Source organism: Brienomyrus brachyistius, chromosome 12 (assembly GCF_023856365.1).
Source record: "Brienomyrus brachyistius isolate T26 chromosome 12, BBRACH_0.4, whole genome shotgun sequence".
Taxonomy (NCBI): domain Eukaryota; kingdom Metazoa; phylum Chordata; class Actinopteri; order Osteoglossiformes; family Mormyridae; genus Brienomyrus; species Brienomyrus brachyistius.
Window position 1 is genome coordinate 15482294 of NC_064544.1, and position 256145 is coordinate 15738438.

The window sequence follows — 256145 nt, forward strand, 5'->3', positions numbered from 1 at the left end:
TTTTCTTCATAGCCCCCCTTAACAGAATCTTCCTCCTTTGCCTTTACACCTCCAGTAGCCCCTCCTACAATCATCGTAGCACAATGCAGCTAATCTTTGGTGCTATTACGCCTCTGGCCACTCCTGCTGCCCCAGACATAAACAGTGCATACATACCAACTCCAGCAAAAGGTTCTAACAATGCTGCCATTCCCATCCCTAAGAGGATTAATCTTAATGCGGCTTTTTCATGTTCTTGAATGTCCTGATATCCCCCTTTGAAGCATCTCAGTAGTGTAGCAGTTCCACAGTCTTCTCTATCACCTCTATTAACAATTGCACTCATGCTGTGTTTCTCCAATGCTTGTCCTGTTCATTGCTATTTCAGTTGTCAATAACATGAAAGCAGTTTCACAAATTTTCTTAGTTTTTACATTTTTACAGACAAATCCTTCAGTGGTTATGACATCATCAAGCTGATCTCCATGGGGGGAAAGGACAACAGGACGCCTGAAGGTCTCTTCTCCAGACAAGTATCAAATTCTGCTCATCTTGTACTGAATTGAACATTTTTACCTTCACCACAATGAGAAATGTGCGATACGTCGGGTTATGTGTGGCTTCACATCTTCAGTGAAGAACGGAAGATTATGAAATCCTGAAGTGTCAACCACTGTCATGGTTTTTCCTCTGATCTTGTTACATTTAGATAAACGTGTGTATTTGTGAGCTGCTTCCATTGCCTTAAAGTCTTCCCTCTACCCAAAATGGTCTTCTCTGTTACATTTTTTCCCAGCAGTATAATCTTCAGTTCTTTAGAGTTGAACATAGTTTTAAAACATACATGAAAATTTCAACGCCCCCTTCCCCCCCCCCCCCCACCCCCCCCCCCCAGAACTCCACGGTGTTGCTTTAAGAATACAGGGTCTACAACATAGCCTAACTAATTCTACAAATGCAAATCACAGTATGGAAAGGAAAGCATGGATAATTTTTAAATAAACTTCATTTAATAAAAGACAGTGCACTGACTTTGCTGACAGGTGGCACTGTAACATCACACCTCACCAACTGAAGTATATTTACACAATACACACAAAGAAACACTGGTCGATCTTTATTCCTTTAGTAATTCTTGCATTTACTATGCTGTTCATACCTAATGGAGTCAATTCGAGTCCTACTTTGATTTCTGCTTCCTGCAGTGCCTGCAGTGGTTAGGTATCTACTGAACTGCTCCGTTACATTACACATAATGAGAAGGCAATACAAATACAGTCATATAGGAAAAAAGCTTAATTTTAGCCCATTAAATACTGCTTTTTAGGTAAGACCGCGTACATATTTATTTTCAATCTTTAAAAACATGTGAAAAGCATTTTGTGTTTGCACAGGCATTTCCTGAGATATAAAACTACTCACACCCTAAAGTGTGAAGCGTCCCGCCCCCCATGTCCTCCAACGATAGGGATTAGTCGCTCTATAACAACTTTAAGCTCCCAGTGCACCTAGGCAGCTAATCATCTCCTGCTCTACACAATAACAAAACCGCTTCCCTACCATCACTAAAATTATATTTCCAACATAAAATGGAGCTAATGTTAAGCTGAATGATTAAATTGGATAAATGGAATAAATGACAAAAATGAATCCAATTTAACCTTACTAACACAAGAACTGCTTCCTAAAACACTGAACTTCTAATACTAAAGATTCTTTTCTGGAACTGCTAAACTGCCACTAAGCAATACGACGCATTTTATATTCTTCTCTCACAATGGTTAAGAAGTAGAAAGTTCTTTATGCTGCTGTTGATTAGCAACATGCCATTCACTTTTGGACTTCACGTTTTCCCCCCGTTCGATTCATCTGCTGATGCTGACCAGTGCAGACAGGATGCAGTAAAAATTAATGCATTCGTATTAAAACTGCTATCTAATCTCTGAGTAGTCTGTTTTGTTCACAAACTTAGATTAGAACACTTTGTCCCCAACCCCCACACAATGTTGACGTGTCAGACAAAACAGCCCAAAAACATCAAGCGTTTTCAAAAATTGAGGGTGAATGTCATTAGAGCCTTACCACTGAAGGGATTTTTGACTAGTTCAGTTCTAGCGATAGGTATTTGTTGTTCTCCACCTGTACTTCCCGCAAGGAAGGCATTGCTGCTTCACGCTTAGGTACACGCCACCGCCAACATCTTCATGACAGATGAAATTTGGGATATGAAGATTCCTTAAAAATTAATAACAGATCCCTGCATTTTTGGATATGGGAAAGAGTCCAACTTTGTCTTACTGTCGCTGTCTCAGCATGGCATGGCAGGAACCACCAGGGGGTGCTAGAGAGCAGCAAGAAGAAGTATAATCAGAATCAGGAACCTTTTATTACCCCAGAGCATTACACAACCACACAACAAAACAAAACACACAATACATAGTGCCACATACAAAAATCCCTAGATTAAAATAAATAAGTATGATGTAGGTGATGAATAGCTGTGTGAATATGATAAATACGGCACTAGGGTATAATATATAGGCAGATATCGATTTTAAAAAAGTATTATTGCACATATTATTGCAAGTCCTGAGTGAATCATGAATTGTACATGGTGATGGTGGTCAGAATGGTTGATTTCCTGAGAAGTTCTGTGATGATTTTATTGTTGATCAGTCTGTGTCTGTGACACAAGTAGGTGGCATCATCCATGATCGACCGCAGTTTGGACAGCATCCTCTATAGTGTCCAGCTCCTCCCCTAGCACCTACCTAGCCTTCCTCATTAAGGCACCGACCCAACACCCAGTATTGCTATTCTGCCGATACTTGCTAAAAATGTTGTATCTGACATCTGGAGGGCGGATAAGTAAGAAAACTGATCCAATTTACTATCAGAGGAAGTGTATCGCTTTTGTGCAGCATACTGTAAACAGAAGTGAGTGTCACATGACAGCTAGTTACTCAGCAATGCATCTGCATCAGAGCTGTCATGCCAGCTGTGTGGAAATAGAATAATCCCGTCAGGTGATTCGCGGTTGTGGATATTTGCGAGTTGACTGTGGACAATTAAACAAATATTTTTGGAGCTTGCCGAAAGATCGCGGAAAGTCTGCTCGGGTAGCAGCATTTCAACAACCAGTCTCATTCACGTGTTACAGTAGCTTTCTTTGTGACCATGGAATCTTGCGTTTCTCACAGTAACTTATAGACTTCTCACTGCCATTAGTCTTGCATTTTTAATAACAAATCCAAAATGTAGTGCTCCCCGTGCATACAGTACTAACTTTGTACATACACCGGTATAATTTGGATAGTTTGCATACGGAGTTTGTCCTGGTTTGCCCTGCCCATCTTGCATTCTATTGGTTTACCAGAGTCCTGTGGGCGGTGCTTAGTGTTACATATGGTTGGCATCTAGTTATGCATGGCGTCTGAACTTGTTGGTCTTCTGGGAAGTGATGGTATATGTGCGCAGTATTGTACATCTGCATACTTTCTATTGTCCCTAGTAGCTATTGTTGGTACGTGCCGGCGATTCCTCTAATGTAGTCAAAGTGTATTGTTCTGGGATGTAAGTGTACCTCCTTTAAATGGCATGCAGGGGTGTCTTGCCACAATTACGCACTAGCGGTCTGATATTCCAGGGAAGCTCATTAGAAGCAGAGCAGACTAAGTATAGTGTTGTTTGATTTTTGTAAGCAACCGTTTTGTTCGTAGCTGGTGGAATAGTGGGGGCAGCCCCATTGCTTGTTTTATAGTCACTTGTGGTAGGTTAAAACCCCCACAGAAGTTTAATAATTAAAATATTATTATTATTAATTAATAATATTTACATTATTAAATATTTTTATATGTAATTATTTATTTAATGTTCAGTGCCATGTCTGACCGCTATAATATATTACAAGATGTACTATGGAAGTAGAAGCTGCTGTTTTGTCTTTCAGCCCTCGTGCTGCCTACACTGTGTTGTATTCCGTGGATCTCCTGCTTTTCCCGGGTTGATCTTTCATCAGTGGTCCACAGACTTTATTGTTTTTTTTTAAATTCCTTTTTCTTGTCTCCTTGCCTGTGGTCCAGGGTTGGTGGGCCGGAGCCGCAAGAACTGAATCCTCCCTGCTGGTGGTGGTGAACTTCACCTTGTATTGCGTGCAGTGCAGTGTAGATCACTTGGCAGTAGCCCAGTGTGTGTGTGTGTGTGTGTGTGGATTAGGTTTATATTACATTATGGGGACCACAAAGATCTGTGAATACAATCAAAAAAAGTAAAAGTGGCAAAAATCTCGTATTTAGTTTGTTTAAGGTTAGGGCTGGGTAGGGGTGAAGGTCGTCATGTTGAGATTCGAGTTTAGAATAGAAATGGAAACCCCATAGAAATGGACGGTCCCTACAAAGATATAAACCTGTGTGTGTGTGTGAGAGAGAGAGAGAGAGAGAGAGAGAGGTCACCAGATTGTTCACGGAGGTCCCGCCTGAGTTGAGTCCCTTTTCTTTGTCCCTCAGTCTGCTGGTGCCCTTTTAGGCGGTTAGTAGGTCTGTGTATTAGTGGTGCCTCTCCATACAGTATAATGGGTCCATTGTGTATCACCACTGTTTTTGAAGTGTCTTAATTTATCTTACTGTGTCACATCTCTGGCTCCATTAGTTGACTGAACCTGTGTGCCTGTTTATTATTCCTAGGAACTTGGTAATGCTGGATCATTTCCTGGGTGAAATTCCCAGGAAATGGGCTCCTTGCATGTCAGCTTTCGTGTTCACTGAAGTGCAACTTGCTCATTTGTGCTGTGTGAAAAATGGCATCCATTTGTACATGCTGTATAAAGGATCTGCCCAAACTTATGATCGCCTTTGTAAATCCTCCTCCAAAGTACCAACGAGTAAATTAGAGAAGGACTTTAAGATGTGTGCCTTGTCTTACATCCAGATACGAAGGGGAGTCTTTTATTCTTTCAACTTTGTGGCCGGCGTTAGCTTTAGCTCACGCTAATAAACATTACTCCCGGACTGTGATGGTGCATGCGTATGCTAATGAAGTATCTATGAACATCCCCCAATCATTCTAGCGGAGAATGTAGCAGAGAGGGCAGAGCGGTGGTTTTATGGTTGAGGGAAGCACACTTGTAATCGAAAGATTGTATATTCGAATCCCTGGCCAGCAAGGTACCACCCCCAAGCACTGCTCCCTGGGTGCTGAATTACAGTAGCTACCCTCTGCTATGCCCCATATGGGTTAAATGCAGCGGATGGATTTTGTTGTGTGCTGTTAATGTTAATTGATTTAACATTAATGTTCCATATGTCTTTAAGTACATATTACGTTAATCTGCGTTTGCTGTTCTTGGTGTCAGAGACACGGCAAAAGGAGAAGTTGCAGGCTATTTGCTTCATATTCATGAAGAAGCACAATCTTCATAGTGTGAAAGTAGGGCAGCACTGGTAATTTGTCAGAGTTCAACTTAAAGCTATTCAATGTTCAGATTTGTGTTGCAAAGTATGGCCACGTTCCATTGGGCCTCTGTGCTGTTGCTTGTGTTGTTTTTGCATGTGTTTTGTGGTGCATTTAAATGGGGTCATGTTTACTGTGTTCATGAGCCCATACTGTATCTATGGAGGGATTATTCGGATTTAAATAAGTAAATGTGTGCACAAATAAATATTGTGAAATGTGGCAGTAAATAAATGATAATATGAAATGTGTGCGTTAATATGTTGTAATGTGGAAATAAGTTATATGAAATGTAAGCATGAATATTTATTTATGTATTTGTGTCACTAATGTACATGGGTGCAGTGGTTAGCACTGCTGCCTCACCCCTGGGTTTGCCGGGGTTCCACGTGTGTGTAGTTTGGTTTGTCACACAGTCCCAGAACCTGCTGAGCTTAATTGGAGTTGCCAAATTGCCTATAGGTATGTGTGTGGAAACTTAAAACTAAAAACTAAAATTATATTTTGAAGATGTCGTGCACTTAGGAAATAACAGAGGTCCTGACGTTGTTGTCTTGCTTCTGACACACAAATGTATCCTTTCTTGCGCTCATACTTCCTCAAACAGAAAGCAAGTGAGCTGTGTTTCGTGTTTGGAACATGACGCCAACACTTTATGTGCAAACAGTCCATTGGTTACTCATTAAGTTAAGGGTTTTGTAATTTGAGTAATTTGACATGCAAAGTATACTGTATGGTATTTTGTGTTTAGAAATTGGCAATATTTTTTTATTGTTCAACCTAGCAGACTCATAGATTGATATTAGGGATGCCTATTCTTTGAGTCTTCACATTACCAGGGATCTTCTGCCCCTAACCCTCATGAACTATATGTGTACTTATTGCTGAAGCAAGAAAAAAGCAAAACTGGAGTGAGCAATTTACGTATGTGACGTATGGGCTAGCACAGCACAGGTAAAACGTCTGCAGTGTGGAAGTTTTTCAAAGTGTGCTTTTATGAAAGTTACTGAATAAAACATAACAGTTTGTCCATACTGGGGCACAATCATGCTGGAACAGACACGGGCCACAAATTTTTAGGCATAGAATTGTCCAAAATGTCTCGGTATGCTGAAGCATTAAGAGTTCCCTTCACTGGAACTATGGGGCCTAGTCCAGGCCCTAAAAATTAACCCCATATCATTATCCCTCCTCCACTAAACTTTACAGTTGGCACAATGCAGTCAGACAGGTAACATTCTTCTGGCATCCACCAAACCTAGACTTATTTATCACAAAGAGAAGCGTGATTCGTAACTCCACAGAACACGTTTACACTGCACCAGAGTCCAGTGGCGGCGTGCTTTACACCACTGCATCTGATGCTTGTCATTGTGCTTGGTGATGTGAGGCTTGCATATGGCAGCTCAGCCACAGAACCCATTTCTATGAAACTTGGCGTACAGTTTTTATTTTGGGGTTAATAACAGAGGAAGTTTGGAACTCTGCAGTTGTTGAGTTAACAGTGTTGGTGAGTTTTTCACCCTATCTGCCTCAGCACTTCTTCTCCCCACTCTTACTTTACGAAGTCTGCCAGTTTGTAGCTGAGTTTCTGTTGTTCCTAAATGCTTTCACTTTGCAATAATACCACTTACAGTTGACTGTGGAATATCTAGCAGGGAAGAAATTTCACAAACTGTCATATTGCAAAGGCGGCATCCAATGACTGTACTATTCTTGAATTTACTTAACTCTTCAGAAAGACCCATTATGCTTTTGTCCATATGGTATATGGACCATGGTATGTTTGCGAACCTGACTACATGGCTAGGTGCTTGATTTTATACATCTGAGGCAATGGGTCTGAATGAAACACCTGAGTTCAATGAGTATGATTAAGAGGTATGTTCCAGTACTTTTGTCCATATAGTGTAGTGTGCCATGTTGATTGAAATGTATTGATAAAAGTATCTTATTTAATGCTAAGTAACTGATAAAGAGGAACAAATATTGGAACGGTATCAGTATTGGCAGATACTCAAAATTTTAATATCGGTATTGGACCAGAAAACATGTAATCGCTCCATCTCTAGTCTCGACGCCGGATACCACAAGGCACCTTCAGATGTCTTTTGGAGTCCATGCCTCAATAGTTTGAAACTATTTTGGTGACATGAGTACACAAACTTAAGCAGGTGCTCTCACTGTTACGGCTGATTAGTATATATTTTATCTTTCGTCAGTCAGCAGTAACCAATGTATTTCTTGTTATGCCTCCCTGATTTTGCACCTGATCTACCTACTAGATCGCAATTAAAGCTTGTCTCACTTCATTTGTCTATGTACCCATTATCAATATTTTTTTTTTTTTATGCCTGTGGCATAATCGGTCAACTGGAAAAAGCCCAATACTAACAATTTGAAAGGAGCCATATCACCACCTATTGTAGCGGAGTCGGACATACTTTGGTCAATAAATTTATTCCTCTCCTGTGCATGTATGTATACTGGGACAAGGACATCAGTCTGACTAAATAGGGTAGTCAAGCTGTAACTCTAGATCGACTTAGCTGTGCATGTGAAGATACTGACGAACATTTGAAGGGATTTATAAAATCGGCCTATTTAAAACTCAGAATACATTTACTCTATTTTGCGGTTTGGTTTTTTTTTGGCAACAGGAACTTCTGACTTTGCATATGTAATAAAGTTTCTAGTAAGGCTGACTTAAAGCAAACGGTCGACGGAAGTGCCTGACTAAAGTTTCCTGTCTACATACCCTGATCTTTCACCTCCTGCAACAAACGTAACTGCAGATTCTCCTCACAGTTGTCCGTCCGAACTTCATTCACTTCACTACCCCTCTTCTGCCTTCACTCCCCATATGATACAACAATTAACTACAAAACTGTTAAATATCCATCCATTTTCCAAACCGCTTATCCAACTGGGTCGCAGGGGGTCCGGAGCCTATCCCGGAAGTAATGGGCACAAGGACACAACGACATGGGGAGAACATGCAAACGCCACACACGTGTAACCTGGGCGGAGACTCGAACCCAGGTCCCAGAGGTGTGAGGCAACAGTGCTAACCACTGCACCACCATGCCGCCTGTTAAATATCAGTAACTAAAAAATAATTTCTATAAAGTCAAAGAGAATGTGACACTATCAAATAAGAGCAAATCACATCAGAAGAACAACAAACTGGCAGGCTTACACTTTCACATCTGTCATCTGCACCAACCAGAAAGAGGAACCAATGACACCGGGTTCAATAAACGCATCTCAATAACTGTAACCTTAAAACATCACACTGCGATCCAGTGCCTGTGAACTGCATCCATAATATGTATCATATACAGCATAGACAATAGAAAAATTTACACAGCGGGCCAAATTGTAGCATAAAGCAGTTTTAGCTGATTGTTACCAGATGTGCTGCAGCATTTTTAATTGCCTGCCGTGACTTTAATTTCTGCACATGGCAGTCCTGTCAGTAAAGGGTTACAGTAACTTGGACGAGGATTTGAGCTGCATATTCTGATAGATAACATCTGATCTTCCTGATTTTATCATTACCCCTCGGTTCCTATCAGACTGTCCTCCTATCGTGAGGGACACAACATCAGTGTTCTCGGTGATAGAATGATGAATGGGAGGGTTAACAGGGAAAACAAGAACCTTGGTCCAGTTCTTTGACAAGATTTCCTAGCAGCTCTGGTTATGAAAATTATGATACCGTGCTGTTTAACAGTAATTGTAAGGCTGATTATACTTGATCCCCATGGCTAAATTCTCCTTTTGTTTGCTCCATCTTGCTCTCCTTAAGTGAGTATAAGCTTGGCAGTGAAGGGCAGCCACTTCTAGCAGCACCCTGGGAGTTAAGGGCCTTGCTGAAGGATCTACAGACATGCTGAGGCTGGGCTTGAACCAGTGATCTTCCAATCACATTCACAAAGAATTCAGCCACTGAGCCATGCAGGACCTCTACGGTACACAAATGTAGGGTCACTACACGGAGAAAAGAGTGGAGTCAATTTCCAGCTCTGGGAAATTAACTAACCCCCCCCCTCCACCCCCGTTAAGCTGAAAATGGAGTGCAAGAGAAAGAGAAGTGTGTGGAAAGGCATTTACTGTTCTTAGGGTAGATCCAGGGAGTTTCTCTGAATGTTAGGATGTAGAGTCGACACGTAGCCACATAGTGAGATAATGAGTTAGAACCCCCCCCCCCTTCAAGTTATTCCTCTGATTGCATATTTATCCAGTCACTAAAATGACAAGATTTCAAAATTTGTTTCTGCCTCCCATTTTGGTAAAATCTACCAGTGGAGAAACCCACAACCCCTTGAACAGTATAATTTACTGAGGGAGACCCCCTCACCCCTGTGCTCAGTGAAATCTACCAGGGGGACCCCCCATCCCCTCGAAATTCATTTCTGGCTATGTGCTTGATGTGGAGTGATGTGTTTGTGGGTGGAGTGCTGGAATTCTTTTCAGATTTAGTACTATTTAGAAGCTTTATGCATCTGCATCCCAGGATAGGTGTATAGGCAACACAGCCTGTCCCATAGTGAGTCTTATTCCTTTAAAAAGGGGTGGTGTAAAGAACACAGACACAACCTTCCCTTAAATGTAAATTAAGGCATAACAACTTAGGAGGGTGTGCGGGATGGCGGGTTCGTCACAAGCCCACACTTGCCTGGTAATCTGTTTAAGAGTGGGTGTGAAGAGTTTCAAAAAGAAGGATATTAAGGGGTAAGGCAGGAGTAAATTGTAGTAGTGTTCATTTCAAGCTGCAGGTATCTCTGCGACTGTTCCTGAGGTCCTTGAGAATCTCATTTTATTCTGTGTATTTGATCGACACGTAAGTAACAGGTGAGTGAACTCATCTAGGAATATTGCAGTTATGTAGGACAAAACAGAAAGGTATGAGTAACAGGGGTGTTTTTGGTGTGCTTTTGTGTATGCATGTATTATGTATGCATGAATGTGCTTGGGTTTCTAATCTTGTGGAAAAAATTAAGGAACCACTCTCTATTTTTAAACAAATCTACGTTTTTAAATCGTGGTTTAATCGTGGTTCAGCTGGTGGAAGGTGAAGCTGAGCAGCAGGTTGCTTTCAGGTTCAGCACACAAGAACAATGTGAAACAGGAGTCTGGGAACGACCAGAAACCAGGCAGGTAAAGGGCGGTAGCAACTTCCTAATGCCAGAGATGACCGTTAACTTATCCGAGAGTTTCTCATGAATCGATTGGATGACCTCAAGTGTCCTTCAAAAGGAATGGGAAACATTATGAGCATGTATTTTGGTGTCAGTGTTCATCTGCTTTTGATAGTCTTGATTCAGTGATTGGGAATATGATGTGATTTAGCACATTAGAATGATATCCCGATTAAGACAGGAATTCAAACGAGTGCAGGTATATGTATTTCTTTTTATGTAAGAATATGTGTCTTTACATGTATTGATTGATATATTGACTAGGGATCTCAAACACAGACGTTCAACCATCTTGCGAAAAATTATATCAGATACTGTACAATGATAAAATACATGACCAAATACAAAAATGCAAAACACACTGGGGCGGCATGGTGGTGCAGTGGTTAGCACTGTTGCCTCACACCTCTGGGACCCGGGTTTGAGTCTCCGCCTGGGTCACATGTGTGCAGAGTATGCATGTTCTCCCCATGTCGTCGTGGGGTTTCCTCCGGGTACTCCGGTTTCCCACCACAGTCCAAAATCATGCTGAGGCTAATTGGAGTTATTAAATTGCCCATGTGTGAGTGACTGGTGTGTGAGTGTGCCCTGCGATGGGCTGGCCCCCCATCCTGGGTTGTTCCCTGCCTCGTACCCATTGCTTCCGGGATAGGCTCCGGACCCCCCGGGACCCAGTAGGATAAGCGGTTTGGAAAATGGATGAATGGATAGAACAGTCTTTATCCAAACAGCAGAACAATTAGCAAACCCGCGAACAGATGGTATTTGTTGTTCAGTTACATAGGAAATAGATTGGCAATCTCACTGTTTATTTTTCTCTTTCGTTTAAATTCAGTTTTGTATTTTGTATTTGTGGCCACATCTTCTCGGTTTGCTTACTGTTTGTTTTGAAATCTGTGCATCTGTTGACTCACTTTCTCTCTCACCTCAACAAGTTATCCTGTCTGAAATGATATTTTACGAAAATGCTCATTGTCATCATACATCTCTCTCTTTCTCTTAGAGAACGCCAATGGCACAGAACAACACTGCCTTCCCCCCTTCCTTACTCTCGTCCCCCTTCCACAATGCCACAGGTGGGCAGGACATATTGGGGAATGTGCCCACTGCTTTGGGGGCTCTCATCCTGGTTCTGGCCTTTCTCCTCGGCTGCCCTGGAAACCTCTTTGTTATATGGAGCATCCTTGCACGTGGCCAGAAACGCTCTGTTCCCACCCTCCTCTTTCTACACCTAGCCTGTGCTGACAGCTTTCTGATGGCGCTCACACCATTCTTTGCCGCCTACCTGGCGAAGCGTTCGTGGGAGTTTGGCAGCATTATGTGCAAGGGGCTGTTCTACCTGTGCAGCACCAACATGTACGCTTCCATCCTCCTAATCTCACTCATGAGCCTGTACCGACTGGTGGCGGTCATTTGGCCCCAGCGTCTGAGCGCCATCACGGGCTGGAGGACTGTACTGTGGGTTTTAGCAGGACTCTGGATGCTGGTGCTGCTCTTGTCTTCCCCTGTCTTGATATTCCGACAGAACAGTGAGACTGAAGACAATGGAAGTCGACGTATAGCTTGCACCACTAATCACACCCTTCCGCAGCATGTGAGTGACATGGGTTAGTGGTGGGACATTATAAACTATCCTCCACATGCAGCGATTACGTGATCCTCTCATTGTCTATGTGATCCTCTAATTATCCATGTGAACCTCTCATTGTCTATGTGATCCTCTCATTGTTTATATGGTCCTCTCATTGTCTATGTGATCCTCTAATTATCCATGTGAACCTCTCATTGTCTATGTGATCCTCTAATTATCTATGTGATGCTCTCATTGTGTATGTGATCTCTCAGTGTCTATGTGATCCTCTTATTGTCTGTGTGATCCTCTCATTGTTTTTGTGATCCTCTAATTATCTATGTGATCCTCTCATTGTCTATATCATCCTCTAATTATCTATGTGATCCTCTAATTATCTATGTGATCCTCTCATTGTATATGTGATCCTCTAATTATCTGTGTGATCCTCTCATTGTCTATGTGATCCTCTCATCATCATCTCATCTCATTTTGATTCCTTTACCTTGACTTCCATTCCATAAATTTCTCTCGCCTTCCTACAGGTCATGATTGTATTAAGCACTTCCCACCCTGACACTTCCTCGTTGCAGGTTATTTTCCACTACACCTTAGAGACACTGCTGGGATTTCTACTGCCCTATGGGGTGATTGTGACCAACTACGTGTGCATTCTGCGGCGAATACGACAAACTAGATTCCGCCGCAAGATACGCAGTGAGAGGCTAATCTTGGCAATTGTGGTGATTTTTGCAATCTTCTGGCTCCCATATCACATTATCAACGTGGTGCAGGTACTCACATGTGCGGAAGCCTCTGTCTGTGTGCCAGGGTTATTATCATGAAAATGAAGGAAAACTGAAACTATAAGAAAACATTAACATGAACTGAAATGAAATATGAAAATGAAATTAAAAACTACAACCAAACAAAAACTTTAAACATTGCTTCCAAAACTAACCTAAGTAAAATAACATTAAATACTTTCCATTACCCTTTTTAATACTATTTAGCTAAAGTATTGGTTTTCTTATCCTTAATTACCATCAATAACGCCTGGAACATGCTTTGCCCTTTTTAAGAATTTTAGTACATGTGTGCACTGTGTGTTTCTCAGTATAGTTTCTCAGATCCAGCGTTCCACTACTGCACTGACCAGTTGTTTTCTTGCAGATAGCAGCTGTTCTGTGTCCAGTTTCTTCCCCCCTAAAAGCCAGGTATGACATTTTTGCACATTTTTTATACACTTTATTATTAATGCTTGAATAAAGTTTCAAATGAGGACTAGTGTATGCTATTCAAATACATGAAAGGTGTACATCCTTCCAGCAGGACATGTACTCTACTTTGAAGACCACTGTTGTGACTATAGGCATAATTATAAGTATAATAATGATGCTAATTAGGATTCTAATTACAAATACAGGTTGGATGTCATTTGGCAGTCAAGCCGCACAGTCACATCCGCCCTGGCCTTCATCAGCAGCTGCGTGAACCCCGTGCTCTACTTCATTGCCGGCAAGGCTTACATCCAGAAAGCAGGCTTGGGTTTCATGGTGCAGCTGTTTGAGAGCACCGATTCGAGCATCAAGAGAAGCCGGAAAATCAGCCAGGATACCCAGGAACAGGGGGGAGACAGGCAAAGTCTCTAGGAGATAGAGTGCTTGGTCAATGCAAATGTGAAGGTTAAGCAATAGCAGAAACGCCACTGCGATGCTACTTAACAGTTTCTTAAAACATCGTTTTTTTCCATAGCCCCTTATCAGTTTTCAGTTATCGCTTAATTTTTTTTTGTGGCCTACTCACCACAATCCATCCAATAACATGTGGATGACTTGCAGCTATTTTTCACCATAGCCTGGTACGTTGTAGATTCCACAGCTCATAATGGAACAAATTATCAAGAGGCTTGTTTACCTGAACAGGAAGAGCATTTGTGCTAATCAGAGACTGTAAGATGCTCAGTAGAGGACTACACACAGGAACAGAACTTACTATGAGATTTGGCCAGAAAGCTGGCTTGTCTATATTAGCCACAGATACGCCAAGAAAAGTCAAGTTATGGGGCTTGAAGGAAAATAACCATTTTGAGACAATGAATTATCCATCGGAGGTGATTTGAGAAATAGAGATTAAAAGCTTTTCGGAGACCTAGTGTGCAAGGTCAGTAACTGCCAAGTTTAACCCAGTGGAAGCCAAATAGTTAAGGGTTAAATGTTTAGTTATTTAATACATCTTGAGTTGTATTAAGGGCAAGGAATCATTAATTATATCAAAATCAGTCAGTGGCAAGAAAACACAGAAATACAATTATGTGTGTGATGGAATAATATATTTTTTTATTCTAAAATAAATGTGAAGCTGAATTTTGTCAAATAAAAAATATATACATATTAACATTATATCTTAAATGTTTGATACTGTTTTATCTGCGAAATTAAGTGAAATTAAGTAAACAAGAGAAAAATGCTTATTGTTTGCTTATGAAAGAAGAAAGAATCATGATTAAATGACACAAGCATGAGAAATGCAAGCATATTTTTACACACAAACTTGGATACTATGACTGAATGGTTATATTTAGATAAATATAGTTTCTGTGCAGCTCTTTGGGCTTCTTGACTTTTTGTTCATTTTTCAGTGCAAGTCCTTTGATAGGTTCCAGTTATTTCTTCTGCTGCAGTCAAACATTACAGTCTTCATATGTTACTTTTTTTTTGTTTTCCAGCGGTGTTGTTGCATATTCCAGTAGTACCAACCCATCGCTCAGTTCTTCAGTGATTTACTCCTTTTGATCGTTTTTCTCCTTTGCTGGAATGTGCCCCATTCTCAGAGATTCCCCATTCTGTTCGCCAGCGTTCCCCCTATCCCCTTGACTGTCCCCCCTCCTGCTTTGTGATTCTGAATCAGTTCCCTCCAACAAGCGGGCGATGCAACCGAGTCCCGAGGTACCAGACAAGGTGGAGCCGGTGCAGGCATATAGCAGAGGATTTATGGAGCTACTGAGAAAGGCCAAGGCGATGACCCTGGGCCGTATAATCTTGCATATTTTTAGCAGATTTACCCCTTTTTCGCCGGCCAGGATTGCGCTCGTCTGCAACAGGTTGACCAGATGGTAGGGCACCCAGAGTATGATGAAGCTCGCCATGATGAGCACAATAAGGCGTCCAGTTCTGCGGCGGGAGCGGCGGCGCCAGCGGACCCGGGCGGCCTCCAGGGTGCGGGAGATTCTGCAGTAGCAGACGGCCAGCACAATGAACGGCAAGACGAAGGCCGCCACCAGCTCCAAGCAGTAGTGAAACACCTCATGTTCTGCACTGGGGTAATTAGGCTCGCAGTAACTCTTTGGATCCACGTGCTTGTAGACAGCCACTGGGATGGACAGCACCAAGGCCAGTGCCCAAATAGCTGCGATTGCTGGCCTGAGGCGAGACTTGGTGCGGACACGCTGAGACACGAAGGGCTTGGAAACACCCAGAAGGCGGTCACCGGCCATCAGGGTAATCAGGTAGACGCTGACGTACATGTTGACCCCGCATCCATAGTGTACCACACGGCAAGCAGTGTCCCCAAATTCCCAAACCCTACGGGCGGCCAGTTGACGCAGAAAAAAGGGCGCAGTCAACAGCACCAGACAGTCAGCCGCGGCCAGCTGAAGGATTAACAAGGCAGTGACAGATCGCCGGCGCAGGCGAAACAAGACAGTCCAAACCACAAACAGGTTCCCAGGTAGACCCACTACCAAGGCAACCACCAGCAGGGTAATACCAACAGCTGGAGATGGATGGTCTGACAAAGAGGTTGAGTTTGAAACTGGGCCAGAAGAGAGAGTAGGTGTCGAGGGAGGTAATCCAATCATTATGTCATCTAGATTCTAAAACAGAAGGGAGAAAGCTGAATTAAAATGGCAAATTCTTTTCACTCTAATGTTATTAATTTTACTTTATGGGCTGTTATTTATTTCCTGTTCTGAGTCCTGTGAAAGAAGAATACAAATCACAAGCCAGTTATTATCTCCCTGACAAAAAAAAATACCAAGTAGTTATTTTAAGGGAGAATGTACAACAAGCCAATCAATATTTCTAAGGGAAACATGCATCGACAAAACAGAGACAGGAGTTTCTTAACAATCTCTAAGTAAATCAAGAAGAACTGGTTCTACAGTAAAAAAATAGCCCCAAGTACCTTCCTTCAGTTTTACATGGACTGATTTTTCTTTTTGTTATGCCTTCTGTTTACCGTTTCGGAGATTTGGGGAGGGTTAGGGTTGGTTTTGGGATGGGCTGAGGTCCTCTATGACAAACCGTTAAGCATAAAAAAGCCCCGTTGATGAGGAAATGACACCAGGAGAAATGGCTTTAAGGCAGTTCCGGTTTGGTTCAGTTACTATGAGCAAGCAAAACAGCCAATTGCTCAGCTCGTCTGTTTGCTTGCTTCCCAGTAGTGCCAATCGAATCCCCTGTTCCATCATCCAGTCCCCATGCCTGGTAAATCTCTCTGTATTACATACTTTCCCTGCATAACCTCAATCTCTCCTATTGGACTGTTCTTGCTTCCTTCCAGCAGACCTTCCTGTATGTGCAAACTCCCATGAGGTAACAAAAAGTTGCCACCGAACTCTCCTTGCCTTTACCAACCTGTTGTCGGTTTCATCTAGAACTGAATATTACTCTCATTTTCTGTCATTCTTCTACAGCTTCGCTGTCACCCCTTAACTGTAAAAGAGTTGAAAAAATGTACAAACGGTAACTTAATACAACAAGCACTTCATGTACTGCAGCTAATTAAAATGACCTTTCCCTTATCTTCTGACCATCGGTAGTTTGCACCCAATGTGATATTAATATCATAAGTAAATACAGTGTAATTGGGGAGGGTTTTTTTCTGTTACAGCGTAGTACTTCTCCCCCCTGCAAGAATACAGCAGTAATATGTCCCCCACAGTCACACACCTACCGCCTTAACAGTCACATTTAGCACAGTGCATAATCGACTCAAGTACTGTTACTGTTAATTATTTCTCTTCCAGATATATATATATATATATATATACACACACAGAAAGAGAAACCACTGCTGGGCTGAGGTACCTTCTGCAGAGATTCTTAGTCTTCATTTAATTTGTTCCCCCTTTGCTGATAATGATGGCACGCAGCGGTGTGGACAAACTCACAGGCAGACGTCAGTGTCGGTAGATGCCTCACATCCTTCGTCATCGGAGCATCTGTTCTGTTGCTGGAAACGGGATGGGCAATCAAATAAATCCAGCTGGCTCTTGCTGTGTTGGCAGTGTGAGCACTGCAAAGCTGACAGAGGGGATGATGAAACCACATCCGCTGGGCAAGCGGAACCCAGGGTTTCACTCATGCCCTGTTCATCAAGCACAACTTGCCACAACAAAACACAAGAGGCATTGATCATATGATATCTGGATTGGTGTTTCGGGAAGAGCTCAGTATGTATAATAACGATAACAACAATAATAATAACAAGAAGAAGAAGGATGTATTTATATCGTTCTTTTCATACATGAAATACAGCTCAAGGTGCTTCACACATGGGATTTAAATAAAAATATATCTTCAAATAAGAAATATCTTAAAACATGGTGTCTGTGATCAAATATTGCAAAATGTCAACAACTGCAGGCATTTGGTGCATTAAAAAGTTAAAAACCAACTGTATACAGTTGCAGAGAGTTATAACTATGATAACAGACAGCTGTTGACAGGACAGCTGTGATTATAGACAATGATAACCACCGAAATACAAGGATGTACCACATATAAGTGGAGACGAGCAGATTACTAATGACTTCGACATATCGGTTAATGAAAGCTAAAGACAATTTCAGAAATATGTATAGAGGTACAAGCCACTAGGCACCAATTAATTTTAAAGTTTTTTAAGTTTCTGTGTTTTAAACTTCTGTGGGCTCTGAGGTAAATGAACATGCAGTCATCAAACACGGGTGGATGGATGAGTGGATGGATGGTTGGATTTCAGTGTGTGTGTGTGTGTGTGTGTGTGATTCAAAGGGGAGGTTGCTACATGTTTGACTGTGGCCTCCCCTGTTTCCTGACTGTGGTAACCTCAGCTTCCTCTCAGCATTGAGACAGGAAGAGGCGGAGAGCGGGGACAGCACACTGGTTGCATGAGAAGCCATCCAGGAACCCATGGACTCATAATGGTGAGCAGGAAGACAGCCGAATACTGAGAACATCCTTCCAGGCAAGTGGCTAAGACTGGTAGGTTCCTAAAAGATGTCCATGTATTCTGCCTGAATATCTAGTTGACCGCGCTAACTGCACCTAGCAGTACCCAAATATTCATGCTGAAATTAGCGTTTAGCAGCAGAGTTTTGTACATGGTATGATATTAGTTACCTGTAACTGGCTGAGGTTAATAGACAGCAGTGTATGTTCAGTCGTGACATTATTGGTAGTGTTCAGCACAATTCTGTCACCAACACCAAAATTCAGTCAATTAAGAGAGTTCTTGTTTGTGATGAATGTTTTTTTTTTCCTTTGTGAGATACCTGCATCAAGGTATGCCTGGAGAATATTATCTAAACAGAGTGAGAGCCCTGGTCAGTTCTTCCAATAGGACTAACGAAGGCCAACACTTCTCTTGTGCCTTTTGGACCATGGTGGCAACCCAAGTTAAATCTACATTTCGGTTTGGAGAGGACACTGATTATCATGCGATTCCCAATATTCTGCTTTCCGAAGGAGCACTTAGGCTATAAATCACACTGAGATTAATATACAATAATACAGATCATGCATCTGTTTACCCATATTTTCGAATCACACTGCACTTATGCCCTGTGCTCAGCGACCAGAACTCATATTTCACACATTTATGTGTTTATTAGTCAGAAACAGGAAGCAGAGGTAGATAAATATCTATGAGGTAGATTTTTTTTTTAAGAATTTTTAAAAATTATTTTTAATTTCATGTAAATGTAAATTTCTGCATATTCTTGTTGCATGAAACCATACAAACTAAATATTTCTTTTAAGGTGGCAACTTGCAACCACCAACGGAACCTTGGCCTGAGATGAAAGACAATTTTTTAGTTTTCTTGACTTCTGCTTACGGCATATGCGGGTTTTAACCCTAACTGAAATAGGCAACAAAAGAATAAAATGCAGATGAGAGCTGTGTAGAGTCGCCCAGTTCTGCATCTCCATGTAAGTCCACATGGGCCAATTCTGGACTGCATATGCTGTTGAAGTTCACAAGATGTTGCAGTTTTGCTGACTCTGCACAAGCAAAAATTGCTGTCAAATCGGCTGCAGCACACGCTTCTGTTTCTCACCACAATGACACCTACCCTTTCACTTCATCTTTGTTATTTTCATTTATTTTTCTCGCCACTGAATGATTCCAAAATCATGTGTGATTTTAAGTTTAACTATAAGGTAGAAGTTAAACAGCAAAGAAAATTGTGACTATGACAAATCTGCACTGATAACAAGATTTCTGCAAACACATTTCATGCTCGATATTTCCATACTGTTAGAAAAAACTGTAGCTCATTATACAAATGTTTCAGTATATATACAGCTAAGAACAGTAGTTCAGATTCAAATATTATGCTCCCTGCTTTTAGAAAGAGGAGTTTTTTGCTCTCTTTTAATTACCAGGAAAAATAAAGGTATATTATAGCTGCAACACAGAGATGTTTACGTAGTGCATAAATGCACCATTGACATATATGCAATATTGTGATTTTACTACTATAATATTGCAGGGTTGAATGTATAACTCCAGTTCTACGAAAAAAAAAATATGAATTGCAAAACAATGTGTAATCTCTGAAAGATTTTGCAACAGTGGGTCAGTCCAAGCATATGAGCAAACCATGCGTAAAGGAGCATCATAAGATTAGTACGCAATAACCTGCAAGGATGTGAAAGTGTGTGCAATCGCACATATTGTACTAATGAAACATTTTGGTTGTGTACCCTTCTTTTTGTCATATTTCTTTTTCACACTGTTCCATGTAACAATGTACTTTGCTAGTTCTTCTTTGCATGCCTTTTACGTAGAATTCGGCTTGTTGCCAAACTCATTTAGTATTTCCTGTTTCATCTTTCTCACTACTAGACCCACAGAAAACCTCCAGTGCGGCAGAGAGATAGTCATCTGTACTTCCACAACTAAGATGACCAATGCGACTACGTCCAGTTCCTCGCTGCCCGTGAGCCATCAAGTTGGGATCTGGCTCCTGTCACTAGCCTTTCTTGCGGGCGTCCCTGGGAACTTGTTTGTCGTGTGGACAATTGTATTCCGTGTGGCACGCCGCTCACTTACCTGCCTACTGGTGCTCAACCTGGCAGTGGCTGACGCCCTGGTGCTGCTCAGCGCACCGTTCTTTCTTCACTTTCTGGCTGCGGGGCGTGGCTGGCTGTTCGGGGAAGGGCTGTGCAAGACTGTGCACTACCTGTGCTGTGTGAACATGTACGCCTCCATCTACCTGATCTGCCTGATGAGTCTGGATCGCTGGCTGGCTGTGATACGACCTTTCCTCTCTCAGCGGTTGCGCACCAAACGCACACTCTGGGCTCTCCTCCTGGGATTGTGGACCTTGGCCTTTCTCTTCGCCTTGCCCATGCCCTTCTACCGTAGGTATGTGAATATATCGGGGCCGGGGGTGATACTTCTGGAAGACTGAATATGGAGTCAGAAATGTCTAATTCAGGGGTGGCCTGTCATATCCAGAAGGGGCCGCTGTGTGTGCAGGTTTTCGTTGCTACTCCCTAATTAGATTATTAATTAGAGGACTGATTGGCTGAAGAGTCCTCACACCTGGGCTTGAACAGCTGACTTAAAGATTATCCCAAAAACCCGCATCCACACCGGCCATTTGTGGTTAAGATTGGCCACCTTGGTCAAAATGATCGGAAGGTTCCAAGCAGAATGCTTCTTAACCTAGAGGCAATAAGGCTCTGTGACATTCACTTCCCATTTTAACCTAAGTGTGACCAATAGCATGACCAAAGGGAAGAGGTTTAAACCAATTTGCTATTTAGATTTTTGGTATTATTCCTATTTTCCCTGATGATGATATGTAAATCCCGAATATTATGTGAATGATATGCCATTTTAGATGGTCTGCTTTCGTTAAAATGCTGATGTAGCACTGTATTGTATGAGAGTTAAAGGTACAGCAGTACACAGGAAAATCCAGACAGATATATAACTGCAGTACAGCAGGTATCAGGCGATGTAACATTAGTGTTGGGTTAATGGTCCTTCAGCAGTTGTAGGGGAAGAATCCATTTTTACTGCTATATGCTGAGTCCTTAAAGGAGAATGGAGATACACTACAGCAGAGTTTCACAACCCTCTAGCAATAATGTGGACTGTCTAGCGGGGAGCTGGGAGGGAGTAAAAATGAGGGCTGGCTGGGGGACCCTGAGAAACGGGTGGGAAAACAAACTACAACAGCACTGGAATATCGATGACCTTGTAGAGGCCTTAGAGCTTCACTAAATGAACAGAAAAGAGAGCAGACAATATGCTTGAAAAATCATATTCTCTGTATTTTGATGGTTACCTCTTCCTTCTGATCATAGTAACCTCCAGCCATTTATAAAGAAAAATATCTCCATCTACATATGCATGCCGTATCACTGGGGAAGCGTGAATCATGAAGTCTTCCAGTACCTGTGGGAGACGCTACTTGGCTTCCTGCTACCGTTCTGCCTCATCGTGGGGTGTTACGCCTCCATCATCTACCGCCTGCGCAGTGCCATGTTCCAGCGCAAGGGCCGAGGAAGCCGCCTCATCCTCATAATCATGAGTGCCTTTGCGCTCTTTTGGGCTCCATATCACCTCGTCAATATCCTACAGGTACGCTACTGCATGATCATCTTAGAAATATATAACTCCCTCCTAGTACTGAATAAGTATACTATTTTATTCGCAATCTTGACACGGCTGATTATTGTTTTGTCAGAGTCAAACAGATGTACAGTAGCTCCTTCACTTTCGCGCATTTTACATTCATGGTTTTGGTACTTAGTGAGTTAAACGGGAATATATTTGGAGTTTGCCGAAAGATCGCAGACACTTCCAGACGATGCCAACATTGGCCAGCAGACCATTTCAACTGGGGGGCAGACTGGGGTCAGTTGTTCTGTTATGGGGGGCCAGGTTAATTTGATCTTAATGTCCTCCAACTATTACTTACACTAGATTGCCAGCATTAAGAAGCAAAAGGCAATTTTCAAAGTTATTTATGCAATGCGTTGCAGTTACATTTCACAGTTCTTACAAACATGTAACTTTCTCTGATTTCTTGTTTAGGCCGTCATGCTTCCACAAGCTTGATTAGATTTTTTTTTTGCCGTTAACTTCTTTTTTCACGAACTGAAGCCATTCGGCCGCCCAGTGCACCCGTGTTATGAGTCCGTCAAGAAAATGTGCTTATGTTTGTGTTTTGCCTGCTTCCAGCTCACAGAACTTTATCCCACATATAGGCTATGCATGCGAATAAATGAAGGAATGAATAAATAAATAACAATAATAATAATACACTAATTTACTTGCAGAATTGGCCCTAGCTCCCCCCCCCCCAGTTGAAATATACATTTATATAACCTCCACACTTTTGTACATAAAAGATGACATCTCATTATTAAACAGGCACAATATTACCTATGTCCCTTTTCTTCATCCTGCTTCTCCCCTTTCTTCATTTCCTTTCTCTCCTTCTCTCCTCCCTTTTTTGCCTCCCAATGTCTTCCCCCGTTCCCTCCCTCTCCAGGTGGTAGGAAAACTACAGGATTTATCCTCCATAAAGAACTTTGCAGCGGCAGCCCGGCCCAACGTCACGGCCTTTGCCTTTCTCAGCAGCAGTGTGAACCCCATCCTCTACGTCTTTGCCGGCAGCTCATACATCCGCAATGCAGGACTAGGTTTCATGGCCAAACTGTTTGATGGCACCAATTCAGAGGGGAGTGGGTCCTTTAGCCGTAGCACACGCTCCAGCCGCAGCGGCTCCTCTGGCGAGACCACTACCTTGCGCAAGCTGTCCCTCCGATTTGGTTTTAAGACTGGTCGGGACGAGTGGGCGGAGCCTAGTGTACAGACAGACCCTCGTCTGAAGGCGGAGACAGACGCGAAGGTGGAGCTAAAGACAATGACCACGACGGAGCAGATCTAAGATTTTTTCCCCCTATTTTAATGTAAACATTCATGCTACTCGTAAATTTATCTTTATTGCAGAAAAGTATTTATTTGTAGTACAGCGTTTAAAAAACAGAAAAAGAATGCCGCTTCTTAGAATTCTGTGAAATTAGGAATGCAGAAAAATGTATTTTTGTATATCTCAGTGTATTTTTTTACGTGGAATTTTTTCAACATTTGATTTTCATTAAAATATATACTTAAAATATATCAACACGTTTTTTTTGTGATGTAAATTACATTTTGTTTTCTTTAAAATAATCAGGGGGAAAACCTGTGTCACTTCTGGAACAGAACTGTGTGACATACAGAATCTCGCTTTTATCTTTTACTTCCCAAGCCCAGAGTGCATGAATTGGGGTGGGGGTGGGGGGGGGGGGTGCTGGGTACTGTTAGGATCTACTGCTGCCAGTCCTGTCATGTTTCCGTTTGGCCAGCAGATGTCACTGGCCAAATGAGAACATGGCATTCCATCCCTGCACTCAGGGGTGATAAACTCATACTAGATAGGGTTCCTAATAATTCTGGAGCTCACTGTTTAAGCTTCTATAATAAAAAATATCTGCTTTTTGCAAATTAAAAAATAGAACTAAATGAATATTCTTTTACTTCCATTCACTGTCTTTTACTGGTTAGATGAAGATTACCTCTTGCTCTAATAGTCTGCTTCCAGTCAATAAAATACATTCATCACATCTGTTTTGATATTTCCCAGAACAGTAAGGAGCATGGTTATCGTACCAGACCTGCTTTTAATCAGACTTTTGATACAGGGGATAAGAAAGATACTGTTCATTAAAGGGAACATACAGTACACTGCCTGCACTTGAAGGACGCAGGAAAGGTAACAGGCCCTGCCAAGACGTCTCAGATACAAATATAAGGAGGATAAATGCAGAGATTGTTAAATGGCACTGTGAAGGTGGGCTCCTTGTTGTGTCTAGGCACTGATAGTGTTAGTGAAACTGCAGCACTGTTGATTAATTAAAAGAAGTTGCTCTCCCTTTAAATGTAAAATGTTTTCCTTTGAATATAAGACTTTCTCTAGATATGACTGCAATTGTATTTATATAGCATGAAATGAATTCCGGACTGCATGTGCTGTTGAAGCTCACAAGATGTTGCAGTTTTGCTGACTCTGCAGAAGCAAAAATTGCTGTCAAATCGGCTGCAGCACACGCTTCTGTTTCTCACCACAATGACACCTACCCTTTCAGTTCATCTTTGTTATTTTCATTTATTTTTCTCGCCACTGAATGATTCCAAATTCATGTGTGATTCTGGGAGAAGTTTAACTATAAGGTATAAGTTAAACAGTAAAGAAAATTGTGAATATGACAAATCTGCACTGATAACAAGATTTCTGCAAACACATTTCATGCTCGATATTTCCATACTGTTACAAAAAACTGTAGTTCATTATACAAATGCTTCAGTACATATACAGCAAAGAACAGTAGTTCAGATTCAAATATTATGCTCCCTGCTTTTCGAAAGAGGAGTTTTTTGCTCCCTTTTAATTACCAGGGAAAATAAAGGTATATTATAGCTGCAACACAGAGATGTTTACGTAGTGCATACATGCACCATTGACATATATGCAATATTGTGATTTTACTACTATAATATTGCAGGGTTGAATGTATAACTCCAGTTCTACCAATATATATATATATATATATATATATATATATATATATATATATATATATATATATATATATATATATATATATATATATATATATATATATATGAATTGCCAAACAACGTGTAATCTCTGAAAGATTTTGCAACAGTGTGTCAGTCCAAGCATATGAGCAAACCATATATAAAGTATCCTCATAAGATTAGTACGCAATAATCTGCAAGGATGTGAAAGTGTGTGCAATCGCACATCTTGTACTAATGAAACATTTTGGTTGTGTACTTTTTGTCATATTTCTTTTTCACACTGTAACCGGTACGAGTAGCGACCATATAGCTGAAAAGGGGACCTTTATTTTGATACCCCGAGGCGACTTTTATGCTGATGTGGGGGCGCGGTATTCCAACAGATTTATACCCGCATAATCTCTTGATTCAAAATGAACTGTTTGGTCTCGAAGGTTTCTTGGGAAAAGGGAGTGCGGCAAGTAGTATTCCTCTGGATGAAGGCAGAAATATACTTGCTGTTAACTACGTACGTATGTACGTACGTACAGCCGCGGTCCGTATCTTGCGTTCTTGGCGTCAGTTTTTGTGCACGTACTCAAAAATTAACGGAACGTATACGGAGATGCAATACCTGCGTAATGTATAGAGGGCAGTGTTGCAAGATTTGCACTCAACGGTCAAGGTGTCCATGTTTGAGGGCTTGTTGATTGAGCGAGTCCGCAATTATCCTAATTTATGTGACGTGACAGAACCTCTCTACGGTGACAAAATAGCTTGTAATAATAGTTGGCAAGAGATTTCGAACATCCTGAATATTAATTCGGAAACAAGTGGCGACAAGTGCGAGACCGGTATGTTCGAGCACGGAAAAAAAGTTTGCCGCAAAACGAAGCGGTGATCCTGCAGGCCCGGTGTTTTTCCTCGTCAATGTCTCTCATTGGCAAAACCAGAGAAAAGTATTTTCCATTTTGCTGACAAGATCTATTAATTGGTCGGATGTACCATCTCTGCGATTTGCGTTTTCTTCCCTGGTGCCCTCTCAGTATAATGAAGATTAATAATTCTTCAAGTGAAGACATAATTCTTCGCAATAATAGATAATGATTTTAAGATACAGGTATTCATTCATTTGGTTTGCGGGATATCAGTTGGGATATCTATATCAGCTGATCTAGCTCAAATTTTGGTGTGTCTGTCAGGGTAACCCACCACAGAAACAGTCTGGCAATGTTCATTCATGATACCTAGGCTGATACTGAACAAATTCCAGCTAGTTTCATTCAGTTCGGATGTAAGCTGGTACATTGAAGCACCATTTTCAAGAAGTTCATTTTTGAGCCGACCTAGCTCAATAATTTGAATTCATTTCCACACCCACCACCACGGACCCGGCAGACATCCATTCTGATGAACTGTCATATGCCCCCAGCAAGATTACACTAAGGGAAATTGGTTCGTTTTCAGCTAGGCTGACCCCTCTGGGCTCCCGGTCTATAGGCTTATTAGTTGGGGCCTGGGACCAGTGTTCTGACGACCCCAGTGTGCGTATTGGAGTGGATTTGCTGTGCGCCGTCGGTATGTTTTTTGGTTTTTTTTTTTGTTTTGGAGTGAGGACTACTTTGTTGTTTTGAGTATTTGGTATTTTGATTTGTTTAAACCAGGGGTGCTAATCGAGCAATAGGGTCCCAGCCTGCTGTGAGGATATCTCTGGCTGCCCAGTGGCGCGGGCCGGGGTTTTGAACTACCTACTGAAGGACATACTTCACCAGTGGAAACATCAACCAGGTCACCGGGAGTTATTGAACCCGCCCCTTTTTGTTGTGATTGTTAATAAAACCAATAAATACTTTTACGATCCAGCCCTAATCCCTCCTGTGTGCTCGTTTTGGATACCACTTGATTAGGGGGGTACTCGCTCAAGGTCACAACACTGTTCCATGTGACAATGTACTTTGCTAGTTCTTCTTTGCATGCCTTTTACTTAGAATTCAGCTTGTTGTCAAACTCATTTAGTATTTCCTGTTTCATCTTTCTCACTACTAGACCCACAGAAAACCTCCAGTGCGGCAGAGAGATAGTCATCTGTACTTCCACAACTAAGATGACCAATGCGACTACGTCCAGTTCCTCGCTGCCCGTGAGCCATCAAGTTGGGATCTGGCTCCTGTCACTAGCCTTTCTTGCGGGCGTCCCTGGGAACTTGTTTGTCGTGTGGACAATTGTATTCCGTGTGGCACGCCGCTCACTTACCTGCCTACTGGTGCTCAACCTGGCAGTGGCTGACGCCCTGGTGCTGCTCAGCGCACCGTTCTTTCTTCACTTTCTGGCTGCGGGGCGTGGCTGGCTGTTCGGGGAAGGGCTGTGCAAGACTGTGCACTACCTGTGCTGTGTGAACATGTACGCCTCCATCTACCTGATCTGCCTGATGAGTCTGGATCGCTGGCTGGCTGTGATACGACCTTTCCTCTCTCAGCGGCTGCGCACCAAACGCACACTCTGGGCTCTCCTCCTGGGATTGTGGACCTTGGCCTTTCTCTTCGCCTTGCCTATGCCCTTCTACCGTAGGTATGTGAATATATCGGGCCGGGGGTGATACTTCTGGAAGACTGAATATGGAGTCATAAATGTCTAATTCACGGGTGGCCTGTCATATCCAGAAGGGGTGGCTGTGTGTGTAGGTTTTCGTTGCTACTAATTAGATTATTAAAATACATTCATCACATCTGTTTTGATATTTCCCAGAACAGTAAGGAGCATGGTTATCATACCAGAGCTGCTTTTGATCAGACTTTTGATACAGGGGATAAGAAAGATACTGTTAACTAAAGAGAACATACAGTACACTGCTTGCACTTGAAGGACGCAGGAAAGGTAACAGGCCCTGCCAAGACGTCTCAGATATAAATATAAGGAGGATAAATGCAGAGATTGTTAAATGGCACTGTGAAGGTGGGCTCCTTGTTGTGTCTAGGCACTGATAGTGTTAGTGAAACTGCAGCACTGTTGATTAATTAAAAGAAGTTGCTCTCCCTTTAAATGTAAAATGTTTTCCTTTCAATGTAAGACTTTCTCTAGATATGACTGTAATTGTATTTATATAGCATGAAATGAAAAAGGGTGGATTGCCCTCTCCTGGTGGGGGTGAGTGGCTGCCTCAAGTGGGGGAGTTTAAGTGTCTCAGCGGGAGCTAAGCTGGAAGGCAAAGACTTCGATTTGATGGTTGGTCTGTGTTCCTACCCTCACTGATGGTCAAGAGCATGGTGTAGGAGGTGGATAAATGGCAGAAAATGGATGGATGGATGGATGGATGGATGAAGAAGTGTACGAAACAAAGATGATTTGACAATTTTTAACGTTTTATTTTATAGATTAATAGTCATATTTTGAAACCAATCGCTGAACACACATTATGAAAAAGATGCCAGTTCACATAAACTGCAGGAGGAAATTTACATTTCATTTATTTACCAGACACTTTTATCCAAAGCAACATACTTTTTTTGAGAACGCAGTGTCATACAGTTCCTGGACCAGTTAGCACCTAATTCCTGGACACCCTGCAGACCCTGGGATTTAAACCTGACCATCCAATTACAGATACCGTGTCCTAATGCACAGACCACACATCACTCCCACACATGGAGTGAGAAGCAGGAAGTGAACCTGGGATGAGTGAGGTAACAGTATTACCCTCTGAACTAACTTGTCAACCTATATAACAAAACAAGCACATCCCAATGTATTGAATGAAATTTTTCTTTATGAAATGTGCTGCGTTGCAACATAATGTAGCACATCCTCCTGCAACATCCGGAAAAAATGTACAACATAGGATTTCCACGCAAGCATAATATTTCTAAAAATGTAAAAAACAGACAGGGAATATAGCATAAGCGCATGTGTGTAGGCTACTACTCCTTCGCCCCTCCAGGCAGGTGTAGCACAGCAGCAGCGAGGTCAGCATATGGGTGTGGCAGTTTGCCAAGGTTGTCCCAGCACCCTGTGCGAGGGTCATAGCGATGCACCCAGGGTGTGTCCCGGGCAGTGTCAACAGAGGAACCACCCAGGACATACATTACTCCATCCAGATGCACAGCAGCGGGGAAAAGGTGGGGGCGAGGCAAGCGGGGAATTGCCACCCAAGTGTCAAGGGTGGGGTCATAAGCCTCGCACTGCAGCTGATCTCCGAATCCTGCCCATAAGGGCTGCAACCCACCAACCACCAGCAGCTTCCCCCCTAGTGCCTGCATAGCGTGCCCAGCACGTCCCACCCCCGCCACCATGGGGGCACGGCTGGAGCAGCCATGAGATGGGTCATAGCGCCACAGATAAGGTAGGCAGCCCAAGCGGGTGTCACACCCCCCCGAAATGAAGATCTCTCCACCCAACACCGCAGCGGCATGTCCGCACAAAGCCCGGTCCAGGGGCTGAGCCAGCCTGCAAGAGAGCAGAGTGCTGGTCATGATGAAGGGAAGAGACAGAGAGAAAGAATCAGTGATGGTGAAGTGAAGCACATGCAATGCTGCGTGATGGAGAAAAGGAGGTTGAACAGTCAAGGCCAGGGGGGGACATACACCAGACAGGGGTAAGAGACATGGAGGAACAGAGATCTAGAAGAATGGGACTGGAAGATACAAAGAAATGAGAGGGCCTACATACAGGGCAGAAAAAGCCTAGAGAAATGAAAAAAATTAAGGCAGAAGTGAGAAGGGTGATATAGAAGAGAACATTACAAAGGACGACAGAACATATACTGCATTATTAGCTCCTACAACAGATAGGATAGGATATGGCCTGAAACAGGGCTATTCAAATCCCGGTCCTCAAGGGCTGAGCCCTGCTGATTTTCCAGTCTTCCTTTACCTGTGAGCTGGGTGTGAAGCCTCTGTGGCCAATTAGAATCAGTAGTTATTAAGCTGTCTACCTGGGAGAACTGAAAACCAGACCTGGACTTGGAACTGAGGTCTAGATTTGAAGAGCCCTGGCCTAAAAGATAACAGGGCATGTTATAGCTTGTATCTGACTGACAGAGGCTCATGTCAACCGGTCCCTGATTTCCATTACAGTATATCAGAATGTGTCTTTATGCTGTTTAAAAGCTTTCAGATAAAGGTTTGTTGTTTAAACTCTTTATAAAAGTCAGAATCCATCCCTGTTTTCTCATGTTTCAGACACTATAGCTGTAACTGTCTACATTTAGCATATGGGCTTCTAGAACAGGGGTACAGGTTTGGGGGGGTATTTACCAACATGGGAATTAAAACAAATGTTCACATATTCATCAGAAATGGGTGGCATGGTGGCACAGTGGTTAGTTCTGTTGCCTCGCACCTCTGGTACCAAGGTTTGAGTCTCTGCCACACATGAGTTTTTGTGTGTGGAGTTTGCATGTTTTGCCCATGTTGTTGTCGGGTTTCCACTGGGGACTCTGGTTTTCACCCCACAGTCCAAAAATATGCTGAGGTAAACTAGAATTACCAAATTGCCCATAGGAGTAAATGGTGTGTGAGTGTGTCCTGCGATGGGTTGGCACTCCATCCTGGGTTGCTCCCTACCTCAGAACACCCTGCAATCCTGAATAGGACAAGCGGCTTCAGAAAATGGATGGATTTGTTGATAAAGCTACCTCCAGGTGTTGTCATCAGGTGTGTAGAACTCCACAGTGTTCAGGTATCGGGTGTCGTCATGGTTCCCTCCAAACACATACACCTTCCCTGCAAGACACGCTGTGGCAAAGTAGTCCCTTGGAGAATGCATGTCGGCAACCCTATCCCAGTGGTCCTGTGCTGGATCATACCTGTAGGACAAGGATGCTAGCCAGAGCCAAGAAACAAATTCTCATAACTTACACATACACACAAAGTATAATATATATGATCTAGAATTGCAATAAATAGTAATGTTTTATATAACGATGATGATCATGATGATGAAATGTTGACGACATTGAGGTCTGGCCCTTTTGAAACGATCATCAACAACAAAGTATCTCACAGACTGGCTGTTGTCTGACTTGCGATGAATATATACATCTTCAAAATCTCAAAGAACAAAGACCAGAACTGTTCAGCATGTTGCAGTTTCAGCGGATTTTTATGGATATTTTATTGACTCTCTATTGACTATTAACTGTCAACTTCTAGGAGTATGAGGGTAGTGATGGCTCAATCGATAGCACAGGCCATCTTGACTAGACTTGCTAAGCGCCTGGCAGACTCATCACTGCTCAGTGTTTGAGAGGGATTGCAGAAAGTGCTCCAAAGATACCCTTTCTGCTACTTGTTTGCAATGTGTGGCACTCCAGTTGGAACCAGCACAGGTAAAACAATCAGGTGAATTCTTCAACAAATCAAACCTTAATTTTCAAGCAGAAATGACAAGACTGAAACTATCTTCTTTTATGCATATTATAAAATGACCCAATGCATTGGAAAAGTAGATAATACTTAGTAAATTGGCTGTCACGATAAGGAACATGCCACTGAAAAGCCTGAGAACCCAGACAGAACATCTGCAAGAACATCACTAATCAACTTGATTCTATTCATTCATTCATTCATTTTCCAAACCGCTTATCCTTCTGGGTCACGGGGGGTCTGGAGCCTATCCCAGAAGCAAGGGGCACGAGGCAGGGAACAACCCAGGATGGGGGGCCAGCCCATCGCAGGGCACACTCACACACCATTCACGCACACATGCACTCCTACGGGCAATTTAGCAACTGTTAACAGTGGTTAGCACTGTTGCCTCACACCTCTGGGGCCCAGGTTCAAGTCTCCGCCTGAGTTACATGTGTGCGGAGTTTGCATGTTCTCCCCATGTCGTCGTGGGGTTTCCTCCGGGTACTCCGGTTTCCCCCCACAGTCCAAAGACATGCTGAGGCTAATTGGACTTGCTAAATTGCCCGTAGGAGTGCGTATGTGAGTGCATGGTGTGTGAGTGTGCCCTTTGATGGGCTGGCCCCACTTCCTGAGTTGTTTCCTGCCTCGTGCCCATAGGCAGACCCCCCACTACCCAGTAGGATAAGCAGTTTGGAAAATGAATGGATGGATGGATATTAACAATAACCTGTCTTTCCTGGGCTAGGTCTGCCAGGACCCTGTGTCAAATAAGCAGTTATGGAAGACAGGTGCATTGAACCTATAACAGTACATGCATGCATGTATTTGTGACATCTGCTATTACAAACATGATGGTTTGGTGTACCTGATGACAGACTTGAGAATATCTTGTGCCCCATAGTATTTGCGGCCCCCCAGAACGTAGAGCTGGTTGTTGAGAACGCATACGCAGTGGCGGAAACGCGGCAGTTCCGGCAGCTCAGCCAGAGACTTCCACTCCACAGTTCTGACGAGTCCCGACCCACGCAGGAAACGCTGGGCAAACCACAGGCTGCGGCTTGGAACACGCCTGGTGAAATCTTCATCTACGAAGTCACCACCAACCACAACAAGTACCTGCGGAAATAACCAGTTAATCACTGCTGTGTACGGCACTGTCAATCATCAGTGGAAATATGCAAATTCTATGGTGGCTGGCAATCTCTTTTAGGGGGGACACTTTGAGCTAGGGCAGGATTTGTAAACTACCGTTTCATTTAAAAGAACCTTGATTTCACTTAAGCACCAAATCTTCCTGTGTGCTGATTGGTCAGTCTCCTGTAATCATGCATGTGTCACTAATGTAAATGTGATACAGCTGGATGAGTCTTTCAATTAAGGAAACAAACCAGCGAATGTACAAGGTAAACCAAACAGTTTAGCAGAGCAGAGCATCCAGTTAGTAGTTTGTAAAACCCGAAGTAGCTCAAAGTGTCTTTCCTGACATTTGGTCACCCTAGCAAATACCACATAAGAAGTTGTCTTCTGCTATTGTCTGTGATCTCCATGTATATTTTTACTGTATACAACCATTATATTTTGTTTTTCTTTTAATTACATTCCTATTTCATTATCTTGCTGTCGAAGTGAATTTTCAGAAATCACGCCCCATACGCAGTAGACTATGTGTGTGTGATATATTTTGCATGTGTTTTAATCCAAGTTTGGGATGACCTGGTTGGGGGTGCGGGGCTTGCAGGGTGGGCCTGTGTGACCAGGATGGAGATACACTCGTAGTCTCTCCTGTAAACGTCTGCCCCTTAGGCTGTGAGTCAATAGGGTGCAGCTCTGCACCTCCTGTAGCTCAGTGGAGGACATGAGGCCAAAGCGAACATGTTCCAGGAGCCCTGGAAGGAAGGGGAACCTCTCTCCAGGATCTTCCTCGACCCAACGCTGCACTGCCCTAAACACCTGAATCTGCAGAGAGACCGGCACAAAACACCACTACCTACAAATGAGTGGACGCAATGGAAAAGAGCGTAAGGAGAAAAGTAACTCGGAGAAAGAAAGAGACCGTCCTACCTCACTGTCCACACAGAGTGAGTCCTTCTCCAGCAAACGTTCCAGGAGTGGAAGGGGCAGGTCTTGAAATTTGTCACCGCTTGAGACACTATGGAATTGTCTGAGGGTGTACTGCTCAGCCTTCCGGCCCAGCTGATCAAGACCGTAAGCCTCAGCTAGTGCCAGGATATCCAGACACGAGCTGGGGTCTATGTGTTCCAGCAGGAACTCCTCACACAGCAAAAACACCTCCTGCAGCTGGAAGATCAGAGCTGCCTCTGCAAGCCCCCACACGTCTTCCCTGCCCAGCCGCAATGTGCCTGAATAGAGAAACTCCAGGATCTCCCGGAGTACCCAGCTTGCAACGCCTCGTAGGGAAATCGCCTTCTCACTGGACTCCCTCAGTCCCCCACACAGCAGTGCTCGGAAGTAGTCTCCTCCTGCAGCTAACACTGCACGGTGAGCTGGGAGGGGAAGACGACGCCAATAATACTGGGTGAGCTGAAGGAAAAAGCTGAAAGTGTTTCTGTATGTTTGCAAGTGCATGGCTTTCTATTAAGCACTGACAAATGGTTCTGTCTATCTATCTATCTATCTATCTATCTATCTATCTATCTATCTATCTATCTATCTCTCATCTAGGCAGTTGCCAATGAAGCTCCTTCATATTAAAATGTGACCAATTATTGTGCTATTTCATTACTAATGTATAGCAATGATACTGTATCTTACTGGGAAATTCTGCTAAAATTAAATAATTTCATCATTTGCAAACAACACATCCATCCAACTTGCCTACCAAGTAAATTGATTTTGATATCGGATTGACAACTCTTTATTATTTCATACGATCAAAAAAATCTAAAAAAATAAAATAAAACTTTAGAAAGTCACTCTTTATAATGTCAAAACCAAGGTGACAGTGAGGTTTCCGAAATAGTTGGTTTGCAAAGTACATCAGTTTGATTGTCTATAAACTTCTAGAATTCTATAACAAACTTAGAGAACCAAAACCTTTATATCTAGAGCATTATATTTTGATAAATTAAGTGTATGTTTTTCATCCACAATGTGTTATACAATGGCCTTTGGATGGATACCATTTGCATATTGTAGTTCTTCTCGATTGCTTTGTTGCGTTTCTCAAATGACACTTAACGTTTATGAAACAATGAGTGTAATCCCCACACCGTGATGTCATTTGTGCACAGCAGAACATCATTTCTCATTGTATCAGATTTGCCTGTTGTGTTACACTAGTCTGTCTCGTAATTTCCAATTATCCTGCCATGATTGCATTAATATGTTGCACCTGTTACCCTTTGTGTAAGGGCTTAGGCACTGGCTTGCAGGCTGAGTAGTTGTAGTGCTATTTAGTCTAAGTGTTGTTGTGGCTGTGGTTTTCCCCCCTTGTTGGCTTTTCTTGTGGCAGTGTCAACCCTGTTCAATTAGTTGTCACCGTGTACCTCGTGAATCGCCCAATCAACCATTTGGACTCGCATGTACATCCTGCTCTCCCCTCATCCATGCCTGTCTGAGCTGTGGCACATAGTTTCACACACATTTTCCAGTGTTTTAGTTCATGTATGTGAATTGCCTTGTACAGCTGTCATCATTTAGCATCCTTTTCAGTTCCTTTAGTCTTCTTGGTCAAATTATTTTATGTAATTTTACACCGACATACAAGCATTGAACAGAGTAGGAGCAAGCACACACCCCTAGTGAACCCCAGAATCAACTGGGAAGAGCGCAGAGGTTCTTCCTCTACTCTGCACAACACTCATAGCACCAGTGTATTCGACCAAATCGCAACGCGACCAGCCTTCTGGAATTGATTAAGTTTGGCTTCCAAGGTACAACTGGTTTTTTGTCCCACAATACTACATTACTGCATTCTGGATGTTCCAGAATTTTATTGGCATTTTGCTTTTTCATTCGAATCGAGTGCTGTGTGACATTTTTTGCAGTTATACTGTGTCCTCAGATCTGAGAAATGCATGTGCTTGCTTCTCTTGCCAGGTAACTTTAAATATTGTAATGTAGAGCCTTGCAATGTTGAAACTGAGGTCTTTGACATAAGTATCTGTTTGCTAAAACATAATGATCAGTCAATGACAGAAAGTGGGAAACGCCATTCAGAATTTTTGAGCTCAGAGACACATTTGCACAAACATACTGACAATACATCTAATGCTTTTCATTTTGTGTGATATACAGCCTTTTGTAGCCGAACCATAATGTGCTATATGCATAAACTGTTTTGAGAAATGCTCTTATAGTCATAAGAATGTTAAGTATGTCTCGTGAAATGCGTCAAAGCAATCGAGACACCGTAACAGCATTACAGCATTCAAACTGGATTTAAGGAAGCACTTCTTTACACAGCGCATAGTCAGAGTATGGAATAGTCTTCCTGATAACGTAGTGCAAGCTGAATCATTGGGTTCCTTTAAATCAGAGCTAGATAAGATTTTAACAACTCTGAGCTATTAGTTAAGTTCTCCCCAAGCGAGCTTGATGGGCCGAATGGCCTCCTCTCGTTTGTATAGTTCTTATGTTCTTATGTTCTTATGTTCTTAATCACAAAGGGTACAACGTGGTCAGGATATAAGATTATTACTCGACACACATTCACACTTTGGAGACAATAGAAACCCTAACCCACCTAAGTTGCGTTCAGTAGCAGAAACAAGAGTACCCAGAGGAAACCCACACAGACATCCACTCCAGATGTGAACAGAAACAGCAGAAATCAAATGCTCAGGTCTGCTAGTGAGGCCATAGTGCTATTCCCTGAACCACTGCTGTGAAACTTCCCTATACCAAGCAAGTTCAATTACAGTAAGTAGTATTTGGACCAGATATGTTTTTCTAAGCTAGGTGTTTCACAAACAAACATTTTGGGCTATCATGTGTAAATATGTTACTTTGATGGCCAGGCAGTATCCTGGAATACAGATTTAGTGGAATGCTCTTTCTGCTGCCCAACATACCCATGACTCATTATATCCTTTCTTGATTTTATAAAATGTGACTTGCTTTACCAAGAAAAGTATTTATCATGAGATTTCAGCACATTTTGGTGTGAATATGGCTCCTGATAAAATACATGTGTACTCTAGATATCAGCAGTCCTGATTTCCTCAGTCTAATGTTTGCTCATATATAATCCTGCTTTGGCTAGCAGACCTTTTTCCCCCTTTTGTCTGCTTACTAGTCTCTTCCTTTCACAGTCATGAAGCCATAATAATCAATAGCTGTGCCTTATGCTGGAAGTTGTCCCTCATAAACCTACTCTATTGATCACGATATCTTGAATCTTCAGTCACAGCTACCTTTAAACACATATGGTTAAGCTGAGGACCAATCTAAGTCAAAGCTTCCAGTCATTCAATACGGCTCTGCTCTTCCTTCCAAAGATACTTACTTACCCGGGAGGCTTTCTCCACTGTCTGTTTGTAACCACACGTCACAACCGACCTCTTCCTTCCATAAACGCCTGATGACTCCAAGGCTAGTCTCCATCTCACTGTTAGCAGGGGACAATGGACTGCCTGTCTCCATCTCCCTAGGAAGGTTCCTGGCTAGACGTTCAACCCCAAGGAACCTGCAGGTTTCCAGGATGTCATCACCGGTCATATCTATAGCTGTGCCAGAGCTCCCGGTGTAGGCAAATTCCAGCACAGCCTGCAGCCCTGCTTGTGACACCTGCCCATTTAGTAACTCCATCTCTGCCCCTGCCTTGCCACAGCGGAGCCACGCCTCTGCAGTGTGGCTGACAGCGGCTAGCACTAGCCCATGTGCCCTGTAGGAGGCGCCATTGAGCTGCAGACTCAAATCCAGAAACTGGCCTTGATCCCGCAGGCTGCGTAGCCCAGAAAAGAGAGAGTCACAATGAGAAGGTAGATTGCATATGAAAGGTCTAGGATCAGTAGGTGGGGTGAGGCCGCAGGTAAAGGGCGTAGACCCTACAGGTCTGATGGTTGACTTCGGAGTGTAACTGTCCTGTCTTCCTCTTTCATTTGGTGGCTTTCTCTTGATCCCACTGTCTGGAACTCTGGACATTCTCCTCTTTCAAATTAAAAGGCAAAGGTCAGCATTAAGATTTAGATGTGATTGAATGTGTCGAAACAGATGTTCCAAACATTTAACCTCACCACTGTTTTAAGTGTACATGAACATTGAGCCATTAAATTGCATCATATGTGTATGTTTTGTGTGTGCCGAATGGAATATATATATATGCACATATCTGTGCTGGAGTTTGGATTTTATAGCTCTGCCCCCTAGTATCGTCAATCTCTGTCCTCCCAATGTAGGCCAATGTATATTTTTTTGTAGTTTTACTAAATGTAGTAGCCCAGTGAAGCTGACAGTATAACAATGCTAAAGTTACTGTTTTATTTATATAATATTTCGGTGAAAGAAGGTGGAACCGAAAACTTTATTTCAGGCCATCGCAGTTGTTGTTTGGTAGTTGTTATACCCATCCCAGCGCATGACTTGATAAACTCAGTGACTAAGTGCTACGAAATTAGAACAGTTTAAATTAGCTACAACACAGATATGTGGTCCCTTCGTCTTTCATTTTACAAGCAATCCCTTTTACCATTTGCTGTTTTTGTATAAATACAAATGTTGTTACTCCACACGTGCTTTGAAATTTTCTCTTCCTTACCTTTCAGCTCACCAGCCCGTGCAGAACCAGAGATCTTCAGGGCAGAATCCAGGCGCAGTGCTTGCCCATGATACCTTGTGTGCCACTAACATGCTAATTATAGCTGCTAGTAAGATATGTAGGCCCAGGACGGGTCACACTTCCTAAAGGACAACACTCCTCTTTTATCCCACCTACGGAACAGATTTAGTACCAACTGACACAAAGCAAATCCAGAACCTCAGTCATCTCATGTGGCGCAATTAGTGTCGACCAACTGGAAGAGTTTTATGTTTGAGAATTTTTAACGCAAGGACTTGATTTTTAACTAAAAACCTGTGGTCACATTTGAAGCACGAAACCCGCAAGTGTAAACCTAAGATCTTAAAATGTTCTGCATCATGGAGTGGTTCAAGAATGTTAAGTGCTGTTCTTCTCGGGGGGATGTGAATATTATACACATGGGTGCCAATGATTCTGAAAAGAAAATAATTGTACCACTCAATCTAATGTAAAACACTTGAGCAGAACATAGCAATCACTATTATTGGTTTATGCAATCATTTTTGCTTATTTTTATGAAGGGTGTGAATAATTCTTGAACAGGCTGCATATATACCCTGAAAAAATAGATGGTGAGCGAAATAAGGTGAACAGCTGTACTAAAATATTAATATTAAGGACCCAATAAAAAGTAGAGCCACCATCTCTCTTTAGAACAATTTCAGTCCTTCTTGGAATCTTCTTCTCTCTTCTTCTCTCTTTTTTTAGCCACAAGTACACTCCTGTAAATCTCTACTGACATAACAGTTTACATGATAAGATTCTTCTACATTAACTTTATTTTAACATATTCTTGCTGAATTTTTTTTTGTGCGTAATATTTTGGAATTCAGATGTTTGATAACTCTGTGACGTAACAGTCTGATGGGAATCTTCAGTGGTGGATGCATCCATTGCCTGTGTGGAAAGCAACACCAAAAGGACTGCTGCCTTCTAAGTTATCACTAATGTATATTTTTCCCTTAATAAACCTGGTCCCTTAATGAGGATTTTTCAGTATCCTTGTCTCCTGTGCCTGCTTGCCCACCACACCAGTGAATGTCTCTCCATCAGGCACCAGGGTGACAGTATTATAGGTGGAAGGTACATTATGGGAAAAAAATATATACAAATAGTGGTCTTTCAGGAGGCAGCAGGTCCTATGAGGTAGTTATTCTCTGAGGCAGTTCACAGTTCACCTACCCTTTTCCTATCTGCTTTCTCCCTAGTGCAAGCTTTAAGTTGTACTAGATAAGACCGTTTTTGCCCTAATTGCGCTTCATTATACAGAAACCAGGATTACTGTAGGCATGTGTTATACGGTGGTATACGGTTGCTTCCCTTTGGATTTGCACATTACATGCACTCACTGGCCGCTTTATTGGGAACATCTGTACACCTGCTCATTCAAGAAAATATCTAAATCGGCAATTATGGGGACCAATGCACAAAATCAGTTACTGGCCAGATCAAACATCAGAATGGGGATAGATGTGATATAAGTGACTTTGGCTGTGGCATGATTGTTTATGTCATATGGGACGGTTTTGTCACGTCCTGCCTGCCACATCCGCCTGACCCTCCTGTCTCCCTCCTTACGTAGCCGTATACGCGCCCTGCCTTCCTCTGCTCCTCTGACCCCTTGTGATCTGGTTAATTTCCTGTTTTATGTTCTGTGAGTTTAATAAAACCCCTTTTGTTTTGCAACCACACCTGTCCTTGAGTCCTTCGTCCCGCCCGACATGACAGCATGACCGGACTCCACAAATTAGCCAGCGGCTATTCCTGGAAGCCTTTCATGTTACGCATTTCTACCTGCATGATTTCCTCTACACCTAACCTGCTCCCAGTATCCAAGCCTCGCTTGCAGAAATAGTTGATAGACAATCCCCTAATTGACCCAGCAGTCACCTCGGGTACCCTCCTATTCTGAAGTCCCCTCTGTGCACTCCGGGCCCACTGGCCTCTTGGTGCCCTCCATCCCTGCTGGCCCTTCGAAGGCACTCTGGTCCTGCAGTCTGGATGGGCTCCACCTCATCAGTGAACAGGCCCAGGTGGATCCGCGTCCCAGGGTCGTCACCAAGCTTCCCACTTTCCGGAAGACTTCCTGGATGCCCCCTGTTTCATTCAGTGCACCTCAGCCCTTGTCCCAGTGCCCTCTTTTGCCTTTGATTTTTCCTGATCTGTGTCTCCAGTGGCTTCCTCTTCTGTTTCCACTCCTGTCTCTGTGGCCTCTCAATTTGGCTGGTTCTTTCTCTGCCTGTTTTGCTCACTGGTCCCCATTGAGGTCTGATGTTAGTCTGTGATGCTGTCCCGAATGTCGTCTATTTCATCTGTGTGGCTCTGTCTGTTGCTCTCTCCTGTTGTCCTCTTGGTCGCTCGTCTGATCCCTGCTTGTTTGGTACCACTTGTCATGCCATTTGTCCTGTCCGGTGTCTCGTCTTTCCCCATGTGTCCACCCTGTCGTTTGGTCCCTTCGGTCCCTTACCCTGTTCATCCTTTGTTGGGCGGGTACTGTCACGTCTTGTCCACCATGTCCCCCTGACCCTCCTGTCTTCTTCCTCCTGTGGCCCTGATGGACCATGCCTTATGTATAAAAGTACCTGTTTACCCTGTCATCACTAGTCCAGTCATTGACGTCGTACCCTCGTGTTGCCTGTGCCCTGCCTTCTTCCGCTCCTCCCGTTTTGATCCCTTGCATCTGGTATATTTCCGGTTTTATGTTCTGTGAGTTTAATAAAAACCCTTTTTGTTTTGCAACCACACCTGCCCTTGAGTCCATCGTCCCACCCAACATGACAGGTTTAAGTATTTCAGAAATCTGATCCCCTGGTATTTTCTCACAAATCTCCACAAAAAAACTCAAGTGAGTGGCAGTTCCGTGGAAGGGAATAATTCTTGATGAGAGAGGTCAGAGGAGAATGACTAGACTGGTTCGAGCTGACAGGAAGGCTACAGTAATTCATATAACCATTTTTACAACAGTGTCTCTGAATGTACAAAACATCAAACCTGGATGGGCTACAATAGCAGAAAACTACATTAGGTTCCACTCCTATCAGCTAATAACAGTTGAAGATTGGAAAAATTTCACCGGTTTCCAAAATATGCTGGAACATGCAGATGGTAAGATCCAAATTCATTCACCCAACCTGTCTTGTGCCAACAGTTCAACCTGGTCTTGGTGATCTAATGATGTGGGGAATATTTTCTTGGCATACATTGGACCCCCTAATACCAATCAAGCACCATTTAAATGTCACAGCATACCTGAGCATTGTTGCTGACCATGTGTACCCATTTATAACCCCAAATGACCCATCATATAATGGCTACTTCCAATAGATCAATGAGTCATGTCACAAAGCACAAGTCAAAACTGGTTCCATGAACATGACAATGAGTTTAGCATGCTTCAGTGGCCTTCCCAGTCATGCAATGTGAATCGAATAGAGCCCCCTTGGGTTGATGATGACACTATAATGTGTTCCACATGATCTCTTTTTCTACAACTTTGTAGTACAGCAAGTGGATGAAGACATACTGAGAGATATTAGCTAAACTACGAGCTGAAAATACTAGCCAATGACACTCATAAATGAGACCTCAGCTCCAACAGCAGTGACTTTAACGCGATATGCATGTATCTTTTACAAATGAGGTCATCACACTGTTCTTGGGGTGTTTGCATCAAAAGTAGGCCATTGATTTTTTTTCTTCTTATAAGTAAGCTAATAAGAATAAAGAAACCCACCCTTGGGACTACATAACTGTGCCACAATGAACTGGCACTAAACCATTTAAATGTGGTACACTGGGTCAAATACTGCCATTCAGTTGGGAGTTAATTATTGTCACCATAACTTGTATGCATTGCTGGTCTCCAAAACCAACACTGTCATTTTCCCATATTGATAATAACAGGATACAAGCATTTCTGGACATGTTGACAAAGACTTTGAACTGCAAGGTAAATGTGATACAATATGTAACTGATTTATTTTGGTTTAATATTTTAAATGAACCCCACAAGCCTGGCCAGGATAAGCAGTTGATAGATAGATAGATAGATAGATAGATAGATAGATAGATAGATAGATAGATAGATAGATAGATAGATAGATAGATAGATAGATAGATAGATAGATAGATAGATAGATAGATAGATAGATAGATAGATAGCAGTCATTATCTGAAAGGGGACATCATGTGAATGAAAGTCTAAGTATGATATCTCAATTAATCCATCCTTTCGCTATTCTGTATGCCTTTCTGTTTGTACCATTTGACACCTCCGTCACCCATTCCCATGTCCATGGTTACTTTCAATCCCTCCCACTTCTTCAAGGACATAATCTTTGTTGCCTTTCTCTTCTTCAGTTTCCCTCAGCAGCTAATATAAGGACATGTCATATTCAGGGCTCACTACTTTAACACACTAATAGAACAAAACAAATAACTATATTGATTATGCTGTCGTGCATGTGTGAGTGACTGGTGTGTGTGTGTGCCCTGCGATGGGCTGGCCCCCCATCCTGGGTTGTTCCCTGCCTCGTGCCCATTGCTTCCGGGATAGGCTCCGGACCCCCCGCAACCCCGTAGGATAAGCGGTTTGGAAAATGGATGGATGGATTATGCTGTCATTATGCTACATGTTGGGGGAAAGAATATTGACAACAATGAAACCCAAAGGCCAAGCCCATGTTTAACAGTTTCAAACTGAGAGAAACAGATGGCAGGTTAATCAGTATCGAGGGGTTATGATGCACAGGGCTGTCCCAGCACACTTGTGCAACTGAATGCGTGTAAGACTTATTTCTGTTAAACTGTTAGGGAGGGAATCCTTATTTTTCATTTAACTAAAGTGATCATGAAACCAATCAATTTTCACCTACTAATTTGAAGCACATGGCGGAAGAAGCAATGTCATCTACTGGAGTTAATAGTTGACAATGGAGCATGTCTGGAAAACATGAACTTGGACAAGAGGAAATTGCAAATAGGTGCGTCATGTTGTAATTCATACAAAGTATAGAATTTTAGAATAATGATAATAAAAAGTGAGAGAAATAAAAATCAATTAAAATCATATTAATTGAACATGGATTCTTTTTAAATGGTCTGGCCTAAGAAAACTTCGAGTGACCCTCTTTTGACCCCCTTCTTCAGCCCATAAAACATATACAAGCCAAAAAAATGCCAAGACACCAGGTCCTCTAGTATCACTGTTGAACAATTCTGTATATCATAGAGCGATGTGCTGTAGTGGTATCTTTAATAAAATAAAATTATGGAAGCTGAAACCAGGTTACTTCAAGTATGGTCTTATATGGTATCCATTTTCAACTGTAAGTTAAAATAAGCTGTATGCAGAATGGACAAAAGAACGAACCGACATGTTACATCCCTTAGGCTTCTAAAGGCACCTTCTGAGTTAAAATCTGAAAATATATTTTTTGTGTAGTGTCTATTTTTTCTCCTCACAGACCCCTGGAAAAACTGAATTGCAGATAATGCTGTTCTCTTTGTTATGTGCGAATTTCATTGTTAACAGGCAATTCTAAAACTTTCAAATAAGTCGTCATACATAGTGATGGGATATCATTTTTTGGGGTATTTTAACCCCAGAGCTAATTAATTGTTATTTAATGTTTGTGTCTGTTTCTACAATATTCGCCCGATTATATAAAATATGAAAATTGCATATTTAATACTTTGCTGTGCTAGAATCTGGCTTGTTGTAAGAAATATATGGCAAATAAATATCAAATAAACATTATAATTCCTCTTTAGAAGAAAAAAAATAGGATTATAATGTGACTGAGGATGTGAATTGTTTATACAATTTATTCATTGCAGGCAGTATTTTCAATGCACTTTAATCCAATCAAACATCAATGGATGCTGCAATTTAACCTTCCAAAGACATTGAAAAGATTAGGGCTGATGTTAAAAAGGACAGTAAAAGGACTCTTGCTTTTATACATGACAATGAAACAGTACAAGAAGGCGAGTGTAATTTGCAAGCTGGTTTTAACCTACAGTACTTATCTCCAAGCCAGTTATCACAGGGTGAGGCTGGAGCCATAAAGAAGTTTACAATGAAGTTAAAGAAGTTAAATTTGACGAGCGATCAGTGCAGTACGAGTCGTAATCCTACAGGGCAGGCGCTGCTGTTGAACAATATGTTTAACTCAAATTACATACCAATAATAGATAACAAACACCTCAAGTTGTTAAGAAATTCCAGTGGGGACTATTCCATTTACGCAAAGCTGTTCAGTTTTCACAACATGAAATGGGAAAGATGGGCCGTAAAATGAAAGACAGTGATAGCGGGACTGGGGTAGGATTAGTCTGGGAGTTATTTCCTGAAGCATAGAACAACACCGATCTATAAGTATTAGAATCTTCTTTCCCTCTATTACGACTTTTTTTTTACCAGGCTTCACTTGGCCTGTTCCATTTTGCCATTTCTTCCTTTATGTCTCACTCCTAACTCTCAATTAACTCCGCCTTTCAGGATTGTTGCCGCATCCCTCCTAAATGGGAGTTTGAATTGTTTCCCTGCTCTGCATGTGTGCATGGAGGTCACATGTTCTCACTGCGTAGCATGGGTTTCCTCTGCTTCCTTCCTGCATCCCGAAACCTTGTGGTTATGAAATGTTATATTTCTAAATTGCTCGTTGTGTGTAAGTTCCGTACGCATCATAACCTTGTACTGAATGAGTGGCTGGGAGATGGATTGCATGTTTATAAAACATGCAGAAACAATATAAATAAAAGCATGCTAAATCACTACGTTTTACTCATTTGCTTTACTAACTGTGGTGAGGCGAATACACTATAGTTTTTCAAATATCTTACTTTAAGCAGAAATTACATGCAGTTATACTCTCAATAATAGGCCTTATTGGCTTCCACACAAAGATCTGATTTCTTTGAAGACAGAGGGAGGAAGCAGAAGAGGAAGTCAAGTGTCTCAGCACAAGAAGGAACACTCTTTGGCTGAGGTTTTGCATAGTTTATCAGTTTATATTTATGTTACATAGAAACATCCATTTAATGTTATTGTTTCACTGAAATTGGGCATTTTATGTAGTTAATGATTGAACCTGAGTTCTTCAGAGATACCGACAGAGATAGTGAGATTATTGGGTGGCCATAAAACGTGATTGTATGAGAATGGAGTTTAAGCACTGATGTCCCTGTACAATAACTCGATGAACCATCCATCCATCTTCAAACTGCTATGATTTAACATGATGCCTCAGATTTTACTTAAAAAACGAAAGACCACCTGGAGAGCCATCAACATCAGCTGTAATTATATAACTAGATAGAATATTGTACATATACTGGACTATCCCATGCACCAGTCTTCCAACTACTTCCATCACAGAAGCACAGGGTCTCTGCAGCATAAGGCCATGGATGGGATGCCTATTGTAATTTATAAGAAAGATAGTCTGTCTGGTAATAATAATAAGAATGGTCATAGTTAGATGAATTAATGCATAATTTTCATTTGTAATTGAAATTTATACTTTAAATGTATTTTTTTCTGGGTCATTACTTGTTTATTCTTCTTCTTCTTCTACTTCTTCTTCTTATAATTATTATTATTATTATTATAGGGCTGTTCGAGATGAAAGGTGTAACATTTACTACCACTCTGCATCTGAAATTCCCCTAGCTATATCAAATGCCACACTCTGTGACAGACTGACATTTGCTCTTGCCTTCTGCCCTGAGCATCTACACATCGACTGGAGTAGAGGTCACAGGATATGAATCAAAGGGTGGGTATCTTATGTCATGTGGAAGATAAAATATCAGATCTTCTTGTGATTGTAGATGAGCTGCACATACATTGAATCATTCTCAATATATTCCGAAAAGCCAAAGAATTATCACTGTTTTCACTGTAGATAGACTAGAAGACTGCTCACACTTTAAAATAATCCTAAATAAACATACACGTTAGTTTTCTATCCATCTATTCAGTCCATGTAAATAGAAGTGAAAAAAGAAAAACATAACAGTAACAACAATGCAGTGGATGATCCAATTTTAGCGACGTTAAAGGCTAGAAGCATAGCGAAGTACATTTAAGGTATGTTTCCATATTTTTCCAACAATTGTTCTCTAATCGTTCTACTGTAGTATTGTATTGCTTTATATATCGGCATAAAACATATTAAAATAAATAAAATGTGTACTACGATCAGTAAATAAAACTTAGGGTTATCAGACGTAAATGTTACATTCTTTATTACAGGAACAACGCAAGAAAATCGAACTTTACTTAGAAATGAAGGTGGGGTGTCGTAAAGAATAAACGAAAGAATGACTGTGTAAATAAATATGTAACGACTACTTGAGCACGCTCGGTGTCTTGTTTGCATATAAGGGGGGATGGAGGGGGAACCTGTCTCAGGTATAAATTCCAGTGAATGAATTCAGTAAATCACAGAACGCAAAGTGTGAATCCATGTCATCTTAAGAGAAGCAATTAATAAGTATATCTGTTGACAAAAGGACCAAAATAAGGTAAGAAAACACTATTTTTACACAAATTTGAATGTTGCTGCTGTGATTTTCTCGAATTTACTTATCATACAAAGCACCTACATAACTATTTGCTTACATTGCTTAAATCGACGGAAATGTGCGTGAGAAGGTGATTGTGCGAATTAACGTGTTTAAGTATAGAAAACATTTCCGATTAATTTAGCCGACCTCTCCTTAAACCTTGTTTCCTGGTACATGCGCCATATTTCCGAAGTGATCCTCGCTGCAACTTAATGGATTTGTATATTGTGAGAATTCTGGAAACTGAAGTGTTGTTTTTATGTGAGAATCAGCCGAGATAGTGCTTTGCTCTTCAGAACAATACGGCGTGAAAGTACGGCAGCGTTAGGACTTCATATGAAATTAATTTAGGAGTACAATCTTACCTGCAAATAGGAGTTCATCAATAATGGCGTTGTCTTCATACATATATAACTTTGGTTGTAACTTGGCTACTATAAGGGAAAATAAGAGAAGAAAAAGTCATCATAACATAAAAGCAGCAATATTAATACGCGTAACATAGAGGTGATGATGTAAACAGTAAATATCAAATGTTTTTGTATACATTGGAAATGCATAAAAAGATTCTGCTTTAAATATATAAGCCTTATCTGTTATTTCTTTCCTTCTGACAGAACTCCGTAAATAATAGAACCTTACCTTAAAAAAGGTCTGTATAATGGGTCAGCGGACATCAAAACGTAGTCGTGAGGATTTGGAAGACTTACCACAAGGTCGGTTTTCTGTAAGTGATGAGGCCCCTCCAAGATACTCTTACTGCAGAGGCGATGGTCACAGCAACAGTGCAGCCAGTTTTTATAGCATCAACCACAGCGATGGCCCAGGATTCCAAAGCCGTGTCACTACTGCATCCGAGGCTTCCGACCAGACGCCTGAGAGGAAGGATTCCCGGCAGGAGTTACGCCATCCATCCATCTATAGTAACATAGATGCTGTGCCACAACTAGACTTCTACACCAACACAACTGCTGCTGGCAGGGTTCGACGAAGCAGACCTTCTCTGGAGAATCTTCGAAAGGTAGGCGATGTACATGTATAATTTTGCAATGTCTTTCAGTTGCTCTTTCATATGAATCATTTTTTTTCACGACGACGAAATAATATATTGTTACCACCTGGGTTATAAAAACTTGCACTGGGTGTAAAGGTTGGCGTTTTCAGAATTTTCAGTGTACTGATCGGTGTTTCATTACAGCTCGGTTGATCTTTAGTTAGTTGATGTGCGTTTGTGTCTCTCAGTATTAACTGATATCTATCATTGTGTGCGACAGGATGTGGAGCTGAGCAGCCAGCCTGTTTTTGTGGAAACAGGAAATGCTCCTGTTCCAGAATTGGGTCAGCAAGGCGTGAATGGGAGCCAGAAGCCGAAGGCTCAGCCGGTGCGCTTTGGCTGGATTACTGGTGTCATGGTACGTCTAAAGCAAGTAACACACAAACACACAAATCAGTTACACTGGGGTAATTATGTGGACCATCTTCACCGTAAAAACCTGTGCAGACCGCATCTTAGCTGAAGAAATGTTGAAAAGCGTTGCTTTAGAGTGAATGATAATTGGACGCCTTCATTACTAACAAGGAATATTCACTGTTTAGTAAGTTGCGGTTGCAACTCTGCAAATTGCTTCGCTGACAGAGCTAGTGGCTGTTTTAACGGTTTTGTTATAGCGTAGTAATATTGACTCTGTTTATGATACTGATGGCAGTGGTGTTGTAGGTCCGCTGCATGCTGAATATCTGGGGGGTCATTCTGTTCCTGCGATTGCCCTGGATCACGTCCCAAGCTGGCATCCGTAAGTTCTCTCTCGTAGCATCCTTGCATCCGTAAGTTCTCTCTCGTAGCATCCTTGCATCCGTAAGTTCTCTCTCGTAGCATCCTTGCATCCGTAAGTTCTCTCTCGTAGCATCCTTGCATCCGTAAGTTCTCTCTCGTAGCATCCTTGCATCCGTAAGTTCTCTCTCGTAGCATCCTTGCATCCGTAAGTTCTCTCTCGTAGCATCCTTGCCTCTTTCTCTCTTCCTTTCTCTCCTCCCTTCAGTACTTTTCCCAGCTATTCTTTCACAACCTTGCTTTGCTTTATAAGCTGTTCTATGAAAGGCCATGTTCACCAGGGCATTTTGTACATTATTATATATACAGTAGTCAGGAAATCTTATCTATATTGTTATTGACTAAATCAATTGTTTGTCATTGTTAAAAGTAATTCATTGCTCATGAAAGTTCCAAAGCTGTTTTAAAGCACCAAATCGAGTTCTCTTTCTGGCAGCTTCAATGTGATGTTTGTTTCATTCCTTTATTTCAGTTCCACTTTCTGTCAGTCCTTCTGTCGATCTTTTCATCAGTTATTCCCACAGAATTTGCATGTTCTCTGATTCTGTTGCCAGAAGCAATTTATATGAAGTATTTTAAGTTATGGAATAGGCAGGGTGTGCATGATATTGTAACAAGTGTCCAAAATATTCTCCTCAGTTTTCACTTGGCTCATCATCTTCATATCCGTCACTATAACCTCAATAACTGCCCTGTCTGTCTCCGCTATCTCCACCAACGGCAAGGTCTCCTCAGGTGAGGGCTGTTACATTTATGTTTATTTTTTATGTCCTGATTATTGATACCTTCTGTTTTCCTTCTCTGTATCATTTCCTAGAATTAGTTTTCCTCCTGTCTTCCAGGGGGCACCTACTTCATGATCTCTCGAACTCTCGGCCCTGAGATAGGAGGTCCTATCGGTATGGTCTACTCCTTTGCTAATGCACTCGCCTCTGCCTTAAACGCCGTTGGTTTTGCTGAAACTGTCCGTGATCTTCTCAGAGTAAGCTGAAGTGAAATACGGGTCACTATTATATGCACACACACTCGTGCGCACACACATACACACACACGCATACCTATACATATATGGAGAGAGCGAGAGAGAGAGAGAGTGGGTGTTTATGTAGTGTATATATTCAGACAGTCCCTGGGTTAAGAACTTAAGACTGCCCTAAAATCCATTATATTTAATATTTGGGGGAAATATAAAGGTTCATAATAACGAACACTTACTTTGTGACACTCATGAAAACATTTTACACCTGCAGCGGTTCCTTATTATTATTATTATTATTATTATTATTTATTTTTATTTTTTTTTACTGAATTAATAGTTTTCCAACTTACCTACAAATTCGACATAAAAACAGATTTAGCGAACAGATCTTGTTGATAATCTGAGGACTGCCTGAATGTGTGTGTGTGTGTGTATATATATCCATAGATTTAATGCTGTAATTTATTTTTACACTGAGTTCACAGGAGCATCAGTATGTAATTCTACTGTGAATTTGTGTTAAAGTTATAGTCATAGTCACAGTTATAGTCAATGGTTTCCATTTTTATCACGTCTGATGCAGGACTATAATGCGACCATTGTCGACCCAGTCAACGATGTGAGGATTGTGGGTGTGGTCGCCATCACTGGGCTACTGCTCATTTCACTGGCTGGCATGGAGTGGGAATCCAAGGTAGCCCCTCTGTTCTCCTCCTATCCTGTACACTTGTTTCTTTGGTTGGACAGGCAGTCCATGGGTTAAGAACATCCGTCTTTCGGGCAGCTCGTACTTACGAACCAACTCCAACCAAACCAACCAAAGCCATAAAATATTTGGGTTAAATACAATGGTTTTATTAATGAACACGCTGCTTTGTAATGCAAAACATTTCCTGGCTTCAGTGGTTTGTCAGCTCAAAGTACAGTACATTAGCATACTGTATGTAGTTACTTTTATGATTACGGTTATATTATTATCCATCCATCCATTTTCCAAACTGCTTATCCTATTGGGTCGCGGGGGGTCCGGAGCCTATCCCGGAAGCAATGGGCACAAGGCAGGGAACAACCCAGGATGGGGGGCCAGCCCATCGCAGGGCACACTCACACACCATTCACTCACACATGCACACCTACGGGCAATTTAGCGACGCCAATTAGCCTCAGCATGTTTTTGGACTGTGGGGGGAAACCGGAGTACCCGGAGGAAACCCCACGACAACATGGGGAGAACATGCAAACTCCACACACATGTGACCCAGGCGGAGACTCGAACCCGGGTCCCAGAGGTGTGAGGCAGCAGTGCTAACCACTGCACCACCATGCCGCCCCCTATATTATTATTATTATTATTATTATTATTATTATTATTATTGTTATTATTATTATTATTATTATTATTATTATTAGAAGTAGCAGTAGTACATACTGTATTATTATTTTTCCAACTTACCTGCAAATCCATCTTAAACAAAGACTTGGGGAATGGAACTCATATGTAACCTGAGGACTGCCTGTAATGGCATTTAACGAAAAGAAGCCAATGAATCATGTTGTCAATGCAAGCTTCTCTAAATATCTCCCATACATATTTAAATATATCAAGTATTGTGGATGAGTGGGATTATATCATGCTTTGGTCACAGCAGTCAAGTTTGGTACCAAAAATAGTAACTGAGTAACCATCTTGCCATCAGTCTTCCTATCCATGCTTTGTAGCACTTTATAACTGTAATTAGTTGCCTGCTAAATATGTTTCTGTAGCTGGGCTGGTTCTATAACGTCCTTTCAGGTTACCTATGAGAATAAACACCAGGCAGATATTCAGTTTTTTCTGCTGCAAGGAGACATATAGATTTTACCTAGATGAATAGACAAATGAATATGGTTCTTTTTATATAAAGTTTGTGATGTTGTTTATATTCTATACAAAAGGAATTAGTCCTGAGAGTTAGAAAGTGTTTTACAATTTTATATTTCTGTGATTATCCATCTTTTTCTTTGTCGTAGTTATTCCATTTTATATCTCTTTTGGAATCTTTCTGGATGTTTTATGTGTCGCCATATATTAAAATATTTTTCACACATTCTGCCTCCCTTCTCCCCCAAGGCACAACTTTTGTTCTTCGCCATCCTCATGATCTCATTCGTCAACTATTTAGTGGGAACTCTGATTCCAGCCACCCAACAAAAACAGGCCACTGGCTTCTTCGGCTACAACAGTGAGTGTTTAGGAGCACTACAGTGAGTGTTTGGGAGCGCTACAGTGAGTGTTTGGGAGCGCTACAGTGAGTGTTTGGGAGCTCTACAGTGGGTGTTTGGAAGCGCTACAGTGAGTGTTTGGGAGCACTACAGTAAGTGTTTGGGAGCGCTACAGTGAGTGTTTGGGAGCGCTACAGTGAATGTTTGGGAGCGCTACAGTGAATGTTTGGGAGCACTACAGTGGGTGTTTGGGAGCACTACAGTGAGTGTTTGGGGGTGCTACAGTGAATGTTTGGGAGCACTACAGTGGGTGTTTGGAAGCACTACAGTGAGTGTTTGGGAGCACTACAGTGAGTGTTTGGGAGCGCTACAGTGAATGTTTGGGAGCACTACAGTGAATGTTTGGGAGCACTACAGTGGGTGTTTGGAAGCATTACAGTGAGTGTTTGGGAGCACTACAGTGGGTGTTTGGAAGCACTACAGTAAATGTTTGGGAGCACTACAGTGAGTGTTTGGGAGCACTGCAGTGAATGTTTAGGAGCACTACAGTGAGGGTTTGGGAGCACTACAGTGAATGTTTGTTGAAGAACCACCAGCTACAACCACAGGATATACCACATTCAGTGTTTGGGGTCAGTTATTGAGTATCAGTCAGATTCTTAAACTACTATATTTGGATGTTTGCTTACCAAATGATATTTACATTTAAATATATTAATTTCTTAGACACTTTAATTTATGATGATGGACAGAGAGAAATCATTCAGCTAACCACGGGGTATGAACTAGCGACCTCCACAGGCCACAGTGTGTTAACCCACTTAGTCCAACTGGAAAATAAAGCAAAAGGACAAAAGTTTGATTAATTGCCCAACATTATTGCTTCATTTAGTAAGTAAAGTTTGGTATGTCCTGTTGCAGATGAAATTTTTCTCAACAATTTGATGCCAAACTGGCGAGGACCAGAAGGAAGCTTCTTACAGATGTTTGCTATCTTCTTCCCCTCTGCTATTGGCATCTTGTCTGGTGCCAACATTTCTGGAGACCTAAAGGTATACATATTCATGGGAGACGTAATTTACAGGTTGATCATTGCATATACCACAGGGAGAGTGCATCATGAAATGGTTGAATTTGTGTGTGTGTCTGTGTTTTTGCAAAGGACCCCGAAAAAGCAATCCCAAGAGGCACACTGATGGCCATTTTCTGGACTACTGTTAGTTACCTGTGCATATCTGCTACTGTTGGTAAGATGCCAGCTTTATTTCCATCCCATAAACTGAATTCCCTTGTTTTAGGTAGTCAGTCGCTAGCCCCCACCCCCCACACACGTATTAATATTTTATCCGTTTTACCAGGGGCTTGTGTGGTGCAAGATGCCTCAGGGAATCTGAATGATAAACTTTCAGAAAATGTCTCATGTGAAGGCCTGGCGTGCTCTTTGGGCTGGAATTTCTCTCAGTGTGAGGTGTACCAGAATTGCTCGTATGGGCTAGCTAACAACTTTCAGGTGAGTTTTTCATTTTTTTCTCGACAGGTATCAGTTCCTTGCCAATCCAGCGGAAGCTCAGGCCCCCCAAGACCACTTTTTAGGCCGTTTGAGATCATCCTTTTCAGTGTCCCATAGTTCCTTCCATAATGTTTTACAGATGACTTAGATCCTTTAGATCCTTCAGAATCATGCATTGTCAGAACCTTGAATATGTTCTTGCTGTTAGGTCCTTGCAATGGTCTCTGGATTTAGCCCACTTATTACTGCGGGGATATTCTCTGCCACCTTGTCCTCTGCTCTTGGCTTCATGGTCTCTGCTCCCAAGATCTTCCAGGTAAGAAGCCACACACCAAAAGCCTTATACACAGACTTACACATACTATACACTCTGAAACACAGAATCCCACAGAAATTTGCAAATATGGACAACCTTAGTCATAAAGTTAACGTTAAGAATATCTCATCATTTCTTGGCTCTCTCTGTCTTAAGTGTCTATGCAGAGACAATATCTACCCCTACATTGGCTTCTTTGCCAAAGGTTATGGGAAGAATCAAGAACCCCTCCGTGCCTACATTCTCACATATTTTATTGCTGTGGCTTTCATTCTCATTGGTGAGTTTGTACAATCTGATTCTGATACATCTTTGACCTTTAAAGGGAAGCGTGTTTGATATTTGAATATCCATAATAAAACCCTTTCCCTTCTTCCCTTTGGTTTTCTTCTCTCAGCTGAACTGAATTTCATTGCTCCCCTCATCTCCAACTTCTTTCTCTGCTGCTATGCCCTCATCAACTTTAGTTGCTTCCATGCATCTATAACCAACTCCCCAGGTGAGTACCTTACTCTCCTGCATGATTCATGATTAAGTACCCCAGAATGCAAATGACAAAAACATTTAGCATTACCCAACAACTTTCAATTGACGATTTCAGACCAAAGACTATAATTCCGATTTTACTTAAAATAAGGTAACTTTTTTATTATTAGTCAGGAGTACTGAATAAATCTCAAGAATAATATCAAGTACTCTGAATCTATCAACAATCATTTGGAATACTTCTAGAAAAGGAACATTTTTGACACAAATTATACATTCCTTCATTACTCAAGTATAAGGTCATTGTCATTGTGTCGCCCCCTGCAGGCTGGAGACCTTCATTCCGATACTACAGCTGCTGGGTAGCACTGTTTGGGGCAGTCATTTCTATGGTACTCATGTTCCTGTTAACTTGGTGGGCAGCACTTGTGACCTTCTGCCTCATTCTCTTCCTTCTGGGATATGTAACCTACAAGAAACCAAGTAATGATCATTTGTATCAATTCTGAGTTTGACTTTGACTATGACTTTTCAGATTTGTGCTCATTAACAGGCTGCATTATCTGGAGACTGTCCTGGGAGAAACTATATCAAAAACAAATATTTTGACATTCAGAATTTGACCATCAGCCATAGTCTTCAGTACTACCTATAACTATATGAATATAGAAGGCATTTGATCCATGTAACAGGTAGCAATGTGGCTTCATTGTATTTGAAACAAACAGTTATTGCTGTTTCTTATATTTGCGTATGAATAGCATCAATTTGCTAGCATTTTAATATCGTTTCATCAGCATGAAAATGGATATTTCTTTAATTGTATCATTTCTGTAGTTATTTTCACAGTAATGTCTCTCTGCCTTATTCTTTCTTCAGAGGTGAACTGGGGCTCGTCAGTGCAGGCAGGGACATACAACATGGCCCTATCCTACTCTGTTTCTCTCTCAGGGGTGGAGGATCACATCAAGAACTTCAGGTGAGAGAGAGACATCTGTAGAGCTTTCTGTATGATCGCAAAGATCATTTCCGTAGCATGTTAGCATGTTTTCTTTCTCTTTACCATTTACTGTTCTCTCTGTCACTTCCCCAGACCCCAGTGTCTCGTTTTGACTGGACCCCCAAATCTGCGCCCAGCATTGGTGGACTTCGTAGGGTCCTTTACTAAGAACATCAGTCTGATGATCTGTGGGGACATTTTCATGGTGAGTCATGCGGATACCAGGTCTCTTGGGCACGCATGTATCACCAGTATTGGCCATGTAACTCCTCATTCCTCCTCCATCTTTGATTTGTTCCTAGGAGGACGACAAGTCGGCCTTGCCTCATCGCAACACCGAAGTGCAGGTCAAATGGCTGAACCGGCGGAAGATTCGCGCTTTCTACACTCCATTTGTTGCATCAAACCTCAGGGAGGGTACTCGCTGCCTACTGCAGGTAAAACTGCCCCAAATGGGCAATCTAAACTATAGCCTGTGATGATGGTCTAATTGCAGTTGAGTATCGTCTGTACCTAACAGGCCACCGGTCTGGGTAAACTGAAACCTAATACTCTAGTAATGGGATTTAAGAACAGCTGGCAGGAGTGTTCCCCCAATATCCTGGAGGACTATGTGTGCACCATAAAGTGAGTGTTTTTTCATATCCATAGATCAGGAATATTCTCAAAATTAGTTCAATCTGTCAGTCACCACTGGTTGTTTGAACTAAGTGAATACTTAGTTCCTTACTTGCTCCTTACAATTGAATAAAATGTACTGACATGAACATATACAGTAGTTCTGCTTTACATGCATTCTTGTTTTGGTTTGCTGTACTACTGTTGTGAAGCACCCTGATATGCTGTATAACTGAACAATAGTAGTGCAACTAAATATCACTTCAGGCACCATTGTGAATTTATAATTTTGATGGGGTTGTCAATATAGAGCAAACATTCAGACTTGTACGTGTGAAGGGAAGAAATTAAGGCATACGGTAAGTAAACTTTGCAAATAATGTAAAAATGAAAATATGAATGATTTCTATATTTTAGTGACACATTTGACTCCAACTATGGTGTGTGTCTGTTGAGGATGATGGACGGTCTGGATAACTCGGATGAGATCGATGGTAAAGGTAATATTCTAATCATATCTACTTTTTTGAAACTAGATGCTTAAGTAAATCTAGGGAGTCTTGTTTTTTTATACATGCAAAAGCAATTTCTAAACCTGTATTTTCCGTAAATAGTGAACTCAGCCTTAGAGATGGATACAGAAGAGATGGGGCATCAAAAGCACAAGAGTCAAGAAGATGATCAAGGTAAAAGCCGAGCGCACAAGGAGGCACCCAATGCTCACCTAAACGTATGCTCAGGGCAACCCATACCGGGGGAGAAAGGGGAAGACTTCAGGGTCCGAGACATTAGGTGTCTGAGAGCGTGGATTTGTTGTGTAGCTTTGAGATTTGTTGGTATTTGTAGAATTTTTCAGGGGCCCAGCCCTGCATATACTTGTTCAAACCTTCAACAAAACTGCAAACCCTATGCTTTAAAATTGGTAATACAATTTCATTTGGACACATGGTGAAGCAACTGCCATTTTATCTTGTTTAAGATCAACATATAGCTCTCTCCTTCTCTAAAAGTATTTCCCTTTGTTTTTCAGATGACATAGGATCTGATGTGGTTCCCAGTAAGCAGGTCCGTACAGTTTTCCAGAGCAAGCAGGGCAAGAAGACAATTGATGTGTACTGGATTTCAGATGATGGAGGTGAGATCGGGCAAAGGACCAACAACTGGCTACTAAAACAACATAAACACTGTAATTACCCAACAGAAATAACAAGTTTTCATTTCTGCTTGGTCTCTCTATGCCTGCGTCCCACTTCGTCTGTCAGGCCTCACTCTTCTGGTACCCTATCTGTTAACTCGAAGGAAGCGGTGGCGTCAAGCTAAGGTGCGTGTCTTCATTGTGGGTGACGTTCACAACATGGAGGAGCACCGCAAAGAGTGAGTAACTGTTAGTGGAAATACAAGTGATGACTGGCAATACACTATCGGTTATAGAGATTTATCGGTAGCTTCAGTGAGTCACAAGATGAATGTTCTTACTTGCCAGTGTAGAACAATACTGTGAAATTCACTGGAAGTTTTCTGACCTGAAAATTCTTTGCTCCGTATCTGCTGTTGTTGCTTTACTGTATCAGGATGATCTCACTTCTTCGAAAGTTCCGTTTGGACATCCATGATGTGATCGTTATGACAGACAGTGAACGACCCCCCAATACCAAAAAGTGAGTTATCTTCACGTAGCACCACCCTGCTACAGTATATTTACCGAGTTGCCTATAGGCATATGAATACTGTGAGGGGGCACAGCGCTGGCTATAGTGATCTCCAGGAGGGTTCAGCGTAACAGAGAAAAGGTAAGATAGAGACAGGGAGGAGGCAGAGCTGCACATAGTACCCTGAAGGTTGGGGACCTCTTGACCCCATCAGCAGAGGACAGTAGAGGAAGAAATATAAAAACCAGGGGTGGAAAGCTAAGGTCCAGAAAGTACAAATCCAGTCCAAGATTTCGTTTCAACCAACCAAATGAATATCAAGAGTCACAGTCACAGATACTGCAGCTGGTTGGTTGAAACAAAATCTTGGTCTGGATTTGTATTTTCTGAACCTGAATTTTCCACCGCTGATAAATACTTTTCCCTTGCAGCATGAAGCGCTTTGAGGAAACTCTTGCCCCCTTTAGACTGCGAGATGGACTGCAGGATGAAGCTGCTATACAGGAGCTGAAAAAAGATTGTCCCTGGAATGTGTCTGACAGAGATCTGGAAGCACTGAAGCTTAAGGCACGTACATGTGGATGTTTAAGTCTGTGTGGTCATTTCTCCTGCTGTGTTTGTTTGTGTCCAGTTATGTGAGGATGTGTGTGCCTTTGAAGGTGCATCCCAGTGCATATCTGAAACAGATAGTGTGTATATATCTGTCTGAGTGGGAATGAGGCCATGTCTGAGTCCATAAGTACCATGTCTGGGTTTCTGAGTACAATGTCTGAGTCCCTGTGTACCATGTCTGAGTCCCTGAATACCATGCCTGAGTCCCTGAGTACCATGTCTGAGTCCCTGAATACCATTCCTGAGTTTCTTAATACTATGTCTGAATGTGGCTGTAGATACATTTCAACTTTTTTTAACACTTTGGGTATATTTTTTCCCTTCTTTCCAGTTTAATGTCTTCTTTTTCTCCTTTCCTCTCCTGATATGATATTGATATGGTTCCTGCAGTCTGAGAGAAAGGTGAGGCTGAACGAAATAATTCGAAAGAACTCCGGTCAGGCAGCCCTGGTCTTAATGTGAGTATGGACTATGCTTCTGTTCAACTTGTCATTCAGCCTATTTCCTGTTTCTCCGTGCAGGGCTACATATAGGGTAAATAAAATCATAAAACACAGAGCTCAAAGAACCAGAAATCTACCATTCTAGTCTATGGCTCATGTAGTAAGCCAAGACCTTTTGATCTTTGCAAAAAATGCTACAGATGGCAGTCAAGCAGCTGACTTGAACAGGGAAGCACTCAGAACAGAAACTGTCTTAAGCTCCTGGTATGACGACTTTCAGACTGACTTATTGTGCTGGATATTCACCACATTGGGGCGCCAACAGTCCGTTTCTATTAAGGCAGCTGCTTCAATAGTTCAATACCTATTGACTCCTCTTTTTCTGGTTATGCACTGATTTTGAGTTTCTAAAAAGCCTAAAAGCATAAAATAAATATGATTATTTGTGGTATTTTATTGGCTGTTACTGCTTTAATCTTATTTCTTCAAGTACAACTTAATTTGGCTGTAGTGATAGACACTTTTGAGGATATAAATGTAGTAACTGTTACTCTGTCCTCACTAAGTGTATTTATATCTGTTAATATAATCCATATCTCTGTAGTAACTCCTCAGTAATAGTGATGGTTTCTGGTCTTGCAGGACCTTACCAGTGCCACGGGCAGACTGCCCCAGTGCCCTGTACATGGCCTGGCTGAATGCCCTGACCTGTGGGCTGCACTGCCCTGCTCTGCTCATCCGAGGCAATCAGCAAAATGTGTTGACCTTCTACTGTCAGTGAGGGCCAGGGCAATAGGGAAAGCTCTAGAGCTAACAAAGAGGTACGGCTGGCAAGGTAAAGATTCCACCTCCTCCTGAAGGCTGCAGTAGGTCACCATCAACTATGAATGAAGAACTGAAGCCAGCATGCAACCTTTTGGCTGAATCGAAGAGGACAAAGCCTGCAAATTGACCTTATATTCAGCTGTCTGTACAGTATTTTGGTTGTAATTGCTTCATGACCAACTCTTCTTTAGGTCTGCCTGGACTGTATCACCAATGATACCACATCACAGTAATCGACCGGTTTGGAATGATAGTGATGTTTTGTAGCATTTCTGTTACTTTTGATTAAATGTCACTTGCTAAAATGCAGTTTACATCACATTATTGGAGAAATTATGCTTATATGGTCATGAAATCATATGAAATAAAGTGGACATTTTCACATTTTGTTGTCATCTTAGAATAATACATTTTTAAAAGAAGACAAATTATATACAGTTCCCTGTTTTTAAACACTTTTCTTTGTGATAGTAAAAGATTAAACATATTAAACAACAATATTAATCAAGATTAAACAGATAAAACAAATTAATCAGTAAAACAGTAGACATTGTTTTTGAATAAATCTAAGTGGAGAAATTTATCTCGGTTACTGAACTGATTCGTTAAGTTCGTTCACTAGTGAACTGGGATTCCGCGTGCCGAAACTAGTTGACACTACGCATCACATACGACGTATCACTGAACTCGTTTTGCAGATAAGGAGATGGGGAGACAACGTGGGCGTTGCGAAAAAATAAGCACAGTACATAAATTCTGCTTCAAGTGCTCCAGTAAAAGTGGTCTAGCGACGCCCATGGGCGACAGAAAAGCGAAATGGAAGTTATATTCATTTACGTTCCGGGTTAGGGTGTAAACTAGTGGCGTTAAATTTTCACACAATCACACCAAACCTGACGCAGATTATCATTCTACTTTTCCAGTAATTCACGGGTAGAGTTGCAGGAAGCATATCCCAGTTAACATATGGTGATTTGTTTTTTTTTTTATTATTAAATGCAGAAAATCACAAGTAATTCTACAATTTGAAATAAAAATGTAAGTTAAAGAGGCGGAGATGGGAGTCAAGTTGCGCCGCCCCCTCAAAATAGGATTAATTTGTAGGAGTTCCTTTTAGCTGTTTAGCAGCCGCTTCAATAGTTCAATACCTACTGACTCCATCACATACGACGTATCACTGAACTCGTTTTGCAGATAAGGAGGTGGGGAGACAACTGGGGCGTTGCGAGACATGTGTTATGTCATTGGCTCTGACAGATGTTATTCAATGCACGTGTGAAATTTAGTACGGTATTTCCCAGAAGTGTATCCTCCTACCGTTTTCGTTTGTACTCTTGCTAGTTCATCTACTGTTACTGCATTAATCCTGTGGTTTTCCACAGATAGCTGCGTCACAATAATCTTTTCTTGGTTTTGGTGATGTAAATTTTTTAAAGTAGTAAAAAAAACTGAGACTTGAAATGAAGTAAGGTATGAGCAATTATGCTGTGTCATTTTTGTAGGAAAATAAACTTTAAAAGATCGTCATGCTCATTAGATGTGTAGGAGTTCCTTTTGGCTGTTTAGCGGCCGACACAGAAAGTGCAGAAAACATCTCACCGAACTATATATAACAATTCAATTCGTGAGCTGGTTAGTGAAGCATAAAGAAATTATTTACACTCACACCCTAATTTGTGAAGACGAGTGTTCATTTCAATTGGTAAGCAGCTGCTAAAACTACAGACGTAGTCGGCAGGATTCGAACCTGCGCGGGGAGACCCCAATGGATTTCTAGTCCATCGCCTTAACCACTCGGCCACGACTACCCACGCTTCATGTTGCGATTGAAAAAAATGTGAGATATTCTTGCAGTATTGTTAGGAATCGTTAGGAATCGTTAGGAATTGTTAGAAAGTTGTTAGGAAATTGTGGTATGGTTGGTACATGTTAGGAATCCGATTGCCAGAAGGTACGGCCACTACTACCCACACTTTCTATTGAGTCTTAGATAATCATGAAAGAATATACAAAAGTATATTAAATCGATGAGAATAAAGGTAACAATGTTCATTTTCTCAAGTATTTTATGAATGTTGCCTAGATGGGTCAAAAGTCATTGTGAGGCCCAAATAGATCGACTGTTTAAACACATAAAGAGTAGGTATTGTTGAATTACATACTCGAAGCATGTGAGCATGTGTGTGCCTTTGAAGGTGCATCCTAGTGTATATCAGAAACAGATAGTGTGTATGTATCTGTCTGAGTGGGAATGAAGCCATGTCTGAGTCCATGAGTACCATGTCTGAGTCCCTGAGTACCGTGTCTGAGTTTCTGAAATACCATGTCTGAGTCCCTGAGTACCATGTCTGAGTCCCTAAGTACCATATCTGAGTTTCTTAATACCATGTCTGAATGTGGCTATGGATACATTTGAACTTTATTTTTTAACATTTTGGGTATATTTTTTCCCTTCTTTCCAGTTTAATGTCTTCTTTTTCTCCTTTCCTCTCCTGATATGATATTGATATGGTTCCTGCAGTCTGAGAGAAAGGTGAGGCTGACCGAAATAATTCGAAAGAACTCCAGTCAGGCAGCCCTGGTCTTAATGTGAGTATGGACTATGCTTCTGTTCAACTTGTCATTCAGCCTATTTCCTGTTTTTCTGTGCAGGGCTACGTATATGGTAAATAAAATCATAAAACCCAGAGCTCAAAGAACCAGAAATCTACCATTCTAATCTATGGCTCATGTAGTAAGCCAAGACCTTTTGATCTTTGCGAAAAATGCCACAGATTGCAGTCAATCAGCTGACTTGAACAGGGAAGCACTCAGAACGGAGACTATCTTAAGCTCCTGGTATGACGACTTTCAGACTGACTTATTGTGCTGGATATTCACCACATTGGGGCGCCAACAGTCCGTTTCTATTAAGGCAGCCGCTTCAATAGTTCAATACCTACTGACTCCATCACATACGACGTATCACTGAACTCGTTTTGCAGATAAGGAGGTGGGGAGACAACTGGGGCGTTGCGAGACAATAAGCATAGTACATAAATTCTGCTTCAAGTGCTCCAGTAAAAGTGGTCTAGCGACGCCCATGGGCAACAGAAAAGCTAAATGGGAGTTATGTTCATTTACGTTCCGGGTTAGGGTGTAAACTAGTGGCGTTAAATCTTCACACAATCACACCAAATCTGACGCAGATTATCATTCTACTTTTCCAATAATTCACGGGTAGAGTTGCAGGAAGCATATCCCAGTTAACATACGGTGATTTGTTTTTTTTTTATTATTAAATGCAGAAAATCACAAGTAATTCTACAATTTGAAATAAAAATGTAAGTTAAAAAGGCGGAGATGGGAGTCAAAATAAGATTGGCGCCTATGTGTCCCCCATTCTCATTGGCTCTGACAAATGTTATTCAATGTACGTGTGAATTTTAGTACGGTATTTCCCAGAAGTGTATCCTCCTACCGTTTTCGTTTGTACTGTTGCTAGTTCATCTACTGTTACTGCATTAATCCTGTGGTTTTCCACAGATAGTTGCGTCACAATAATCGTTTCTTTGTTTTTGGTGATGTAAATGTTTTAAAGTAGTAAAAAAAACTGTGAAAAGGGACCCTATAAGGTATGAGCAATTACGCTGTGTCATTTTTGTAGGAAAATAAACTTTAAAATATCGTCATGCTCATTAGATGTGTAGGAGTTCCTTTTGGCCGTTTGGCGGCCGACACAGAAAGTGCAGAAAACATCTCACCGAACTCTGTATAACAATTCAATTCGTGAGCTGGTCAGTGAAGCATAAAGAAATTATTTATACTCACACCCTAATTCGTGAAATCGAGTGTTCATTTCAATTGGTAAGCAGCTGCTAAAAATACAAACGTAGTCGGCAGGATTCGAACCTGCGCGGGGAGACCCCAATGGATTTCTAGTCCATCGCCTTAACCACTCGGCCACGACTACCCACACTTCGTGTTGCGATTGAAAAAAATTGAGATATTCTTGCAGTATTGTTAGGAATCGTTAGGAATCGTTAGGAATTGTTAGAAAGTTGTTAGGAAATTGTGATGTGGTTAGGAAATGTTAGGAATCCGATTGCCAGAAGGTACGGCCACGACTACCCACCCTTTCTATTGAGTCTTAGAATACAGTCTTAGAATATACAAAAGTATGTTAAATCGGTGAGAATAAAGTTAGCAATGTTCATTTTCTCAAGTATTTTATGAATGTTGCCTAGATGGGTCAAAAGTCATTGTGAGGCCCAAATAGATCGACTGTTTAAACACATAAAGAGTAGGTATTGTTGAATTACATACGCAAAAGAATAATCCTTTTCTGTCCAAAGACAACCTTCAGGTCTATGGAGAACAAGGATAGTAATTTGCTGTGTTTAATTGTGGGGAAGGCAGCAGATGTTCAATAAATGTTCTTGGCAGTAGAGGCACTAAAGCAGAATCCAGGAACTAGTGTTCGTTGGGCATAGATGACTGGGTTAGCTAGCTACATTTGTAGTAGGATATTGTAGGATATTGTAGTGGCAACACAGAATTTTTAATCTGAGTAGAGGGTTTATCCTTAAATACTTCTATGGCAACATGTCCTAGATCTTTATCCTTCTCCATGGTAGGTCACTGAGCTGACTGGTTTGCGCCGGCTTGAGAGGAACAAACACTAAAATCAATTACATCAGCCAACAAGAAAACTTTTACATACAAGTGTTAATGTACTGTCCAAGTAAATATTGTAGCGAGCCTGTTTAGTGACCTATAACAGTGACCTGTTTAGTGAACACCATAATCAACAAAATGCATCAAGATTATCTGTTTTTGTAATGTTTTGTGATCCAGTTTGTTTCTTAGTACTTTGTTGCTTTATTATTCATTGTACTTATTTGGCAATAAACAAAATTCATTTTCTGATTATATTAGTGTTGCAATATTGATGAATATTTGCAGTCTTTTGACCCAAACCAGATGTTGAATTTTTGATTTGGATCAACGATTATCGACGAATTATAGTAATACCGTTTTCTTCTGAAACAGACAACATCGCTGCAGCGCCTTGAGGTGCAAATAGCGCCGGTACACATAATGGAGAATTAGGAAAAACACATGCTAATACAGAGCACTGTTTGAGAATTTAGGTATTCGCTCGAAAAGTCGTCATAATGATAAGCTAAATATGCTGTTTACATGGTTTCTAAGCAACATGATTAATTATTCGAATTTTTCAATACACTTAAAAATCAAAATAAATTTCGTAGTCGGCAGGATTCGAACCTGCGCGGGGAGACCCCAATGGATTTCTAGTCCATCGCCTTAACCGCTCGGCCACGACTACAGTGACGCAAAGTCGCAATAGATTTTATTTGACTTTAGTCATGGCGATGTTGATTATATTATGTAGTTTGGTGGTTGAGGTTAACATATTTCGCTATTTCAAGGTCGATGCGCAGAGGTGTTTCATGCAAGATCATATTATTCTACATTAACAATGCATAGCTCGACATATTCATACATTGCCGCTTTATTCATTTAACTTTTCTGAAGTTAAACATGATGGAAGATAAAGATCAACTACATTGGTTAAACTTTAAAATAGGTAATCAGGAAACCAATTAAATAAATAGCGTGGTCACAGACATGCGAAAAAGATCAAATGTGACTGTACATGTAATGTACGTAATTTGCATTCACTTTCGCTTTCACATACGGTTCCAAAAAGGAACAACTGCAACTGTAATTGGTGCAACTTAAATCTCCAGGAAAAAATAACTACTGACGCAAAATGGGGGAATACAAATACCCTTTGTTCTTCGAGGTGTCCAACCTAGACGAAAAACTACGGAAAAACATCGAAACTTATTTTCAAATTCGAAGAAAGTCCGGTGGAGGCGAATGTGGATCAGTGGAGCTTACAGCTGGCGGTACCTGTAAGATCGCTTTCAAGTATGAAGAAGGTGAGAGACCAGTCCTTAAATAACAGCAATCAATGTCCGAAATGTGTTCCGATGGTGCGCGGTGGCTTTGCTGTATCTAAATAAATAAGGGAAGATAAGGGACCAGGGAAGGGGAGGTGGGGGCGACGATTTGCCGAGAATGGGGGATAAAAACAGGGCACTGCATTCCTGGTTTACAACGATAAAAAAAGGTTGGAATCTTATGAATCTTTTAGTTATGGGAAAATAAAGTCTGTGCTCACCTGATTGAATAGGAGACCTGATAAATTAAGGAAAACTTGAAATGAAAATGGAAGTTCCCAGTTCCGACATTCAAAATGAAAGTATTTAAAGTAAACACAAACTTTACCAAACGACCACTTATTGGAAAGATGGATTGTATAGATAAGCAATGACATTTTTTAAATTGTTATTTTGGCTCTCGACCCAAGCATATTTAAGAATTTTTAAGAATTTGATGAGAACAAAGCAGGCCATGATGAGGCAGAAAAAACAGAGACGTAGAAAAAAACATTAGGTGCGTCAAAGCTGTTTGGTAAGAAAAAAATACTGTTGTTAAGAAAAACACCCTTTATCAACTATCAGAGGTTTTGCACGGGTTACAGTGTGTTCCCTGCACCCACCACCAGTTCCAGAGTGATGAAAATAAAAATGTGTAAAAATAAATAAATAAGAAAGAAAGGGGGCTCATGGTCTTCAGAATAACACCTCTTCTCTGAAACATGGTGGAAGGAGCGGTGTGTCTTTGGCATGTATGACTGTCACTGGATGACTGTTAAACACAACAGGATGAATTCTGAGTTGCACAGACATTTTCTGCTTCGAGTCAACAAAAATCACGCCTATCAAAACATATTCATAAATGATGGTGTTATTTTTCATTAATATAAAAGCAGTAAACTGAATGTCTTTTTGATGGCTGCGTCAAATTCCTCTGTGACGTTGAACATTGTGAAACAGTAAGCACGGAGCATGACAGTAAAGATCAAATATAACAGTTAAACAAAGTGTTTGTGAGTATGGCTGCCACTGGAACTGGTTCCCTTGTATTCCTTAGCGAGATGACTGCTGATAAAAGCATCCGGATCTATAATGAGGTGTATAGAGAGACCTTTTCTGCCTGAAGACCAAACTAAAGGCAAAAAGCCAATGAAATAAGTGGGAACTGAAGATGACCGTAATATACTGGTGGTCTCTAATATGACAGGTATAACTGGATGGTCTGTAATATAACAGACTTCTGGCAGTCATGGGATTATTAAATATGATAATTTTCTTTGAAATACTAGTTAAAATATTTTTGGTCCCTTAAATTATATTGGGGGTATGTATAACAATGGTTATAATTCCTGTACAGTTCTCCCATAATATATAGCTGTCACAAAACGTTTGCCAATGTTTTGACATAATTTGCATTTCTTTGACCCTGCTCTGTCTTCGCTTTATGCATACCCTAACGTCCCAAATTTACAAAGAAGACCCTTCTTTGACATTGCAGATTCATGTATGTGTTCCTCACGCAGTGCTGCTTCTTTACATTCACAGACCAGCAGAGAGTCCTCCAAAAGGGAACTCACACACTGGAGACGCCCAGTGGCCCAGTTGTGCTGTCAGTGCGTCAGGATGCGGACTGTTCCACAGTAAGGCTAGCATGCCCCTTTCATCCTTTACACAATATACACAACTTGATGGTACGAGAGAAAGAAAGAAAGCACTGCGTCTGGGATTATGTCTGTTTGGGCTTCCTGTCCTGCTTCTTTAACATTTATTATTATTTCTAAAGAATAACCAAAAATTGAGCTGGCCCCCCATCCCGGGTTGTTCCACTTCTCATGCCCATAGCTTCCGGGATAGGCTTTGGACCCCCTGCGACCAAGAAGGATAAGCAGTTTGGAAAATAAATGGATGGACGGATGGATGGATGGATGGATGGATGGATGGATGGATGGATGGATGGATGGAATAACCAAAAATTCAAATATGAATAAGTACGGGAGCATTGTCAAAATGCTTGTAGCAGTAATGTTGTGCAAATATCACATATTCAAAAAACAAAAGGAAACACAGCTGAGTATTCGAATATGAAAATATTTGATAGTTGCAGCCCTAGTTTGTTCATTGATCCATCAAGCATCATCACTGGTTTCCTAAATTCAGCTTTTACACAAGGCATTTCACATTCTGTCAAAGGGTGTGATCTGTGTTGAATGATCTCACTGGCATGTGACATGAGGGAAATTGTGCGAAATGTTGGATTCGGGTCTGTCTTCTTTGGTATTTGTGTCATTTGATAATAATAATAATAATAATAATAATAATAATAATGGTATCACATAGAGCATGGTTTCAGTATAAGTGCATAATAAAAAGACACCTTTTATTGTACATCGAGATTTAAGATGATATAAGTTGATCCTAATGTACATACATAAAGTTCACTTGCTCTCTTATCTCCTTACCCAGGACTTTCTAAAAACACCTGCTAAAGCAACCTCAGGTTGGTGCTTCTATCAAGATAAACCACATTGCATATCACTCTGATAATAATGGTTAACAAATTAACCTTTTGGCTAATTGTTTTTGATGAGATCAAATTTAGCTGATCATATTGTCCTTGTTATTTTTAGAGCAAACGCATCACTTCCACTCCATCTCCGGGGCGCCCCCTTGTGGCAAATATAGGAAAGCCGTGCAGCTGGACCCATACCTGATTCGCTACCTGACAGATAACATTCAGGCTGGAAATTACCTACAACATCAACTCTCTACACTCTTCTACTCTTTCCAGCTTCAGCCTGAGACAGAGAATATGGTCGTGAAAGGTGCCCCAAGGCTAGAGGAGACGAGCCAAATGGACACCATGATAAATCGTGTGTTTGAGCAAGTGAAAACAAAATATTGTTGCCATTATGAAGCTGACCCTTTGATACTGCACGCTCTGCAGAATAGTCCCATTCTAGCTACAAAGGAGCTCCAGGTGTACAGTGAGCCAGGGGAGGGATTTTCAGTTTTAGTGGGGTCTGACGAAGAGGTGCAGGAGAGCCTGTCAATGCTGGAAAAGCGACACAGAAACTCAGTGACACAGGAGAGAATCAGCACGACCTGCAGTCTTGGGAAACCCCGACTGTTCCTGCTAGGGAAGGATTTGGAGGAGCTAAAAAAGCATCTCCCTGGGGTTAAGGTATCTCAGACTGATTTGGGGCAACTAGTGATTGAAGGTCCAGCAGCCGATGTCCTGTCAGCCCGCAAGAAGGTAACGGACATGGCAGAAAAAGTACAGGAGCAGCTGGTGGCCGGGGTGTCCCTCAGGCTGCTTTCATTTCTGAGAACACAGGGAGTAGAAACGCTGGATGCCATCTTGAAAGGTATACCAGCAAAAACTGAAATCACTGACACAGGTCTGTCTCTCTTGTCCCTGACCCAGAAGGATCTGGGTGATGCACAAAAGGCCCTTCTCAGTCAGTTCAGTGAGGAAGAGATACCTCTTCCTGATTCACTCACTCAGCTGCCAAAATTGAAGGAGCTACTGCCGGAGAAGGAGCTGCAGCTAAACAAAGGAAAGACTAGGGTACAAGTATGCTATAATATGCACAGTGTCCAGCTGTTGGGTTACACTGATTCGGTAACCAAGCTGAATGAAGTGGTCAAGAGTTTCTTGAAGGACCAGGCTATTCAGCAGTTCAGGGTGGCCCTTCCTTACCCCGATTTGTCTGACCAAATTAGTAATCTGTTTGCCCTGCTTGACATTGACAACTTGGGTATTCAAGTTTCAATTTCTGACACTCGCTCACCACCTGAGCTGATTCTTACAGGACCCCGGCATTTGGTAACTGCAGCTAGTGATAGGATGAGCAAAGCTTTGAGCTCCCTAGTCCAGGAGATTGTTACTGTTGATTCCCCAGGTGCTCATCGTTACTTCAAGGGCCCAGGACAGGAATACCTCCAAGTCGTTAGTCGCACTCATCACTGCCTGGTCCAGATGAAAGACTTTGATGATCCTAAGAAACCCAAGTACCAGCTGGAGGGAGGGCTCTGTGTGCAGGTGCGACTGGGTAATATTACCAAAGAGAATGTAGATGCAATAGTCAATGCAGCCAATGAGAACCTAGAACACCTTGCCGGCGTGGCAGCAGCCCTGAGCTGGGTGGGAGGGCCGGAGGTACAGCAGGCTAGCAGGAAACTGGTACAAAGAATTGGCAAGGTGGCCACCGGAACTGCAGTGGAAACCACACCTGGAAAGCTGCCCTGCAAGGTGCTGATACATGCAGTAGGGCCAACGTGGAGCAGTGCCAAGGACACGGAAGCGAAGGTGATGGCACTGCTGGAAAAGGCGGTAAAAGAGGCACTCGAATTAGCAGAGCGACGAAGCTGCCGCTCTTTGGCTATGCCTTGTATCAGTTCTGGCATTTTTGGTGTGCCCGTTGACCTCTGTGCCAAGGCCATTGTGATGGCAGTGAGAGCATTTGGGAGGAACCCACACACACTGCACACTGTCATGCTAGTGGACAGCAATGAAAATGCAGTAAGGGCTCTGCAGTCTGCCTGCGATGCATTGCTTGGGGGGATGGATCCACCTGCTGGTGGCGCAGTGGAAATCACAGACTATAAGGATCTGGAAAACTTCACAACTGCAGAGACTGTGGGCACAGCAGTCCCTGAATCCTTAATCCAGGTCAAAATTACAGTAGGCACCATTGAGGACCAACAGGTAAGAAACATTTATTCAGAGCTTGATATTTCAAATGTATTTGAACACATGCATTTTTCTAAATCAGACTACATAATAGCCATAGCATATGTTTGTTTAAATACAAAAGGGACTGTTGTCTAAATGTGACATGATGGTTTGCATTTTGTTTTGTTACCTGTCCTGTGATGTCTTTGACTTGCAGGTAGATGCCCTTGTCTCACCCATGCTGGGTGATGCGCCCCTGTCCTCAAAGGTGGGGAAATGCCTACTAAGTAAGGGGGGGAGACAATTTTCAACTAGTTTGGAACAGGCAGCCCAGAGCTGGAATACAGTGCCTGGGGGAGTGCATGTGGTGGATGGCGAAGGGGGGCTTGTTGGATGCAGTGTCATTTTTCTTCACTGTGTGCGCTGGGATGGGGATCCTCAAGGAGCAGCAGTACAGGTTCGTGTGCTCAGTTTTATCTGTGTGTTGTCAAAGAAATTTTTAAATGATCAAATTTCACTGCATATTTTATTTTTAATTCAAGTTTTCTTTGCCTTGTTCCTTTGTCTTCCACCACCGCTATCTCCTAACAGACCCTTCGTAAAGGTTTGAGGAACATTTTGTGCATTTGTGATACCTGGTTATTGGCTTCTGTGGCATTCCCGATGTTGGGGACTGGCATCAGCCTGGCATTTCCGCACCGATTTGCTGCCCAAGTTCTGCTGGAGGAGATCCAGTGGCATGAACAGAACCGAACATCAGCAGCCACTTTGCAAGTCCATATAGTCATTCATCCCAGTGACAAACATTCCACAGCAGTGAGTACAGGTCCATGTTGACAGATCATTAATGATTACTTATATACTGAGGGAGAACTTGACCTGCATGTTTTCGAATATTTTTTCTGTAATTTTCTGCTTGAGAGATAGTATCAATGAAACTGAATATCGATTCCCCAGGCTTTCCAGGCATGCCATGATGTTCTGAACCTAAGGGGGTTTCAGATGGCTATGCTCCCGGACCAGAGTAAGATTAATGCCACACAAATAATTGTATACCAAAAAGAACTATTAAAGACTAATAATACCCTAACTAACCATGTATTTTCTTTCTTTCTGTTGTCTTCCAGCATCTTTTTATCACTGGGTCTCTGTCTCCCAGGATGAGATCACAGTCATGATGGGCAGTGTTAAGCTGCAGCTCATCTTCGGCGACATCATTAAGGAAACAACAGATGTTATTGTTAATTCTGCAAATTTCATTAACAATCAAACTGGTAACACTTTCTCCTTTGCATTTCCCATTAACATTTTATTGTAGCCACAGAAACGAAGCACATATTCACAGATGCGCAAATGTATGAAATATTACTTAAATTATTACCAAATCATGTATGCTACATGCTCTGTCATACCTATGCAGTTTATTGCAGTTTTATGTTATATTATCATTATCGATAATATGTTTACTGTATCTGAATTTATATGCTTGTATTCCGTAGGTGTCTCAAACACACTTCTAATGGCAGCAGGGCAAAAGGTTCTGGATGAATTTAACCAAGGTTAGCAACCCAAACTCTCGGTTTAGTTTGACATCATTAACAAGCAATTATTGATACAAAATTCTAGATTTGCATGTGGATAATGCAGGGTCTGTTGCTTTGTCTTTCTCCTCGTCCTCAGTGCGAACTCAGGCCGACGGGTTGTGCACCACACAGCCAGGATCATTGGCTTGTAAAGCCATTGTACACATTTATGTAAAGAAGGATCTGCACTGTGTACAGAAGCTCTGCGGGAAGGTTCTGAAGTTTTGTCAACAGAAGGGTTACAAATCAGTGGCCTTTCCTGCTGTGGGGGCAGGTTTGTTTCCTAAATAGAGACCGACAAGTTTTTGGTGCGAGTTAGTAAGTCCTATTTAACCATATAGGTTGTCTACAATGACAGGGGCAGCTGGGCTGGATCCCAAGAAGGTCGCTGCATCAATGTTGGACGGTATGGCCACAGTTGTGAGGGACTTGTCCCTTGACACCATCTCCCACATCCGTATCATCCTCCTTCTAAGGCCAATATTTGAGACCTTCAGGTACATTCTTACTCTTTGTTCCTCCTTCCCTGCTCTTCTTTTTCTATCTACTCCTCTAGTCCTGATTGATAAACCTGGTTCAATGATTTCATGCAATGGTTAAGGAAACATGACTGCATTGAAAAGGTTTTGCTGCCCTCTATAGGTGTGAGCTGGACAGTCGCATTGGACAGAAGGCTCAACCTCCTACCTTGAAAGGTAAGCCTTCACAGCCAGTCTCCTGCATATGCCAATACTGTATCATTATTTTTTATTTAGACTCACTTGAACTGACAAATTCAGCTACATTTTAACTGGATAACATCACTTATTAAGAATGAATTCAGATACAATAATCCTTTAAATATTTAAGTCCTAAATGATCAACCTATCCCATTCCTTTACATAAAGTAGTTGTAATTGATCACAGTAAATTCTTGTGGAATTTAACTACTTTTTCCAATTTCTTACCCAGTAATAGGCTGTAGTTGGGGCCTGGGGACATTCCAAAGCAGCATAAGGCACAATGCAGGGGGGCAGCTGGGCAGGATATCGGTCCAAATGTAATAAATGAAAAATGTAAGAAAAAGAAAAGAAAAAAACACTTCAGGTTAAATCTGAACATAAAGTAATAATGGGACATTCAAATGGGGGTATAAATTAATGTCATTGCATGTGTACATCATTTCTCTATGGACTCGTGTAGGAGTGATTTAAGCAGCAAGTATGAAAATTATTTGATTGTCTCAGAGAACGCATGCAGCACTCATGCAAAAGCAGTGGAGGTAAACTTTAAATGATTTTTAAACATATACTATATAATCTTGAAAAGCAATAATAATTAAAATAGCAAAACCTACGTTTTTTTCTTATTTGAGAGTAAAAATGTTTTAGTGAAACAGATCTGAAGGTAAGAAAAAGCTTGATCTCAATCTGACTAGCAATGTAAGATTTGCATGTGCATAACATGCGATGACAGTATTAATATCGCACATCATCCAGCCCTATAATATGCTATAGCCATTTTTTGAATTCAGTACAAAATACCCGCATCACATTGTGAAGTCATTCAGCACCAGCACCAGATTTTATGCCAGTGGAAAACCAACACCTTGAAGTACAGTACTTTTGGTACTTTATTGAAGTACCAAAAGTACGATGGAAAAGCACCCTATGAGTCTCCCCTTTTCTGATTTCAAATTTCCTGCTTAATCTATGCATTTCTCTTCTTTTCCTTATCATAACCCACTCCTCTTCCAACAGAGAGAGGCAAGCAGATGGTGAAAAAACTTTACCAGAAGAAAATTTTACTCAAGAAGTCAAAACAAGAATCTCTTGGACGGCGACTGTCTTCCTTGCATGCCCCGCCAGCCACATTTTGTGTGACAGGTCCTGGGCTGGAGGCCATCAGAAAGGTTCAGGAAGACCTTAAGAATGTCCTACAAAGGCAGCTGTGTGAAAGGGAGTTGAAGTCTGATGAGCTGGAACAGCTCACACAAGCAGAACTAGACTCGGTTATAGACAAAGCACAGGGTCTGGAGCTTAGCATCAAGGAAGTACGACCAGAGCAGGCAGATGATACAAGAAGGAGTTTTGTAGTCCAGGGGCTGAAAGAGGAGGTGTGGGAGTTTCTTGAGGTGGTGCAGCAGATGATGGGCACTGCCTTCCGCAAGATAGTGCAAGAAAAGGACGAGGAACTGGTGGCAGTCAGTGTGAAGTGGTCAATCGGCAGCCCTGGGGGGCAATGGCAGGAACTAGAACAGAAAGCTAATTACATCATTGAGAAAGAATATTTGAACAATGGAACCACCTGTGATATAGATGGTCCAGGAGAAGCAAAGCTCAAGGTGGACCTACGAAAAAAAAAGGCCTTTAACCATATCACAGGTTTCACCTATCAGCTGAAGAGGGTAGAGGTTATTACAGGTGAGAACTACTAACTGCTGTTTGCGTTATATTCAAAATTAACATTTATTTATTGATTTTACTAGCAGATCTTTATACATCCTCTACCACTGTTACAGCTACCCATGTACTATAGTCACTGCTTCTGTTACAATAACTAATTATGTTACTACTTTTCTTATATTGCTGCTTCTGTTAAATAAAACAATTATGGCTGTTGGGAATTGAAACTTTTAGAAGATTTCTGTTTCAAATGTATTTTGGTTCTGCTTCTGTTTCATTACTCCTACCTGTATCTTTTTGTGCTGATGGTTCCAGATGTTAGCCCTCCTAAATCCTGGGATGTTATGGCCCAGGGGGAGTTAGTGAAAAAAGTTCTCCTTCAGCCAGGCACAGAGGAATACCAGGAAGTGACCAGCAAATTCCTAAGCACAGCTGTCCAGCAAATTGTACAAGTGAGATACTGTCAAAACCCATTATACTTGTGAAGTGTATACAAAGTGAATAGTGATAAAAAATATTGCATAAATATATGTACAGTACTGGAAATTATGAAAATCAGCAAAAGAAATGTTTATAGAGTGTAGTAAAGTATATTTTATATTGCATATCGGAATAAATACTAACACTGTATAAAGAGAAACAGTCATTCATATTATTTCTGCTATTTTTGTGACGAGATATTGGCTTTTTATATATCATATAGGTTACATGACTGTTACATGGCTAGCTAAATGTTCTGAATAAGCACAGCCTTTATGGTTTCTAAGTTCTAAGTTTCTTTTCTAGATTGAGCGTGTGCAGAACATTCACTTTTGGCGAGCATACAGTGCAAAACTGGAGCAGTTTCGGGACAAGAATGGGGAAGGCGAGATTGGGGAGAAAGTACTGTACCATGGGACATCAGCTGGTGCACGTGCCTCCATTGAAAAAGGGGGGTTTAACAGGAGCTTCGCAGGACAGCATGGTAAACACAATCAGATCCGTTCCTCTTTCTACCCTCCATCCATCTCTCTGTCCTTATACACAGCATTTTAAGACTTGTGTTAGACTGACTCGCTCGCATTTATTTATTTAGAAGACGCTGTTATTCAGTGTCGCTGTTTCTCCACTTTACTCCACCTGCGACTCCATTCCCACTTTCTTGTTGCAAATTCAGCTGTGCATGCAGCCAAAACATTCTTCACTGGGAACTGGTGAAAGGGCAGATCTTGTTGGCAATTTCACACACATTACTGTGTAAGGGTGCAGTTTAAAGACAAGTCATCTCACTTAAGGATAATGACAGCAACACTATTTTTCCTGTCTGAAGGAACAGCCTATGGAATAGGTGTGTACTTTGCAGTGGAGGCAAGCTACTCAGCCAATCCAGTGTTCTCGCCTCCAGACAATGGAGGTCTGAGATACATGTATGTGGCAAAAGTTCTGACTGGACGCTACACAGTGGGAAAAGCGAGCATGAAGATTCCCCCCTCGCGCCCTGGACCTGACCCGGATGACCAATTTGACAGCTTGGTGGACAACGACCAGAACCCCAAGATGTTTGTAATTTTCCACGATGATCAGGCTTATCCCAACTATCTCATTACTTTCAAATAATCTCTGGCAATTCCAGCATAATGGATATGACTGATATTAACAAAACAAATGCCTGAGCATGGGCAAGATTAGTATCAATGAGTCAATATGCATATTTTTTCATGTAACCTCTTGGTATATAGACAAATTGTCAACATTTATATATTAATTTACATGTTAGAAATACATAGCATCTTGCCAGTACTATGGATGTGATATCAAATGGACCTTGGAATGGAATCCTCAAATCATAGTATAATCATACTTCCTGTGACTCCTGCAGTACAAGATATTAGAACTTTTACCATGAAAACACATTGGTTTTTAAGATCATGCATTTAAAATAAGACATGTGCTGTATGTTTAAAGGGGCAGTTCGCCTCAAAAATGAAAATAGATATGTTTTAGAGGGGCTTTGGTACTATCTATCCATCTAGGTTGTTCTGTTGGGAGCTGCCTAGTTTTGGCGATATCGGCCACAGAAATGTCGGTCTTCTATCGAATATAATGGCGTTCTTTCTGTGGTGGTTAAAGTGGCATAAAAATTCAACAGCAATGTCTCTTACCAGAAATCATAACCCAGTTAGCACAGACTATGTAGTGAGCAGGTTAATCTAGGAATAATTTTTTTTCTACCGAACTCCACACACCAATCATATCGCTGTGCGGCAAATATCGCCGGGCTATCGAGTATGGTAGAAATTTGGGGGTTTTAGAGTTTAACAATCTTTATTGCCGCAAAGCTTTGGGGGAACAGACACTCAGCAGTTTCTCAACAAATACACAAACCTTTTATAGTGAAAAAACACGCCAGTGTGTAGTCAGTTCAAGGAGAGGTCAGATGTCTGTAGACACCAGTTACTTCTGCTTTTATCAGTTCAAGGCAGGGTCAACCTGTAGAAGCCGATTGTTCTCATGGTTTCACTACCTCATCTCAACAAGCTGTTTTCAGTTACTTTCTTCATCGTACTTCCCCTATATTCCCTTATGCCACTCTCTACTTATCCTTGACATATGACATCAGCACACAAATGTCTAATATTGGTATCTGTAACAGTTTTGACTTCTTGGATCAGGTTCAGCACCTTTGTCCGGTCTTATTGCAGATTCAGCCATCACGTATTAGTTCGTCATAAAATGCTTCTAATTTTAAAAGTGATAAACCCGTTACTTCAGCAAGCTTGCATTATTGCATTACATGTTTAGCATAATAACAATTTTAAAGCAGCAATTAATCATTATAATCATTGTAATCATATCAACAGTGTCATTATGAATTTCTTTGGTAATTACTGATTGAAATTACAATTGTACTTGCATTATCATTGATTTTTCTACCAAAGGAGTCATAGGATTGCATAGAAATAGAATAAATCTGCAAAACAAGGAAATAAATGTTGAATATGAAAGTGAAATACATGCAAATAAAAACAAGGGAAAGAAATAAATAAAGGAATAATTAAATCAATGCTTTTCTTTATTGCATATTTCTCTCAGTTTTACTGGCTTGTTTCTTTCATTTACCATATTGCTTCTGATATTGCCGTATTGGTTTTCATTTAGCCATATTGCTTTTAATTTCACCGTTTTGCCGTATTGCTTTTAATTATACCGGATTGCTTTTACTTTTACCATATTTGTGACGACCGTGCGCAGGACAAACGAGCAGGGAACGGGATTTATTAGGACAAAGCGACAAGGCAAGGCACACCCGGTAGACAACAGACTTGAACGCGGACTATATACACAGGACTACTCAAAAGGCGCGCAGTCCGGCCATGCCTCAGGGGAGGCGAAGGACGCGACAGGACCTGGGACACGGGACCTGAAAGACAAAAGCAAAACCATCCACAAGACACCGGGAAGACGACGGACATACAAAACAGGCACAGGGACAAAAGATTCAAAGACAACTTTGTTCCAGCAGCCATCGCTCTGAGAAATAGATCATAGTGTTTTTCAATCTGTTTTGTTGCCATTTATTCCTGTGTTGAAGTGTGTATGTAGGATGTATGACTCATGACTGCGCCCCAAATCTACCTACGGGTACAAATAAAGTAACCTGAACCTGAACCTGCTGGCCAGATCTAAAAAGAATCATGAACATATGTGATGGGTCCCATAAGTAAAGCATAAATAAAAGCCTGTGTCCTGCTTTGATCGCTATCAATCCCCCAAAAACTTAAAAAGAACTAGATAACGACACGACTTAATCACATCTATCTGGGTAAAACTGATCACTACAGTATATGCGGATGATCGTTATAACCATTTTTTCCATTCCCATTAAATACAAGAGAAGATAGACATTTCTACGGCCGATGGAAACCCCAATGGATTTCTAGTCCATCACCTTATCCGCTCGGCCACGACTATAGTGACACGGAGTCGCGATAGATTTTATTTGACTTTAATCATGGCGATGTTGATTCTATTATACGACTTGGTGGTTGGGGTTAACATGTTTCGCTATTTCAAGGTCGTTACGCAGAGATGTTTCATGCAAGATCATAGTATTCTACATTAATGCATAGCCCGACATATTCATACATTATCGCGTTATTCATTTAACATTTTTTAAGTTAAAGCATGATGGAAGATAAAGATCAACTGCATTGGTTAAACTTTAAAATAAGTAATCAGGAAACCAATTAAACTTTCGGCACTTTCGGTTTCACATACGGTTCCAAAAAGGAACAACTACAACTGTAATTGATGTGCAGCTTCCTCAGATAAAATCTCCAGGAAAAAATAACTACTGACGCAAAATGGGGGAATACAAATACCCTTTGTTCTTCGAGGTGTCCAACCTAGACGAAAAACTACGGAAAAACATCGAAACATATTTTCAAATTCGAAGAAAGTCCGGTGGAGGCGAATGTGGACCAGTGGAGCTTACAGCCGGCGGTACCTGTAAGATCGCTTTCAAGTATGAAGAAGGTGAGAGACCAGTCCTTAAATGACAGCAATCAATGTCCGAAATGTGTTCTGATGGTCATCCGGTGCGCGGTGGCTTTGCTGTATCTAAATAAATAAGGGAAGATAAGGGACCAGGGAAGGGGAGGTGGGGGCGACGATTTGCCGAGAATGGGGGATAAAAACAGGGCACTGCATTCCTGGTTTACAACGATAAAAAAAAGGTTGGAATCTTATGAATCTTTTAGTTATGGGAAAATAAAGTCTGTGCTCACCTGATTGAATAGGAGACCTGATAAATTAATTAAGGAAAACTTGAAATGAAAATGGAAGTTCCCAGTTCCGACATTCAAAATGAAAGTATTTAAAGTAAACACAAACTTTACCAAACGACCACTTATTGGAAAGATGGATTGTATAGATAAGCAATGACATTTTTTAAATTGTTATTTTGGCTCTCGACCCAAGCATATTTAAGAATTTTTAAGAATTTGATGAGAACAAAGCAGGCCATGATGAGGCAGAAAAAACAGAGACGTAGAAAAAAACATTAGGTGCGTCAAAGCTGTTTGGTAAGAAAAAAATACTGTTGTAAAGAAAAACACCCTTTATCAACTATCAGAGGTTTTGCACGGGTTACAGTGTGTTCCCTGCACCCACCACCAGTTCCAGAGTGATGAAAATAAAAATGTGTAAAAATAAATAAATAAGAAAGAAAGGGGGCTCATGATCTTCAGAATAACACCTCTTCTCTGAAACATGGTGGAAGGAGCGGTGTGTCTTTGGCATGTATGACTGTCACTGGATGACTGTTAAACACAACAGGATGAATTCTGAGTTGCACAGACATTTTCTGCTTCGAGTCAACAAAAATCACGCCTATCAAAACATATTCCTAAATGATGGTGCTATTTTTCATTAATATAAAAGCAGTAAACTGAATGTCTTTTTGATGGCTGCGTCAAATTCCTCTGTGACGTTGAACATTGTGAAACAGTAAGCACGGGGCATGACAGTAAAGGTCAAATATAATAGTTAAACAAAGTGTGTGTGAGTATGGCTGCCACTGGAACTAGTTCCCTTGTATTCCTTAGAGAGATAACTGCTGATAAAAGCATCCGGATCTATAATGAGGTGTATAGAGAGACCTTTTCTGCCTGAAGACCAAACTAAAGGCAAAAAGCCAATGAAATAAGTGGGAACTGAAGATGACCGTAATATACTGGTGGTCTCTAATATGACAGGTATAACTGGATGGTCTGTAATATAACAGACTTCTGGCAGTCATGGGATTATTAAATATGATAATTTTCTTTGAAATACTAGTTAAAATATTTTTGGTCCCTTAAATTATATTGGGGGTATGTATAACAATGGTTATAATTCCTGTACAGTTCTCCCATAATATATAGCTGTCACAAAACGTTTGCCAATGTTCCTTGACATAATTTGCATTTCTTTGACCCTGCTCTGTCTTCGCTTTATGCATACCCTAACGTCCCAAATTTACAAAGAAGACCCTTCTTTGACATTGCAGATTCATGCATGTGTTCCTCACGCAGTGCTGCTTCTTTACATTCACAGACCAGCAGAGAGTCCTCCAAAAGGGAACTCACACACTGGAGACGCCCAGTGGCCCAGTTGTGCTGTCAGTGCGTCAGGATGCGGACTGTTCCACAGTAAGGCTAGCATGCCCCTTTCATCCTTTACACAATATACACAACTTGATGGTACGAGAGAGAGAAAGAAAGAAAGCACTGGGTCTGGGACTATGTCTGTTTGGGCTTCAAATGAAAATCCAGGCTTGATTTGATCCCAGACACAGTTGTTCCATGGCATTTTGAAAAGTGTTTGCTAGCACTAAGGTACAAAGGCACCCAGGAACATTCCTGTCCTGCTTCTTTATCATTTATTATTATTTCTAAAGAATAACCAAAAATTGGGCTGGCCCCTCATCCTGGGTTGCTCCATGTCTCATGCCCATAGCTTCCGGGATAGGCTCTGGACCCCCTGTGATCCAGAAGGATAAGCGGTTTGGAAAATAAATGGATGGATGGATGGATGGATGGATGATTGGATGGATGGAATAACCAAAAATTCAAATATGAATGTTATAATATTAAAGTATTATTTTTTTTCGAAATATATAATTAGAATATATCATTAATTTTCTCGGCTCTTCATCACCACTTTGCCAGTGTATTTTTTACCAGCCAGATACCTGGTTATTTATTGTTGTTCCAAGGAGCTAAACCACTATATCTTTACCATCAACACTAAACCTACGTAGCTGCTGTTTCTGCAGCCAGAACCTTTGTTTTGTTCACATGTAGCCATGGTCAGATCTTTTTATTCTGGTCATTATCATTCCTTATGTGTTCAAATCTTATTGATTTTCTACTATATGTGTCATGTCAACAGCATGTCAAGATTGATGTTTCTTACAACAGTCCTGCAGGCCAACAGGCCTGCAGTTATCTTCTCACAGTTTACCTTCTCTGTATGTCCTGAATGCAAAATCTCCATATTTGACCCTGACCATGGCTTTTAGTCACTTAGATGGTCAACATAGTCAAAGGCTTTGTTGTATTCAATAAAGCTAGTGCTGACCTCCTTTTGGTATTCCTTGGATTTTTTTTCTGGTGCTGCAGCAGATATTTGAAAAAAAAAAAGTTTTGAGAAGAAATACACATTTGAATAACTGGTTAATAACCAAAATCCATACGCAGTTCATATTCTGCCTCCAGCAGAGGGCCAGTGCAACTTTTCTAGCATGTAAGACACACATAACAGGCAATTATATAAACAGAAATGATGGTGGATGCAAGTCAGAATGCTCCTCCTCCACGTGGACCAAATACTCCAAAGTACGGGAGCACTGGCAAAGTGCTTGTAGCAGTAATGTTGTGCAAATATCACATATTCAAAAAACAAAAGGAAACACAGCTGAGTATTCGAATATGAAAATATTTGATAGTTGCAGCCCTAGTTTGTTCATTGATCCATCAAGCATCATCACTTGTTCCCTAAATTCAGCTTTTACACAAGGTATTTCACACTCTGTCAAAGGGTGTGATCTGTGTTGAATGTTCTCACTGGCATGTGACATGAGGGAAATTGTGTGAAATGTTGGATTCGGGTCTGTCTTCTTTGGTATTTGTGTCATTTGATAATAATAATAATTAATAATAATAATAATAATAATAATAATAATAATGGTATCACATAGAGCAGGGTTTCAGTATAAGTACATAATAAAAAGACACCTTTTATTCTACATCGAGATTCAAGATTATGATATAAGTTGATCCTAATGTACATACATAAAGTTCACTTGCTCTCTTATCTCCTTACCCAGGACTTTCTAAAAACACCTGCTAAAGCAACCTCAGGTTGGTGCTTCTATCAAGATAAACCACATTGCATATCACTCTCATAATAATGGTTAACAAATTAACCTTTTGGCTAATTGTTTTTGATGAGATCAAATTTAGCTGATCATATTGTCATTGTTATTTTTAGAGCAAACGCATCACTTCCACTCCATCTCTGGGGCGCCCCCTTGTGGCAAATATAGGAAAGCCGTGCAGCTGGACCCATACCTGATTCGCTACCTGACAGATAACATTCAGGCTGGAAATTACCTACAACATCAACTCTCTACACTCTTCTACTCTTTCCAGCTTCAGCCTGAGACAGAGAATATGGTCGTGAACGGTGCACCCAGGGTAGAGGAGACGAGCCAAATGGACACCATGATAAATCGTGTGTTTGAGCAAGTGAAAACAAAATATTGTTGCCATTATGAAGCTGACCCTTTGATACTGCAAGCTCTGCAGAATAGTCCCATTCTAGCTACAAAGGAGCTCCAGCTGTACAGTGAGCCAGGGGAGGGATTTTCAGTTTTAGTGGGGTCTGACGAAGAGGTGCAGGAGAGCCTGTCAATGCTGGAAAAGCGACACAGAAACTCAGTGACACAGGAGAGAATCAGCACGACCTGCAGTCTTGGGAAACCCCGACTGTTCCTGCTAGGGAAGGATTTGGAGAAGCTAAAAAAGCATCTCCCTGGGGTTAAGGTATCTCAGACTGATTTGGGGCAACTAGTGATTGAAGGTCCAGTAGCCGATGTCCTGTCAGCCCACAAGAAGGTAACGGACATGGCAGAAAAAGTACAGGAGCAGCTGGTGGCCGGGGTGTCCCTCAGGCTGCTTTCATTTCTGAGAACACAGGGAGTAGAAACGCTGGATGCCATCTTGAAAGGTATCCCAGCAAAAACTGAAATCACTGACACAGGTCTGTCTCTCTTGTCCCTGACCCAGAAGGATCTGGGTGATGCACAAAAGGCCCTTCTCAGTCAGTTCAGTGAGGAAGAGATACCTCTTCCTGATTCACTCACTCAGCTGCCAAAATTGAAGGAGCTACTGCAGGAGAAGGAGCTGCAGCTAAACAAAGGAAAGACTAGGGTACAAGTATGCTATAATATGCACAGTGTCCAGCTGTTGGGTTACAGTGATTTGGTAACCAAGCTGAATGAAGTGGTCAAGAGTTTCTTGAAGGACCAAGCAATTCATCAGTTCAGGGTGGCCCTTCCTTACCCCGATTTGTCTGACCAAATTAGTAATCTGTTTGGCCTGCTTGACATTGACAACTCGGGTATTCAGGTTTCAATTTCTGACACTCGCTCACCACCTGAGCTGATTGTTACGGGACCCCGGCATTTGGTAACTGCAGCTAGTGATAGGATGAACAAAGCTTTGAGCTCCCTAGTCCAGGAGATTGTTACTATTGATTCCCCAGGTGCTCATCGCTACTTCAAGGGCCCAGGACAGGTATACCTCCAAGTCATTAGTCGCACTCATAGCTGTCTGGTCCAGATGAAAGACTTTGGTGTTCCTAAGAAACCCAAGTACCAGCTGGAGGGAGGGCTCTGTGTGCATGTGCGACTGGGTAATATTACCCAAGAGAATGTAGATGCAATAGTCAATGCAGCCAATGAGAACCTAGAACACCTTGCCGGCGTGGCAGCAGCCCTGAGCTGGGTGGGAGGGCCAGAGGTACAGCAGGCTAGCAGGAAACTGGTACAAAGAATTGGCAAGGTAGCCCCCGGAACAGCAGTGGAAACCACACCTGGAAAGCTGCCCTGCAAGGCGCTGATACATGCAGTAGGGCCAACGTGGAGCAGTGCCAAGGACACGGAAGCGAAGGTGATGGCGCTGCTGGAAAAGGCGGTAAAAGAGGCACTCGAATTAGCAGAGCGACGAAGCTGCCGCTCTTTGGCTATGCCTTGTATCAGTTCTGGCATTTTTGGTGTGCCCGTTGACCTCTGTGCCAAGGCCATTGTGATGGCAGTGAGAGCATTTGGGAGGAACCCACACACACTGCACACTGTCATGCTAGTGGACAGCAATGAAAATGCAGTAAGGGCTCTGCAGTCTGCCTGCGATGCATTGCTTGGGGGGATGGATCCACCTGCTGGTGGCGCAGTGGAAATCACAGACTATAAGGATCTGGAAAACTTCACAACTGCAAAGACTGTGGGCACAGCAGTCCCCGAATCCTTAATCCAGGTCAAAATTACAATAGGCACCATTGAGGACCAACAGGTAAGAAACATTTATTCAGAGCTTGATATTTCAAATGTATTTGAACACATGCATTTCTAAATTAGACTACATAATAGCCATAGCATATGTTTGTTTAAATACAAAAGGGACTGTTGTCTAAATGTGACATGATAGTTTGCATTTTGTTTTGTTACCTGTCCTGTGATGTCTTTGGCTTGCAGGTAGATGCCCTTGTCTCACCCATGCTGGGTGATGCGCCCCTGTCCTCAAAGGTGGGGAAATGCCTATTAAGAAAGGGGGGGAGACAATTTTCAACTAGTTTGGAACAGACAGCCCAGAGCTGGAATACAGTGCCTGGGGGAGTGCATGTGGTGGATGGCGAAGGGGGGCTTGTTGGATGCAGTGTCATTTTTCTTCACTGTGTGCGCTGGGATGGGGATCCTCAAGGAGCAGCAGTACAGGTTCGTGTGCTCAGTTTTATCTGTGTGTTGTCAAAGAAATTTTTAAATGATCAAATTTCACTGCATATTTTATTTTTAATTCAAGTTTTCTTTGCCTTGTTCCTTTGTCTTCCACCACCGCTATCTTCTAACAGACCCTTCGTAAGGGTTTGAGGAACATTTTGTGCATTTGTGATACCCGGTTCTTGGCTTCTGTGGCATTCCCGATGTTGGGGACTGGCATCAGCCTGGCATTTCCGCACCGATTTGCTGCCCAAGTTCTGCTGGAGGAGATCCAGCGGCATGAACAGAACCGAACATCAGCAGCCACTTTGCAAGTCCATATAGTCATTCATCCCAGTGACAAACATTCCGCAGCAGTGAGTACAGGTCCATGTTGACAGATTATTAATGATTATTTATATACTGAGGGAGAGTTTATTACTTGACTTACATGTTTTTGAATATTTTTTCTGTAATTGTCTGTTTGAGTTGTACCCTGATAGTATCGGTAAAATTGAATATCGATTCCCCAGGCTATCCAGGCATGCCATGATGTTCTGAACCTAAGGGGGTTTCAGATGGCTATGGAGAGTCGCATTGGACAGAAGGCTCCACCTCCTACCTTGAAAGGTAAGCCTTCACAGCCAGTCTCCTGCATATGCGGATACTGTATCATTATTTTTTATTTAGACTCACTTGAACTGACAAATTCAGCTACCTTTTAACTGGATAACATAGGTGCTCTATTTGAAAAAAAGGCAAAATGATGTATTGCTATCTGCAGGCTAATGGCGAAATAAATTAAGCTAAATATTTACATATAACAATACTAGATTAACCTATATCATCACTTATTAAGAATGAATTCAGATACAATAATCATTTAAATATTTAAGTCCTAAATGATCAACCTACCCCATTCCTTTATATAAAGTAGTTGTAATTGATCACAGTAAATTCTTGCGGAATTTAACTACTTTTTCCAATTTCTTACCCAGTAATAGGCTGTAGTTGGGACCTGGGGACATTTCAAAGCAGCATAAGTCACAATGCAGGGGGGCAGCTGGGCAGGATATCGGTCCAAATGTAATAAATGAAAAATGTAAGAAAAAGAAAAAAAAAACACTTCAAGTTAAATCTGAACATAAAGTAATAATGGGACATTCAAATGGGGATATAAATTAATGTCATTGCATGTGTACATTATTTCTCTATGGACTCGTGTAGGAGTGATTTAAACAGCAAGTATGAAAATTATTTGATTGTCTCAGAGAACGCATGCAGCACTCATGCAAAAGCAGTGGAGGTAAACTTTCAATGATTTTTAAACATATACTACATAATCTTCCATCCATCCATCCATTTTCCAAACTGCTTATCCTACTGGGTCGCGGGGACTACATAATCTTGAAAAGCAATAATAATTAAAATAGCAAAACCTACGTTTTTTTCCTATGTGAGAGTAAAAATGTTTTAGTGAAACTGAGCTATAATGTACGTATAGATCTGAATGTAAGAAAAAGCTTGATCTTAATCTGACTAGCAATGTATGATTTGCATGTGCGTAACCAATCATCCAGCCCTATAATATGCTATAGGCATTTTTAGAATTCAGTACAAAATACCCGCATTACATTGTGAAGTCATTCAGCACCAGCACCAGATTTTATGCCAGTGGAAAACCAACACCTTGAACTACAGTACTTTTGGTACTTTATTGAAGTACCAAAAGTACGGTGGAAAAGCTCCCTATGAGTCTCCCCTTTTCTGATTTCAAATTTCCTGCTTAATCTATGCATTTCTCTTCTTTTCCGTATCATAACCCACTCCTCTTCCAACAGAGAGAGGCAAGCAGATGGTGAAAAAACTTTGCCAGACACTCAAGAAGTCAAAACAAGAATCTCTTGGACGGCGACTGTCTTCCTTGCGTCCCCCGTCAGCCACATTTTGTGTGACAGGTCCTGGGCTGGAGGCCATCAGAAAGGTTCAGGAAGACCTTAAGTGTGTCCTACAGTTGCAGCTGTGTGAAAGGGAGTTGAAGTCTGATGAGCTGGAACAGCTCACACAAGCAGAACTAGACTCGGTTATAGACAAGGCACAGGGTCTGGAGCTTAGCATCAAGGAAGTACGACCAGAGCAGGCAGATGATACAAGAAGGAGTTTTGTAGTCCAGGGGCTGAAAGAGGAGGTGTGGGAGTTTCTTGAGGTGGTGCAGCAGATGATAAGCACTGCTTTCCGCAAGATGGTGCAAGAAAGGGACGAGGAACTGGTGGCAGTCAGTGTGAAGTGGTCAATTGGCAGTCCTGGGGGGCAATGGCAGGAACTAGAACAGAAAGCTAATTACATCATTGAGAAAGAATATTTGAACAATGGAACCACCTGTGATATAGATGGCCGAGGAGAAGCAAAGCTCAAGGTGCACCTACGAAAAAAAAAGGCCATTCACCCTATCACAGGTTTTACCTATCAGCTGAAGAGGGTAGAGATCAGTACAGGTGAGAACTACTAACTGCTGTTTGTGTTATATTCAAAATTAACATTTATTTATTGATTTTACTAGCAGATTTTTACATATCCTCTACCACTGTTACAGCTACAGCTACCCATGTACTATAGTCACTACTGCTGTTACAATAGCTAATTCTGTTACTACTTTTCTTATATTGCTGCTTCTGTTAAATAAAACAATTATGGCTGTTGGGAATTGAAACTTTTAGAAGATTTCTATTTCAAATGTATTTTGGTTCTGCTTCTGTTTCATTACTCCTACCTGTGTCTTTTTGTGCTGATGGTTCCAGATGTTATCCCTCCTAAATCCTGGGATGTTATGGCCCAGGGGGAGTCCCTGAAAAAGGTTCTCCTTCAGCCAGGCACAGAGGAATACCAGGAAGTGACCAGCAAATTCCTAAGCACAGCTGTCCAGCAAATTGTACAAGTGAGATTCTGTCAAAATCCATTATACATGAAGTGATAATGGTCAGTAGTCAGCATTACACAAAGAGACAAAGTGAATAGTGATCAAAAATATTGCATAAATATATGTACTGGAAAATTATGAAAATCAGCAAAAGCAATGTTTATAGAGTGTAGTAAAGTATATTTTATATTGCACATCGGAATGAATACTAACTGTATAAAGAGAAACAGTCATTCATATTATTTCTGCTATTTTTGTGACGAGATATTGGCTTTTTATATATCATATAGGTTACATGACTGTTACATGGCTAGCTAAATGTTCTGAATAAGCACAGCCTTTATGGTTTCTAAGTTCTAAGTTTCTTTTCTAGATTGAGCGTGTGCAGAACATTCACCTTTGGCGAGCATACAGTGCGAAACTGGAGCAGTTTCGGGAGAAGAATGGGGAAGGCGAGATTGGGGAGAAACTACTGTACCATGGGACATCAGCTGGTGCACGTGCCTCCATTGAAAAAGGGGGGTTAAACAGGAGCTTCACAGGACAGCATGGTAAACACAATCAGATCCGTTCCTCCTTCTACCCTCCATCCATCTCTCTGTCCTTATACACAGCATTTTAAGACTTGTGTTAGACTGACTCGCTCGCATTTATTTATTTAGAAGACGCTGTTATCCAGTGTCGCTGTTTCTCCACTTTACTCCACCTGCGACTCCATTCCCACTTTCTTGTTGCAAATACAGCTGTGCATGCAGCCAAAACATTCTTTACTGGGAACTGGTGAAAGGGCAGATCTTGTTGGCAATTTCACACACATTACTGTGTGAGGGTGCAGTTTAAAGGCAAGTCATCTCACTTAAGGATAATGACAGCAACACTATTTTTCCTGTCTGAAGGAACAGCCTATGGAATAGGTGTGTACTTTGCAGTGGAGGCAAGCTACTCAGCCAATCCAGTGTTCTCGCCTCCAGACAATGGAGGTCTGAGATACATGTATGTGGCAAAAGTTCTGACTGGACGCTACACAGTGGGAAAAGCAAGCATGAAGTTTCCCCCCTCGCGCCCTGGACCTGACCCGGATGACCGATTTGACAGCTTGGTGGACAACGACCAGAACCCCAAGATGTTTGTGATTTTCCACGATGATCAGGCTTATCCCAACTATCTCATCACTTTCAAATAATCTCTGGCAATTCCAGCATAATGGATATGACTGATATCAGCAAAACAAATGTCTGATCATGGGCAAGATTAGTATCAATGAGAAAATATGCATATTTTATCATGTAACCTCTTGGGTTGTATATAGACAAATTGTCAAAATTTGTATATTAATTTACATATTAGAAATACATAGTTCCCGCAACCCAGTAGGATAAGCGATTTGGAAAATGGATGGATGGACTTCCTGTGACTCCTGCAGTACACGATATTAGAACTTTTACCATGAAAACACATTGGTTTTTAAGATCATGCATTTAAAATAAGACATGTGCTGTACGTTTAAAGGGGCAGTTCGCCTCAAAAATGAAAATTGATATGTTTTAGAGGGGCTTTGCTACTATCTATCCATCTAGGCTGTTCTGTTGGGAGCTACCTAGTTTTGGAGATATCGGCCAAAGAAATGTCGGTCTTCTATCGAATATAATGGCAATAATGGCGTTCTTTCTGTGGTGCTTAAAGTGGCAGAAAAATTAAACAGCAATGTCTCTTACCAGAAATCATGACCCAGTTACTCAAGATAATCCACAGACTACGTAGTGAGCAGTTTAATTTAGGAATTTTTTTTTCTACCGAACTCCACACACCAATCATATCGCTGTGCAGGACATATCGCCTGTCTATGGAGTGTGGTAGAAATTTGGGGGTTTGTTTAAGAGTCTGACAAAACCTTATTGCCGCAAAGCTTTGGGGGTGTAGACACTCAGCAGTTTCTCATGCTTCCCGAACAACAAATACACATACCTTTTATAGTGAAAAAAACGCGCCAGTGTATAGTCAGCTCAAGGAGAGGTCAGATGTCTGTAGACACCAGTTACTTCTGCTTTTATCAGTTCAAGGCAAGGTCAACCTGTAGAAGCTGATTGTACTCATGGTTTCACTACTTCATCTCAACAAGCTGTTTTCAGTTACTTTCTTCATCGTACTTCCCCTATATTCCCTTACGCCTCTCTCTACTTATCCTTGACATATGACATCAGCACACAAATGTCTAATATTGGTATCTGTAACAGTTTTAACTTTTTGGATCAGGTCTGCACCTTTGTCCGGTCTTTTTGCAGATTCAGCCATCACGTATTAGTTCGTCATAAAATGCTTCTAATTTTAAAAGTGATAAACCCGTTACTTTAGCAAGCTTGCATTATTGCATTACATGTTTAGCATAATAACAATTTTAAAGCAGCAATTAATCATTATAATCATTGTAATCAAATCAACAGTGTCATTATGAATTTCTTTGGTAATTACAGATTGAAATTACAATTTTACTTGCATTATCATTGATTTTTCTACCAAATGAGTCATAGGATTGCATAGAAATAGAATAAATCTGCAAAACAAGGAAATAAATGTTGAATATGAAAGTAAAATAGATGCAAATAAAAACAAGGGAAAGAAATAAATAAAGGAATAATTAAATCAATGCTTTTCTTTATTGCATATTTCTCTCAGTTTTACTGGCTTGTTTTTTTTCATTTACCATATTGCTTATGATATTGCCGTATTGGTTTTCGTTTAGCTATATTGCTTTTAATTGTGCCGTTTTGCCGTATTGCTTTTAATTGTACCGGATTGCTTTTACTTTTACCATATTTGTGACGACCGTGCGCAAGACAAACGAGCAGGGAACGGGATTTATTAGGACAAAGCGACAAGGCAAGGCACACCCGGTAGACAACAGACTTGAACACGGACTAAATACACAGGACTACTTAAAAGGCGCGCAGTTGCCTCAGAGGGGGCGAAGGACGAGACAGGACCTGGGACACGGGACCTGGAAGACAAAAGCAAAACCATCCACAAGACATGAGGACGGACATACAAAACAGGCACAGGGACAAAAGATTCAAAGACAACTTTGTTCCAGCAGCCATCGCTCTGATAAATAGATCATAGCGTTTTTCAATCTGTTTTGTTGCCTGTGTTGAAGTGTGTATGTAGGATGTATGACTCATGACTGCGCCCCAAATCTACCTACGGGTACAAATAAAGTAACCTGAACCTGAAACAGAACCTGAACCTGCTGGCCAGATCTAAAAAGAATCATGAACATATGTGATGGGTCCCATAAGTAAAGCATAAATAAAAGCCTGTGTCCTGCTTTGATCGCCATAAATCTCCCAATAACTAAGAAAGAACTAGATAACGACACGACTTAATCACATCTGTCTGGGTAAAACTGATCACTATAGTATATGCGGATGATCATTATAACCATTTTTTCAGTCCCATTATATACAAGGGAAGACAGACATTTCTAAGGCCGGTAGCTCCAAAAGTATGCATTTTCCAGTAGAGCAACTTAGATGGATAGATAGCACTGAAGCCCCTTTTAAATACATTTTTTTCCCAGTTTTGGGGTGAACTGCCCCTTTAATATAGTTCCCGAACTCATGATTGATTAAGTAAGGAATAACTGACGACGGGCCGTTGAATTATTAGAAAATAATGCACACCCGAGGTGGTGATGCGGCCACGACGCGAAGCGGAAAGGCCGTTACACCTCGGGTGTGCATTATTTTTCTAATAATTCAACGGTCCGGAGTCAATTATTCCGCTTATACTACGGTTGCCACACCTCAAGACATCGATCAGATGATATATTTCAAGGGATTCGTCCGGTTTTTCTACTTAAATCGCTATTGTGACTAGGATTTTTTCTTCCGCATCTCATCCAACGACTCTTTTGCTAGTTCCAAAACGTCATTTTAAAGCTGGCAATGGAGGCTTGAGCCGTTGATAGCAGACTAATGCAGTTAATAATGAAGTTATTAGAAAGAGAGCGAGAGAGACAGAGAAACAGAGAGAGAGAGAGGCTACCTCTGTGTGTCCCTCAACACTGTTCTGAAGCACCGTCTCTAAACTTTAAGTCTGCTTTAAGATGTAGCGCTGTTATTACCTCGCTAGTGAGAAATGTCATGTGTAGCCCGCTGGTACACTAGGCTAACTAATACTGCTGCAGCCCAGTTGTTGAAAGTTTCATATTCACCGTAAATATTAAAATTTACTTTCGGAAAATCGTCTGTCATGTTGTTTTTCTTAGTCCTGTGTGCTGTATAGGTACTGTATGCTAATTTCCGTTATTACAGTTAACTATGCGAAGTGATATGAAACTGTAATGCGGTCAAGAGAGCTACCTGGAACTACGTTCGCCGTGCGTTTCCCTGAAAATAATTGCACACCTCAGAACGTTCGTCAGCCAATCAGATTCAAGCATTCAACGGTCCCGTAGTATAATGATGAATGAACATGGAATCAGTACGTAACTAACATTTAGTTACTGGCTAATTAATGCATTAAGTAAATGTGTACTACTGTATTTGCGTCCCCTCAATTTGACCAATTAATTTATGGTAGCTTCCTAAGGGTACAAGTCATATACTTAAGTAATGCTTAACTAATGATGATTTAGTGTATGAATTATTGCAAGATCAATGGCTTTATGTAATTGGAATCCAGCTAATTTTGAGGCAATCAAATATCATTTAAAGTATGAAATACCCGTAAATTAACATTGCTTAACTAATGACCTGTTAAGCGTGAAGCAATCACAGTGCAACAGTGACTTAATTATTAGCTCATGGTGGGCTGCAGAGATTCATGATATATCTTTAATTCACTTATTAAATCATCATTAATTAAGCGTTACTAAACTATATGATTTGTATCCTTATGAAGTGTGCCCACATTTATTATTATTTCGGAATTACATTTCAAACTTTCAAACTGCAATTAGATGTTTCCGGAAACTCACCTGACAAGTCGAATACTTCCTACTTTGAAACCGGCCGTTTCTGCACGTGACTACTGGCGGTGGTGAGTGGGCTTCTTAATAACTTTAAAACAGACAAAAACCGAGAAAGAGGATGACTAATGAATGGCAGAGAAAGAAGAGTACACTTTGCACAGTGTAATTTTCGCTTGAGGAACCTTACAAGGACTACACGTTTAGACGTTACTTCGGCGCGATCATCAGATAGATACTAAACAACGAGGAAAATATATGGTAAACCTACTTAAAAACATTATTCCTTAAATCGACACTGTATAGATATTGTCATCAATAATTCATAAATATATAAGTGTATTTGTGTGTCGCATAACATTTCTTGGCAAGTTACTTTATTTAGGAACAAGAGTGTATGGAAAAAATATATAAATATCACCGAATATTAATAAATGTACGGGAAAAAACAATTTACGACTGAAAAAAACGTTCATTTGGCAACTCATATAAAATACTTTGAGTTTTTTTATATAAAATAAACCAACATTGCTTTTTTGGCTCGATAAATTAACATAAATGAATATAATCGTGTACTTTATTTAGCCAACTATTAACCTGCGCTTAAAAAAAACGGTTAATAAAGGTTAGCTGTGCTTTAAATGTTATATTTCTAGGCAGTCGCTTATATAAACCATGGAGTGACACGGAGAAGAAACAGATCAGGACTGTAAAAGAGAATTCAAACAGTTTCAGTGACCACATAACTGGCATTCCTCTCAGTCTCTCGATCATTCCTTTTACTTTAGCCAGCATTTCCTTTTGTTGCTGAATTCGGCAATGTGGTTTGTCCTGTTTTAGTGCTGAGATTTACACAGTGGTATTTGAAAGTGTGTTTAGGTGGTGTCTAGTGGTGTCTCCATCATTTGGCATGTGTCATTTTCCCACATGGCACCGATAGGCACAGTACTATGCATGTCTATTACAGTTCAGTTCACATAACTCACTTCTGCAGGGCTTTGGAAAATAGCAAGACATGTTGAGGAAGAAACCCAGGATCCCCATCCACAGCCAATACAAGGTAGTATACATCCATGCTGGTGCAGCCACAGGAAAAACGACTAGCTTGCAGGGCAATACATTGTTATTTGTTAGCTTTTTAGCTTACTAAACTCTTACCTACTGCCATGTACATAGTCCCACAGATATTTGATGTATTAAAACATGCACATATTGATCTGTACATTATCCAGCCGTCTTCCAACTGGTAATACTAGACAGGGTTGCTGGGGTTTTCCAGCACACCTGGAGCGTTTCAGGGTGATTAAGGGTCCAACGGAAATGTAACTCTTCTGTTAAGGTTCAAACTAGCAACCTTCAGATCGCAGGCACAGTGGCCTAAGCTTCTGATCCACACAAAGCTCCTGTTAATGCTTATTTGTACAGAAGGCACTGATTTTCAGGTACAGTGGAAAATTTAGTGGAAAAACTCTGATGCAAACAACGCAAAGTTATTGGAGCAGACACATGCGTAATGGAAACGGCTTCATGTTCTGTCATGCTCTCCCTTTTTCAGGAGCTGACATTGTCAGGAACTTCCTCCATGGAGCAGTTAGGCTCTCGCCAGGTACTCACTCTTCACGTTTGGTCCTGATTGATTCTGTAATGGCTCTAACCTCGTTCCAGTCCTTGGCTAAAGCATGATAAAGGATATTAGCAGGCCGCTGAAATTTTCCAATACCAGGATTTAGAAATCTCCAGTGGGCAGAACTGTGGCATTTTTATAGGGTGAAAACTCTCACGAACACGCAAAGCACAGAAAATTATGTGTCATTAAATGTTTTCACTGAAATTGGTTCCTGCAAATGAAAGCAGTACATTCTGTCCAGGCAATTCCCAGAAACCTGATGAAACCACACACTGACTAGAAACACGATCTCTTAAAGGCCACTCCTTCTGATCAGAAATACAATGCTTTTAGAATCACAACCTCAGAATCAGATCCTTATATACAGTGGAAACCTCTTATAGTGATCACCTCTGTCTTGGTGAAGTATTGGTGGATGATCATTATAGGGATACGATGATCAATTTTTTCTCTGTCTCAGGCAGATTACCATCTAATTTATATTTGTATATTTATTACATGCATATAAGGCAGTAAAACGGACACTGTTGAGATTTATAATGACAAGTGTCATGCAGCTTTTATCTACTGCCTCCCCAGGGGTATCAGCTGCCAGGTTGTCACCCTTAATATTTATATCTTCTACCCCAACTACTTCAATTTAATTAGTTCTGTGAGCAAGAAATGGGAGGGTTCCATTTCTGTTGTGATCCTGCAGGTCGGCGATGTAAAGGCTGTTCATGAAGAAAACCCGTTCTGTGAGGACATCCTTCTTATTGGACAGGTCTATAAATATTTGTGTTGTTTTTTTATTGTGTTTGCGTGTGCGCCAGCATGGCTATGCATGCTGATGTGGAACTCATGCTTATCTCCTGTAGGTGTGCTTCTGTGTATTCCCTCATCAGTGTATGCAAATATATGTATTTTTCAGGAGAAATGTGTAGAAGATTGGCCAGAAGGTAGTCCCGAGCTTAATCCTTCCTGGAAACCAGTATGTACTAAAACTTCAGTCCAGCATTCTGCCATTCTGTAGTGGTTATAATTTCTCATGTTCTGCTTTAATGACATGCTATTCCATTACACAATACCCTACTCTTTACTGGGGTTGTATCAAAAACTTTTTACGTTATGTAATGATTTCCATTGTTTAGTTTTGTTTCTTTTATATAATACTTCCATCCATACGGCTTTCTTTACAACTGGACAAGGTCATTGGTGGGCCTGGAGTCTATATCTGGAAGTATAGGATATAGTGCATAGATACCCTGGAAGGCATGTCAGCCCAATGCAGGGTACACTCGTGCTTAAAACCAGAGGCTATGGGCAATTTAAAAAGCAATAATTCACCTTGACTGATTCTTTTATGACTATGGGTGGAAACTGAAGAAAGCCCACACAAATATAGGCAATGTGAAACTTGATTTCTCCAACACTGTCCAACCTACTACTTCATCATCTATCCTCTTCTGATCCTCTCAATAGCCTGGCAAATTAAGACTACGGAGAGAATTGTTACAGGTAAGGTCTTTACCCTATGTCACATAACGTAGACCTAAGCACAGATCAGTTATGTCAAGCTCATTGTGCAGGCCAAGGTATAGCTGCATCTGTGAACATGTAGTATAAAATACATGTTGGCGTGGAAAATAATAATAATAATTTGAACCTACATGTCATGTACATTCTCCTCTTGCTTTGGGTTTAATTGACGTATAGGTCGCTGTGGAGATGGAAAAGGAAAGCAGAGAAGATATGGATGAAAGTGGGCTTGCAAGGAGTGACAACCCGGTACATCTCTGGATAGCTCCTCTCTTCCTGGTCGTCCATAGCCTGGTGTTAATGTGGTCTTAGCCGGCTGTCTTCTCATTTAAATGAGCTCAATCCATATTGGCCCATTTTACCTTTTTACAGAAGAAAGGAACGAAGTTCAAGGTACCGTTAATCCAGAGAAGAGGCTCTAAGGTGAAATTGTATATTGACTGAATACAGGCAGTCCCTGGGTTAAAAACGTCCGACCTACATTCAATTCATACTTAGGAACGGACTGCCATGAAGTCCGTTATGTATTTAGTTACTTTTATAATTCCTGAATAAAGTTTGTTATTATTATGTACTGTATTATTATTTTTCCAACGTACCTACAAATTAAAAGAAATATGGATACACACAGTGTGTGAGAATATGCATCTATGTGTGTATTAATTGTACTAATGCGTTGCTAGAAATTGGATGAATCCTTAAAAAACCCAGAGCTCCTTAAGGAGAAAGGAAGAGAAGGTGATGTCCAGGATGGGATGGTAGATATCGACTGTCGCTCTTCCCTCTACCCAGTTCCTGTTACCTGCCAGTTTTCCCTGACATTTTGTTTTTGTTCCTTCCAGCAACACAAGAAAGGAAAGAAATTTAAGATAAAATTCTTGTCTCTCAGAGCAGCCAAGGTAATGCATGTGCTTTGATTTGTCTTTATTTTTGTACATACTCATAGAGGAGCATACAAAACTATATGTAATAGATATCTGAGATTATTTTGTGATTAATTTTGTTTGCTGGTCTTTATAAATTGTTTCTTCCAGGAAACTCATCAGGAAGTAACAAACCGTGAAAATCTCTATGCAACTTTCAGAGGCTTAAAGGTAAATTGTGTGTATAGCTGTAAGGCTGGTGTGTGAACGCGCTTGCATTATATTGATACTGTTTGTTTGTTTACTGGAGAAAAAAGTGGAGATCTGCACACAACATGCCTAAGGTCTAGGGTAGATAGTACATAATGTTAACAGACACAGTAAAATGTATTGAATCTCTCTCTTAATTGTTTGTATGGTCCATTCCTTTCCTTTGTCTTGATTTTCACTCCGCCTCTAACTCCACAGTCACTTCCATATTTAGATCGCACCATATTCCCTGTCTTATAGAGTACAACAGAGCTGAGGGACATTCCTCCTGGAGTCGCTTCAGGCAAATCCCCTCTCACAGGTGCAACAGAGGTAAGGTGACTCACTGCAACACCGAATGAAAGACATGGTGTCTGATCCAGTAATTTACTAGAGGGCTGACAAGAGATGGCTTGAGATTTTGAGAGTAAGTGAAAGGACCCGATTAATTGGCATGTTATCTGATCTAACGAAAGAGGTTTTCCTCTTCCCCATTCCGGCATGATCTCATCAGCAGATTGTTGGCCTTGCCAGTTCTGTTGCTTGTTTATCAGTGAAATACTCGAAAACATGAGCGTGCAGCTCAACATATGTGCCCGTAAACACGGCACGCATAGGACTGGTGCCCAATTTTCCTTCACACCTGACTATGCGTATATTCTGTACACTAAATGGCACACTCAGACACTCACACTCAGACACTCACACTCAGACACTCACATTCACTAATTTTCTTTCACATGCACAGATGTGTCCTTCCTCTCATTTTGTGTTTTTTCCTTTTTCTTTATCACAGCACACACAGACGTATCTGCCGCACATTCTTTGGAGCATATCCATTCATTATGTTTCAGATTTGGCTCTCTCTGGGTCTCTGTGTTTGCTTAGTGCAGTTTTGGGCCTATAAGTTAGAGGGTGTTGCCCCAGGTTCTCTGAGCTTGAGGGACGTGTGTCACATGGCCTTCTCCTCCCACACAGCCAGGACAACAGTCCACTCCATTTGACACAATGCTGTCTGATGGTCCAGAGGCCGAGGGGACAGAAGATGGGAAAGCAGGGGTCAGTTTCACTCTCCTACATCAGATATGATCCTGGGTTACTCATAGCCACATCAATGCTGAATTAACCACGTTAGAATGAAAAAAAGTATGCAATGATTGAATGTTGAATGTATCATTTAAAGTTGTTGTCAGTTACTTTGTCTCTAGTTGAGGGCACTTTAAGATTTTCTTTTACATGGAAGTTCAGTGGCCATTTTGTTAGGTACATGTGCTGGTTATGTACAGTATGCAGTCAGACAGAGTAAAGAGGTCCAGTTGCTGTGCTGCTAAGCATTATAATGGCTAAGATGCAGTATGTAACTGATTGTAAATGTGGTACCTGCTGGTGCCAGACATGGTGATCCCAGTATCGCAGAAGGAGTGGCTGGGATTTTCACAGATTAAAGTATCTAAAGCAGGGGTCTCCAACTCCAGTACTGGGGAGCTACTGTCCAGTAGGTTTTTTTATCCTACCTGGTTCCTGATGAGCCACACCTGTTCTCAGGTAAATACCAGCAACATGTGTGGCTCATTAGAAACCAGGTGGAAGAGAAAACCTACTGGACATTAGCTATCCAAGGGCCAGAGTTGGAGATCCCTGTTGGTTAACGAGAGAGATCAAAGGTTAAAGTTAACAAGAATACCCCATGTGAAAAACAAAGAAAGGTAAATACAACAGTGGGTTGCAGGAAGGCATCACTCGTCAACCCTTCAAATTGTCCTGAAGGCAAAGGAGGCAAAATGGGGCCGTAAGGGTACGTAATTATGTGGCCACAGATTGTACTATGACTTTATACTTATGAAACAATATATATGAATATCAGCATTAGCTGTAAGTCTGTGAGTGATGCCTCCAATGTTCAGTTTATTTCAAGATTCATTTGAAAATCAATAATTTTTCCCTTGGGATCAACTGTCATTAAACGGCCTTGTTTCTGTTGCAGGACCCTGACGACGTTAACGAGGGGTGGAAGACAGTCAAACGTGAGATTACCTTACATGCATCCGTACATGTGCTCACACGTTTGTGCACGGGCAAGCAGACACTCTCACAAGCATATATACTTATAATAATGCAGACCGAGGCACTTTTGCCTATGTAGCCTATTGTTTGTGTATAAATGTCACCCTCCGTCATTTCAGAATGGAACGACATGCCACTCGAAGAAAAAGAATTACCTGAAAAAGAAGAAGCAGAGTAAGCCTCCTATGGGTTAGGAGATGCCTGAGATACCTGACTTTCTCTAAATCACTCATTGTTGTATGCCTGAATTTGCATTTATATCAATCCACCGTCTTTATCCTGCTTACTGTCCTTCAACTCTTCTTTCCACCAGAGCACTAGCGTTGCTGGCGGACAGGGTGCAAGGTGGGATCCACGACTTCAATAGGGTATTCACTGAGCATGCAGAAGGCCTTTGGCAGGACATTGGCACACTTAATGCCATTGCTGATGACATCAGCAGCTTGCACAAGAGGGCCAAAGTCCCAAGTATCATAATCCCAGTCAATTTGGACACTTCTTTAAAAGTCCCTACAATGGAGACGGGTGTGGCCATGACGGGGTGCCCCTCTCCTGCCTCAGCCAGCATCACTGATAACTTCAGCAACTCTATGTCGCGCAAGAATCTGGAGAGTATAATGGAAGACTACAAGGCCAAGATGGTTGACATCAATAATCACTTGAGTTTTGTCAAGCTGGAGATGGAGAAGTTGCAGGGTCATGGTGAGCGAAGGAAGGAATGGACCTACCATTCAGACTGGGAAGTACGGCGAGCTCTCCAGATTGCCATGGTGGGGGGGGACCGAGTCGACCGAGCGGTCAGTGTAGTCCGCACCGTTTTGGGAGAACTTACAAGTTTTCTCCAGAGTATGGACAGCTTCTACGTAGGCAAGGACACGCGTGAGCTGAAGAAAAGCCACAAGAGAGAGTTTGCCACCAAGATCCAGGAGGTGGTTCAGCACTTGCAGGAGCAGCACACGGAGCTGAACAGCATCCGGGAGGAGCTCCAGGATGCGATTGGCTACATCTAAATTTACTCTCTACAATCATCCTTTGGTTTTGGGTAAGAAATTTGATGTGTTGCATTTTTAAGTTGAGATAAAAAAACATACCCAGACAGCCATATATGCATTGAATGTAATTGAGTATCATTCATATTTCATCTGTAACGGGAGGATGACAATAGTTGGAGATTTCTTTATAACACTGGAATAAATTCCATTCTGCTGACCACACAGTGAACCTGCCAACCTCCAGACTGCTACAAGAAGTGACCGATACTTCTGGAAATAAAAAAACATCGCTCATTTAGCCCTTTTATTATTCATTCCATTTTTGTATTAACAAATTTTAGTAATTAATCAAAAACGCCACATTTTATGTATAGAAGCTGCTCCTTAGAAATTGAAGCGTAATACAGGTACGTGTCGCTTAACTTGCGGGTTATGTTCTGTCCAATAGGATGTTAGGGGACCTGAACGATATACAAACACCATGCGCACTGTATGCAAACCTACATGGTGATACAGTATACGGCATCTGTATTGTACGTGTACTGCCTAAATAACGAGAGAGAGTCCATATGAGAGACAGTACATGTTAAAATTGTGATAAAAAATTCATTAAAGTAAATACATAAATGTGAGACAGATGTTTATTATCACTTTCAAATATTATGGGAAATATTACAATAGTTAGATACTGTACTTTTTGTATTGTACTATGGCTGGCAGCACAGTCATTTTCTTTGCATCAGCTGCCGCTGTCCCGTTAGTCGATCCAGACTTTTAAACTCTATAGCTGTGTTCTGATTCGGGGCCCACGTCCTTCAAAAGACAGTTGGCGCAGCCTTTTATATACCGTATCCTTCTAAAAATCCATGCGATGGATCTTACGACATCACTTTCGTGGGGTTGAGCAAATGTGTGTTTTTTTTTTTTTTTTTTGGTGATGCTGAGAAAATCGGGCAGAGATGAGGTTTCTGATCAGCAATGTGTGGAATGTGTCTGAGATGCCAGCATGAACTGTGCAATAGTCTACAGAAACAATGTATGGCTGCAGAAGGTGTGGAAACTGAATGAGTCACTTGTTTTTCAGCAATGACTTTGTTATCTTGCCATCCGGCTTCTTTCACTGATGTTTGTAGCGCACAGAGAACTGCGCACATACCTGAACAATATTCCCTGGTCCAATAGCATGGTGTGATGTGATTCTGCCTCAGACAAACTGAAAGAAGTGCCACTGGACATTCACGTTGGTTTGGGTTCCAGGATATTTATCCTTTGTGTACGGAGTATAGAGAAGCTCCAGTACACAACAACTTTGCTTGATCTTCATGTGAGCAATAATAAAAATCACCTTACATGGACCAGATATTGTGTTAATTAGTCCCACTGTCATCAGAATTCATATTTTAATTGGCAGCATGATTGAAAAGTCAGCACTGGAAATGCAAGTTTTTGTAATCTTCAGTTCATTTTCTGGACTGTCATAGTTACTGGCTGTCAGGTCCCAGCCAATCACAACACAGCACAGAGCAGCACGTGAGGCCTTATCAGCCAAAGGGAAGACACCGTTGATTTCATAGGTGAACTTCGACCCTCAAGAGCTAGGCCTTCAAGAAGAAGAAATAACTTTATGCAGAACTCTCTGGTGGCCATTAATACGGTGCGGTCACATCCGTCCCCCAGGGTCTGAAAGGCTTCCTGCAGCTGTGTATTGGCTCATGGTAAGTGGAGGCAGCTATTTATGGGTAGGGATTTGCTAAGACTCTACCTTAAATTCTGGGGAGGTCAGATTGTGTTTGTATATATGTCTCTGTTCAGGGCGATAGATAAAAAAAAAAAAAAAACTCATAATTGGAAATTTAAAAGCTACTTCTAAAAGATGAAAACTGATGATGGGAAAAACTGATCCTTCTGTCCCGCCACAATTTATAGAACAATCCAGTCGGGATACAATAGCTCGGCTGACTGCATTTGATTGTAAATGGGACATGTGGACTGAGCAGTGTCACTGTCTTGGTTGTGTGCCCACCCGGTGATTTTCAGTGTCTTGCCGTTCCCCAGCTTGCGTTCCTTCAGATGACTGAGAACATGTTCCAGGAGGGGTTGTATCAGGTGTTTTTTAAGGAGCGACCTTTGTCTCCTTCACAAACGGTCGTTTCCCTTCCTCGGGGGCTAAAAGAGGCCCACATGGTCCGCTGGTTTGGCACTGTTGTCAACACGCGCCTCCTAATTACAGGGGTGAGAACTCTACTCGCATGCCATGCACTGCTCTCCCTCCCTTCTCCCTCCTGTCTCTTTACTCATTCCCGCTCCCATGTCTACATCTCCCTCTCATTGCACCACTTTCTATTTTCTACCCCACAACTCTCTTGAATGGTCATTGAGATTTACCAATGTTCCAATAGGCTAATAAAACACAGATTCCCTCTCCTTCCCTACACAGTATTGTGCAGGTGCCTTTCGAGTGAAAGTAACAGTGTATCCTGTGACTAGCTGAGGTTGTCTCTCAATGTCTCCCCTTAAGGTGCTACAAGTGCTTGGGTCACTGGCATCTATTCTCACCACAGTTTCATTCATATGCATGGACTTGGGCTGTGCTGTTTATATGACAGCTCCTGTCTGGGCAGGCGTCTTTGTAAGTCTGTCTTTCTTTTGAACACTGGAGTTTTGAATACCTCAGCATTTTCCATAACATTAACTGTGTAATCGTTTTGAAGAAATGTAAAAATTGACAAAAAATGTTGTTGGCTGCATACAAATGAGATTTTTTTAAAATATCAAAATATGATTACACATAATTCCTGATCAATTGATCACAGGTGTAAAAGGATGCACCAGAATGAAAATTTCAAGAGCTTGAGTTTTACACCAGTGCCTGTTAAATGTTATGTATTAAAATTGTTGTTACAGTATGTAGCCACTGGGGGGCTTACCATTCATGTTCAGAGGAAACCAAACAAGGTCAAAGTGAGTCTGCCTGCTTCCTAAAATGTTCTGCGAGGTTTTGGTAAGGTGGTATTCCTTTAATGAATAGCTCTCTCCCCAGGTAATTGCTCTTATGGGACTGAACATCTTCTGCTTCGTACTGGGAGCCACCTCTCTTCTCACATACAGCTTGCACATAGCCACAGAGCCCAGCTCACTGAGCAAAGAACAGGTCGGTGTATCTGTGGCCTAGTCTCTGACCTGAATATGTACACTATTGGGCAAAATTGCGGAAATACTTAGCATTTTTGGCTTTACGCTTCAAAAATTACTACACCGATATTGGCGGCATTGATTATAAACAATCAAAGAACATTACGAATATCATACATTGCAGGATTTAATAAATAACTGGAGCAACAGCCGAATAAAGTTCTGCAGTCTCTAAAAATTGGGAATGTTTCCACAATTTTGGCTATTAGTGCATGTTTGTTAGTGTAAGAATGTTTTAAAGGAAACTCCTCCCAGAAGCTATTGGCTAACTGCTGGTTACGCCCCTCTGCAGAGGGTGGGTGCATATGTGGCAAAGGGAAGCTCCATCTTCTTTATGTCCCAGTGCATGCTGGCTTCTCTCTACACCCTCTTCCTCGTCTGGAGAGGTCTCAGCCGATATAGCCCCCCCTACAGACAGGCATATAGTCCCATTTCACAGGTAAGGACTGATTCCTTGCGCGTAGAGTATATAAATATCTATTTATAAGTGGGATACAGGGCAATATTCACCATCATGTATGATGGTGTTCTGCTTTATAAAGACCTGTATTTTTTTCCCTTAAATAACAATACCATGGTATGCTCATGGTATGGCATGGTTTGCTCAGCATGGTACAGGGTGGCTCTGTGACTCATTGACAGTAATGGGGGGGGGGGGAGTTGTACTAGTCCCCTTTTGCACAACACCCTGACTTTTGAATGTACCCAATTTTTGAGTCCCCCTTTTCAATCACCGAGACGATCGTGCTAATTTGACCGAGGGGGACCCCCATTCCCACCGGCCCAACTGCAAATTTTGCCCCTCAAAACAACTCTTTGCACAGCCCTGAGAACCTGGAGAGTGGTGTGGAAGTGATGTGCAGCAGCGTTAAACTCAATCCCTAGGACTGTTGTTGTTGTCCCCAGGACAATTGTGAATGCACAGAGCTCTTGATGGAGAGCGAAGAGCAGGACCTATGAGCAAACAAGACTGCCGGCACCCGACCGCCATCTGCTCATTTCGGAAATGGGACGTTACCAAAGGGGACAATTCGTGTTTCAGGACTGTAAGGTTGTTTGCGACAGTCACACGTCTGGACTGCGCTCACCTGAGGAGGGCTGATCTACTCTGGCCGCGGTGGTGACACGTGTCCGCGAGTCTCCTGAGGCCTGTTTTCTACTTTCATTTGATGTCATGCCAATGCAAGCCATCTAAAACATGAGATGACATGTTTTGGGGAACTTTCCGAAGAAAGGAACTGATTTGTGACTTTTTATGGCATAAAACTGATTTGCGGCATATTGTAATTTTGCATAATTAAAAAAAATACATTTTCTATGCCATAATCTAAAATGCATTAACCAGCACTTATTAACAGAATTCTGTATTTTCTGACAAATGTCAGCAATATACTGTTATACACAGCTAGTGCAGTTACCTCATACCACTGTTGACCAGGGTTCGAGTCTCTGCCCTGGTACTACATGTAGGGAGCTTGCATAATGTGTGTTGCTTGCATTGGGTTCTCGAGTTTCCTCCCACAGTCCAAAAACATACTAAGGTGAACGGGAGTTGCAAAATTGTGTGTGTGTGGATTAAGTTAATATTATATTGTAGGGACCAAATGCCCCCCCCCCCCCAAAGTAATAAAAACCTGTTTTTGTGATGTTGTGGGGGCCACAAAGATCTATGAATGCAATCAAAAAAAGTAAAAATGCAGAAGTCTCATATTTTGTTTGATTACTTATGATTAAGATTAGGGCTGGGTAGGGTCAAGGTCGTCATGTTGTGATTATGGGTTTCCCCCTAGAAATTAATGAAGAGTCCCCACAAAGGTATAATTATAAACCGTTTATGTGTGTTTAAGTGTGTATGCGATTCCCTTACATCGATATACCTCTCCCACTGCCAGCATGTTACTTGCCTATATTTGTTTTCTTTTTTCCTTTTTTATTTCCTTCCTCCCCTTTTCATCAGTGCCATTTACAGGGATCCTGGTCACACTGGCAATATGTGTTTTTGTGATTGTTCGAATAATATTATTGATTTGATTGTTTAACAATTCTTCATTGTCTAGTTACTTTGCTTATTTGAGATGACCACTCTGACTACAATTGTTCTTGTTGCTGCCTTGCTGATTGATAATTTAATCCCAAAGGTTTGGAGGTAGCCAGTGCACACACCTACCCACACCAGGTTAGAGCGAGAGTCCCAACTCATGTGTTTTAGAGACTGAGTCCAACATCATTAATACCAGTCCCCCGGCCCACGCCCCCTCTTCACAGTCCCGCCCCCTGGAATATGCTACCAGTTCAGAGACAGTAGCTTTCCACAAGCCATCAGATGACTAAACAACCAGTGATCTTCACCTCTCCATCCCACAGCCATTAAATTGCCCAGTCCTCTTTTGTCAGAATACCTGTTACACTAATCCAGCATTTCATAATGTGTTATTGTCAATGTTCATATCTGGCAAAGCTACTTCATTTTCATATTATTTATTATTTGGTATCATGTATTTTTATTGTTATATTGCAGATATGTTTAGTCTTGCATTGTATTGTCCAGCATTGCACTGCTCTTTGGCCAACCTGCCATGCACCATTCACCAACCCCTACAACGGTGGCACAGGAACTTCACTGTGTTCCCTAAATACATGTGACAATTACAACTCGAATCTTGAAACCTAAGAACTAATATGAGAAACGGGATTGACTGATGAAGTAAAGCAGGTTACAGGCAATTCATCGGTCGTCAGAATTTTCTTTATCTTATGTCTTAAATCTCCTTGTGCCTGATGGAGAGGAAAAAGGCAATTGGCTTCTACTAGAGTGAATTGCAGGGTTCAATGTCAAGAGGAATGACTAAGGCAGAGTGCAAAGACAAGAAGTAATTTAATAAGATGATAAATGTGTCATAGATTCTGGCGGTTCGGACATGGGGACAGGGCATGGTGCAGGCAGGAAGAAAGTGGACGACCCACTTGTGGCTCACAGCGCAGAACGGAGTTTATTAACAAAAACAGAAGATACTAGGAACACTACAAAATAAAGGACCACAAGGGGTCAAAGGTAAATGGGGATAAACCAAGTCTAATTATAAAAGGGGTTGAGTAGGCAACAGCAAACCATGAACTGCTGCAGAACTGAACTCAGGCAGGAACTTAAATACGAAAACTGAACTGGGTAACGAGACAGCAGGAGTGAGACATAGACAATTAACCAATCGGGGAGGGTGCAGGACAACGAGCAATCAGGAAAACACACAAGGGCAGGCACAAGAACAGGCAACAGGTGGACGTAATTAACTCAGGGACTGGGAGCGGAAATCCAAGACACTGACAGAAACAAGGAAACAGCATCTACACTAGGGGAATAACAGATGGGTAAAAACAAAGACGGGACCTAGAAAAGTCATACAAGCGAAACACTAGGGAACAAAATACAAAAACAGGAGGCACGACTGGAACACACAACAGAGGAGTTAACAGCCATGCTGCCAATGGGTAGCAGGGGAAACCCTACAGACTAGGACAGTGGGGAAGACGCAAGACTGCGACAACACAGGTGCTGACCGTGACAAAATGATACAGCTTGGATAACAAAGAGAAACATTAGCAATATTAATACTGTTTATTAAAAATGTATTTGATCACTGAGTGCTTTACTCGGTAAGAATACTGGGTGCAGGTCGAATGTGGGTATTAATATCCATCAGGGGATTGTTTGCAGACCTTAATATTTACAAGAAAATAAAACTAACATACATCTAAATGGTTGTACATGTATGTGCAGACTAGTCTCAAATTTAAAATCTCACTCCAGCCAGCTGAACGGGTAGGCAGTCCTACATCGGCCCCCATCCCCCCAAATTGACAACTACACAATTGTATAAAAATTGTAGGGGGGGGCTGACCAAGGTAATATGTCTATGCTGCCCATGAAAACAAAATTTTTCTGCCTAGAAAGCAGAGCTTTGCAGTTTCTGTCAAACAGACTTCTTGGAATGGCAGCACGGGCACACCCACAAGCACACCCAGCTACACAATGAACACTAACAAGAATTTACAAAATGCATCAATGAAACAATATCCACACCCTTCTGCTCTAGGAACTTTCGACACCCGATACTGGTGAATATTGGGGGCCTGTGGATTTAGGTAAACAGTGTCTGTTCTGTTAGTTCAACTGACATCCTTCATTGGGAAAAAAATATAATAAATTGGATGATTTGAATTTACCCTCGTTAAAAGGTATTGAGCCAAACACATGAAGCCGTGTTGCTAAAGTAAATACTCTGATCCTATCATAACACCTCATGGCCCATCTGCACTTTTTACGCCTGGGGAAATTTCTGTGAAGCACTTGCAGATGAAACTTAACTGCAGTGGCCCCTCCCTGCATGATTCACAGCACTTCTTGGAACGAGTTGAAAACCTGTTGGAGCTCCAGCAAGCTGTAGGAGGAACTGTCTGTGCTGGAACAAGACTCATGTGATAACAGTGATAACACCCGTACAAATTGTAGTGTTATATCGAAGTGGTTTAATAATTAATAATAAAAAAAGGTTATTTTTTTGTTTCCTGCCTTGTGCCTGTAACCTCTGGACCCCCATGACCCTGAACAGGACAAGTGGTTTCAGAAAATGGATGTTATTTTTTGTTCTGTGTTGGCCTTTTCATTTCATTAATATATACTATCTTTATATTGTGAGAAATTGTCATAATCTGTGTCAGATGGCAGTCTCTTCATGAAATCCATGTCAGTGCTGATGCGTTTTTTTTTTTTTTACACCACCAACTTTTGTAATTCTGGGATATATCAGGCTCAACAGAGATGTTTGATTCTACAACGAAGGCCCTTTCATTGTTGTTCTGGTAGGCCATATGCACATTTTGCACATTGAGGAGGTATGTAAAAAAAAAAAGTTTCAGTTCAGCTTTGAAAAGCCCTTTCCCTATGAGTACAGCACTACCAACAGCCTGAAAATATACCTGGTATATAGATGGATATAGATATTATGCAATGTTATGATTGCTTCATATTCTTTGGCTTTCTGTGAAGTGATTTGTCTTTAAGAAACATTAGAGGAAAAGACGTCTTCCAGCAAAATGTGTAATAATAGATTTTGATAACTATGTGTCATAACCACACAGCCATATTACACTGAAATTGCTTCCCCAAAATTCTTTATCCGTGCACCGCCTACCGCCTGCCTCCAAAAATATGCGTTAAACTCAGGTGAGAGCGAGAGGCAACCAGCAAAACTGATGTGCGGAAAGCTGACAAGTGGCGTTCGTCGTCGAGACCCGTACAGGAGTGTCACGTTTACCACGGAGGAAGGCAACAATGACCATACAGGAGTGTGACAGTCACCCTCACCCAGCCAAACGCAGCGACAGCTCGGCGCTACTCAATAAGACGGAAAAGGCAATGTACCACCGTTAATCCGTACTCAGTCAAAATTAGACTTGCGCGTTAATGAATAATTTAGTTCTTTATAATTAATTTTAATTTCGAGCAGTAAGTATTATTAATTATATATTTATTATTATATTCGGTATTTTTAATATTTACGTATTCATATTTTAAAAAGCTAAATTTAAATTATCTATATATAAATACATTTGTCTCTGAGATGCTTTATGCATTAATTTCATACTTTCGCTGTAATTTCTGTCATAAATCGGCGTGCGAGCCGCTTACTAACGCTGCCGTTGACGTTAGAGTGGGCGTTTGACAGTTGGTCTCATGGGCGTTTTCGACTTGTTTTATGCAACAGCAAAAGTTTGGGTGAATAAACGTTTTTAAGGGCTGTACCATGTAGTTCTTTTTCTTAAGAACACTTTTGCTATTTACCGCCTTTTGGTGAATGAGACGGGGGTGCAGCAGTTAACATTGCTATCTCACACCTCTGGGACCCGGGTTTAAGTCTCCGCCTGGGTCACATGTGTGCGGAGTTTGCATGTTCTCCCCATGTCGTCGTGGGGTTTCCTCCGGGTACTCCGGTTTCCCCCCACAGTCCAAAAACATGCTGAGGCTAAGTGGGGTTGCTAAATTGCCCATAGGTGCGCATGTGTGAGTGACTGGTGTGTGAGTGTACCCTGTGATGGGCTGGCCCCCCATCCTAGGTTGTTCCCTGCCTCGTGCCCATTGCTTCCGGGATAGGCTCCGGACCCCCCGCGACCCAGAAGGATAAGCAGTTTGGAAAATGGATGGATGGATGGATCTCTCATTATAAAGGCTTTAATCACACTATTGCAAATTTTAATTTACATTTTGGCCTTGTCTCCAAAAATGTGACATTTATACTCGTGATGTCAACGCTGATTAACCCAAGATCTAGCACTAAAGTGTGGCAGTGTTGTAACTCCAGAGGAACGTATCTGGTCTTCCGTTTGTACGGCGTGGCCCTTCACACAGCTTTTCTTTTAGTAGACACGAGTTGCCCAGATCAGCCCACCTGTAAGCACAGATTAAAACGCAGACTGAAGGTGATGTGTTGTTAATGTTAAATAAACATTAGCATTAGGTAGTACCTGACACTAGTATGAAACACACAGAGTGTGGCGCTACTGTGTTATCATAAACATGAGCAAATCAGTAAATGGAGAGGGAGCATGGATTTTGTACCGGCAATGATGAGGATGGAGAAATTGAAAATAGTGGATGCAGAAGAAGTCACGATTGTGGATGCAGCTGTGGATCTGGAGGTGGATGAACGAGCAAAAGTGGTGGAGTTTGCCAGAGCTGTGGAGAAGAGTGAACTCTGGGGGCCAGTGGTGATGACAGCTAAGCTTGCAGGGGCAGATGTTGTCAGAGACGCAGAGGTGTTTGTCGTTACATTTGGAGAGGCAGATGTTGTCATGGACGCTGAGGTGTTTGTCGTTACATTTGGAGAGGCAGATGTTGTCATGGACGCAGAGGTGGTTGTAGGTGCATTTGGAGAGGCAGATGTTGTCATGGACGCAGAGGTGGTTGTAGATGCATTTGGAGTAGTGGTTATAGTTTGCGATGAAGTTGTAATGAACTGCACCACGAAGCTAATAATTTGTAACATGAGTACTGTCCTCTCCCACATCTAGCAAAAGAGAAAGAGAAACCGATTAAAGTACTACAGTAAGGTTTGTGGAAGAGGCTGCATATGTCAGTCAAGAAGTACCTGTATATTCTTGAATATTAACAATATATGTTGAGATTTTAGTTGCCTTTCTCATACCAGTACCAAATTAAATCCATTAAAATACACTTTAAAATGGGATTTAAGAAACCTGTCTTCCCAGACTGCTTATCCAGGGCAACATCATCATAATCAGTTAATGTGATCAGGTATATATTTGAAAGGTATGCAAAGATATGTAACTAGTCTAGTCAATTTCATCATAAATTACCGGTTCCAAATTTCCAATAGTTTACACATTTTCAGCTGACTACACGTGTCAAGAATGTTACATACATGGAAAGGCTGTGCTGCCCACAATAAATTACCGCAAAGCAACAATGCTATAGTTTCTTGATATTCACAATCATAGTACCAAATTTCCAAGCAGCAGCAGTATCAGATAAAGCCTCTGTACATGTGCTGTCCCACAAAAGGAATAATTCTGAATTAATTTTAACCTTTGACTGGACTCCTGAAGACACGATTTTAGTTATTATTCCCGGTTGACAAGAAATTAAGAACGATAGCCAGAGAATGTGGCGATATTCTATATTTCACTCATACACAAGTGATGTTTTTGTGGTTTAATAGTTCTGTTTGTTTGCATATTGTAACATTTCAGGCAGTAAAAGAACAGTGGCTGCCATCTCACAGTACTTAAATAAATGTTACACAAGTCATTTTACCTGCATGCTATAATTTCCCATCCTGTTTCATTGTTTATTTTTTTCTGATTTAATTTCATAGTCCCAATAATTTAGCAAGCATTTCATTTGTTAAAACTGTACTTGTATTCACATAATCTGGTACTAATTCAGACCTATGCTAGACACAGTATAGCTCTACGTTTTGTCAGTTTCCAAGTAGTTACATTTTTTATAAAATGCACATTAGTCTGGGGGGATTGGAGACACAGATCAGTGGCATAGAATGACATACGCATTAGTTTTAGGGCTAAGCTTCAGGTGCCTGGTGACGTGTTGGGCCACTTTGCCATGATTCCCATAACTTCTTTGCCAGAAACATTTCTACATATATTTGATTTAGTGGTATTTCTCCCATTTGATACCCCCCCCCATATTAGATACATCTTACCTTTGTCTCAGTTATGTTCTTGTCTCGCAGTCCTGTTACTCAGAGCTCTTCACCTGATGAAATGTGAGAGTCCTGACACTGACTTCTGGCTGTCAAAGTACCTGTCCCTCCCAGTAGCCTCCCAGTTATAAGGGCCAAGGGGGCTGTCACATGTTGCACTTCCTACTGTGTGCTATGCCAAGTTTGCTAGTTCCCAATTCAATAATTTCTCAAATTACCCCAAAACTCACCCAAAACTATTAAATCCATCACACACAAAAGCCTCCTCAAGCTCATAGATAATTTAGCCCTTGAGACGTATGTATATATATTTATGCATGTATAACATATACGACGTAATAGCCTTTGTTGTTCATTATGCCATATGTAAATACATTTTCTTATATCAAAAATGTCATCCTGTAACTCTAAATCAGACAAATCTATATGTTCGTACAAAGCAGGCCAGATCAATAACACTGCTTTCCATTTTTTAAGTTATGAGCGACAGATTCAATCATCTTTCCCAGCAACAGGATCTACAGTACAAATGATATGACTGTACGCGTTACTGATACCATCTTACTCATAAGGTTTAATGACTGAAGTAATGATGTAAGTGTAAATATTTGGAATGTCAATAATACGATTTGTGGCAGCGGTGATCTTGGGATTTGACCCTTGCGGGGGGGGGGGGGGGGGGGGGGGGGGGGGGGTTCAGCCACCTGCAGAAATACGGGACACCATTCCCAGATATCCATGATGACTAAATTTGCTGGGGGGGGACCTCCACAATATATTTTGCCAAATGTGGGGTATGAAAATACAGGAAAAATTACTAACTAGCTAGAAAAAAAATATTTTCAGTGGGACTGAAAAATAACATAAAAAAATAGGCTGACTAAACAGAGAACCACCTACGATTAGCGTAGACCTTTAAAATATGTACCAATTAAACAAAATACATTATTTTTCACAAAAACTAAGGTGCGGCACGTGTGAAACGTAGCCAGGATCGCACAGGACCTGCACACAAATGCCAATGTTGTCGACATAAGGTAGAAATATGATAATGCAAAAACGAAGGGCGGGCACTTACAATTGCAAGGGGACTTAGTGGTTTCCTCCACCTAAAATAATACTTAAATTGCTCTGAAACCAAAGCTTTCTGCTTTTTTGTGCCCTGGGAACAAGCACCTCTGTGCTACATGCCAACGTGACTAGAAAAGATGGGCTTTGTCCTCATGAATGGGCTTCGCTCTGTATATTTATATACCTTTACAAAAACCGTCGTGTTTCTCCGTGTCCCATTCCATCCCACCGCCTTTGTTTGCTGCACGGTTGAATTTGTTCTTTCTTTCCATACGCATGTGATTTTGTTGAGGATAATAGATTAACGATGCCATGAAGAATTTTCTAATCCTGTTTGTAAAAGCTGTTATTTAGGGTGTGACATGAAACACCAAGCCTATTGCCATATCAGAAAAATTACTCTGACACATATTTTGAGATTAAGGTTAATTTAATCAAAATGTATTAGAAACCTGGATCACTTTGGTTTCATACATATCATTTATCAGTTAACAATTAACTCAGTGGTTTAGACTTGAACATTTGTAACAAGCCTGTCGTTAAGGCTAAACTAAGTAGTACATCAGAATTAATTTTTCACTACTAAAATGAACCCCATGGAAAAGCACGTTTTTGAAAGTACTGTTAATAAAGCACATTGGTAATTACTTGATTGGTGTGTCAGTTTATATATAATTTAACGGTAATATATAAAGAGCTCACTTGGTGTTGTACAGAATGAGTGCATAACTATTGCCATGATTAAGCAAAATAAAGAGGAATTCATTTTCCCAACTTTTATTAGCTTTACTTAAGATATTTTTGTTGTTCAACAGATTACACAAGAAATTAGCCACACTATTCAGTTTGATTGTATATCGTTATAATTATTATTTGTTAATTATATTACTTCTTCCTGTTTAGTGCTAAAGCTAAAAAAGTTACACAATTATTTGCACACCACTGGCTATCCTGTGAAGATACAGAGATAATAAACTAACACTTCACAGAGAAAAACACAGATGCTCTTAGTAAAGAAAAAAATGGGAAAAATTACTTATAAAAAGGCAAAACCCAAACTGGATGTGCAAACACATTCAGATGTCTGTCTGATTCTGGCAACATTGTAGCTCCGCCTATTTCCATATTTGGTAGACTCTTCCAGGTCGTTCACTGTCACTCAGGGGGATCTCTACACAGTCTTGTTCTTAAAATGCAGTCATGTCTCTCACAAATCATCAATCTTATCACTGCAACAATAATAAATCATTCAAGCACATGCAGATTACTGCGTAACTCCTTCCCATCCTCCACACACCACCATTGCCCGCTCCATGAATACATCCTGCTAATTGGACTCAGTCCAAAAGAAAAACACACACACAGACAAAAATGCTTGCAAAAATACTTCGGGGCAAAAAGTTGATTGCTGGTAGCTAAACCCACACACATGCATACTGGTGTGTCCCACAGACATCCCTATCTGTAAGGATGTGTAATTTGTGTGTTCAGCATAGGGAATTATCAGGGCAGTATTTAGCTTTATAAACATTATGAATCATTAATTAAATGCATAGTAGACACTAACCCAAAACAACATAGCTTATAATTTTACATGTTATCCATTTTTACAGTAGGATATCCCACCAAAGAAGTTACTCGCAATCTCTTGGCCACTATTTTAACTTAACAATTTGTTTAGCAAAATAATTTGTTAAAACTCATACAGGGCAAAAGGGACTATAGACTGGTGTGGACCCTTAGCATTCCTAAACGGATGACTTTGGGATAGGTGTTAGCCTTTGGCAGTCAGTAAGGACTCAGGAAGTGGTACAGGCTCCAGTGCTGGGATTAGTTGGCTGTGAGTGAGACATTTATGTTCCTTCTCTACTGATTTGGCTGATTATCTCCAAACCCTATGCAGTGGATTGACAGTGACTGAGTAGATGTTACCCAGTAGCATCATTATAGATAGCTGTGCATTCATCATATTTTCCTGTGCTGCCTGTATTTACTTATCTTTAGAAGTGATGTGAAGGAGACTCTTCCCCCCCCCCCCCCCCCCCCCACCCCTATTTACGATAGATTTGTCCCAAGAAGCAACACTAAATACTACAGCAGATCTCACTGTACCTATTACATTGGTACATTTGGGAGTTCTACTTTTATCTAATATCTAAATGTTGTTAAGGAGCTGGCCATGACATATTTGGCTGATTTCTTTGTTTCTTTGTTCTGTAACAGTTCTATGATTGGTGGGCTGCCACATGGTGCTGCAACTACCCTCATTTTGTTTAGAAAGTGTTCCTTTACAGACAGCATCAGCCCTGATCCTATTTGCTCATTTCTTCCTCCAGCGTCTTCCTTCCACCTTCTTGTGCCACCCATACGTTTCATTTTTTCCACCTATAGGATCATGCATCATACAGTGAACTTTCAGACATAATGAAAATTCAGGCATGCAGTTTCATATGAGATCAACTCCATCCCACTTACCAGAAGGCCCAAACACACACACACAAAAATGTACAACCAAAGCATTTCACCAAGAACATACACAGAAAACATGTCAAGAAAGTGGAAGCTCTGGAAGTTTAAGGTAACTGTACACAGTTCAACATAGTTAAGTCAGTGAAACCAGACGCTGGGACAGAGATCAATCAAATCAAATTAATGGGTTAGGCCGGTCACACAAATAGACTGGGCCATGTCCTATCAGCTCAACCACCAGAACTCAACCTACAGTCTCCGGCTCCAAGTTTATGCCTGCTGCCACAAACCATGGCAATATCACAAAATTAAAACACATTCAATTTCAAATCCTGGGTAAATATTACTATAAGACAGACAGACAGACACAGAGAATTTATGTTAACACTATTTCTTTTATGTTTTTTGCTTAAGTGCTATATCACAATTTGAAATTAAGAAATACATATTGCCTAATGCTATATTTTTTATCACTGTTATTATTAATAACAATCATAATATTAATAGTGCCTATGTCTTGTTTATGATGTCAATCTTTGTCCTCAACATTATTTTAATCACTATGGCGGTGTAACACTTCTGTTTACCTGACCTAAAAGTTGCACACCAACCTTGTTTTCTTTTCTCAGAGGCTTCCCTTAGACACACTAACCCCGCCCACAAAGTCAAAGGGCTGTCATGTGACACAGTGATAACCTGACAGGAGAGAAGGGGTAGAGTGGTGGGAATTCATCCATTCTCTGCCTCTTGAGGGGTATTGAGATGATGATGCGGTGTGGTGTGTAGAGCAGGTCTTGGGGGGGGGGAGAAGGGGAGAACTCTCTGTCTGTCTGGGGGCACAATACCTCTGTCGCTTTCTACATTCACAATGAATGAAAATAATAAATGGCTCCTCACAGAATATTGCTGTTAATTTTTCAGGGGGAAAAAATGGCTAAATGAATGTGATCTCTGGATCCTTTACTCTGCCTCGGCTCCCCTTGTGTTTAGCAAGACACCTCCATGGTTTGGGTGGGGCTTGGGGGCATCTGCCCCCCCTGTGAGCTCTGGGACAGGGTGCGGGAGCGCGAGCGCGAGCCATCTATGGAGTAGGAAGAGGAGAGGGAGGCGGTTCGGGACCGGGAGAGCCGTGTCATGCAGGATGACGCCACTGAGGGATACAAGAGAGAAAGGAAGAGAAATGGAGAGGAAAAGGAAGTTATCAGGAACTACACAACACACTGAAATGCTACATATGACAATTCTTCATATTCATGAGATACTTAAAAATACATTTGATATTATAGCAGGTATTACCATCACGAACTATAGCAGTTAGCCTGTTCAGTTATGTGATGAGTTAATTTGGTGTTCTCAAATTAAGTGAATTCACAGAAGAATTTGTTTATCGGTACACACACACACACACACGTTTGTATTGTAACTTTGTTGTGACTGTCCGTTCATTACTATAGGAAAACTCCTAATCCCAACAATAACGTTAATCCCTCCCTACCCAGCCATAACCTTAACCATAAACCAAGCAAAATTCAAGACTTTTGACATTTTTAGTTGTTTGATTGCAGTCATTAGGAAACTGGTCCCCATAAGGTAAAAAAACAGGTATTCATCACGTTGTGGGGACATTTGGTCCCCACAATGTAAGGTATGCCTGGACCACAGACACACACACACACAGTAACTTACTGTATCCCATGCCCTGGATAAAGTACTTAAAAGCCTCCGTAAGTTTGCTGGGCTGTAAGGAAATGAAGACACATGGTTATGATTTTAGTGGAACACAAGGGGGCTCAGAGCGGAAGTAAAAAGGTGGTCACATCAATAGGAATAGCTCTTGAGGGACTACTCAGTCCGGGATTGGAATACTTGTGTCTCACCTGGGTGATCTGAGGAAGGCCACCGCCATCTGCCATCTGAGAAAACATGGAACAAGTCAGGAGAGTGAGTCTTGCATGGAGTACCATTATTTGTGCTGCATTTCACTAACAAGGAAAAGAACTCGATACCTTAAGGAATGAAGTTGTCGTTGGATCTAGCCTGCTGTTGCACTCCACCTAGTGGGCAAATGAGGAATATAAATGAACTACACCCACACTTTAAAGCTTTAATGCAAATCTCAAACAAATAATCACAGGCAGGTGTTATTTCCTTTCGCTTTACTACGTGTATAATTCTGCAGTTGAGGGTACGTTCAAACAGGTTAGTTTAGAAGCCTAAAGGTGATTTCCATCCATTCATCTATCCATCTTCTAAATGCTTATTCTGGCCAGGGTTGTAGGAGATCTGAAGCTTATCTCACGTGACATAGGGCACTAGGCTGGGGCATTTGCTAGATGGTATGGTTATCTGGTGACTATAAGAGTATAATCCTTTTACCACTGCCTCTTCGTGAGGGGCCTGGTCTCCTACCACCAGCATCACAGGGCATCTGGGGGTAGAAGTGAATGAAGTGTTACGGAGAAGAGGATCATTCTGAGGTGAAAGCAATGCAGGAAAAAAGTGTTAGTGAATAACAGAAAGAGGTACTACTAAGGAAATGCTGTGCTACAGTTGTTGAGGAGGAGGTTAAACATTGCATTTGAATGGAATGTTTATGGTTAAAACTGAAGGGCAGGCTCTTACTTTAAAGGGCTATTTCGATCGATGTTCAGATCTCTGCGACTAAAAGAGAAAGACACATTCACTGAAAGTTAATTACTGCAAAGTAGTGCCTATATTCATCAGCATGTGTTTGTACAGGTGTTCTGTGTGCATATGTGTATGCACAAATATATGTGCAGATCAGTTACTATGAACACTTTCACGCCGCAGAAACATTTTTTTCAGGAACCAGGAAGTTTTGGCATAACTACACCGCAGGAACTCAGTCCGACTAGTTCCTCGGAGACAGTTCTGGAAACCTTTTTTTACTATCTACTCCCTTTTCGTTTGAGGTACTTTTCATTTGAACACTGGGGTGATGCTTACAGTGATAAACTTAAAGATTGGTTGACCACAAGCACCGGAAGCACTGGAACTTGTGGGGAAATATGGAAATGTGGGGAAAACATAAAGTTACACAGCACAAACTGAGCAGATGGAATTATTTTTGTACCTCAATTTCATTTAATGAATCAATTAATACATGTTTTTGCTCGCATCTCCATTTTTCTGTATCGGAAAATTTGAATGATTTCTGACATAGTGGTGTAACGTAAAATAAAAGTGTGTCCCCTTTTGATCACGACTGATCCCCCCAATAACTAACAAATAACTAACAAAACAACTTGTTCACCCTCCACTGTTCTGTGGTGGAGGTTTAGTTTCATGTGATAATACAAATGACGTTTAACCTACAAGCTTTTTGCATCCCCCATACTTATTTAGCATAAAGGTCCCAGTTCCTGTCATGCGGTGTGAAAGCGACACACATAAGTGGGCAGTGGCTACATAAGTCCTTGGACAAGATAGCCCAGGAACTTGTAAACAGATTCCAGAACTTTGGTGTAAACGCACCTTTTGTGTGCAAGTGAGTATATGTGTGTATGAGTGTACCTGTTATAAGTCTTCCAGAAGAGTTCCACATTGGGGAGATTGGTGGATTTCGAGAGCCTTTCCCTTTGTCTTTGCACTTCTGTGTTCGTAGACAGCTCTTCCTACACAATAGAGCCGTTTCACGACTGTTACAGAACTATACACAAAACTTGGTGAGGTGTGAAGTCTGTTCACAGACAGGCTGACATGAAGGACACAAAGTCAGATATAAATGCAGGATAACAGTCGCACGGAGATGCAAGAGCAGACACCGAGACACAACGCTGGCATAGGCACATACAGAAAGACACAGAAGTGTGTACCTGGCTGAAGAGGTGGCCCAGTATCTGCTCTGTGAAGGAGGATGTCAACGTGGTTAACTGGAGGGACAAAGATTAATGCCAAGCACAATTACACACTGTCAGCTGTAGTGTACATATAATAATACAAGTTTTACGTTCCAACACCAAGAAATGCCTATCACCCATTTAAATAATAAAAATAATAAACATTATCAATACTATACTGTGCAAAAGTCTTAGGTAGACAAAGAAAATGTTTAAATCGTCTGCATTCTGGTGCAGAACCATGATGTCAAAGTGTGAAAACTCTTGAAAGTGTGAAGTGTGAAACCTCTCCGAAAGTATTTGCAGCAACCATCTAATACATAAGTGTATTTTTTTTATGTTAATCAATAGCATACCGTCTTTGGCTAGTCAATACTTCACTGAGTCCTTGACTAATTAAGTCAATTAACTGATCTGAAATTTAAAGAATACATGGAATGGCTGGGGTTCCTCTGAGGAGATGTTTGGGAAGTTGTGTTTTCCAGCCATTCCAACTTTTTGGAGAATGTAAGAACTTCTTTAAAGTTTTTATTTTGTTCGTTTTTATTTGCATATGTTGTTGGCTTTGAGATGAGATGGCATAAAATCATGCTTCCTCATCATATGCTCCTGGAATTCAAAACTCACTCAGTTGTTGTGTAATCCAATGAAGAACTTTCATTAAATTTCCAAAACACACTAAGACCACAGAAATTTTCTCACAAATGTATCCCAGGTAATGAGTAAATTTTGGAAATTTGCTCTTCAATTGTGTATTAATTCCATTGCCCAGCAAACATGAGTGAATCATACCTACATTAAAATTATTTATTATTATTTTTATTGTTATGTCATATACTGGGTATTATGGCAGAAATACATTACTGACCGCAATGAATAAATGGTAAGAAGTCGGAAAGTAAACAAGTTATTAGGGAGCGACAGTAACCTTTTGTGCTGCCCAGTCCATCCAGCCCCGAGCATCTGGGTCAATGTTGATCAAAACCAGGCCTTCCACAGTGTCTGGGCTGTCCAGCTGAGACAAACAACACATTATTATGCTAATGCACAATGCAGGAGAACTCGCGCACGCACACACACACTTGCAAAATGTACACTCCAGTATACCAGATGACCATTAATGCTAAAACGTACCCTAATTTCCTAATACTGCACTCATCCTGATTCACACAAATTGACACTAAACCCAAACACACTCATACTCTCCAATGGAGTCATCTGTAAATTCAGTATAATTACAGACGGTAATATTTTTATGCAAATGCAAATCATTGCTAAATGGTCCGACATTAGCAACCAGAGACTTACAGCAAACTTGGAGAGGACATATGCGCCGGCGCCCACGCCCATAGCGATCACGCTGCGGAAACTGAGAGCACGAGAGAAGGGCCAAGGGTTATGAGTGACATCAGCACTCACGCTCGCCAACACAGATGTAGCTCTCATTTCTACTACCCTCACACAGCTATGATACAATGTACTACTCCCCTATGCTGTACTGCCACATGACTCTTTCTATCCCAGACTGCATAAACACAATGCAACCACCCGGGTATCAATATTTAGCTAGCTTCTAAAATTACAAATAAAAAAAACACAAATAAATAGCTACAAATTCAGATCTACAAATATTGGAAAATGTATGATTTGTTGATTGCCACACATTTTGTTGTACTTAGGAAAAAATATTTAAGTACTTTTGCGTCTTCTTTTTCTTGCCCAATGATTTGTGCATCACTATAATTATCTGCCATAAAACATGTCTCTACTCTAATTGCATTAAATGTACAGAAGGCTTGGAATGAACTGACAGTAACTATGGAAGACATGCAAAGACTCACTTAAAGTACTGCAGAACTGAGGGAATCATCTGCGCCAGCTGCTCCATGGATGGATACTGGTACCTGTTCAAAATACATATATGTACTCTGATCAACTGTTACAGTCAAGGGGTTCCTACTCCATCTGCGATCAATGAAGCCTTTATTACTCAAATTGCAGACTGCCCATTGTGATCTCAAACATATTGTATATGTCCAGCCAAACCATACCGAAATTATGTTCAGCTGGAATGTGAGGCAAGAGGGCACTGTATTACACTGGATTGCACTGTGGCCTCAAAGCTCCAGCTCTGCATCACTGTGTATGTGACGCTTACCTGTTTTTCCCTATGTTTGCATGCGTTTCCTATAGCTATTTCATCCAAAGACATCTGGTTACATTAACAAGTGTTTCTAAATTACTCTTAGCCTGTGTGTGTGCCCTTAGAGTGCATGCCCTGAGATGGACTCGCATCCTATCCAGGGGGTCTTTTGCGTTGTGCCCTGTGCTTTCTGGGAGCTTGTTTACTACCATTGTGGGTACGTTTACAAGTATTTTTTTTTTCTTGAAAAATGAAAACAAATTAATTTTCACAACGTAATTTCACGAACACGGACAACTGAGCATCGAAGGAATCTGGTAGCAGCAAGTGATGCAACATTTGAACAAGCCCAGATATTTTCCGTAAGTGTAACCTTCATGACAGAGCACATGAATTATCGGTGCACGTGTTAACGTAAGCCATTTTTAATGCAACACACCCAGTGTTACACAACACACTCTGTCAGTGCAGCAGAACTCTTACCCTGCTGGGTACGTGGCCGCCTCCTCCTCCTGTCCCGGGGCGTCTATGTGTATCACAGTAAAGTTTTTCACGATCTCCTGCATCTCCTCAAAATTAAAGAGGGTGGAGAAGCAGCTTTTACCTGTGAGAAGATGGGAACATCAAATATTTCAAATGAATACATGTGCTATAATAATGTAATCACCTATAACAAATACCCCCTGACGAAGAGAGGGAAAATCCATTTGGACATGGATGTGATAATAAATTCTGTTTTTTTTAAAGTCATAAGAGGCTCAGAGTTTTAAAGGAAAGAAGAATAGCAGACAAACAGCCAGGAGCAGGGCTGCCCCAAGGGCACGTTTAGTGGTTTTAGCCTCCCTAAAAATGATCTTTGCCCCCCCCTGCAAAAATAAATTTACACGAATACATTTAAATAGTGTGTTCACATTAATTTCCATTGAAATCAAACCCCACAAATAAAGAGTGAGCCCCCTCTTCATAAACGTCTAGTGACGCTCTTGGTCAGGAAAATAGAAAGGAGGGATTTCGGAGTATAAGTGGGCACAGCAGGGGAATACTCACTCTCCAACCCCACATCATGGTAGGTGAGGATAGCAGGCCGCCGGGTGTTCACCGTGCCATGCAGGGTGACGTGAATATCTCCATGCGGGGTCTCAATGGTGTGTTCCTGGGAGTACAGCAAGGGGAGGTCACGCCCATTCAGATATACACAGACCCACTGCACATCTACAGTATACCTGCACTGTACAGTGACAGCTACAGTATACCAACTCACTCACTGGACTGCCTGTGCACCGCTTTCAGGATCTTACCTTTCCCTGGTCTAGCAGTATTTGAGCAGCCAGCTCAGCCTCCTACAAAAACAATACAGTCACAGAAATGAACTAAAAATCACCTCTGACAATAATATTACACAAGGAGTGACTCAGGTGCGTTCAGGATGACAAGCAGAAAACTCTAAAGAAACTAATTAAACACTAACGGCTGCTCAGCTGAATTCTTTTGACTTCTGTGTCATTTCCACCAAAGCTTTGTTGTTCAGTAGCAGGGTGGCAAAAAAAATGGGAGTAAATGATTAATCAACAGCCACGTTATATAGCAGATTCCTTAATTCTCCCAGACGGGCAGCAAATCGGCACTGGCAAAAGCATTACCGAATGCGTATGTGCACTTGCTTTTTTCTGTACCATAATACTTTTATGTGTTAAGCAGCATTTCTAGTGAAGTTACTGATCTAATTACAGGACAGCAGCCTATTTGTCGTTTAGGCACAAACACGGCGGATACAATATGATACTTTACATGAAATTTAACATGTAAATTTTAAAGACCTTACATATTCTTTGGTGAGAGTATCTCTCCATGTTAATTTGCACATTTGTGTTAAGTACATCATCACATATGCAACATACTGGGAGGAATCATGCAGTTTGGACCCACAACTTGTGGCCAGCAGAGCTTGCAGTGGGAGATTCAATGGTTTAAAGACAAAGGCCACTCTGCCATCTTCCCGTCATTATTCTTCTCCCAGTTAATTCACAGGTCAGTACAGGCTGGGGCATTAACTTGTCTGTGGAATGACCATGGAATGTAACACCTCACTCTGTAGTATTTACTGCTTTAAATATTTAGATATAACCCCTGTTCTCTCACCTTGGAGTCAGCCTGACCAGGAAGCAGAGGCCTCTCTTCGGTGATGGCGATCTCCTGCAATTCACTCGTCATCTCAGCTACTTTCAATTTTCTTGAAAATGTTACAAAAAGACAAAAATGGCAGTCCAATTAGCACAGTAATACAAGTAACCCGTTAAATCCATGAAGGCCCTGCTTACACATTTAATACGCTACTCTCCTGTGGGGAAGAGTGCAGAGGAAATGTTTGCCAGTTAATTAAACCATCCAGGGGAGAATAATTCACGCATTTGATACAGAAGGAAAGCTTTTCATAGTCTGTAAACACCCTAGATTGCATTACGTCATTGTCTATAAGTTCATCTGAATAACCATCCATCCATCCATCATCCATATTTTATGCCTGCTTATCCTATGCAGAGTACTGGGGCTACAGAGCCTGCCTTGGATGCAACGGACACAAGGCAAGAAATAACCTACTGTAGGATGGGGCACCAACCCATTGCCACACCATTCACATACAAATTCACATCTCTGAAACTTCAGTGTATTTTTGCACTGAACATGCAGATCTGGACCAGAGATAGTAACCACTGAGCCTCCGTGCCACCCTGTCTTCCAAACATAGTCTAGGGACATGGACTTTCATATTTCTTTCAATACCGGTTGCAGAGAATTCTTAGGCACAAAGAGCATCTCCTTTGCAGTTCATTAAAATAAATTCACCCAGTGAACAAAACTTTGATCTTTCAAAAGCTTTATGCTTTCTGTGACAGCAACAACATATCAAGCCTTTAGTATGTGAGAACATCACTGCCAAGCTGCAGAGGGAAACAGCCGCGAGACCCAAAGTGCTGCCCGACTTGCCGCTACCACAGGGAAGTTCGGCAAAATGCGGCAGGCGCACGGAAGCAGCCAAACCACCCAGACAGGTTCCGAGCCCAGAAGAACATGTAGAAGGATGTTCTCAGCATGTTGTTGGAAGAGAGACTAGAAATGCCAGAAAGAAAGAAAAACACACTGTCATCAGCAGACAAAAACAATCTGATCAGAGCTTTAAACCTCAGGTCATGAATAGACATGTTTAGTGTGAATACTAATAGCCTGCTAGGTGTACCTTTAACACTTACTAACCTTATTAAAAATTAAAAATTGGCAAAGACCTCTGATAATTACCAATGGCTTCCAGGTTTCTTATCCTACCACCCTAAGCATGCTATACTGTAAGTGTAATGTAAATGTAAAAATATTTAAATCATACTGGAGACAGAAGTAAGCATTGAAAAGGCTAAGAACGGTGGGCTTGGAGTTACTATGGCAATGCGACAACTGTCTGCTTGGGGCAATTTGCCACTACAAGGCTTCACTACTGAGAAATTGTCCTAACAGCACAAAAAAAATATCAGCCGTTCAGTTTTTGGCATAGCTACCAAGAGCAAACTTTTGTCCCTTCACTTTCTGGATCAACTGCATTGTTGGCAGGAGATGCAATCAGGCGGGATAATACTGCCCATAGAGACACTGCAAGAAAATTCAGCGATACTTTCAGCCTTGTTTGATACCTACCAGCTGTAGCTGATATGCCTGGGTTGTTACCCACTGTTGCGCTACTGAATTTACAGAGCAAACACTGTTGCTATTGCTTCTATGTACACGTATCAAATTAAGGGTCATGGTGCACCTGGAGCTTATCCCAAGAAGCAAAGGGCACAGGACAGGAGACCCTGGAAGAAATGTCAGTCCATTGCATGATAGTAGTTATAATAGTTACACTATAACATAGGACATATAGCTGAAATATAATAAATTAAAACAACAGGCCCATTGCAGTGTGTCTCTACTTGCAATTAAACTGCAATAGAGAGAGCGTGCTATTCTAATCTGTTAAAGCAAGATCATATGGGGCATGAAGAGGAAGGGCTGCTGAGGGCACTTATGGCCTATTGTTCCTGCTACTGTGAATCCTTTGTTCAAAAGGCTTCGGCTGTCATCAGGCACAAAGAGAGGAAAGTATGGTGGAGGGTGGCAACGCGTCATGAGATGCAAGTCTCACTAAGTTCCAAACAGAAACCATTAGTCACCATATGCCCAATTGCTGCAGTTGTTTACTATTTATGTCACATTTGTCACTCTCCCGGTGTCCCACCCACATCCAGTCTTCATTGGCCAGATATCAAAAATCGAAAAAAAAAATGTCTGATGTAACTAAACACTGCCAGTCCATGGTATACAATATATATCTGGGTACAATGCATGGTGTTTACACAACACTGGGATATCAGAAAAGGACACAATTGCATAATTATTTTGCATTAATGCCCATACACATCCCACCCACCCGCCCTCTCTTTCTCTCTCTCTCTGTCACACACACATACACACACGTTTGTATTCATATACCACTCATTTCCATGGGAAAAACCCTAATCCTAATAATGACAACCTTGACCCCTACCTTAACCATAAGTAACCATTTTGGCATTTTTACTTTTTTGATTGCATTCACTGACTTTTATAAAACTGAGGTTATCCAAATGGGGACCTGAAGAAGTGTCCCCAAAAGTAGGGAAATTTCAGGTTTTTTCCGCACTTTGGGGACATTTTGGTCCCCAAATGTGATCTTTGCAAACCCACATATACACACGCACATGCAGTCCCCCTCTCCAGTTTCCTCTCCCCTTCGCCGCTTAATCTCCACATTGCCCCTAAGAGTAAGCCAGTGTGCTCTGGAGCGTGTGAGGACTGTTTAATGCATGCGGGAGCAGTCTGTCACCAGGGCGAGAGGCAGAGAGAGCCACAGAGAATTACAATGAGACAGGGGGATGGACGGCCGCAGAAAGACTAATGGAAGCAGAGGTGTAAAGAGAAACACAGTGTATGGGGGGCAAATTTACTGACAGACCCAAAAAGCAGAGGTAAACACAAGTAATTAGATATTATAATGAGTAAACAAGATCAAAGAGACACACAAAGGGAGAGGGAAATCAACACCAGGGATAAAGCATAATTATTTAGATTCACAAGTTTCATCACTCCAGCCATTAATTGCTTTATCTATTCTTAGGTCTCATTCCTCAATTCTGTCATTCTTGGCCATCAGTTCCAGACCCTGGAGGTCTGGGGTGGTGGGCTGTCTGTCCTCCTCGGTCGATTATGCGAGTCCTTATATAACAGCAATATTGACCAGTCCCACAATTCAGTCTCACCAGCTTTATTAGTCCATAAGTTAATTCACAAGGGTCTTCGCTCCTCTGATGCACTTCACATGTATCAGAACTTCTGGCATTTACTTTGCTGCTATTGGTGAATATTTATTATTCTCAGGGACGTCAGCACATTTAAGGTCCTGAAAGATTCTAAAATCATGTTTTGCTCTGATTTTTATTTAAACTACTATTAAATTTAATTTTAAAATTAAAATTTAATGGATATGTTTAGAGAAATTCTGACATGACCCACTCCGTCCCTGCCTCCCCATACAAGGATGATGTTCATACCTCAATTCTGGGCAAAATTAGTGTATGTTTGTCTAGGTCAAGCTGGATCTTCCAGCCTTTTAGCCTTTCTTGCACGTGTAATTTTAGATCCCAGTATTTGTGCTGCTCTGGTACCACTCCATGTAAGGCTGCACCCATCTAAGGCAGGGTGTCGCTCAATCCCCACCATCAACCTGACCGTCACCGATCGAACTACATGTGGATACCCCCAAAAAAATTTTTAGGTTGCCAGGAGAAAAACCTTTGAGTTGTACCAAGAAAATTAACTTGCAAAAATGAGATCACAAAGACAAAACTTGTCATGGCACATACATGTGACCGTGACCGGCATGTTGTTCTAGATTTCCTTCTGCAATATTTGCTTCTGAAACTTTAGCTGGACGGTGACAGGGCGCTCCCTCTGGAAGAAAGCAGAGCTGCGGGGAAAACGAGAGACAAACAGATAGATGGAAAGCCAAAAGCCCTCGCCACCATGGAGATCCTGAGAGATGCCAAGCTCTCCTCGCTCCCTGTTTTTGTCTCTCTTGCCCCTTCTCTTATTCCCACAGAATCACCTCAAAGGCTAAAAACTGGATGAAAAACACGGCTGCCCTGTGAAGCCTGAGCGGGACTCATAAACACTTTCTCTGCAACACTTCTACTCTAGACTCCAGCACTATCTGGGCCATTGCTTCACAGCGTGACCCAGTACAATCCATCATAGCACTACCATTATTGCCCAATACACCTATTCAAAACCAGAAAAATACTGACCTAACTCATCTAACTCAGTACAGTCCAAGAATAACTAATTTGTTCTCCTTAAGTTTCATGAAAAAAATAAAAAGAATTAATCTGGGATAAAGCCACTGTACAGGCTATAAACATTTTAGCAGTAAAATAAGCAGAATATCTCATCCACTATTAAGCAACATCTAATGGGTAACAGTTACACAGAGCTTTGTCTCTGCACAGTGGTTACACATTTTGTAGAAATACATTACAGATTTACATTTATTCGTTTTATGTATGCTTCTGTCCAAAGTGACATACGATTGAGGCAGATAGCTCATCAGAAGTAGCTGTCAAGAAGCCAACTAAGCATAAAGCAAGAGTTATACCATACGTTACAAAAACAACGCATGAACTTAAAAACAGTTCATGAAATCAAAGTGCAAGAATATAAGAGTATCCAGGACACACAGGAGAGCAGCTATACCCTGGTGAGAATTGCTCTGGTTAGGGTGGCAAACAGAACCATGTGACACGGTTAGGAGAAGGAGCCGGTGGTTTATTTGGGGTGGATTACCGGGACAGGGTGGGAAGAGGTTTAAAACAAAACAGCGATGGCACACAAGAACAAGGAAAAGCCGTCCGGGCAAGTGTCGAGCAAAGAAAATAAAACTGCAATTTGGGTGTGGGCATCGGGGAGGAAGAATTTTGGAGACAGGAATAGAATAGGCGTCAAATATGTCTCTGCATATTTATTCAGGATGAGGGAAAAACAACAGACATTTAGAATACTAGCACAACAAAGAAGCAGTGGATTAAATGACTACAATACTCCTGTTCACTCAATTCAGCCCTCGCTCTCCTACAATAAGGTATAATAGTTACACTTTTACATAGGACATATAGCTCACAGTGCATTCTGAACCAAACTAGGAGAATCACAACCATACATACTCCTTCATATCCCATGCAAACAGTCATATATCTCTGTTACTTCCATTCTCAACCAATCACATCGATCCATAACAAACTGGCTGTCTGCCGTGTAACCAAAATATTCCAAGCCTCAGTGATTTTCATCCACTCTAAAGATACAGCTAAAAGAAACTCCAGACAGCTCGTCATTTTCTTCCATCTTATATGCTACACTAAAAGCAAACAGCAAGGCCAAGCTCACATTAAAAAAATATTTTGTTAGCTGAAGTCTGTAATCCCACTGACTTGTTTTAAGCAGCTGTCGCTCTGAGTCGTGGGGTCCTTGGGTTACTGTTGCCGCCGCACTGTCTCGTCCATGAAGAGCCCGGTTTACCGCACGACCTAGCAGGCAATGTGGTCTCTCGTGGGTACAGTCATCAGTATATCCTCACTCATTCCAGGTGCCTTTCCTTAGACAGAAACAGCTGCAGGCATCAAGACCCGCTTGCCCAATCTACATTCCAGGCTCAAGTTCATTGCTCGATTTAGCCCTCCACACTGCTTCCCCCAACCTTGGCAGAGGTTAAGTTATTCCCAGCCCTGGCACCTCGAGCTCCTCCCTTATGAAATATCACATCTTTTTCCTGAGACACAAGTGTCAGTGTGCCTGCATGACTGACTATGCAAGTTTGCGTGCCAGTTTGACCAAACACACCCATTGAAGCATGTTTGTCAGTTTGATGAAATTTATGTACACAACTGCATGCTTACCTGCATGTTTATAAGTATAAGCATGTGCAATTTCCCCAGTCCCACTTTATCTAAGTATGAACACACGATGAGTTTGAGAACACACAGTTTACTTAAGAAAGATTATGTGACATCAGAACGGTGGTTTCAATATGAAAGCAGATACCACTTAGACCTTTGGGTTTGTGACACAGAGACATGGAGGCTAAAAACTGAAATAGCTCCCAACCGCAAGCTTTGATTTCCTACATAGACTGAAGAATCCTAACCTGAAAACTACAGCCGTAATACCTCAGCAAACAAGTCAGTCTAGACAATGCAAATTACTAATAATTACAACTGATACCAGAACCACTCGGGCAAAACACTTGCTTGTTTGCTGTCTAGTTAAAAAAATTGCACCAGATTACACAGAAGACCAAGTAAAAGGTGTATATTAAATACCTACCTAACATTTTGACAGTTTGTTGAACACAGTATTTTATCAGCTGCTTTCTTTATGAAAAAGACACTCCTGCAGATTTACGTTTCAAACTAGATTTCAAATGCAACTGTACCTTCCTGGATTTATAAAGGATATCACTGTTACATTATCATTATTTTTAAGTAGTTCCAAAGGTACTTTAATTCAAAGCAACTTACTTTAATCCAGAGCGAAGTACTTTAAAGTCGAGTACTTTATTACAGCAATTGTTTAGAAGCATTCTCTGGAGAAGAACAGCGAAACCTGTCCTGTGCTTTACAGGTGCAGTCTTCAGTTACAGGACCAGTTCCTTCGTCATAAAGCTACATGTCGCATTTGCCTGTGGGCCTTCAGACGTCACTGAGACAAAAAAAACACTGATGCTCCAGTCTTCGCCTTCAGCTGTGTTCTCTCACCTAAAAAACCTCTGCAAGTTCACTTGGCTTCAGGATTTCTGCTGCCGCACAACGATAACTCTTAATATCGTATAAAGAACATACATATTAAAAGTAAAAAAAGAGAAACAATTGCCACAAACAGCTCATTTGTACATTACTTTGGACAAAAGTGCCAGATAAATAAATAAATAACAAATACAAATGTACCATTACTGTGTTAGAGCTGAAAGACAGATCTATACCAAAGAGTAGCCAAGCATATTCACTATCCTCTTTACACTTCTTCTGTAATATTGCTTTCAATTTGCTTTGCTTTCCTGCTCTTTATATTACGTAACTGCACATTTAGTTCCTGGCTAATATCTGCCATACAGAAAGCATACAGAAAGCATTGTTTGCATTGTTTCTACCTTGCAGTTCTTTCAAAATCAGTGATGTTCAAACGAAACAATTCAGCAAATGCACCTTTCTTCAGAGACCATTACATGTATATTGGAGACTTGATTTATTCCACTGCTTTAAACCTCAAAACTTAGAAATAAACGTAAAGTAGCAGGCGGTTGATAAGTACTAGTGTGGCCGATTAAACTGACAGACTATCCAGAATAGTGTACATGCTTTTGTAATGTGGCCTAACCCAGGAACACCAGGCCATCTATGCAAGATAACCTCAATACATTGTTTCAGGTGTAAAAACAAACTCTTACAAAAAAACTGGAAGAAAAAAACAGGCTTGGCAGTTTAACACTGTTGTCTCACACCTCTAGGTTGGGAGTTTAAATCTTGGCTCTGTTTTGTGTGTATACAGTTTGCACGTTCTCCCCATATCATGCAGGACTCTAATGGCTATTCTGATTTCCCCCATAAACCAAAGACAGGCAATTAGGCTAACGAATGTCTGCAAATTGCCTGAAGAGTAGTGCTGTGCTTGTGAGTGTGTGCATGTATGTGCCCCTTGAATGGCATCCTTTCCAGGGTGTACCCCAGCCTTGTGCCCTAAGCCGACCCTGACCAGAATAACTGATTAGAAGATGAATGTATTGCAAAATATCAACAAATGTTACATAGAGAATGTTACGAGTGCAGAAGTTAAGTAAAGTGTAATTCACATAAGAGTTTGGTAGTATGCAGCGGAGCAACAAAGGCTGTGTATGGTGTGGATGTTATGTGACATACTTTAATGCTATGCTGATGTAATGTTTATGAGTATCTGTAAAAATGGTAAGCCGCCTCGCATAAAAAACATATGAACCGGTCTGCCTGGTTTTCTTTATATTTCATTCTCCTAGTTTGCTCTTGGGTGGATGCTTCCATACAGTTTTGTTTTCAAAATTTTACAAGAATTGCTTAGATAGTCAGCATTATAGTATCGTTTAAGAGGAACCCCCCCCCCCCCCCCAGTTGTCCATGACACATCTAATATATAAAGAAAGCTAATATACGTGTTTCAAACATCAAAAAATGAACTTAGCAAACAGCTACTTGACTCCATATTACAGTCCTTGTGACCCATCCATCCAGTTTCCAAACCACTTATCCTACTGGGCCGCGGGTGGTCCGGAGCCTATCCCGGAAGCAATGGGCATGAGGCAGGTAACAACCCAGGATGGGGGGGCAGCCCATCGCAGGGCACACAGACACATCAGTCACTCACAAATACACACCTATGGGCAATTTAGTAACTCAAATCAGCCACAGCATGTTTTTGGACTGTGGGGGGAACCCGGAGTACCCAGAGGAAACCCCACAACGACATGGGAAGAACATGCAAACTCCATACACTTATAACCCAGGCGTTATTTCTACTATATATCTCTTTTTAAAAAAGGCTTTGCTACATTAGCTTATCAGTATGTATAGGTCTATTCTATTCTAACTACATGAATTAGCATTAAATGGAAAGAACCGGATCTCCATTACTGGCACTTTAACATATCCTGTCTTTTAAGCTATGCAAGTCATTCCTCTTGTGTATAACTGCCAATGGCAGGAAAGCATAAAATCTTCTTTCATGCACTAAAATAATTTGCTACCATTTGTTTGGGAAGTCTAAATCAAATACCTAACACTGCAGCTTTGTGGACTCTATAGCTGAATTTGTCGTTCAATAAGTCTTTGAGAGTCTTCAGTATTTATAAATACTATCTCATCCTGATACAAACATGAAAATGTAAGTACTCTGGGCTGTTATTCATGTACATTTCTGTATGTACGAGACATTAAGTGAGACAAATAATTGATCAAATGATAATTCATAGTTAAATAGTATTAAGGAAGAACATATTTAGAATAACATCTGCAATTTGTTGATGTTTTCATTTTCTTTTTGCTTTGTTTAATGGTGTGGCGATGTTGGACAATCACCAAATACTTGTTTTTTTGTGTGCTAAAGAACATGACCTGATGATAAATATATATACCAAACCTTGTCTTAAACCTTTAGCCTTAATGCTAAAGTAATATTATAAATATAACGTGAAACTAGTTTATTATGCTCATCATGCAAAACTATGCCCTAATTCCCTGTGTACCCATTACATGATGCATTGCACAATGCATATTCATAACGCATTTATGTATTATTATATAGTATTAACTACTATTAAATTCAGCATGAAAAGAACACTTGTGCTTCAAGAGAGATTATTTAATTATTATATATAAAATATAATATATAATGAGTATTACACTAATCAGTAACAGTCCATACAGGTTCTGTCAAAAAGTGACCTAAACAATTTAAAAATAAATTCTCTCGGAATGAGTTGAAAAAAAGCAGTCCATCTGTGCATGCACAGACCCTGGGTAGCGCCTAAAAGCTACAGTATTGACCTACCCTCACCCTGCAGCGAAGTCCTTCTGTACTTACCTGATTTTGTGTCTATGTCTGTTTGTGTTTGTGTGTGCGGGGGGGGGGGGGGGGGGGGGGGCAAGTGCAGCTTATTACTGCCGGGAATAATGCTTCTCTAATATAAATGACTGTGAATAAAAGAAATCCATTCATGGATGTTGCTCCGTTACGGATCGCCAATTGAGGGCGCGGGGAACAGCACACCTCCGTTTGACATTGACACACTGGCAGTCGGTCTCCAACAGGAGCGAGTGCCGCTGCTTTGCATTAGCGCTCGGTGAGCAAACGTTCACCCGACCCAGACGCTCGTTTTACGACGCTCCCTTACCACAGCATACTTTTAGGCTATATTCAATTCAATTAAGATACATTTCTGAAGGCGTTGAGTGTCACAAATATTTATGAGGGAAAAACAACAAGAAGCTACGGGGAGAGTCAAAATAACGTAATACTGTTCGAGTTCAAGAGTAAATTGAGTTTGTAGGACTGGGGCTAGGCGGCACTAGATCGTTTTCATAGTGTTTTTTTTAATTGAGGCGGAGATCCGAACAATGAGTATAATACTAACGCCACATGTGCGCGTGATAAACATGTCGCGACAAACCCTGCTTCCCATAGCTGATCGCGTAATGGTCTGGAATCGACTTGTTATTGTTGTTCCCCTCTCGATTTATTTGCATACAAACGAATTAAGTATATATTTTCAAAGTACACAAAAAATGGCAGGTAAATGGGATTGCATGTTAAGCCAAATAAATAATAGCACAATAAAAGTCATACCATCTTAGCGTTCATTCCTTAAAAATAAACGCGCCAAAACCCATATGCGTGCATATTTTGCATAAAAGAATCGGGAAAACTATCTTATGTTTACATGCATCTGCACAGTTTCAAGATAAACACACGCATTTTCGGCAGGCTGGTATGTAAAAGCTATAAAATAGTAACATTCTCTATATTAGCATTCTAGTTTCATGCTTATCAGCATTTTATTAAATTCAGCAAGACACCGTTCTCCATTTACTTACCTTAAGTAAAAAAAGAAAATCCGAGAGGAAAAATACCTTTTTAAAAATATGTGGCTTATCTACATATAAACACAACTCTAGTCTTCTTGTCTTGACATATGGTGTTTTGCAGAGCCGGTCCTTTAGTCGCTGTTGATATATGTATATGGATATATGCGCTGTTTACTCCTGTGTTTTCTTCCTTTCTTCCCTTTCAAATTCGCTGTCTTTTTTTTCGTTCTTTCACCAGACAGAAAAAAAATCCCCACTGAAAATATGGAGCCGTCAATCAAAAGCCACGGGGAAAGTTACTTTAACAAGACCTAGGGGGAGACAAATAAGGTTGCCACATTATGAACGCATGTCCGCCTTCCTGCTTCAAAACATCGTCCAGACAAGATGAAATCCCCATTGCATTATAATTTCCTTTAAATAGAGCAGCAATATAGGAAATGGTTAAACGTGTCTTTCATGTAATATATCTAAATGTCTGTCGTCTTCCCCTTCTTGAAGCTGTTGGTAGACGCCCGTTGTTGAAGGGGCTCGAATAAAACGCGCACGCATTCCAAGGTTCTAGTTACAGCTGTGAGGCATATTCCACATTATTAATATGTGATTCAGTCATTATTACAGTACACAAATGGATACATCGCTCTTTTGACAGCCTGTGTATGCGTGATATTAAATTTAATGTTGCCTAGACTCAGATATCACCACAGTCGTTTCAAGTGTTACTTAATGTTCATATCCGAACCTTGCGCAATTTACTGGAGCACCCACAGTGATAAACATGCCAGTAGAGCAAACGAGACGAACAAAAGCCCTCGTTGATCGTGTCTACACGGTAATGGTGCGTATGTTTCATTTTACGGTGACAGAATACGAAACTTTGCACTGCCAGAAAAAAAACATGTATCCAAAAAGTATCAACACAAGCTGCAAACAGACCTCAGAAATGTGGAGGTGTCAGGCCATTAAGGCTATACTTACCGTGCCGTCATACAGTATCCAGTCTATAAATATAGCCACGGTGAACCACTTATTGCTTGATCTGTAAAAAGCAGGGGATCCTTGTTCGCTTTAATAAAAAAACGAAACTTTTCTAATTGCTTTTTATTCCGAGATACTGAATCATAACTGGAGGCCCGTTATTAAAACGGAAACAAGTATCTGAATTGCAGAAATATAATGACAACAATGCGTGAGCTCCAAGCGGAAAAGGCGTATTTTATTAAGGAAAAAGTTGCACGATCTGATATTTTACACAGGATGAAATTAAGAGGCGCAATGTTATTTTCCCCCAATAAAAAGCTAAACAGTCACTGTTCACTCGATTTTTACGAAAAATCTGTCATTTGTTGAACGGGATAGAAGGCTGTTTAAGTACGTTTGGTGTTTAACTGTGACAATAGTTTTGAAAACAAAAACCACATTCGCGACGAATTCGACCGTAGTGTTTAAGGGCCTCAGACGTGTTTGTGCGGTGGGGTTATTCCAAGCAGCGTGATCTGGTACTGACAACCTTAATATAATTTGCTTCTCTTCCGGTGCAAAGTAATGTTTGCCATTGATTACAAAATGTGTTTGCATTTGCGGTTTTAAAGTTAAGTACCTAATGTCCTTTTTTATCAGTAATTTATTTACCTGGCTTTTCTTGTTTGTATCTCACTTTGACTGTTTTTATAGTTCTGACTAGAAAACTTACTTTTGGCACACGAACAGGAGTGTATATATACAGGGGCACGTAAACACTACACTCCTTGCATCACAGTCTTTTATAAGTACCTGCAAATCACTGTATGCTATGCACCTTATTATTTTACTATTCACTTCGAGGGGCACTGTAAGGAGGGGGAAAGTTAGGACTATTCCCAGGGCCCCTGAGTAACAGGGGGCCTAGAAAATTTGGAAAATAACTGGATTGATCTGGACTTAAGTAGAATAAAGTTTTTTACTGTTAAGTTTTTCACTGTTAGTGTTATTTTAGTGTGCAAACCTGAAATGCCATGACAGGTAATGATGTTCTGTTGTTATCTGTATTTGCCAATAAACTTGAAACTTGACTGTTTTCTGAGCAGTTACTTTTTTTCCCAATATGTATGTCAAATCTTGGGGTTGCATGGTGCCGTCACACCACTAGGGTTTGGGTTTCAATCTTGCCTCTGCTCTGTGTGTGTGGAGTTTGCCTGTTCTACTTGTCCCCTATTCCAACTTACTCCCGCAGTCCAGAAATATGAAGTTGCTTATCTCTAAATTGTCGATGGTCTGTTTATGCCCTGCAATGTCCGTGCTGTACCCTAGCCATGTGGCCCCATGCTGCTTGGGATGGAATTTGTAGTGTGTAGAAGATGGATGGATGTCAGATCTGCGGTGTTGTGATAAGTACAGTAATTGTGGATTATTTTCGATCATTTCACTCAAACCTTCAATCCCACTAGTGAAACAGAGATGGAGAGGTTGAAGCCCACAACAGAGAATGTAAATGATAGTGATTCCCATTTAGTTTGACAATAGTGGGTCCGTCCATTTATTTCGTATATGGTTAGTCATCCTTTTCCATCAAGCGCTCCAATTTCAACCATCATGATTTAAGTCTCTCCTTGAGTCTGTCTATAGTCTGATTACAGTTTATCTACATTTTATTAAAGTCTGCCAGTCTATTCACACCAAGTCTTTAGGATGTCTAGAGGTTCATCATTCTGAGATCATTCCAATTAGTAGAGATATACGCCACTGGAGCTGATGTTTTCACAACAGAAATTATTGTGTTTATTCACTCCAGGTCTACAGTTTTTCTCCCAGATTAGTCCCAGACATTGTTTCAGTTTGACGTCTTACTGGTCAGTTTCATTAAGGAGTTGCTATCAGTTGGGTGACTAGTGCACAGAAACTGCGAAACCTTGCAATGTCCAGGTAAATAATAATGTGTATAGTTGTGTTGCTGTTCTGTTTGGCTGTGGCACAGAGGCGGATGTAGGTTTTACTTCTACCGTCAGATTGCAGTGCCTTGCAGTGCTTGTGTGAGATCCATTTCAGGACTACAAGTAAAGAGCAACCTTTGCACAGAACCGTCGCACCTCGTCTTTTTCCTGCCACTGAGATGCCAAGCGCTACAGTTTTTAGTAATATTTAGTAATAATCACATCCTTACGTCCAGATCCTACCTTGCTGGAGTGCAAAAGTTACTAAAAGTTTCAAAGTGAACAGTTTGATAAAAGGTGAGTTTTGTACTAAAAATCATGTTTTTTTTTTCATCAGCTTCATTGTTAAATTTAATTAGAAGCTCTAAGCATGCATTCATTTTTCTAGTGGATCAGACCCTTGATTTCCCTCCTGTGTTATTTTTTGTATTTCATCTTAATTTGCTTCCCGTCCTGCTGCCAGAACTTCAAGATTCAGGATTTGTCACATGCATGGTTATGCAGATACAATTTGCAGTGAAATACGAATCTGGTTATTCCTTAGACTGTGAGACAATAAACAGTTAAACAAAAACAAACAATAAATGAAATGGTTAAAAGTGGGGAGGGGTGGAAAAGTGCATAATAAAGATTATATATTCACTGTATCCATCACTATATATATTCACTGTATCCATCACTATATATATTCACTGTATCCATCACTATATATATTCACTGTATCCATCACTATATATATTCACTGTATCCATCACTATATATATTCACTGTATCCATCACTATATATATTCACTTGCTACCTGGAATCTGTTAGTGGTAAGACGTGTGTAAGAAACAACCTGTGAGTAGCTTGATACTTGAATGCATTTTCACGTGGACAGTACAAATGAAAAAGTGAGAGTATTACCAATGAATAAGAGTATGTACTTGTTATATTGGTATATTTTCATGCATTTTTAAGTTGTATTTTCATGTTATGTTTAAAAAAATCAAGTATTATTTAGCCACAAAAATATGTACAATATCCATGTCAAATAAAAATGCCTTTTTTAATCCAAATTTTTGGTTTATTTTGTATTGCATTAAAGTGGTAACACAACATGCTGACAAACGAAAATACTGCACCTGCAAGACTGTAATCATAAATACATATAACTAGGAAAACTAAAGTACACTCCAGGGCAAAAAATGGGCCCAACCCAAAATCGCAGAACATTAAACTTTTAATGGTCTCACCAGAATTTAGCCAGAAAAGATTTTGGAAAATTCCGAACACCCTGTCATGTGTTAGTTTGAATTTTATATCAAACACTTAAATCACTTCTTAATTTTATCTTTGCATACAAGAAGGCTAAGTACGTGAATTTCCTTGTTTCTAACTTTTCCCCCAACAGTTCACTGCCGCAACGAGCAATGATAAGCGAATGGTGGCACAGGACTTAGGGGTACATTTTCTTTTGTTCTTTCTAATAATTTGATCAATGATTTGCTGTTAAGATCATAAGATATTTACCCAGGAATGTAGAGTGCAGCTTATTCAGGACCTTCCCCTGCTCTGTACCTGACTACCCCCCCCCCCCCCCCCCCCGATTCTGATGTAACCCCTGGTTGTAAAATGCTTGTATTAACGTTCTAGTATATAGTGACTAAAAGGATATTTTCATGTTTCTGATTAAGAAAGCTCAAGTCTTTGTACTACACCACGGTGAGATTCATGCAAACATAACATCTCCCTGAAACTTATGCATCTGCCATATAAAAACACACTGTTCTCACTGTCATTATTAGCAACTCTTTCATATGTTCTAGTATGAATCCACCTCATCACTGGGGAGTACAAGATGACATCACACAGCACTTCCACCAGTTTTGCTCGCAGTTCTGAAAGCTTTACTAACCAGTCGTTTGACAATGCAACTGGCATCTTTTCCTTGTCAGACTCTTGTGTTTATTTCTCTGCGATACGCCAGAAAGACTTGTAGCTTCCGATGTTTTTAATGAGCAATAGAATCCAGGCTGCAGTCATGTTTAAAAATGGACAAACTGCACCTCTGAAAAATGATACAAGGGGATTCAGTGGGATTCAGTGTGGTCAGCCGGGAAATGAAGGGCAGGGCAAGCACTCATATTGTGAGAGATCCAGTTTCATCAGTCTTATAAACTAATATACTATACTGTAGTTTCCCAAACAAAGTTGTCTCAGTTACCCATAACTACCTCATGTTTTACCTTAAGCACACGTGTATTCTCTTCATGACCAGAGAGGGAGCCCTGGTACTCTACCAATGTCTTTTTAAATTGTACATGTCTGCTGAATTTAAATAATTATCAACACTTACAGAAACACTACTTAAGTGTTTTATTGGGGCTCCACAGTCTGATCCCTTCCACAATAATATGCCCAGCTTGGTAGGACTGTCTACCAAGAAAGCACTCTCTAATTATCCCGCACACTTCTGTAAATGGATTGAGGTTCCACCATTGTTCTGCTATAAAGAGTGCAATTATTTTGATTGTAATACAAGCCCAGCTTTTAATGTGCTTGTGTATGTATTTATGTTCACCTGGGTGATGAGGGAGAAAGTCTATATAGCAACACTCTGCCTATGTGTATGTTTGTTTGCATGTGAATAATCTGTGAAACACTGCATAGGTATGTGTTTCTATGTTTGGATTGGGGTGCATAACTAAAAACAACTGTCATGCCAGGACTCATGCATAGAAAATGAAGGAAGCTGTTTGTTTTCCTGTGGGAGGGGTAAGAGGGAGTGTTTACACATGATTGGCCACTGAATTGTTCCCTAGGGAGTGACATCACAGTTGTGTTGACCTACTTTTAAAAGCCAGTTGCTGTGATGTCAAGGCAATGAAAGACACATACAATAAAGTTAGCATCCAACAAACACACCTGAAACCATGCAACTGCTAACCATGTTTATAAACAAACAGAAAATGACTGCAGATACTAGGCAGACATAGATGCTTGTTTTTATAGAAAAAAAAGAAAAAGTTGCGGTTTCTTAGAGATGTTGTTTTCATTTGTTTCTCTGATGACAGGTACGATTATGTACAAACGTTCGTCTGCATGGTCCACCACAGGCAGGAATTCCTCTGAAATACCGACCAGCAATATTTTTACGTTTCAGAAACAGATAGTCAACCGAATGAGACTGATGGCCAATGAAAGAGCCAGGAATGAGTGACAAAGCAGGAAGAAGTGTGTGTGTGTGTGTGGGGGGGGGGAGTAAATGTGAGGACAGCAAAAAGAGGGAAAGTGAAACAGAGGACAGATCTAAGGCAGAAGAGGAATACAAAACAGCTTGACTGTGGTCCCACCCCTCCCCTCCCCTCTCCGCGTGGAGGGTGTAGCTCACATGGAGAGAGGGACAGGAAGCAGTGGTTCTCCTGGCACCAGCTCCACTGACATGCTCACACAAAGACTCCCTCTCTCCACCTCCCCTCCTCCCCCTCCCAGATGGGTTCAGTCCCTTTGATTGAGGCTCCAGCAGCACAAAAGTCCCTCTCACCAGCAGACCCCCCCCTAGCCCACAGCTGCCCTCCTCTGGGATACACTCATAAATCACCCTAAACTTTACAGTGCTCAGCTTCTCTGTTTCTCATTTCCCTGCTCCCTGTTTTATGCACGCAGATACATCTTAACTGCTACCTTGCCTTCTGCCAATAACCTGTGATTTTTTCCCTCATATTTCTTCCACCCCTTCATTGCCGTCTCTGCTTCACATTGATTTTAAGGCAAACTGGCAGAACGTTTTCTTGACATAAACTCCAAACGAGCCCTGAACCCAAGTGATATCTCTATCCTTCTGCCGTCCCCTTTCCATCTGGTCCAATCGGCCCTCAAAACCTGCTTATCACACCAATGAGAAGGGTCCTCCTATCAGAGCATTCCAACAACGCAGAGGCCTCATCTGATATGCACGGGAGGCATGCAAAGCAAGAAGTAAAACAAACACTGATACGCAAAGCTTACTGAAATTTATTGTCACACTTGAAACAAATTTAAATAAAAAAACAACATGAATTCGGTGCATTACAGAGAATTTGGATAATTCAAAGTACTTTATAGTCTTCCATGTAATTACAGAAATCTTCACTATTCAAAGGAAAAAAACTGCTGTTCAACAGAAATCTGATAACTACCGTTTTTCGAAAATGTAAAACAGTTTAACTATAGTACCAAATCCTATTTGCCTTAAATACAGTAAACAGACACAAAGCCATTGTCTCTTACTGCCATCTACTGGCCAAAAGAAACAACTGCAACACATCACAGACATTCCGTAAAGAAACCAGCCATCATGCAACACAGGTTTTTTTTTTTTTTGTTCAATGAATGTATCTGCCTCTCTGCATCTTACTCTTTTCCTTCCCTGAACTTTTTACTGCAGTTGTCCTGGTTCCGAAATGAGGACATCTGCCTTCACTTCAAGCTTTTCAAAGAGTAGGAAGGCTGGTAGCCACTACATTAAAAGCAGGTAGGAGACAGAACAAAACATAACATCTGCAGAAGGAAACGGTGGGAGGTGACTGTAGATGAATTTTGACAGATTTAGTATAGCCAGTAGTTTGCATACAGATTAATGAAGAGTATGGATCAGAAAGGCGTCTGTACAATGCGTGTGGATTGACAGCAAAGTTTATACAATTTTGTTCTACTCTGTTTCACTCCTGTGTGCTACAAATTGTGAGTTCAGCTGATTTGATTTTTTGTACGGGACCATGTGCATGCAAGCCGTGCGTCTCCTGCTGCATCTACGAGTCGTCATCCCCATTGGCGCTATCACCATCGTCTTCTCCTTCTTCTTGCTCCCCCTCTTCCTCCTCATCATCATTGTCTTCCTCCCTCCCTCGACTCTTCACCTGAAGGAGCAAAATAATTTAAGAGACAGGAGAAGGTACGCTGCACTCTTCAGTGTGTGGGCGTTGCTTCGTCACCTAGGTGATGCGATGCATAAAAATTTTTGAATACCTTTTATTTCCCCTCCAGTGTTAATCACTCACGCTCCCTTGCTCAATGTCTTTAAAACCACCCCCCCCCAACCAACCACTGCTTACCTCCTCTTCCTCCAACAAGTCTCCCTCCTCTTCAGAGTCGTTAAGTTCCGGTGCCTCTCTCTCCCTCTCCCTTTTCCCGCTCTCGTCTTTCTTGCTGCTGGAGTGCTGAAGTGAGGAAACTTCCCCAGGCTCTGATTTCAAACTTTTGCCTTCTGTCCAGAATAACGGTTCCAGATACAGTCACCAATTAAATAGGACCATAGTGAAGGGGCGTTACTAAGACAAGGAAGTTAGCCAGGCTGTTCCCTCGAATCTAACTCAAGTGTAAACATTTCTGATAGACATAGCAAGGCCTATGTGGCACACTGGAAGAAGCACTGTCCGTTTCCTTTGTATTGCTGTATATATGACATGAATATACAGTTTTGGTGTCTACCTTACCTGACTTCTTGTTGTGGTCCTTTTCCATGCGTTCCAGGCTCTCCAGCAGGTAGTCCACCTTGTGTTTGATCTGTGTTAGTTCTTTCTTTATAGTCTGCAGGTCATCTGCCTTTACTAGGGAAACAGGGAGAAAACCCTTAAAATGTAATATATGATAAAGCCCTATACTACAGCAGTGCACATGAACACACACAAAATTCTAGTCCAAGATTTAAACAGCAGGAAGCAGCAACTACCTACCAGCACGTGAAGATGATGAGGAGATTCTCTGGCTGCTTTTGGAGGAAGAGGAAAAACTGCTCTTGGTGCGTCGGCCACCCCCACCACTGGCACTCACCCGTGGACGCTTGGATGGAATCACTGCCCGGGACAGGGGTGGAGGAGGCGGCGGCACCCGGGAGGGGTACGAGTACATCCTGGCAGGAAGAAGTAACATTTATAAACAGTCTTACCAAGACACAGGGAGATCCACACACTCTTTATGCATACCTGTCATAGTAATCCCTCTGAAAGTCATAGTCCAGATCAAAAGTCGAGCTGGAAAGAAAGAGAAAACATATCACACAGTATCGGCAGTTGTTTATTGGAGTGAGCATCATTTTCATAGTTTTTATTTTTTGCCGTGCATTTTCTCTATCATTAAAGCCAAATAAATGAATCTGGGGATAACAATGAAAAAGTGGCAGGAGCCTGACCTATACATATCACCCGCAGATCGCTTGATGTTCTTCGATCGGTGAGGCTTGGGTTCACCCGCCAAGTTAATATCTGTGTGAGAAATGGGTGCAGGGTCTCACTTTTACTACTTTTCTGCCACATACCAACTGTCCGGCCCTGCTCCGATAGGGCAGCTTACCCAACACCTGGCCTACGATCATGCGACCGTCTTCGCCGGCCACTGCGGCGCGTGCATTCCGCTCATTGGAGTACTGCACAAAGGCATAGCCCTTGTGAACGGAGCAGCCCACAATCTTGCCGTACTTGCTAAAGATGGCTTCCACGTCGGCCTTGGTCACCAGCAGCGTGTTCAGGTTCCCGATGAACACGCGCGAGTTCAGTGAGCGTGGGTCAGTTTTGTTGGTCACGTTGCTGGCCATTACGCTGCTACCAGTGGAAAGCCAGCTGTCATGATGGAAGTAGGGGAGAGTAGGAGACAGCGAGTTGAGCAGTTCCATCCTCTTTATGGAACAAGAAAAATTAAATCAATGAACCACGAAACCAAAAGGGGGTACTCTCTCCTTCTGAATCCTTTAAAGGGGCAAAGGCAAGCATAGCAAGACCAAGTCAGAATAAGCAGCCTGTGGGTTTTCATACAAAAGTCTTTGTTAGCAAAATAACAACATGTGGGTAGGATAGTTGTACACATTTCATTCTCTGAAATGTGAATGGTTCTTCAAAATAGTCTTTGTTAGTATACAACACCCGGCTCTTTGCTGGTAGAAATCATCCATCTGTAAATGACTCGCATCTGCAGAAGATGATGGTTTCATTTATGACAAATTAACTGACTGCTGGAATCAGAGCTAAGATGCACAGAATCCACAGCCTAACTAGTGTCATCCAAGAGGCCATGTTTCACCTCAGTATGAACTGTTCCTAAGGCAGGCACTTCCTATAGTCCACCACCGGCAGATTGCCAAAGCAGGGAAGTTAATGGAGTGTGCTCTGAATTTCCAATGTTTGACAATGAGATAATATTACAAGATAAACTTTCATCATAGCTGCAAGGCTCGGTACAGTTAAACAGAGCTAGCAGTAAAAGGCCAAAAGGAATATAAAGGTAACCCCTCCTCATCTATACATCTGATATATATTGTGTCTGATTTTTTAACAAGCATTTTATTGCTGCCTTCTCAATTGGCACTTAAGGTTAAGGATTCTAAGTACTCCTTGTATGTATTGCAGTGACAGTAGTACAAAAACACTAATTAGGGGTTACCTATTCATTGTCACTCTAGTGCCCATGTGGAGAGGAAGTTGTCAGCATTTACGTTCTCTCACTGTGAGGTGGTGCCCGGTGAATGTCAGCAGGCAACTTGGCAGTCTTGCAGTCTCAGTAAAATGAGCCTCCCAGTAACTTTCAATTTACAGGATGTGGTGAGGCTACCCATTGATGGATTAGCAGACGCGTCATTAAAGACACCTAAGCACACCACCACCTCCAAACATCCCTACATCTGTTGTCACCATGCTAAAGGACATAACCAGCAGAACATCGTCATTTTGGTAGGATAGTTGTACACATTTCATTTCAGAAATGTGAATGGTCCTTCAAAATTCAAGGCATCCATACCTAAAGATGAAACCCATTTTAACAGTGAAACAAGTATATACAAATCATACATAATCTAGAAAACACCATGTGGTTCCTTAATACAGACCCACTAAACCATGCATTGTTTCACTATACACAACAAAAATGGGGATATTCACCAGGGGCCTGTACTACAAAGCAGGGTTACTAGCTTATCGGGGTAACTTGTCGGTAACTTCATAGTACAGGCCACAGGACATGAAATCATAAAATATTTTCACATGTCCCAGGTTTAGCTTTACATTGTACTTTAGTTTCTACTTGATATCCTAGGTAAGGAATCCACAGCCATTGTACACATTTTAGCTACTGGTTTGAGCTCAGTAACCAACTTTAATTAATGCAACCTTTTCATTAAAATGTTTTTACACTTTCAGGTACAAGTTGGAATATCAGTATTGGGTTTGCATCACCATAGTTTGCATCACCCAAGTTAAGCTTTCTCAAAGTATTCCAATGACAATTCTGATATGACTTCTTTAGGTGTTTACCACCACTGCTGGTCTGAGATGACTTCACAATATAGTGACAGTCATAATATGAAATGGCCACAAGGATGTTTTATATTTGGAATTCCATAGTGTACAGAAGAAAACACCTACAATCATTTACATTCCTACAGTAAATGTAGTGATGCATGAACTATAAGAAAGCCCATCTGATAAATGATATCATAGATTAAAAGAACGCTAAATTATTTGTCAGCTAGTAAGATGATGTGCTTGGACACCAAAATAACTGGGTTGCATTTCAGGGTCAGGGTTTAATTGGTATACTGATGTTTGATTCTACAATTAGCTTTTAACAGGTTCAAATCCACTGCCCATTGAAATTTATTTTCTCTCTCTTCCACTGTTGACTGATGGAGTCCTAAGAAAGGAAATAAAACAAGCCTGTCAACGTGAACAATTCTTTTAAACATTTCCCCTCAAAAAAAAAATTACAAACCAAAAAGGTGCGTTTATTTTGTATATTATACACACACTCACAAACCCCAATTCTGTGTTGCACACACGCAACCAACATCAGTAGTTTGTTAGTATACATTTATCAGGTCAGAAATAATATGCATGAAAATAACCAATGGTATGAAAACTTTATTTATCACCTAAGAGGTAGGTAGTTTGCTTTACAAACTGCCAAAACAATTATAATCATAAAACATGGTACGGTGCATTCAATTGCTTCAATTCAATTCAATTGCTTAGTACACTACGGTAAACTTCACAAAACAAATCACTGGTGAACGAATAATTATAAACTAGAGAGAAAACAGCAGCAATCCTGGTAAATATGACTGATTTATAATTACTCCTCTACGATTCTAGACTAAACTCCCCAGAAGTGAACCAATATTATAGGAAATGTTTGAAGCAGATTCATTCTAGTTATGTGGTCATCAGGCTTTGTCATTTTACAATTTGGCTTGGCGCCTACTATATATAGAAATTTCATTTCTAAAATAAACTTTTATTTGCCAAAAGCACACTTCAGAAAGTGTTTATCTGTTTGGTCATCATAGCAATCTTCCAGTAGTTTTCTTTCCTTTTTTTGCAACAGCAAAAGGTTGTCTAGTCAGTACATCATCCTCCACTGGGTGAAGGAAAAAGAAAAAAAAAGAAAAAAAAAAAAGGTAAAAAGGAGAGAAAAAGAAAAAAAAAACACCGAAAGACCATTCTGTATTCATGAAGGCCCTACAGCTTATCCAAAGTACAAAGCAAAATTATAGTTGACTGGAACAAAGTAAAAGTAGAATCAAAGAAAATTAAAAGGGAAGGGGGGGAAACCTTTATATTGGAAAAAAACATTCTGCAGATTAAAAATACAGGTATGTACTAGCAGGTGGTATGAAAGTGGAGGGGAAAAATTTTTGAGAAGTAACTTACGGGTCGCCGTTGTTCAAAAAAGCTGCAGCAAAAACTGAAAAATAAAAATAAAGGGGGAAAGTTTAATTAGAAATAATGATAAAATGACAACGAATTCTCACTGAGGGGGAAGAAGGGTTTCAAAACTCTAGTATGAAATTCAAAACTCAAAATATGAAACTGGTTTGCCTTTTATTTGAAATAATACTCTATCTGGCCATTCATGGCAAATGTGAGTGCCAGCAGGTAAAGCAGATGTGTTGTCAAAAAACAGAGCAACGTCATGGCAGTTTCAGCAAGTATACAAAACATTAGGGACACTTCCTTATACTGTTCTGCACCCTTTTTGCTTTGGATCAACATCAAGTCATTCAGGAACTTAATGCAAACAACTCTATTGTTTGCATTAAGTTGGTTGGTAGCAGAATTACATTCTAAATAACTTGGTTCATCTTATTCTAGACTTGAGACCTTGACTAAGAGCTAGTAAATGGACAGGCCACTGTATTAAGATTTCACAGTGTCCATAAAACCATACCATACCAAATCAATCTTAACCATTGCACACAGGAACTCTCCTACTTAAAATGATAAAAAAAAATAGCCATGCCGGGATGCTCCTGATTGGAAATGGTGTTCAGATATCCTGTTGTATTCAAACACTTTTATCAAGTATTGTATTGTCCCACTTTTATCAAGAGGCCAATGCATGACATGAAATACTCCTCACACTAACAAAACACCACCACCAGCGTGCTATGATGGCACATTGCATGAGGGATACATAGTTTTTTCTAGTTCCCAGCCCCCATCAGCATACAATATAAAAATAGACCAGGGAATGCTTTTTCCAGTACTTCAGTGTTCAAAGCTTTTCCTTCCCATCTCAACTTTAACAGCAGATTATTTTCCGCATAAAGAATAACTCCATCCTCTCAAGATGAAATGAGAGGCATTCTTTGATCTTACCAGATCAAAATGACAGACTGCCAGTTGACTTACTGTAGGCAGTCTTCATCCACATGATTTGCCTCCCTTTACCTTTTCCCTGGCTCAAAATCTTTTGCGTATCAGATGATCTCCAGTACACCTTTCAGTTCTTGATGAGCTCAAATCAGCACATCAGGTGCCTACTATCATGCACCAATCAAATAATTAAAATATTTCTTGCACAATTAAACCATATGCATAATCCAGATGATCTCAATTCTCTCAAAAGTTAAATCCTTCTTTAAGAAGGAACCTCCAATATGTACACTAACGTAAATTATTTAAAACAAAAAAAACAAAAAGGAATTTTAGTCTATTTTAAGGGAATAACCAGGCGTCCCTAATGTTTCATACACTCAGCGTATTTTAAATCACGCGCTCTCGTATGAATTGATACACACCAGCAGCTAACGAATAGAAATCATTCAGGAGCAAGAAATAAGTGACAACTACAGCCGTACAAGCGAAAAAATTAACGCATATCCACACCACACATGAACTTCTTTACAACTCTTTAATTAAATGTTTTCAGGAATTTGTCCTGTGTTGCTACACAAAAAGTCCATTTCAAGTCTCATAATCCACAACCCGGTCATGCGCAGAAAAATATTACACACAGAAGTTTGTTCAGAATCCCTTTAAAACCAGCCTTGACAAGAAAAAGAAAAACAACAGTCTTACGTCTGAATAGCTGATGAATTTAGAATAAAACCAAAAAATAAAACAAAATACAGAATTAAAAATTTATTTAAATCATCCAATTACAAGCCATAAGCAGCCTTGCCGAAAACAGTAAATCAACTAGCTAAATGATTGGGGGGAAAAACAAAGCCGGAAAATAAAAAAAGTAGGAAATCCAAATATGAAGAAAAAAATGGCGTTTTTTCTTTTTTTTTTTTTAGTAAAAGAAAAAAAACAAAACCGTCTTCGGGATTTTCTTTTAAAAATATTTACTAAGCACACTGCACTAAAGAACCTCTTGAAAAAAATGTTCATTTATTTAAAAAAAAAAGTTTACGACAGAAAAAAATAAAAACAATACGGACAATTATGAAAAGCGAGCTAGCGACATTTGGCTAATTAACCTCACGCGACCACGTAACCATTCAACTAGCCTGTTAGCTCGCCAGCTAGTCCTGCTTCACAAAATGTACACCACATTCGCAATCACAGATACAGAAAGCCTGTCACAAAAATACATTAAAAATAAAAATAAAAATCCCAAAGATAGCTCAAAGTAGGAAAAAATGAAAAAAAAATCTCTTGAATCAAAATACTCACCAGGAGCTTACGTTTAAAAATTAGCTACTAAAATTCGACGAGTTTTGAGCTTTCAGGTCTCTTTCCGACATACACGACACTGAGGCGACTGCGACTGTAAAATGGCGCCGGCCCGATAGCCGTAAAATTATTGCCACGCCTTTGTGGAGACCCGCCTCTAAATCCCAATCTCTTATTGGATACTTACGCCACGCAGTTTCGCGGTCTTTTTCTTTATGTGGCCAACAAAACTGTCCCTCAAATCCTGTGCTAAGCGTCACGAAATGTACAATTACTTCAACTCCAGCTATCTTGGTGAAACTGGACAATAAATGTTGTAGCCGATAATGGGTTTAATACAGGAGACTACTTTAGTTTTAGCATGAAGTAGTTATGAAATTTACTTGATAGTTGGTTATGTCCTTGAAGTTGGCAGGCACATTAAGTTTCTGTGTTTTTTTGAGAATGTAATTGAGTGACCCCATCTATCTATCTGTCTGTCTGTCTGTCTGTCTGTCTGTCTAATGTAACAATAATAACAACAATAATAGTTTTGTTAATGATGAACCCCACAAAAAGAGCAAAAAGGTAGTTTAGTTAGTAGTTAGTTTATTGTTTATTTGCTCAGAAGAGTAGGTTAAACAATAACTGCTGCTATTCTGTTCTGATTTCCTGAAATACATCAGAACCACTACAAGCCTGCTTGTAATTGATATCTCCAGTGATGTATATTTATAGCCTTTAAACATCTGCAGAAATAGTAAAATGATCCCATCCCCCGAGTTAGCTTATATTCACATTCTTTTTAACTGAAACTTTTATTAGAAAAAGAAAATCTTTGACTTTTAAAAGGTCAATATACTTAATGTAAAATGTGTATTTCTTTTTAGTGTGGATCTTTGGTGAATAATCTGTTATGTTATTTGAAGTATGTATGGCAACAGCTTTCATGGAAGCATCTGTTAAAGGTATCCGTGTGTTTATGTAAAAGGGTACAGTGTTGAGTGAGTAACTGTCTGACTATTGTACAGAACTTACTGAACAACAGTTCACCAAAATTTAAAATGTTGTGCTTAAGTAATGCCTGGTTTGGTAAATAAGGGATATTAAGGTAAGACAGGACAGAAATATAGTGCAGAATGTTGCATTTGTACATTCTGTTTGAGTTTCATGTATTGTCCAGCTTTTCCTGCTCAAGTCTGAGACATCACCCTGGCCAAGTCACCAAACTGGAAATTCATTAGCAAAATATCCATCTTTATTGAAATTTGAGGAACTTTGGATAAAAAGCATCTGTTAAGCAACTAAATGTGATCTAAATATACTACTAGAACTGTGTTGAGTACATATGCTGCCGTGATATTTAAAGTTAAGGGGAATGTGCCTACTGAAGTCTTCAGGAAGCATAGCATAGGTGTTGTACAGCATGTGACTTTTGCTTGGCCCATGTGGAGGTAGAGTTCTCAGGCCATGGTAACGGGCCCACTAGCCAGCTACATTTGGATGCTATTAAAGAAAGCTCAGCTTCCGGTCAGCTGATGTATCATGTGATCCACAATCAGGTAAGTTTGGGGAGTGAAGAGAAGGAGACACATCAGTCATTGTCACTTCAGCTTGGTAGACGCTTGGCCTAGAAAGCAGACACATATTGTTTGCAACAAGGGTGGCCAGTCATACCTGCAAAGGCTCAGTGTGTATGCAGGTTTTTGGGATCACCTTTAGGTCAGTTGTTCAAACCCAGGTGTGAGAATTCTTTAGCCAATCAGTTCTCTAATTAGTAATCTAATTAGGGAGTTTCAGTGAAAACCCGTATACACAACGGTTCTTTCTGGATAAGATTTGCCACCTCTGGGAGGTGTTCCTCGCAGCTGGATTTCTTGCTCAGCTGGGTAACTTGTTGAATTTAAGGTAGTCTGTGCCAAATATAAATGAATGAAGATGGACTTCATCTTCATTCACTTATATTTATCACAGACTACCTTAAATTCAACAAGTTATCCAGCTAAGCAAGAAATCCTGCTTCGTGGAACACCTCCCACGTCTACAATAACCAGACAGTAGCATTTTAAACAACACACATTTGCCTACATTTACATTGCATAAATGCATAGCTTTTTACATTTATGCAAAATAATTATATTATTATAATATTATTGTTGCCTATTCAATAAGCTATATATTTTCGTGGAGCATTTAATACCTTGCTGAAATAGTACAATAAGATATCATATAGAAATGCAACATAGTATAGGGTAAAGTTAATATCATTAATCACGATAGTACCTGCTTCGCTGGAAGAAACTTTATTGAACAGTAGTACTGTACCCGTACCTTTCTTTCTGCGGGAGCGGGGTAGGCTAGGGTCTCGGTGTAGCGTAGACTCAGGTGTTCTCAGGACCTCCTGAAGTTTGCAATGCTCTAGACACTCCTGTGAGAGGATGGAGAAGTGAAAATTAAGTATGGTGGGGTCAAGGCAGGAGCAGGAACTAGGTCTCCAAGGAACACCCCCCCCCCCCCCCCCCCACAAAGCCCCTTTCACAAACATGGCAACCCTCCCGGTGATTTTCTCATTCCCAATTTCAATAGTTAATTTTATTCCATCCCTCTGTCAACTTTACTCTCTTCCTCAGTTTCCCTCTCTTGCATTTATCCATTCCCATATTTATTTTCTCATGCCTTCCTCGCTACTTCCACCCGATGGCTACCTGTGGCTGGGTACACAGTGGAGCAGAAGTAGTCGTTTCTCTCTCCCTTTCATTTTCTCTTTCCTTCACCCTGACAATGGCTTGAAGGGACGTCCGGTACTCCAGGGCAAAGTTGCTGACAGTTTTACAAAAGACCTCAGGGCTAGTCTCCTTCACGGTACAGCGTGGATATCCCAGGAACAGCAAGAAGGAGTGGAACCTGCAAGAAAAGGCCCAAAGAAGAACTTCATACCATTGTTGTCTTTAATCATAGTGATTACAATCTTAATCACCATAGAGAGCAGTTCACAATGAGACAATGGCTGCATCCAAAATACCACCCTACGCTTTACTCAATGAGGAAAAAGTATGCACTACGTCAACGGTCATTTAGTATAATTGCTTAGTTTGTGTGGACAAAACTTCATACACTTTCTGAACGCATTGCATTACCTTTGACCTGCTGAACTTTGACCTTTAATGATAGATGTCCTGCATAACACCACATACCGATTTCACAAACCATTTACCAAACTTAATGAAACGCTTCCTATTTACAGCATTGCACCCTCCAGTGCTGTTGAGACTGCAAAGTAATGTTATCATGTGTCGTGACAGCTCTTCTTATCAACAATTTATAATAGAAAAAAACAGCACAATTCAACATTTATCATGCTTTTTAAATTATCATGGGAGTAAAAATATTAAGAATTATACTCACATTAGAAACACCATTACCATCAATCAACATTTTCATAAGTTAACTGCCAACTTCCTGAGAAGTCACGCCTAGAATTATGGGATTGAATTTTGTCCACCGTACAGAATTTGCACACTTTAGATCTTAAATTTTTGTGTCCTTAACTAATGCACATGATGGTTTTGGACACACTATTATGCCTCGTGTACTCTTTTGGTGCCCTATTCAGTATGGAGATGTGTGATTCCGGATGCAGTAAATGTCTTCAGGCAATATATAAACAATAAATTGAGGCCAGCTGAATATTACAATTAATACTGATAGTAATAAAGTCACACTGCTATAATAATGTTCTCAGTATGGAAGGGAAGTAGATTTTATTACCTATTGATGACTCTTCGATGGACAGCTTTCAGCACATTCAGTCTCTCCTCACATTCCTTCAAAATCCTAGGGAGGCGCTTTCTGAGGGAACTCCCTGCATTTTCTCCCCAAAGTTCCTTCCCTTTATCCCGCTCTAGCATGTGCAGCTGTTCCCATGATGCCTTGCAGCAAGACTGCAGCTGTGTGAGGTTAGATTGCACCTGACTGTAGTCACACTAAAAGGAAAGAGAAAGTATGTGCATGTGAGAAAATTTTTTGGAATAGGAATACAAATGCAAGTGAAAGAAAGGAGATTAATTTTGGCCAATATGAAGGTGCCATATATGAGAGAGAGTGATTACATGTACCTACCTTACTGACGCGCATCACGGCCATGATGTCAGAATAGAAGTCGGAGGACTGTGGGTAAAGCTGCAGCAGCAACACGCAAACGTGGTGCAACAGTGGTTGGCGGCTGTGCGTGTCTCTCACCTGAGACAGCTTACCCAGGTAACTCAGCTCAAAACCACTGGCCTAATGGGAAGCACAAAGCAAGCAAAAGACAGTCTTGTTAATGCAGCTTTAGGATGCCTGCTCTTATTAAGTTGAGGTCTCTTGAAAATAACAGAATTACAGAAACACAATAACTACTTTAAATCCAAGATATCTAAGTGTATCATTTTCTTTTTATGAATGACAAATAATTAATTAGACCATATTTATGTAAAGAACACAGCACAAGATATGGCTGGTCCGTTATGCGAGAAGTTACAAGTGTGTGCCCGTGTGTACATTTCAGATGCATACGCATCTTGGGCCTGCCTGTAGGACTGAGACACGGAGATCTGTAGGCTGTCTATAATACTCTGGTGACACATGCTGAGACACATTACTCAGAATCACGCCAACACACAGACCAGCAAGCTAGGGAGGCGAATTCAACAGAGTCACCTTGCACCCATTGAGAAAGTTGCCAATCGCTAACACCGTTGCCAGGATACAGCGGAACGTGTGACTGGCTGTTAGCTGCTCCATAGCTAACTTCAGATAGAAGAGAGGTTCAGCAATTTCCTGGGCAGAAAAAAAAACATTGGGGAAAAAATAACCAGTACTGTATGGTGAAAAAGTGCAAAACAGTCTGCTTAAACGTCACTGAGTAATATGAACACAGCTAAGATATGCGGCTCTCACTCTCTCCAAACTGTCATAATCCAAAGCGAAAGCCCAAAGTTGAAGTCTCTGACTTAGATGGGGAATTCTACCCAACGTGAGGAGACAGTCCTCTGCTGGGCCCAAAACAGAGTCTGGAAATTGGGCCTGGGCATCTCTAATCGAGCACAACTCTTCTTCTGATGGGATCAGAGTCTGCAGTTTCTAAACAGATTGAAAAATAAAACACCCATTACAGTAAGTACTAAACAGCAAGTCATTTAGATAATCCAGATGATGTTCATTAGGAGGTTAATTTTACTTACTAATATTATTTTAAGTATCTTAGTCAGATTGTACATGACTGTTATCAGTCTGCTTAAGGTTATGCAATGTCTTACATGGTATTTCAATCCATCCATCCATCCATCCATTTTCCAAACCGCTTATCCTACTGGGTCGCGGGGGGTCCGGAGCCTATTCTGGAAGCAATGGGCATGAGGCAGGGAACAACCCAGGATGGGAGGCCAGCCCATCACAGGGCACACTCACACACCATTCACTCACACACACCTACGGGCAATTTAGCAACTCCAATTAGCCTCAGCATGTTTTTGGACTGTGGGGTCAATTTCAATCTTGATTATTTATTTATTTATCTTTTTTAAAAAGCATGGAAGGTCTGCAGTGATAACAATAGGGGCTACTACCAATCACGAGTACATACAGCTTGATACACACCTGCAGGTCCTCTCTGTCTAGCACACAGCAGTCCATACTCATTATGGCAGGGGGCAGCAAGCGAGGAGGTGGGAGACTGCTGAGGGCGATAGTGATGATGTTACTACGCTTCACTCCTAGTACCGTGATACACTTGTGCTTCTAGGAGAAGTAGACACAGAACACAGGAAGCAGTGTAAATGCAATGCATACACGCTACATCAAGAACGCTGAGTAGACAAGCAGACACAAACTGTCTTACTAACCTGCTGTTTTCTCACCCTACATCCATTGGTGTTGTTTTTTTTGCTATCAAACAGATACTCCAGTTTCTTTGTATCCAAGTTGACTGGTTCCAACCCTGCCCAGATGGTCTGGGTGCCAAAGCGACTGACCTTGGGAAGCACAGGCAGAGACTGGAGAGCCCTCCAGTGGAGTCTTAGAGTTCGTCCTTTATCAGGGCTTGGGCAATCCAACAGCATTGATGGGGGCAAAGGAGGAGCAAGTGGTGGCGGGGCAGGAATAGATTTCCTAACGTCTGCATTGATTTGACAGGTATGTGTCCCTGCAAGTCCTCCATCTCCCTCAGGAGTATCTAGTCTTAGGTCCTCTTCATCCCATAGATCAGAAAAGTCAAACGTGTTGAGACGGAGATGGGAGACAGGGTTTTTACATGTGTCCCAAGATTGGTCAAAGCTTGGGAGGAGGGGACGGTTCTGATTGGAGGTGGCCTTTATCATTTATTTTCCAGATCCTTAACTCTTTTTTTAAAAAGATTTATTCTTTTTTTCCACAGACTTTGTCTAATTTGCCAGTTGTTGACAATTACAATGAAATGGAAAAGTTAATCCCGTTTTCATTACCTATAATAATACTCAATACAGTATTTTCTTTCCATAATATAGAGCAGTTTTGCTTTGCAAAAGTTAATTTGTTCTGCCTTATCTGATAGTTTACTTGCAGTCCATTGTCTTTTACTGGTGCTCGACTACAAGAAACAAAACAATGGATGTCAACTCCAACCTGTACGGCATTGGGTCCCACGGAGACGGGTTCCTCCTGGGTCGGATTGTTGTGTAGATGATGGCAAGCTGAAACAGAGAAGGGCCCTCGACGCCAGCACACCTCTGCCAATATATTACAGCCTCTCACATACACCTCTTCTCCAGACGTGCCCTTAGCACATTGAATAGCTCTAGCAGAGGCTGGTTTGGCAGGATCCTGGTCACTGTCTTGCCATGGTCATAAAGGTTCTCCAAATGAGTTGGGTCTTACTGAGCTCAAATGCATTTGCCTGTACTGCCAATAGGTCACATCTGCAAGTACTACAAGCTGACAGACTAGCTGAGTCTAGGTGGATTAATCACTGCTATTTAAGCTGCACCCATTTCCTTAATTTCCTTATCACTTCCTCATCTTCTGTTTATACCATAGCCTGGGTATATGCAACTGTCTATCTCCTTTGCTCAATCCCTCCCACCCGTGCCACCCCCCATCATCTATTCATAATGCCTCATTTCTCTACCTAAGGTTCTGTACGTACTATTTTTCTTACATATCCTCTTCTAAATTTCCTTATGTTTTGAAATCTTGTTTTCCACAACTGGGGAAAAAATATGGTGAAATGCAAAGGGGTTTTAAAGACTAAAATAGACAGGTGAGGAGGACCAATATTTTATATTCTGTACTGCATGCATCCCCATTGAATGTAACTAAATATAGAAGTGTTCTTGACTGTTTGCACTTTCATTGGTGATGCAGGGTACACATTTTGTACAAGGACGTTTACAATCAATTAATTGAGATGAAGTCACCATTAATAGCCACCAGTACTAGTCTGGAAGCTGTTCAATATTTTTCTCTAAATTTATAGACTTGTTATGTTAAATGCCTTAAGATGTTAAATGCCTTAAAATCATATTAACACCTAAAGACAACCATCTAATTTAGGAGAGACTACTTATGTATTCTTTGGCTCATGTGCACCATCATGTGCACTCTTTAGTTATAATGTACAGAGCTGTTCAATTTTTTTTTCTGGATAGAAGCCCCCGTAGGTTTGATAAAACACTCAGACAGTCGCACAGACAGTGTTTCTCTCTTACTGTAAACTCCTTAGACCATAGATATCAAACAGTTTAATCTAGACAAAATTACATGCAATTATTCCTAATTAGCTGTAGACTTCCAACTTTTCCCCACCTACTTTAATGACTCCCTTAGAGAGCAACTGGAAATCACAGCAGAGACGATTATAACGGTCATATAGAGACTTCAGTGGTTCATGAACGATTCTTTAATTTTGAACAAATCATTTTGGTGAAAAAAATGATCTTGGTCACTGCAACGATTCATTCATTTCATTCACCATTCAGCTTGTTCAGTAAACTAGATCATGAAGCTCATGAGTGTCATGTCGATTGCAGTTTTCCCTTTGTGTAATGCTGCTAGTTATTTATGGCAGTGCATGGTTCATAAATCTGGAACTTTCTTTCCTTTTACAATGAGCAGCCTGCTCTCCATTAATAAAAACCATGATCCACAGAAATCCTGTTACAGAGATGTCAGAAGTAGAATCTCAGAAATTGATGACCAGAAGGAGACCCCACTGGCTGAGCATTATGTCCTCCTGGGGAGACCCAATAATGTGCTGATGTTCTGCGCTGCCAGTGCCAGGCAGCAGAGGGCGCTGCAGATCTGCTCAACTACAGCAGACAAAAGTCCCTAGAACCCTACCTCACCCAAGTGAATCTCACAGTTTGGTACAACAGCTGATCACCATGGAGATGGCAGTACACCTGGTGCTAGCATCGCAAGGGGAAATGGTCCAGGTCCTACCCAGCATCTCCTCAGACGAGCAGCGAAGATCACTCTCCTCTGGCTGCAGCGCGGGAGCAGTGTCACTACCTGCAGCCATCAGCGGAGACTATGAGCGAGTAGCTGACCAGTTGGCAGAAACAGGAGAGCGAGACCACGGGAGCATCCGCTGCCCACGTTACCCACATGTTCCTTATGCCTTTGTCAAGGCATTAACACCAGAACAATTTCGCCAGGGCATCTGCTACAAGTGCATCGCTGGATGGTGCCTTGGCAGAGGCAGAGAAGGTTGATGCAGTACACATGCCAAATGTCGGCCATACCAGACCACCTGCCGTGAAGCTGCACCTGTAACTCTGGAAGCCTGGGTGGGAAAAAGTGAAACTATACTGTGATGCAGCCCTCGTCCACCAACAAACTTCCACCCCCATGTCGTCAAGTGGACCAGCTCGGTCAAGAGCGAGGCCTTTACATGGACTGCATCATGGAGGGCACCTGATGCTGAGCCCTCATGGACACAGAGTCCACCATCATCTGCCAGAATGTCCTCCCAGGCGCCTACCAGCCAAGTGAAAGAGATTTGACTTTCATCCATCATTGGCTTGTGCATGCCAATGAAGGGGAGGAGACAGCTCAGCATCAAGCTGGCAAAGTGGACCATGATCTAGGTGTGGCTGGCCAACATCTGGGATGAGTGCATCATGGGGCTGGACTTGCTCTGCTGGGGCACACATTGATATCTTTGCTAACCACACTCCACCTCAGCGGAGATGCAGACTGGCAGTGGATGCAACAGACACAAACATGACAACAAAAGGGACCACCTCTGTGGCTGTGAATGGAGCAGGCGAGTGACCTAGTATTGACTTGAGCGAAGGGTTAGCTGCAGCCCGGGAGAGAGAGCTCTGCATTTCCTTAAGAGACTAAGGCCCTCAACTTGCAGTGAGGGGACTTTGAGGAGTACAACAGGCTGCTGTACTGGCACTAGCAGTCCCGGAGAGCAACCAGCACCTATTGCAGCTGTTGGTGCCTCGGAGCATTTGACCCACAATTTGAGCCAAGCACTTTGGAGCAGCAAAAACACTGGGGAAACCGAGGAGCTGCATCTGTTGACCTGGCTGTAGCCAGGACACTGAACAGTTTGTTCATTGCTGCAATATATGCACTGCCCAGAACGGACCAAGCCACCAATCACAAGCACCACTGCAGACTTATCAGGTGGGGGCGCTGATGAAAAGGGTCACGGTGGATGTGCTGGGTCCTTTTTCCTGTAGCAACACTGGGAATCGTTACATACTCGTGGCCATGGATTATTTTACTAAGTGGCCTGAGGTATATGAGGTTCCTCACCAGAGTACAGCAACCACAGCTGAGAAACTCATTGAAGAGATCGTCTACTGCTTCATGTGCCGGAGAAACAGCACAGGGAGCAGGAGCGAAACTTCAAGGTGCAGATATTTGGTGAGATCTACAAGCAGCTGGGCATTGTAAAGACCTGCACCACCGCTCTTGGGCTGGTGAAGCAGTTTAATCTCATTCTTGGGTGACTGGGATCACCATCTGCCCCTGTGGGCACTCCTAGCAGCAGTGGAGGAGAGCACTTGGTATATGATGACTTTGCTGATGTTTAGGTGGGAACTGCCCATGTCAGTTGACTTGGTTTTCAGGTCACCATCAAAGTTATAGATGCCGCGGGAGCAGGATAGTCATTTTAGGGGATTAGGGGAGATTCTCGAGAGCCTCTCCAATGAGTCTACCACCTGCAGTTGATTGACTGACAAAAGGCTGTGGTCCTGCACAGGACTTACCTGGCAGTGTACTGCCCCCTGGCCTGGCCTGACCTGATCCCTCCTGCAGCAGCTGAGGATGCTCCAGGGAGGGAAGGTATGCCAGGGACACTGGTGACTGTGAGATGTTGGTCACAGCAGCAATGCTGGCCTCTGCAGTATCTGCCTGACATTGTGTTGTACCAGGGGCGGCTGACCCGTCAGGTAGGGGCAAGTTGTACACAACAAGTGTAACACCCTTGTAATGTTTACCACGGCGTGTGCATGTTTTCCCTATATGTACCGTTGCTAGTCATCTGAGTACTTTCATTTCTTTTACAAAGAGCTGCCTCATCGCTACTAATAAAAACCATGACACACACAAATTCTATTACAATATATTTATTTATATGCAAAAAACACATTCACTTGAAACACTTCACTGACCTGAGGGGAAATTCATTTTCACACAGAAGTGCATAAAGTGCACAGATCCAACACAGGAAACTACAAACAATATTATGAGAATAAACAAACAAATAAGAAGGTATATATGCTCCAACAAAGGCATCCTGTTTGCAATTTACATTGTAAAAATTCAGCGCTACTTTAAAAATGAAATGCTCACCTACCTAGTTATGGCTGGGGGAGACAGCTGGCACCAGGGGCGGATTAATTTATCTGGGGACCACTGGCTGACATCAACTAACAGTCCCGTGCTTTTCCGAGGCCGGGGCCTGATATTTGCCGGATCTCTTATGAACTTATACACCCATGGCTGGCACGTCTGACGGACGTATTTATTAAACATAAAATGGACCCCCCAGTAATGACAAATCTTTTCAAAGCGGACGTTTCAGAAGTAAGGCGACGGCCGTAGTGACCCCATGCAAAATAACTAGACAGCAGAATAGAAGTAGAATACAAATCACATACCAGCCCATCTTGAGAAAAGAAATATAACGTAAACTCCACAAAACAGATACTACTGTACGAAATACGCAACCTGCGTTCCCTATTCAAGCATTCATTCAAAGCAGGTTTGTTTGAGGAAAGTCATATCGCTCTCCTTGACTGGGATTGGTCATTGATCATTCCAGATTTATCAAATCACAACCCTGGATTTAAAACAAGGCGTGGTTTATGGCTTCTGAACTCCCACCTTTAGTACGTCACTTGTAAGCGCGATTGGTTGAACTGGCTCTCCTGCTGCCCACCTTCGCATTGATAAGTGGCCCCTACACCGTCAATCTGATCCCTCCCACACTGCTCGGAGAACTTGTTTTGGAATGTATTTATGGCAGGCGCGCTCCCGATGCCTGCGCCGTAAAACGAGTCGGATTGACACTGTTAACGTAGATAGCGGATTACAATGTCAATTATTTTGGGAACACCGCAAGCTTCCATTTTAACAGCCCGTGAGGGATATGCCTTTTACATTTTATTAAACTTGTTCCAGTTATAACGATATTTGACATTCGGTACAGCGATGTTTTGTAAGGACAATATCCTGAAGGACTGGTAGAGTCAAATTATAAATAATATCATATGGAGTTTTAGCACAACGTTATTAAGTTCCGTGGAGCCATAGCGCGAAGAAGGCGTCATGTAGGAGCGCGCTTGTAAGACAGTTCCTTTCATTTTCATGTTTTTTATCGGTTATCATTTGGAGGGGTTATGCTTAGGTGCTGGAAGTAATAACGCTAAATTATTATATAATGATGACTCGAGATTTTATAGACTGTATATTCGAAGGTAATATGTATTTCGTTACATTTATATACCGTATAGGTATATATAACGGTGTGCGTATATATATATATATATATGGTATGTGCGCCATGATCAAAAACTACCTCAGGCTGCCATTAAAATGAAAAAGTTGTCGCGCACCAACATCTGAGCTTGAGGATTACGTAATTAAAGTGCTCGGTTTGAAAGCAAGAGATGAAACTGCAACAATGTGTAAATACCAGGGAGCAGTATTCATATCAATTTCCATGAGCTCCAAAACAATTATAATAAAAATAGGCGTTCCCTTATGATATTGTATTTTAAAAGTTTAAAGATGGTGACACGGGAGCTGTCTGAACTTGTTTCATTTTATTTGCAGCCTATGTGGATTAAGTGAACGCTCTGGTTTATGTAATAGTTGAACTTGTGGGAGTTGATAGTTTAGTTCAATTGTCGGTTGTGCGTCTTTTAACCCACGAAGGTGTCTTCCTTAGGCGTTAGTGTGCGCGTGACCCGGGGCAGGGGAACAGCATGAGGCGCGAGGATTCCGACTCAAACAGCTTTTTTTCTTCTGGGGAAAATTCCGACCACGAGTATGAGGTACATTAACGCACTGTCATTGCTGGCACAGTGTCACTGTTTAATGGTGTCTTGAGTAATATACAACTTCCTACATAAATGTATCCATGCCTCCGGTTGTTCAGATATAAAATACTGTTGTATCGGAGTGGTCTTTTGCTTCTATTTATCTTAAACACTCTCTCTCTCTCCCCCTCTCTCCCTCTCCCCCTGCCCCCCTCTCTCTCTCGCATATACACACATTCAGGTAAGCAAACTGAATTAACCTTCTCAGAATATTTTGCGTGTGCATTCTAAAGTAAAAAGAAGATCCAAACCAAATAATACCTGCTGATATTTTTTCTGTATGTAAGTGAAATTCTGCATATAAGTGAATTCTGTTATAGGAGGAGCAGGGAGCCAGGCGCCCGGAGATGGTCAGTGGGTGCAGATGTGGGCGAGAGCGTGTTTGTGACAAGGGTCGGTGCATGCACTGCTGTAAAACACGCACACAGCCGGTGAGGGTCATTTCCTTGCTCACTTCATTTTCCTATTATTCTGTAAGTGTGACTTATCCAGCGCATGTTGTTCTGTCGTTGATTTCCTTGTTTCTGTTCATTAAGCCGCCTGGCATTCATTTTACGCCATTCCGTGTTTTTCTGTTCTGGACAGCTCTTGGTGTTTCTGTATGCTGCTCTCTGTCATTGCAACTGCTAGTGCATCATTAGGACCTGGTTGTTATGGAGCAAAAAGAATGTATTTGGCAAAAAAAGCATGTATATCAGTGAAACAGACCTCTTCCCTTCCATCCATCTGAACAGGATGCAATGAAGGGAGAGTTCTGTGAGACACAATGGGGGCTGATAACCAGATACTCAGAAGGATATGGCACAGAGGTACTGGGAGAGTGAGTGAGAAGAGCATTTTGGCGTTGTACTTATATGAAACAGAGTATCAAGGCCATTTCTGAAGGCTAACAAAATCATAACTATGAACAAGAAGTATTATGTCTGTAGTGCAGAAGAAAAGCTCATATTCACTTATTCACAAGTAATGAAATGCTCTAAGCAGGATCTTTAGCTTATTATAATTGATTTTAACCAGTGGCAGTTAAAATCACCTAGTTTTATAAAGCACATCTGTGTATTTTTTTTTGTGGCATTAATTGCTTGTTTTAAATTTAAAAGTATGGAGATCTGTGAAACTGCTCACTGCTGCACTGGACGCCTGGTTTATTTTCCCATAGGAGGAGTGTGGCCAGTCAGATCCTCAGGGAGAGAGCGATGCAGATGCTGATATAGAGGACACAGATAGCCGGTAGGCAGCATGTGCAAGATCCTAGATGCACAAGGCATGCAGAATGAAACTTGTGCATACCTGCAGGGGTGTCATAAAGGGGGGGGGGTGAAGTTAGGATGATTCCTAAATAATTTGGAACATAATTGGATTGGTCTGGGTTGGGGACCCAGTACGATATGCCTTCATGTTGCCCAAAATCACTAGCGGCACCCCTGCATGCCTGATTATGTACCGTTTCCCCACATAGGACCCTGTATTTTACAGGTGGGCTTTCTTAAATTTTAATTGGCCTAGGCTTCCAGAAACAGGTTCGCTGCAACGAGTCAGCTCGCGGAGACGTCGCCGGCAACGAGTACCGCGGCAGGACACCACGGAAAGCGAGGATGATGGAGGGCGGAGCCACAGAGTTCACCGTTGGAATCTTCGACTCAGTCCTCATGGCACACACGGCAGGACTATCCTGGAGGTACGCAGCTACTGAAGCCGAATGCTAAAATGCATCAGTGCACACAACTGAAAAATTAGACCATTCTGTAGCTATATATGTTCAATATAAAATTATTCTTAGGATATCTAGTCATACTTATACATGCAATATCAATACTGGTTGTCCATTATAGGAAAAACATAGAGTCAGTAAAGACATATTAGGCACGTAAATAACTGTCCAGTTTTAATATCCATTTCTACTAACTCCCTCCTCTGGCACAGTTGTTAGTTTATAAGTAACAAGCTTATAAGTAACATCTTTACAGAATCATTACAAAGACAAATGGTTCTAATCTCACTGTGTTTAACATCCCCCTCTCCCTCTCCTTTTCCCAGGAAAGTGTGTCCCAGGTCCGGCCGCTGGTTCTCTGCCGGCCCTGTGTCGGCCAGGGCCTGCCTGCTACCGCACAGTGGCCCAAAGGTGGAATGTGGTCACTGTGCAGGTGGCCACTGTTACTCTCGGTCTCCCTTGTCCTCCTCCTCTTGCTCCCCGTCTTTGCCGTCATCATCATATTATTCCTAAGGTCTTCTGCCAATACCTGACACCTCTATTTCTTGCTGACTATTTTAGTCATTTTCATGTGAATATAATACTTATTTAATCTAAACCAACTCTCATTGCTTTTGAAAACTAAAACCTTAAAAAATCTAAATATTAGGCCTGTTTTGCTATTTTCCCATTCATTTGGAAGCTCATGTACTCCCACCTGTCTTTGTCTTTTTTCACATCAACATAAAGCCAGACTCTGTAATTGCTCATGGCTTAGTCAGCTTGTTATGTTTTAACCTTCCCCACCTTTTTGACTCGGTTCCCTCTGTGCTTTCATCCATTACAAAATGGAAACAGTGCATGAAATTATATCTGCTTTGTCACATGTCAGAATTGTAATGTGGAAAACTGTAAATAATTCAAGCTATGCAATCTGCCAGTCCCTGTATTTTAAAATTTAGTATCCTGCCTTTTTCAAAAGTGATGGATGAATGGTGAAGTATTTAAATGTGCCCTCTAAGTCTCCCTAGTGGCAGTCGTAAGGACTGCAGGAAGTCCTTGGAGATATAGAGGTATGGTGCTCAGGGTTTATAGTCAGTAAAACTTATAAAAATTTCTGATTGGGCAGAAGCCCTTTGTATGAAGGCGCTATTATCTTTTGTGCCCTACTGCTTACTTTGTAAATACAGTCACACATGCATGGCTGCCGCACCTCAGCTTGCCCAGCCTGCACTCAGTGTGAAGACAGAATAAATAGGCTTGTGCCATGTGGCTGCTGGAAGATGCAGGTGGAAGGCCCTGTTGGCCTAGGCTGATACCTTTGCAGGGGTGGGTGATGCAGCTTTCACTCTTCGTGTAAGCTTTGCCTTCGCGGAGAGCGGTTTGCATTCAATGTCTTACCAACCACCACTTCATTTGGGGCCTGATTGAAATAAAACTTGGTTGACATTTTTGATTTAATGTCTTTGTATTCTCTGTAGCTGATCTGGACAACAGCTACACTTTGGGTTCAGCACTGGGAAAACAGAACTGTCGGATTTGCTTGCTTCGCGCTGTAAATGAAGTGCGCACAGCACTACGGCACCAGTCTAGTTGCAGCGAGCGCGACAAGTTCTCACAAACCGGCTCTTGCTACACATCAGCTCTTGCTACACAGCAGTAAGTAACATACACTGTTTTGCCATGAGGGGAAGGAATGAGGCAGAGGGAATAATGCTTTTGTAAGAAAGGACTAGGGAGTTTTTTTAAACAACAAAATAAAACCAGAAAAAAATATATGAAGTCTCACCTCTAGCAAGAAACCTTAGTCAGGCACTTGGTCCAGCCTGGGTCAGGTGGGTTTATTGTTTAACTGTATGCATGGAATTGACAATCATTTGCCATGGCAATGCAAAAGCTCATCCAAATCTAGCTTGTGCCATTGCTGTACCTCTAAGTAACGTACGAATAACATTCATCCATCCATTTTCCAAATTGCTTACCCTACTGGGTCGCGGGGGGTCTGGAGTCTATCCCGGAAGCAATGGGCATGAGGCAGGGAACAACCCAGGATGGGGGGCCAGCCCATCGCAGGGCACACACACACACCATTCACTCCTACAGGCAACTTAGCAAGTCCAATTAGCCTCAGCATGTCTCTGGACTGTGGGGGGAAACCGGAGTACCCAGAGGAAACCCCACGACGACATGGGGAGAACATGCAAACTCCACACACATGTAACCCAGAGACTCAAACCAGGGTCCCAGAGGTGTGAGGCAACAGTGCTAATCACTGCACCACCATGCCGCAAATAACATTTGCATTTATTCTATATAATGGTGAGGAACATGGTCAAATACCAGCAGTGTGTACTGTATGGTAAATGTTAATGTAAATTGAGCATGATCACATACATTGTGACTCACCATTATACTGTCGCATTAAAATTCCTATATATTATGGCCAAAATCCTCATTCTCTTAAGAGGATTGGTTATAAGTAGAAATGTGAAAAATATGACTTAAGTTCCACATGTCATCATTAACTACAATATAAATCATGTTACAAAGTCAAGACATTTCTCAATAACTAACCGTACTTCACTGACATCCAGTACGTTATTCATGCATCTATTATCATGTTACTGTATAAAACAATCATCGAAGACCATAGACCATAGAATATGAAAGTATAACATCATAGTATAACCATTGCATTTCCATATCTCAGTAGGTCAGATAGACATTGTGGTAGGATGAAAAACCAGTCTCAGGCTGGGGGGGTTAGTCTCAGCTGTGAGACACTTTCTTAACACCAAAATAAAACAGGCGGCGTTCTAAAATAAGGCTGGCTGCTCGGTCCATTAGAAAGCTAAGCTGGGAGTTTCCTTACGTATCCCTGCCATTTGTTTCCCAGCATGGCTCTGAAAACCCCAACAGCCAAGCGATCATAATATGTAGACAGTTAGATTTATTCAGCATTCAAGACAGAGGTAAAGGAAATGCTGTGAGTCTAAACCTGTGTTGGCTTTTATGGCAGTATATGAATAATGAATATTCATATAATATAAACTGATTTCATGCAGTTTTGTCCACTGCATGTGGCATCTCTGGATCACTTTCTCAGCACACAGTCAAACTTTTTGTTGCAAGATGGTATCTTCTACAGCCCCAATAGGTAAACTGGGAGGATTATTAAGTGCTGTGTGCATTTTCCAACCATGCATTGACTCAACAGGTTTTCAGAAGACAATTTAACCCTGGTTTCCATCGTTTGCTTTCTTTGATGCCATTCTGGTGCTATGAGGAGTAGGAATAAAATAATTCCATATTGAGTAAATTTTAATGTGTACCTATGATCCCATTTAACTCTTTCAAACAGGCTGTACTTGGTAGTGGACATGTGGCATGCTGTACTGGAATGAATCAGTGAATTAATTTTTCAACCATGACAGGTGGTATGGTTATGGAGGTAGGCTGTATAGCTCACAACCAGGCCAGTGTGCGTAATCCTGTTGTTGTCTTGAATGACACCTCATTACTAATTATTAGTGTTGTAGTCAGTTATAACAGAGGAACTTGCAAGACCCAGACATGTTAAACTTCCCTGCTGACAGTGAATTCAAGACAGCCTTGTGTTCACAGACAACCAGGGGTCCAAGGTCAGTAGGCAGCTATAACTATTTAACAGTTACTCATTAACAGCTATAACACGGATAATGATAGCCAAAAATAGACCAGCATGTACTTGGTGATAAGTAGTCTGGTCTATCCTTAAAAATGAGTGTGTTGTGTGAAATGTCACCCTGGTTTATCCAACATCCGGCTGCATGCTGAGACTTATGTTGTGGTAACTGTGCATGTCAACACTACAGTCCTCTCTTTGCAGTAGGGGAGGTGAAGCATTAATCCCACTTATGCACAAATATAGTTCAATACTGAAGTACAGGCAAGGTCGGACTGGCGACAAAAACGGAATTAATTTGCTGTCAAGAGGGCCCAATTAGATATTTTGCCTTGGATTGCATGAGAGGTGGGGGGCTTGGCATGGCTTGCCACCAATGGGGGGGTCCCTATTATACATATTTCACCGATCACGATCAGTTGACCATCAATGAAATACAGCACTATCCATTGCTATTCTCTTGTGATTGACTTATTATCGGCCCTCTCTAGAGTGGCCCATCAGGAAAATTCACAAACCTCCCATTAGCCAGTCTGCACCTGGGTCCAGGCCAGCCGGCCGGTTATCCATTTTCACTGTGATGAAGACGGCAGGGGTTGTGATGTTGCCAGTGGTCATTCTTGCTGGCAGGCATTCCGGCGTGTCTTGGAGGATGTTATCAGATGCACGGCAGGCAATGAAAATAATATGTTGTCAGGCCTTCCAGCCAGCCATTACAGGGGATTATCCAAATGACTGGTCGTAAAAAATGAGCCACAGTTGCATCACGCACAGAAAGGCACAGTCTGTACTGCTGGAGGACGTAGCACGGCTGATGAGAATTTGTGGTGCTGCCTCTCAGTCACTGGCCTCGTCTAGATGGTATGAATCCTCCTATATGTGAAACCGCAGGTCTGCTTTTTCAAGTAAAAATGGAACCTTGTGGATAGAAGTGTATTTAGAACCATACCATCACCAGGGAAATCACAGAACTTAAAGTGGTCTGTTCCGTCTTTGTTATGTTCCGTTATCGTTAACCAGTCATGTTTATATTGCAGCTGTGCTCATGTCTACATATTCCTTTTATATCTGGAGGATACCCATTGGATACTAACAGAAAATATTTACAGGAGGACCAGCTGTTGTCATAGGCTAAAATTTAGCTGTTCTGTAGGACACAACCCAAAGCAAAAAGAAAACCAGTATATACCATATAATGATAGCAAATGTCGGTACAGGACTAGGTTATACCTTTCCCACGCACGTCAATATGAGATGATTCATAGAACACTGTTTACCAGGGTGAATGAAGGGTGTTTCTATCAGCCCTCTCTCTCCCCCAGTGACCAGATCTCCACGGCAACCATCTGCATTGCAGGGAGAAAACATGTTTTTTCAAAACTGTGCCAGTGCCAGGCCCGACCAGTTAGATATGTACTAGAATGTATTTCACATATATTTTGCATATTTACTCTGCCGGTAAAGGTACAGGAATGTGCTTCAAATATTTCTTTTTACTGTAATTATTTGCCCTGCTTGTGATTGGGGCGGTATAGTTGCTGAGTTAACCGGTTAGCACTGTTGTCTCAAACATCAAACATTTTGGGTCTCGCTGAGCACTGCCTTCTTACTGCCATGCGTATATTTCTGTCTTGGATGGTGATTTTTTCCATGGTCAGTCACAGTCTGAGTCAAAGGCCTGGTGTTGTTTTCACCCTAGTATAATTTTATTTTGAAAACAGGCTGCTTTTACTGTAGTGTAATGTTTCTGAAATATATGGTATATACATATACCCTCAGTGGTCATTCTATTGCCAAAAATCTGCTTTTCCAAAGAGAGAATCATGTGTCTGCCAATATACATACAGCCAGGCTTGAATTTATGGGGGTGGGGCCCCTCGGAAACAGCCACCCTCCTGGAATTTACACATATTACAGTGTCGGGAGTTTATAGAGAATGGTATGATGAACCAAAAGCACCCAGTCAATGGCATTTCTCTGGCCAAAAACAGTTTATTTCTGAGGAGAACAGGCAGATTGTTAAATCTAACAGGAAGACCTTGAGAACCAGATGAAAAGCTCAGTGCAACAGAGGTGTGTAAGAAGGCATCCTAAAATGCACAGCTCTATATTTACTCACTAGCCCAAATGTGTTCGCATGTGTAAAAACTACTTCATTTGGATCGCTAAAAAGAATAAGATGTTCATGTAATATTTCGTAGTTATCACAGCTTTAAAAGATTTCACCATATCAAAATATGCTTCACTGGAAATCCGTTGTAATGGATTTATCCGTTCTTTACTTTTTCTCTCACTAATATTTCTCTCTGGCCTTCTAGTATAACTGTTTGTAGCTATTTAAAGAAGACTGCGTGACAGGCTGCTCTGCAATAATAAATGCTGACATCAATGAAATGAGACCCGGCAAACATCATATCAATCTTCCTGTATGATTGAGTTTGAAGGATGAAAGTATATAAATGAAAAGAAGTGATGTGCCAGAGGGTATTTCTGGAATTGGTAAATCATAGCCAGGAAAATGACCAGGTACCTATAAATGCAGTAGGGAAGACTCAGGGCTCTTCATGCGAGTGCGTGATGGCTTCTTCCTCCTTGACCCACATGTACCATCATGATCCTGAGAGGAGTAACATGATACTCTCCTACACCCCCTGGAAATGCCCAGCTCCACAGTCCTCCTGGGCCTCCTTTGCCTTTTAGTGCCTGACTCTGAGGCCTGTGGTGTAGGGCAGTTCTGGGCTGAGAGAAATGAAACATTCTCCCACCCCTATTGATGTGTCAAAAGCAGAAACACAGGCATTCCTACAATCTGTCCTATTTATCTGAGATTATGGTCTAAGAAAAAATATATATATATATATTCTGTCCTTGGTTGATTGAATCCGCAGATATGGAGGGCTAACTCTATACTGATAATATGAAAAGCACAGTAAAGTGGACAGTGGTAAAACTTAGCAAAAGACAGTGAAATATGAAATGATATCAGCCGCAGGAGTTTTAGTAGCAATACAAATTCAAACAGCAAAATGCTGCATGTTCACAGGCCTTCACAGGTGGACAGGCTAAAAGTCTGACGTCACTACAGTATGTTTCTTATTGGTGTTACAATATGAACAGCATGATGAATAGTGTTTGAAACTTTATAAAGCACATCAGAGATTTCATTCTTGTAAAAGTTTAGTAAACAACAGAGCTGAAACAAGCAAGCAAATCACGCTCTGTACTTTTTCCTAGAGTAATTTGATGTACGGAATATAATTTTCATGTTAAATATTGAGCTTGGAAAGGGGGAGATTGGAAAAAAGGCAAAGATTTCATTTTTATTCATGAATGAAAGAGAAACATCTGGAAGGAATCTTCAGCAATGGCTTTGGATCAACTTTCCCTCCCAAGCAAAAAAAATGTAACAAATATAGCCTTCAATCAAAAAGAAAATACAGTTTTTGCATCGCAAGCAATCAAGACAAAGAAATAAATAGGTTAATAGGGTCATTTATATTGATTAATTTATTCATGAATCAACATGTTCATATAGCTAATGACAGAGGTGGAAAGTTAAGGTTCAGAAAGTACAAATCCAAACGAAGGTTATGTTTCAACCAACCAGCTCAGTACTCTTATATTCAACTAGCTGGCTACAGTGGGGCAAAAAAGTATTTGGTCAGCCACCGATTGTGCAAGTTCTCCCACTGAAAATGATGGCAGAGGTCAGTAATTTTCATCATAGGTACACTTCAACTGTGAGAGACAGAATGTGAAAAAAAAATCCATGAATTCACATGGTAGGATTTTTAAAGAATTTATTTGTAAATTAGGGTGGAAAATAAGTATTTGGTCAATAACAAAAATTCAACTCAATACTTTGTAACATAACCTTTGTTGGCAATAACAGAGGTCAAACGATTACTATAGGTCTTTACCAGGTTTGCACACACAGTAGCTGGTATTTTGGCCCATTCCTCCATGCAGATCTTCTCGAGAGCAGTGATGTTTTGGGGCTGTCGCCGAGCAACACGGACTTTCAACTCCCTCCACAGATTTTCTATGGGGTTGAGGTCTGGAGACTGGCTAGGCCACTCCAGGACTTTCAAATGCTTCTTACGGAGCCACTCCTTTGTTGCCCGGGCAGTGTGTTTGGGATCATTGTCATGTTGGAAGACCCAGCCACATTTCATCTTCAAAGCTCTCACTGATGGAAGGAGGTTTTGGCTCAAGATCTCACGATACATGGCCCCATTCATTCTTTCCTTAACACGGATCAGTCGTCCTGTCCCCTTAGCAGAAAAACAGCCCCAAAGCATGATGTTTCCCCCCCCATGCTTCACAGTAGGTATGGTGTTCTTGGGATGCAACTCAGTATTCTTCTTCCTCCAAACACGACGAGTTGAGTTTAGACCAAAAAGTTCTACTTTGGTTTCATCTGACCACATGACATTCTCCCAATCCTCTGCTGTATCATCCATGTGCTCTCTGGCAAACTTCAGACGGGCCTGGACATGCACTGGCTTCAGCAGCGGAACACGTCTGGCACTGCAGGATTTGATTCCCTGCCGTTGTAGTGTGTTACTGATGGTGACCTTTGTTACTTTGGTCCCAGCTCTCTGCAGGTCATTCACCAGGTCCCCCCGTGTGGTTCTGGGATTTTTGCTCACCGTTCTCATGATCATTTTGACCCCACGGGATGAGATCTTGCGTGGAGCCCCAGATCGAGGGAGATTATCAGTGGTCTTGTATGTCTTCCATTTTCTGATAATTGCTCCCACAGTTGATTTTTTCACACCAAGCTGCTTGCCTATTGTAGATTCACTCTTCCCAGTGTGGTGCAGGTCTACAATTCTTTTCCTGGTGTCCTTCGAAAGCTCTTTGGTCTTGGCCATAGTGGAGTTTGGAGTCTGACTGTTTGAGGCTGTGGACAGGTGTCTTTTATACAGATAATGAGTTCGAACAGGTGCCATTAAGACAGGTAACGAGTGGAGGACAGAAAAGCTTCTTAAAGAAGACGTTACAGGTCTGTGAGAGCCAGAGATTTTCCTTGTTTGAATTGACCAAATACTTATTTTCCACCCTAATTTACAAATAAATTCTTTAAAAATCCTACCATGTGAATTCATGGATTTTTTTTTCACATTCTGTCTCTCACAGTTGAAGTGTACCTATGATGAAAATTACTGACCTCTGCCATCATTTTCAGTGGGAGAACTTGCACAATCGGTGGCTGACCAAATACTTTTTTGCCCCACTGTATAGGAAAACCTTGGTCGGGATTTGTGTTTTCCGGACCTGAACTTTCCATCTCTGGATAATTCCCATGTTAGTATAGACTATCCCTAATCTGTAAAGCAATATTATAATGTGTGTGGAGGGGGTCTCTGCTCCGTCTCTCTATCCACCAAGGGGACCCTGAACTGAAAAAGGCTAAAGGCCCCTGAAATAAAGAAATGATTGAGATAGAAGATAAGCATGGGGTGAATCAGACATATTGATGACCAATATACCCCATAGAGATGATCCCAGCCCTGACAGAGTTCAAAGAGTATTTTGTTGTCACAGAAGTCAACTTGCATGCATTTTTCATAAACAATGTCCACCAGATTCATATTAAACAGTGGAAATATAAATAAAGTGTATACGGAGCCGAATGATTCATTCAGGGAAGTGTTCTGCCATAACATGCAGTCTTCCATATATAGCATCACTTATTCACAGTTGTTTATATTCATATATTCCATACATCCTTCCACGTCTGCAAAAGAGATATAGTTTCCTAAAGGTACTCTTGCCATTGGGCAAGTATTAGCTGACCCAAGGATTCAATATATATCTCCCCACTTGAAAGCTGTGCTCACAATATCATCCATAGCCAGACTGGTTTGATGGGACTCGAAGTTGTACACCTTGCAGAAAATGCCTTTCATAGAGAAAGATATAGGTACTGTTCCTTTTATTATTATCTTGGTTTATCCATGATCGTTTCTTCCTTTACAACATCCCAAATCTTTCTATCCTAAGTATGAGTCCCTGCAGAACATCTGGCAGGACCTGGCACGTATGTAGGAGTGGAGGAGCGATATTTCATTGGCGGTCAACGGGAAAAGCTAAATGAGACTCATGGAGGGACAGCAATAAATAATCTGCACAGTGAAGAATGTACAGACAAACAAATCGGGCCCTGGATTGTGAAAAGGGAGCAGAAATTGGCTGCAGACCTGGACACTGTGGTCTATGTGCTTTTTCTTAATCCCACGTAAATAACTTTAAAATTGGTAATAAATGACATGGTGAAGCAAATGAAGCAGTTGTCACTCATTTTCTTCTATTCTATGGTTCCCAGTATGCACCCTGCAATATCAAAGTGTTTTTGTTGGCATTATCATATAAAACTCTTTCAGCACCATCATTCTCATTGATTTGATTTCTGCAGATTACTTGACAGAATATATACAGCACAGAATACTTACTTGTTACCATATACGTTAAATGCGAAACACTTTCTTTTAAGATATATAATGACAAACATCCATCCACCCATCCATTTTCCAAACCGCTTATCCTACTGGGTCACGGGGGGTCCGGAGCCTATCCCGGAAGCAATGGGCACGAGGCAGGGAACAACCCAGGATGGGGGGCCAGCCCATCGCAGTAATGACAAACATATAAATATGAAATAAATCCATCACATTATAATGGACAAATGATACAGTTTACTTTACAAGATACAAGATTACTTTATTTAGATTTTAAAAATTACTTCCATATCATACTTCCATATGAGCTTCCATATCGAAGAAAAACAAGTACGTTTTTGCCCTATCATTACTAAATAGGACACTGCAAGCTAAATTGTTGCCACTAGGGGGTGGTGCGCTACATCACAGGAATAAATACGAAGACTATATACAGATGCAGAGAGAACGAAACCGAGCTTATCTTTGAGATAAAGTGGCTGTGATGTGGAAGTAGGATATTATTAATGAGAGGGCATATGTATACCGGCAACTCTCGACTGGCAACCAACTTAAGTAAATCAGTAACCACCATTAAAGGAAGCACAAAATGGTAACATACACCTGTAAGTAAATATACAGGTTATCTTTTAAATTATATTATATATCTTCATTAGTAATTAGTACTACTATATTTTTGGAGTATGTTTATGTTTGTTTATGTTTGTTTAGGTGTTTTGAATATTAAAGGTAAATCCCAGTTAAACAAAATCTGACATACCTAATGCTTTGTAGAAGGGATTACTTACGTCAGTCAAGAAATTCCTGAGCAACCTTGAGATATAAAGACTGATTATAATATAAGGGCTGGGTACATATTTGCAGAAGGCTTTGAATGTACGAAACAGAGGAGGACAGCAGAAGGGTGTGTATGCTGGTGAAAGACAAACAAGTCAGTATGTCATCATTGTAATGAAGCAAATAATGTGAGACGAATAAACTGGTTGTGGCCACAGGTGTCAGAGGGGCATGGATACCTTGGCAGATTCAGGGGGCCCAGCACTCTCTATGGGCCCCAAAACAGGCTGTGGGGTCCCCCTTCAGTCGGCAAATTCCATCGACCATGGGCGACATTTTGCCAGGAGGCCAAGGATTTCTAGCTACTCCCCCTTGTGGGTGTCTGGGTGCGTGGGGGATACTTATCAGCTTCTTAAGTGTGGTGGCAGCCGGAGCACACAGGCTCGTATATCTGTTTTGGGTCCGGGCATTCTGCCCATGTTCTCCCAGTGGAGACTTGCAGGGTCATACCGATGCAGTAGTGCAGACTCACTGTAATCCTCTTGGCTGTAGCCTCCCAGGATGTAGATTTTACCTTCGAGAACCGCGGAGGCAGCACCCACGTGGGGTATGGGGAGAGAAGGGATGGAACTCCAGCAGTCTGTCATTGGGTCATAACTCTCACAGAATAGCTGGTCTGTGTAGAATTTACGCAGGTTGCAAATTCCCCCAGCTACATACAGCCGGCAAGCCAGTTTCTCCATGCAGTGCTCGGCTCGATCTTGACTCATGTCACTCAGGTAGGTGGTTCCTCTTTCTGGTTGGTAGAGGGACATAGACACTAGGCACTGGTACTTGCAGTTGAATCCCCCTGATATGAAGATCTCTCCTTCCCAAACTGTAGCTGCATACCCACTGGAGGCTTGATCAAGAGGATGAGCAAAGCTGAAACAGTTAGAGTCAAAAAGGGAGAATCTTTAAAGTGTATGTTACTGAAATGATTTGTTTTACCTAATTAGAAAGAAGCATCACATTTTATTATAGCTGTTTTTAATTGATGCCCAGCAAGAAGATTTTTGCAACTATCTGAATCCATCGCAACTTAAACTCAAGGCCTGCTCCTCGACCTCTTCCAATTCTGTATGTTCAGCCTACCTCCAGTGGTTTTTATGAGGACAGTAGCATTCTACAGTGGCTAAGTTAGTGTTGATTTCCTTGTCTCCTCCAATGGCGTACAGCTTTTCCCCTTGAACCACTAGTGAGAAGTTGCTGCGGAACTCATGCATATCTGCCAGCCTCTGCCAGGTGTTCTGTGCAGGATCATACCTGGGCAGGAGAAATTTGTGAAATGATTAGATAGATAGATAGATAGATAGATAGATAGATAGATAGATAGATAGATAGATAGATCATATAACTGATTACTATTCCTCTTACCTGTAGGCTGATTTGAGAGTGTTGCCCTTTGCATAATAGTCACACCCCCCAGCAATGTATACCTGACCTCCAAGGACAGCCAATCCATGTCGGAATCGGGCAGAATCTGGCATTTCCCCCAGTAACCTCCACTCTACCTCTTTCACTAGCCCAGTTCGGCTGCGCAGGGAGTTAATGAACCACAGCTGTCTACTTGGTAGGCGTTGCCCAAAATCCGAGTCTAGTTGGTCTCCTCCGACAACCAGCAGGGTGTCCTTTGGATGGCGGACTCTGCACTTTTGTAGAGAATCAGATAAGCCAAACCCAAACTCCTTCAATGCCGCACCATACAGGTCCACCTCTTTCTCACCATCGCACTCCATACGTAGGTTGATGGCTCGCACCTCTCTGAACTCCCGGAACGTCATCAATGGGAACCGTACCGCTGTCATGAGTTGCTTAGCTAACCCTAATCTCTCTTTAGGGTTGGCTTCAATCCATGCCACTATTGCTCGAAACACAGCCAGTTCAGAGGGTACACAGAGGGAGTCAGAGCTGGAGTATTCATAAAGTTTCTCTGGAGGCAAGTCAAGAAACTTAGCAGTGGCTGCCACTTCTGGAAAACACCTCAAAATGAAGTCTTCTGCTAGCTCTTGTAGTGCAGGCATCCCATAAGCTTCAGCAAAAGAGGCCACATCCAGACACGAGTCTGCATCTATCTCTCTGTGCAAAAAATCAAGACATAGGGATAGAGCGGGTTGTATCTGGAGCTGGAGGGCAGTACAGGTAAGCTGGAAAATGGTATCCCAGCCAAGTGGCAAAGTCCCAGAGTAGGAGCAGTTAACGAGGGTTTCCAGCTCCTCAGAGCCCAGGCACAGGAGTGTGATAGTCGGCTGATGGGATTCTCTCATGCCACTGGTGAACATCGCACGGAAATAGTCACTGGAGGCAGCCAGGATCACGCGGTGTGCTAAGGCATAAGATAAGGGGAGAAGGCAGTAACCAGGAGATTCAGGAACAAACATAAAAAATGTTTTGTAAAAACGAGAAAAAAGGCTAAGAATACAAAGGGTCAAGAAAAAAATAAGAGCAAAACCGTAATTATGTTACTTATAGAATGTAGTGTGAAAGGAAATATGGAATATAACTATATGAACATCTCAGCAGTTCCAGCTTTATGTCTATGCCCGAGATGGGCAACCATGATCCTGGAGTGCTGCTATCCAGCAGGTTTACTATCCTACCTTGATCTCATGCAGAGAGTAACTCATCAGGTAGGACAGAAAACCTGCTGCATACTGGCACTCCAGGATCAGGCTTGCCTGCCCCTGGTCTATGCTGTATGTCAGTGCTTCCCAATCCAGTCCTCGGGGATCTCCAGACAGTCCACGTCTTTGCTCCCTCCTAACTTCTGACCTTCTACTGTGTGTAGCCCTAGGCAGAGCTATACTAGAATTCTCTTGAGGGATTATGTAAGAAAGAAGCTAATGCTGTGTGATAGGGCAGAGTAACAATAGAGATGTGACAGCTGAGAGAAGTAGGGAAAAGTATCACTGAATAACAATAATAAAACAAAGGACTTATAATGAAGATGTAGCTCTGGCCTGTAAGTAACCATGGGAGAGAGGACTGAACTGCATCTAAACCAGATAATCAAACACCTTAAATATTCTGTTTAACGTTTCATATAAAACAACTAATAGGCAAAGCATTTTCAGCATTAAAAAGTCTGTTCAAATTCTGTGGAACTGCCTCATGATATCGGTTATACTCACCATGAAGGCTTTGGCCTTCAGCTTCCAGCTCCACATCACAACCCACCTTCTCCATCCATAGCTGCCTGATGCAATGAAGACTCTCTTTAAGTTTTCTTTCTATTTTTCTCTCCCTTTGCACCTCCTCTACTTTGAATTGCTGCTCCTCTTTCTCACTGCAGAGCTCCAGCACTCTGGAAGCCTCCAGTGCACAAGCTGCAGCCTGAACCTGAGCTACTCTGTGGCCAGTGAGCCCCAGAATAGTGCCAGTATAGGCAAATTCCACTACGGAAGCAAGACCTGCAAATTCCACCTCTGGACCCAGAGATACACACAGCTCCTCGTCGGGGCAACTCAGGTCAGCTTCACTCTGTTCCTTCTGGGCATTTTTTGCCTTGTCCCTTTGTTGTACCTGCTGACGGAGCAGGGTGCTAACGGCAGCCATGACAGAGGAGTGAGTGCATAGCCGTCTACCATCTGCAGTGCTAAGAGTCAGGTCTGTAAGGACCAGAGATTCCTTGAACTCTTTCAGAGCCTGGAAAATCTCCACAGTGTATGATTGTTTGTAGTATGTCTTGGTCTCCAACTCCTCCTCCTCCTCCTCCTCCTCCTCTCCTTGTTCTTCACATTCGGTTGCATTTTCCGCTTCATTTTTCTTCCTTTCTGTTTTACTCTTGATGTTTGACTCTTTCACTCCCATTCTGTGGCTGTTATAAGCCTTGATCCATTGCAGTCTCCTGTTTTCCGCCTCCAGTCCTTCACCCCCTTCTGCTTGCATTTTCCTCCTTCGTTCTTTTTCTGCTTTCCACTTTTCCTCCCATTCCTTTGGTAAATGATGTTCGTTTATATCCATTCCTGAGTTATAGCAACCGAAAACTGCTTAAGAATACTTAACTGGGTATTACATGTTCAGACTTTCGCATTCTACTTTTGCCTGTCCTCAGTGTATTCAGATTCTCCCACAGTCAACACTAACTCAAGATATAAACAACCCACTAATTATAGAATCAGGGTCAGAGGATTCATTTCCAGTAGAATTTCGTAGAGTGCACACTTATATTACAACTCAGTTACATTATCAATCTCTTCTTAATTTAAATTCTCATTGTTTTATCATTAGTAGCCAATGCTACTATATAATTTAATATTATTTATTATACAATGTGACTCTATGTTGCTGTCCTGTTTATGTACAGTTAGGATGTAGTGAAAGGGTCATTGTCAAAACAATATGGCAGTTTTCTTTGTATCTAAACTTAAAGATATTTTGACAACAATTCATTATTTGTCATCAGACAACAAATTCAGGCAGAAACTTCGTGCAGCTCAGTACTTTAGTATTGGCTTAACTTTCATTTTCTTATGTTTTTTTTTTGAGAATTTGGTCCTTTAGTTATTTGCATACATTTATTTGCATAGTGAGCAACATAAAATATTGTTAAAATACAATTTACAGAAAAATAGTCATTTAAAAATAATAAAAAATAACCATAACTCAAGAATAAAAGTTACAGAAAATCATAAATTTAATTTCATTTGGTGATTATATTTCTCCTTTTATATAAATTAATTTCTTTTAATGAATCAAGAAACACTGAGGTCATAAATTATAAATAGATGTCAGTAAATCTCATAAAATTTCCCTTTCTCCTGTTAACTTTGTTCATTAACGTAATGAATAAAAAAAGCGGACATTGAGTGGATTAATGAGCTCAGTGTGTGTCTCCTTCACGAAGCGCCTTAGTGATTTCCCTCAGCTCATCCAGACCATCCTCTAACCGCTTGGCTGTCTCTCTGACCTCTGCTATGAACTTCACTGCAGCAGACTCTTTGTTAGCTCTATTTATGTTCTGGATCTCTTTGGCATCCTGGGCGATGAAGTACAAATCCAGAGCAACGAGGAGGTCAGAGAACGCCCCGGTAAGTACTCCTGCCACCTGCCCGGCTTTATGTGCTTTGACAGTCACCCTGCCCAAGTTGGCTGCTTGAACCATCTGAACTGCTTCAGGTACCAGACTCACCCCCAAGCCCATGCCCAGCCGACATCCAACCCGCTGAATATTAGCGTCTCTCTGGGGGGGCTCCTTCTCAATCTTTTTCTTGAGAGATCTTAGAATCTTTATGTTGTTGTTGAGGTCTGTCAGGCATCTACTGATGGGCTCGATCCAAATGGTGAAGTCCTGTATAATCTGTTCAATGTTCTTGCGATCCATTGATTCATTCACCATGTTGGTGATGTTGGAAACACCACTGGTCAACCCTCCAGAAAGCGCTGTGATGACTCCCACCTCTGTCACAGCCAGAGAAGCTCCCATGGTGACAGGGGCCAGGGCTAATCCAACCAGAGAGGCGACCCCTCCGATTGCACTCACCACCCCTCCTGTCAAGCTGCCCATGGTGGTACGATAGTGCACACGCTCCAGACCATCTGCAACTGCTCTCAGATCTTTGCCTTTCTGTTCTAAGATACCAATTGAGGATTCAAATAAGCTTAGGAATAAGGAAATGCCATTTTCTATCTGATTGTCTAACTTATTTGATCTGTAGAAAGAAAACAACAGGCAATTAACATACAGGTCGTGCTCTTATAAATAAATGTGATTTGATAACTTCACGAAACTGGACATAAAATTGAACCTAGAATTGGGTCTGTCTAGATGGATAAAGTGAGGTTATGTTTTAGTCTGGGGGTGGCATGGTGCAGTGGTTAGCCCTGCTGCCTCATACCTCTAAGCGCCCAGGTTCGAGTCTCTGCCTGGGTCACAGGTGTGTGGAGTTTGCATGTTCTCCCCATGTCGTCGTGGGGTTTCCTCCGGGTACTCCGGTTTTCCCCCCCACAGTCCAAAAACATGCTGAGGCTAATTGGAGTTGTTAAATTGCCCATAGGTGTGCATGTGTGAGTGAATGTTGTGTGAGTGTGCCCTGTGATGGGCTGCCCCCCCATCCTGGGTTGTTCCCTGTCTTCCCATTGTTTCTGGGATGGGCTCCGGACCCTCTGCGACCCAGTAGGATAAGTGGTTTGGAAAATGGATGGATGGATGGATAGATGTTTTAGTCTCATATTCATACATATCTACTCTGTCATTCATTTCTAAATGTATAATAGTTTCTCAAATGTATTTTACATATTTTACATGATTTTTATTTCAGGGGGCAATTTAAGTATTTAATTTACTGTAACTTACTCCTCTTCTGCAAATCCCTCATACACCCACTCATCATAGCCTGAAAGAGAAAAAAAATATTTAAAAAAAATTTCTAATTGAGGTAGTTTAATCTTAACATGAGTATGAGGCCTGTTTGGAAAGTGCTTTCTGGGTGGCAAGTTTTTAGATAGGATTACCTTTAACCTGGTAATTAATCTCCTAAAGACGAAAAAGAGAAATACTTTGACGTGATGTTTCTTACAATAAAATAAAAATCACAGGTGAAACTGATTTAATAAAAGTATTTTTTAGATACTCTCGGATTACTAATGATGAAATGACTGTAAATCAAAATAAGGACCCTATATAAAGTAAAGATAAGCATGTCCTCTACAGCAACAGATTGCGGGATTAAGAATGAATTTTCAAAGACTCACTGAACAATGTATTTGGATATTTTGCATCATCATACATCACACTAGTAATTACTTTTTAATAGTAATCAAGGATTTATTTTAGCATTTGCAATCCCATCTAAATTATATGTATGTGCAGGGTGGTGTCTCCTCACTGATTATGTAAAATATAATTACAAATATTTTCTTGATTTTCCAATAGCATGACACATCATTTCAGCCTAAGAAATTAAGTTTTAACCTGGCCACATCCCTGATGTCATTGTTTTATGTATTGAGTAAAGTTTGCCACAGTTTTTGAGAAGCAGAGAGCTAATAATAAGGATGGACAATAACAAATTATTATAATTATTGTTGTGGTTATTATTATTGTTGTTGTTATTATTAAAACCTTTTGGGAATCAGAGAACTAATAACAAGGATGGACTAAGAGAATGTGAATAATAAGATATGCAAGTATATATCACAAATCTCAGCACTTCTGTGCACCACAAAGTAGAGGATGGGGAACATGGCAAATTTAGTCTGACTATTACAAATAACATAAATAAGTTAATTTTAATAATTATGCACTTACGGCTTGATTTTTCAGAGCAGTGGTGTCCTCCGAACTCTCCTTCGGGTAACAAGCAGAGTGTAGAAAATCTCAGTCTGTGAAACACTTTTGACTGGTAGTGTGCATTGCACTAGTTATTACTTTTTATTAATAATCAGATTTAGTTTAGCATTTGCAATACCACCTAAATTATATGTATGTGCAGGGTGGTGTCTCCCCAGTATCTATGTACAACTTAGTATATTTCCTTGATATTCCAATCACATGACACGTGATTTTAGCCTAAGAAATGAAATTTCTATAATCTGTCCACATTCCCGATGCCAGTGTCATAAGTACTGAGATAAGCTTGCTACAGTCTTTGAGAAGCAGAGAACTAATAACAAGGATGAACAATATTCTTCTTATTATTATTATTCTTATTATTAAAACCTTTGGGGAAGCAGAACTAATAATAAGGATGGACTAAAGGACTATGCAATATGCAATATACTGTAACTATGCATCACCAATTCCCGGACTTCTGAGTGCCACAGAGTAAAGGCTGGGTAGCATGGCAAACAGAATCTCACTAATACAAATAACATCATTCATTATGTTAAAGTTCATTTTAGTGATTATACACTTACGGATTGAATGCATGGAACGGTGGTGTCCTCTGAACTCTCCATTGCTGAAAAGTACAAGGATCCTGTGAGAGTTCATAACAGAAACTGAAAGGCACAACAATCATGTGACCAGCATTACCTTTGATCACTACAGTATTTTTTTATTCTAGTTTTCCATGTACATTAGTATGCATTTTTTCCCCCCGGAAGCCCAGCACTGTATCCTTAACGCAGCACAGAATTCTCCACCTCGGCTGGAATTTGTCTACTATAAACCAAAGTATGTCAGCTCTCCCAACTGTATTTCTAGTACACAAACATTTTAAATTTATGACAGAGTCCTTCATATGTACAGTGACAAGAGCATGAATATATGATATAGATATATAGAGGGTATTACCTTTTTGCTACAGATTACCGCTGTTGAAAACATCAAGTTACACTAACTCTGGTGAAGCGTCTCACATGGATCATGTGTCTATGTGTTTTCCCTTTAAGATGGTACCAACCTTAACACGAGCTGTGTTTCTCTCTGCGTCCAGGTAGGAATCAGGTCAAATGTTTCTTGTATTATCTAAGGACCTGTAATAAATGGTATGCAATAAAGGTATAACATCACTTCCCCGCTGGGACACGCTCCCCTCAGACAGACTGAGTGGCTACAACATGGCTGATTTAAGTCAGGGAATTGCAAAACAAATGATTATCTGTTTAAATTAAAAGCAACTGAACTCAACAGAGATCTGTGCAATTTACCAAAGGACCAGTGGACTACAGACATTGATATGTGGCCAGGAATCGGGTTTCCTGCATTTCCACAGCACCCTCCACAATTGTTGGCACCCTTGACAAAGATGTGTACTTAGGCTTATAATAAAATCTTTTTTATTGCAGTAGCATAATCTCACACTGAAAGTTGGCGAATACACAGAGAGGGATCTTTGGCTGTTCCTCTTTGCACAATTGCTCCACATCATCCAGAGTCTTGGGTCCTCCCTTATGAACTCTCCTCTTCAGCTCATCAGTTGATTTGTGTCTAGTGAAGCATTTCTCTGTTGACTTGGCCATATGTTTTGGATCGTTATCCTGCTGAAAGATCCAATGACGACCCATTTTCAGTTTTCTGGCAGAGGCCACCAGATTTTCATTTAACATGTCCTTGTATTTCAAAGAGGTCATGATGCCATGCACTCTGACAAGGTTCCCAGGGCCTTTGGAAGAGAAACAGGCCCACAGCATCACAGGTCCTCCTCCATGCTTAACAGTGGGCATGAGGTGCTTTTCCACATATTCATCCTTTGTTTAACGCCAGACCCACCTGGAGTGTTTGTTGCCAAAAAGTACAATCTTAGTCTCATCTGACCAAAGCAGTAACACATTAAAGTCCCAGTAGTATTGAGCAAACTCCAAACTCATTTACATTTGTGATTGTCGGACAGCAAAGACGTTTTCCTGGCATGCCTCCCAAACAACCTGTTGTCATGTAGATAGCCTCTAATGGTTGTTATGGAGACTTGGTGACCCCAAGATGCCACCCTTTGATGCAGTTCTCTAATAATGAGCTTTGGAGAATCTTTTACCTCCCTTACCATCCTCCTCACTGTGCATGCTGGCAAGATGAACTTGGGTCCTCATCCAGCTTTTTGTCACAGTTTCAGTTGTTTTAGACTTTAAGTTTAAGCAAGTAGCTATTTAGTAGCAATTCTTGATCCGAAGGCAGTTTCATCGATGCCGCCCTGGTCCAGCAGTGGGGGATCTCATCCTCATATACACTCTCATTCACCACACATACAAAATACAAAAATCAGCCATTACCATTGATAATAATCCCAATCGCCAATCCTTTCTCACCTGGGTGCCCAATTTTGTTCTTCTTATAGGGATTACAGGTAAGTGACCGTAGATCTCCGTGACAACATCGGAGAAGTAAGCATTTAACAATAAGTGGGCATTTAACAATAAGTGGGCATTTAACAATATTTAAACAGCAAAGAATAAGTAAGCAGTTATTTATAAGTGAATATTTAATATTGCCCTAGTATGTATATTATGTATAGTAATAAGTGTAATGATTGTCATGGACCATTCCGGGGACGCCCAATTGTAATCCCGTCAACCTGGCCCCTTCGAGGATTCCATCTGACAGAACACGCTCCCTCGGTAACTGAATTGAATTAGCCTCACGTGTTGAGAGCAGGATTTACTAGTGCGAGAGACGGTGCGTGAACATGCAGATTAACCAGGCTTGTTTATCACCAGCTAAGCGGCAGTAGTGAATGTCCATGTGCCAGTATTGTAGGAAGCTAGGACACTTTATTGCTTAGCGCTCAGTAAAAGGGCATACCCACCAGTAGGGAAGGGAATTCAGGTTGGCGTGGCCTCAGTTCTGTCATCTTCTCCAAGAAGAACCCTCTTCTCTGTGGTGATATCATTGGGGTTGCATCGGCAGTGAACAGCTGCCCTCATCAATTCTGGAGCCAGTTTCATCGGTGCCGCCCTGGTCCAGCAGTGGGGGATTCCCACCACTCCAGTGCGTGTGCCCATGGTGGCTCTGTCACTCACAGGAAGAAGGATGTCTACTGTGAGCATTCTGGTAAATCTCAGAATCATGTAGAAATGATATCCCTGATCGTTATTGACTCTCCCCAGGCTCCTTTGGTACTGGGGCACCTGAGATATAACCAGCAGATCAACTGGGAGAAAGGCATCATCATTGCCAGGGCTCCTCTGTGTCACTCTCAGCGTCTGTCCCAGTGTCAGACTCCTGATCTCTCTCAGGTACCTGTGGAATATCACAAGCTGCAGGGGGTGTTTAGTAAGTCCTGGGCTTCATGTCTTTGGCCTCATTGTCCGGATGATTGTGTCTAGGTTGAAAAGTGTGAATTCCATCCACGTTCTGTCTCCTTTTTGGGTTTTTCCCTTTCAGAAGGCACAGTCCAAATGGACCCCACTAAGGTGAAGGGGTTCCTGGGGGGGTGGGTGGGTTTGCATCTCTGTCACCTTTTTCACCTTTGACCCATGTGGAATGTGTGGGATTTTGAGGTCGCAGTGGTTCTGTGTTTGGCGTAATTTCCCCCTTTATAGTGTTGGTGTTTAGCCCCAATCTTTGGGTATAATTTATTAAGTATAATTGCCTATTGACCCATGGACATGCATATTATCTTGACCAGAGTATAAAAAAGCTGGTGGCAGTGTAACCCCATTTCCCAGCAATAACAATGGGGCTTTGGTTAGTTAATTTTTTTGTTACATTGCCATTAAATTTGCAAAGAGTTTCATTTTTCTTTAGATTGTACTGAACGCATTTGTATTCTCTCAGACTCATCACTGAGTTTCATTTTGTACAAATTTACATTTCACGTTTGGAACCCACAGAATTCCTTTTTATTGCCGTCTGTATATTTACAGTTAAAATCTAGTGAAAGGGTCATTGTCAAAACAATATGGCAATTTGGTCATGAATATGTACCATTTATCCCTAAAAAGCAAAAACAAGATCAAACTGCTCAGTTTCTGAAAGCACTGTTTGTGGTGCTGATTTCTGATAACCCAAACTCATGCCTTGATTCTTGATAGTGCATTAGATGGGACTCTGGCCTCACATCATTGTGAGTTTCTTTCTTAGCCATTGAACAAAATCAGTTCCGGGTGTATTGGGGTATTTAAATGCCCCACATTGTGTGAGTCTGTGTGCCCAATGATGGACCTGCAGCCTGTCAGGGTGCCTCCTGCCTCATTCCCTGTGCTCCTTGTAATAAGCTCCAGGGATGCAGTGATCCTGTGGCAGATAAACAGTTGCAAAAAAGAAATGGTGCTGGAAACTAAGCACCTCAAAATGAAAAGAAGTCAAAAGGAATCCAAAAACAGAGCTTATGATAGCTTAGGCATAAGGCTAGTTTGGAAAAGAGGTCGTTTTATTGAAGGAAAGTTGAGAATGTGAGGACATCAATGCAGTCCAGTACTTTTGTATTGGCCTCATTTTCATTTTCTTGCGTTTATTTCAGAATTTGGTCATCTGGTTATTTAAGACTTTTTCAATACATTTATTTACAAATTAAGAAGAACACAAAATGTCACTACAATAAAATCTACAACAAAATATTTGTAATATGTGTTAAGAATGTCATTGTGGCCTCTATTATATTTAAGCATTGCATAAAGAGTGCACATTGAGTTGATTATTGAGCTCTCTGAGCCCCACCTTCATTAAGCATATTCTCCAGTTTTTTCAGCTCATTCAGACCATCCTCTAACTGCCCGGCTGTCTTTCTGATCACTGCTATGAACTCAACTGCAGCAGACTTTTCCTCCTTTGGCGAATTAGTATTAGTTCCCCTCATGTTATGGATCTCTTTGGCATCATTAGCGATGAAATACACATCCAGAGCGATGAAGAGGCTAGAAAACACACCGGTGAAGACTCCCGCCACCTGCACAGCTCTAGATGCTTGAGCAGCTACCTTGCCCAGGTTGACCACCTGAACCAGCCGAACTATTTCAGGCACACCCCCAACCAGACTCCTTCCCAGCCGGGCTCCAACCTGCATCATATTATCGACATTCTGGGGGGATCCCCCCTCAGGTTTTTTTTTGGTGGATTTCAGCTTTTGCAGTTTCTCTATGTTTTCACTGAGCTCTCTCAGACATTCAGTGATGGGCTGCATCAAGTCTTCATAGTCCTTTATAAGTTTTTCAAAGTTCTTGCGATCCATTGACTCATTAACCATTTTGGTGATGTTGGAGACACCACTAGTCACCCCTCCGACAGTAGCTATGCCAAGTCCCACCCCAGTCACAGCCAGAGAAGCTCCAAAGGTGAAGGGGGCCAGGACTAATCCAACCACAGAGGTGACCCCTCCGATTACACTGACCACCCCCCCTGTCAAGCTGCCCACTGTGGTTCCAAAGTGAACACGCTCCAGACCATCTGCAAGCTCTCTCAAATCTTTGACTTTTTGCTCTAAGATGTCAACAGAGAACTTAAATAAAGTTAGGAATAAGGAAATGCTATTTTCTATCCGATTTTCTGTTTTAAATGACCTGTAGGAAGGAAACGAGAGGCAATGAACTTACAGATTGTGCTTTTATAAATACATCTGATATTCTTGATATAATTCATATCATACGGTATCCAATATCTCTAATGTCACTACACAGAGAAGGGCAACACGAAACTGGACATAAATTTGAACCTACAAATTTGTCTGTCTTGAAGTCAAGTTTTAATTTCATATTCATGCAAGTATTTTATTATTCATTTCTAAGTGTGTAATGGTTTTTATGTGTTTTACATATTTTCCTGTGACCCTGGCCAGGATAAGTGGTAAGAAGATTGATTGGATTTTAGATATTTGGCTAATTAGCTTTTACAAATTTCCTCTGCTGGGATATATTTTTTTCTCCATCACATTTTAATTTAAAAGCCAAATATAAGCGCTTAACTTACACCACATCTGCAGATTGCTTATCCATCCAGTCATCATAGCCTGAAAGAGGAAAAGTATATAAAAACACTGTATTTTCAATATCTAGTAATTTAACCTCAGTATAACTTGATTACTCGGCCTGTTTGGACATGGAAAACATGCTTTCTGGTTGGCAAGTTTTTATTACCTTTAACCAATATTTCATTAATCTCCTAAAGAAGAAAAAGAGAAATAATTAGTGTCTTACAATAAAATTATAGATACAGGTGAACCTGACTTAAGATGTTATGAGTGGTTTGAAAATAGTTTCAAATTACTAATGATGAAATGATTTAAAATCAATATAAGGACCCCAAAAAAGGTATCTTAAAAACTTAAACAAAAAAGATCATAAAAAAGTCACATCAATTTAAAATAGAAAAATGGTAACAATAGACTTGAGGTCAGGATTAATAAAGGTAATTAAATGATTTCCCTATTCGTGTGGGTGGAAATGTATGTTCAGCCTTGTTTAAGTTTCCTGTGTGGCAATAGACATGTCCTGTACGTAAAAGATAATGCAGACATCATGATTTAGAATGAATGTTCTAAGCATTGGAAAGTTGAGTGAACATTATAAATGAAAATATAAGTCAAATACAACAAGTTTACTTTGTAACACGGAAAGAGTACGTAACAGTGCATGTCTGACATACTATTAACCGATTGCATGGTGATAGTATTCTAGGCTGTCCTTTAACTTTAAATGCACTAGTTAACTCTTTCACCCCATGAAGCAGAGCAGTATTTAATGTCCCTCGCAGAAAGAATGCCTCAAATTTTCTCAGCTGTTATAACTGCTAGAGAAGCTTACCTTTATAAATCAAAGTGACATTTTCTTGCTAATAGAGGTACTCAAATTCTGAGCATATTGTAAATTTATTTGTTAGCAAAAAATATTCAATGTATTTTTAGTAAATGTTAAGTGGGTAACAAGCAACATGTGTGCAAAAACTTTTAGTAGTATACATTATAAAAACCTTTGGAGAAGCAGAGAACTAATAATAAGGATGGACTAAGGGACTTGCTAAGGTGATTTGCTAACTAATAAAACATGCAACTCTCCAATCCAAGGACATCTGAGTACCACAAAGTAGAGGCTGCTGAGCACAGCAAACAAAATCTCACTAATACAGATAACATAATTAACTTAATTTTAATGATTATACACTTACGGCTTGAATGTGCAGAGCAGTGTTGTCCTCCGAACTCTCCATTGCTGAAAAGTACAAGGATCCTGTGAGAGCTCATAACAGAAACTGAAAGGCACAACAATCATGTGACCAGCATTACCTTTGATCACTACAGTATTTTTCTATTCTAGTTTTCCATGTAGTTTGCATTTTTTCCCCCCGGAAGCCCAGTACTGTATCCTTAACGCAGCACAGAATTCTCCACTTCGGCTGGAATTTGTCTACTATAAACCAAAGTATATCAGCTCTCCCAACTGTATTTCTAGTACACAAATATTTTTAATTTATGACAGAGTCCTTCATATGTACACTGACAAGAGCATGAATATATGATATAGATATATAGAGGGTATTACCTTTTTGCTACAGATTACCGCTGTTGAAAACATCAAGTTACACTAACTCTGGTGAAGCGTCTCACATGGATCATGTGTCTATGTGTTTTCCCTTTAAGATGGTACCAACCTTAACAGGAGCTGTGTTTCTCTCTGCGTACAGGTAGGAATCAGGTCAACTGTTTCTTGTATTATCTAAGGACCTGTAATAAATGGTATGCAATAAAGGTATAACATCACTTCCCTGCTGGGACACGCCCCCCTCAGACAGACTGAGTGGCCACAAAATGGCTGATTTACTGTAAGTCAGGGAACTGCGAAACAAATGATTATCTGCATAAATTAAAAGCAATTGAACTCAACAGAGATCTGTACAATTTTCCAAAGGACCAGTGGACTACAGACATTGATATGTGGCCAGGAATCGGGTTTCCTGCATGTATATTTACAGCACCCTCCAAAATTATTGGCACCCTTGGTAAAGATGTGTACTTAGGCTTATAATAAAATCTTTTTCATTGCAGTAGCATAATCTCACACTGAAAGTTGGCGAATACACAGAGAGGGATCTTTGGCTGTTCCTCTTTGCACAATCGCTCCACATCATCCAGAGTCTTGGGTCCTCCTTCATGCACTCTCCTCTTCAGCTCACCCCGCAGATCTTCTATGGGATTTCGGTCTGGGGACTGAGCTGGCCCTGGAGGAAGGTTGATTTGTGTCTAGTGAAGCATTTCTCTGTTGACTTAGTCATATGTTTTGGATCGTTATCATGCTGAAAGATCCAATGATGACCCATTTTCAGTTTTCTGGCAGAGGCCACCAGATTTTCATTTAAAATGTCCTTGTATTTCAAAGAGGTCATGATGCCATGCACTCTGACAAGGTTCCCAGGGCCTTTGGAAGAGAAACATGCCCACAGCATCACAGGTCCTCCTCCATGCTTAACAGTGGGCATGAGGTGCTTCTCCGCATATTCATCCTTTGTTTAACGCCAGACCCACCTGGAGTGTTTGTTGCCAAAAAGTTCAATCTTAGTCTCATCTGACCAAAGCAGTAACACATTAAAGTCCCAGTAGTATTGAGCAAACTCCAAACTCATTTACATTTGTGATTGTCGGACAGCAAAGACGTTTTCCTGGCATGCCTCCCAAACAACCTGTTGCCATGTAGATAGCCTCTAATGGTTGTTATGGAGACTTGGTGACCCCAAGATGCCACCCTTTGATGCAGTTCTCTAATAATGAGCTTTGGAGAATCTTTTACCTCCCTTACCATCCTCCTCACTGTGCATGCTGGCTAGATGAACTTAGGTCCTCATCCAGCTTTTTGTCACAGTTTCAGTTGTTTTAGACTTTAAGATTAAGCAAGTAGCTATTTAGTAGCAATTCTTGATCCGAAGGCAGTTTCATCGATGCCGCCCTGGTCCAGCAGTGGGGGATCTCATCCTCATATACACTCTCATTCACCACACATACAAAATACAAAAATCAGCCATTACCATTGATAATAATCCCAATCCCCAATCCTTTCTCACCTGGGTGCCCAATTTTGTTCTTCTTATAGGGATTACAGGTAAGTGACCGTAGATCTCCGTGACAACATCGGAGAAGTAAGCATTTAACAATAAGTGGGCATTTAACAATAAGTGGGCATTTAACAATATTTAAACAGCAAAGAATAAGTAAGCAGTTATTTATAAGTGAATATTTAATATTGCCCTAGTATGTATATTATGTATAGTAATAAGTGTAATGATTGTCATGGACCATTCCGGGGACGCCCAATTGTAATCCCGTCAACCTGGCCCCTTCGAGGATTCCATCTGACAGGACACGCCCCCTCGGTAACTGAATTGAATTAGCCTTACGTGTTGAGAGCAGGATTTACTAGTGCGAGAGACAGTGCGAGAACAGGCAGATTAACCAGGCTTGTTTATCACCAGCTAAGCGGCAGTAGTGAATGTCCACGTGCCAGTATTGTAGGAAGCTAGGACACTTTATTGCTTAGCGCTCAGTAAAAGGGCATGCCCACCAGTAGGGAAGGGAATTCAGGTTGGCGTGGCCTCAGTTCTGTCATCTTCTCCAAGAAGAACCCTCTTCTCTGTGGTGATATCATTGGGGTTGCATCGGCAGTGAACAGCTGCCCTCATCAATTCTGGAGCCGAAGACAGATTCATCGGTGCCGCCCTGGTCCAGCAGTGGGGGATTCCCACCACTCCAGTGCGTGTGCCCATGGTGGCTCTGTCACTCACAGGAAGAAGGATGTCTACTGTGAGCATTCTGGTAAATCTCAGAATCATGTAGAAATGATATCCCTGATCGTTATTGACTCTCCCCAGGCTCCTTTGGTATTGGGACACCTGAGATATAACCAGCAGATCAACTGGGAGAAAGGCATCATCATTGCCAGGGCTCCTCTGTGTCACTCTCAGCGTCTGTCCCAGTGTCAGACTCCTGATCTCTCTCAGGTACCTGTGGAATATCACAAGTTGCAGGGGGTGTTTAGTAAGTCCTGGGCTTCATGTCTTTGGCCTCATTGTCCGGATGATTGTGTCTAGGTTGAAAAGTGTGAATTCCATCAACGTTCTGTCTCCTTTTTGGGTTTTTCCCTTTCAGAAGGCACAGTCCAAATGGACCCCACTAAGGTGAAGGGGTTCCTGGGGGGGGGTGGGTGGGTTTGCATCTCTGTCACCTTTTTCACCTTTGACCCATGTGGAATGTGTGGGATTTTGAGGTCGCAGTGGTTCTGTGTTTGGCGTAATTTCCCCCTTTATAGTGTTGGTGTTTAGCCCCAATCTTTGGGTATAATTTATTAAGTATAATTGCCTATTGACCCATGGACATGCATATTATCTTGACCAGAGTATAAAAAAGCTGGTGGCAGTGTAACCCCATTTCCCAGCAATAACAATGGGGCTTTGGTTAGTTAATTTTTTTGTTACATTGCCATTAAATTTGCAAAGAGTTTCATTTTTCTTTAGATTGTACTGAACGCATTTGTATTCTCTCAGACTCATCACTGAGTTTCATTTTGTACAAATTTACATTTCACGTTTGGAACCCACAGAATTCCTTTTTATTGCCGTCTGTATATTTACAGTTAAAATCTAGTGAAAGGGTCATTGTCAAAACAATATGGCAATTTGGTCATGAATATGTACCATTTATCCCTAAAAAGCAAAAACAAGATCAAACTGCTCAGTTTCTGAAAGCACTGTTTGTGGTGCTGATTTCTGATAACCCAAACTCATGCCTTGATTCTTGATAGTGCATTAGATGGGACTCTGGCCTCACATCATTGTGAGTTTCTTTCTTAGCCATTGAACAAAATCAGTTCCGGGTGTATTGGGGTATTTAAATGCCCCACATTGTGTGAGTCTGTGTGCCCAATGATGGACCTGCAGCCTGTCAGGGTGCCTCCTGCCTCATTCCCTGTGCTCCTTGTAATAAGCTCCAGGGATGCAGTGATCCTGTGGCAGATAAACAGTTCCAGAAAAGAAATGGTGCTGGAAACTAAGCACCTCAAAATGAAAAGAAGTCAAAAGGAATCCAAAAACAGAGCTTATGATAGCTTAGGCATAAGGCTAGTTTGGAAAAGAGGTCGTTTTATTGAAGGAAAGTTGAGAATGTGAGGACATCAGTGCAGTCCAGTACTTTTGTATTGGCCTCATTTTCATTTCCTTATGTTTATTTCAGAATTTGGTCATCTGGTTATTTAAGACTTTTTCAATACATTTATTTACAAATTAAGAAGAACACGAAATGTCACTACAATAAAATCTACAACAAAATATTTGTAATATGTGTTAAGAATGTCATTGTGGCCTCTATTATATTTAAGCATTGCATAAAGAGTGCACATTGAGTTGATTATTGAGCTCTCTGAGCCCCACCTTCATTAAGCATATTCTTCAGTTCTTTCAGCTCATTCAGACCATCCTCTAACTGCCCGGCTGTCTTTCTGATCACTGCTATGAACTCAACTGCAGCAGACTTTTCCTTCTTTGGCGAATTAGTATTAGTTCCCCTCATGTTATGGATCTCTTTGGCATCATTAGCGATGAAATACACATCCAGAGCGATGAAGAGGCTAGAAAACACACCGGTGAAGACTCCCGCCACCTGCACAGCTCTAGATGCTTGAGCAGCTACCTTGCCCAGGTTGACCACCTGAACCAGCCGAACTATTTCAGGCACACCCCCGACCAGACTCCTTCCCAGCCGGGCTCCAACCTGCATCATATTATCGACATTCTGGGGGGATCCCCCCTCAGGTTTTTTTTTGGTGGATTTCAGCTTTTGCAGATTCTCTATGTTTTCACTGAGCTCTCTCAGACATTCAGTGATGGGCTGCATCAAGTCTTCATAGTCCTTTATAAGTTTTTCAAAGTTCTTGCGATCCATTGACTCATTAACCATTTTGGTGATGTTGGAGACACCACTAGTCACCCCTCCGGCAGTAGCTATGCCAAGTCCCACCCCAGTCACAGCCAGAGAAGCTCCAAAGGTGAAGGGGGCCAGGACTAATCCAACCACAGAGGTGACCCCTCCGATTACACTGACCACCCCCCCTGTCAAGCTGCCCACTGTGGTTCCAAAGTGAACACGCTCCAGACCATCTGCAAGCTCTCTCAAATCTTTGACTTTCTGCTCTAAGATGTCAACAGAGAACTTAAATAAAGTTAGGAATAAGGAAATGCCATGTTCTATCTGATTTTCTATTTTAAATGACCTGTAGGAAGGAAAAGAGAGGCAATGAACTTACAGATTGTGCTTTTATAAATACATCTGATATTCTTGATATCATTGGTATCATATGGTATCCGATATCTCTAATGTCACTACACACAGAAGGGCAACACGAAATTGGACATAAATTTGAACCTACAAATTTGTCTGTCTTGAAGTCAAGTTCGTTTTAATTTCATATTCATGCATGTATTTTATCATTCATTTCTAAGTGTGTAATGGTTTTTATGTGTTTTACATATTTTCCTGTGACCCTGGCCAGAATAAGTGGTAAGAAGATTGATTGGATTTTAGATATTTGGCTAATTAGCTTTTACAAATTTCCTCTGCTGGGATATATTTTTTTCTCCATCGCATTTTAATTTAAAAGCCAAATATAAGCGCTTAACTTACACCACATCTGCAAATTGCTCATCCATCCAGTCATCATAGCCTGAAAGAGGAAAAGTATGTAAAAAAAAAAACAAAAAAAAAACTGTATTTTCAATATCTAGTAATTTTACCTCAGTATAACTTGATTACTAGGCCTGTTTGGACATGGAAAACATGCTTTCTGGTTGGCAAGTTTTTATTACCTTTAACCAATATTTCATTAATCTCCTAAAGAAGAAAAAGAGAAATAATTAGTGTCTTACAATAAAATTATAGATACAGGTGAACCTGACTTAAGATGTCATGAGTGGTTTGAAAATAGTTTCAAATTACTAATGATGAAATGATTTAAAATCAATATAAGGACCCCAAAAAAGGTATCTTAAAAACTTAAACAAAAAAGATCATAAAAAAGTCATATCAATTTAAAATAGAAACATGGTAACAATACACTTGAGGTCAGGATTAATAAAGGTAATTAAATGATTTCCCTATTCGTGTGGGTGGAAATGTATGTTCAGCCTTGTTTAAGTTTCCTGTGTGGCAATAGACATGTCCTGTACGCAAAAGATAATGCAGACATCAGGATTTAGAATGAATGTTCTAAGCATTGGAAAGTTGAGTGAACACTTATAAATGAAAAGAGTACGTAACAGTGCATGTCTGACATACTATTAACCGATTGCGTGGTGATAGTATTCTAGGCTGTCCTTTAACTTTAAATGCACTAGTTAACTGTTTCATCCCCCATGAAGCAGAGCAGTATTTAATGTCCCTCGCAGAAAGAATGCCTCAAATTTTCTCAGCTGTTATAACTGCTAGAGAAGCTTACCTTTATAAATCAAAGTGACATTTTCTTGCTAATAGAGGTACTCAAATTCTGAGCATACTGTAAATTTATTTGTTAGCAAAGAATATTGAATGTATCTTTAGTAAATGTTAAGTGGGTAACAAGCAACATGTGTGCAAAAACTTTTGACTAGTAGTATACGTTATAAAAACCTTTGGAGAAGCAGAGAACTAATAATAAGGATGGAGTAAGGGACTGTGATTTGCTAACTAATAAAACATGCAACTCTCCAATCCCAGGACATCTGAGTACCACAAAGTAGAGGCTGCTGAGCACAGCAAACAAAATCTCACTAATACAGATAACATAATTAACTTAATTTTAATGATTATACACTTACGGCTTGAATATGCAGAGCAGTGGTGTCCTCCGAACTCTCCATTGCTGAAAAGTACAAGGATCCTGTGAGAGTAAGCCTAAGTACAGTACACACCTGTCATACCCTGCATTCCTTTCCCCTTGTTCTCTCCATTGTGTGGCTCTAATGAGCCACACCTGTTCCTTGTTTAATCTTGCATCTTGTTACAGCCCTCGTGTGGATCACCTCAGGTGCCTCTCGTCTGCTCCCTTGTCAGTGATATATATATATTTTTCAAATAGATAGTACCTCCCTTTCTTGAGTTCCCCCATTCAGTCATTGATGTTGCTCCCCATACATGTGTTCTCTGCTCTCGCCTGATCCTCCCTACCCTGTTTGGACCCTTCGTGGTCCAATTTCCTTTTGCCCTGTCTGAAATTTCATTTAATAAAGCCCCCTTTGGTTTTCCCCATGCCTGTCTTCGTCTCTGTCCATTTGTAAAATTTATTGTTTAATAATGTAATACTTGTTTATCCATCCATCCATCCATTTTCCAAACCGCTTATCCTACTGGGTCGTGGGGGGTCCAGAGCCTATTCCGAAAGCAATGGGCATGAGGCAGGGAACAACCCAGGATGGGAGGCCACCTTTCACACACATAATTGTATATTGTAAATGCTTGAAACACTAGTTGAAATGGAGTTGGTGGACAAAAATGTGCCAATAATTTTTGTGAAATGAATAAAAACGATGCTTACCAAATAACCATACATCCCCAAAAGCCCTGTGTCTTAATCTGTGGTATACAGCATTATTTTGGAATCTGACATTGGCAGCTCCAGTCAGCATTCGAGGCAGAGCCTTATTTAGAGAGCTTACCACAGAGGTATGTCAGTGGGATGACCCTTTCCCTAAGAATAAGCTTCAAGTATGGCAAGAATGGGAAAAATCCCTTAAAGAATTGGCTAACGCCAGGATACCAAGAACATACACCTCCATTTTTCTTAGCAGTTCTACAAGTACGGAACTGTGTATATTTTGTGATGCCTCTACACTAGCTATTGCAACTATCGCCTACCTTAAAGTTACGAATGTAGAAGGCCAGAGCGAGCTTGGATTTGTGTTTGGCAAGGCTAAGCTTGCACCACAGCTGGATGTAACTATTCCCAGACTCGAACTTTGTGCAGCTACTGGCCATCCTAAAAGTGACTAGAGGTCAGTAAATGATGGCATCACCTCATTGCATAATGTGCAATAAGCAAGTAATTGTAATGGAAGCTGTATGTCGTGGGAGAGATGAGAAGTGGTTTAAAACACCCTAAATACGTTTAGAACAACAAATGAACTTTCTTCTGTCAATTCTTGTTTTTTATATATCACAATTCCAAGCCTCCTCCTTTATCCGGGCTTGGGACGGGCAAAAGTGACCCGAAAGAGACACTCTGGTGGTACACACAGCTGTGCTGGCTCACAGAAGGAGTGGGTCATCATCATTTTGGTCAAGGTTCTCTATGCAAGATTCAGTAACTGAGGGAGCTGACTTGAATGAGTAAGCAGCTGATGTGGCAAAACGTTTTTTTTTCTCTTTTCCCACGCCTTTTTTTTTTAAATAAAGACATTCAATTCCAGGGTGGCCACTCCAAACTCACCCGCCCCACCACCGCAACCATACAAAAAAAAAAAACAAAGATAAAAAAGTTGTACACAACAGCACTGGCTATGGATCTAGCATCTCCTCCCTCCAATTCAACAAACCCCAGAAATGTTGATACGACTGTCTGCTTGGTGTCATTAAAGTACCTTATCACAATCCCCAGGTACTTAGAAACACTTACATCTGTGGACTCATCGAGGAGGAGGCTGAAACGACGCTCACCCACACCTTTAATCATTTCTGTGCACTTTGTCCTGTAAATTTTGAAGTGGGTAGCAGCAGTGGAGTCTGAGGAAGCAGCTCTACATGTTTCTCCAGTATGGTCACTCACCAGCAGAGAACAGTGTTCAGCGATAGCTAATGCCATGGTGGACTCTGCACCTGTGTAGCATCTCCAATAAATGGCTTCAACCAGCCTTTGAATTCAGGGTTTGATTCCCACTCATTTCTGTATTTCTGAGAGTACAGTCTAGACCAGGGGTCGGCAGCCTTTTTAAAGCAAAGTGCCATTTTTTGGTTTGAAATTAAATTGGTTTACCTTACTCACTTCGTCCACTGTGTGTGCGCCTCTCAAGTGACTGAGGCTGTGAGTCAAATCGGTAGTTTATTTTAGTGCAGTCATTTTTTTATACGAAAGCGTATTACTACCACGACACAATAAAAAAAAATTCTCATTATCACGTTATAATGTGAAAATATTACATTATAACGTAAAAACATCACGTTAAAACGAGAAATCGTATCATGTTATAACGTGAAAACATCACGTTTTACCGTGAAACCGTATCACGTTATACCTTGAAAATATTACGTTATAACGACAAAACCTACATATATATAATGGCTAAAATGATGACACTTTTCTTATTGATGTTTTCACGTTATCACATGATACGATTTCTCCTTTTAACGTTATGTTTTCACGTTATAATGTAATATTTTCACGTTATACCGTGATAGTGTGAATACTTTCTTGTTATGTCGTGGCAGTAATACGCTTCCGCAATTTTAGACGTAGAACAGTTTAAATTTACCTCACCCTGACTAGCCAGTGGCGGTTTCACGCATGCGCAATTCATTTGCAGTCTGGACGCGAAGGGATGAACATTTCCTGCTCTGGCTGCGGGAGGACTGTCCGCCTGTGAGTGCTTTGGGACGGTACAGCAGCCCACGGCAGCAATCGCTGATCGGTGAGAAGAGTGAAAACGATACGTGCTTTCCCGTCAGAGTCTCCAAAAGTGTCCAATAACCCCAGAAAAAGTCGCTAGATTTGTCGCTAGTCGCTTTTTTGAAAACGAGTCGCTAGAGGAGTCTAAGAACTAAGACAAAGTCCCTAAGTTAGTAACACTGCAATAAAGCACCCTGTTATTCCAGTCTGTTCACGTGTTCGAATCACATGACAGAACACTTCCTTGTAATCAAGTCAGAAACGCCCAACACTTCCTTAAAATCATGTGTAATAACGAAAGTTAATATTTATACTGGGAGTGTGAGCGTTGTTAGTCATTTAAGGAATAGGGAATAAATCGTTGAATAGAATCATTAATGACTGAACTTGAGTAAGTATTCTGTTTTCTTTCATTTTTTCGAAATGTTTTGATTTTGTTTTGGTTATTGTTATATTTTTAATGTTTTTAAATCTGGAAATAACCGAAGAACAAAATATAACATTGTATTATTATATTAAGAACCATCAAATATTTTCTATAAATTAACATTAAGCTAAAACGAATTTTTTGAAGATTAAGACTTTTTTCTTCACTGCAGGAATGGGTAATCAACAAAGTCTTCTGACAGAGAAGGGCTACTCTTTACTGCAAGAGACTGAAAACGAAAGTACTGGGAAAGCAGCTCTGGTGAATAAAGATGGCAATAAATACATCATCAGAACTATTAACATGACAAATGTAAGTCTCTGCTATGTATGTTGCATGTGTGAAGTGCATTCCATAAAAAAGAAAATGATGGATATTATATATACAGTCTCCTAAACAATTATTGGCAACCTTGGTAAACATGAGTAAAAGGATTATAAGAAATGCACTGACAAAATAATAAATATACAATATTTAATTGAAGTAAATTCTTTGTAAAGGTTTTCATGTTTTTTGTATATCTGTATTGTTCATTTTTGATAATATAAAAAAAATTCTCAGAATTTCGTGATCTGTTAGCATGGAGATGGTGTCTGATGGTGGTTTTGGTGACCCTGATATGCAACTTTTTCCTGTAATTCTCTAAAAGTGATTTTTGCCGATTTTGTTTGCCTCTCTTACGATGCTCCTCACTGTGCATGGAGGCAGAATAAGCTTGGGTCCTCTTTAAGGCAAGTTCCAGTTGATTTGAACTTTTAAATTATCGTCTTAACAATAGAAATGGGCATGTTCAGGCAGTAGCTATCTTTATAACTATTGCCTGACTTATGAAGATCAACGTACTTCTCCCTCATTTGGTTTGATCTTTCTCATATTGATGAATAATGGAATTTGGCCTCTGAGTTACGTCATATTTATACCTCAGTGAAAAAAGAAGTCATGGATTACAGCCTGAAAGTTCCTACACAATCAGAACAATAATTGTGGTACGCCACTATTTATTGAGGAAGGATTTTTTTCCCCACTCAGAATAAATTAACTTCGGTTAAAGGTTGCATTTTTGTAATTTATTCAGTGTGAGATTAAGGTAATTCACAAAAATGTGAATTTCTTTTAACACTTTTTGCTGAGATTTAGCAGGGGTACAAATAATTGTGGAGGGGACTGTATCCTTTAGTTCATCTCACTGATGATGAATTTCATAATCGATTTGTTTAGATGGATGATGAAATCAAGCAGAGAACACAGAGGGAAGTGGCCAGTCTGGCAGACATGGACCATCCTCACATTGTCCGCTATGTGGAGTCCTTTACTGACGGTACAGATGCAGATTTGTTGGTTGAACCTTCTTACAGTGAATCTCTTGTTCCATTACATCCTAAAAGTGTTTTATTGGATTTTGATTCTGATCTAGAGACTGGGGACACATTTCCATTTATATGATGCTTTTATCATAAGCAACTTAGAATTATGGTCTCTGAGATTTGAACTTATGATCCCTAGATCGTTAGCACAATACTGTATTTTTTGAGCCACACGAGTTATACTTTAAAACATCCTGAATTCATTGTCATGCTCATGGAACCAGGTGCTTTATCCTGCTGGAATTAGCGGGAGATGGGTAAAGGGTGGTCATAAAGTTTTGCACATGGTCACCACCAATGCTCATGCATGCTGTGGCATTTAAATGGTCCTTCGTTGGTATTAGCGGGGCCAATGAATGCCAAGAATACATTCTCCACAAGCATTCTTTAACTGTTCAGTTTCCGTTTAGCCTCCATTTGACAGAATATATGCTGTTTTGTTCATTCACATCAAAGTGTAATCAGTGCACTCACTGATGTTTTTCTGCTTTTGTAAAGAGTGGTTGTTTGAGTTCCTGTAGCACTTTCATGTCATCTAGAGCCAGTCTAGTCATTCTCCTCTGACTCCTCTCATTAACAAAGCAGTTCTATCCCCAGAACTGCCTCACTTGATTTTTTTTTCTTTTTTGTGTCATTTTGACTAAACTCTAGAGATTGTAGTCTGTGAAAATCGCAGAAGTATTTAAACCTCCCACCATGCAACGGTCAAAGTTACTTAGATGTTTGATCTTATTATTAATTGAAACTCTTGATTTTTACACATTGAGCTGCCACATGATTGGCAGATTAGATACGTACATGTATGTGCTGGTATACAAGTGTTACTAATAATAATTGGGTAGTGTATCTTGAATTGTTAAAGATTTTTTGCAATAGTATCCAAGTGTGCTTTAATTTAACTTAGTTTATCTATTAATTTGTGAATAAAAGACATATTTCCTTTATAGAGAACAGCAGCTGCAACATAGCAATGGATTATTGTGAAGGGGGAGATCTCTCTGAAAAGATTAAGTCCAAAAAAACAGAAGGCACTCCATTCTCAGAAGACCAGGTAACCTATCAACAGTTTTCAAGTAAAATATAGTATAATCAATCTCAAAAGGTTCAACACATACAGCAAAAAACTATAAGAAATTACACCTGTACAGGTATTCTTGTCCTATGTATTAGGTAAAATATTTGCATGATACATTTACTATTTGTTTATGCTTTATAACATATGCGGAAGATAAACATAATTTCAATATATATTTGTACCTTTACACTGCCTGCATTTGTGTTTGTGTTTCAGATCCTGGACTGGTTTGTGCAGATTTGCTTGGCCCTGAAACATGTGCATGACAGGAGTATTGTACACAGAGACATAAAGCCTCAGGTAGACATGACGTGTATTTTACCATTCAGATGATGTTAGAACCTTTTGTAGTTTGAGAACTGTTTTAAGCAAAATAAAAATGCTTTAACCACAATATCATTGGTATTATTATTTATTTACATACATGTATTAGTGTCTCTTTTTGACCGAAGAAGAAACCATCAAGCTGGGAGACTTTGGAGTTTCAAAAATCCTAAGCAGGTAGTGTATTCAAAATTGCTTATGTGATTAGGGCACCTTAGTAGAGTAAAGCAAATTGGTAACATTCTGCTGAGGCCAGGAAGAAAAATAATCAAAACCTTTTTCCCCATTGGGAAAATGCCTGGATGGAAAAACCATGTCTGCCTCACACTGAAATAACGGTAGTGTGGTGGCACAGTGGTTAGCACTGTTGCCTCATACCTCTGGGACCAGGGCTCCATGGATGGGTTGGTGCCCCATGCTGGGTTGTTCCCTGCCTTGTGCCCGTAGCCTCCAGGATAGGCTCTGGACCCCCGTGACCCTGAATAGGATAAGCGGTTACAGAAAATGCAAAGATAACATTGAAGTATTCACTTCATTCACCTGTCTATTTGGAACGATCATTATTCAATGCAGGGTCTCTGTGACTCTGGAGATTTTCCCAGGAGGTATGTGTCACAAGGCGGACTATGGATGGGATGATATTAACATGTAGCTAGTGCAAACATTTTAAAAGTAAAACTTTTAATCTCAAGGCAAGGTAATTTGCTGTATAATTTGGCCAACACAGCAGTACTTGTTACTCAAATAACAGTGTGAATTGTACCAAGTTGTAGTGATATGTTATTATTTTATTCCAGGAAAGATGAATATGCAAAAACCAAGTTAGGAATGCCTATTTATATCGCTCCGGAGGTATGGAAAGACAAATGTTTTGACAACAAAAGGTATTGTATCTATAATTTTTATGTACTACAGTAGTGTGATATATAGCTATATACATATATATTAATGCTGGGCAGTATGACCAAAATGTTTTATTATGGTATTTCTTAGGATTCTGGCATTTCCACGCACTTTTTTATCAGTGATAAAAATATCACGGTATTTTTATTTATTTATTTATTTATTTATTTAAATTTAAGTTCACTCTTATCGTGGCAGCAAGCGTTTACATCAGTAAAATACATTTATGAATTTTTTAAAAAGGTGTGTTATAAAAATAATTTACATTTAACTTGATAATATAATTGACATATTTTATTAGAATATTACTGTATATTCAGCTCTATAGTGACATATTTTATGGATTGTAACCATGTTCTTAGCTCGATATGAATTGTTTCACTGACATGTTTTATTAGCGTATTAATGTATATTTAGCTAGATAGTTACATATTTTATTGATTATAACTATTTTAGCTTGATAACATCCAGTTTGTTTAACTGGCATGATTTTAAGAATTACTACCATGATAAACCGATAATGTTACAGATTTTGCTTGATTGATATGGATTTAATTACAGATTAATTAAATTATAAATAATCCAAATTTTAGGCAGTAGTTCAAAACACTATAATGCTGAACATTTATATATGGAGAATTGTTGAGTTACAAAGTTATAACTTTTAGCAAGTTGGGTTCCCACAGTTAACATAGGTCCCCGGTCAATACACTCTGCACAGCGATCCATAGCACTTAAAGTAGCGAACAATATTATATAATTTGCTGCCTATTGAAGAATTACAGCTATTGTTTCAGCTATGCTACGACATGGCGGTATATGAAAAACTGAAACTGTACAGGGAACTAAAACCAGCATACCGGATGAAGCGGTATAACGCCCAGCACTAATATATATATATGTGTGCTGTATGTTTCCCAGAGTCGTGTATGTTGAATAAACCTTTTTCCACAATATTTATATTTAAATTGTTTTTTTGCCTTTACCAAATAAAAAAAATTCCCTGTTAATATAAGTTCTTGGGAGTTGATTCATCATATAACACCAAGCAAGGAATTTAACCAACCCTAATGCAGTGTTTTTGACATCATAAATATTTGCTGGTCTAAATTTCACACAACTGGAAAGTCATACTGCGACCTTAGATATCTAGTTAACGCTGCGAGTTAACGCTGACATTAAAAACATTAAGATACTTTATCTTGGCAACTTACGAGGTCATGATCTGCAAAATTGTTTTGCTCGAAACACATTGACAATTAATGATAATGGCTTACAATTTTACATATATCACTAAAATAAACTATTGTTATACACTTTCTTTGCAGAAATAGTAAAGTAGTTAACCAACAAAAAAGGGTCTGTCACTGACAGTCGCATATTGCACTGACTAAACTTATCTTTGTCATCATCAGTGATATCTGGGCTTTGGGCTGTGTGCTGTATGAACTCTGCACACTTGAATTTGCTGTGAGTATTACATATTATTTTGTGATACTATCAGCTTAAAATTAATTTGGTAAGTCAAATAGCAATAAAACCTCCATGTTGCCAGTTGTGTTACTGAAATGCATACTAGATATCTTAAATCTTCCATTTCGTTATAGTTTTCACTACAGGAAAATCTGCTCTTCCTGTTTGAGTTATGGAACAGTCCCACTCCACATCTTTCTGAGAAGTTCTCAGCTGAGCTGCGCCATCTGGTGGATGAACTCCTTCATAAGGACCCGGCACGCAGACCCACCATTGACGGGATACTAAAGAAAGCATTCTTAGTCGATAGGATACCCAAACAGCTCTTACTAATGGTGAATTTATCTCAATATAGTCAAAGTAAAAATTTTGTGAACCCCTTGGAATTTACTATATTCATGTGTAATTCCCATATAAAACATGGTCATATCTCCATGTAAGTCACACTAATGAACTAACACAGCCTCTTAAAACTAAAGACACACATATTTTCAGAGAATTTTTGATCATATTGGATAATTCATTCAAAATGTGAAACTTAAGGTTGGTAAACGTAAGTGAACCCTAAGCTAATGACTTTTTAAAAAGCTCATTGCAGTCAGAATTTTGCAAACCTGGAGTCCATTTAATGAAAAGAGGTCAGAGGTGTGGCCTAGAATTACGTTGATTGATGAAAAACACTGAAAAGTTTGAGTTTGAGCTTCTGAAAAGAAGCGTATCCAGATCGGAATCATGCCTCACACAACAGAGCTACGATCAAAAATGATTCATTTACATAAGGCTGGAAAGGGTTACAAAGCCATCTCAGATATTTTAGATATTCATCAGTCTACTGTTAGGCAAGTTGTCTATAAATGGAGACAGTTCGGTATTATGGCTACTCTGCCTAGAAGTGGGTTCCCCACCAAGACGTCCCCAAGAGCTCAATGCAAAGTCATCAATGAGGTAAAGAAGAACCCTAGAGTGACAGCGAAAGACATGAGGAAGTCATTAGAACTGGTTAACGTCTCTGTTCATGATTCAACAATACGCAACAGAACGAACAAGAAAGGAGTCCATGGCAGGACACCAAGAAGGAAGCCACTGCTGTCAAAGAGAACATTGCTACATACCTGAAGTTTGCAATAGAGCACTTGGACACTCCACAATGGTCCTGGGAAAATGTTTTCTGGAGAGATGAAACCAAAATTGAACTATTTGGGAGGAACAAGCAGATATTCATTTGGTGTAAAAAGGGCACCTGCATATAAACATCAAAACATCCCTACAGTAAAGTATGATAAAGGGAACATCGTGATTTGGGCCTGCTTTGCTATATCAGGGCCTGGACAGCTTGCCATCATTGAGGGGAAATGAATTCATAAGTTTATCAATAAATTATCCAGGATAATGTGAAGGTGTCTGGCCCTGAACTGAAGCTCAGAAAAGGCTGTGTGATGGAACAGGACAATGACCCCAAATATCGCGGCAAATTCACAACACAATGGTTTCAGAAGAACGAAATCCACCTTTGGAGTTGCCCAGTCAGAGCCCAGATCTCAGTGCTATTGAGATGCTGTGGAATGACTTGCAGAGAGCCATACACAGAAGATAACCAAAGAAATTGGAAGAGTTAAGTCCATTCTGCAGGGAAGAATGGGCTAATATTCCCCCTGCATGATGTGCAGGTCTGACCTGCAGTTACAGGAAGTGCCTGGTTGTGGTCATTGCTGCCAAAGGAGGGTCAAGCAGTTATTAAATCCAAAGGTTCACTTACTTTTTCCACTAGCACTGTGAACATTGAATATGTTTGTATAATAAAGACATGAAAGAGTAGAATTTTTTGTGTATTATTGGCGTAAGCTCATTGTGTATATCAGCACCTGTGACTTATATGAAGATCAGATCACTCTTCATGACCAATTCATGCAGAAAACCAGATAAGTCCAAAGGGTTCACATACTTTTTACTTTCACTGTTATTGATACTGTTATTAAATGAGTATATTTAATGTTACTGCACAACTATTATACTCTGCAGTTTTAGTGGAGATATTTTTAGGCAAATAAAAAGCCTAAAAATAAGTGTGGCACATTGTGAATGAACTAAAAAAATCTATTTGCTAGAATTTTACACTGTTGTTTACATGATCTCTGTTTTCTGTAGTGATTTTAATTTTATACTCAAACAGAAGAAAAAAGTTAATATTTACCATTACATTTATGCTGCAGATATTACACAAATATATTTGTTACTTTTTGCGTTGTTAAGGAAGAAGTCTTAATGGTTCCTGGACCTATTTCACTAGAGGATCCAGGTAAACTTTGTGAAGCTTATATCCTGAAATTCATTAGTATTTTTTGCATTTTTATATCTGCTTTTGAAGAATTATATTCATAACCAATAAGTCATTCGTAACAGACTATGTTTGTTCTTCAGGTAATCGTGACTTGAAAAACTGGAAAGTGCCCAGTGATCGTGACGAGGATAAGCGGTCAAAAGATGGACAGATGGATAATCATGAAATTCCCTTCGACAGGTAAACATGACGATAAGTTACTTCACTGTTTTGGTTCAATGTTTTTTTGTACTTTTTTAACAGAAGAAGTCAGGTATATAGCGTGCAAATTGAGATTAAACTCATTATTTTAAATGCTCTAGGCTTCAAATTCATGCTATATAATTTACTATGGATTTTTAAAACCCTGCACTGATATTGATCTTTTTAATTTTGCCAGAAATCTGAGTAATATGATGTTTCAACTCAACCAAGATATTGAAGCATTTAAAAATCTCTATGACCGAGATGCTGGTGATATCCAGAATCTAGTGAAGAAGCTGGAGACGACTGCAGATGGTCTGGAACGCGTCCACTTCCGTACCACCGTAGGGAGCCTGACGGGGGGGGTGGTAGGTGCTGCAGGGGGGGTCACCTCCTTAGTTGGGCTCATTCTGGCACCCTTCACTCTGGGAGCCTCTCTGATTGTCACTGGTGTGGGGATTGGTGTTGCTGTAGCTGGAGGGGTAACTAGCGCCGTCTCTAACGTCACCAACATGGTGAACCAGTCAATGGACCGTAAGACTATTGAGGAAACCATCAGTGAATACCGGGACAAGATGGAACCCATCCTAATGAGTGTGGAAGACATCATCACAGGCATTCATACCGTAAAGGAGCATGAGAGCTACACAAATGTTGCTAATATGGCACAGGCTGCATTTAGAGCAGGGAGGGGCCTGGGTGGCATTGCTGAGCTTGTCCGTCTGACGCAGGTGATTAACGTCGGTAAGGTGGCTGCTCAAGCAGCCAGAGCTGTACGGGTGGCAGAGGCCTTCACAGGGGTGCTGTCTGCTCTCTTCATTGCCCTCGATGTCTATTTCATTGTTAAGGATGCCAAAGAGATCCACAACATAAGACAAGGATCTCAACAGCAAGATGAAATAAAATCAGCCACAATGAAGCTTGTAGCTAATATCAGGGAGATGGTTTCTCAATTTATGGAGAAGCTGGGTGAGCTGGAATGCATACGGGCAGAATTCAAGGTCTTGGAGATTTGATCTCGGGATATATTTTTTACATGTATATTTTCAAAAGGATAGCCATAATCCAGTTTGATATTGCATTATTTTCTGTAAATCATGTAAAACAATGTCATATAAAGTATATTTTACTAATAAAGTAACTAGTCAGAAATTTCCTATTGTACTCTGTAAATACATTTCATTCTGGTAATCTACCTATGCCATTTTATTAAATGATTTGTGTGGCCAGTGTATGGTATTTGTGTGTGAATATACCTTTTCAGATAGTTAAAATTTCACAACTGTTAAGGTAGTCGATACACTCATTCCCGTTTTCTGCATATGGCCTCAAATTGTCCATTCAATTATCCAGTAAAATGAAGTAAAAGGGAAAAAAAACAGGGTCTACAATCTATTACTCTTACAAAAAGCAACCCATCCTTTTAAATTCACTCACTACAAATTTTTTATGTACATGTAGCATTTTGCACGTTGCTGTAGATCACAATTAGGAAAATTGAGTCAGAAGAGAAGTAAGGAGCACGTACTGAGTACAGTGCATTGGCACCAGACGACAAACCACCTCAGAGATGAGCCATGTGGCGATACCTCAGCCCCACACTGGTCTGAATGGTCCAAATCTTGGGGGAGTTTATTTGTTCATAAGAAATAGCTCTAAAGCGATCAAATAACTTTAGTAAAGAACAGCTATGAATTATCTGTTAGCAACAATCCTGACTCACTAATGTTTTTGATACCAGACTAGTTTACCTGCTACATATCAGTACTTTACAAGGGGTAGTGCCAACCTAATTAGTTCTATAACACATTGTCAGGGTACAATACTGGGCTTCTGGGAATGTAACACGAGCTCTAACAGGAAAAGGATACTAGACAGATGTTATGTAAGATAAAGCAGTGAGGTCTGACTTTCACTTTCTGTTACGTCTGGGAAAGCAACACGTGTTTTATGGGAAAAGGGGACCAAACAGGCACCATGTAAGATAAGTAGCAGAGTGTCGTGATTACTGTGACTTTCCGTTTCTCTTACATGCTCTCTTTCACACAGACTCTTTGTATTTTTCTGCAGAGGAGAGCTTGGAGTAAACCACAGGTCTGCCCATCTGATCATTCAAATGAGTTTGAACTGTATTTGAGAAACTGTGTTTACCTTATAGTGACTAAGCTGACAAAGGAATAATATGGACTGTTAAACTTCAAAATTATTGACCAATTTACTGTACTGTAAGTGTTTCCATTTGGATATATAGACACAGGTGCTGCATCCTGACCCCGCCCCGATACAGACATACACCATGCACCCGTCTCCAAAGCTCAAATGAAGCATGCAGCTGCTGCAGCTCAGCTTTTTATTTTTTTCCCCATCTTATTTTGGTTTTTGAGGTTAACTTTAAACTGCTTGTCAGTCATAAACACTCAGCATTGTGCATATCAAACACTGCAGCTAATGTGATAATGGCATTAGCAAATGAACTTAACATCTTATATGTGCACTTTGAAGAAAACATATAAAAAACATGTAACAGTATTACAGAGAAGTCAACTGCAGAACTGGAGAAGCGGATCACCGATGGAAGATGCTACTGGAAATGTCTCCAGAACCCCTGCAACAACTGTGGTGGCAGTCACTTCCATGACCTCCATGGTATCTCCTACAGTCACACCACCATCCCTCTACTAGGTGCCTCAGAGAGAGAATTTACTTAACACCTTCCATCGCATCTGGCGAGTGTTCCTGACAGTGGTCCTAGTCCTGTAACCGTAACTTCAAGTCACTGGAGTCATTTGCAATACTGGATGATGGAATGCAGTAGACTACTAACTACTCCTAACTAACTCATTAAACACCAGTTTAATAGTGAATGTGAGGTCTTCACCCTCCCTATTATGCGACCAGATATCATCCACCTTAATGGATCCAAGGTCAACTCTGAAATCTTCCCCAAAAGCAGCCATCGAAAGCACTACCAAGTACAAGGAGCATTCACTGCTTCATGTCTGGACTTGGTGGAACAGACATACCCAGTGCAGGCACTTCAGAGATGGTACACCCATCCACAAGGTGTCCCACTGTAGCCATTCACCAGTGTATCCCCACTGGTGTTAACAGGGTCAGATCCCATTCACCCCATCACAGCTATGAATTATCTGTTAGCAACAATCCTGACTCACTAATGTTTATGATACCAGACTAGTTTAGCTGCTACATATCAGTACTTTACAAGGAGTAGTGCCAACCTAATTAGTTCAGTAACACGTTGTCAGGGTACAATACTGGGCTCCTGGGAATGAAACACTAACTCTAACAGGAAAAGGATACTAGACAGATGTTATGTAAGATAAAGCTGTGAAGCCTGACTTTCACTTTCTGTTACGTCTGGGAAAGCAACACGTGTTTTATGGGAAAAGGGGACCAAACAGGCACCATGTAAGATAAGTAGCAGAGTCTTGTGATTACTGTGACTTTAAGTTTTTCTTACATGCTCTTACATTAATTACTGGCGAAGTTCAACACGGTAGTTAAACAACTCAGTTCAGTATAAACTGTATTAGTTTAGTAAGACATTGGACCATTGTTGACTATTTAGGGAAAAGGGAATAGAACCTTGGCTGAAGTAATTACTAACTGATCTTGGGTAAGTATTATATTTGACTTTCCTAAAACGTTTGATTACTCTTGTTAGGAATGTTAGGAATATCCATGCTTATTAACATCATGGATTCTCAAAAAAAATAAGATAAAGAGAAATTTTACTTTTTTTATGCAGATATGGGGAGTGAACAAAGTCTTCTGACGGAGCATGGCTACACATTTCTGAAAGAAGTTGGAATCAAAAATACTGGGACTGCAGCTCTGGTGAATAAAAATGAGAGAAAGTACATCGTCAAGACTATTAGCATGACAAACGTAAGTCTGTTCTACTTATTAAGAAAACTTTTCTCAGAAAATGTGTTGTGTGCAATAATACCTGTCGACATTTAAACCTTTTTTTTGTTAGGTGATTTAACAAAAACAAGGGAATCTTCTACAGTTTTTCATGTAGTTTCAGAATATGGCTTCCAATTTGCTGCCACATGTCTGGTTTTGTCACAATTTACAATTAAAGTTCAACATAAATTATAGCAAATGTTACATTAAAGAAACAGTTAATCATGTCTTTGCTGGTCACTCAGCACTGCGAAACGGTGTGATTTTCTTTTGTATGAAGCATCAGGAATTTGTCTGTACTGTACATGCTCCAGAAATAATCAAGTATCACATTTACATTCCAACGTCCTTGGTATCTTCACTGCATTTCACTAATATCTTGGTGAAATCTCTCACCTTGCTCCTCACTATATTCACCCAAATTTTCAGGAAAGTAATCAAGGTGCGAGTGTAAGAAATGCATCTTGACATTCATTCTATATCCAAGATCTTGAAAACAACCATATCATATGCTTGACGTGAACCTCATAGTCAGATGACTTCTTGTTTCCGAGAATTTCATCAGCGACTTTACGGAATTCTTCCCAGGTTTGCCTCTCCACTGTCACCATTTTGGCTGCAAATACACTGTCCTTCAGCAACCTTCTTATCTGTGGTCCGTCCTTCCGGTACTGAGTGACAGTACCGGAAAGCGGACCACAGTTCTGCATACAAAGGTCGGTGTCAGTGGACCGGCAGCAGCATACCTGTAAGTTTACTTAACTGCAAGCTGCCTGTAAACCCTGCTGACTAGTTCGTACAAAAAGGTTGCACATGTTATGACAGGTTTCTGGTGATTTTATATGACTGGTATCAAAATTACATCATTAGGTTTACAATGAAAAAAGTCAAAATCACAGAAAAATCAGACGTGTTGGAGCAAAACTAAATGTATTAAAAATGGTTGTTTATGAAGAGTGTTTGAAAAATGTCATTTGATGTTATTCACCAAATTTGATGTCGGCTAGTCTAACATAGCTGTGGGCAGTGGTGGCTTAATGGTTAGAGAAGTACACTCATAATTGAAAGATTGCTAGTTTGAATCCCGTACCAGCAAGGCACCACTGAGGTACCCTGAGCAAGGTACCACCCCCAAGCACTGCTCCCCGGGGGCTGAACTAGCTGCCCCCTGCTATGTCACTACGTCACATATGGGTTAAATGCAGAGGACGCATTTCATTGTTGTGCACTGTGTGCTGTGGTGTGTCAACGATGACCGCTGATCACTAAATTCTCTCATTCAATTTACTGTTTGATTTAGATGGACGATGAAATCAAGCAGAGAACACAGAGGGAAGTGGCCAGTCTGGCAGACATGGACCATCCTCACATTGTCCGCTATATGGAGTCCTTTACTGACGGTACAGCCGCTGGGTGTTTGAATAAATGTGAAGTGACCAGCTTTGAACACATTAGAATAACTGGTTTGCTAATATATTAATGTATTAATAATCAAAAACACATCTGAAAGACTTTCTTGTTTTGTTCTAATGTGCCTAATGTACGTTAATGTTACTTGGTCCATCTCTTTGTGTGGAAACACTCGCATATTTTTTATACAGAAAACAGCAACTGCCACATAGCAATGGATTACTGTGAAGATGGAGATCTCTCTGAAAAGATTGAAGCACAAAAAATTAAAGGCGCTCCATTCTCAGAAGACCTGGTAACCTACAGACAGATTTCAGTTGTTGTAACAGGTCCCTGCAAATCCCTAGACATTTGACTATAATCTGTAATGTAAAGTGTTCTAGATATATGGTAAAAATTACAAGAAATGTTACATATATGGACACAGATAGATACTTATGAAGTTATTGCACATTCTACATTGTTTTTACACTTGATGATTTCTTTGGTAAGTGGTATGGTGGTGCAGCGGTTGGCACTGCTGCCTCACAGCAAGAAGGTCCTGGGTTTGGTCCCAGGTTCTTTCTGTGTGATTACAGTGATGAATGGTGATGCATTTGTGTTTGTTTTACAGATCCTGGACTGGTTTGTACAGATCTGCCTGGGCCTGAAATATGTTCATGACAGGAATATTGTACACAGAGATATAAAGCCTCAGGTAGAGACCACGGGTTTATTTTACCATTCACACTTAGTTTTGTATGTATGCATGTGTGAGTGTGCCTTGTGATGGGCTGATGCCCCATCCTGGGTTGGTCCCTGCCTTGCACCCATAGCCTCCAGGATAGGCTCTGTACCCCCTGAGACTCTGAATAGGATGAGTGGCTGCAGAAAAGGGGTGGATGGTTGGATGGATGGATGGATGGACTGACTTACTTTTGTAAGTAAAGTAAAATCACTATGACCACTGTATTGTTAATCTTTGCTGTTTATCTACATACTAGAATGTGTTTTTTACCAAAGAAAAAATCAAGCTGGGAGATTTTGGAGTTTCTAAAATCCTAAACAGGTAATGTATTCATACATCATGTGTTGAATATTGTGTCAGCATAGGGCTGGGCGATACGGTCCAGAAATCATATCTCGATATGTTTTAGCTGAACCGAGATATACAATATATATCTCGATATTAATTTCCCATAAAGTAATAACAAATAGACAGTTCCAAGTCAGAGCCAAATGTCCCCAATATCACACGGACAATATTTACAGACAGCTGTAACATAAACGCAACACTAACTATATCAATATAAGTGATATTGCCTCATCCTACATCTCGTATGAAAATATATCGATATATCGTAAAAACTCGATCCTACCTTGTCAGGTTTTCCTACCTTACTGCATTTCAACAGATCAACCAATTGATCGGTGCTACCTTACCAAAAATGTCATTGTCATTTTTATGGGCTGAAACTGAACGCGGGTAGTCCAAAGAATAAACTAGTAACTAGTATAAAAAACACAAACTAATGTAATGTAAAGAGTCTGAAATACCTTATAAGATTAAGTGTTAAAACATGTCAGGAAATTCGACATGCATACAAAACATTCATAGTAAATCAGCTACAACGTAGTAAAGTGTGATCATTGTATTTCATAAAATTTTTCAAATGTGTTAATGTTGAAAACGCAGAAATCAGATTAATTAAGCAAGACTCAGCCGTAACTCCAGCGCAAGGTAGGATAGATCTATGGGCGGTTCTTCGAGCATGAGAAAAGGGGCGTGATTTCGCTCTCTTCACTAACTTACTTCGCGTCCGTCTCCATGTTGGCTGCATGCAGGACTTGTGAGTGACGGGATGGGGGGCGGGTTTGTTCGGAGGGGGGGAGGGGCAGGGCAGGCCGCAGTTTTGCAAGTGACAGACAGGGTGAGGAGACAGGCAAATTGGAGGCTCTACAAGTATAATTCTAAAGCAACACTAATTATATCAATATAAACGATATTGTCTCAACCTACATCTTGTATGAAAATATATCGATATATTGTAAAAACTTGATATATCGCCCAGCCCTATGTCAGCATATCATAATACCTGTATTCTGGGTCCAGAGTGGCCTGGGCAGCAAAGCATCCTGTATGTGAGCCTGACTTCTGCTACCCAAATGTCTTAATAATTTCCTGATTCACAAAGAATTTGTAGGAGACCCATAGGCAGCAGAGCCGAATCACTGTGATTTACCACAACATTAAAAAATTACTTTCATTCTTTTACTGTACAATGTCAGACTCTGAGTTTAGTTCAAACCACTATTCCATGCAACTACATTTGGTTTGTTTACTTAAGACTGACCTAATAATTTTAAATAATTTTACATAAGTGTTCACATTTAAAACGTTTCACCTGCCTAACAATGAAATAGCCATTCATCTGGCCATTTGGAGTAACTACTTATTCAGTGCTAGGCCTCTGTGGCCCTGGAGATCATCCCTGGGTTCACTGTAGATGTTACTCTATATACATTTCACTAGTATGGAATACTATTAAAGATAATTTGCTTGACAATAAAGGATAATTTAAGATATTTGCTTCATAGATTAGGTAAAATAGCAGTATTCATTATTCAATCTACAGTGCGAATTGTGTTGTTATAATGATACTTTATTATTTTTCTTCCAGGAAAAATGAATATGCAAAAAACAAGTTAATAACACCTATTTATATTGCTCCCGATCTGTGGAAAAGCAAACATTTTAATAAAAAAAGGTATTGTATCTGACATAAGATTTACTGCATGTTGTTCTGAATATGTTTAAATTTTGAATAATTAAATCCGATTAAGTTATCCTTAACCATAAAGTCCTGGGCAGTAAAAGAAAGTTGTGTTTAGAAGACCTTCATGTTGGTGTTGAATTATGATTTTATGTCTGCCAAAGTGTGTTAGTTTAGCCGTTTCAAAATCTTAGCAGAACCACTAGCAGAACCTATTTGGCTAATCAATACCTCATTGAGTTCTTTCGTGAAATTAATTAATTTAATTAGCTGGTGGTGAAATTTCACAAGTATGTGGAATAGGAGAGATTTGAGAACTGAAGCGGTGATATCAGGCACTTTTTGGAGAACAGAAGGAATTCTTGTCATTTTTATTGTGTTACTGGTAATTTGCACATGGTCTAATGTAAAAAAAAAAATCCCTGAGAAAAAAATACACTTACTACCCAGAAAAACAGCTTTAAACATTTTATTTGCCTAAGATTTTTTTTACAGTACTGCATGTCTCTGTTATATACATATTATATACATGTTATTTTTTGAAGAACCATCACAAAGGATATCCTAATCCTGTATCACTATTGACACACCACACTATTAGATTAGATTATTATATCAAATATAAGATTTCGTTAAGAGAAATTATATTTTTAAAACAGTGCAAATCATTAAAAAAAATTTACAAAAATATTCATCATAATAAATATACAGTGGGGGCAGCACGGTGGTGCAGTGTCACGTGAACACGTCATCTTTAAGGACGTAAAGTGGAGCTCTGGTTAGGTTTAGGGTTAAGGTTAAGGTTAGGGTTTATTCGCTGTAACACAGAGTTGAGGTCACGTATTTACGGTGGAGCTCCTCTCTACAGGCGTCTGCTGCTGGACCCTTCTCCGTTCATTGGGGGCCAGTGTGTCCGTTCATGCGCGTTGGCTGCTGATCTGTCTTTTCCTTCAACGCAACTTCCTTGCTTATCGCTTGTGTCACAAAATGTTGTGCTCCGCTAACTTTATTTACTGTAGGATACGCCAAATTTATACAGATTACTAACTTCTGGCCAGCAAAACACGTGTCTGATTAATATTTTTAGGCTTTCTACTAATCTGCTTATTGAATTGTGGGTGAAAATAATGTTGGTTTTCTAGAGGACAATTGATCGACCAATTGATAAGATAGTCGATAGATTAACACTGACCAACCTTTTTCTCATCATCAGTGATATCTGGGCTTTGGGCTGTGTGCTGTATGAACTCTGCACACTTGAATTTGCTGTGAGTATCACCAATCATCTTTTTATAACTGTATGCACATAATAGATGCAGGTCAGCTTCTAAAATTCATTTGGTATTTCATATAGATGTTGCCATTTATCTTGCAGAAACACAGACTAGATAACTACAATCTTCCAATTCCTCCTAGTTTTCACACCAGGAACAATTCTTCATGTACGAGTTATGGAGCAAGCCATCTCCACATCTTTCTGAGAATTTCTCAGCTGAGCTGCGCCATCTGGTGGATGAACTCCTTCATAAGGACCCGGCACGCAGACCCACCATTGACGGCATACTAAAGAAAGAATTCTTAGTTAAACAGATACCCAGGCAACTCTTATTAATGGTGAATTCATCCTTATAATTTATGTACTTACTGATGGTTGTAATTTAATAAATTTCATCACAAAAAACTGTACAGTAATTTTATCTATGTTAATAAATAGGGATTTTTCATTGCCGTATTTCAAGCTCTTGCGATTGTATAACTTCTTTTTATTATAAGTTCTCAAAACTCTTTCTTATCTAGATCTACAAAATTAATTAGGTTTTATAACAACACATTTGATGTTGGTGTTGTGCAGATTTTGGTGTCATACTGTAGGCAAATAAAATGTATTTAATTTAAATGTAAATCAATTATAATAGACTTGAAAAATATTTTCTTAAATTTTACAAATTGTTTAAATGATGGGGGCGGCATGGTGGTGCAGTGGTTAGCACTGTCGCCTCACACCTCTGGGGCCCGGGTTCGAGTCTCCGCCTGGGTCACATGTGTGCGGAGTTTGCATGTTCTCCCCGTGTCGTCGTGGGGTTTCCTCCGGGTACTCCGGTTTCCCCCCACAGTCCAAAAACATGCTGAGGCTAATTGGAGTTTCTAGATTGCCCATAGGTGTGCATGTGTGAGTGAATGGTGTGTGAGTGTGCCCTGCGATGGGGTGGCCCCCCATCCTGGGTTGTTCCCTGCCTCGTGCCCATTGATTCCGGGATAGGCTCCGGACCCCCCGCGACCCAATAGGATAAGCGGTTTGGAAAATGGATGGATGGATGGATGTTTAAATGATCTGTGTATTATAATATTTCCTTCTAATATCAATAATCAAATGATAATCGATAATCAAAGAGTAAAAATTTGAATATTTACCATTACATTGTTACAGATAAGATATTGCACAAATATTTATGTTGCTTTTTGGTTTACAAAGGAAGAAGTCTTAGTGGTTCCTGCACCTTTTCCATTAAACGAACCAGGTAAATTGGATGTTCCGAAATGAAGCACTATTCTGTGCAGCTTATTCAGCTTGTTCCGAAATTAAGCGCTTTTTTTTGCATTAGTATGTCAACATTGGCAAAATTATATTTACAGCTGATAAATTGTTAGTAACACATGGCATTTCTTGTTCAGGAATTTATGACTGGAATAATCAGGAAGTGCCCCGTGACTCTGACCAGGATCGGCGTTTGGAGGAAGGATGTATGGACAATCAGGAAATGCCCGTGGAAAGGTAAACACAATACGAGTCACTTCCAGGGCTCAACGTGGCACGAGCCGTGCAACTATGTCAACTGCATCTCCAGGGGCTCCCAGCCGGGGAATACCCACCGTTAACCTGACTCAGTAGGTTACATGGGTTCATTATTCCAGGAAGGACAGAGACGTGCATCCAACCAGAAAAATAACAGTTAATATGTACAAAGTGATATCTGTGATTTTATTTGTATATTTCTTTTAAAAATCACTTAATTTTCAGTTCATGCCTGTGTGCCACTTCATTCGTAGATAAAAACTATAAGAAAGCTTATGTATTTCTATCATATGTTCATAACATCCGCACACCAGTTCATAGCTCTTTTTACAAAATCAGTAAGATGTAAATTAATAAGCGAAAACATTGTTTTTATAAAGACACACTCTGCCCCCAGCAACAAGATCTCGCTTCCTGTAAGAAGCAGACTTTCCAGCTCTGAGTGGTATTATTTAACACGTTCAAAACCATACAGGTTGAGGACACAATGTCCATCTGTATTTCTGACAGGGAGTGAGATTTTGGCACAAAGCCTCCGTGTAACTTGGATGTTTTGGCTGCATCATCCCCACCTTTGCATGCATCACTCTTCCTCCAACGCTGAGTTTGTGAGGACCTCAGTCATTACAATATCTTTATATTATAGTCTGAAAATAAAAAGATATTTGGTGATAGTTCATTTTTAACTGCCATGTAACATTTAACATGCCAAACGCTATAGCTCAGGAGCAGCTGTCCTTTTCTGGTGCTGCTGAATGTTACTGCCATTGGGTAATAATACCCCGTGGTAGTGATGTAGTCAAAACCAGCTAAACCAGTACCAAGTTCTTACCAAGACCAGAGTGTAAAAAAGACGGAGACATTTGGCGCCCTGTACCCATCCTGCTAAACTGTGCTGCGTATGTTCTCACTCAAATGAATGTAAATCTAACGATGACATGGCAAAATATGATCCAAAATTAAATTCACACCACGCAATCTGCCCCCTCCCCCACTTCAATAAAACTGATTATGTCAATGGAATGTAGCTTGAAATTTGAGATCAATTTCACTGTTTTACATCCACTGGCCTTCAAATTCCTGCTAGATGATTAACTGCATGAATTTCTAAAACCCTGTATTCATATTGATGTACTTTATTTTACCAGGAATCGGAGATTTTTGATCTCTCAGGTCAACCAAGATATTGAAGCATTTAAAAAACTCTATGACCGAGATGTTGCTGACATCCAGAATGTAGTGAAGAAGCTAGAGACGACTGCAGATGGTCTGGAACGTGTCCACTTCGGTACCACCGTAGGGAGCCTAACAGGGGGGGTGGTAGGTGCTGCAGGGGGGGTCACCTCCGTAGTTGGACTCATTCTTGCACCCTTCACTTTGGGAGCCTCTCTGATTGTCACTGGTGTGGGGATTGGTGTTGCTGTAGCTGGGGGGGTCACTAGCGCCGTCTCCAATATCACCAACATGGTGAACCAGTCAATGGACCGTAAGACTACTGAGGCGATCGTTAGTGAATATCGGGAGAAAATGGAACCCATCCTAATGAGTGTGGAAGGCATCAGAACCGGCATTGAAAATTTAAAGGAGAATGAGAGCTGCACAAATATTGCTAATTTGGCACAGACTGCATCGAGAGCAGGGAGGGGCCTGGGTGGCATTGCAGAGCTTGTCCGTCTGACGCAGGTGATTAACGTCGGTAAGGTGGCTGCTCAAGCGGCCAGAGCTGTACGGGTGGCAGAGGCCTTCACAGCGGTGCTGTCTGGTCTCTTCATTGCCCTCGATGTCTATTTCATTGTTACGGATGCCAAAGAGATCCACAACATAAGGAAAAGATCTCAAAAGCAAGATGAAATAAAATCAGCCACAATGAAGCTTGTAGCTAATATCAGGGAGATGGTTTCTAGCTTTAAGGAGAATTTAGATGTGTTGGAAAGTACAAGGGAGGAACTGATGACTGAAGGGTAGACTGTGAACTATTTATGTCCTTTCAGATTGACCAGTTTTATATGGCATTCTTCTATGTACGTCATGTAAACTAATGCAATATATAACGCATTTTACTAATAGTTTGACTACTTCCTGTAAGGAACTAAGGATGCCCCAATGTTCCTGGTTGGTAATTTATATACAGGCAGCAAACTTTGGTCATGAGAAAGGCATGGAGGCCCCATTTGACATCATTAGGGTGATATGGAAGTAAATGACCAGAGAAGTGATGGAGTTACCATGTGCTCTCATGGGACGCCTCCATCCCGCCCTGCCTCGTCCCTGTATCAGCCTTGTCATGCTCCAGGAGGCCAGTAATGCAGATGCAAATTTACTGATCACACCTATACACAATAGCTGGTAAGGGGCAGTGCTATTGTAGTTCGGGATCATTTTCAATTTTCAAATTTTGAAATCCAGTTTAGTTTTAGTTACTTTTCAGTGAGGTTTTGTTAGTTTTTATTTTAAATATATATTTCTATTTAATTTTTCTATATTTTTATTATAGTTTACAGTAACTATGGATATATTTAGCATTGTCAAGTTATTTTATGTTTCTGATCATTATCATAATCATAGATAAACATGATTACACATACTGTAGCAAATAATGTAGTAATGTCCTCAAAATGGGTAAACCATTTTCCAGGTATTGTTAATGGTAATTACAGATAAATCATTACTTTAACTTGAGTTAAAAATAGTTGTGGAATCAGTTGTTTTATAGTTTTCATTTAGTTGTAGTTTATTTTATTCTTATATCTTATGTCAGTTTATGAAATTGTTTTCTTGTAATTTTCTTATTGGGTTTTCTTTAACAATAATATCCCCAGTTAGGGAGTTTTTTGGAGTATAAAAAGGGGTAAAGAACTGTCCTTACTTTGTATTTGGGCTGCCTTTCAATACCCATTGTATGAATGAATGAATCATCACATGTCTGTTCTGTATTACACAAATTATATCAATAAATCATAACTTTGCTAAAACTATGTTGGCGAGAATCTTTGTAAATGGATTCCTACTATATTGCTGAAATACATTTAATTCTGTAAATGTATCCATAGCATTTTAGTAAACGATCTGCATTGGCCAGTTTATGCCCAATATATGTGCATGTATCCATAAGATGTAATAAAAATTTACAAAGTAACTGTTTAGGCAGACAAACCACACGTCCCAATTTTCTGTAGATCCCCTCAAATTTTCCATTCCACTTACCCAGTGGTTTATTGTGAGCCTGGAGCCTCAAGGACAACCTGGATAAGATGCCAGTCCTTTGGTGGGAACTATACATACTTACGTATCAGTCACCCTAAGTCTTCGCATGGTCATATACTGTAGCCTGTGAATTTGTAACACAATTTCCAGTATTAGTTCTCAAATGCATTATCACCAATTGTGGGAAAATGTTGGTTAAATAGGAAGTGTCCTGTCCCGCCTATCTAGGTCCACCTCTTACATTTAATTATGTTTTAAATCTTTCGGAGTACAGTACCATTTCCATAGAGACGAATAAACATAAACAGACAGATTTATTGGACAGGGCTTCATTTTCTGTTCATTACTTGATTGAGCACTTTGTAAATAGGATCCACTTTGTTTTATGCCCTCGTCTGAATTTGTCAGAGAGGACTTCCTCCATTGGCACCACAGGAGGAAGGCAACCACCTCTGTCAGGTCAGGTGATTGGTCAACGAACTAGGAAGGACGGTCTCAGTTCATTATTAGTCAGAACCTGGAAAACACAACCGTTGGCCTGTATCGTGAAACAGAATTTCTTGCTTAGCTGGATAACTTGTCAGATTTACGGTAGTCTCTGTGAAATATAAGGGAACAAAGATAAAGTCAATTTAAACTATGGTGCCATAAATCCATCAAGTTATCCAGCGACAGTAAGCAAGAAATCCAACTTGGTGATATAGGCCCCTGTTCTCGACTATTCCTCCCCAGTTTAAATGGACTTTATCTTCGCTGACTTATATTTAGCTGAGGCTACTGTAAATCTGATATGTTATCGACCAATCACGTCTTGTCTTTACATGTAGTCAGTAAAAATACTCATGCTCACAAAAGATGGGAATAAATATATACGATTTTAGAGTTTACAAACATTTTTAACTGTGAAATTTTATTGTCTTTACCTGCTAAAAATTGTTAGTGGAACGAAATGTAGCAGAAGCTAACTGGTCTGCTAATGGTTTTCAGAGTTAGTAGAAATGCTAATCCACTAACAAAAAAGTTATCTTTGGTAATTAGCAATTGTGGAACCCTGCTCTTCACTGTTGACTAAAGGCTTTTTTGCTAGCATTTGCTTAATGAGGAAGAGTTTATGGCGCAAAACAATTTTTATTTTCCCCATGCCTGACCTTTTCCTAACTGCATTCATTTTTGTCAAATACTTACTTATGACATAATGGTTTCTGCCATCATTTTAGTAATTTCAAGAATTGATGTCTGTCACGATCGGTGCCGGTGAACGGGTGATCGCTTGGGCAGGTAAGTGGGTAAGGAGCAGGCAAGCAGGCGAAGTCGGGGAAAACGGGGATTTATTAAAAGGATCGGGTAAAAGGGACGGGCAGGACGGATCACAAGCACTGACATTAACAACATCAATGATGGACAAGAAACCAACGCAAGACACGGACTGAAATACACAAGACTGGGCAAACATAATCAGACACAGCTGGGTACAATCAGGGAAGCACACGTGGATAATCAGGGGGGCGTGGCACACAGGAGGATCGTACGAGCTGGGCGTGACAATGTCCCCAAATTTCTTAATTAATTGTCATTTCCATCCATCCATCCATCCATCCATCCATCCATCCATCCATCCACTTGTCCTATTGAGGGTCGTGGGAGAGTTTAGAGGCTATACCAGAGGCTACAGCTGGAAGGCAGGGAACAACCCAGAATGGGGCACCAATCCATCACAGAGCACATTCACACACCTATTATCATTTCCTAAGTAAATAAATCTATTTTGCATTCCCGCAGCTTTATTAAGAAATTGAAACAACTTCCTTAATAAACAATTGTAGGAAACACAACTGCAGGAAAAAGTGCAGAGGTGACAGTAGGCTTTATATTCAGGTACATAATTTTTATCATTTTTAATAATTTTTTATTCACAACACAACCGAATGACATCAAAGCATGCAACAGGCTTAATGAAGTGAACAGCCACCAATAATCAAGAGCTTTTTGTGAGAATTACATAAGCTACAGAACTAGCAAATCCTTCGCCACACCTTCTGGAGTCAAAGGCCGCTATGTTGCATAAAGCACAAGGCATAACTAACATTATAGATGTGTCCAAGTCCATTTTGCTGTTTCGGAAATGGACGTGCCAGTGCATGAGGTGAAAATGTGGGCACACACCATATATGGGAGCACCACTGGTCCACCTAAGCCTTTAGAGGTGAAGCAGGCGTGGGATGAGGTATCAGCGAGTGTGTTTCTGGCATCACCTGATCATTCGCTTCAAATGAAAATGGCACGGACAAAAAGATAGTACTCTTAATTTAACATTTTGTGGCACCATCTTTTGCATCAATCACTACCAACAAGTGATCTCTGTACCTCACAGTCAGGCGTCTGCATTTTCCAGCAGGTAGTCTGGCCCACTCTTCCTGAGCAAACTGCTCAAGCTGTCTCGGGGTTGGAGGGTGGCGTCTCCACACTGCGATTTTTAGATCTTTCCATAGATGTTTCATAAGATTAAGATCTGGGCTCATGGAGGCCATTTAAGAATAATCCAATGATTTTTTTCTCAGCCATTCTTGAGTGCTTTCAGCTGTATGGTTTGGGTCATTATCCTGTTTGAGGACCCATGACCAGTGACTCAGGCAGTATGTTTCGCTCCAGGATGCCTTGGTAGTCTTAAGACTTCATTGTGTCCTGCACAGATTCAAAGTTCCCCGTGTCAGATGGAGCAAAGCAGCCCCAAAACAAAACTAAGCCCCTTCTGTGTTTCACAGTAGGTATAGTGTCCTTTTCTTTTAAAGCTTCATTTTTCCTTCTGTAAATATAGAGCTGGTGTGACTGGCCAAACAGCTCCACCTTTGTCTCATCAGTCCAAAGGACTTTCTCCCTGAAATGTTGGGACTTTAACCTGTTCCCATGTTCTCATTCTTCTTATGTTTGATCTGGAATTATGACATACAGTAAAATCCTGTTATAGCAGAATCGTATATAATGGAATTTTGCTCATAACGGACAAACGATTTGGTCCTCAGGGCCGTTTTTAGCAGTAGTTTTGTTCAGCTATAACGGACATGCAGGCTCCGCCTACAAGGCGCGTGGCGTGCCGGTGATATCCAGCGCAGATACGGAGTTGGGATTATTAATAGTCACGCATCTGGTAAATTAAAGTTGGATTACTACATGTACAATATAATAATCTATACCACAGGTGTGTCTGCTGGGGTGTGGCATGAGTAAAGGGTGTCCTGTAGTTGTGTTCTGGGCATACAGCAACTCTGGACATAATGGACTTTGGGTATAACGGACTGTTTGCCAGGTCCCTTGAAGTCTGTTATAATTGGATTTTACTGTATTAAAGAATAATTAATCTGACACATAGGAAATTAAACACTGCATTCAGAAAGTACAATGAACACTACAGTACTTCCGCATTTAATTTGTTGGCCAATTTTTGCCAGCCGTCTTTTCTGGTTTGGGCTGCTTTGGTGGAACCTTGTTGTTGCTGTAGATGGTCTGAAGGCACGCTTTCACAGCTCACGTTAGCAGATCAGTTTCCCCTGCCCTTCTTTTCTACTACCTGGAAAATCCACCATTATAATAGAAATCTGCCCAGGTGTAAGTGCACCTGGCTTTTAAAGGGAATGGGAGATGAGTGTAATTGGGTTAAAGCCGCAAATACACTCAGGACTAATTATGAGACTAAATAAAACCGTTTTGGACCATAAGCCTGGTTCTGCGACTATTTTTCTGCTGATAAACTTGCAATAGTGACTTGGCCACATCCTAAAAGCATTCAGACCATGTGCTTTAGATTGTTAAAACAGAGCCTGTCATCTTTTGTGGTATGTGCTTGTGCACTTGCTACGATATAAGACAATTATTTTTAAGGACATTAAAAGATTGTTGTCCCTTTCCACAAAGATATGATTCCACTATAAACAAACATGCTGTAGCACAACCATGTACTGGTTGCAATCCTATAATAGAGTATAAAGTAGCCTGCTTGGCAAGGAGGTTAGGCAGGGGCAAGGAACATCCTGTTATTCCAGTCTGGTCACATGTTCAAATAAGATGACTGAATACTTATTTATCACATCTGTGTGACGTAGACCATTTCCTAGAAAGCATACACGTGAACTAGACTTAAAGATTTATTCCACTGGGACTGTCAGCATTAGGTCTTTAGCCATTTAGAGAAAAGGAAATAAATTCTTCTCTATAATAATTATTGACAACTCCTGAAAGTACTGTATATGCTCTTTTAGACAGTTTTTAAATATTTAACATAAAAAGAAATTGTACTTTTTTATGCGGAAATGGGTAGTAAACAAAGTCTTCTGACAGACCGTGGCTACACGTTTTTGAAAGATCTTGGAACCAAAAATACTGGCACCGCAGCTCTGGTGAATAAAAATGAGAGGGAATACATCATCAAGACTATCAGCATGACAAACGTAAGTCTGTGGTACTGTCTAAAGCTATCTAACATTATTAAGAAAATGTGCTAAATGTGGAATGTGTTCTCTGGTTCAGTTTACTGATTGTTTGAGTGATTGATTGATTTAGATGGATGATAAAACCATGCAGAGAACTCAAAGGGAAGTGGCCAGTCTGGCAGACACGGACCATCCTCACATTGTCCGCTATGTGGAGTCCTTTACTGACGGTACAGCTGCTGAAATATCGATTGTATATTATGTGGTCAGCTTTTGTGAACACATAAGAACAGGCTTCTCCAATTTTATTTCCCCTAATTCAGCCCTTGATCTGCCTATTGGGAAACATTGCCTTTGATATGAATGAAAAATAATACATCTCAAAGTGTTAAAGATTTTATGCCACAATTTGGAACCATTTTGTTCTAACGTAACATTACTTAGCCCAGTTCCTAATCAAGGAATAATTGGCATATTTTTTTTAACAGAGAACAGCAACTATTACATAGCCATGGATTACTGTGAAGGTGGAGATCTCTCTGAAAAGATTAAAGCCCAAAAAATTAAAGGTGCTCCATTCTCAGAAGACCAGGTAACCTATAGACAGATTTCAATTAACATAGCATGCTACAGTAAATGCCAAAACATTTTGCTGTAATCTCAATGGATTCTAGACTTAAAGCAAAAATGATAAAAATGACACTTATACAGACACTTGTACAAGTATTTCTTAAACATTTGCTCATTCTATATTTTTAAATTTACAATTGGTAACTTCTGTGGAAGTTAATCATCATTTCAATACATTTTTGCATATACAGTATGGCATGCCCCCATGAGTGTTTGTTTTCCAGATCCTGGACTGGTTTGTGCAGATCTGCTTGGCCCTGAAATATGTGCATGACAGGAATATTGTACACAGAAACATAAAGCCTCAGGTTAATTTTACCATTGTTCGACAAATGTTTGTTTTACCGTTCAGATGTGTAAGAACACTGTACAGTTGAAGCACTTTTAAAGGGAAAGTAAAAGCACTATATTATCAATCTTTGCTTTTTTTCTACTTACTAGAATATCTTTTTGGCCAAAGAAAAAGCCATCAAGCTGGGAGACTTTGGAGTGTCTAAAGTCCTACACCGGTAATGTATTCAGACATCATGTATTGAATGCTATGCCTGCATGTCATAACACATACGTTCAGGGTGCAGAGCAGGCAGGACAGCAGACACATCATGTTGCTCCCCAAATTGCTTCTGTGACCAGGACACCTTGGTAATAGACCAAATTGGTATCGTTCTGTTGGAGTCATGAAGAAGAATAGTCAGCATGTGATGGTCTCGGACGTATCAGACCAGCTGCTCTTGGTTGGCAAATGCTGGGAGTTAAATTTCCTGATTCACAAAGAATTTGCAGGAGATCCATAGACAGGAAGACTGCCCTTCTGATTCTGAGTTTAGCTGAAACCCACTATTCCCTGAAGCAACATGCAGATTTGTTTGCTGATGACTGACACATATAATAGGAATGTTTTACATACCTATACACATGTGAATCATTTCACCTGCCTAATACTGAAATTACCATTTATCTGTCTATCTGGAATAACTGCTTATTCAATGCAGAGTCTCTGTGACTTTGGAGATAGGAAGTACATGGCACACAGCAGAACGTCCAGCTAGTCTGTAAATGGTTCAATAGTATTTTAGGGTTAATTATTGCAAAGGAATTGTTTTCAGTTTGTTTTATAATTTGAGTAAGACGTGAGTACTTGTAATTCATACTCCATATATTCATATGATGATATGTTATTATTTTCATTCCAGAAAAGATGAATATGCAAATATCAAGTTAGAAACACCTGTTTATATTGCACCAGATCTGTGGAAAAGCAAATGTTTTAATAAGCAAAGGTATTGTATCTGACATTGCATTTACGTCTGGTTCTCAACACACTTAAATTTTGCATTTTAATTATATACTTAATGTTTTCTTTAAATTGGGTACTTAAAAGAATATTCCAAACCTTTGTATTGCTAGAGATGCACAAAACTGACGTAGAATTTGCCCAAAATAAAAGATCATTAAATTATCTTTTAGATATTTCATATAGAGGTAAAAGTTATTTAAAAATAATCGTTTAAAAGGTCAAGGTCAACAAGCCCTGAAATGGATTACTGTATAAGTGAATTTTGATTGGGGTCCAAACTCATTATTTTAGTAATTGGCAACATGTTTGGTCAGGAACAAGCAAATTTTACTACACATCTGCTGTAATAGTGATTTTTGTGATATATAGTTGTTTCCCTGTTTAAAACTAAACAATGGCTCATATGTATAATATTCCATTTCATATTTCACTATTAAACAAATCTACTTACTACTTTCATATTTCACTTATTAAACATCCTTACTTACAAGGTCAGGCTCAATTTATGTTTTGCTCAAATAAATGAACAATGCTGGCATGTTAGAAATCTTTGAACACGTTGGATATTGTGTAATTATTCATGCAGCATTAGAAACATCACTGTGTAATTTGTATTTTGTAAATTTAATTATTAATATAGTTAATATAGTTTTAGATGTCTTTACAAGTGTTCAGTTAAATATTACAATAAGTGTTCAGTAAATAACAAAAACATCTGTCAGTGGCAGCTACATATCACACTGACTCATCTTTCCTTATCACCATCAGTGACATCTGGGCTTTGGGCTGTGTGCTGTATGAACTCTGCACACTCGAATTTGCTGTGAGTATCACACATCATTGTTTTGTGATTGCATCAGTGTAAAATATGACAGAAGAGATGCAGGCAGCCTTCTAAAATTAATTAGGTGTCAGGTGTTTAGGGAGTACAACCCATAGATGTTACCAGCTACTGCATGTAACATATATATATAATTACAATCTTCTCTTAGTTTTCACTACAGCAAAATCTTCTCTTCATGTTCGAGTTATGGAAAAGTCCACCAACAAGAGTTTCGGAGAATTTCTCAGCTGAGCTGCGCCATCTGGTGGATGAACTCCTTCATAAGGACCCGGCACGCAGACCCAACATTGACGGCATACTAAAGAAAACCATCATAGCTAAACGGATACCCAAACAGTTCTTATTCATGGTGAATTTATCTTTATAATCTATACATATAACAATGGCTATACTGTAATTCCTTTCTGACATATTTCATCAAAAAAAAAAAAAAAAACTATAGTATCACTTTACTTTGCAATACTTCGGATACTATTGAAGTGAAAATCATGAACAAATATAATCTCCGCTTAAGATGAATGATGTGTCATCATTCATTTCTTTGTAGTTCCTTCAGTAGTTCATTCAGATTTACAGAACTAAGATTTGGTAATATATAAATATAGTAACCGCTTGGGATAAATGATGCATCACAATTCAGTAACAATGAACAAATGTGGGATTAGTATTTTACCTGTCATTCATTATTTGTTCCTGCATTACTTCCTTCAGTAGTTTCTTCCGTAGTTCACAAAGTTTGCACAATTTACAGATACAGTAACAAGTGTAGATATAGTAATTGCTTGGGATAAAACAAGCCTCACGATTCATTAATGATGAAGAAACATGAGATTAGTTTGTAACGAAAGTAATTTATGGTTATTTAATATGTAATAGCACAATACTACATTATTTGTGTCCCCTGAAGTAAAGCGTTACCAAAACTACTGTAATTTGAGTAGTTTTAATATAAAAAGGGATTTTGTATTGCTAGGTTTGTAAATTAATATTTAACTTAAAAAGCTTGCAAATGTATAACTGCTTGTACACTCAGGATACAGTATCTCAAACATGTTTCTTATCTGGATCTTCTAAATAAATTAGGTTTTATATCGACGATACTTTTCTTGATGGTGTTGTGCAGTGTTATAGGCAGTATTAGACAGAGGAATTTCATGCAAATAAAATGGTTCAGGTGAAAGTGACAAAAACTGAAGTTAAAAAACGTTCAATTTTCCAAAGCTTCTCAAAAGATTTCTGCAACAATATATTCTGAGTGAATCTAATTTCATACTCAAAAAGTAAAAAATTTAACCTTTACAGTTACATAGTTAAGAATAGGATATTATAATTTTTTTTTCTTTTTTGGGGTATAAAGGAAGAAGTCTTAGTAGTTCCTACAACTTTTCTGCTAGAAGAACCACTAGGTAAACCGTGTGAAGCTTATTCTGTGTAATAGGAAATTCATTAGTATTTTGTGCATTAAGATTATGATGCACTTTATTGATCACTGAGGGAAAATTCTGGTGCATAGAGCAGCAAGAATATAGTGCACAGATACACATACATTTAGTGCCAAACAGACAGTGCAAAGACAGTACATAAGGGGCAAATAAGTAAATAAAGTGCAAACAGATTTAAAGAATAGTATGTAAATGTCCTGAAGAACCAAAATACTCAGATGCTTCAGAAATGAATATTTAAAGATAAGAATGTTTGCTTTGGCAATATTCCTTTTTGATGACATATTTTTAAATTTTTACAGTTTATGTTATTGAGAAGGCTGCAAAAGATGTCAATGAAATTTTATCATATGAAAGTTTGCTGATAATAAAGCTTTGTTTTCTATCCTTTCATTTCTTATTTTGTCTTATGTTGTCTTGCATTGTATTCATAACTGGTACGTCATCTGTGTCAGATGACATTTACTCTTCAGGTAACTGGGACTGGAACGATCAGAAAATGCCCTGTATCCTTAAAAATGATAAACAGTTGGAAGACGGATGGATGAATACCCAGGAAATGTCCTTTGACAGGTAAACATGACTATGTATTACTTGATTGTTTAAAATTAAATAATCTTTGGGTAATTTTTAAGATAAAAAATCCTCAGAAATTAAACCTGACTAAGGGAGGTATCTTGCAATTTGAAATTAGGCTCATTGTTTTATACACAACGGCCCTCAAATGTAATTGTTTGAAGTTCTAAATGCCTGCATTCATAATGATGTCCTTCATTTTACCAGCAATCTGAGATACATGATGTCTCAGCTCAATCAAGATATTGACACATTTAAAAATCTCTATGACCGAGATGTTGGTGATATCCTGAGTGTAGTGAAGAAACTGGAGATGACTGCAGAGGGTCTGGAACGCGTCCACTTCCGTACCACCGTAGGGAGCCTGACAGGGGGGGTGGTAGGTGCTGCAGGGGGGGTCACCTCCATAGTTGGGCTCATTCTGGCACCCTTCACTCTGGGAGCCTCTCTGATTGTCACTGGTGTGGGGATTGGTGTTGCTGTAGCTGGAGGGGCAACTAGTGCCGTTTCCAATATCACCAACATGGTGAACCAGTCAATGGACCGTAAGACTATTGAGGAAACCATCAGTGAATACCGGGACAAGATGGAACCCATCCTAATGAGTGTGGAAGACATCATCACAGGCATTCATACCGTAAAGGAGCATGAGAGCTACACAAATGTTGCTAATATGGCACAGGCTGCATTTAGAGCAGGGAGGGGCCTGGGTGGCATTGCAGAGCTTGTCCGTCTGACGCAGGTGATTAACGTCGGTAAGGTGGCTACTCAAGCAGCCAGAGCTGTACGGGTGGCAGAGGCCTTCACAGGGGTGCTGTCTGCTCTCTTCATTGCCCTCGATGTCTATTTCATTGTTAAGGATGCCAAAGAGATCCACAACATAAGACAAGGATCTCAACAGCAAGATGAAATAAAATCAGCCACAATGAAGCTTGTAGCTAATATCAGGGAGATGGTTTCTAGCTTTAAGGAGAAGCTGGGTGAGCTGGAATGTATACGGGCAGAGCTGGAAACTTTAGATCAGAGCTGGAGAGAATCCGACATGCAGGCCATGTCTGGCCCGCATTAAAATAAAAAATATTTTTCAAAGGCTGAAGTTTTATGTAGAAGTCTATAAATGATTATATCTCTAAGCATGAATATATCTTTCTGTGAATTCATAATATATCAATATAAAGAAGCAGTAGTTCAATTAATTTTTGCATTTATTTTCAAAAAATGAAAATGTAAGAAGTATATTATTGTAGTTTTCATTGGACATTTAAATCATTTTAAAAATACCCCCTGCAGACAATTTGAAGCTTGCATTTGGCCCTCCAAAGAAAATAACTGGCCAAGCCTGCTTTTGATTTAAGAAAGTAATTTGTGTTTTCAGAAATAGTCCTGTTTGATATTTCATATTCATATTTTTGTGAATGCAAAATAAAATTATGTTTCCCTTCATTAATAATAAATTTTAATAAATTTTTCCACAAATGTGTAAATATACTATTCATTTATTCTTATTCTTTTTATTTCTTTTCTATGGCATTTTACAAAATGGTGTGAGGGCAGCATATACCTGTAGCTGTGTGTGCAAGTATCAATTAGAGATTATAAAATGTAAATGTAACTTTTAGAGACAATGTACTGGTCCCAGTTTTCTGCATATAACCTGAAATACTGTGCAAAGTGAAATTCCAGTTGAACTGGGAGGGGGGCATTCTGGGAGGGCTGTCAATGTCTTAGGCTTTAAGCAAGAACACTGTGTGTATGTGTGTGTGTGTTTTTGTGTGTGTGTCTTTCGCTGACCCTGAACCTGGAAGCTGAAACCACCTGTGTGTGAAGATAATCGGAGGCTCCATTGCCTTGCTGAGAGAACGAGGGGTATTACACAGGCTGGTCAATGTCACAGAGGAAGATAACAGGGGAGCAGCTGGAAATAGAGAAACAGACATATATTCATATGTAGCCTTATATGTGTGCTGTGTTTAAACTGATTTGCTTGATTGCATGGAATGGATTAAATAGAAATATGTGAAGGGGTAGAAAAAGTGGGATGCAGCTGGTAGCGACTGGCTGTCTGTCCCTGGGCCTGGAGGAATGTGGAGGTGCATGAGGTCATCACCTCTGAGGTCATCACGCTTTCCATCTTAACCAATGGGGTAGAAGATTCCCTTTTAGGGGAGTCACAGAAATGTATAAGAACTAAACCTTTCTGTTGTTTGGGGGGGTCACTTCTTTGGAACGGAAATACTTTTTCTTTGATGTCAACTCTAGGCGCAACCTGCTTTAATAAAGAAATTTTATCTTAAGTCATGTCAGGTAAATTTACTTTGTACTGCACCTGATGTCAAACAGAATTTAAAGAAAGAAAAGCGAGTACAGGTTTTTTACTTAATGTCGTTTGAGGTAGTACCAGGTGAGGAGACAGTAGGAGGCTGTAAAGGTTTATACGTCAGTAAATCTTTGATCAAATCTTATAAACGATTGATTATCGGTTTGCCTCTTGCTTGCTTTGACCTTCCTTCTTTCCTCATAACAAAATAAGGTACCCATTACATTATAACGAACGTTGTTTTAACAAAATCATTAATGTTTCCATTTAAGCAGATCATTCAATATTATGTTATAATGCAAAACCTTTCCCAGCATAATGAACAAATTGGGCAAATTTTATTTTTGTCATGATGGCGGAAATATCCCTCCATAAATAAAAGTATTGTAACTTCCAAAAAAAATAGTATAGTAAAGGTACCCCTGTTGCAAACTTCTGACGTAAGGGCAAGAGAGTAGTTTACTTTAAAAGTACTAAGAGTAGTGAGTGTTTTTGATTTCTGTTGTCTACCTTATAATATGTACATTTCATGAAGTGCAAGGGCCCTTCAAATCCACTAAACATCAATTAACTCAATGTGCTTAGATCCTTCAAAACAAATTGATAAACAAACTAAAGATGTACAAAAATTACAGCATGGGCTACATGCGGGCCTACTACAGTACATATGAATGCTTAATGTACACATAAAATAATATGAAATGTAGAGCAACAAGCAAATATGCTGAAAGTGGGTTTACCTTCGGCTAAAATCTGGTATGTTTTCACTGTTACTTTAATACAGGCTCCCAGCAACTTTCCTCCATGGGTGTCATGTCTAGGCATGGTTGACACTCCACAATGTGGGCTGCTGGCACAGGGAAACCTTATATATGAACTTAACTCAAAACACTCTAAGCAAAAGACACCATGACTGTGTCTAAAGCAGCTTGAGGATGAGCATAAGGACACTTTTGATGTAAAAATGTAAAGCATCATAAGCCCTGTGTGACTGTGACACAAGACGGTGTCGGGGGTAGATGCTGGCACCAAAATGGAACCAGTTGGGTCAGTAGCGCATATGGTTAAGCAGAAATATCTAAATTGCATATTGTATGTCTCTTTGTGTGTGTGCATGTGATGTGCCTGCGTGGTGGATGTGTGTGTGACAGTGTGTGTACAACACTGGGCTTTTGAGAAAAGGAATACTTGTTCAAACAGGAAAAAGTGGATCTGACAAGTTATACAAGATAAACAGTGGAGTCACGCATTTACTACAGTATGACTTTCAGTTTCTCTTATGTTATTTTGTATTTCCAGTTGGTATGTTTACAGTAAATATCAGACTAGCAATTGGACTTCTGCGGACTAGATTATTTTTATATATTCTGATTACTGTGCCATTTCTGCCTGGCCATAAGCTCGCCTTATCCATTTTCATTTTGGAGCCTGAAGAAACATCAGCTGACACCAAGTACTGGGTCCCAGTCAAACAGGAGTCTGTGATCTGGGTCTTTGATGTTACAGCTACATTAGATTGATTTTCCTACAGAACAATCTCCACCCGCTTTATCTCCTCACTTTAGGTGTTGTCCCAGATCAATTTAAAGTGGCTTGAGAAAATAATCTCAAAAGAAGAAAAAAAACACCAACCAAAACAAGAAAATAACATGCACTGCAACCGATTACACACATAACAGTAATAACACAAGTGGTCTACACTGCCATTCACCAAAGTACGCCAAAGGCACCTAAGGGATTTGGTCCAACTAAACAGCAAACCGGCTGCATATAAACTCAGAAAAAGAAAGGAAAAAAATCAATGCACACAAAAACCCAGAAGCACATCCGAGATGGCCTCCCTCACAAATCACACTTTTACTGTTAAAAGAAATGACCGGCATGAAAATTATGATCAGACCTAACAACTCTGAGACTGGGTCCTCTGGCACTTTCCTTGGGTTAGGTTTAGGTAGATCTCTGTACGCATTATGGTTTGTGAATGCTTTGCATAACACGGAATGACACGAGAGTGGGGTTTCGCTCCTGTCCCTGTCACGATCTATGCAGAACCTTGCGGCAATCGTGCGGGCAGGTGGCCAAGGACTAGGCACACAGGCAGGAATCAGGGCAAACTACGGGGTTTATTCAGGGAACAGGAAACATTGAACCACGCCATAACCACAATGACGGACAAGGGAGACAAGCAAGACTAAGACTAAAATAGGACAAGACTGATCAAAGTAATCGGACACAGGTGGAGACGATCAGGGAAGCACACATGGGTAATCAGGGGGCGTGACACACACGAGGAGCATACGAGTCGGGCATGACAGAACCCCTTCTACAATAAAATTCCAGTCCTAACCCAATCCTGGAAGAATTAATCCTGGTCCCTCCCAATTCTGAAAGAGGGGAGGGGAATGATTTTAAGACAAAACATAGTTAATCAAGAAGGCTATGGTTTTGCACCAAGCCTAGTATCGCAATAAAACCACAAACACAACTACAGCCATGCAGCAACACTCCCAGCAAATGAACGCCTGCCATGCACAAACTCTAACCGGCACACAAGCACACGTTTCTGCTGCTGTACAACATATACAAAGTGCACACGGCAGGTCTATCACAATGCATTCACAGAACGAAAATATTCTCCTACGTTATATCTTTCACCTTAGCTATTTCCATTGACTTCGTGTTTGTAGATCTTTTCTCATAACGTATGCATGAAGAACACTAACTTCACCATTGAACTATTCTTCCAGGAGCTGGTTGCTTTCCTACCACACACTAACTTTTCATACAGGTCTTGTTACTTATTCCAGCATCCGCTGCAATAGCTCCAGTTGCATGTTTTCGTTGTTATTCTGATCCAGCTTTTTGAAAATTAATACAAGTAATAAACTCAAATTTTCCTTTGACATATTTTCCTGACTCGATGAGTCTAGTCCATAAAAAAAAAAGCAACCAACCAGCCACTAGCGAACAGGACTGTTCCGAAGGGGAAATTGTAAAACGCTTAACGTGAAAAAGCTCAACGTGGCTAAGTGTTCCAAAACAAAAATCAATTATCGCCAAATTTTCTCTCATATGTGTCTGGTCAAATTTTAATGTGAGATAAAGTCCATATTGCTGTGATTTCGGTTTAGATTTTTTTTGCCAGGTAGAATTGTTTATGACCAAATATGTCAGAGAAATTTGGTGATTATTGGTCAATGTTCTGGAACATTTAGCCACGTTAAGCTTTTTCCTCATTAAGCGTTTTATAATGTCCCATTTTGGGGACTTAAATTCAACAAAACAGCTAGCACTGTGTTCAAAATAAAGATCGTAGTGTTCACGTACATCAGATCACCATATAAACAGTGGTCACTTAATATGATTCCCGTTCTCGCCCTTTTTCTCATCCTGCTAATTAATACTGAAATTGACTCTCATGCTGTGGGAATCCCATGACCCCTGACTATTCACTTGACTCACCTAAACTGGATGTAAGGGGCTGTTATATTATGCATTGATAAACTCCTGTGTAGTTTCTGAGTTTAGTCAGTCGGCTAAACTATGATCCCTAACTTGATCAGACATGCTGAGTTTCCGAGTTAAACCCAGATGCTTAGCCTGTGTACGAGGTTAATTCAGATAGACTGAATCCATGCACTGTATTGACCAGCTAAGCTGACATTGTGCTAGTCTGTTGCCACCCTGCAGTTCCTTAACAAGACCAGTCTGGGTACATATTGCGTCTATGGATTTTGCTTTATCAGCCACAAAAGAACCCTGTGCAACATCACAATCCAGAACAAATGAATGAACGTAGTATAAAAAAAACTCAAAAGCAAGCAGAACCACAAATTCTCTGGAGTTCTTAACTAAAATGTTTATGAATCAGTTGGAGTCAGATTTCATTTGTCACACCCTTTGGCTGCCCAACTGGATGCCATTGTTGGGCCAGTGGACCATACCTACCACTATTACATTCTGATGGAGGGAATGCAGGTGTGGCGTTATTGGGGGAGGAAGCAGCGAGGGAATACGGAAATGGACAACCCGACGATGCCACTCTGGGAATTGCACCCAGAGAATTAGAATACCGGAGTTCAAAACCCACTCCAATATAAAAGGACACAGATTCGTAATCACCATAGCGGAGACGTGAAGACCATAAACACTCCCTTTATTAGGCTGCTGTTAGTTCACACTCCGAATAAAAACAAAAAGGAACCAAACAGCAAATACTACAAATCAAATCATGTTAAAAACACTCCAATCGCACGACAAAAAAAGGAATAGCATATCTGGCACAATATCCTGGAAATTTGTCATGCTGATATTTAGTAATGACAAAATTAGGGAGCAAGATGTTTTACTGTCCCAACCCCACCTCAAACCAGTTCACAAATTTCTAATTTATTACTCCCCCCCCCCCAAGTAGACCCCCAAATTTTTTTCATAATAAAAGTCTCTTTCACTTTAAAAAAGGCAGACCACTTATTTATCACACTTGCGCACACTCAGAAAGATGTGCTTACATCTTTTTACACAAAATCCAGGTTTTATCAAACAAAATGTATTTGACAGGAAAATATGGGCATATGTGTAAAACTTGGTGGCATGGTGGTGCAGTGGTGTGACCTGGCTTCAAATCTCCTGGGTTTGTTAGTGTGCTGTAAGATGGGTTGATACCCCATCCTACGTTGTTCTCTGGCTTGCATGTAGGAGAGGTTCTGTGACCCTGAATAGAAGTTACAGAAAATGGATTGTTCAGTCTACAAAAACTCACAAGGAGGGGTATGTGACATTTGGGACATTTAGAAAAAGACAATTACCCATTGTGTGTATGCCTTACCCTCCTTAATGTAACTTCCCCACATTTCTCTGCCATTCATTGTCTCATTGTGTTGCTTGCATGCGATGCTTTTAAGGAGTATGATTAAAAAGCAGCTTTGTTTTAGTACATCTCTCTTCATCTTAATTCGCCACTGCCCCAATGCCTTGGTCTGCCCGGCACCACAATATATACTGAGATGTGATTTTGCTATTATTATTGTATTTCATTCTATTGGGATTCTGTTTATTTGTGTAAACCAGAGACTATGCATTTTCCTTGGAGAATTTAATTTGCTATTTTAAATTCTGTGACTTGACTGATCAATCCTTTGGTAGCTGCTTAGGAAACCGTCTGCTGAGAGTATGCTTACTTTCCAGACAATTTCATATTGCCTTAGATGGGGGGCACCAGCAGTAATGCTTTTCGAGGGCAACACATCAGTTAGGACTGGTACTGGATGCAGCCAATGAAATGAGTGCTAATTGAGCAACTTTTGTCAATCAAAAGCCATTTTATTCTATTAATAAGTCATATGTGATGCCAACATGAAATTGACAAATATAGTAGCTCAATAGCCTGGGTCAACTTGTGATTTATTCATTTTGAGTTTCATGTAACAAATCTTCTGACTGCTCTGGTAAAATATCGCTCAATAGGGCAACAACATCCCTCATCATAGTTGGCAGACACATGTTGAAGTTTGAGGGTGATGATATGCATTTGCTCTCAGTAATTACAGTCATATTGCCAAGTCATTTCATTCTCTCCATCTTCAGATTTGACCACTTTTTTGGGGCTGACAAAATTTACTGCAGTGGCCATAAAACACACCTTATTATATTTAACTTTATCATTACACAACATACAAGTACTCAGTCAATGACACACAGTTTGACATTTAATTTGAAAGTGTAAAATAGTACAGAACAGCTGGGCAATGTATGCATGTGCCATAAATAAATAATTTGGAAATGCACAACTATACATTTTCTTGTTTCTGGCAAATGTGCTTAGGCCTTGAAATATAACATTACGTCATGCCCCACATCACACTATTCAAAATTCTTATTTTTAGTTTTTTATTTACAGTTGCCATCACCGGACTATGCAAAACCAAGGTTTGATTTGCATATTACTGTGTGTGAGCAGGTAGTTTGTTTGAATGAACCATTTATGCCTTTTTGTGGAAGGCAACTAGTGAATAGACATTTCCATGACCAGTTTTCCAAGGGGAAATTATGTACATATATACATACACCAGGTTTGACTATTTTTGTGCATCCTGTTATTCTAGTTTGTGCACATGTTCAAATCACATGACTCATTACTTACTTATAAGCATATCTGTGTAATGTAGACCACTTCCTTGAAAACACACATATGAATGAGACTGACAGCTTTATTTTGCTGGAACTGCGAAAGAAAAGTGAATAAAATCTTGGCAATAGTCCTTATTAACTGAACTTTGGTACGTATTGTATTTGCGTGTCTTTAAACATTTTCATAGCTTGTTAGGAATGTATAACTTTAAATGAATAAATAAAGGAATTTTCATATTTATGAAATACAATGCTGCTTTTTAAAAAAAAGTCATATATAACCATTATCATTAACATCAAATTCTTAAAAAAAAAAAAAAAACGTCTACAATACGAAATTTGGTTGGCTAAGTGGAACTAACTTTTTTATGCAGATATGGGCAGTAAACAAAGTCTTCTGACTGAGTGTGGCTACACGTTTCCGAAAGAAGTTGGAACCAAAAATACTGGGACTGCAGCTCTGGTGAATAAAAATGGGAGGAAATACATCATCAAGACTATTAGCATGACAAACGTAAGTCTGTGGTACTGTCTAAAAACATTATTAAGAAAATGTGCTAAATGTGGAATGTGTTCTCTGTTTCAGTTTACTCATTGTTTGTGTGATTGATTGATTTAGATGGATGATAAAATCGTGCAGAGAACACAGAGGGAAGTGGCCAGTCTGGCAGACATGGACCATCCTCACATTGTCCGCTATGTGGAGTCCTTTACTGACGGTACAGCTGCTGTGTGTTTGATTAAATGTGAAGTGACCAGCTTTGAACACATTAGAATAACTGGTTTGCTCATATATTTCCTTACTATATTAAAGCATTATCAACAACAAAGATGATGTGTTAAAGATTTTTGCAGTAGTTTTGTTCTAATGCACTTCGATTTTAAATGACCCATTTCATGAATTAGGAATAACAGGTTGATTTTCTACACAGTGAACAACCGCTACATAGTGATGGATTACTGTGAAGGTGGAGATCTCTCTGAAAAAATTAAAGCGCAAAAAAGTAAAGATACTCCATTCTTAGAAGAAAAGGTAACCTATAGATTTAAAGTGATGCAGTAGGCCACTGTAAAAGCCTAGACATTTTCTGGTTATGGCAGAGGGAAAAAGGGAACTAGGGAAAAGCACAGATTACAGGGACCATAATGGGACAAAAACTAGTGGGGGAAAAAAGAACCAACTAAAGAAACCATAAAATAATGACACCAGGGAACAGACCTGCACAAATAGCACGACTATGAAACAAACTGAACTCCTAACACACAATCACATGGGCATGACCAATGACAGACTAGAAAACAGAGAGGAAACAGGCACATAAACACACACATTAAACAAGGGAAAGCAAGGAACAGGTGTAACTCAATCAATTACCCAAATCAAGAGAGATGCAGGAACAATGAGAAACAGGTGGAAGCAGCAGAACTAAATGAACACAGAATGAAGGGACTAGAACCATAATACAGAGAAATAATAAAGCAAAGCAGAAGCGGGGAAAACCTAAAGATAGGAAAATACACAAAGTAATAAACACTAGGAATCAAAAAGCCTAATAAACATAGAATCTCTAGCCAGCCTCAGCCCACTGGAAAGTACAGCTTTTAAGCCACATGTGCTGCTATGCAGCAGCCCAGAAAACAAGGTGAAACACATGGGCTGAGGTCTACAAGAGGGGGGGGGGGAACCAGGATGACCAGCAACACATGCTGGCCAAAAACAGGACATGGAGGACAGAGTCAGACGGGTGCTGACAGGGACAGATTACTGTAATCTGTAAAGGGTTTTACACATACAGTAAAAATGATAAGAAATGGCTTTTATACAGACACTTATGAAGTCTAGGGTAAAATATTTGCCAATTTTATATAATTTTTTTACACATGATACTTTCTGTTTTCCAGATCCTGGACTGGTTTGTGCAGATCTGCTTGGCCCTGAAATATGTTCATCACAGGAATATTGTACACAGAAACATAAAGCCTCAGGTAGAGACCACATGTTTGTTTTACCATTCAGATGGTGTAAGATCCCTGTGCAGTTTGTAAGCAAAGAAAAACATCAATAACCACTATATTAGTGATCTTTGCTGTTTATCTTTATACTAGAACATATTTTTGACCAAAGAAGAAACCATCAAGCTGGGAGACTTTGGAGTTTCTAAAATCCTACGCAGGTAATGTATTTAGACATCATGTGTTGAATTCTATATCAGCGTGTCATAATACATGTATTTAGGCTGCAGAGCAGTCTTGGGGAGCAATGGTATCCTGTATGTGAGCCTGATTTCTGCTGCCCAAATTGCTTCTATATCCAGGACATCTTGGTAGCAGTGCAAATTGGTAACATTCTGTTGGAGCCATGAAGAAGAATAATCAGCATATGATGGTCTCGAACGTATCAGACCATCTGCTCTTGGTTTGCAATTGGTGGAAGTTAAAGTTCATCACAAAGAAAGTGTAGAATTAGTAGGAGATTATTCAACAAGAACATGGTCCTTTACCCCTGAAGGCATGGGAGACAGCCAAGCTGAATCATGGTGTGGATTTACACCAAATACGCACATTCTTTTAATTAAATGTCAGACTCTGAGTTTAGTTCAAACTAGTGTTCTGTGCAACAGCACCCAGATTTGGTTTGTTTGCCGGACAAATAATTCGAGTTTACATAACTGCACGCATGTAAAAAATTATACCTGCCTAACAATGAAGTAGTCATTCATCTGGCCATTTGGAATAACTACATATTCAGTGCTAGGCCTCTGTGACCGTGGAGATTATCCCTGGGTACACTGTAGATGTTACTCCATTTACATGTCACTAGTCTGGAAACATTTTCAAAGGATAATTTAAGGATAATGTAAAATATTTGATTGATAATTAAGAGTAATTATAAATATATGCCTCAGAGTCAAACTAGTATGTGAATTGTATAATGATATGCTGTGATTTTTATTCCAGGAAAGATGAATATGCAAAAAACAAGTTAGAAAAACCTATTTATATCTCTCCCGAACTGTGGAAAGGTGACATTTTTAATGAAAAAAGGTATTGTATCTGACTTGACATTTACTAGTTGTTGTTTTCAATATACCTTTAAATTTTGACTCATGTCATTATAACCAATACCTCTACAGTAAAAGCCTTGGGGAGTCAATGAGAATTGTGTTGAAATTATCTTTATGTTGGTGTTGAATTATGATTTTATGTCTGCCAAATTGTGCTAGCTTCACCATTCCAAAAGATCTCCTAAAGTCACCTATGACACCAAAGTGTCTATTTGGCTAATCAAGATCTCGTTGAGTTCTTTTTTTTTTAATACCCTACCACCACCCCCCTCTTCGTCGGACAACTTTATTTTTAATGAGCTGAGCAATGGATCAATTCATTAAGTGAAGCCACTCTGAAGCAACCCACCCATGCCCACCAATGCCCACCCCCTGCCCATCTCCCATTATGACATCATGGTATACAGATGGACAAATAAGACATGGCAGGTAAGACAGACAAGACATGACATAGCAGATTGATGCAGGCACACAAGATAGGACAGGATGAAGCAAAGCCATACACTCCCTGGGAAAGTTATGGGTTCTCTGTGAAGTTGTGAGAGCTTATGAGATGCAGCAATTGAGGTATGATTGCATTGAGAAGCTGTAGTGTCAATGTGTGTGTCTGTGCAAGTGTGAGTGTAATTATGCGTGTCATTCTGTGGGTTTAGTTTACAGGCAAGTCCAATGTGGTGGTAAATGAGCTCCAGACTTCTGGGGTTTGGTGCTGTAGGTTAATATGTTCCATGGATGTGTATTCTTTGAGTAGGTTTGACCATTGTGTGATATTTATTGTATGTCTGGTTTTCCACTTTAACAAGAAAGTTTTCTTGGCGATAGCTCAGGCGACCAGTATGGGTTCTGCATCCTCAGTTTTTGGGGTTATGCTTGTGAGATTTCCAAGTAGACAAATGGAAGGAGATAGAGGAATGCTTTAGTTTAGAGGAGGAGATAGAGGAGATTCCGTTAGTGATTTCTTTCCAGAAACTTTGAATTGGTGGGCAGAGCCAGAGGGAATGAAAGTAGGTATTTGGGGTGCATAGTGCATACTGTGAACATGTGTCCATTTCTAGAAAGTCCATTTTATACATCGTGTCCTTGGTGATGTGTGCTCTGTGAATTAATTTATATTAAATTAGATGCAAGTTAGTGTTTTTAATCGTACTGAAGGTGTTCTTGTATATCTGGGTCCAGAATTTTTTTGTTTGTTGTTGATGATAGGTCCTATCCCCAGGCTCCGACTGGGATGGAAATTGTTGTATCTACATTAGATACAAGTTTGTATAATATTGAGAGAATTTTGTCTGTGGAGATGGTAGTAAACTGTTGTTTAATATAATAACATACTTTATTTGGAGGTACCAGAGGTATTGTTCTTTCCTAATGTCATACTTTGACTAATTGTTGGAAGGTGGCAAATGTGTTATTCTCTAAAACGTGGTGGAGGTGTTCGTTGAGTTCTTTAATGAAATTAATTGGGCTGGTGGTGAATTTTAACATGTTCATAGAATGGCTGGGGTGCCCCTGAGTAGAGGTTTGGAAACTGAAGCAGAGTTCATCTAGTCAACCAAGATATCTGTAACTTTTGGAGAACAGAAAAAATTCTTTTTACTTTTTCTTGTTACCTGTTTGCACATGGTTAAATAGTCTTTTCCTGAGAAAATATACACTTGCTACCCAGATAAATAGCTTAAAACATTTTCTTTGACTGCCTAAGACTTTTGTTTCAATGGTATCAATTGTTATTGTCACACTTCTGTGATAAGGAACAGGGAAGTGGGTACATGAGTCCAGGGAGTCGGGTTTATTCAGGGGTAAGACACACTCAAGAGCACAGAACAACAGGAAAAAATGATGTCAATAACCAGACTAGGGAATCACTTACAGAAACGCACTTATACACACAACAGAAATTAACATAACTAGAAATTGTTGATAATATGGGGATTCCACATGAGGTAAATGAGGTGGTGTGGCACACAGAAGGATCTGAATGGTCAGGGAATCACAGTTATATACGGTCAGGGTATCCATCGCAAAGGATTTCCTGATCCTGTGCATCACTACTTACACACCATATTATTACATTATAGCAATATATTAACTATTAGATGTTTCCTAACAGAATTTACAGAAAAAAAATCTGAGTAATTGTCACGATCTTGGTAAGCGAGCGCGGCGATCGTGCGGAAGGAGCAGGCAAGCAAGCGGGATACGGGGAAAACGGGGGTTTATTCAAAGGAACAGGACGGGAAACAGGCATTGACTCTCACAAACATCAATGACGGACAAGGGAAACCGGGGAGACCAGGACTTAAATACACATGACTAATCAAAGTAACTAGACAAAGCAGGAGACGATCAGGGAAATACACGTGGGTAATCAGGGGGCGTGGCACACACGAGGAGCGGACGAGCCGGGTATGACAGTAATAAATATAAAATGACTTAAATATATGTACGTTATGTAAGTTAATACACCTGGAAAATTGTAGTGTGTCCTCAGTCATTGAACTCACTTGAAGGTGTTTTGAACTGTTCAGCTAACTAAATTTGTAGTTTACCAGGCTTAGCTGTCACTTAAATCTGCCTAAATGTACAGTGTGCAATCAGCGTCCAGTTTCACCAGCCCGGACTTGAGGTGCAGCTCTTATGTATTTTTATAGTTTTCCCCTGGGTGTCTAATTCTATTTTCTAGTTCAACTATTAAACATGATACTGGTGAAACTGACAAAGTTCAAACAAATTGTCTAGTCTTGTGTAGTGTTGTGGTCATGATATTTATATCTATTTATATCTTGTTCAAAACACATTAGCAATTATCAATTATGGCATATTGAAATGTTTAAATTAAGTGTAGGTGTGTAATTTTTCATGCAAAATATAAACATTGTATCATTGTGACTTTTATGCTTTCATTATTACTAATTTACAGTTCCTTTAGTAATTAGCAGTGTTCAGCCAAATACAAACACTCCTCAGTTAATGACCTACCTGTGTAACGGACTTACAAGCAGCTGTCTGACCAGTGGTATTATACGCTGTAGGAGAACTTTGGTTATAGAAACAGCAACGCGGCATTCCCATTCTGTTCTGCTTATTCTGCTCTATGATTTATTTGGGTCGCCAAAAGAAGGATATAGATGGTTTTCAGGTTAAAGTTTTCCTGTTTCTTATGTCTTCGAAAGCAATGGCTGTAAGTTTTTTACTTTATTGTTTCATATCTTAGTTAATACGTACAAGTGATTTATTTTCTATTCTTTCTTTAGTTTGGTAATGTGCAAAAACAAGCTAACAGTGATTTATTGAATTGCAGTTCATCGCCGTACATGCATCTTAGCATATCATCCATCCATCCATTCATCCATCCATCCATCCATCCATCCATCTTCTACCGATTTTCCGGGTCAGGTCGTGGGGGCAGCAGTCTAAGCAGGGAAACCCAGACTTCCCTCTCCCTGGCCACTTCGTCCAGCTCCTCCGGGGGAATCTTGAGGCGTTCCCAGGCCAGCCGAGAGACATAGTCTCTCCAGCGTTTTCTGGATCTTCCCTGGGCCCTCCTCCCAGTGGGACATGCCCGAAACACCTCACCAGGGAGGTGTCCAGGAGACATCCTGACAGGTGTCCGAGCCACCTCACCTGGCTCCTCTCGAAATGTCTCTTCCTGAATCACCGATCTTCTCACCCTGTCTCTAAGGGAGAGCCCAGCCACCCTGCGGAGGAAAATCATTTTGGCCACTTGTATATCTCATTCTTTCAGTCACTACCCACAGGTCATGACCATAGGTGAGTGTAGGAATGTAGATCGACTGATATATTGAGAGCTTTGCCTTTTGGCTCAGCTCCTTCACTATGACGGACCGATGCAGCGCCTGCATCACTGCTGATGCCCCGCCGATCCGCCTGTCGATCTCTTGTTCCATCCTTCTCTTGCCGGTGAACAAGACCTCGAGATTCTTAAACTTTTCACTTGGGGAAGGACCTCCTCCCTAACCTGAAGAGAGCGCTCCACCTTTCTCTGGCTGAGGACCATGGTTTTGGATTTGGAGATGCTGATTTTCATCCCAGCCACTTCACACTCGGCTGCGAACTGCTCCAGTGAGACCCTAAGGTCACGGTCCAATGAAGCCAGCAGAACCATATCATCTGCAAAAAGCAGAGGCATAATCCTGAGGTCACCAAACCGGATGCCCTGGCTGCGACTAGAAATTCTGTCCATAAAAGTTATGAACAGAATCAGTAACAAATGGCAGCCTGGGCGGAGTCCAACCCTCACTGGAAATGAGTCCGACTTACTGCCAACAATGAGGAGCTTTTTAACCACCTCAGTGACCTCTGCCCCAGAGTCCCTAGATTTCCTCATTGGAAGGTACGTCGGTGGGATTGAGGAGATCTTCGAAGTATTCCTTCTGTCGCAGCGCTGGGCTCAGAGTTCAGGGGAACCACCCCTTAAGACACCGACTACGCCACCCTGGGAATTGCGCCCAGGGAAATAGTTCCTAAGCTAAATGAAACTCCAAGAGAAAGGTACTCAGGTCCGTTATACACGGCAGCAAGAGACGTGGCTCCACTTACAATCGTTTATTAAAACAAAATTAAAAAACACCATCCACACGACGAGATAAAACCTCGGGGCTGGTCCACACAGGGTAGGAGGTTAAACAGACAAAACAGCAGATGGCATCCTGAAACAAAACACTACAACTCCCATGCATACACACAATACAACATGCCACCACAAAGTTCCCCTCCTCCCTAATGGCATCCCAACCCCAAAGAATCTTAAAACACACAAGATAAAAATCCCTCACATTCAATACAAAAAAAGGAGAGAAAACAAGAGCAGAGGCAAAGAGGCAAAGCAGCAGCAACTGCAGGACAGGCAATCCAGACCGCAGCTGTAAAAGCAGGCAGAGCAGCAATGCTTAATGGCGTAGTGATCTCCAACCAGCCGGATAAACTCCCTCCACGTTGCCTGCAAAGGATGGCGCCAGGCAAAACAAGTTAATTAAAACCCACAATCACGAACCTAGATCGAACTTACGGGCGATTTTACACAAGCCCATTACAAGTCGCCAGCCCCACCATTTACCCGCAGCAACGTGCACCCACCGGTTAAGTACAAGTGAGCCGAAACAGAATGGAATAAAACGTACCCGCTGCCACCTACCAAACAGCCGCCTCCAATAAATCCGTCGTATGCAGATCTTTACCACGAAGTCAGGTAACCGGAAGAACCTTGCCAGCGTTCGACCCCCAGCCAACCACTGCCATTTTTATAGGGCGCTACCACGAATTACAATACAAATCGGCCCGCACATTTAAAGGCACAGGTACTTAAAATAGTCATACTGCCACAGTCTACCCCCCCCTTTTTAAATCGTCGACCCGACGAGGGAATACAAAGTCTAACTCCAGGGTCTAAAAAGGGCAGCAACTGCATTAGACACAGGGTCGAGAGAGCTTACAGTCCCTTGTGCCATCACCCCCGCAGGCCTCGGAAGATGGTAAGCGTTAGAGTGTCGGCCTGCCGTTGCTCGGGTTGTCCTTCGCACTTCCACTTCCTGGGAGTAAGGATGACTCATGGCTGGAACCACTCTGGAACCAAGTGGCTGACTCACTACTGATGGAGAAACCACTGAGGGGCCTGGGACTTCAGCAGGCCGCAAAGGAGACTTCGGAGCAGCACATGTCCTTGCCACTGGCCTAGACAGTGAGGAACCAGACACTCCCCCCGGGCCTTCCTGCCTCAACACCACCAGGTCCTCATCATCCGAAGATTCATCTGATGAAAATGTTGACTCCATAGGCAAAGGGTTACCAGGGCAGACACCAGAGACATTTACTATGGCCTTCAACAAAGTTCGATGGACGTGCCTGACCTGGGTCTGGTCATCCACAGGTGCGATGGCGTAAACTGCTCCACCAGCCTTAGGCGTTTTTAGAACTCGGTACATCACAGAGCTCCACCAATCTCTAATTTTATGACGCCCTCTGGTACTACAATCACGAATGAGTACTAGCTGGCCTTCACTTAGAGGGCGATCTCGAACATGCTGGTCATGGTTCTTCTTCCGGCGCTCAGCCGCCATCTTCAACCGTCCCCTGGCCCCATCAAAGGCCAACTGTAGTCGAGTCCGATGTTCTTCAATCCAATCATGGACATGTCCACTCACGGGTTCCGCCACTCTGCCTAGAAGGAAATCAACTGGAAGCCTAGGCTCCTGACCAAACATAAGAAAAAAAGGAGATTCCCCAGTCGCCTGATGGGGAGTAGTGTTATAACAATAAAGCACCTGTGGCAGACAGGAATCCCAATCTCTCTTCCGGGACACAGGCAAAGTACGCAACAAGTTGTGGAGAGTCCTATTAAAGCGTTCGCACTGACCATTGCCCGCCGGATGGTATGGAGTAGTGCGAGATTTCTCGATCCCATAAAGACCGCAAAGCTGCTGGATAAGGGAGCTTTCAAAGTTACGGCCTTGGTCTGAATGTATCCGGGCAGGAACACCAAACTTTGAAAACCATTCAGCTACCAGAACTTGGGCCACGGTGGAGGCGCGTTGATCATAGGTGGGGACAGCCAGAGTGTATTTACTAAAAACATCAGTCATGACCAAGACATTTTCAAGTCCATTCTGGGCAGGCTCTAACACAGTGTAGTCAACTGCCAAAATCTCATTGGGCCGAGAAGCCAACAAATGTCCCATAAAAGTACGAGCTGCTGGATGTGTATCCTTAGCCACTTGGCACCTCTCACATTGTTGACACCACTGGGCTACCTCGGAGGACATACCTGGCCAATAGCACCGCTGGCGCAACAATTCCAATGTTCTTTCCACGCCCTGGTGGCCATGGTCTTGATGTACTTGAGTCAACACCTTATTCTTTAAGGTATCGGGCAACACCAACTGAAGAGTAGTTTCAGCACCATCAGGGCGACAAACCTGACGGTACAGGAGCCCGTTCTTTTCAACCAGGCGATCCCATTGTCGGAGCAAGGCCAATGCTGGCCTTGAAAGTTGTTTCCGTTCCTCTGCATTAGGATGTTCCTTGCGAGTCCAAAATGGCAAGATTTCCTGAATAACTGGGTCTGCCTGCTGAAGCACACACAAATCAGGGGTAGAGCAAGGAAAAACTGTAATAGCACCTTGGGTTACCTCAGCCTTTCCCCATGACCAAGCTTGCTGTAAGGAATCAGGGAGTAAACTGCCAGGAACCATGGTATCCACTTCTAGTCGGCCCGGTGGGTATTGGCGAGACAACGCATCCGCATTCTGATTGGTTTTCCCAGACCGATACTTGATCTCAAAATCAAAAGATGCCAGTTGCGCCGCCCACCGTTGCTCCATAGCACCCAATTTAGCAGATGACAAATGACTGAGTGGGTTATTATCAGTATAAACAATACATTTATGACCTAACAGGTACTCCCTAAATTTCTCCGTCATAGCCCACTTGAGTGCCAAAAATTCTAATTTCATAGAACTGTAATTGGACATATTCCGCTCTGATGGTCTCAAACCTCGGCTAGCATAGGCAATTGGCCTCACCTGGCCTCCTTGCTCCTGGGATAGCACTGCCCCCAAGCCCGCATGGCTTGCATCCACCTCCAGGATAAATGGTAAAGAAAAATCAGCATAGGCAAGCACAGGTGCTGTAGTAAGCTTCAGCTTCAGCCCCTCAAAGCTCTTCTGGCACTCCTCGGTCCAAGTGCTAATCGCACCCTGTGTAGCCCCCTTTAGCTTCTTGCCTCCCAACTCAGCCACCAGTCGGTGCAGGGGGGCTGCCAACTTAGCAAACCCCTCCACAAACCGACGATAGTAACTAGCGAAGCCCAAAAAGGACCTTAGCTCCGTGACAGTAGTGGGACGCTGCCAGTTAGTTACTACCTCTATCTTGCTAGGATCAGTAGAGACGCCCTTGTCAGAAATCACATGGCCCAGGTACTGCACCTTCTGTTGGAAAAATGAACATTTAGAGAGCTTCACCTTCAAGCCCTCCTGGTGAAGCCGTCCCAGCACCAACTCCAGCCGCTGCAGATGTTGTTCAACCGTGGATGAAAAAACCACAATATCATCCAAATACAGCAATAACGACTGACACTGCTGGTCACCGAATATCCTTTGCATCAGTCTCTGAAAGGTGCTGGGGGCATTACAAAGCCCAAAGGGCATCCGGTTCCACTCAAACAGCCCAAAGGGGGTACAGAATGCCGTCTTGGGTCTATCTTCCTCCGCAACTGGGACCTGGTTATAACCACTCGCCAAGTCCAGGGTAGAAAACCAGCACGCACCAGTAAGCGCATCCAGGGATTCCTCAATACGTGGCAGAGGAAATGCATCCTTCCTGGTCTTGCCATTCAACTGGCGGTAGTCTACACACATGCGCAGACTACCGTCCTTCTTTTTAACAAGGACAATGGGGGAAGCGTAAGGACTGCAGCTCTCCCGGATCACCTGTGTCTCCAACAGTTGATTAATGTGTTCCTTGACCACCTCATACTCAGACGGGGGTATACGCCTATAGCGTTGCCTCACAGGGACATCGTCCAAAAGGGGAATGTCATGGGCTAGCAAGTTGGTACAGCCCACCTCCCCATCCTGAGCTGAAAAGACAGAGATATACCGCCTAAGAAGGGACCTCACCTGAACCTGCTGTTCAGCAGACAGTGAAGAGAGGTCCAAATTATCCACCTGGTCCAACATGGCGGGGGCAACTGATAGAGATGCTACATCCGCAGTAACAGAGGGCACTTCGACAACACCAGCAGGTAAGCTGACCACATGAACACTATTCAAAGTACCCATAATGGTACGGGGATACAACACCACGTCAGTAGAACCTACATTTAGTACCGGTACAGAAGCAGTACCTCCTCTCACCTGGACTAATGCAGGAAAAGCCAGCAACCCACCTGGTAAGCCAGAGAAGGTAGGTTCAAATAACACTGTAGCACTCGCATACTGCTTTGAACAAGTAGCTGCTACCAACTTCATCGTACCACCTAGGACACGACATACCTTCCGGCCACGCACCCTGACTTTACCTGGAGTACCACTGGAGAACGGCACCTCCGAACAATGGCATTGTTGCAATGCCTGCATAACAGGTTCTGGGGCTGCAGATACTGCAGGTGACTCAAATAGACCCAGCCCATGCTGTCCAAAAAGCTCTTGATAGCACCGCCGGATCACATTCATCCCCAAAACACCAGGGACCTGGGGGGATGACTTGCCTGGGGGGTCCCTAACCACTAACACCCCACACTGTGGCATTAACTTACCACAAAGCTCAACCTCCAACTCGAGATAGCCAATATAAGGAATGGTTAATCCATTGGCCGCCCGAAGTTGTAGCCAGTGACAAGCCTGAAGGCGCTCTTGACCCCACTGTCCAAAGTGCTGAATGAAACAACTTTCAGTAATGGTAGACACCATAGACCCAGTGTCGATTAAACAAGGCACTATAACCCCACCCAACACCACGTCTAGATGTGGACATGGGGACATCAGTTGAGAGGCAGCGCCTAAACTTGTAGGAACCAACCTGGAGCCAGTAGGAGCCCCATCCGAACCGTGGCTCTGCAATCCGGTGGGCACTAGTTTCCCGACGCTGGCTGTGGGTGAGGCTCTCCTCCAGAAAATGGGGGAGCAGCTGAAGACTGGAACCGAGAAGGAGCCTGAACCCCATCACACTCCCTAGCAATATGCCCAGGCCGCTGACAGCGTCTACAAATGATGGAACTGCTGCGAGGGAAACGACTACGCTGATGAGAGCTCTGCAAGAGCTCAACACTCCGGGTAAGTAGGCGCAATTGCTCTTGCTGGCCCTTTAGTAGTTCCCTCAGCTCACGCATCTCAGAACCCCGGACGGAATCACCCACACCCCGGGGATTACCCTGTACTCCATACTGGATACCACAAGCTGATGGAACAGACTGACTTCGGCCACGACTCCTCGGTAAACCTTCTCGCTCCCACCTAATCGCCTCACCCCTTACATCAAGTAAGGTGGCCGTGGGTTGCCTACGCACCATCTGCTTTAACTCACGACGGAGAGCACCATCCAAAACATGCTCAACGAACTGGTCCCTCAACAAGACGTCAGCATTCAATGTGCCACTGGGGGCCCGCTGCTTCACCCTCTCCATAAGGCCCATCAATGAAAGGGAAAACTCCTGCAGTGTCTCCCCTTCTTGTTGCCTCCGAGAAAAGAAAGCCTCCTGCAAAGCTACATATGGCTCTGAGCACCCATACAACTCCTGCAAAACATCAATTATGCAAGCCGGATCCCCTCGTTCTACACCAGAGCGGTACCTTATCTCCTCACGAGCTTCCCCTTCTAGATGGTCAAATAAAAAGAACGCCTGATCAGACACAGCTAAATGCCGCGCCCGCATACATGCCTGTACCTCCTCAAGCCACTCATTCAACCCTATACCAGAACGTCCTCCGAACATGGGGCACTTGCGCTCCCGAGGTACAAACACCACTCGCTCTCCTGCAGGTACTATAGGGCTGGAGAGGGCTGCATGAGGTACTGAGGTAGAAGGTGTAGCACCCGGTTCAAATATACAAGCAACCTGCTGCTGGCGAAGCTGTTCGTTATCAGTCCGCAACTGCAAAACTAGGTTCCTCAATTCTTGCAATTCTTCCTCCATAATAGCACCATAGAGACCAGGCTGCACAACTGAGTAGCTTGGAGTACCAAACAATGGGTCACTCAAATATCCAGATATTTACTTAAAAATAGCCACAAAACCAACTGCTGCTGCCTTGCCTCTTCCAAATTACAGTTCCAAAAAAAACATAAAATGGAGCACACGTCTCTTCTGACCGAAGTAGATCCTGCCGACTACGCCAAGTTGTCGCAGCGCTGGGCTCAGAGTTCAGGGGAACCACCCCTTAAGACACCGACTACGCCACCCTGGGAATTGCGCCCAGGGAAATAGTTCCTAAGCTAAATGAAACTCCAAGAGAAAGGTACTCAGGTCCGTTATACACGGCAGCAAGAGACGTGGCTCCACTTACAATCGTTTATTAAAACAAAATTAAAAAACACCATCCACACGACGAGATAAAACCTCGGGGCTGGTCCACACAGGGTAGGAGGTTAAACAGACAAAACAGCAGATGGCATCCTGAAACAAAACACTACAACTCCCATGCATACACACAATACAACATGCCACCACAAAGTTCCCCTCCTCCCTAATGGCATCCCAACCCCAAAGAATCTTAAAACACACAAGATAAAAATCCCTCACATTCAATACAAAAAAAGGAGAGAAAACAAGAGCAGAGGCAAAGAGGCAAAGCAGCAGCAACTGCAGGACAGGCAATCCAGACCGCAGCTGTAAAAGCAGGCAGAGCAGCAATGCTTAATGGCGTAGTGATCTCCAACCAGCCGGATAAACTCCCTCCACGTTGCCTGCAAAGGATGGCGCCAGGCAAAACAAGTTAATTAAAACCCACAATCACGAACCTAGATCGAACTTACGGGCGATTTTACACAAGCCCATTACAAGTCGCCAGCCCCACCATTTACCCGCAGCAACGTGCACCCACCGGTTAAGTACAAGTGAGCCGAAACAGAATGGAATAAAACGTACCCGCTGCCACCTACCAAACAGCCGCCTCCAATAAATCCGTCGTATGCAGATCTTTACCACGAAGTCAGGTAACCGGAAGAACCTTGCCAGCGTTCGACCCCCAGCCAACCACTGCCATTTTTATAGGGCGCTACCACGAATTACAATACAAATCGGCCCGCACATTTAAAGGCACAGGTACTTAAAATAGTCATACTGCCACACTTCCACCGACCCACAACGTCCTGAGTTGAGGTCAGCAGCACCATAAACAGTGTTGATGTTGCACCGCTTTCCTACCCTGAGCCGCTGGATGGTGGACCAGAATCTTTCCGAAGCCATCTGGAAGTAATTTTTGATGGCCTCGCCAAACTCCTCCCACACCTGAGTTTTTTCCTCTGTGACCACCAAAACTATGTTCCGCTTGGCCTGCCGACACTCATCAGCTGCCTCTGGAGTCCCACAGACCAAAAAGGTCCATTAGGACTCCTTCTTCAGCTTGATGGCATCCCTCACCGACAGTGCTCACCAGCGGGTTCGGGGATTGCCGCTGCGACAGGCAATGACCACCTTACGACCACAGCTACGGTCAGCTACCTCCACAATGGAGACACGGAACATGGCCCATTTGGATTCAATGTCCTCTGAATCTCCCGGGACATGGGAGAAGCTCTGCCGGAGGTAGGAGTTGAAGCTCCTCCTGACAGGGGATTCCGCCAGAGGTTCCTAGTAGATCCTCACTATATGCTTGGGCCTGCCAGGCCTGACCGGCTTCCTCCACCATCAGCAGAGCAAACCCACCACCAGGTGGTGATCGGTTGACAGCTCCGCCCCTCTCATCACCCGAGTGTCCAGTACATGCGGCTGCAAGTCTGATGACACGACCACAAAGTTGAACGATGAACTGTGGCCTATGGTGTCCTGGTGCCAAGTGTACATATGGACACCCGTATGTTTGAACATGGTGTTCATTATGGACAATCCGTGACGAGCACAGAAATCCAATAACAAAACACCGCTCGGGTTCAGATCGGGGGGGCCATTCCTCCTAATCACGCCATTCCAGGTCTCACTGTCATTGCCCACATGAGCATTGAAAACCCCTAGAACAAGAATTCTCTCAAACACCCGTTCCAAGGAGTTCAAAAAGGGTGGGTATTCTGAACTACATAAGCACAAACAGCATTCAGGACCCATCCCCCCACCCGAAGGCGAAGGGCGGCTGGTTCCAGAGCCCAAGCCGTGCGTCGAGGGGACCCTGCTATATCTAGTCGGACCCTCACAACCTCGCACATCAGCTCAGGCTCCTTCCCCATCAGAGAGGTGACATTCCATGTCCCTAGAGCTAGCTTCTGTAGCCGAGGATCGGACCGCCAAGGTCCCTGCCTTCGGCCACTGCCCAACTCACACTGCACCTGACCCCCTTGGCCTCTCCTACAAGTGGTGAGCCCATTGGAGGGGGGACCCATATTCCTTCTTCGGGCAGATCCCATGAGTGCAGGCCTGGTGGTGGGGGGGGGGGGGGGGGGTCAGTGACCCACGCCCGGGTGAGGGAAAACATGAATCAATGTTATTTTTCATAATGCGGGGGTCTAATGAGCCGCACTTCGTCTGTTTTCTCACCCAAGACCTGTTTGCCTTGGGTGACCCTACAAGGGGCATAAAGCCCCGGGCAACTTAACTCCTGGGATCATTGGAACATGCAAACCCCGTCGGTTTCAGGAGAGGTATTAGCATATCATTTAATTGTAATTCCTTAAGCGATTAATGTTAGCACTTATTGGATGGCTTGTTGTGGCTTTGCTATGCTAGAGAAGTCTTTTCTGTGTTTTGTTTATTACAGTTTAACTCGTAGATTTTCACCTGTCACATATGGAGAAAACACGTAAGAAGGACAGTACACTGTTTATTACAGCATATAGTACACTACTGTATAAACATTCATATACTAAAAATGTTATAAATGGTGAAAAGGTAACATTAAAACAATACTTAAAGATGGTTGACACAAACCCACTACCAGTATGGTATACTTGAAATATTGGTAAGGGGCAGTTCCTGGCTTACAGACCAATTCACATAACGACCTGGTCGTAGGAAAGGAACTCGGTCGTTAAGTGATGTGAGCCTATATTACAATATGAGTAAAGTGGATAAATCAAAATTGAATCTGTTTTGTGGCACTGACTGACTAACATTTCTCTTATCACCATCAGTGATATCTGGGCTTTGGGTTGTGTGCTGTATGAACTCTGCACACTTGAGTTTGCCGTAAGTATTACAGATCTTTGTTTTCTAATAGTATGAATGTAAAATATGACAGCTTCTAAAATTCATTTGGTATTTCATATAAATGTATAACCTACACTGTAAAAATTAAAGGATACTCGAGGCTCCATTTATGGTTCTTCAGTTTTGCACACATGCAGAACCTTTTTGGGAGCAACCAGGAATCCTTTTAAACAATTCATTTCTCTAAGGATCTTTTAGTAGTTTATCATGTTCTTTGATGAACTGTTTTATCTCAAATGGTATGGAACCACTTTGGATGCTTAAAAGCACAATTTCCTAATAATCTGAGGTTCTGCACGGAACTTCAGCTAATTTTGGAGCACTTTGAGGCCCATTATTGTTACTGCTGCTGCTACTACTACTACTACAACTACAGTGGTGAGCAGGGTTCCACTAATCTCTAATTAACTTTTTCATTAGCAAATTAGCATTTTTGCTTTTTAGTGGACCAATTAATTTCCAATAAATTTAGTTCTACTAACTGTAAATCCACTACCATTTTATTTTTGGGATAGTGAATAAAGTTTTATTTTCAAAAATATTTGTAAACCCTAAAATCATGCATATTTGTTCCTGTCTGTTTTGAGCATATCTGCAACAGTCTATCTAGCATGCTGCTCGCTATCTATGTGTAAACACATGATATGATTGGTTGATAACTTGTCGGGTTTAAGGAAGTCTGGGCTAAATGTTTGTGAATAAAGATAAAATCCATTTAAACTGGGGTACCCTGAACTAAGCGAGGAACAGGGATCTGTATTGCCAAGCAAGATATCTTGCATAGTCGGATAACTTTTCAGATTTAAGGTGCCCTAGTGTGAATTGACTTTATCTTTGTTCACTTACATTTACCTCAGCTTACCTTAAATTTGACTAGTTATCTGGCTAAGCAAGAAATCCAGCTTTGTGATACAGGCCCCAAATCCACTTATTAAGTCATGATGCTTCAATGATATGATAATACTGTTTCCAGGGCCTACCTGAATACAAGCCAATTTGCCGCAATTGTTTCTTTTAATCAGATTAAGGCTCATATGCAGAGGCTGTTTCTGCCTTGCTCTGATATAATTGTACACATATTCTGATGATGTCATCTCGCATGCTTTCAGCAACATACCCGAATTTAGTATACCAGCCAGATTTTATCAATTACTTTGTCTCCAATCTCGGTGTAATTTATTACAAAATCGAAACGTTCCAAAATCACCTATTATGACAGATTGTAACAAGGATTAGCCATAGCAAACTCACTGACACAATTAACATTTTTTTTTTGTTTTTAGAATGTATGTTCTGCCCCCGTCAAGAAATGTGTTCATTTGTTTCATTGTATGCACTGCACTGAAAATAATGTACTGAATTGTGCCATAATTCCTTCTGACAAAAGAATTACAGAGTTTCAATTAACGTAATTTAACCAGCTTTTTGCCCTTTTTTACCCCAATTTTAAAACTTGAATTAGGGGAAGTTAGCCTCTTTTTCATTGTTAACGACGTGTTGCTAAAGAAAGAAGTTATGATGAATAATATACTGTAAGCAGCTCCTGTGGCATGTTTGGAGTGTTTGGGCCTGGAAACAGTTTTATGCCGTGCCTTACACCAGACTTAACAAGCAGATTTTATTTTCTTGGATCTCATTGACAGAGCTATAGACCAATAAAGAGCTAAGTCCTTCCTTCCTAGTTTTGGGTAAACAGCACCATGTTTATAGTGCCCAAGCAGCTTCACTGAGGGTAAAATGTCGGCATGGGCCAGCCGTGAAATAGGGCTTCTCCAAGAAAAATGCTCATATCTTGTAAATGGAATATCATACAAAGAAATGTTCGGTGCAGACATATTTGGGGAACGCTACAGAATCTAATAATACCCAGTTGGGTAAATCCTAAACATACCCTGGTAATCATTATAGTCTGAGATATGAGTCTTCAGTGTTAAGTAGGGGGGTATTCCATGAAGGAGGATTTTTTGCTTAGCCAGATAACTTCTTGGATTTAAGGTAGTCTGGGGTAAATGGTTCCCTTACATTTAGCCCAGACTACCTTAAATCCGACAACTTATCCAGGTAAGCAAGAAATCCTGTTTCGTGGAACAGCCCTCACATTAAGTTTTTAGCCCCCTATATGTTTTTGATCGTTTCAGAGCAAAATACCAAATCAAAGCTAAATTCATATAAGAAAAGTTAGCGGTTGGTCAGCTGTGCCCACCTCTGTACAACAACAACAACAAAACCAAATATCACAACACCAAATGAAATTTAATTCATTTTTA

At 41.0% G+C, this 256145-nt stretch overlaps 18 protein-coding genes, 4 long non-coding RNA genes and 3 other non-coding genes across 70 annotated transcripts; 10 read left to right on the top strand and 15 right to left on the bottom strand.

The window, feature by feature from the left end:
* Positions 1-10058: 10058 nt before the first annotated feature.
* Positions 10059-14235, top strand: LOC125704840 (leukotriene B4 receptor 1-like). Of its 2 annotated transcripts, XM_048970961.1 has the most exons (5): positions 10059-10284; positions 11635-12225; positions 12795-12995; positions 13375-13418; positions 13628-14235. In XM_048970961.1, exons 2-5 carry the CDS (start codon positions 11644-11646, stop codon positions 13851-13853), a joined length of 1053 nt encoding a protein of 350 aa, XP_048826918.1. In that variant the 5' UTR covers positions 10059-10284; positions 11635-11643; the 3' UTR covers positions 13854-14235. The 2 variants fall into 2 exon arrangements, with proteins under 2 accessions (XP_048826918.1, XP_048826919.1); XM_048970962.1 differs by lacking the exon at positions 10059-10284 and having other exon boundaries at positions 10291-12225.
* On the bottom strand, positions 12142-12465 carry LOC125704868 (uncharacterized). The gene is made up of 2 exons (XR_007381265.1): positions 12331-12465; positions 12142-12290 (listed from the first exon to the last, which is right to left on the bottom strand). It is a non-coding gene; the product is annotated as an uncharacterized LOC125704868 (long non-coding RNA).
* Positions 14236-14559: 324 nt separating the features above from the next.
* LOC125704838 (leukotriene B4 receptor 1-like) lies at positions 14560-27746 on the bottom strand. Of its 16 annotated transcripts, none has more exons than XM_048970953.1 (4): positions 27310-27746; positions 17375-17436; positions 16876-16916; positions 14560-16075 (listed from the first exon to the last, which is right to left on the bottom strand). In XM_048970953.1, the coding sequence occupies exons 3-4, from the start codon at positions 16885-16887 to the stop codon at positions 14984-14986; spliced, it is 1104 nt and encodes a 367-aa protein (XP_048826910.1). In that variant the 5' UTR covers positions 16888-16916; positions 17375-17436; positions 27310-27746; the 3' UTR covers positions 14560-14983. The 16 variants fall into 16 exon arrangements, with proteins under 16 accessions (XP_048826910.1, XP_048826907.1, XP_048826904.1 ...); XM_048970950.1 differs by having other exon boundaries at positions 17292-17436; positions 27310-27745; XM_048970947.1 differs by having other exon boundaries at positions 17292-17507; positions 27310-27745.
* On the top strand, positions 19858-23613 carry ltb4r (leukotriene B4 receptor). Its single transcript, XM_048970931.1, has 3 exons — positions 19858-20838; positions 21789-22065; positions 22982-23613. Exons 1-3 carry the CDS (start codon positions 20153-20155, stop codon positions 23378-23380), a joined length of 1362 nt encoding a protein of 453 aa, XP_048826888.1. The 5' UTR covers positions 19858-20152; the 3' UTR covers positions 23381-23613.
* Positions 25489-27121, top strand: LOC125704870 (uncharacterized). Its single transcript, XR_007381267.1, has 3 exons — positions 25489-25585; positions 26721-26844; positions 27103-27121. It is a non-coding gene; the product is annotated as an uncharacterized LOC125704870 (long non-coding RNA).
* A 651-nt stretch (positions 27747-28397) lies between the features above and the next one.
* Positions 28398-47579, bottom strand: LOC125704822 (kelch-like protein 33). 5 transcript variants are annotated; one of them, XM_048970892.1, is made up of 7 exons: positions 47445-47579; positions 47100-47168; positions 33462-33904; positions 33114-33356; positions 32266-32516; positions 30686-30856; positions 28398-29496 (listed from the first exon to the last, which is right to left on the bottom strand). In XM_048970892.1, the coding sequence occupies exons 2-7, from the start codon at positions 47140-47142 to the stop codon at positions 28971-28973; spliced, it is 1677 nt and encodes a 558-aa protein (XP_048826849.1). In that variant the 5' UTR covers positions 47143-47168; positions 47445-47579; the 3' UTR covers positions 28398-28970. The 5 variants fall into 5 exon arrangements, with proteins under 5 accessions (XP_048826849.1, XP_048826850.1, XP_048826847.1 ...); XM_048970893.1 differs by having other exon boundaries at positions 47100-47165; positions 47445-47539; XM_048970890.1 differs by lacking the exons at positions 47100-47168; positions 47445-47579 and adding exons at positions 36872-37511; positions 38119-38221.
* Positions 46436-59589, top strand: LOC125704816 (solute carrier family 12 member 3-like). Its single transcript, XM_048970863.1, has 27 exons — positions 46436-46692; positions 47352-47755; positions 48009-48146; positions 48452-48527; positions 49205-49300; positions 49408-49547; positions 50128-50238; positions 51655-51766; positions 52668-52798; positions 52909-52993; positions 53105-53256; positions 53465-53572; positions 53729-53852; positions 53970-54071; positions 54386-54541; positions 54938-55037; positions 55152-55263; positions 55361-55495; positions 55579-55685; positions 56094-56176; positions 56291-56362; positions 56707-56811; positions 56939-57050; positions 57248-57334; positions 57757-57892; positions 58328-58395; positions 59023-59589. The coding sequence occupies exons 2-27, from the start codon at positions 47396-47398 to the stop codon at positions 59159-59161; spliced, it is 3147 nt and encodes a 1048-aa protein (XP_048826820.1). The 5' UTR covers positions 46436-46692; positions 47352-47395; the 3' UTR covers positions 59162-59589.
* A 1342-nt stretch (positions 59590-60931) lies between these two features.
* trnas-aga (transfer RNA serine (anticodon AGA)) lies at positions 60932-61013 on the bottom strand. The gene has a single exon. It is a non-coding gene; the product is annotated as a tRNA-Ser (tRNA).
* Positions 61014-63075: 2062 nt separating this feature from the next.
* trnas-aga (transfer RNA serine (anticodon AGA)) lies at positions 63076-63157 on the bottom strand. The gene has a single exon. It is a non-coding gene; the product is annotated as a tRNA-Ser (tRNA).
* Positions 63158-64452: 1295 nt separating this feature from the next.
* trnas-aga (transfer RNA serine (anticodon AGA)) lies at positions 64453-64534 on the bottom strand. The gene has a single exon. It is a non-coding gene; the product is annotated as a tRNA-Ser (tRNA).
* Positions 64535-64597: 63 nt separating this feature from the next.
* LOC125704813 (protein mono-ADP-ribosyltransferase PARP14-like) lies at positions 64598-89644 on the top strand. Of its 6 annotated transcripts, none has more exons than XM_048970857.1 (17): positions 64599-65153; positions 66699-66793; positions 67617-67650; positions 67781-69861; positions 70046-70285; positions 70420-70644; positions 70786-70852; positions 70956-71102; positions 71328-71387; positions 71509-71685; positions 71770-71908; positions 72054-72106; positions 73151-73813; positions 74111-74247; positions 74582-74759; positions 75105-75278; positions 88281-88501. In XM_048970857.1, the coding sequence occupies exons 1-17, from the start codon at positions 64982-64984 to the stop codon at positions 88391-88393; spliced, it is 4755 nt and encodes a 1584-aa protein (XP_048826814.1). In that variant the 5' UTR covers positions 64599-64981; the 3' UTR covers positions 88394-88501. The 6 variants fall into 6 exon arrangements, 5 of the variants coding, with proteins under 5 accessions (XP_048826812.1, XP_048826813.1, XP_048826814.1 ...); XR_007381256.1 differs by lacking the exon at positions 88281-88501 and adding an exon at positions 89464-89644 and having other exon boundaries at positions 64600-65153; positions 75105-76446; XM_048970855.1 differs by lacking the exon at positions 75105-75278 and having other exon boundaries at positions 64598-65153; positions 88107-88501.
* A 1293-nt stretch (positions 89645-90937) lies between these two features.
* On the top strand, positions 90938-101376 carry LOC125704828 (uncharacterized). Of its 10 annotated transcripts, none has more exons than XM_048970909.1 (16): positions 92105-92247; positions 93171-93236; positions 93732-93782; positions 94501-94566; positions 94714-94773; positions 95265-95300; positions 95499-95570; positions 95694-95744; positions 96005-96220; positions 96356-96415; positions 96695-96766; positions 97412-97492; positions 98418-98457; positions 98617-98671; positions 98811-99539; positions 100971-101376. In XM_048970909.1, exons 2-15 carry the CDS (start codon positions 93192-93194, stop codon positions 99505-99507), a joined length of 1602 nt encoding a protein of 533 aa, XP_048826866.1. In that variant the 5' UTR covers positions 92105-92247; positions 93171-93191; the 3' UTR covers positions 99508-99539; positions 100971-101376. The 10 variants fall into 10 exon arrangements, with proteins under 10 accessions (XP_048826867.1, XP_048826866.1, XP_048826870.1 ...); XM_048970913.1 differs by lacking the exon at positions 100971-101376 and having other exon boundaries at positions 96005-96079; positions 96164-96220; positions 98811-100121; XM_048970914.1 differs by lacking the exon at positions 100971-101376 and having other exon boundaries at positions 95694-95714; positions 96005-96079; positions 96164-96220; positions 98811-100121.
* On the top strand, positions 101075-105407 carry si:dkey-30c15.13 (uncharacterized protein LOC558731 homolog). The gene is made up of 7 exons (XM_048971003.1): positions 101075-101204; positions 101545-101721; positions 102008-102118; positions 102394-102450; positions 102530-102640; positions 102974-103120; positions 103588-105407. The coding sequence occupies exons 1-7, from the start codon at positions 101202-101204 to the stop codon at positions 103639-103641; spliced, it is 660 nt and encodes a 219-aa protein (XP_048826960.1). The 5' UTR covers positions 101075-101201; the 3' UTR covers positions 103642-105407.
* Positions 105408-108891: 3484 nt separating this feature from the next.
* LOC125704863 (uncharacterized) lies at positions 108892-111051 on the bottom strand. Its single transcript, XR_007381260.1, has 3 exons — positions 110919-111051; positions 109295-109742; positions 108892-109124 (listed from the first exon to the last, which is right to left on the bottom strand). It is a non-coding gene; the product is annotated as an uncharacterized LOC125704863 (long non-coding RNA).
* Positions 111052-112750: 1699 nt separating this feature from the next.
* On the bottom strand, positions 112751-134346 carry ndrg2 (NDRG family member 2). Of its 5 annotated transcripts, none has more exons than XM_048970934.1 (17): positions 134162-134346; positions 133193-133494; positions 122601-122691; positions 121760-121801; positions 121509-121614; positions 120945-121065; positions 120160-120222; positions 119627-119687; positions 119247-119333; positions 118295-118351; positions 117993-118093; positions 117081-117119; positions 116835-116886; positions 116465-116512; positions 116336-116371; positions 116145-116196; positions 112751-115608 (listed from the first exon to the last, which is right to left on the bottom strand). In XM_048970934.1, the coding sequence occupies exons 3-17, from the start codon at positions 122670-122672 to the stop codon at positions 115445-115447; spliced, it is 1101 nt and encodes a 366-aa protein (XP_048826891.1). In that variant the 5' UTR covers positions 122673-122691; positions 133193-133494; positions 134162-134346; the 3' UTR covers positions 112751-115444. The 5 variants fall into 5 exon arrangements, with proteins under 5 accessions (XP_048826891.1, XP_048826893.1, XP_048826890.1 ...); XM_048970936.1 differs by lacking the exons at positions 133193-133494; positions 134162-134346 and adding exons at positions 128009-128104; positions 129095-129338; XM_048970933.1 differs by lacking the exons at positions 133193-133494; positions 134162-134346 and adding exons at positions 128009-128172; positions 129095-129338.
* A 5727-nt stretch (positions 134347-140073) lies between these two features.
* Positions 140074-148132, bottom strand: LOC125704842 (heterogeneous nuclear ribonucleoprotein C). Of its 3 annotated transcripts, none has more exons than XM_048970967.1 (9): positions 148000-148132; positions 145750-145783; positions 142406-142671; positions 142245-142317; positions 142039-142086; positions 141790-141965; positions 141550-141663; positions 141169-141320; positions 140074-140973 (listed from the first exon to the last, which is right to left on the bottom strand). In XM_048970967.1, exons 3-9 carry the CDS (start codon positions 142644-142646, stop codon positions 140866-140868), a joined length of 912 nt encoding a protein of 303 aa, XP_048826924.1. In that variant the 5' UTR covers positions 142647-142671; positions 145750-145783; positions 148000-148132; the 3' UTR covers positions 140074-140865. The 3 variants fall into 3 exon arrangements, with proteins under 3 accessions (XP_048826924.1, XP_048826922.1, XP_048826923.1); XM_048970965.1 differs by having other exon boundaries at positions 142406-142727; XM_048970966.1 differs by lacking the exon at positions 145750-145783 and having other exon boundaries at positions 142406-142727; positions 148000-148113.
* Positions 148133-149214: 1082 nt separating this feature from the next.
* si:ch211-63p21.2 (FH1/FH2 domain-containing protein 1) lies at positions 149215-155043 on the bottom strand. The gene is made up of 9 exons (XM_048970906.1): positions 153861-155043; positions 153616-153756; positions 152917-153099; positions 152677-152796; positions 152098-152259; positions 151747-151961; positions 150684-150882; positions 150310-150406; positions 149215-149608 (listed from the first exon to the last, which is right to left on the bottom strand). The coding sequence occupies exons 1-9, from the start codon at positions 154332-154334 to the stop codon at positions 149583-149585; spliced, it is 1617 nt and encodes a 538-aa protein (XP_048826863.1). The 5' UTR covers positions 154335-155043; the 3' UTR covers positions 149215-149582.
* A 4358-nt stretch (positions 155044-159401) lies between these two features.
* On the top strand, positions 159402-163702 carry si:ch211-63p21.1 (uncharacterized). Of its 3 annotated transcripts, none has more exons than XM_048971001.1 (7): positions 159402-159595; positions 160406-160511; positions 160877-160987; positions 161291-161365; positions 161716-161786; positions 162063-162234; positions 162594-163702. In XM_048971001.1, exons 2-7 carry the CDS (start codon positions 160443-160445, stop codon positions 162798-162800), a joined length of 705 nt encoding a protein of 234 aa, XP_048826958.1. In that variant the 5' UTR covers positions 159402-159595; positions 160406-160442; the 3' UTR covers positions 162801-163702. The 3 variants fall into 3 exon arrangements, with proteins under 3 accessions (XP_048826958.1, XP_048826957.1, XP_048826959.1); XM_048971000.1 differs by having other exon boundaries at positions 159405-159799; XM_048971002.1 differs by lacking the exon at positions 159402-159595 and adding an exon at positions 159838-159932.
* A 7456-nt stretch (positions 163703-171158) lies between these two features.
* si:ch211-63p21.8 (kelch-like protein 33) lies at positions 171159-177338 on the bottom strand. Its single transcript, XM_048970885.1, has 4 exons — positions 176322-177338; positions 174568-175516; positions 174286-174456; positions 171159-174075 (listed from the first exon to the last, which is right to left on the bottom strand). Exons 1-4 carry the CDS (start codon positions 177151-177153, stop codon positions 173556-173558), a joined length of 2472 nt encoding a protein of 823 aa, XP_048826842.1. The 5' UTR covers positions 177154-177338; the 3' UTR covers positions 171159-173555.
* A 600-nt stretch (positions 177339-177938) lies between these two features.
* On the bottom strand, positions 177939-179910 carry LOC125705228 (apolipoprotein L3-like). The gene is made up of 4 exons (XM_048971671.1): positions 179884-179910; positions 179644-179665; positions 179486-179525; positions 177939-178841 (listed from the first exon to the last, which is right to left on the bottom strand). Exons 1-4 carry the CDS (start codon positions 179908-179910, stop codon positions 178013-178015), a joined length of 918 nt encoding a protein of 305 aa, XP_048827628.1. The 3' UTR covers positions 177939-178012.
* A 441-nt stretch (positions 179911-180351) lies between these two features.
* On the bottom strand, positions 180352-181660 carry LOC125704871 (uncharacterized). The gene is made up of 3 exons (XR_007381268.1): positions 181536-181660; positions 181048-181091; positions 180352-180478 (listed from the first exon to the last, which is right to left on the bottom strand). It is a non-coding gene; the product is annotated as an uncharacterized LOC125704871 (long non-coding RNA).
* Positions 181661-184804: 3144 nt separating this feature from the next.
* On the bottom strand, positions 184805-187727 carry LOC125704849 (apolipoprotein L3-like). The gene is made up of 4 exons (XM_048970983.1): positions 187667-187727; positions 186640-186664; positions 186473-186512; positions 184805-186066 (listed from the first exon to the last, which is right to left on the bottom strand). The coding sequence occupies exons 1-4, from the start codon at positions 187706-187708 to the stop codon at positions 185205-185207; spliced, it is 969 nt and encodes a 322-aa protein (XP_048826940.1). The 5' UTR covers positions 187709-187727; the 3' UTR covers positions 184805-185204.
* Positions 187728-191518: 3791 nt separating this feature from the next.
* On the bottom strand, positions 191519-197124 carry LOC125704841 (apolipoprotein L3-like). 2 transcript variants are annotated; one of them, XM_048970963.1, is made up of 5 exons: positions 196981-197124; positions 194330-194373; positions 193343-193367; positions 193161-193200; positions 191519-192750 (listed from the first exon to the last, which is right to left on the bottom strand). In XM_048970963.1, the coding sequence occupies exons 1-5, from the start codon at positions 197018-197020 to the stop codon at positions 191889-191891; spliced, it is 1011 nt and encodes a 336-aa protein (XP_048826920.1). In that variant the 5' UTR covers positions 197021-197124; the 3' UTR covers positions 191519-191888. The 2 variants fall into 2 exon arrangements, with proteins under 2 accessions (XP_048826920.1, XP_048826921.1); XM_048970964.1 differs by lacking the exon at positions 196981-197124 and adding an exon at positions 196123-196671.
* On the top strand, positions 197100-219058 carry LOC125704825 (probable serine/threonine-protein kinase nek2). Of its 2 annotated transcripts, none has more exons than XM_048970903.1 (12): positions 197100-197500; positions 197709-197848; positions 198755-198854; positions 199848-199951; positions 200192-200275; positions 200409-200476; positions 201097-201183; positions 202618-202672; positions 214706-214903; positions 215763-215808; positions 215963-216062; positions 217232-219058. In XM_048970903.1, exons 2-12 carry the CDS (start codon positions 197711-197713, stop codon positions 218046-218048), a joined length of 1797 nt encoding a protein of 598 aa, XP_048826860.1. In that variant the 5' UTR covers positions 197100-197500; positions 197709-197710; the 3' UTR covers positions 218049-219058. The 2 variants fall into 2 exon arrangements, with proteins under 2 accessions (XP_048826860.1, XP_048826859.1); XM_048970902.1 differs by lacking the exons at positions 214706-214903; positions 215763-215808; positions 215963-216062; positions 217232-219058 and adding exons at positions 202810-203010; positions 204926-204971; positions 205094-205193; positions 205393-206428.
* Positions 207230-230892, top strand: LOC125704824 (probable serine/threonine-protein kinase DDB_G0284251). Of its 2 annotated transcripts, XM_048970900.1 has the most exons (12): positions 207230-208833; positions 208966-209105; positions 210427-210526; positions 224200-224303; positions 224566-224649; positions 224783-224850; positions 225535-225621; positions 226407-226461; positions 226631-226831; positions 227840-227888; positions 228380-228497; positions 228708-230881. In XM_048970900.1, exons 2-12 carry the CDS (start codon positions 208968-208970, stop codon positions 229567-229569), a joined length of 1866 nt encoding a protein of 621 aa, XP_048826857.1. In that variant the 5' UTR covers positions 207230-208833; positions 208966-208967; the 3' UTR covers positions 229570-230881. The 2 variants fall into 2 exon arrangements, with proteins under 2 accessions (XP_048826857.1, XP_048826858.1); XM_048970901.1 differs by lacking the exons at positions 207230-208833; positions 208966-209105; positions 210427-210526 and adding exons at positions 223226-223729; positions 223842-223941 and having other exon boundaries at positions 228708-230892.
* Positions 230893-256145: the final 25253 nt, after the last annotated feature.

Coding starts and splice junctions, on each gene's coding strand:
- LOC125704840 (XM_048970961.1), top strand. CDS start 11,644: ATGGCACAGAACAACACTGCCTTCCCCCCTTCCTTACTCTCGTCCCCC. Junction 12,226..12,794: donor ATCACACCCTTCCGCAGCAT/GTGAGTGACATG, acceptor TCCTCGTTGCAG/GTTATTTTCCACTACACCTT. Junction 12,996..13,374: donor ACATTATCAACGTGGTGCAG/GTACTCACATGT, acceptor GTTTTCTTGCAG/ATAGCAGCTGTTCTGTGTCC.
- ltb4r (XM_048970931.1), top strand. CDS start 20,153: ATGAAACATTTTGGTTGTGTACCCTTCTTTTTGTCATATTTCTTTTTC. Junction 20,839..21,788: donor CCCATGCCCTTCTACCGTAG/GTATGTGAATAT, acceptor TTCTGATCATAG/TAACCTCCAGCCATTTATAA. Junction 22,066..22,981: donor ACCTCGTCAATATCCTACAG/GTACGCTACTGC, acceptor CTCCCTCTCCAG/GTGGTAGGAAAACTACAGGA.
- LOC125704822 (XM_048970890.1), bottom strand. CDS start 37,505: ATGTCCAGAGTTCCAGACAGTGGGATCAAGAGAAAGCCACCAAATGAA. Junction 33,357..33,461: donor CACTCTGTGTGGACAGTGAG/GTAGGACGGTCT, acceptor GTCTCTCTGCAG/ATTCAGGTGTTTAGGGCAGT. Junction 32,517..33,113: donor AGCCCCGCACCCCCAACCAG/GTCATCCCAAAC, acceptor TTATTTCCGCAG/GTACTTGTTGTGGTTGGTGG.
- LOC125704816 (XM_048970863.1), top strand. CDS start 47,396: ATGGGTCAGCGGACATCAAAACGTAGTCGTGAGGATTTGGAAGACTTA. Junction 52,799..52,908: donor ACATTTCTGGAGACCTAAAG/GTATACATATTC, acceptor GTTTTTGCAAAG/GACCCCGAAAAAGCAATCCC. Junction 57,893..58,327: donor TGGAAGCACTGAAGCTTAAG/GCACGTACATGT, acceptor TGGTTCCTGCAG/TCTGAGAGAAAGGTGAGGCT.
- LOC125704813 (XM_048970855.1), top strand. CDS start 64,982: ATGGGGGAATACAAATACCCTTTGTTCTTCGAGGTGTCCAACCTAGAC. Junction 70,645..70,785: donor GTGACAAACATTCCACAGCA/GTGAGTACAGGT, acceptor TCGATTCCCCAG/GCTTTCCAGGCATGCCATGA. Junction 71,103..71,327: donor TTTCATTAACAATCAAACTG/GTAACACTTTCT, acceptor TGTATTCCGTAG/GTGTCTCAAACACACTTCTA.
- LOC125704828 (XM_048970910.1), top strand. CDS start 93,192: ATGTTGAGGAAGAAACCCAGGATCCCCATCCACAGCCAATACAAG. Junction 95,301..95,498: donor TACGGAGAGAATTGTTACAG/GTAAGGTCTTTA, acceptor ATTGACGTATAG/GTCGCTGTGGAGATGGAAAA. Junction 95,745..96,004: donor TCCAGAGAAGAGGCTCTAAG/GTGAAATTGTAT, acceptor ATGCGTTGCTAG/AAATTGGATGAATCCTTAAA.
- si:dkey-30c15.13 (XM_048971003.1), top strand. Junction 102,119..102,393: donor CTGTCTGGGCAGGCGTCTTT/GTAAGTCTGTCT, acceptor TTGTTGTTACAG/TATGTAGCCACTGGGGGGCT. Junction 102,641..102,973: donor GCTCACTGAGCAAAGAACAG/GTCGGTGTATCT, acceptor GCCCCTCTGCAG/AGGGTGGGTGCATATGTGGC.
- ndrg2 (XM_048970932.1), bottom strand. CDS start 129,156: ATGCTTCTAAACAATTGCTGTAATAAAGTACTCGACTTTAAAGTACTT. Junction 122,692..129,094: donor GTACTTCGCTCTGGATTAAA/GTAAGTTGCTTT, acceptor AACATTTTCAAG/AAAATTGAAAGTAGCTGAGA. Junction 121,066..121,508: donor CCATGATGTGGGGTTGGAGA/GTGAGTATTCCC, acceptor ATCTTCTCACAG/GTAAAAGCTGCTTCTCCACC.
- LOC125704842 (XM_048970965.1), bottom strand. CDS start 142,724: ATGGAACTGCTCAACTCGCTGTCTCCTACTCTCCCCTACTTCCATCAT. Junction 142,318..142,405: donor GATCGTAGGCCAGGTGTTGG/GTAAGCTGCCCT, acceptor TTTCTCACACAG/ATATTAACTTGGCGGGTGAA. Junction 140,974..141,168: donor ACTTGTTGGAGGAAGAGGAG/GTAAGCAGTGGT, acceptor TTGCTCCTTCAG/GTGAAGAGTCGAGGGAGGGA.
- si:ch211-63p21.2 (XM_048970906.1), bottom strand. CDS start 154,334: ATGATAAAGGCCACCTCCAATCAGAACCGTCCCCTCCTCCCAAGCTTT. Junction 153,757..153,860: donor GTAGGGTGAGAAAACAGCAG/GTTAGTAAGACA, acceptor TACTTCTCCTAG/AAGCACAAGTGTATCACGGT. Junction 151,962..152,097: donor CCGTGATGCGCGTCAGTAAG/GTAGGTACATGT, acceptor CTTTCCTTTTAG/TGTGACTACAGTCAGGTGCA.
- si:ch211-63p21.1 (XM_048971001.1), top strand. CDS start 160,443: ATGAGGCGCGAGGATTCCGACTCAAACAGCTTTTTTTCTTCTGGGGAA. Junction 160,988..161,290: donor GTAAAACACGCACACAGCCG/GTGAGGGTCATT, acceptor CCATCTGAACAG/GATGCAATGAAGGGAGAGTT. Junction 162,235..162,593: donor ACGGCAGGACTATCCTGGAG/GTACGCAGCTAC, acceptor TCCTTTTCCCAG/GAAAGTGTGTCCCAGGTCCG.
- si:ch211-63p21.8 (XM_048970885.1), bottom strand. CDS start 177,153: ATGGATATAAACGAACATCATTTACCAAAGGAATGGGAGGAAAAGTGG. Junction 175,517..176,321: donor TGAAGGCCAAAGCCTTCATG/GTGAGTATAACC, acceptor CTTATGCCTTAG/CACACCGCGTGATCCTGGCT. Junction 174,457..174,567: donor ACTCTCAAATCAGCCTACAG/GTAAGAGGAATA, acceptor TCTCCTGCCCAG/GTATGATCCTGCACAGAACA.
- LOC125705228 (XM_048971671.1), bottom strand. CDS start 179,910: ATGCAAAATATCCAAATACATTGTTCA. Junction 179,666..179,883: donor ATATCCAAATACATTGTTCA/GTGAGTCTTTGA, acceptor TTTCGTCTTTAG/GAGATTAATTACCAGGTTAA. Junction 178,842..179,485: donor GAGGGATTTGCAGAAGAGGA/GTAAGTTACAGT, acceptor TTCTTTCTACAG/ATCAAATAAGTTAGACAATC.
- LOC125704849 (XM_048970983.1), bottom strand. CDS start 187,708: ATGGAGAGTTCGGAGGACAACACTGCTCTGCACATTCAAGCC. Junction 186,665..187,666: donor CTGCTCTGCACATTCAAGCC/GTAAGTGTATAA, acceptor TTTCTTCTTTAG/GAGATTAATGAAATATTGGT. Junction 186,513..186,639: donor TAATGAAATATTGGTTAAAG/GTAATAAAAACT, acceptor TTCCTCTTTCAG/GCTATGATGACTGGATGGAT.
- LOC125704841 (XM_048970963.1), bottom strand. CDS start 197,020: ATGAATTGCGCATGCGTGAAACCGCCACTGGCTAGTCAGG. Junction 193,368..194,329: donor CTGCTCTGCATATTCAAGCC/GTAAGTGTATAA, acceptor TTTCTTCTTTAG/GAGATTAATGAAATATTGGT. Junction 193,201..193,342: donor TAATGAAATATTGGTTAAAG/GTAATAAAAACT, acceptor TTCCTCTTTCAG/GCTATGATGACTGGATGGAT.
- LOC125704825 (XM_048970902.1), top strand. CDS start 197,711: ATGGGTAATCAACAAAGTCTTCTGACAGAGAAGGGCTACTCTTTACTG. Junction 198,855..199,847: donor TGTGGAGTCCTTTACTGACG/GTACAGATGCAG, acceptor TTTCCTTTATAG/AGAACAGCAGCTGCAACATA. Junction 199,952..200,191: donor CTCCATTCTCAGAAGACCAG/GTAACCTATCAA, acceptor TTTGTGTTTCAG/ATCCTGGACTGGTTTGTGCA.
- LOC125704824 (XM_048970900.1), top strand. CDS start 208,968: ATGGGGAGTGAACAAAGTCTTCTGACGGAGCATGGCTACACATTTCTG. Junction 210,527..224,199: donor TATGGAGTCCTTTACTGACG/GTACAGCCGCTG, acceptor TTTTTTTAACAG/AGAACAGCAACTATTACATA. Junction 226,462..226,630: donor TCTGCACACTCGAATTTGCT/GTGAGTATCACA, acceptor ATCTTCTCTTAG/TTTTCACTACAGCAAAATCT.